Here is a 288358-nt window from a genome sequence, read left to right as displayed (position 1 = left end):
AAAGATCAGAGTTGGCAGTTGGACGCATCTCCAAAAGCTGGATTATGAGCAGTTGCCGTTCAAATGTAGGAAGTGCCAGGTCTATGGCCACTTCGCCAGAGGATGTCCAAAAAATGCAGAACCAGAGAAAGGCAAAGAGGATGGGTGGATGCAGGTCAAAAGGACAAAAAACAAAGCCCCAAAAACAGGAAATGCCAACGGTAAATCTCTTCAAATGGGATCTCAAAACCCACACAGGGAAGAGCAAGGAAACAGATTTATTCAACTCTGCTCAGCATCAGAGGAAGTCCACGATCTAGAGACACAAAAGAAGGAATCGGCCCAGAAAGAACCCTCTCAGGAACCAGAGAGAACAGATAGCAAAACAGACAGAATGGAGGACTCACCCTCAGAAGAGGCTGAGGAAGTACAAACCTCAGAAGATTCAGAAGAAGAAGGTGAGATAGGAGAAACACAAACTTCGGCCAGAAGATCTTTAAGGGGCCGAAAATCAGCCCGTGAGAAAAGAGAGCAGGAGACATACAAAGACAAACTGCAAGGAAGCCAACCCACTATTGAGAAACTCCTGGTTAAGACTCCGAAGATGAATAGAAACCCGCCCCAGAGCTCTAAAGAAGCTCCCCACCCCAAAAATAAGTAATGAGAATCGTCTCCTGGAATTGAGGGGTATGGGGAGCAAAATCAAGGAAGAAGCAGTAAAAAATTTGATAAGATCGGAATATCCTGACATACTCCTCATCCAGGAGACTAAAATGGAGGACAAGGTCTTCCTCCAAATAGGCAAAAATCTCTGGAAAAAAAGTGAAGGGCAAGCTGTCTCAGCAAGAGGTGCCTCAGGAGGCCTGGGTACCCTTTGGAATCCAAGCAAGATCACAAAGGTGAAAGAGATCGCCAACACCCACTGGTTATTCACAAAACTAAAGCACGTTGATTAGGATGAGATCCTTTGTCTCTTTAATGTGTACATCCCGGTCAGCGCAGGAGAAAAAAGGAATTGCTGGGATTCTATCAGAGAGCTGGCAGACTCTGAAGATCTAGCAAATATTATCATCGCTAGAGATCTTAACCTCACGCTATCTGCGGCTAAAAAACGTGGTGGAAGCATAGTAAGGGATCCAGCGAGAGAGTGGGTTGAAGACCTACTCCAGGATTGGGACATGATCGACATCAAACCCTCGTCGGGCAAATATACCTGGTCCAATAAAAGGCTTGGCCCAGGCCACATCGCTGCAAGGTTAGATCGATTTCTTGTTCAAAGTTCTTTTTTACTTCTTGGTCTAGATACTAGAATGCATATTCTTCCATGCAGTGTCTCTGATCACAGGCCCATTAAGCTAGAACTCTCGGCTCACTGGGATAAAGGCCCCACTCCTTTCAAATTCAATCCTCTCTGGATCAAGGAGCAATCCTTCTTGCAACTAGTAAAGGATATGTGGAAGCAACCTGTTAATGGCTCTCCGTTCTTTGTGTGGGAGGAAAAACTCAGGAAAGTGAAGGCAGCCCTTAAAGTTTGGGCAAAATCTCTCCCAAATCCTACAGTGGAAAGAAAGAAGTTACAAGAGCAGCTAGAGATCCACCAGCATAATTCAGAAAATGAGGAGATCACAAAAGAAATTCTCGAAAAAGAAGCAGATCTCCAGCAAAAGCTGCTCAAAGCAAGCCTGGCCGAGGAAGAATATTGGAGGACCAAATCTCGCAGACTCTGGCTCAAGGCAGGTGACAGAAACACATCCTTCTTCCATAAACAAGCCCAAGCTCGGAAAAACTCCAACAACATCATCGAAATCAGGGAAGAGAACGCTATTCACAGAGACACTCAAAGCATAAAAAATGTGGCCTTTCAGCATTTTAAAAAGCTGTATAATGAAAAAGAGGGACAGGCTCAAATTCCATTGACTGTAAATGAGGTTCCCAAGCGGATTTCTAATAGAAAGAATCAGTTCTTGGAAGCAGAAGTCACAAATAACGAGATCAAAACAGCTCTCTTCTCTATGGAGCCGGACAAGGCTCCAGGGCCTGATGGCTTTACAGCAAGATTCTTACAGCACTGTTGGCAGATTATCGAAAAAGATTTGTGCAGGATGGTCCGGAAGTCTCAAAATTGTCAGAAGATAGGGGGAAGCACTAACTCGGCTTTCTTGGCCCTCATCCCCAAGGAAAGAGGTGCAAACTCCTTCTCCAGATTCCGCCCTATCTCCCTCTGTAATATAGGCTATAAGCTGATAACAAAAGTGATAGCGAACAGGTTGAAAACAATCCTCCCGGACATTATCCCTGAGAATCAGGGGGGTTTCATTCAGGGAAGACAAATAGCAGACAACTACACACTGGTTCAAGAAGCAATCCACTCAAGTTTAGCCCGGAAGGAGCAAGGAATGGTTATCAAACTTGATCTTGAAAGTGCCTTTGATAGGGTTAGACACAGATTCTTGCTGGAGGTCCTTCATAAATTTGGATTCGGGCATAAGTTCATCAATTGGATCAAGGCTTGCATTAGTGAGCCATGGATTGCCCCACTGGTGAACGGGAGAGCCACAGACTTCTTCAAAGCCTCAAGAGGGCTGAGGCAAGGGTGTCCCCTCTCCCCCTTGCTCTTTGTCATCCAAGCATCAGTGTTAAGCTTCCTTTTGAATAGAAAACAGACAGAGCAAGAAATAATGGGAATAAACATTGCAAGAGGAGTAAAAAGCATAAACCATGCGTTGTTTGCAGATGACACTCTGTTGCTGGGAGCTGCTTCAGTGGTCTTGGCAAACCGATTTAAAGAGGTAGTGGATGACTACTGTGCAGACTCAGGAAGTAAGCTTAACAAAGGCAAATGTCAAGTTTACTGTTGGAACACCTCTGCCAGATTGACTCAAGCAATTTCTATTTGTCTTGGCTTCACAGCCTCCTCTACTTGGACTTCTTTCAAATACCTGGGGCTTCCTGTCTTCCAAAAGAAGATCCTCAGCAGAGAATGGATGCCACTACTGGATAAATTCAAGCTCAAAATCCAGTCCTGGGGATATAACTGGCTCAACCTAGCAGGCAAGACAGTTCTGATAAAGTCTGTATTGAATAGTCTGCCTATCTTTCAGGCAACAGTTATGATGGCGCCCATGGGTATAATGAGGAAGATGGATGAGTACATAAAAAAAAAATTCTGGAAAGGGGGCAAAGGTAACGAGAGAAAAATCCCATTACTAAACTGGAAAACGATCTCTCTGCCCAAGTTAGAAGGTGGCCTAAATTTTAAAAATTTCAGTATCCAAAACACAGCGATGGGTGCCAAATTGGCTTGGAGAATCATCGCTCCAAATCTGGGTTGGGCACAACGGGTTTTGTGGAAAAAATATTTCGGAGGGCAGAGATTGCGCTGTCTGAGTAATCCAAAGGGAAGAACAGGTACGTTGATCCACAAACTATGTCAAAATTCCGCAGCTCTGATCAGACAGCACGCCCACTGGATCCCAGGGAACAGACAATGAATATTCATTTGGGATGATAACATTATGGGAAGTGATCCGTTGGCAGAAGACCATTCCTTAGCAGCTCTGAGAGAATGGATGAATACAAAAAATATCAAAACTCTGTGGGATCTGTCCCTTTGGGATAAGGACGAATGGTGGCGGTGGAAACATCTAGAGGTGCCTGCGAATCTTGCTCAGGATTATGTTGTTCTCCTATCCCATTTAAAAGGCAAAGCTCCGTTAAACAGAAGAATAGCCGACAGCAGAGGTTGGGGATCGATCCCAGGCAATTACACTGTGTCGAAGGGATATGCCCAACTCACCCGAATCCCCAGCGCACCGCCTGATCCGAGACCATGGCAGGGGGTATGGTCTTCTGCTACGCTGCCCAAAGTGGATACGTTTTGCTGGCTTCTATGTCATCATAGAATTCTGACAGAAGACAGGCTTAAAAAAATAGGGCATTCAGGGCCATCCCATTGCTCTCTGTGTGAAAATCATGAGGAAAATGCAGCACACATGATGTTAACCTGTAACTTCGCTTCAGAATCATGGAAGGAGGCTTTAGATGCATGGAACATGAAATTTGGTCCATTCAGTCACTGCTCAGAGCTCTTTTCCAATTGGAAACGAATATATCCAGGTGGAGCCGCCCAGGACTCACAAATCAGAGATGCTTGGCTCGCCCTGCCCAAGCTAATTTGCTGGCATATCTGGCTAGAAAGAAACCAAAGGATTTTCAAGAGTAAGAAGAGAGCTTCTAAGTTAATCTGGGTTAAAATTAAAAGCCATCTTAAAGAATGTATGGGAGATCAGTTAAGCATAAAGGGCCTCACTGAACAAGATATAGCCTGGGGTGCCTCCCTGGATCTTCACTTCTCAGATATTGAAAAGAACCCCCCTCCCCCCTAAAGTCCTGGCAAATTCGCTTAAATGATACAGAGTTTGCCGAATTCTGCAACAAAAAGGCGAGGAAAGCCCTCTTTTTTGACGGTGCAGCTAAAGGAAATCCTGGCAGTTCTGGAGCTGGTGGGGTCATTAAAAGTGAAGAAGGTATAACGGAAGCTAGATATGCTTGGGGAGTAGGTGTCAACACCAGTATTCAAGCTGAAGCTCTAGCTCTCCTACAGGGTCTCAAGGTGATCAAGAATTTGGGAATCAGAGAGGCAGTAGTGTTTGGAGATTCTCAGATCATCATAAACGCCATGGTGAACAAATCCTCTCCCTCTGATTTAAGACTTTCCAGATTGCTGAGCAGAATCAACATCCTCTCATCCTCCTTCCAGAAGTTGGAATTTCTTCACGTAAAGAGGGAAAACAACAAAGAAGCAGATGCTGAAGCTAATATAGCAGTCCATCTCCCTCTCGGAAAATGTATAAGAGAAGGAGAAAAAAGTTGGGATCCCATGCCCTAGCAGATCAATAAGAATGTATTACTGTGTATTGCTGAAGCAGTTTGTTTGTATTTTTAAATTAGGACAGATTGGAAATTCTGCAAGACGAACAACATGTAAAATCAGCAAAATCTTTAAGAAGATAGCTATATGGATTCTGGATGAGGTAAAAGCTGAGCCTCTCCCCCCATTTTGTAATTTGAATTGAGGCATTTCAGCCAAGAAGGAATATATCAGTCTAACCATTTCTTTTAAAAAAAAACACTGTCACACCTGGAAAAACCCATGCCAATGGCAACAAGAGAACCAAGAACACAAATGCATAACCATGCATGCCAAAACTAGCAAGGAAATCACACATGCTTGATCCTGCTCTTCCTTGCTTGATATTTGATTCCTCTTGCCTTCTTTGCTTTCCTCGTTCCAAAGATAAAGTGCTCCAAGGAACTCTAAGTGTCCAAGAGTGACAGAGAGAGCTCCAAAACTGAACTGACAAAAGGTTTTCAAATTGATCCTCATAAGCCTTTTTATTAATGAGGCCTCTATTTTCTTCAATCCTCCATTATTTTCCTCCTCACATGCAACCAATGACCTTTCACCTTCCTTTTCTCCTAATTTCCATTATTTTCATAAATAAAATGTCAATTAGTGCCTCATACATTTCCAAAGCCTTTGCCTTTGCCTTTGCCAATTTCCTTAGCCATAATAAATCAAATGAACACCCACACTAAGATGTTTTTCCCAACATTCAGCCTAGAATAAGTGTCCCATAATCGTGGTTATTATTCTTCCTTTATTAATTTTTATTACATGGAATTTTCACCAGGGCTGTTACAGAACCATCCCCCTTGGGGAACACCGTCCTCGGTGTTCAACGGCACCTACAACCAACAAAACTACTGAAAGAAAAACATACTGCCCATGGAGATTCATAATTTAGCTCGTTGTAGTATTTACAATGATCAACCTGCTGAGAACCAAACCAACAAGACAACATAAGAACATGACAACCATAATGACATGACACTCACATCGCTTATTGGAGCTTTATAACACAACTCATGGCGGTATTTACATCAATATACATATATACATATACCAAAAATATCACACCAAAACATATACCAAAAATATAACACCAAAACATATACCAAAAACATTCACTCAACCAACAAATAGTGAAGGATACATAGCCCACATCTGATCTTCCATCAGGGAAAATTTTAAGAACCCCCCCAAATTTATATGTATAATAAATGGGCGAATCTCCATGGTATATAGGAAAAATGGAAGGCGATTTGATCAATAATATAATATGTATATTTAATTTTTTGGCGAATCTCTCACAGGCATGGCGAATATTTTAGTCAATTATAAAATCTTGTAAGATCTTGGCGAGTCTTTCACTAAATAATAAAACTTTGTAAGGTCCTAGTGAATCTTAGCATTGTGAACTCTTAGAGAATTTTTTGAAAAAGTATAAAACCATATATGACAAGAGCCACATGGTGGCAATATCACTGTTTTTTTTTTCACATTTCCACGACATGGAACTTGTTTATAAAATTATAAAAAAGCCAACCGAGTCCCTTTTAATATGCAGGTAAGCTTATAACAGAGTCTGATACATCTACTATGCTTATCTTCATTCAAGTGTCATAGCTGCTATACTTAACACTGTGAATCACAACTCTCTCAGAACTCAACTCTATAGTGTAATTAAAACCTTTGGAAATTGAATCTGACAACTCTATAAAAAGGATTAGTGAAATAGAATCTTTTGTGAATGAGCCCACTAATTATCACTGCTAAACAATCAATCTAGACTATGAAGTCTTCCATCTTGATCACAATCGTGCTCACGATCAAGGGAGTGCGACCACCTGGCCTGACATAATGGCCATCATAGCTTCCAATAATCAACAACCACCTTGCAAGGACATCCTAGTTCATGTCTCACTGAATTTTATTCATCAATCTTAACTGATATAAATCTTATAAAGATAATATTAGAAGCCTCTCCAGATTCACTGTTAATACAAGGGTAAAGGAAATTTTCTAGCTCAAGGCACTACCCAATACCAACTTTGGTATTTGTGACCCCTTTGTGGGGATGCACCTACCCCGCCCCGTTGGGTTTTTGACTTGTAACATAGTTCAAGGATCACAAGACTTTCCAATCTTCCTACTCCATTAGACACACTTTATATGTTATACATAGTGAATGGAAAAGAAGCATTATAGAACACACAATTTCACAAAAGGAAGAAAAATCTTAGCCAGTTCAATATCAAAACCTTAACCACTGATTAATAAAGAATAAAAAGTAGTGTAATGAATTGTTCCGAGTTATTTATTTACAAGTTGTAAAGAATGTAGTGGAATGGAAAATATTACTTAGGCAACCCTTCAATATTTTCTACTAATATGTTTGTGCATGTACATATGAAATTAAGAGCATTGTTGAATATAAAGTTTCCTGTTCTCTTGCCTCCATTTTGACAAATCAGTGTGAAATCAGTATCACTTTGAATCTCCTTTCCTGTGTGGATGTTTTGACAAATCAATGTGAAATCAAAGTCACTTTAAATTTCCTTTCCTGCGAGGGATCACATCCACAGTTGATTAGTAAAATATGATCTACTATATATTGTGTTCAAGAAACTGACTGCAATCTGCAGTGGAAACGAGACCTCAATTCTTATTCTGAATTTGAATATATCATGACAACATAAGAGATAAAAATGCATATGGCCTTAGTAGCTAGAAAACAATCACTCCATCATTACAAGACCACCTAGATTTCAGCACTTAATCTAAATAATGGCACTAGTTGCAGTGCTTATTTGCATTAACACCATGGAAAAGCAACAATGATGTTTCAAAGCACACTTACTGGAAAAGTTGTAATGTTTCGAGACTATTTAATGATAGCATTTGAACCTCGTAGCTATGGTGGGGAAACTAGGGAACCCAAATATTGGAAGATATCTCATACCAAATCTGAGAAAAAAATAAAAAAGGGAAAAAATCAAAATCTATAAATCAAGCAATGAATTGTTTACAAATCAAATACAATTCCTTTAACTAACAGTTAATTTGTGGTGATATATTTAAATATTTAGTAAGAGGGTAACTTCAAACCATGGAATATTACCTTTGTCATTACTGTCATCCCTCAGTGACTGAGATTACAAATCAATACTTATGGAAAGATTGTAAGAAATTATGTGAAATAGTAAAGTGTAACCTCTATTTTCAAGCAACAAAATCAAGACATTGTTACATCAAGAGCCATAATTGATACATAATCAATGAATCAAGTCATTGTATGGCACAAGCTTGTTTCACAACCTCTATTTTCTCAATAACAAAATCAAGACATTGTATGTGGTTATTGCCAAAAGGAAACTGCATTCTAATTTGGAAGAGGATCTTATCAAAAGACATGGATTTAGTCAAAGCTACAAAGCCTAATGGGTTACTGAAAAATAAGTTGGAATATGGGATCATGATACTTAAATTGAAAAAATATGCTTTCCTTTTAGAAACATTATAGTTATACAATGTTTTTTGAAAGCATTAGAATTTGAAATTGGACCTTTCTATCAAGATAAATTTTCATTAACAGAATGTACTTTCCTACCTGAAACGTTGTAGATATCCAAGAAAAACTTGAAAAGCATAAGAGAACTTAGCATAATGTACTTTCTTTCCTTCCTTAACATTCTTAAAGAGTTGAGGTTCCCCAAGTCATTAGGTAACTTTCGAAGGAAATGACAGTTAGTAATAATCCAATTCACATCTGAAGATGTGTCACAAATACGAGGGGGCATCTTCTCCAAATCACAAAAGTGATCCAGGTTTAAATATAGCATTATTAGAAGCTTAATGCTCGACTGGGTGTTATTGAACTCAGAAATTTTTCCAATCTTCACTAAAAGCTTAAAAATAGCTTCTCTAAGTTCTACATGACTTTACTATGCTCTTAAAGTGGGGGCACATGTAGCCTCTCCAAGTGAATAGTCTTAAACTAAGTGAAGATAAGGTCGATAGATCATTCAGTGTGGATCTCTTTAACCCATAATTGAATACTATGTCTCTCTTGAACCCATAATTGAATACTATTAGGACTTTCAAATTTTCCATGGAACTCAAAAATGTTCGAAGAAAGTATTTGCTTCCAGAAAAGAGTAAAACTAAAGCCTTTTCTTGAGGACAATTGATGTCACACCACTAATACTTCTCCATGGAATCTGTATAGGTAAACCACAAATGTAGAATTCCATTAGAATATTGTGTTTATTGAATACACAAATGAAATCATTGCATTTCTTTAAAATATCTTTTGAAATCAAAATTACCGAAATTACATATCGATAACCTAGTGGGTGTAGGATAAAATTCACCCGCGTCATTCACAGAAAGCATGAGAAAAAACCTAATACTATATATAAGACCAAGAGAAATTCAAATTCATTACTTCTAGGGACCTCGTAACCACCCTGCCAATACACAAGTATGTTGTTGTTTGCAATTAGAAAAATTATCCAAATTACAATCTGTTTACTCCAACCTTGTTGGAAAGTTATAGAAGGATGACTAGTGCAATCAATCCATTCCTTTTAGCCCTGGATTTGTTTCAGTTTAAAACAAAAGTATACAAATATACTTGTCCAATGTCTATGCTTTAACCATTCACCTTAAGATGTTTTTACAATATAATTTCCTAAGTCTATTTAATATCTTCATTATCATAAAAACCAACCTATATCCATCTTAACTCTACATCTACCACTCTTAGGGGGATGAAATCTATTTATCCCTCTGAGCACTTGGTAGACCCAGAATTAAGATGGATCCAAGATGATAGAATTTTGCCTTTAAATAGTCTATGCTCACATGAATACCATGGTATTACCATGGGTTATCATAAACCTGGAGCTTAAAAATTACTATTAGTAATTTATAAAAATTAATAAAATTAATAGTTGATTTTTATTTTATTTTTGATTTGAACCAAGCTAAAATGTTTAACATACATTAAATTACAACATCCATTTTTACTCTTGATCCACCAAGCCCCGAGAGGGATCAAATATTTTTTCACTCTATGCTAATTTGCATATCACAATATTTGATACCTCTCGGGGGTTAGTAGATCCAGAGTAAAGATGGATCTATGCTGGTTTAATTCCCCCATTTAAATAGGCTACATTCCAGGTGAATACCATGTGCCATTTTGGTGAATACCATGGGTCAATACCATGTGCCATTTTTATTTTTATTAATACTAATATTAGGGTTAATAATGTTTTTTTGCATGGTATTAATAACAATCTAGTCCATGGTATTTGTCCCATAGTATTTTGCCCATACGTTTCACCTAAATATAACGCATTTTTTGAGTGTTCGTAAATATAAGGTGACTTATGGAGTAAATATAAAAAAATGTTTTATTTGTTTACCATACCTCTCGTTTATTTATATTTTTATTAATTTACCATACCTCTTTTACAAATATGGTATTTGGCCCATAGGATTCACTTAAATAAAACCTCTTTCTTAAGCCTTCATAAATAGAACGAGGGTTATGGACTAAATATAAAAAGAGGTTTTATTTATTTACCATACGTCTAGTTTATTTATATTTTTATTTATTTACCATACCTTTTGAGTAAGTATAAAAAGATGTTTTATTTATTTACCATACCTCCACTTATATTTTTATTTGTTTACACCCTTGCATGTATATAAGGTGATTATGGAGTAAATATAAAAAATGTTTTATTTATTTACCATACCTTTCATTTATTTATATTTTTATTAATTTACCATACCTCTTTTATAAATATGGTATTTGGCCCATAAGATTCACTTAAATAAAACCTATTCTTGAAAATGGGCGAATGGAAGGTTGTAACTCCTAATTTCAAGGGCTAAATTTACCTTTTTTACCCTCTCCCTTAAAATAAGGTGGGCTATTTGAGGTGATTTGTAAAAATGTACTATGATACAAAATATTCGCCCACAAAAATTTTAAAACCCCTTAATTTCGCCAAAGGGCGAACATTCGCCCCTAAAATTTTCCATGTCTTCCATCTCCCATGTAGCTTGATCGGGCCCAAAGTGCTTCCATTGCACTTTAACCTGTTTGATTGCTCGGTTCTAGAGCATGAGAATCTTTCTCTGCGATATACACTAAGGTTCTGACTAGAATTCTCCATGTGGCTCCACCTGCAATATAGACCAGTCAATCACATAATCAACATCTTTAACATATTTCTTAAGAAATGACACATGCAAAACATCATGGACTTTCAATGTTGGAGGAATTGCAAGTCAATAGGCTATTGGTCCAATCCCTTCAAGAATATTGAAAGGTACATAAAACTGACGTGCCAGCTTGGGAAACAATCCAATCTGTAGGGAGCTCTTCCTCATCTTGATACACAAGTACACCTGATCCCCAACCTAAAACTTCTTAAACAACTTGTTTCGATCTGCATAACTTTCCTGTTTGCCTGTGTTGTCTTCAGATTCTTCTTGATTACCTACATTTCCTATTCCATCTTTGCCAACATGTCTGGTCTAATCAACACCCTATTAATTGGATCACTCCCACTGATGGGAGTATTACAACTTCACCCATACAATGCCTCAAACAGACTCATCCTCAAAGATTCTTGATACCCATTATTGTAAGCGAATTAAACCACTGGAAGATACTCTTCTGACTTCCGTTGTTGATGCACCACATACATATTCAACATGTCCTCCAATATCTTGTTGACCCTCTCTGTCTGTCCATATTTCTGTAGATGGTAAGTTGTGTTGAAGACCAACTTTGTACCCAAACCTACAAATAACTCTTTCCAGAATCTAAAAGGAAACTGAGCATCTTTGTCTCACAAAATCTTCTTCAAAACACCATGTAATATGACCACATCTCTGATGAAGACCTGTGTTACATCACTAGTTGAATAAGTAGACTTCACTGGAATGAAGTGTGCTACCTTTGTCAACTTGTCCAACACGACCATGATGGAATCATGTTATCTAGATGTCCTTGGAAAACCTGTGATAAAATCCGTATAAATGACGTCCCACTTCCACTCTAGAATCACAATAAGTTATAGTAGTCCACCTGGATGCTTACACTCTACCTTTACCTACTGACAGTCCAAGCATATAGCCACAAACTTTGCCATGTCCTTCTTAGGATTTGACCAATAATAAAACTTCTTCACTACTGTCAACATCTTTTGATATCCTAGGTGACCTGAATATGGCTTAGTATGAAATTCCCTCAAGATAAGCTTCTTAAGTTCATTGTTGTCTGGCACATATATATTGTCCCTAAATCTAACCAAGCCATATGTTGTAAGATGATAATCCACATCCTTACCACCTGTACCTGCACCTGCATCTATACCTATACTTGTACAGGTACCTGTACCTATGCTCTGTTGTAACCTGTGCATAAGCTCCATGTACCTGTCATACTGCTGACCTGCCTACAAGGTATGATCTTGTAAATTTGTCCCATAAGAAATCATAGCTGCTATGTGATTTACCTGTATCTGGCTACTAAGAGTATCTACAACATTGTTCTCTTTATCTTTAAGATACCTGATCTCGAAGTCGAACTCATTGATCGTGGCCAACCATCTAGCTTGGCTGACATTCAAATTTAGTTGATCAAACAAGCATTCCAATCCACTGTCATCACTCATCAATACAAACCTCTTACCAAGAAGATAGTGCCTCCACATCTTCAACGCATGCATGATCGTTGCCAACTCAAGATCATGTGTCGGGTAATTTTGCTTGTGCTCATTCGATTTTTGTGACTCATAGCACACTAACTGTCCTTCTTGCATAAGGACTCCACCAAGTCCTCTCTTGCAAGCATTTGTGCACACCACAAATTCTTTATCTGGGTCTGCAATCTTTAACACTGGAGCATTCGTCAACAATTACTTCAACTGTTCAAACTTGTTGCACATTCCTCTTTCCATTCAAACTTCTTACCTTTCCTTTGCAACGACGTAATTGGATAAGAAATGTGAGAGAAGTTCCTTATGAACATCCTATAGTAACCTATTAACCCCATGAATGATCTTACCTCATCCACATTTCTAGGAGCTACCCATTCTATAATAGCTCTTGTCTTCTTTGGATCCACTACTATACCTTCCTTCGAAACATGTCCCAAGTAATGTACCTATGTCTGAAAGAAATTGCGTTTACTGAGCTTGGCATACAACTGATGCTCTCTCAACAATCTCAACATTGTTGCTAAATGCTCGGCATGTTCTTCCTATTCTTAGAATATATCAAGATGTCATCAATGAATACAATAACAAACTTGTCCAGATAAGGATGCAACACACTATCCATCAAGCACATAAAGGTATTTGGAGCATTAGTCAGACCAAATGGAACTACAACAAACTCATAATGCCTGTACCTAGTCTGAAAAACCATCTTATGAATGTCCTCCTCTTTAATGTGTACCTAATGATATCCGAATATCAAATCAATCTTCGAGAACACTGCTTCTCCCTTTAACTGGCTGAACAGGTCGTCAATCCTTGACAACAAATTCCTGTTCTTGATGGTTACCTTATTCAACTATTTGTAATCAATGCATAACCTGAGAGTACCATCCTTCTTCTTAACAAAAATTACGAGTGCACCCCAAGGCGATACACTTGGCCTAATGTATCCCTTGTCAAGCATTTCCTTCAACTGCAACTTTAACTCTACTAACTCTAGAGTGCTCATCCTATAAGGTGCAAGGTGCCTTTAATGTTGGTGCTACACTTGGTACCAACTCAATAGAAAAGTCTACTTCCATGTGAGGCAACAACTGTGAAATATTTACTGAAAACACATCTTGAAACTATTATAGAACTAGGTACCTGTTCAAGACATCTCCATCCTCAACTTCGTTATCTTTGTCACTAGAAATATGCACTGCAAATAACACACACCCTTTCCTGCGACTGCGCATTGCCTACATAGTTGTAACCATTCTAACTAATGTTGCCTTTTTCTTACCCTGTAAGATTCTGTGTTCTCCATTATCGTAGAAGCACTCAAAGGATTTGACATAACAATTCACTTTATTCCTATGAAGATATAACCAGTACATACCCAATAGAATACTATACGACCCCAATGGCAATACATTCAAATGTGATGATGTAGGCATACCATTAAACTCAAAAGCACAAGCTCTTACTGAATGATACACTCTCTTCTTTGTACCTGTAGTCAACTGCACTAACCAAGATTCTACATGCGCTTCTTTATTCAAACCACACTTATCCACCAGGTCAAGACTAACATAACTATAATTAGATCCAGGGTCAATCCAAATGGAAATAACTTGATCACAAAGCTTACCGCCCATCTCGATAACAGTTGCTTGGTGCTCTGCATGCTTGTTATCCAATGCTGCATAAATTCGTGGAATGCTCTGCCCAATATCCCCAACTGTCTGCACTTCCTATGCACTGTAAACCTGAGGTGTACCACCTTGATTCTATGGACAATCCCTCTTAAGATGTTCCTTACCACATGTCCAACACTCCAACCATCCTATCGCATCACCTTTATTCTGTTGTTGTGACCTATGTCCTTGTCTAGCTACGTTGAACTTCTTGTATGCTGCAACATTTTCTTTCTCTTTTGTATTCTAAGGCCTTGTTCTTTTTGGCTGCCACTTACCTTTACAATTATCTTTCCCTTTCCATCCTTGTTGAGATTCATTCTTACGCTTTGACTGCTCATAACAATGCTTCAGTTTCCCAATAACTTCCTCAAGTGACCGAGGCTCATCATACTCAATCCATCTCTAAAAGCTAATGGTAATCCACTGAAAAATATCTGAACTATAGCCTTCTCATATTTAAGATACAGTACACACCTCAAAAGCTCCAAGAACTTATTCGTATACTCGTCATCTGTCATCAGTCCCATCATTAACTCATACAATTCTTTGGCCTTACTATCATGGTACCTTTCTGACAAGTACTTCTTCCTAAAAAGTCTTTTGAATTCATGCCAACTCAACTCCTTTGTCCTGATGTCTCTAACCCACTTTACATCTTCCCACCAGATATTTGCTTTACCTTTAAGACTTAATGTTGTTATTATGGCCTTCATGTTTTTTGAGTAATCATGTAGTTCAAATAACTTCTTCATCCCAAGTAACCAAGCCTTTGCATCCTCCAGCTTCTTCAAATCTCCATCAAAAGTAGGTGGCTTAGCTTTCTTAAACTCATCCGACAAATATCCCTTGTCACTCCTCCTGTAAGGATGATAACGATGACGATCATAGTGCATGTCAGAACCAGAACTAGAATAGTACTTGTGTCCATCACCTCTCCTATCTGGAGTGTCCAAGAACCTGCCATCTCTAACCGTGTCATCCCTATCTCACTAGTGCCCACCATGAGATCTACTGCCAAATCACCCATTAGTTATGTCGTCATGTCCATGCCTGTTGCGAAGTGGTCCCTGTCTTTGCAAGTCTGGAAAACTTTAAAGAATTACTGCATTGACTTCTACTTGTTCCTCCTGTGCTTGCATGATTCTGTCATTATCTGTTTTGCAACTCCTTATTTCTTCCTTCAAACTTCTCAATGTGTCTGCTAAGTCAGAAGAGTGCCCAACACCACGTTGCTCATCTGATCCATAGGGAGAATCTTGTGAATTGTAGTCTTTCGTGCCAAACATACCATGTCAGCTAAACCAAAATATAAACATAATCAACATATCTTAGTGTAGTTCGGGGACGATATCTCATCTGCAAGGTCAACCAAAGTAGCACAATCATGTATAAACATAATGATAATAGCATATAGATATCATCCTAACCATAGTCCAGTCATCAATGCATGACCATATCAACCACACATCATTACCCCATGCATGACAACTACAACCATAACATAGTTACCGATCAAACGAGAACTATTACCTCAAAATGGGTACTCTAGCCCAAAACCCCCTAAAAAACATGAAAAAACAACCCAAAAATGAAAATTATGTATTCCGGAACGATGCTTTTTTTTAGAGTAAATTTTCAACATTTTTTTTTTTTTTTTAATGGAAGTAAAAACCATTTTTTTTTTTGCAAAATGGATGAAAAAACACCCTTAAAAAATAAGTCTTGATTCTAAAATAATAAAAAAATATTCGGGTTACAATTTTGACATTTTTAAAAAGTGTAAAATTCCAACAACTCTCGAACATGATGTTAAAGATAAAATATCATATCTCAAATCCTAATAATTCCAACAATTTCCATCCATGTTGTTAAAGATAAAATATCTTGACTCTAAAAAACCCTGAAATTGTAATTGTTTTCAACCATAGCATTAAAGATAAAATATCATGACTTAGAAAAACATTAAAATCTTGACAAATTTTCAACCATGCAATTAAAACTAAAGATTATGACTACAAAAAAATCTCAAGTTTTCAAAATATTTCAAGCATGACATTATGGAAATTTTTTATGACAAAAAACTTTAAAAATGAACACCCAAGAGTAATTTATTCTTTAAATGCTAAATATATAGCGATTTTAAAATCTTAGCCTAAGACAACTTGATACATTGCAACAAAAATTTAAAAATCAACCATCAAATTGACACGCGGTGTAGGTGAACTCAACCTGTTGTAATGAAAATTTAAAGACCAACTATGAAATTGATAGATTGTGAGGGTGGATTCGATTCATTATAACAAAAATTTTAAAATCAACTATAAAATTGCCCATAATGGGATTGGGTTGCTAGACGAGCATCGACACGGACCCTGTAAAAAAATACAAAATATAAAAGAAAACAAAAATTCAAATATTGAAAAAAAAAAACAAAACAAAACAAAAAAACACACACACACACACACACAAAATAACACAAAAGAAAACTTAAATTTTAATATTGATAAAAAGAAAAAACAATAACAAAAATACAAAAGAAAACAAAAATCCAAATATTGGGGAAAAAACAACAACAACAAACAAACACAAAAACACAGCAAAAAAAAAACAACGAAAAAAAGACAAAAAGAACTATAAAAATGTAAAAAATAAAACAAAATTAACTTACAAATATAAAAAATTAGACAAAAAATTAAAAAAATTAAATAAAATCATCATAAAATAATTAAAAACAAAACGAAAATAGAGATAATTTAACAAAAAAAATTAAAAAATAATAATAATAAAAATACATAACTAAAATATAAAATGAAATAAAAAAACAACAACAATTAAAAAAACAATTAAAATCAAAATCAAAACAAAACAATTAAAAAAATAAAAATAAAAATTGGATAAAACAAAATCAAAATACAACAATTAAAAAAAGAAAAAGAAAAATCCGGCCACCAATGGCGGGGTTGGCCGTGGGCGCGGGCAGGGAGACGGGTTGCACGCCCGCGGCCAACCCTGCCCATGGGTGGCTGGTTTCTTTCTTTCTTTCTTCTTCTTCTTTTTTTTTTTAACAACATTTTCAGTAAAAATCGCGTATGAGATAATCTCGTCGACACGTTTCGATCCAACCAGTGTGGTGCATCTTCAGGACAAGATGAGGAATCAGGTCTAGGTAATCAAATAAATAGATGAAGATAGCAACTAACTAGCCGTTAGAAAATAACAGCTAGCTTGACTAAAAAACATAAATTAATAATTAAGAATTGACCAAGAATCAAAAAGAAATTTAATTAATAATTAATATTTTTGAATTAAGTTAAAATTTATTTAATAATAAATAAAATCAATTTAAATTATAATATTATATGAAATAAGAATTAGAATTCTAACAAACTATTTTTTTTTATTTTTTTTTCTCTGTAAAAACTAATTCTATTAAAAAAAGTGAAAAAATATGTACAGTGAGGTCAAGACCTCAGAGGAGGCCACTGCCTATCCTCAACCAAAAGATCAGGGACATTACAGTTCAGCCCTTCAGGCAGATTTACAATACAAATTTCAAAAATTTTCCTCTGGTACCTGACATACTGACCCAACTGAACAAACCTATCAACTTCATTGCCTATATTGACCAAAAAAACAGAGTAGCAGCTAACATGGACATGTTTAAGCCAAAATTTGAAGCCTATAGTAGCTGTTGTTGCTACCTGTAGCATAAGAAGAGACCATACATAGACCTTTGACTTCCAACTCACAAACATAATACCAAGATTGCAAAGCATATAAGTAAGAAGGTGACCCGGCATGAAGGAACTGTGATCAATCTGCATGACTTGGTGAAGCGACCCAGGTCACTAGACCTTCTTCATCCAAAACCGGCTCACCATCATCAGGATTAACAACCAGATGAAGAACCCCCGCTTCTCGTTGAGATGTCCTGCAAGCTATATCATCTTCCTGAATTGGACCCGGCTGCTGAGGCGCGTCTGATACCGGGGCTTCCTCATTCAAATGGTCCATATGAAAAACTCGCCCCGTCAGATCCCCCAACAGAACACTATCGTCCTGAGAAAGAGAAGGTGCGGATGAAGATGGAGAAGGAGCAGGCGGAGATGAACTGAATTGGATGCCCTCCTCCTCCGAAACAAAGATGGTGAAATTAACAGTCACTCTAGGCCTGTTGAGTCGACTCTGGAAGATGAACCTGGAGGTCTGGTACGAAGAATTCAGGAGAGGCCTATCTTGGTCCTCAGGCGGAGAAGAAGGAGGAGCCAAAGCTATGGGAGCCACATTCTGAGGGGCATTGCGTTGAAGGCCACCTCTGTTACCAGAATGACTGCCACGACGCGGAATTCCTCGTCGTCGAGGCATATTTCCAGAGATTGAAGAACTGGGAGAGCGATTGAAGCGGAACCAGCCAGAAGTACTGCGAAATTCAAGGCAATTCCCCACCCTTCCTAGCAACCAGACCCAAATAACTATGCCGTGAGTCTGAAGCATCCTTGCTTCATAAAACACACAGTCATTAACTGCGGTACGCGGATCCAAAACAGTGAACCACACCCTCTGCGGAGCAGCCATGCTTGCAATGAATTCCATCCAAAATCGAGGCAGCGCGGTAGTAAATTCCCCTGCCCTGAACCTGATATACCAATCTACGTCCTGTACTGAACATTCCTTCTGCCTGCCAGGTGTCTGTCCTACAAAAATTTTCATTGATTGCCAGTATAGTCACCCACATCCGGGTGAGTGTTCTTTATTTGTGAGATGTCCTGAGAGACAATTTCCTGGATTTTGGACTTCTGGTCCTCAGGAACTAGGCTGGCGATAGTACCTTCAAAGAAACCACCCTTAGCTTCCACTCCAAGATTGGCCAAAAAGTCAGCAAGCTGATTACCTTCCCTTCTGGTATGTTTACATGTTATTGCTTGGTGCTGAGAGAGCCAATTGTTTATCAGCTCAAGCCTCTGAGCCATTCGCCAACTGTTGCTTACTTTGTGAATGGGTGAACCATGCAAAAGTTTTATGATCATTCTGATTATGATTTGCGAATCCACTTCTATGATCAGTGGAAAGAAACCTTTTTCATGAGCTACTTTGAGACCTCTCCATAGGCCCTCCAATTCTGCTGAGTTATTGGTATCCCAGCCTATCGAGCCCATGAAGATGCCTTGAGGATTTCCATTATGATCCCTGAAGACTCCTCCATATCCTGCTTTCCCTGGATTTCCTTTTGATGCTCCATCAAAGTTAAGCTGGAACATGTTAGTGGGCGGCGGAGTCCAATTGTTTGATTCTTTTCTCTGCAATGTGGGGTTCCTTTTATTTGTTGACATATGGTTTATCTGGATGCTCCAGTTATCCCATACTGTTTTTTCCTGAGGTAATGTGGGGAGGTCATCTGAGTGCCATTCTCTAATTGACAAAGTCTCCATGATGTTCTGATGTAGTTTATTCCAAATTTGCTCTAGAGACATAGTTTGATCTTTGAAAATTCTTCTGTTGCGCTCTTTCCATATGTTCCACATCAATAGGCCAGGTATAAGATGCCATAGAGTGTTGAGGAGATTACTTTGAAATGGCTGTTGACTCCAATTTCGTAAAGTGGCTTTGAGATCTCCTTGTACTCTGCCTTCTTTTTGACACCAGAAAGCAACTTTCTCCCAAAGTTTTCTTCCAGTTTGGCATGTTTGCATAAGATGGATGGTTGTTTCCTCCTCCTGTTTGCATATGAGACATATAGAAGGGCCTGAGAAGCTTCTCTTTCTAAGATTGTCCCAAGTCAAAATTCTATTGTGACAGAGAAGCCAAAGGAATGTAGATACCTTCGGCCAGTTGAAAGTGTACCAAATTTTCTCCCATAGATTATCTTTGTTTAAGCGCTCTTGGACTATTATTTTGTATGCTTCCTTCGTGGTAAAGATTCCTTTCTCTTCATAGCCCCATCTTAAAATGTCCATTTCTTCTGAGATAGTGATTTTCCTCTTTTGTAATTCTGTATTGAGATATTGCTGCGTTTGTTCAGAGCTGTGTAATAAAAATTGATTTGCATTTTTCCATTGCCTATGATCTTGAATCATATCTGTGCTCCATAATTCATTAACCTTTGCGCCTAGATTGATCTCCCGCTCTGGAATTTGATGATCTTGGAGTATGTCTCTTATTTTTGGTAATTGTTGCCAGGAGTCTTCCCAAAAGTGAGCAATTGTTCCATTTTTAATTTCCCAAAAGCTGTGTTCTTGTATGAGGCTTCTGCGTTGTATGGCCGAATTCCAGATTACCGAGCTCGTGCTTATCTCTGTCATTCTTATTCGCTCTTCTATGGGACTGTTGCTTGCATATTTAGCTGTCCAGAGAGAGGCCCATGGAGTATTCGGATGGGCTAGCCATCTCCACCAAATTTTAGCTCCCAATGCCCTATTGCTATGCTCAGGGTCTCTTAGCCCTATCCCTCCTGCATTCTTAGGATGACATACTTTATCCCATTTAACCAAAGCCCATTTTCGATTTTGACCTGAGCTTCCCCATAGAAAGTTGCGCTGGAGATTCTTGATTTCTTTGAGAACCCATTTTGGGGCGGCCAGGATCGAGAATAGGTACAGTGGCATAGATTGAAGGACCGCCTTGATGAGAACCATTCTGCTGGCCATATTCAGAGCTCGATTAGTCCAGAGGGAGAGTCGTGACTCTAGCTTTTCCAGCAATTGCTTCCAGGCAGAGTGTTTTAGAGCAGAGGCCATTAAAGGGGCTCCAAGATACTTGGATGGCAAGGAAGCAATAGTGAATCCCAGAATTTTGCCAATAGCTTTTTGAGTGGGAACAGGGGTATTGAAGAAAAAGATTTGGGATTTGACTCGATTAATAAGGGCTCCAGAAGCATCAGAGAAAATTGACAGGATTGATTTGAGGAGGCGAGCTTCTTGTACCGAAGGATGGCCAAAAAGCATATTATCATCTACAAATTGCTGGTGAGAATAAGCAGGGGAATTATTGAAGGAAAGACCTCTTAGTTGCTGAGCTAGTCTGGCCGAGGTGATACTTCTACCTAGTCCTTCTGCCATAATTACAAAAAGAAAGGGAGACAAGGGATCGCCTTGCCTAATACCTCTGGAGGGTCGGTAAGTGGCCGAGGGAATACCATTAATTAAAACAGAGAAGAAAACTGAAGATATAAGGTTGAAGATCCATCTAACCCAAGAATGAGCAAAACCAAAGGCTAAAAGAATTTTTTGAATATAGGCCCAACTGAGACTATCAAAAGCTTTGGATAGATCTAGCTTAAGCAGCATACCTGGCTTCTTTGTTTGCTTTAAGGAGTGGATTATCTCATGAGTTAGAATAATCCCGTCCGTTATTTGGCGCCCTTGGACATAACCCGACTGTTCGGGCGAGATAAGGAGAGGGAGCAGCGGCTTAAGTCTTGTTGCTATTACCTTTGAAGTAATTTTATAAATGATATTACACAAAGCAATTGGTCTGTATTTGTCTGGAGTACTAGAGTCTTCCCCCTTTGGAATTAAGGCAATGAAGGTGGCATTTAACCCTGGATACATCCATCTGAGTGCCCGTGATTCCTCCACTACATGCCAGACCTCCTCCTTTATCAAGTCCCAGAACTTGTGAAAGAAATTTGACGTAAAACCATCCGGACCCGGCGCTTTCCCTTCCTTCAGGTATTGTACTGCTTCTTCAACTTCTTCTAAGTTGATGGGCTTGATGAGAAGACTGTTGTGTTCCTCTGTTATTATCTTTGGTATGTTCTTCAGAATCTTATTGATAGCCGGCATTCTATTGACATTGGGTTCCTGATGCGCTTTTTTAAAGTAATTAAGAAATTCCTCTTCAATACCCTCATGAGTTTCAATTTTATCCCCCTGTACATTTTTGATGTGAGTAATAGAGTTTGTCATTCTGCGCTGTACCGTAGTTTTATGGAAAAATTTTGTATTTTTTTCTCCATTTTTTAACCATCTAATCCTTGATTTCTGCCTCCATAATATTTCCTCCTGTTTAGCCCTTTCTAAAATTCTGGATTCTATGCCTTGCTCCTGCTTGGTTAGTTCCTCTGTGCATCCATCAGTAATGATGGTTTGCTGGATTTTCTTCATTTCTAGATTGAGATTGGCTTGAGCTGTGAAGATGTTGCCAAACGTATTATGGTTCCATCGTTTGATTACTCCTTTAAGATGCTTGAGTTTTTGTTGAAACCTTGACATTCTGGTGCCTTCAGAAGGATTGCAGTTGAGCCAAGTTGTTCTAACCAATTCTTCAAAGTCCGGATGAGTTAGCCAGAATTCTTCAAATCGAAAGGGACGTTTGAGATTGTTGCCTGGTCTGCTCCATTGCAGTTCGATAGGCCAATGATCCGATCCTGAAATAGGAAGTATTGATGCTGTAAATTCCCCTCCTAAGTGAGTCGCATTATCAGAGATGAGGAACCTGTCAAGATGTGAAGCAATCTGCTGCGCTCCTTCTCTTTTATTACTCCAGGTGAAAAGACCATTGCTGGTGGGTACATCTATCAGCCAATTGTTGTGAATAAATTTTTTTAGTAGATTTCCTTCATTATTTGCTCTGCTTCTACCGCCTTGTTTTTCCTCCATGCTTGCAATCATATTGTAATCACCTCCAGAGATCCAAAGTGGGAATGGTCTGTCTGAGTTGAGTTCTGACAGTGTATGCAGGATTCGATCTTTTTGAGCAGTATCCTGGGGAAAATATACATATGTTATCAACCCATTGATATTAGTACCTGTGAGATGGAAAGTTCCCTGAATGAAACTTTTATTAGCTTGTATATTGTTTAGTTGGATGACTCGCACATCCCAGAGATTTGCAAGTCCTCCCGAGGATCCCTGAGCATCAACAGCGATTACAAGTCCTCCTGGCGAGGCTTTCGCTGCTATTTTTTCCAAAATTGTTGAACTGCATTTCGTCTCCTGCAGAAAGAGTATACTCGGTTTTTCATGCATAAGCATATTTTTTAATAATCTGCCTTTCCTGGGGCCATTGAGCCCTCTAATATTCCATGAGATCAACTTCATTGAGAAATTTGGGGGTTTGCATTGAAGTACTTGGTCAGTTTGGCATACCTCCCTGACTCCACTAGTATCTCTCCGATCTTGATGGTTCTCTCAAGTGTCGTTTTCCTGCCTCTCTTCTTGTTGTCCTTGGTGATGAATTTGCCATCCCATGGACTTCCTATTTGGACTCCTAGAGAGTATTTCTTCTGTGCTCTGTTCAAAACCTCTACTAGGTTATCCACTTGCCTTTCTGGTATTTTTTCAAAACTCCCTGTCTTGCATGCTTGTTCCAAACCGAGAATGTCCAGCTCTCCTATATCTAAGGGCTCTGGATCTTCTTCCATATTTTGAGGTTCTTGAGAGGTATCTGCTCATTCCTTTACTGATTTTTCATTTGACCCCGTATATTCCACATCCATTCCTTGTGATTGTCCTGTAGTGGGTTTAGGTTGAGCTTGCAGATTTGATTGTTTCTGAATCTTCTTCCCTGGTTGCCCTGAAGTTTCTACTGGTTGTTCTTGATCGGCTTCTTTGCCCTTCTGCCTATCCTTCTCCAAATCTTGCTCATCATTGTTGGCCAACAATTCAAAGTTATTGCTAGTTGTTGGCATTGTCTTGTTGCCTGGGTTTGCCTTGGGATTGCCTGTTGCTTTCTTGTTCCCTCTCCTTCTATTTGTTACTCTAGTAAAGCCATCTGTATTTTGATTATCTAAACTATCCTAGGAGGGGGGTTTCTTATTTTGTGGACAATCTCTGTAAAGATGCCCTATATCATGGCATTTCCTGCATCTAAACGGTACATGCTCATAATCTATAACTTGAATCCATTCAGAATCTTCATGAAAAAAACTTACCGTGTCTGGTAGCGGTTGCTTGAGATCCATATAGACACAGATATGAGCATAGGACGTGTATCTACATGATTTTGTTTCTTCTGCACTCTTTACATACTCGCCAAGTGCGTTCCCAATCTCTTGTAGAGATTTTTCTTCCCAGTACTCCCACGGCAGTGAATAAAGCCTTATCCACACTGGCGCGTAGGTCAAGTCCTCCTTATCTGGGTTAAATATTTCGACCCAAGCTTTGAGATATAATCCCGCTGAGTTGAAAAAATAAGGACCCCCATCTAATATCCTGTTGCGATCTTCCAGGCAGTTAAAAACTGCTGTGAAGAACCCCTTTGATCCCAGATGCAGCGAGATGTGCCCCTTTGGATGCCATTTGGCACTGATCCAGCTTCTCAGCGCTTTCTCCATCGGCCATATTCCTATGAATTTACCGATCAACGCATGATCTCTCATGTACTATATCCTAGCATTGATACGATGACTTGGGAACTCCACCTTTGGTCTGTGGGTTGCTACTGGCTTGCAAGTTGAAGAACCTGCCCTGCCTCTTTCTTCTGCCTCTATGTCCTTACCCTGCCTCCTACTATGTTCCATAGTACCGCCGTTGGTTTCATTGTCATTTTCCTTTTCTTCCGTATGCTGCGTATGCTTGTCCGCATTGGGGGGAGGCGCCTGGCCCTCCCCCTGAGGAGGTTGCATAGTGCCTTCTTCCGTATGGCCCCGTATTCACGAACGCCGATTCGCCTGACTCTGCCGAATATGCCAAGATTCACAGGCCTGCCGTTGCAGGTTTCTCAGAAAACCCTAGGTACAGTCGCAGCGACCGTATCCCAGCTCCCATCACTGATTCAACAAACTATTTAAAGAAATAGTAATAATAAAATAATAATAATATTATAAATATTTTTGAAAACTTTGGGAATATAGAGCAGGAATCTCAATTTGAATATTAGTTATTAATAATAGTAATAAATTAAATTCTCTTTGTATTGCAATAAAAATCAATTTTCCCCGAGGGCGTGTGGCAATTAAAGCAATTAAGGCTACGTTACGGGACGACGGTGAGCAAGATGGCTACTTAGCCCCTTGCAACCATCCCGAGACCAGACTGAATAATTCTCACGACACCTCGCAGGCGGCATTTAATGCCTGCTCTAGCCGAGGGAAAATCACCAACTACATAACCATGGCTCCGGTGATTCAACCGATCATTCTTCCCCTGTTTCATTGTGCTTGCCCTCTGTAGGCGAAAGCGCCGACTAAGCGAACCAGCACGGGACGTAGATGCTGGCTTATTTGCTGTCTGGATTTGGGTAATGGCTTCCACCATTCCCATACTAATTTCTGCTCTTCTGCTCAGTACTCTGGATTCCACCATCCCCCTCAGCACTCTGTAAATTCTGCTCAGCATTCCTCTGTCATCTCTCCTTCCGCCCCCCTTGACTCTGCAACTGCGCCTACCTCCGCCATGGTCCGCCACTGCATGCGCAACCGTCGCGGCGGCAGCTCCCGCTCCTCTGATTTATATAGCCACAATTCGGCTTCCCCTGCCTTCTCTGCTGAAAATCCTTGCATGTTTAGTGCTGTTGGTCATTATCCGAACACCAGAAGTGGTAGAGGCAGAGCCTACCTCAATTGCTCCAGACGCGACGAGGCAGCTATGCGCACTGCTACCTTCCCTCTGCCTCCGAACCATGTCCCCCACACGACGCAGTTCCGGTTTTGGAGCTCCATGAATTGCCCGGTCATAGTCGCCACCATCTCCATCTACATTTCTGAAGAGCCTGAGCCGCATATACCCATGACTACTTCCCTGGAAGAAATGAACAGAGTCGGTCCAAGCTGGCACAGAGATAACACTAACGAGCTGAATGGCAATGGAGGTCAGAATAGAAGACATGGAAAAGCCATTGCTGGCAGCTCGCATGATGCCTCAGGCATTCCTGGTGACACGCGGGCTGTGGACAGCCGTCTGGAGAACACGTCACGCCAGCAAGATGCAGATGGTAGCAGGGAGGGAGATCGTCAGGCTGAGGGACGTGGAGGGGCGGACAACCCGGACGACTGGGCGTGTCCTGTCGTGGAGATTTCCGTGGATGACCTGGCTCCAGAGGACCTGGCGCCGTATGTCACTCCTGACAGGTGGCAATTCACTTAGCTCTGGTTTTTTTCTGTCTTGCTGTTGTGTCCTCAAGGAAATTTGATGGCTGGGCGGTCTAGTCAGGACAATTTGTGGTTTTTCTGGGTGGTTTTGCTCGTTTTTAGGTTGGTCTTGTTGTTAGCTGATAGACTGGTTTACTCAAGAACATGTGGGTCAATTTTTGGATGCTTAATGGACTGGTTTCCCCTTTGTAGGGGCAGTCTCAGACATTTGTCATGGTTGTGTGCTAATTAAGGCTGGAACCCTCTACGGCCGGGCTACTATGTAACTTTTTGTATTATATCAATAGATTAACCTTAAAAAAAAAAAAAAAAAAAAAAAAAGGAAAAAGAAAGAAAAGAAAAAAGTTATTAAACTAAAAAGTATTATCATGGAGATACTATAATAAGGATTAATATTCTATTAAGTAATTATAAACAATGTTGATAAGACGGTGTTAACAAATATTTATTCTTCTTAATAAATGGAAATAATGAAATAATAATAATATTATAAGTATTATAGTAAAAAAAATAAAAACTAGAAAATAAATAAATATATATATAGATAGATAAGTAATGAAATAATAATAATATTATAAGTATTATAGTTAAAAAAATAAAAACTAGAAAATACATAAATAAATAAATATATATATATATATGTGTGAAAATAATAATTTGGAAAAAAATAAGAAGATAAACAAGAAAACACGAAAAACTTTAGGAAGAAAGAGGAGGGATCCAACACTTATTGATACTCCAACCATCGTCTCTGTTTAGGTTAATGGGCATTTTTTCAATTCTAAGGCCTCTCTAAATGATCTAAGAATCTTTTGCTTATAGATGTATTAAAGAATCACATGTGAAAATTGCAGCTAAACCACATAAATTTAATGTGCACATGAAAGAAGAAGAAGAAATACATAAGGCATGAAAAGAAGACAACAAGATTTGATAACGGAGTTCGTCCAACTTGGACTACGTCTCCGGGCCCTACTCGATCAATGGGGAGGCTTTTATTCATTAAATGGCATGAAAAGAAGAGAATACAATCATTAGTTACATAAAAGGAGTCTTATACCTCCACTCTGGAAAATGGCTGAGAAATGGAGAACTCAGATGGAGAAACAGATAGCACCACTGCGTTCGTGGCATCGAGAAGGGCAGAAACCATATAAAATTTGTCAAATTCAGACAAAATGAACTTTCGCCCCTTCTGTAAGCTCTGCCTCGAACTACGTGCCAAAGAACCTCTCTCCTCCACCTTTCCACGTGCATCAGGTTTTATAACACTTCCTTTGTTACAAACATGCTTAGATCGGAGGTCAGTTTGTTTAGAATAGCAGCCATTGAATGGAAGGATCGGCGGGCACAACCAAACCCCGAAAATAGGCCTTTTTCCATTAAAACCATAATACTCGGAAACACGCAAAATCCAACCACAAAGCCTTTAATCCAAACTTCAAATTTCATTAGATCGGGTCTATAAACCCAATGAGTTCGGCCCTTTATCGCTGTCGCATATCACGTTGTTCAATAGCCCTTGTCGCGGGGATCCGCCAATCGACGATCGCCATTATCGCCTTATTGCTATCGGCCCAATCACAATGTCACTGTCGGCAGATCGCATCGGCATATCGCATATGTAATGGCCCGGGGGTCTTCCCTTTGGTTATGTATCGATTGTCGATCGACCGATCGTCAATATCGCAATCACAAGTTGGCTCTGCCCAAGTCCCGATATCGCATGCCTGCCTTCCTCCGACCCGATATATCGGAGCTCGCTGATCGGGGGTTCTAAAGGCCTTTGCGTTAAGTCCGCCCTTTGCAGTCCTCCGACAGGGATTTCGCTTTAGAAGCCTTTAAACCCATTTTTTTGAGAAAATGCCTCCTTTTCAAAGGAACAAAGGCAAAGTCTTTTGGCGATAACTTCATCATCTGGACTCGGATTGGAGTGCCTTTCACGCCGTTGGAATCAGGGTGACAAGCACTTCAATCTGATGTCAAGATACTTGCCTTTCTACCACTTTAAATTTTGAGCTTTTCCATGCCATTGTGTCTGAAGATCCACCTAGATCAATCCTCCCCATTGAGGAGCTTTTGGACTGCCAAAAGCTTTATTAGTCAATTGGCAAGTGAGGAAATGTTTCCTCACTCTTTCCTTCTCCAGCCATTTTCACTTGCTGGGGTGCATCCCCTTGAAATCAACTCGAAGGTATTGCACATCTCCTCGCTGTGAAATCCTAGTTTTTTAATCAAGGATGATGTCTTCAGGTAAGTCATCGAGATACTCTGGTGCAAAATCATCAACTGTAGGAACTGTGCCCACCTCCTCGGTATCCATAATCAATGGTGGCTCATACAGCTTTAAGTTCTCCACATTCACTACTGAGTACATCTACATATATATCGGCAAATCGAGATGAAAGGCATTGTTTCCAATCTTCTCCAAAATGGTGAATGGACCATACCGGATTGGTCGCAACTTCTTCCCTTCTCCCTTCATCCTGTCCTTGCTGATATGGAACCACACTTTGTCGCCCACTTGAAATTGATGGACTCGGTGTTTGTCATGTCGAGCCTTGTAACGGGCTTGACTTTTCTCCAACTGCTCTTGTACTGCTTGGTGAATCAACTGGATTCGCTGAATGAACTGCTGAACTTTGTCCCTATCATTACATCCACTGGAGTCATCTTCCCTTCCAAAGACCATATCAAAAGGGTCCTTTGGCAGGTAACCAAAACATGTCTCAAATGGTGAACGCTGTGTAGATGAGTGCACTGCTCGGTTGTAGGAATGCTGCACATATGGGAGATGCTCATCCCACAACTTAGGATGTTTCCCACAATAGCCTCGTAACAAGTGTACCATGATACGGTTGACAACCTCTGTCTATCAATCAGTCTGTGGATGAAATGTCGTGCTTCTTTTCAACTTGGTGTCCATCATCTTCCACAAGTTGGTCCAAAACTCTTCGATAAAGCAAGAGTCCCGATTTGACACAATCGATGTGGGCAGCCCAAAATGGACCCAAACATGTTGAAAGAAAAGATAAGCAGTCTGTTCTGCAATGATCTACTTTTTACAAGGCATTAAAATACACATCTTACTAAAATGGTCAACGACAACATACAAATAGTCGTGACTCTTTCTAGACAAAGGCAAACCTCCTACAAAGTCCATCGACACACTTTCCCATGGACGACTCGGAATAGGGAGTGGTGTTTAGAGCCCGAGTTTTCTATTAGAGGGCTTTGAAACATAACACATCACACAACCCTTTACATAGCGAGTCACAATGTTCTTCATATGAGGCCAAAAACAAAATCTTTATACATGACATAAAGTCTTTTCGACACCAAAGTGTCCAGACACAAGAGAGGTGTGGGCCTTTTGAATTACATGTACTCGTTCCCTTGTGGGAATACACAATTTGCCAAGGTGATACAACAGTTTCCCCTGCAAGTGATAGTTGTCCACCTATGAAACGTGGGTTAGTTTTGCATAAATCTCCTTAAAGTCATCATCGTTAGCATATTGTTCAGCATAACTCTCCAAAGATAACGGAGCATTATGCAAAATAACAGAAGTAGAAGTAGGAGGGCTAGATAGCATATTGGCCACTTTATTGCTAATGCCCTTCTTATACTCTATTACCAAATGAAACTGTTGAAGAAAACCCATCCACCTGAAATGACAAGATTGCTGCAACTTGGTTTGTGACTGAAGGTACTGCAAGGGCTGATGATCTGTATGGATGATGGTCTCCTTGCTGATCAGGTAGTGTTTCCACTTTTTCACACTCTGTACCAAGGCATAAAGCTCCTTGTCATAAGTGGGATAGTTTATCATAGCCTGAGAAAACTTCTTAGAATGGTAACATATCGACTTCTTTTGCTGCATCAGTACAGCTCCCATGGCATAACCGCTAGCATCTGTTTCGATCTCGAATGGCTGTTGGAGATCTGGTAAGGCTAAGACTAGCGCGGTGCTGATCTTTTCCTTCAATGTTTCGAAGGACTTCTGTTGTCTTCCTCCCCATTGGAAGACCTGTTTCACACTTGTCAATGTGTGCAGAGGTGCTACAATAACAGAGAAATTGGCAGTGAATCTCCTCCAATACTGGACTGCACCTAAAAAGCTATGGACCTCGGTTACACTAGTAGGTTTAGGCCAATTTACAATTGCTTCAACTTTAGAAGGATCAATTTTTAACTGACCATGACCAACAATATGACCTAGGTAACCCAAAGAGGTTTTAGTGAACTCACACTTTGACAATTTTACATAGAGTTTTTCATTTTTCAATACATCAAGCACTTTCTTCACATGACACACATGTTCATTCTAACTTTTACTGAAGACAAGTATATCATCTAAATATACAAGAACAAATTCATCAATGAAAGGCCTAAAGAGATCATTCATGACCCTCATAAAAGTGGTTGGAGCGTTGCAAAGTCCAAATGGCATCACCATCCATTCGAACAGCCCCTGTTTGGTCTTGAAGGCGGTTTTCCACACGTCCTACTCTACAATTCAGACCTGGTGATAACCACTGCGCAAATCCAATTTGGTGAAATAAACAACATTCTTTAACTGATCTAATAAATCATCTATGCTTGAAAGAGGGTAACGATTTTTCACCGTAATTTTGTTTAGTGTGTAGTAATCCACACACATCCTCCATGCGCCGTCTTTCTTCAGCACTAAGACAATCGGCAAGCCACACAAAGAAGTGCTCGGCCTGATGACCCCTTTGTCCAGCAATTCCTGCACCTGCTTCTTGATTTCCTCCATCTCAATGGTCGACATCCTGTACATGCCAATATTTGGTAAAGGAGCATCATGCTGCAAATGGATTTCATGTTGGATTTCCCTGTTCGGAGGTAATCCCTTCGGTTCCTGAAACATCTCATCATAATTAGAAATTAATTCACGTAATTCGTGTTTATGTTCCTGATCACAGCCCTGGAAAGCATCAGCTATTTCTACCTCTTTTTCCCTTACAACCATAAGCATGCAACCCTTACTGGAATTCACCAACCTTTTCATTTGTCTTGCGCTTACAAGGCTGGCATTGATTTTAGTTTGATGAGCCCTTACTATAATGAATCCTAATGTAACTATGTAGTGATCCAATGTACTTAGTTACTACTTCAGGTGTATCAAGTGCAATACCCAAATTAAGTGCTTGCTTTCTAAACTCCTCTGTAAAACTCTAAACATCCTGACCCTTGCCTTGCCTTAAATACCGCCAATTCATTAATGCTTTTTGCTTGTAACCCAAGGGATAAAATTGTTCATTTAACGCAGAAATAAAATCAGGCCATGAGGAAAAGAGGTTACCCACATTCTTACTGCTTTGCAATTTGCTCTCCCACCAAATGAGAGCAGTGCTACTCAGTCGTAGAGAGGCCAACTGAATCTTTGCCTCATCCTCCACGATTTGCTGAATCCTGCAGTAGATCTCAATCTGCCTAATCCAATTATTAAGCTTTTCTGCATTACTTTCACCATTAAACATGTGAAGATCAAATTTGACATCTAATTTAAAGAAAGGTTTCTTAGATGTGTCCCTTGAATTTCTATGATTATGGTGGTGAGAGGAAGAAGAACTTTCACTCATGGAAGGAGAAGGAGGGGGTTCTTCTCCACCATTTCCATGCGTTGAACCTTATTCTTCTGGGTTTCTCTCTTTTGCTTTCTCCAGCCTTGAAAGCAACTGACTGACATTCTCTTCCATTGAATAGAAGGTCTTGCGGAAATTGCGCTCCTCTTCAATACGAGCCTCTTCATCTGCTAATTTCTCCTTCGATGTGCACACCCCACTTCGGGATCGAAAGGCTCTAGTTCCCCTACGCCTCTTCGGAGCCTATTTCTTGTTAACATACAAACATGCAATTCACATCTAAAAAGACCTGCTCTGATACCACTTGATCCAGGGATCTTTTGCTTATAGATGTATTAAATAATCACATGTGAAAATTACAACTTAACCACAGAAATTTAATGTGCACATGAAAGAAGAAGAAGAAACAGATAAGGCGTGAAAATAAGACAACAAGACTTGATAACGAGTTTGTCCAACTTGGACTACGTCTCCGGGCCCTGCTTGATCAATGGGGAGGCCATCATTCATTAAATGGAATGAAAAGAAGAGAATACAATCATCAGTTACATAAAAGGGTCGTATACCTCCATTCTGGAAAATGGCTGAGAAATGGAGAACTAATGGAGAAAAAGATAGCACCACTACGTTCGTGACGTCAAGAAGGGCAGAACCAATATAAAAATTGTCAAATTCAGACAAAATGAACTTTCGCCCCTCCTGTAAGCTCTGCCTCGAACTGCGTGCCAAAAATCCTCTCTCATGCACTTTTCCACGTTCATCGGGGTTTATAACACTTCCTTTGTGACAAGCACGCTTAGATCAGAGGTTGGTTTGTTTAGAATAGCAGTTGTTGAATGGAAGGATCAGCGGGCAAAACCAAACCCCGAAAATAGGCCTTTTTCCGTTAAAACCATAATACAGGAAACACGCAAAATTTGACCATAAAGCCTTTAATTCGAACTTCAAATTTCATTAGATCGGGTTTATAAACCCATCAGGTCTGGCCCTTTATCGCCGTCGCATATCGCGCTGTTCAATGGCCCTTGTCGCGGGGATCCGCTGATCGCCAATATCGGCGTATCACTATCGACCTGATCGCAATGTCGTTGTCGGCATATCGCATATGTAACGGCCCGAGGGTCTTCCCTTTGGTTATGCCGATCGCCGATATCGCAATCGCAAGTCGGCTCTGCCCAAGTCCTGATATCGCGTGCCTGCCTTCCTCCGACCCGATATATCGGAGCTCGCTGGTCGGGGGTTCTAAAAGCCTTTGTGTTAAGTCTGCCCTTTGCACTCCTCCAACTATGATTTCCCTTTAGAAGCCTTTAAGCCCATTTTTTAGAAAAAATGCCCCCTTTTTCAAAGGAACAAAGGCAGAGTCTTTTAGCGATAACTTCATTATCCGGACTCGGATTGGAGTGCCATTCGCACCGTTGGAATCAGGGCGATGAGCACTTCGATCTGATGTCAAGATACTTGCCTTTCTGCCACTTTAAATTTTGAGCTTTTCCATGCCATTGTGTTTGAAGATCCACCTAGATCACTAAATTTACGATGATGAAAATGGTCAATCCTAGCGATGACCCTAGTCTCTTCTATGCAAATGTGATGATTGGTTTTTTTTGCATGTTCTACCAAAGCGGAGGAGCGAGACCTTGCATGCTTGATGTCCGTAACATGCTCGCAAATCCTTTGATTTATTGATCAACCGGTCTCACCAATATAAGGAGCCCCACAGGAACACAGAATAATATAAACACCCTTCCCATCCTTGGGGTTAACTGGGTCCTTGACCGAACGAAGAGACTCAGTTAACCCCAAGGATGGGAATGGTGTTTATATTATTCTGTGTTCTTATGGGGCTCCTTATATTGGTGAGACTGGTCGATCAATAAAAACAAAAAACAAAAAACAAAAAAACAAAAACAAACAAAAACAAACAAACAAACAAATAAAAAAAAAAAAAAAAAAAAACAAACAAACAAACAAACAAACAAACAAAAACAAACAAAACAAACAAACAAACAAACAAACCCTTAATCTAAACAGAGACGATGGCATGATGGGAATGGTGTTTATATTATTCCGTGTTCCTATGGGGCTCCTTATATTAGTGAGACTGGTCGATCAAAAAAAAAAAACGACAACAACAACAAACAAACCTTTAATCTAAACAGAGACGATGGCATTTATCTTCTAATGTTTTTCCTTATTGTTATTTTCATAAACCCTTAATCTAAACAGAGACGATGGCATGATGGGAATGGTGTTTATATTTAAAAAAAAAAAAACAAAACAAAACAAAACAAAACAAACAAACAAACAAAACAAAACAAAAAACCCTTAATTTAAACAGAGACGATGGCATTTATCTTCTAATTTTTTTCCTTATTGTTATTTTCATAAACCCTTAATCTAAACAGAGACGATGGCATTTATCTTCTAATATTATTATTTTATTACTTCTTATTAATCTAAACAGAGACGATGACATTTATCTTCTAATATTTTTATTTTATTACTTCTGATTATTAAGAAGAATAAATATTTGTTAACATCATCTTATCAACATTGTTTGTAATTATTTATTAGAATACTAATCCTTATTATAATATCTCCATAGTAATATTTTTCAGTTTAATAATTTCTTTAAAATTGATTTTTATTATAATACAAATAGAATTTAATTTATTAATATTATTAATAATTAATATTCAAATTGAGATTCCTGCTCTATATTCCCAAAGTTTTCAAAAGTATTTATAATAATATTATTATTTTATTATTACTATTTTTTTTAAATAGTTTGTTAGAATTCTAATTCTTATTTCGTATAATATTATAACTTAAATTGGTTTTATTTATTATTAAAAAAATATTAACTTAATTCAAAAATATTTATTATTAATTAAAGTTCTTTTTTATTCTAGGTCAAATTTTAATTATTAATTTATGTTTTTTAGTCAAGCTAGTTATTATTTTCTAATGGTTAGTTAGCTGCTCTCTTCATCTATTTATTTCATTGCCTAGGTCTTATTCCTCATCTTGTCCTAAAGATGAACCACACTAGTTGGAAACACGTCGACGAGATTATCTCCTATGTGATTTTTACCGAAAGATGTTGTTATAATTAATATGGATCACAAAAGTCTAAATTCATAAATTATAACACTGCACGGGAAGGCCATTAATTTTTTTATTTTATTTTTTATAATTTAAATATTTTATTTTTTTTAGATGATGATGATGATTACTATTATTATTGTTATTATGTTGTTGTTGTTGTTGTTGCTGCTGTTGTAATTTTTATTTTTTAGCTAAAAAAATGGTTATAGATGTGCTTTTTTGTTTATTTAATTTTCAATTTTTTTTCTTTAAATTATATTTTTTTTTGTAATATTTTCCCTTTTTTATGTTTTTATTTTTTATTATTTATTTATTTATTTATTATTTCTTTTTTTACAATTCTTTTCAATTTTTTTTGGGTTTTTTTTTTATGTGTTTTTTTTGTTTTATACGTTTTTATTATTTGAGTTTTTTTTGTCTTTTTTTTTTTTACCAACAAGAAAATCACAAACATTTAAAAAAACTATCCACAGTTAATACATTAGAAAATTTAAAGTGTAAAAAATAAGCCCTCTAAACAAAAAAGGTTGATGCTCCATCAACACTTTTCAAAATCAAGATGAAAAACACTAACATTAAAAAAAAAGTGTTCATACTTAATACATAAAACAAATTTAAAGTGTCAAAAATAAACTCTTTAAAAAAATGTGTTGATGTTGCCTCAACACTTTTCAAAATCAAGATGAAAATCACTAACGTTTTTAAAAAAATGTTCATACTTGATACATAAGAAAATTTAAAATGCCAAAAATATGCTTTAAAAAAAGGGTGTATTCTGCATCACTACTTTTCAAAATCAGGTGATTTTTTGCTACCTCAAAAAAACAGGTACTAGGTCATTTTCTCATTTGATCGGTAACTATGTTCCATATCAATGTATGCACAATCAACATATGTATGACATGCATGCATACATGATACATACAAACACTGACATGCATATCCAGTGCATAGCCAACCTATACTCATGATAAACACATTTAACATCAACACTGTCAACTTTCACATGGCGACATAAATGCAACCATGACCAACACCATGCATACACAACAAGTGCATATACCACAAGCATAGAGAACATATATGCAACCGATATGAGTGCATGACCAACACATCGCACATCCAGTCCAAGGGGTGAACCATGCTCTGATACCACTTTGTAACACCCTCCTCCCACATTTACCCAAGTTAATCAATCCGCTGGGGTAAACATGTGACGAGAGGCTACTATGATTTGATTTAATTCCCCATGTACAATTAAGGAAGTGGAACTGACACCACGCAACCAATCTGGCTTTCCACACATGCTATAGAACCCTCAAGAGCCAACCAACCCTTCCACGTGTCTAACCACTCAGACAACCTAGCATTTTACTGACCTAGAGCCTCAGTCGCTCCCATGACATGGGCATGCATGCAACTGGGACCCTCTAATGGCTCTCACAGCAACGACATGCATGAGACAAGGGTCTTTTTTCAGCTAGATCAAAGCCAGTGACCCGAGATTCTGTGCCACTTTTCCAAGGCCGGGACTCAAGCCACTGCCTAGAACTCCATGAAACATCCATAAATGAAAAGTAACATTGAAACAATGATACAAATGCAAATACTTGAACAAGGACTTGAATGGACCCCTACTAGCTATGACAAGCATTTCGTCAAACATGTCACAAATATGCAATATAAGTTGTAACAACAAATATGAGCATAAGGTGTAACACCCTCCTCCCACATCTACCCAAGCAACTTTCCAGTCGTGGTAAACATGCGATGAGAGGGCACTATGATATGATTCGACCTCCTAAGTGACGTTAAGAAAGTGGAACCGCAAAAACACACCATACAAACATTAATCATCAACTACAGGAACCAATCCAATACTTTAGACAACTTGCCTTGGGGTCCCACTAATCTTTTGGACAACTTAAGCCTTAGTCGCTCTCATGCTATAGCCATGAGGGTGACCAGAAACCCAAAGTCGCTCTCACAGCCTTGCCTGCCAGCGACCAAAGATCAAATCTGTCAATGCTATGCCAGCGACTCTGGAATTTGAGTCACTTTTTCAGGCACAGAGCCCAGGTCACTGCCCAGAATTGAACAATCTCTTCAAATCAGTAAAATAACATGGAAATGACATTTCTAAAGCAAATACTTGTTCAAGACCTTGATTGGACCCCTACTAACCATGGCAGGCATTTCGTCAAACAGATTGCGAATATGTAATCTATAGGTGTAAATAATAGTTCTGAGCATAGGGGTCTCATACTTAGCTGAGAATTTCTAAGAACCATTGATACCTCAACACATCAACTTCCATTCCATCCATTAGGTTATAGATACATTGATAATTCAATTACAAGTAAAAACATGATGAGAGCCACACATGGCTACTCTCATAAAACATGTAAATAACCAGCATAATAAGGACAAAATTATCCATGAAATCATAGCCATATAAACCACATATAATCCATCATAATATTCATATAAATACAAGGAGAAATAACATTTCATTAATGATGCAAAATCCAAACCTGGAATGGGACTTCCACGTTCCACCCGACCGTAGAATGGCTGAGCCAAATCTCTCTTCAGTGATTCACCCTCGTGCCATATTCCAAGCATGAATCTGGGATCTCATAAAACACATCAACCAAAACTCATTCAGGGCTTCTAGAGGCCATCCACCTCAACCCATCAAGCAGTGATTCCACCTCACAGTCAAACATCACAAAACCATCATCATATTGGTCTCCATCCAAGCCTTCCAGGGCTTCAAGAGCGTTTGTTCCAACCAAGGCTTCCAGGACTAGTTACTCAACCCCAGTTGTCGTTGGGCTTCCAGATCGTTTGTCCAACGAAGGCTTCTAGGACTAGTAACTCAATCCACCAAGGGCTTCAAGAGCGTTTGTCCAACCAAGGCTTCCAAGACTAGTAACTCAATCCATGCTGTTACAGGGCTTCCAGGAACTAATAACTCAACCCAAGCTAAGGAAACTTGAGAACCAACTAAAAACAAATAATGAAATTAAACTCACAATCACCATGGTTATCCAAGAAATGGCAAGGCTAGGCAATCCACTGTTAATCTAGGCAATCCTCCATGCCAATGACAAATCACAACCAAGAAACGACATGCATGTGCCATGCATGCCAAAACTAGTGAAGGAAACATACATGCAACTTGGTACCTGCAAGAAAATCTGATGTAGTTTCTGATCCTGATGCCTTCTTGCGCTTTCCTACTCTTCCTTTGCCTTCTTGCTCCAAGAATCGAAATATTCCACACCCACCAAGAGTGCTCCAAGAAAACTCTAAGCCTCCAAGAGTATGAGAGAGAGAGAGAATAATGAGAGAGCTCCAAAACTGAACTAACAAAAGGTTACCAATTGATCCTCATAAGCCTTTTTATGAATGAGGCCTCTATTTTCTTCATTTTCCATTATTTTCCTTCATTTTCCTCCTCACGTGCAACTTGTGACCTTTAACCTCCCTTTTCTCCTAATTTCCATTATTTTCATAAATAAATGTGCCAAATGCCATTTTGCCTTTCCAAAGCCTTAGTCATTGCCTTTGCCAATTTCCTTAGCCATACCCAATCACAAGTGATCCCCATCACTAGGATTCAGCCCAACATTCAGCTTGGAATAAGTGTCCCATCATCCATGGTTATTATTTTGCCTTATTTACTTTTATTACATGGAATTTTTATCAAGGTTGTTACATAGGGGTCTCATACTTATCTAAGAATCTCAAAAAGCATTGTTTCCTTATCACACTAGCTACATTATCATCTATTAGGTCATATATGCTTTGTTCATTCATTTACCATTGAAAACATGATGAGAGGCACACATCATCACTGTCATAAACATAATTATAACTAGCATATAAATAACATAAATAATAAGGATACAATGACCATATAATCCACATCTAACCAATACATTTACACATGAAATACCAAGGGAAAGAAAATCTTATTAATGAATGCACAAGCCAACCAGGTTTGGAACTTCCACGAAGCACTCGACCATAGATTGGATGAACCAAATCTTTCTTTCAGCCAATCAGCCTCGTGCCATATTCCAAGCATGAATATGGTACTCATAACTAAAATCAACAAGGGCTTCTTGAGGCTAAACCACCTCACCCTCATCAATAGAACCGGGCTTTACCACAATCCACACCGGAACACTAGGCCCTAAACAAGCATGGATGACACAAGATTTTCTCCACCTACACTGTGAGGAATTTCCCTATCTCTTAGTCTCTAGGCTTTACGAAAATCTACACCGAATCACTAGGCCCTAACCGAGACTCCACCATCTAGGATTTACCGTATATTCTACCAATCGTCGGTCAAGGATTCCTAGGCCTGATGGAGAGCACCCACCTCTATATATCCCCCCATTCATTATTCAAGGATTGCTAGGCCCGTCGAGGCAAAACAAAATCCGAATTTACCGCAACCCACAGTCCGATTCAGGGGTCACTAGGTCATGTGTTCTTTCTTTTAGAGACCACCTCACTCATTTTCGAATCCATCTGGCAATCCAATTGAACCAGAACATGAGAACCTATCACACCCTGTCTATCTAGAAATGGCAAGGCAAGGCTGAAGAACATTGTCACACCTAGAAAAACCCATGCCATTTACAACAAGAGAACCAAGAATACACATGCATAACCATGCATGCCAAAACTAGCAAGGAAATCACACATGCAAATCGATACCTCCAAATAATCTCATTGTAGTTGCTTAATCGTGCTCTTCCTTGCTTGATCTTTTCTTCCTCTTGCCTTCTTTGATTTCTTTGATCCAACACTGAAGTGCTCCAAGAAACTCTAAGTGTCCAAGAGTGTGTGAGAGAGAGAGAGAGTAGAGAGAAAGCTCCAAAACTGAACTGACAAAAGGTTTTCAAATTGATCCTCATAAGCCTTTTTATTAGTAAGCCCTCTATTTTCTTCAGTTTTCCATTATTTTCCTTTTCCTCCTCACATGCAACTTGTGACCTTTCACCTTCCTTTTCTCCTATTTTCCATTATTTTCATAAATAAAATGTCAATTAATGCCTCATGCCTTTCTAAATCCTTTGTCTTTGCCAATTTACTTAGCCATAATAAACCAAATGAATATCCACACTAGGATGTCTTGCCCAACATTCAACTTGGAATAAGTGTCCCATAATTGTGGTTATTATCTTTCCTTTATTAACTTTTATTACATGGAATTTTCTCCAAGGCTGTTACACACTCCCTCTCATAGAGGGAAATATTCTCAACTAGTCCAGGCTTGTCCCTGAAGTATACAAACTTTTCTCTGGATAGAAGCTTTGTAAGAATATCAACTATCTGCTCATCAATAGAGTTATGTTGGAGGTTCATTGCTCCCTTCTGCACCATGTCATGAATGAAGTGATACTTGATATCAATGTGCTTCGACCTGTCATGGAAAATTGGATTCTCTGCAAGCTTTTCATAACTTTAATTATCACATTATATCACGGTCAATTCCAAAACCTTATTAAATAGTCCTGCGAGTAACATCGGAAGCCATACTACTTCACAACTCGCTAAACTAGGTGCAATATACTCTACCTCGGCAATGTTAAGTGCAACAAATTTCTACTTCCTACTAATCCACAAAATCATAGCATAGCCCAAACTGAAGCAATTTTCAGATGTACTCTTTCTATCTTCCGCACTCCCTGCCCAATCTGAATATGTATATACCTGCAACTATATATCATCATTTGAGACATATCTCAAACCATAATCAATTGTACCGCGTAAATACCTTAATACATGCTTTACTGCAATCCAATCATCATGTCATGGTTCCACCTAGAACTGGCTCAAAGTGTTCACGGCAAAGCAAATGTGTGGCTTGTTATTAACCAAATACAACAAGAATCCAATCAACTTCTCGTACATGGATGGATCTATCAAATCTAACTCGGAGTCTCTCAAATTCTTGAGATTGGTTACCATGGGAGTTGTCATAGATTTATAATCCACCATTACAAAATTCTACACGATCTTAATAATAATCTTTCCTTAACCAAAGAATATTTCACCAGGATTTTGTCATACTTCTAGCCCCAAATAATAGTGCATCAACCCAAGATCCCTCATATCAAATCCAGACACCAAATCCCTCTTACATTGAATATTGAGATGTTCTACATATGTCAGAAATAAGTCACCAATATACAATCATAAAATCATAGGTTTATTCTTCTAAACCTTGATGTATAGATTTGGATCAAAATCACTTTTGGAGAAACCAAGTCTTGTCAGGTAGGCATCAATTCGAGAATACTAGGCTCTGTGTGCTTTCTTAAATCCTTACAAGGCTTTCTTCAATATGAAAACGTGAGACTCTTTCCCATGAAACTCAAAACCTTGAGGTTCTTCTATGTACACTTCTTCCTTAATCATACCATTGAGGAAAGTGTTGAAAAATGTGTAAAAAGGTTCGGTCTTCATAAGTATGAAATGTATTCTTGTAAATTATAAAATGAAAATAAATTATTATTATTGAAGCATGGGTTTCATGCTCAAGTTCATTTATTTAATAGGTAAAGCACCATTTGAGGGCTTCTAGGGTTTGTCCTAAGTCTAAGAGTCATTGTCATATATTGAAGACCCCATGGGCACATTGTATCTTGTAAAGAAAAAATATTTTTTTCTTTAAATTTTTGAAATTCCCTCCAAGATTAAGTTGGCCTAAGTGAAGAGCCACATCTACCCCTTGAAGAGGCCTATATAAAGAAGAGGTCAAAGGAAGTCAAAGTGTTTGGGCTAGTTCTCTCTCTGACGTGCAAAACGAAGCTAGGGTTTTTGCGCAAGGGTCATCTTTGGTTCGATCTTGGAAGGAGGAGAGGAAAGAAGTCAAGTGAAGGTCACCTAGGGCATCTCTCTAGCTCTAGTTCTCAAGGAAAGGCAAGTGAAGGGAAGAGGAAGGCTACTAGAAGAAGATTGAAGTTTTCTAGTGTGGCAATAGTAGTTGTCGGGGAGACAAGATTTCAGATGTGCAGTAGGAGGTCGAAGTTCTTGCAATAGGAGGCTGAGTTAGTGGTTGATCTTGATCTTGGAGGGTGTTTGTCTAAGTCACTAGGTCTTGGTATTCATCAATTGAAGGATCTATAAGAAGAGAAGAGATTTAAGGGTTTTCCCCTGAAGAGGAGGGGTTTTGTCCTTAGCTTGCAGCCTATATACTATGTCATTGTTCTTATTGCTTTGGTAGTTTTTTGATGTATCTCACATTATAATGATAAGGAACAAAGCTAATAAGGAAAAAGGTAACACAAGCAATTATGAAGTTAAAGAGAATTAACATATTCATTTCCCTATTAAATTCTCAACATGGGAAGAGAGCTAAGTTTGGAAAAGGGCATCATGAGGATCTCCTCTACAATGAATAAGTTCATCAAGAAGTGTTTCAAGATATAAATCTATCTCAAGGAAGGTATAAAGAAAGCATGGAGTCTCTTATTTTCTTGAAAGAAGGTATCAATCAAAGAAAAGGATGAAGGCCTCTTCTCGGCTCTCTCTACCACATTCTAAGATGAAGATATTTGGGTAATTCATGGTGGTGCATCAAGACACATGACTAGTGATTCCAAACACTTGAAGACCTTATCAAAAGGAAAATCCACCTATTCAGTGGCGCTTGGAGATAAAAAAAGCTATCTCATAAAGGGTATTGGATCGGCATCTATAAAGCTAGAGAATGGAAGCAACATCCACCTCAACAACATTCTATTTTTTCCATGTTTGCATAAGAACTTACTTTCCATTTCAAGCTTAGAAGATAAGGGTGATAGGCTTCCATTGATGGAAAGGTTGTTGTATGGAGTAAAGACTCAAGTATAGTACAAGATAAAGTTATTGGCATTCGAGAAGGAAGACTCTATAGACTAATATCTCCTGTGGCCCAAGCCCTAGTTCACATTGAAATTAACCCGTGTGAACTCTAGCATAGACAATTTGGTCATCTACATTTCAAGATCCTTCCAATTCTAAGTTCCATAGTAGATGGAATACCTTAACTAAATTAAGATCATGAGGGAGTATGTAAGGGATGTGCATTGGGTAATAATACCAAGAGACCATTTGGAAGCAGTGCTTCACAGTCAAAAGATATCTTGGATCTCATTCACTCCGATGTATGTGGCCCTATGACTCCTAAAACCAAGGATGAAGTATTTACAAAATTTCAAGAATTCAAATCTAAAGTGGAGAACCTTATAGAAAGAAGAATCAAGATACTAAGATATGATAATGGAGGAGAATATACATCCAAAGAGATTATAGCGTTGTGTAAGGAGTTTGGTATTAAGAGGGAGTTGACTGTCCCATATAATCTCGAGCAAAATGGAGTTGCAGAATGGAAGAATAGATCCATTGAAGAAAGTGTAAAAGCAATGTTACACAATCAAGATCTACCTAAGTTTTTGTGGGGAGAAGCCATGAAGACAACTGTTTACATTCAAAATCGAAGTCCCCACAGGTCCCTAGACAAAAAAACTCCAGAGGAAGTTTTCACTAGAAAGAAGCCATCTGTAGGTCATCTCTAGATCTTTGGGTGTCCTATATATATCCATATACCTAAGGACAAAAGAAAGAAGCTGGATCTATCAGGCATGAAGGGAACATTTGTTGGGTACAACAACTCATCGAAAGCCTATAGGATCTATAGAAAAGAAGGACATAACATAGAAGTTAGTCATCATGTCATATTTGATGAAATCATATCATTCAAGAAATCAAAGGAACTTTCCATAGACTCGGATGATGAAGAAATTCCGGTATTTGAGGAGGAAGTTGACAAGGGGGAAGAAGAATCACACCATGAAGAAGAAGGTTCCAGTGAGCTTGTTCAACCTGTGGTCATCCCTAAAACAAGAAAAATACCTAATTGGTTGAAATATACGGTCATGGGGCAGCGAAATGATCATTTAGAGAAAGCAAGAAACCCAATAGATATTTTGGGTATGTTACATACATAACAAAACTAATAGAAGCATAACCATCCACTTTTGACGAGGCTTTAAATAATTAGGAATGGAAAGATGCCATGAATGAAGAGTATCAATCTATAATGACAAATGGAGTCTAGGAGATAGTACCTAGGCCCAAAGACAAATCTATGGTAACTTCCAAGTGGATCTACAAGATCAAACATGCGACAGATGGAAGTATGGATAAGGCAAGATTTGTGACTAGGGGATTCTCTCAACTAGAAGGCATCGACTATGAAGAGACATTTTCTCAAACAACAAGATATACACAAATTCACTCATTAGTCTCTCTGGCAGAAACAATGGGATGGAACATCCACCAAATGGATGTCAAGACTGCTTTTGTGAATGGCACAATAGATGAAGAAGTCTATATAGAGAAACCCTCGGGATTCGATGTTAAATATAGGAAGGCATATGTTTACAAATTGAAAAAGCACTATATGGCCTCAAGGAAGCACCAAGGGCATGGTATGCTAGAACGGATGCATACCTGCAAAAAACAGGTTTCACAAAAAGTTTTGTTGATCTGAACCTTTATATGAAGGTTGTAGATGGAGAACCTATAATCATGCTTCTATATATAGATGATCTTCTCTTGCTAGGTGTAGAAGGTCGAATTTAAGAATTTAAGAAGCAACTAGCAGTAGAATTTGACATGAAGGATCTTGGGTTGATGCATTACTATTTGGGACTAGAAGTCTCGCAAGGACCTGATGAAGTTTATTTGGGTCAAGGAAGTACAAGATGCTAAAGAGGTTTGACATGATGGACTGCAAACCTATGACCACTTCGATGATCACAAAATTGAAGAGTCTAAGGAGTTCTGAATCAAGGCTCGTGGATCCTTCCAAGTATAGACAAGTTATTGGCTCACTGATGTACTTGGTGAATACTCGACTAGACATATGTTTTGTATTAAATGTTCTCATAAAATTCCAAGTGGAGCCGAAGAATAATCATTGAATAGTAGCAAAACATATTCAGATATATCTGCGAGGAACCATCCACTACTATTTGAAGTATGATAGAAGGAATTATGTCCAATTGATTGGATATACAGATTCCAATTGGGGAGGTAGTGAACAAGATGAAAGGAGCACTACAGGAGGATGTTTCAGTTTGGGATCCTCCATGGTATCATGGATGAGCATAAAGAAAGACATAGTTGCTTTGAGTAATGATGAGGTTGAATATGTTGCAGCTTGTGAAGTAAGTAGAGAAGCAGTATGGTTAAGGAAGCTGCTATCCAACCTGGTTGAAGGACCGATGAACCCTACATTGGTACTTTGTGATAACACCAGTTGTATACGTTTGTCTGAAGATCCAGTGTTTCATGGAAAGACAAAGCATATAAACAACATGTATCACTATATTCGAGAGCTGGTACAAAATGTTGTGCTACAACTACAGTATATCTCCACTGATCAGCAAGTAGTTGACATATTGATAAATTCACTTATGAACAAGAAGCTTGTGTACTTGAGAGACAAGCTTGGTTTGGTTAATGTATCCTCCCTAATTAAGAGGGAGAGATAGACACTACATTCTTGTCTTCACTTGGGAAAAAAAGATGGAGGATTGGGTAACCATCTGGCATTCAACACTCGTTGAGAATGTGATATGACATTCAATACAAGAGTAGTCGTGGACCAATATTCTTTGAGGACTATCTATCCAAGATAACAATAGTCCAAAGAAGGTCATGCTCGTTGAACATTGGGTGGAGTATGTACCTGAAAGAACAATGATGATGGTGTCTATAAATCATTGGTCTCGCCAGCATTGTCCTATGATCTTGTGGAGAGATAGAGTTGTTAGTCAAGGCCTTGCTATGTGACAATGCTGGTTAATATGATGCTAGATAGATGGGTTACCAATCTGACTCTTTTTATGATATCTCTTCAGATTGAGAATGACCATGTACCTCTTATGAATACCTCCCTAGTTAAGAGGGAGTGTTGAAAAATGTGTAACTAGGTTTGGTCTTCATGAGTATGAAATGTATTCTTGTAAATTATAAAATGAAAAGAAATTATTATTATTGAAACATGGGTTTCATGCTCAAGTTCTTTTATTTTATAGATCAAGTACCCATTGAGTGCTTATAGGGTTTATCCTAGGTCTAAGAGTCATTGTCATATATTTAAAACCCCATGGGCACATTGTATCTTGTAAAGAAAAAATATTTTTGTCTTTAAAGTGTTGAAATGCCCTCCAAGATCAAGTCGGCCTAAGCGAAGAGCCATGTATACCCCTTGAAGAGGCCTATATAAAGAGAGGAACTCGTCCTCCAAAGCATCACTCACTCATCACTCATTTTATGCGAAGAAGAGGATGAAGAAGAGGTCGAAGGAGAGGATGAGGAAGAGGTCAAAGGAAGTCAAAGTGTTTGGGTTATTTCTCTCTCTCATGTGCAAGACCAAGCTAGGTTTTCTGCACAAGGGTCATCTCTGGTTCGATCTTGGAAGGAGGAGAGGAAATAAGTCAAGAAAAGGTCACTTAGGGCATCTCTTTAGCTCTAAGTCTCAAGAAAAGGCAAGCGAAGGGAAGAGGAAGGCTACTAGAAGAAGATCAAAGTTTTCTAGTGTGGCAACAACAATTGCAGCAGTTGTCGGGGAGACAAGATTTCAGATCTGCAATAGGAGGTTGAAGTGCTTGCAGCAAGAGGTCGCGTTAGTGGTTGATCTTGATCTTGGATGGTATTTGTCCGAGTAACTAGGTCTTGGTATTCGTCAATTGAAGGATATATAAGAAGAGAAGAGATTTAAGGGTTTTCCCCTCAAGAGGAAGGGTTTTGGCCTTAGCTTGCAGCCTATATATTGTATCACTGTTCTTACTGTTTTGGTAGTTGTTTGATGTATCTCACATTATAATAATAAGGAACAAAGCCAATAAGGAAAAGAGTAACACAAACAATTATGAAGTTAAATAGAATTAACATATTCATTGCCCTATTAAATTCTCAACAAAAAGTAGTATTTACATCCATTTGATGTAAATTTCAACCCATAGATGAAGCAATAGAAATAAGAGATCTAATGGTAGTGTACTTGGCAACTGGAGGAAAAGTCTCATCATAATCCTCTCCCTCTTTCTAGGAGAATCTTCTAGCCACAAATCTTGCCTTGTACTAGTCAATATGCCATCCACTACATGCTTACTTTAGTATATCCATTTGGAGGTCACCACTAACTTCCCTTCAGATCTAGGTACAACTTCCCATACATCATTTTTCATACTAGATTGGTATTCTTCTATCATCGCATCCTTCCAAACTTGCTGACTAGATGCCTCTTCATAGGTGGAAGGTTGAGAATTAATGAGATTAGTCATCAATGTTGCATATCGAGAATACCTCTTCAGTCTCTTGTTTTCCCTAAAGGCGTCATGTGGCGTTGCATGTCCTTTTGCTTCCTGCAAGGTAGATCTAAGCCAAGTACACCTCTTCCTAATTTAGGGAACAACAACTAGAGCCATTGTTTGACTAGGTCCTTCTTGCTCTTCTTGATGGTCTATTGGATGTTTTGAAAGATTGGATGGACCTGAACCCTCTTCCTTGGGAGCTTCGTGTTCTATTTCATCACTAGAGTCCATGAAAGCTTCTTTAGACATCCAATAGGCAACATTCTCATCAAAGGTACCATCTATGTTGTCTTCAACTTGTCGTTATCCTGGAACATAGATTCGATAGGCCTTTGATGACTCGTTATATCCAACGAATATTCCTTTCTTTCTTGAAGAATCTAGTTTCTTCCTCTTATCTTTGTGTACATGAAAGTAAACTGGATAACCAAAGATTATCAAATGTCCAACATTTGCTTTATGTTTGGTGAAGGCTTCTTCATGAGCCTTATCTTCCAAGATTCAATGAGGACTTCTACTTTGAATATAGACTGTTGTCATGGATGCTTCATCCCATAAGAATGTGGGCAAGTCTTAACCATGGATCACTGTCTTAATAGATTCTTCAATGGGCCATTTCTTTCTTTCAGCAACTCCATATTGTTGTGGATTGTAAGGGACTATCATCTTCCTCTTAATCCCAACTTCTTTACAAAAGGAAACAAGTTCCTTGGAAGTGTATTCTCCTCCATTATCTAATCTTAGAATCTCGATTTTCTTTCCTATCAAGTTTTCTACTTCAAGCTTATATCCTTGAAACTTCATGAAGACTTCGTCCTTGTTGTTCATGAAGTAAATCCATGTCTTGTGAGAGAAGTCATCAATAAAAGTTATGTAACAACCCCGGATTAAAATTTCATGTAATAAAGTTAATAAAGGCAAAATAAGACCAAGGTCATGGGACACATATGCCAAGTTGAAAGTTGGGCAAAACATCTTAGTGGGTGTTCATGTGGTTTATTATGGTTAAGGAAATTTGGCGAAGGAAATGGCAAAGGCTTTGAAAAGGCAAAGAGGCGTTAATTGGCATTTATTTATGAAAATAAAGGAAAATAGGAGAAAAGGAGGTGAAAGGTCACAGGTTGCACGTGAGAAGGAAATTTATGGAAAATAGAGAAAATTGAAGAAAATAGAGGCCTTAATGATAAAACGGCTTGTGAGGATCAATTCACAACTTTTTCTAGTTCAATTTTGGAGTTCTCTCTCTATTATCTCTCTCTCTCTCTCTCTCATACTCTTGTACACTGTTGACGGTGCTGGACCCGCCAACATTTAGGGGATCACCCCAGTATGAAGTCCCAACTAGACCTCACACCGTTTGGTGTGGGAGTCCCATCCAGTATGATGGCCCGGTTTCCATTATCTTAAGGATTTGCCTCAACTCTTGCTTGTCAGCACAGGAGAGTGGTCTGCTTTGTCTTCGAGAAGTGAGGTTCGCATGCCTGGTGAGTGTAAGTGTCACTTGTGTCAATGGTTCTTTCACTGTAGAGGAAGAGGGTGAGAGTGAGTCCCAATTCGATTGGGAGAAGTCCCAACTCTGCTAGGAACACACAACATAACATGATGTGCACAACTTTCAGCGGAGCAGTCCACACGGATGTGAAGTCACAACACACAAGGGAACATAACACATATAACACTCAGCAGATTAGTCCACATGAGTGCAACAGTTGTTTACAATAATTTTTATGTGAAAGGTTTGTCCGATGTCCGGGAGAGTAGTCTACACGAGCGAGACAACGTTAATAGCATATACAACACATTTTCTTTGATAGATTATGTATTACAACAAGTGAAATAGTTCAAATGTGAAACACAGGTTAAAGCAACATGCATCACAAATGTTAAAGACTAGTCTTACAACAATGGCAATACATGTGTAAAAATGTGTTGGCTGGTTAGCAGGCTTCTGAATTAAGTGAAAGTTCCAAGACACATCGTTACCCCATACATCACTAACCCGTGTGAGGGGCGTTGGAGCCACCACTTACTCCTCAAAGAAAAGATTACAGACTCTCTTGTCTATGTGGGAGGAGTTGAGGTGAAAAGTCCATTGCATGTACAAATGAGGGGGTATTTATATCCAAGGGTGAAACTAACCCTTGTGGTTGTTCGACTACCCTCATGATTGTTTGAATTCCATGACTTTTTCGACTTTACATGACTCTTTGTACAACAAGTGGGTCTCTTGGACTTCCACATTACATTACATTGATAAACGATATGGTCCACAGTAGAGATGTAGACGACATGATTCGACATGACAGTGCTGGTACATTCGTGTTGTTGTTGGTGTGCATGTCGAGCTGCAGTGCTGCTGGGTGATGGATGTCCTCATGGTGTGTCACAGCTTCACCTCCGCATGGCAAAGTGTGCGGAGTCTTCGATGGTTGTTGGTTCGCTTGATGTTGACTTTGCACGTTGCTCTTTGCTTGTATGTTGGAAGGTTTGACAGGTTCGTCTATTCATGAAAGGTGCATGTTCGTTCATTCATCCGTCAGTGAGCACATCTTACATGTTTGCTCATCCGTCCATCCGCGAACACATATTTTCATGATCGTTTGTTCGCGAGTACATCCCTTTGCATGCATCGTTTGTTCGTCCGTTGGTGAACCTGTCCTTTTGCATGTGCTCCCCTTCGTTCATCCTGTTCGTCGTCGCGCCATGTTTGTTTGTGTACATGTTCCTGCAGTCACTCATGACGAGATGACATCAAATCCAAAAACCTCCTAGTCTACCATGATACATGATCATTTCGGATGTAGGTGACCGAGAGAGGCAACAAGGTTGCGAGGCGGGATGGAGGCTCTGGGCACTGCTGATGAAAACTGTGCAAGAGTCACTAGGTGATGGAGATGGGCAATTTGGATCGACAGTGACTGTCCGCGAGGTCTGGCCTAGCTGGAGGAAAAAACTGCGCAGTTTTTTAGGGGAACAGTTCGGGTTGCAAGAAGGCTGGGCATGCAAAATCTGCGCAATTTCCGGAACGAGCAGGTAGCGGGGATTGGCAGCAAAAACTGCACAATTTTTTGGAGGCACAGGCCGGGCTGTAGGGAGGCTTGGCAGACAGGAATTGCGTAATTTTTTGGAGGAACTAGCAGGGAGCTTGGCAGCAAAAACTACACAATTCCTGGAGGGACCTAACAGCTGGTTGTTAGGTCACTAGCAACAGAAACTGTGCAATTCCCGAGGAGAGCTGACAGTCAGCTGTTGGGAGCTTGGCAGCAGAAACTGCACAATTCCTGGAGGGAACTGGAAGTCTGCTACTGGGAGCTGCAGACGAGAGAAATTGCACTAATGATGGGCGACCGGCCTGTTGATCATCTCTGCGTAATTTCTAAGTTGAGCGGACTGCTGGGCAATAGAGGACCTGCTCATGAGAACTGCCGAATTTTCTAGATGAGCAGCTGATCAACTATTGAGAGGGCTGGCTAGAAAAATTGCGCAATTTCCTGAGAGAGATAAGGACGGGCACTGGGTTTCTGTCCGGCCTATCTATGCAATTTTCTCAGTAAGAAGAGTGGGCAATGCTTGCAACTTCTGCGCAATTTTTCAGGGGAGTCAGTCCCGGGGTGGCTGCCGGGTGAAACTCTCCAGTTGACCAGCATGGAGGCTGATTGATTTGCTTGTGGGCAGTGCAACTCAAAATGACTTTCTTGGTGCTCCTACGTTGTTCTGGGTGACAGTCGATGGCGGGGTGATGGTCCGGTTGTCAGAGGGGAGTCTGGTCGTTAGAAATTTAGCAAAATGACTAAGTGTGTGAACGAGTGAAAGATGCATATGTGATCTTGCAACACACACTTGCATGACTTGACGACGAGATGACTCAAACCATCCAGACACATATGTACAACATGACTGACCGACAGTGTAGGCGACAAGCGCGACACTTGTGATTGATCATTGGTCGACCATGACGACGCTTGCATGACAGTGAATGTGACTCCGTGTGTGAGTGCGACAGATGTTTTCATAGCAAACACAACAAGTACACACGAAGCAAAGAATTTGAGCATAACCAGAACATGGTCACAAGCATGACTTTGACATCAACATGCAAGACTTGGTGAAATGAACAAGGAAGGCGAATGCGAAGACTCACGCGAGCTCATGGAGTGAACCCGAGTGTGTGTAGTCATCAAGTGAAACTCTCAAGGGAGGCTCCGAAATTGGGTGCATGCCAAAATTTTGGAGGGTGGTTGTAGCCGCTACAACATACACTTAGAGTATTCTTGGAGCACTCTAGCATTGGAGAAAGGTATCCAAAGGAAGGACAAGAAAGAAGATGAAAGCAAAGATCAAGCAAGGAAGAGTTGGATCAAGCCGCTACAACGAGATTACTTGTAGGTATCAAGCTGCATGTATGATTTCCTTGCTAGTTTTGGCATGCATGGTATATGCATGTGTGTATTTGGTTCTCTTGTTGTCATTGGCATGGGTTTCACTTGGTGTGACAGTGGTTTCAACCTTCCCTTGGCATTTATGGATAACCATGATGTTGTAGGGTTCTTTCATTTGGTTGAGTTTTGGATTGTCAGATGGTTTTGGAATTGAGTGAGGTGGTCTCAGGGAAATTCCCAAGGACCTAGGAATCCCTTGACCGGAAATGGTGGGATTGCGTTAAAGCCTAAGGGTGGAGACAGGAAAATTCCTCAAGGTATTGATGAAGAAATCCAAAGGCATCAAAGCTTGTTTAGGGCCTAGTGATCCCTTGATCGGTTTTGGTGGGATTGCAGTAAAGCCTAGTAATGTACGTTTTTTTTTTGGGCCTAGGAATCCCTTGACCAATAATGGCGGGACTGCAGTAAAGATTGGATTATGTAGGTGCTTGTTTCAGGCCTAGGAATCCCTTGACCAGTTTTAGCGGGATTGCGGTAAAGCCTAAGAAATCCTGGTTGTTTTGTTGTGAATCCCAAATTCATGCTTGGAATATAGCATGAGGGTGATTGGCTGAAAGAAAGATTTGGTTCAACCCAATCTATGTTCGGGTGGTACGTGGAAGACCCTGGCATGGTTGGCTCTTGCATATTTTAATAAGATCTCTTTTCCTCTTGAATATCATGAGTATTTATACTTGTTATTATGTGGCTTTGATGGTTGATCTATCGTTGTTATTACTTTTGTTATAAGCATGGTTTCATGAAAAATTCTAATTATGGCTCTTAACATGTTTTGATAGGTAAGTGGATGGTTATTGAATGCATGACCTAATAGATGTTATTACAACTATTGTGAGAGGGAATTAGACCTTCTTGATGATTTTCAGATAAGTATGAGACCCCTATGTTCAGATATGCATTTATAACCTGTATATTACACGTTCACAATGTGTTTGACGAAATGTCTGTCATGGTTAGGCCTGGTTAGATCAAGTTCTTGAATATTTTTTGCATTAATGGCTTTGTCCTTGTGTCATTCCTCATTCTAGAAAGTTTTATCAAGTTCTGGATAATAGATACTAGCCCTAAAAAAGTGGCTCAGATTCTGGGGTCGCATGCTCAGAACTGGGAAATCTAGACTATAGTCGCTAGGTGGCAGGGTTATCCATGCGACTGGAGGGTTACAGTCATTGGCTTGTCTTATTATGAAAGCGACTGGGAGTTCAGATCACTGAAAAGGCAAGTTAACTCGAGGTTTGGGCACATGGAGTGGTTATTTAGCTCCTGTTGGTCCTGTAACTCCTTGAGGAAGGTCAGTAAGGTTTCTTTTTATTAATATGATTTTTGGCAATAATCACATCGAAATTCATTTGTCGATGCGTTTTGAACCAACAAGTGTGGTTCATTGTCAGGACGAGATGAAGAATCAGATCATGGCCCCAAGTTAAATACAGAGATCCATCATTCAACGACTACTTTTGACCAAGGAAACAACTACAAAGGACAGGGCAACAACTACATTTGACTGGACCAAGAGACAGGGAAAGAAGTCAATTTTTTTTTTAACAATTCATTATTATTTTTATTTTTAACAAACAAATTTGTTTATAATTAACTAAATGTTTTAAAGAACCTAAACATCAAACCTCATACCTAAATATTTTTACATCCTCTTTAATACTTTAAAACTACCCTAAGATATGTATTATTAAAGGACTATTATAAAACTAATAAATAGTTAGTTAATTAGTTAGCATGATCATAAGTGCATTTATTTATTTACTTTAACTATATTTGTAACTTCCTAGGTAATACAATAAGGGTAAATCTTATGAAGATTTATCGGATAAATTAAATATAAATAACTAGTTAAATTAAATATTAAAGGTATAATGGTCTAAAGTTTTATTAGATAACCCATAAATTAGTTAATAAGACTAAATTTAAGATTTATAAGTATCACAAAAAATAAAACCTAGGTAAAGGTAAGACTATAGGAAACTAAATCTAGTAAAAGGAAAAGAGGGAGACTTTAGTAACCATCAAATAATACGAGTAAAATACAAATTAAATAAAAGTTAATGAGAAAAATTCAAAACCCTAGCAAAGGAAATAAAGGGGAAATAAACAACCTTGAGTACTCGGGAGAAAAAACCAGATAGCAAAAAGGCCAAAGTGGAACCAACCATGGGGAAAAGGCAACAACACTTCCATCTTTATAGTTGTGAGTGGTAGGCTTCCTTGTTGCCATAATTTTTCTTTCCATTTTTCTTGCCAACCTGAATGGCTTCTCCAATGAATCAGGTCCCCAAAGGCGAACCTCATGTTGGATGTTATCCTTTAAAGTCCTTATGAACACATCAATCCTATGCTCCTCTGAAATATCTTTTACCCTTATATTCAATTTTTGGAAGTCCTCAATGTGCTCCATCATTGAACCCTTTTGTTTGATATTTACCAATTGGCTAAAAAAAGTTTTGCTTTTTGTATCCTCATAATGTGTTATCATTTCTTCCATAAAAATTGCCCAAGTGACAATTTGTTTACGAGAGCAAAGCCATCGATACCATACAAACTGATTTGGTTCCAAATATAAAGTTGCAATGCGCACCTTTTGTGTGTTTCGCACATTAAGGAGATCGAAATATTGCTCCATCTGTAGTATCCATGTTACAGGATCCGTGCCATCAAACTTCCTCATATCGATCTTTGGAACATGGTGGGTATTCAATCCAACGTTAGAGTCTATGAAATCATGATAACATTTCTTTTCTTCTCATTATGAGTTTCTTCTACTACCTTTTCGCTATTAGGAAGCATTTCTTGTAGCAACTTTGTCAAACCTCCTTTCAAACCTTCCATGCCTTTCTTCAAATTTTCAATGTTTACTTCTAAACCATCCATATTAGCTTCCATGCCTTTCTTTAAACCATCCATCTTAGCTTCCACGCCATCCATATTAGCTTCCATGCCTTTCTTTAAACCATCCATCTTAGCTTCTGTTACTTTTTGTGAGAGTGAATTTTGTTGCACTTGGTCTCGTAATTTTGATATATCATGTTGCATTTCTTCCTCTTCTTCATGAGTCATGCTAGAGATTTCAGGTTGCTTACTAGGTGTTTCCATTTTCTTTCTTCGGGGCATCAATTAATGATAATTATGCTTCACTATGCCCTTTAAATTCCTTCAAACTAATTTTTCAAACCAAACTTATGCAAAATAAAAAAAAAACTACACACCTTTTTTTCACTTTGTAGGAACTCGATATTTAATCTGTTGTATCTCTGTAATTACAGATCTCCAAGGTCTAAAATTTCGTCCTGTGGTAGCCCTCTAAGCCCTCTTTCCAACCCCACAAGTCTAATCAATATTGGATTCTCCAAGGAATAGTTATGCCAAATCTCCCAAAATGACCTGATTATATACTAGTTCAACAGAGCAAACTTGTACGAAGTGCCAAGTGTCATTGTTTCGACCTTAGGTCCTAAGACCGATAAATAGAAAAGTACAAGCTGTCCTCTTTTTGTAACTTGTTACGAAATTTCACTCTGATGCTTAGACAGAAAGTTATGATGATTTTTCCCAAGTCACCTGTTTGAGATATAATTTGAGCGCCTGCAAAAACCCTAATTTCCTTGGATCATTTCTCCAAACATATAGCGATACAAGATCTGAAATTCGTACCCAAGGTTCATAAATATTTCATCTCAAATGGGTTTTAATTTTGGCTTCTGAAACATCGTAGAAAATAAATTATAGTGAAAAATACACAATGACTTCAAAATCAACAACTTCAAAATCAGCCTCTTCGAGGGGGCAACCTCCTTTACATTACACAAATGAACAATTCTTGGTTGACACAAATGACAAAACCTCCTTTCTATATATAGGAGTCTAAGGGGTCACAATATAATCAAATCCGACATAACAATAATAATATAAGGGCACAACAATAACAATAGTGGGCTTCTATGGGGCACAATAATAACAATATGGGGACAATAGGGCACAACAATAACAATAAGGGCTATAATGACAATAGTAATTGGGGAATCACTATTATTATAGGGACCTAACATTGTAACAGCCCAAGATTAAATGTTCATGTAATAAATTTAATAAAGACAAAATAAGACCAAGGTCATGGGACACGTATTGCAAGCTGAATGTTGGGCAAACATACTAGTGGGTGTTCATGTGGTTTATTATGGCTAAGGAAATTGGCAAAGGCAATGGAAAAGGCTTTGAAAAGGCAAATATGCATTAATTGACATTTTTTATGAAAATAAAGGAAAATAGGAGAAAAGAAAGGTGAAAGGTCACATGTTGCATGTGAGGAAAAAGTTGAAGGAAAATAGAGGAAATTGAAGAAAATAAAGGCCTCAATGATAAAAAGGCTTCTAAGGGTCAGTTCACAGCTTTTGTCAGTTCAATTTTGGAGCTCTCTCTCTCATACTCTTGTACACTTAGAGCATTCTTGGAACACTCAACAAAGGAAGGACAAGAAAGTGATGATCAAGTAAGGAAGAGTTGGATCAAGCGGCTACAACGGGATTACTTGCAGGTGTCGTGCTGCATGTATGATTTCCTTGTTGGTTTTGGCATGCATGGTACATGCATGTGTGTAGTTGATTCTCTTGATGCCATTGGCATGGGTTTCGCAAGGTGTGACAGTGGTTTCAGCCCTGCCTTACCATTTATAGATAACCATGGTGTGATGGGGCTCTTTCATTTAGTTGAGCTTTGGATAGCCGAATAGTTTTGGAACCGGGTGAGGTGGTCATATGAAAATTCCCAACATGAGGAATCCCTTAACCGGTAATGGCAGGTTTACAATAAAGCCTTAGGGTGGAGATAAACAAACTCCTCAATGTATTGGTGAAGAAATTCAGAGTCATCCAAGCTTGTTTAGGGCCTAGTGATCCCTTGATCGGTTTTGTTGGGATTGCGGTAAAGCCTGACAATGTACATTTTTGTTTGGGCATAGGAATCCCTTGACCGATAATGACGAGATTATGATAAAACCTAGATTGTGGAGGTGCTTGTTTTGGGCATAGGAATCCCTTGATCAGTAATGACGAGATTACAATAAAACCTGGATTGTGTAGGTGCTTGTTTTGGGCATAGGAATCCCTTGACAGGTTTTGGCAGAATTGTGGTAAAGCTTAAGGAAGCTTGGTTGTTTTGTTGTGAGTCCCACATTCATGCATGGAATATGGCATGGGGGTGATTGGCTGAAAGAAAATTTTGGTTCAGCCCAATCTATGGTCAGGTGGGACATGGAAGTCCTTTACTTGGTTGGCTCTTGCATATTTTAATAAGAGATCTTTTCCTCTTGTATTTATACTTGTTATTATGTGGCTTTGATGGTTGATCTATCTTTGTTATTATTATGGTTATATATTGGCTATAAGCATGGTTTCGAGACAAATTCTAGTTATGGCTCTTAACATGTTTTGATTAGTAAATGAATGGTTATTGAATGCATGAACTAATAGATGTTATTGTAGCTATTATGAGAGGGCATTAGACCTTCTTAAGGATTTTTAGATAAGTATGAGACCCCTATGTTCAGATATGCATTTATAACTTGTAGATTACATGTTCACAATGTGTTTGATGAAATGTTTTTCATGGTTAGGCCTAGTTAGGTGATGTTCTTGACCAATTTTTGCATTAATGGATTTTCCCTTGTGTCATTCATCATTCTGGAAAATTCTATCAAGTTTTGGGCAGAGGTTTGGATACTAGCCCTGAAAAAGTGGCTTAGATTCTAGGGTTGCATGCTCAGAACTAGGAAATATAGGCTGCAGTCATTGGGACATAGATTATCCATGTGACTGGAGGGTTACAGTCGTTGGATTTCCTTGTTATGCAAGTTACTGGGAGTCTATATCATTGAAAAGGCAAGTTAACTCAGGGTTTGGGCACCTAGAGTGGTTATTTAGCTCTTGTGGGTCCTTTAACTCTTGAGGAAGGACCACATACATCAAAATGAACTAGATCCAAAATTTTGTTGGACCTACTTTCATTGCTTTGAAAAGAGTTCTTGACATTCTTCCCGAGCACACAACCTTTACATACTCCTTCATGCTCCATTTGCAATTCTGGAACACTTGAAACCATCTGATTTAAAGTTGGCAAAGCTCTATACTGAAGATGAGCATATATTCTATGTGATAGTTCACATGGATTGATATCATTATGCACTAATGCTTGAGCTGGTTGTTTTAAGAGTCTATATAACCTTCCTTCATAAACTCCAATTACTCTAATAGAGTCTATACTTGAGCCCTTGGGCCATACAAGGACTTTACTGTCAATAAATGCTACTCTATCTCCTTTAGCTTCTAAACATGAAATAAAAACCAAATTCATTTTTCAAACCTAGTACATATAGTATGTTGCTATGATGAATGTTTTCACCTGATTCTAGCTCAATGGAAGTCTTCCCAATGCCTTTGACTTCATAATTGTTGTTATCTCCAAGCTCTGCCTTTTGAGATAATTTATTTTCCATCAAATTTGTGAGATTCCACAATCTCCTGAAATGTGTCTTGAGGCATCTCTATCTACCAACCACATGTCATTTATATCTACAATAGAACCTATAAGAGCAAGAAAACAGAACAAATCTTTGTCACTTGGACTTTCATTCCTGGGTTTCTTTGGAAGTTCATCAACGTTTGTTGTGGTAGCATGCTACTTTCCCTTTCTCTTTCTATCATTCGATAGTTTAGGACAATCAATTATATAATAACCAAATTTGTGAGAATTATAGCATTGAATCTTCAACATATTATTCTTCCCTCAAGGAGTAGGTTTTCTACCTTCATTCCTTCTTTGGAAGCCAAACTTATTTCTTCCTCAAGCCTTCTCAGATCATGTTGCAAATGCTTAAGAGTCACGTTCTTCAAATCTCTGAATCTTTCCTTTTGATATAATTCTAGATTCTTCTTGAGTACATGAGATCCATAGTTCTTCAAAACTCAGAATCTCCTTCCTGCCACAAATACTAGATGTAAATGAATCCCATGATTCAGGGAAACCATTAATTGTTGTAGTCACAAGTTCTTTATCATTCTTCAAACTCATTACTTTACCAATGTTATTGATGGTGTATAATCCAACTAAGGCATCATACATATTCTTTGAGTTGTTAGGATTTGTAACATATGGAATCAAATGATCTATGATAGAATCCACAATAATACTTCTGGTTGTTATGTCATCCTTCTCATACTTTGCTTTTGCTTCATCATATGAAGGTTTATTAACCTTGTCATTCACAATATCCAATACATCATTCTTTGCAGGAATGAGATCCATCCTAGATTTCCAAGCCTTGAAATTTGTAGCTCCTTCTAGCTTATTCTCTAACTTCATAGAGGAACCCATGGTTATAGACAAACAATAAGATTGTAGATGTAGGTCTCTTTAAGAGTGATCTTCAAAGCCCTTTCCTTTACCAAAGCTCTTCAAGAGTGATCTCAATGTCCTTTCCTTCACTAAAGCTCTGATATTATGTTATTTTTCAAGTGCAATAGATACAAGCACTAATTTCTGAAAACTAATAATCACTTCTAATGATGTAAATATTCTTTTAGCATTTCTGGTTTATCATTGAGCAATTACACTTCATAAATTCAGCCATAAAGGCACAAGGACAATAAAGATCACAATGTATGAAGACAACACAAGATTTACCTTGGAAAAACTCACTCGGGGGAAAATCCAACAACTTTTCCTTAGAGAAATTATCTAGTTCAACAAGAGAAATACCTAATTATGCTAGTCAATATGATGGTCAAACTTGGTCAAACTACCCTCCTTTCAAGCCTAGCAAACTCACCCCTATCTAATCTACATAGGCCGAAATAATTTGGCCTCCTAGAAACTCGACCCTTTTGCCCAGAATACTTTGCCCAAAATTTTGGCCCTATTGCCCAAAAGTTCGACTTGCTGCCTAGAATATGCCCAGAAAGTCACACATGAGAAGTCAAAGAGAGAGAGAGATGCTACAGACAATTTTTTTCCCTCTTTGTCCTTCTTTGTGTTTCTTCTTCTTCAATTGGATTCCCGGAACATATCTTCTTCTGTGTGAGGTTGAATGGTGCCTTGTGGAGGAGGTTAAGTGCCATATATATAGGTTCTTCTTGGACTAATGGGTGTCTCTTCTCTGGGCCGACTTGACTTGAAGGAGGGTTGACTTGACAAGTTTGGAGCAAAAAATTCAAAATTCAAAATTCGAAATTTTGTCTTTTGAAACCAACATGAAGAGCATGTCTTATATTAATCTTTTCAAGGGCTAACAATAAAATGACATTAACAACATGTCTTACATTTTCATTATATATTTCAAGGGTGATCTAGGGGGATATTGGTGGCCACCTACCTATTCCACCTAGACCTCCAATCGGTTTCATTTGTTTCCTTGTTTATTTCATCATTTACTACTTTTAGGATTTTTTCGGGTCCTGAACTTCCGAAGTAGTTTTGAACCTCTAAACGACGTTTTTTTTTAGGTTTGCAGCATGCCTATGGTCACAAGTACAGGCATGCGGCAAATCTTGTAGTACTCAGAGAGACCTTTCTAATGAGGTATCGTACACACCAAACAAAGATAATATGATCAAGTTACGACCCCGGGAAGTTGGATGGCTAAATAATCTCAACAAGGCCCACAAACTCTTGGCGTTACATCTACTGGGGTTAGGGTTTGGGTTGTTTAGGGTTTTCCCTTATTGTTCAATAATAAATAAGCCCTTGAGCCTCATTGTAACACAGTTTAGAGGCATGTAGCTGCCACATCTCTTCTTAGAGATAATCTACCATCGCCTGTGCTAGTTTATTTCCATTTTGTTTGTAAGCATATTTCAATATTTGGATATTAATGACATGAAGTGTTACTTCTACTACAACTCAGTATTTATGGTTATATCTATAATTTGTTGCGTTCCTTTTTAATTTTGGATCAGTGGTTTCAGAGCGGTCTACTCTTTCTCTACTTTTCTTTGCATGTCCCCAACGAGGTCAGAGTATAAGGAGTTAGGGCTCGAACTGGTTGAACCTTTGCAAGGTCAACCTCACAAACCTCGATGGCCTCCCATGGAAGAAGAAAATAAAGATGAGGGACAGGAGATCCTTTCAAAATATTTATTGAGGAAGCTCTTGAGCGACAGAGGAACGCGATGATGGATAACTTTGCTCAGAGCCTCCGTCGGCTACCCACAGGCGATGCATATTTATCCAACAACCACTTTGGAGGTGCCACCCCTTTTAAGGTACAAGTTAACTTTAATATTCCCATATTTGAGGGCCAGATAGATGCAAACACTTAAGATAAATGGTTGAATATGTTGGAAGGATTTTTTTTTTAGTTCATGACTTTTCCAATCAGGAAAAGATTTCTTTTACACTTCTCAAAGCCGCCCCACATATCAAGGATTGGTGGGAAACCTACTGTGAACAAAAGGACGAGAGGGAAGCCTCACTGTTTTCTGCCTCACCCACTTGATATTCTTTCCAAGACGCCATCAACAAACAATATTATCATGTTGGTAGTTATGAAGATAAATACATAAAGTGGACCACGCTACGGTAGGGAAGGGACCAAGATGTGTTGGAGTTCACAAATGTTTTCCACACCCTCCGCACGAAGTTGGGTATTAAGGATTTTGAGTGGCATTTGGTACTCAAGTACCACGACTATCTACACAAGTACACCAGGATGAGATGGAGTTCCTGGACATCTCCTCGCTCAGCATGACATACCGATACACTGTTAAGATTGAGTAGAAGTTTAAAAGAAGAAGTGAGACTTTGGATCTACAGATCCGAAGCAAGGAAAAGGCACCCCCAAACCATAGATCAAAGGCCAAAGCTAAGGCGGGAAGACCCAGGATAACTCGCCGAAGTCGGAAGCAAAAAACAACACCATGAAGATAAAGAAGGACATGATCCATAAGAGCTACACTCACAACACAAGTGAGTGTCGGGCCAAGCAGTCACTGGTGGCCAAGCTGAAGGCTTTCGATTCAGACGCATGTTCTGACTCGAAGTCAAAACTCGACAAGGGGAATGACAAAGGGAAGCAGATCATTGCGGAGCCTAGTGCCACCATGGCCACCACCAAGATCCATAAGAATGACCTTGAAGATCGAGAGTAGGGGGAACACCTATTCCACTCACCGATGTGGGTGAAGGGTTCTCCGTCATAGTTCATTGTCGACAGAGGAAGCCAAAAGAACCTCATTTCAGCAAAGTCCGTGAAGCGGTTGGGCCTATCGACGATAGCACATCTATATCCATACACCATTGGGTGGCTTCACTAAGGACGAGATCTCCGCGTCAGCCAACAGTGTCGCCTTCCCTACAACATCAAGCCCTTCACGGATGAGGCACTGTGTGATGTTGCTCCTCATGAAGTTTGTGATGTATTATTAGGACAGCCATACTTTTGGAAGCAAGATGTTGTATATGAGTCTAGACCTTGCTCTGTGATTATTACTTTGGGCAATAAGTTGTACAGGGTACCGGAGGTAGCCCCGCCTACCACCATCTCTTTTATCACTACAAAGCAATGCAGTAAGATCATTTCCCATACTACGAAATTTGTTCTCCTTATGATTTGCCCTCGAGGCAAGGAGAAGGTTATGGCCATGAATTCCAGACATGGCTCCTCTACACAACAACAACATATGGACAAGGTCGTGGAGGAGTACGGAGACATTTTCGCCTCACCTATAGAGGTAACTCTGCACTTTCAGGTCAAGCACTCCATCGATCTGACCCTGGGTGCGTCACTACCCAATGGACCGATCTATCGATGCTATGTTCTGGAAAACGATGAGATCAAGAGGTAGATTCAGGAGCTATTGTAGAAAGGGCACATCAGGCCAAGCTCATCACCTTATGGGAGCGCGATTGTATTGGTACAGAAGAAGGATGAGACTTGGAGACTCTGTATTGACTATCAGGTGCTGGACAAGATCACTGTCCGGAATAGGTACCCCATCCCACAGATTAATGACCTTCTGGACTAGTTCAAGGGGGCCAAATATTTCAGCAATATTGACTTGAAGTCTAGTTATCACTTGGTGCCTATCGAACCCTCCGATGTGTGGAAGACTGTCTTCAAATCTAAGGAGGGCCTTTTCGAATGGTTGGTCATGCCTTTTGGGTTAACGAATGCCCTCACAACCTTCATGAGATTGATGGACGACTTTTTGCGACCCTTCACCAATGCATTCATGGTGGTGTATTTATATGACATCTTGATCTTCAACCAGAGTTGGGAAGAGCACCTCCACCATATCCGACAGGTCCTTCAAACCCTGCGACAACACAAGTTGTGTGCCAATTTGGAGAAATGCACTTTTGGCATGATCCAGGTTCAATATTTGGGGTACATCATTGATGAGCAAGGTGTGCATGTGGACCCAACCAAGTTACAAGTAATTCGGGATTGGCCTTTGGGACTTGCCAATTTCTACCATAGGTTCGTGTTGGGGTTCTCTCATATCACTTGGCCTTTAAGTTAAGTTAACAAGGGTGGAGAGAAAGCAACATTTTTTTGGTCTGAAACCCAACGAAAGTTGTTTGCTGAGTTAAAGCATCGCCTATGCTCTGCACTAGTGCTCACATTACCAGAGCTGTAACAACCATTTGAGATTGAGACCGACACCTCTAGCAATGTTATTGGTGCAGTTCTTACTCAGCAGGGGCATCTAATGGCTTACCATAGTGAGACACTTTCAGACATAGTCCGAAAGTATCCCACTTACGATAAATAAATGTATTCCATTGTGCAGGCCTGCCATCAATGGAAGCATTACATTACGGGGAAGGAAATGGTCATCCACACAGACCACTGACCCCTGCAGTTCATACAAACATAAGGGAAATTGCAGAATGATTGCCATTATAAATGGTCCACCTACCTGCAATAGTTCCATTTGAACATTAAGTATAAGAAAGGCAACACCAATAATGTTGCAGACTTCCTCAACCGACCACCAGTCATGGCGCTGATCACTGTGCTCGACTCCTGTGGGCACGAGACTTCAGAGTGGCTGCATCTTTACCAGATCAATCCAAAATTCGACAACACAAACTAGACACTCCTGGAAGGGAAGCAAGTTCCAAATTTTCACCTTCAGGATGCACTGTTATGCCAACTGGGACACATCTGTGTTCCTTCAAGCAAGCATGCCAAGATGATTTGGGAGGCTTACTACAGTCAAGTTGCTGGACATTTCAAAGTAGCGAAAACAATGGTGGTACTGCAGAAGTATTTTTATTGGCCGAAACTTCGTCAGGATGTTGGGAAGTACATTAGATCCTGCACCGCCTGCACCATTGCCAAACCAACCATCAAGAAGCAAGGCCTATATACTCCTCTACCTACTCCTAGTCGACCTTGGGAATCTATCTCCATGGATTACATGTTGGGCCTTCCTTCTACTAAGCACGACAACTATTGCATTTTCGTGGTCGTCGACAGATTCTCTAAGATGGCCATCCTGGTGGCCTACAAGAAAAGTATCACAATAGAGGCCACTGCTAAGCTCTTCTTTGAGCGAGTGTAGGTACACTTTGGGATCCCACAGTCCATTATCTCAGATCAGGACAACAGATTCTTAACTGAATTTTGGTCAAGTCTCTAGTCGACGCTGGATACCAAACTTACTAAGTCCACGATGTTCCACACCCAAATGAATGGCCAAACAAAGGTTGTCAACATGATGACTGTACACATTTTGTGCATGTACAGCTCGAAGCATCCACGCACATGGGATGAAAGTCTCCCCTATGTCCAACACAACTACAACAAAGCTCTCCATAGCTCAAAGGGCCATAGCCCCTTTCAGGTAGGGCTGAGATTTTAGCCATTATGTCCCATTGATGTGGCCATACCATTTGCAGCTACTTAGGCATATTCGGCTCATGTCTAGTCCGATGCTGACAGGGCTAACAACTTCATTGACCGCATTCAACACGTCCGCGAGCAGGTCCATGATATATTGGACACAGCTAATGCTAAGTACAAGCAGTTCCATGATCAACATCGAGTACCGCATAAGTTCTGGTGGGCGACAAAGTTTGGCTACATTTGCAGAAGGAACACCTTGCTAGACCACACTGCAAACTTCATCCACTCCGATACGGGCCATACACCATCACCAAGGCTGTAGGTGACAATGACTTCGAGCTCAGCATCCCACCATTCCTTGGTTTGCACCCAGTGTTCAATGTAGATCGCATTCGGTCATACTTTCCATCATTGTTGGACACATCCGACATTGCAGAACAACTCACACCAACATAGCTCAACCCGGACTGCATGGAACATGCCACAACTAATAAACTCATGGACACACAAATCAAGAACACTCATCAACAAAGGATCCAACTATATCGAGTTGTCAAAGCAGGCCAACTCCTTCACGAGGGCAAGAGGTTCAATAGGGACTAGGTTCAACAAAAATTTCCTCACCTCGTGTAGGCTCTGCACGCAATGGGGACCATTGCTTCCTAAGGGGGGAGGATTGATCTAGGTGGATATTGGTGGCCACTCGCCTATTCCACATAAAACTCCAGTCGGTTTCATCTGTTTCCTTGTTTATTTCAACATTTACTATTTTTAGCAGTTTTCCTTTCCTGAACATCTGGAGCAGTTTTGACCCCCTTAACGACGTTTTTTTGAGGTCCGCAGCAGGCCTATAACCATAGGTTGGGACTTGCGGCAAATCATGTAGTACTCAGAGAGACCTTTCCAACAAGGTATCGTATACGCAAAATGAAGATAATATGGCCAAGTTATGACCCCGGGAAGTTCGCTGCCCAACTAACCCCAACGAGGCCCACAAACTCTTGGTGTTACATCTCTTGGGGTTGGGGTTTTGGTTGTTTAGGGTTTTCCCTTGTTGTTCAATAATAAATAGGCCATTAAGCCTCATTGTAACACAATTCAGAGGCATGTAGTGCCACATCTCTTCTCAGAGATAAGCTACCATCGCCTGAGCTAGTTTATTTCCATTATGTTTGTAAGCATATTTCAGTATTTTGATTTAATGAAATGAAGTATTACTTTTGCTGCATCTTAGTATTTATGGTTATATTTGTAATTTGTTGTGTTCTAGTTTAAGTTCAGATCAAAGGGCTAAGATATTAATTATGAATATTGACCATAATTATAAAATTCAACAGTTTGATGATGGCGATTTGCTTCAAATGGGTCTTGACCCATGATTTTTTTCTTGGTTTTGAGGGCCACATGCCTAATAATTGCATACAATGGCATGTTTTTGTTATGTATTGGATTCCACTTTCCACCTATCTTGCATCGATGGTATAGCTTGGTGTGTCACTGATTTGTTTAGACATCCTCTCGCATTGTTGTTGAAGTCCAAGTCTAACTGTTATATTTGGACAAGCTTCTTGTATTTTGGCATCTTAGTAAAGATACTGAGGATCATGTCTATTATAGATTTAGTAGAATATGTGCAACAATTAACATTTGTGGCAACTTGGGGGCTATTGATAATATCTTTAAAGTGGGAGTAAGGGGGATTAACCCCCTCGATCATGGAGGACATGGAGCCTCCTTGCACAATGGGACAACAAACATGCAAGATAGCAAACCCTACAATGCAAAGCTAAAACCCTAATTCCCAAAGCCCAAAAAGTTCATTCACTAAAAAAAGAAGAAGTGTAATTCTTTGAGTTTGATAAAATTCTTGGTTTTTTGCAACTATACATACTTGATGACCCTTTTTTAAAGGATTGTTTTTTGAATTCATCTTGAGCATAACTTGTATTTTATTTAATTATAAAGTCTTGTTGCGAGCTTCACCAAGAAGAGTAAAGTTTTAAACTTTATGACATGCATGCTATTCAAAGTAAAAACTTTTAAGACTTATTTCTTTTTAAAATTCATATAGAGTATAGCTAATACTTTATTTAATTATAAAACTAATACTTTTTTTTTCCCGGGGAGAAAATATCGTAATTTCCATTATATGTTGAAAATTACATGATGTAGATGCCCATAGGCATATGCAAATACTGTGACCTTAGTCAGCTGATATAGTTCCAAAAAGGTAATATGTAGACCCAGTAGGGTGTGCTGTACATCTATGATATTACATAACCAAAATATCACCAGTGGGTGATAGCTGTTCAGAAGCCCAAAAGTGCTAATTACAAATTTTGAAAACTGTATTAAATAAACAAAAAGTGTTGTAGATCTTAGGGGCTATCCGCCCACCGAAGTTCCTGGTCTATGTATGGCCTGTGAAAGTACTGGTAGACTCTTTCCGGTGAATGTTATGTGATCAGCCATTCTCCTCGAGGACGATGCGTTACTTATTTCGAAAGCTTGTCCGCACTTTCATTATGCTCCATGTAGATGTGAGAGCATGAAATATGATCAAAATGTATTTTTAGAAAAACAATATCATCCATAATAGTTCTTAGAGAATATGCATGGCATGTAGCTGTATTGTTAAACCAATTTATGACAATTTTGGAATCCCCAAATATTTGGATGTGTCTACACTGTTTGAGAATGGCAAAATGAATCAAGTGTCGAAGGGTGATCAGCTCTACATAATTATTTGTGCCCTCGCCCAAACCCATGCATATCTGAAAGAAATGTGTGTTTGATAGATGGAAAATTATGCCTCCCCCACAGCCCTGGGCTTGTGCAGCCCCATCAAAATAAGCCCAGGGCCGAGTTTTATCAATCTGTTCCTGAGTGATGATCCTGGGTTTGTTGATATATTCTTTAGCTGGGAGTTCCTCAAAGCTCGAGCAAATTTTAGGTGGAATCAGGGCCCAATTTATAAGCCCGTATCGGAATATGATGTTATTGCGACCCAACCATATGTGCCAAGAGACCAGTAGCGACAGGTTTCTAATTTTTGGATCAGTTGCTTCTCCCCACCAGTTGTCCCAGGCACTTGGGATATCCGCACCATGCTAGCTTTGGTTAATGTTAAGAGTATGCAATACTTGCGTCCATAGCAGTTTTGAAGTAGAACATGTGAGGAATAAGTGTTGATTCGATTCCTCCTCCTGATGGCAGAGTACACACCAAGTAGGTCCTGTGTAAGCCCTTTTCCTTAGATTAGTTCCTGTGGGTGTTTTATCCTCAAGAATATTCCACATTAATAATCTTGTGCACGGGGGAGCTTTTAACTTCCAAAGTTGAGTCCACCAACTCTTTAGTCTGTCCGATTTAGCCTCTGCTTGAATGAGGTCATATCCTTGCTTGGATGAGTAATGACCCTTTTTGGAAAGACCCCAAATTAGTTCATCCTCGTCTTCATTTAGACGAATGTGGGATTCTGATAGAGCTTGTATACAATTTTTCCACGGTCTTTCCCATGGAATCGGGATATTCCACTCCGCACCAGAGTGCCAGGCTTGTAAAAGAAAGGTAGTGTTTTGGTGGTCTCCAAGTTGCGATATGTACAGGACGCCAATGTTGTTGAGGAATGTGATCAAATCTGGTGGTAGTTGATATACATTCCCACTGCTGGTCCAGGGATCAATCCCAATGCGCACTGATGCTCCATTTCCAATCTTCCATCTAAGACCTCTTTTGATAATGGGCGGGGTGTTTAGAATGGCCCTCCAAATGACTGAGATACCTTTTATGTTCCAAGAGGGTTGTCTTATCCACTCAATTATGGAGCCGGTCCAGATATATTTGTGGGAGACCACCTCCGACCAGAGACTCTTGTGTTTCAGGAGTAACCAGCGTTGCTTAGCAGCCAGAGCTTGTGCAAAAGCCAGAAGCTGCTTTAATCCCCATCCTCCCCATTTTTTGGGGATTGCAATTTTGCTCCATTTAACCGAGCCATACAACTTCCCATCCTTTTGTCCCCTCCACAGGAAATGGCTGCAAACTTTTTGGATTCTATTAAGAATCCCCATGGGGATCCATGCCAAGGACATCCAAAACACAGGGGTAGCTTCTAATACTGCTTTGATAAGTATCAGTCTCCCTACCTTGGATAGGAAGCGATGACACCAGATATTTATTCTTTTCTCCACTTTTGTAATCAGCCAATTCCAATTAGCGATTTTGTATCCGTCCGCTTTGAGCCTAAAGCCTAGATAATTCAGTCCGACTTGTAGATCCAAAACCTGATAGGGAAAATTTTGTAGTGAGAGTTGTATTTCCTGTTGGGAGCATTCAGAGAAAGATATAAAACTAATACTTTATTTAATTGTAAAGTCTAGTTCTGAGCCTTGCTTACAATTTTTTTTTTAAGCTTTATGTCATGCATGTTGATCAAAATAAATTTTTTTTAAGACTTTTCTATTTAAAGCTAAATCATTACTTAAATTAAAAACCAAATTTTAACTTTCCTAAACAAAACAAAGCTCTTAGGAAAGCTCATGTGACCTCATGTAAGCCTCTCAAAACCTTAACAAGGATAACACCGAGACTTTGTCTACCTAAGCAAAGCTCATGAAAGGTTTGTTAAAGTTTCTCTCGAACTCTCTTGGTTTTGTTTGTACTAAAAGAGAGGTAATGATTTAAGTTTTATTAGTGATTAATACCTTGATGTATTTGATTCAAATTTTAATATTATTTGAAATACTCAAATCACTTTTTTTCGTTCGTTGAATTCTCCTGCATGAAATTATGATTGAAAACACATTAGGAAGTTAATGTCCGTGTCTTTAGTTCACTCGCGTGGTTGAACAAAACGATATTATAGTACTATATTTTGGCTTACTGGTAAGGTGAATTGATATGATATGTTGCTGCCCACAAGACAAATAGGCCTTCAACCTTGACGTTGAGGCAATGCTGGTTCCCATTAGAAATAATCCTCCCGTTCTGCAAAACATTCTTTTCGTTCATTTGCTCGGGTAGCTTTTAATTGAAGGATGGCACTTGCAAACGCTAGTATATTTTCTAACATCTTCGTCTCTTCAAAAAGCATACGCGCCCTCTGTGCGAGCAGGCATGGATATACTTTGAAGTTGTGTTCCAGTTCTTTGCACGAGCGCTGCAGATTGTTCTGTCATACAACAAGCAATGTCGGGGCCATGGAGGACTCTCCTCAGCTAGGTAAGCTACCCTTAGTGGAGCCTTAACTGTAAATACATTTCTGCTCCAGAAAATAGCCAGAGGTCTGCGTAGGAAGGCTACCAAAGCTTCATGGATTTATCGGTTCAAACAGAGGAATGTCTTCTTTGTCAGTGAAAGACATTGTCAGAAATCGATGCATCTCAACCACAGATACCCGTATTTATATACACACTGCCATTTCAGGAAGATATGCTTTGATGGGTTAAAAAATCCATTCCAGTCCATGCTTTCTTCAATTCCACAAGTATTAAAGTTGAAGACGACCCTTGAAGGGTGAATTACTAAATCACAGACACTTTTCTTTGGTTAATGTGCCACGGGAGGGTACTTTTCCATTAAGCAGTTGCACCTGACCCCAACCGCTTATTTGTGTGTCTGGATAACGTAACCTTAGTGGGTAGCCTGACACACCATCATCTTCACCGCTGAATCGTGACACCACTGGCAAAATCATCTCAGTTTGCATTTTATTATTGTAGATCTTTAAACGCTTGTTCGTGTCTCTGGGTGACTTAACCTTGGTGGGTGGCCCGACACACCAGCTTCTTCACCGCTGAATCGTGATTCCACCATCAAAATCATTTCAGTTTTTCAATTTATTATTGTGTTTTTTGAGTCGGAAGTGCTTCAAAAATATGCAAAATGGGCTGCACCGCAAAGAGCAGACTTCCTTCAACTTAGATGACAGGTCTGAGGTTGTCGTTATTCTGCCAAAATTGCCTTGAACTTGCACCCGGTCCCTGCCCCGATTCCTTATCTAATGCTATGCGGGTGTGGCAGATCACAACTATTATACCCTAGTGGTTGGCATAGCACTCCATCAATCTCACCGTTGAACCAATGCCTAATTGGCAACTTAAATTTCTCTTTGCCCCTTTTTCTTCTAGTTTTATGTGTAGGGGCAAATGAGGAAGATGAACTGGTATAAGAAGCCTTTTAAAACTGCTTAATTCAAAATATGGTCAAGTAGCTCCTGGATGTGAACTACTGCTAAAATGAGTTTTGCAATGTCTCTATTTACAGCATCGCTATCTATTATCTTAGAGGTTTATAATCCTTCCATTTTATTGGTCAGGATTTTCGGTAATTGGCTCTAGACGAACTAGAAACTTTTCTGTCATCATTCGATTGATTGACTTTGATTTAAAATTGTCTATGTCATGGCGTGGGCGAAAGCACCCTTCATATCTTCGGGGATCATAAGGGTCCACTGGGAATCATGGGAAAAATTGCTGTGAAGTTAGGAGTCCTGACTCCAAATTTATTTCGTCTCTCTTCAAACTGTCCGTCTGTATTTCTCAAGGAATACAAAATGCCAGTGTTTGCTTCTGTGTTGTTTAAGAGCACATAGTTGGTTTTGTGGCTAGTGGGTGTTCACTGCTAATTTTCGGTTGTTGCTGACGCCTTGACTAGCTGTGTCGTCTGGTCACCTCTAAATCCTAGAAGATCCAGGTTCCAACGGTACGAAATAATTCACCAACCAATAGTAAAACTTGATTTTACGATCCAGTAAGTTGAATAAATTGTGGTTCATATTCTCTTAAATTAGTTGCCAAGTAATGATTATAATAATATATGCCTTTAGCTTTTTTGTTTGTTTTGGCTTTGTTAGGAGTTGTTTTCATGCTTTTATATTTTATTTGCAATGGATGCACTTTTTTTTTTTTTTTTTTTTTGTAAACCTCGGGTGGTTCACGGACACCCGCGGTCACTGGGTGGCTGCTATGTCCACGGAAATATCTGAGCTTGATCAAGGGTATCAAGCCCCGCGGCCAATAGCTAGGCCTAACCCCAAGGGCTTCGGGGAGAATTGACCCTGTGACCTCCCGAACGGCAAGACACTTATTTGACCAGTTGAGCTAACCCTTGGGGCTTATTGGATGCACCTTTTAATTCCATTGACTCACATTTGTGGTCACTCGTTGAATATTAATGATTTTAATAAGTAAAATAATGCCAATTGTTCTCCCTTATTATTTGAACCACTTCGCAGATTTGCTTTAAAATGAAAGAAATGATTGTTAGAAAATGCAAGTAGAAGTCAAATCCAATTGTCCCCTTGGCAAGCACTATCAAGCTATTCCCAGGGATAGGTCTTGTCAATTTGCAATTCATCCTTTCTCCTAGGAGCTGACTGTTTTGGCATTATTTTGAAGTAGAGTAATCCCATTACTTGAGTTGATACTTGAAAGATGGAGTCTGAATGTCTTCAAAGAGAGAGGCATTTCGGGTGAACCAAATTCCCCACAAAACCAGGAAAAGTACCCCATGTAATATCTCCAATACCCTTTGGTGAACCAAGTGTGGAAGCAATTCTTCATGTTTATTCCTTCCCATGGAGAGTTCATACCAAGAGCACCTTCAACCTCCTTCCATACTTGGGAGGAATAAGAACAATTAAGGAAAAGGTGAGAGTTTGATTCCTCCTAGGATTTACATAACGAACATCTGCTAGCGCCTATTTTACCTCTCTTATGTAATTTATCCCATGTCATGACCTATTGGAAGGTGTAAGCCACATGAGAACTTTGGCTTTAGTTGGAGCCTTCACCTCCCATAAAGTTGTCCACCACCAACAAATTGTCCTTTCCCCTTTTGAAGATAAAGCATAATATCCTAGTTTGACTGAATATGAGCCTCCAGACTTATTGTAAATCCAAATCAGTTCGTTGGGGTTCTCTCTAAACCGGATATGAGCACGACAAAGCTCTAAAATAAAGAATTCCCAATTCCTCACCTAGTCTCCAACCAGTCCTAAGTCTATTAAACTCATCTATCCTTGCCTCCATAAAGTTGTATCCAATGGCTTATTGATAGTAATATGATTAGTCTTCCTTTGTTCTCTTAAACGAGTGACCAATTCCATAGGTAGAATTCTATCTTTGCTGCAACCCATTATAGCATCAATGTCAATCCTTGCTAGTGTCTCCACTCCCACACGCCAAACAAGATGATGACTATTGTCTCAAAATCTAGCAGGTCTTGTGAATGGCTTGACAAGGCAAAGGCTAGACTTTGTTACAATAATGAGGAATATTGCCATTGTTACAACAATCTTCCTCCTACTCAAGGGAGGCTTCCCAATGATCACCTAAAGGTATTTTAGGTTATATGGCTCAAGGTGATGTAAATGTGGACTAGGTAAAGATACTCTTTAGTGGACAAAGACACAATTCTTTTTGTATAGGAGCAACTTATCATATACCAAGCCCTAAAAGAGGTAAGCATGACCTAGGGTTTCAATATGTAGATCAATAAGGGAATTTGTAGGCATACAAGCTAGAAGAAAGTATTTGCAAATGATATAATCAACAAAGGAGAAGGCAAACCCTCAAATTAAGCCCTAAGTTGAAGCCCTAGCTAGGGTTAGGGTTTTTCTAGGGCACAAATTACTCAGAGAGGATGACATCAAACATTCTAGGGCAAATTTAATCGTGTAGAATGCTAGATTTTGAGTGTAAAAATCAACAAGGTTAAATTCCAGCTTATAAAGGCCTTGATTGAATTCAACCCTACAAATAGCCCTAGCGGCTTGCTTTGAAGGACTTAGAAAAATAAAAGGAAGGAAAATATTGGAGTTTTTGTAGTTTTTAACCAACACCAAGGATGCTAGTGCCTATCCCTACTTGGGTGATGGTGCCTCTAGGGAAAAATTTAAGAGAAAATGAATTAATGCTTGGAGTAAGATAGATAGTACAAACCCTATCTATCTTTTTTGTAAGGGGAGAAATTTAACAGGGGAAGCTTTGTAGGAGGTCCCCTATGGATTTTAAGGAAGATACATTTAACATGCAATAATCAACTAAGATTTTCCATAAATAGTATGCTTTTTCTTCAAGAGAAAAAAAGACGTCTATTTTATTGAGATAAAATATATACATTATCTATCTATGACTAATGCCTTTTTGGACGATTCTGTCTAACTTTGTCAATAATGAACATGGTTGCCTTCTTCCATCAACAAAACAATATCACAACTTGTAGCATCCAGGGAGTATCCATACCCTCCCCCCAAAAGCAGATTTTGTATTTTGAGCTTCAAGAAAAAACATATCATGCTTCAAAAATTTATATTTGTTCTATTGACTTGGTCTCAATGCCATTTGCGAATTCATAAAGATCAATCGAGCTAGGAGGAAGTTGTAGCATTTCCTTGGATAGACCATCAACTTCAGTATTAAGTTCTCGAAGGATATGGCAGAAACTAATATGGGAAAAGGATTTCTGAGCATCTATGATGTTTGCCATGAGGGAGTCAAGGCCAATGATGTTGACACTTATCTCGCGATTTGCCCAATCCATAACGAGCTTGGAGCTGCCCATCATTTGTAACCTTGTCACACCTTTCTTCTAAGCGATTTCTAACAGGACCTAGAGAGCTGCAAATTTCGCTTTATTATTGGATCCATGCCTTGCTGTGTAATGCACATATAAGAAATGTATATGACTCAAATATAACACAACCCTAATACCACAACATGGAGGGTGTCCTTGGCTTGCACCGGCATAGTAACCCCATGGAAAACCAAAATCAATTTCAGGCATAACTGGAAGCCAAGAATTCTTTGAAGGAAGATCTGACTTATATTCCATGGAGCTGGCTGCCACCTTCCCAGCACGTACCTCTGGGGGGATGAATTTGTCATGAAAGGCTGCATGATTTTGAGAGTACTAGATGTTTGAAATAAGAATGCAGGGAAGCCCCTTAAAAAAGGAAACGACCCTATCAGACCACCAAAATCTACATGCGTCCAGAGTATTTCACATACCTTTGAGATGTAAGAGCAGCTTGTAAGATGAGAGATGGATTCCTCCTCTTGTAGACACAAAGGGCATTGGTTTGGGCCATGCTAACCTCGTTTGCGAAGGTTGTCCCAAGTAAGCAGTTTGTTATTGAGGGCCAGCCAGGTACAAAGAATTGACTTTAAGGGGACTTTGATGATCCATATATACTTCCACCACCAAACTCTGTGATTAGATTGCGTGTCTTCATACCACTCTTTGATCCAAGATTGGAAATAAAAGCTCCTGAGAGGGGATTCTTAGACTACATAAGTTAATCAGGAGCATCTATGAGAAAAATATGATTCTATACCTGTAAATCAATGTAGTGATCCCACTCATGGGCTAGCTCATCCCCCAAACCTAGGTTTGTCACAGATCTCGAGCCAAGACGACCTCAAATCTGTGGTTGTTGAGCATCATAATGAACTAGGAAGTGGATATTTTGTTGTGCAAGGGCATTCACGAGTGGAGCAGAAAGTAGATATTCATTCCCAGATCCATACTAAGGGTCTCGTCTAATGCGTACCTGGTGCCATCGCCCACCTTTCAAGCTATCCACTTTCCCACTAGAGGGAAAACACTGACTAGAGTTTTCCACACAACTAATTAGTTGATTTGTCGGGCTCCCTAAACCAATCAACGATGAAAGACTCGAAAAAATATTTAGCTTGTATCACCTTAGACCACAAGTATGGGTCCTCTGTGAGCCTCCATAAACTCTTTTCCACCAATGCTTTTGTGAATAGGTAGAGCTCTTTTAAGCCCCATTTGCCTAGTTCTTTAGGAGTAACGATGCAAGTCCAACTGGCCAGAGGAAAACCTTTGTGATCACTTTGGCCTATCCACAGAAAACGAAAGTTGACCTTCCTGATTGTACTTAGGATCCCTTGGTGATCCCAAAAATAGAATTCCAGTATACAAGGATGCTATCGATAATAGACTTGATGAGAATCTATCAACCACCTCGAGAGAGGAAGCGATTTGACTAATGAGAGGCGCGCTTCCACCTTACGTACCAGCTATAACCAATCGAATTTATGATATTTGTTTGGTTTGATATAGAAATCCAAGTATTTTAAGCAGTCATCCAATAATTTTTCTGGGAAAGCAAAGAGGGATTAATTTGATCAACCAAACCATTTTCACATCTATTTAAAATGATACAAGACTATTGGCCATTGACCTCCATCCTAGTGATGTGGCAGAAAAGATCCAAAGATTGCTTGAGAGCAGTGATATATCTTAAATCACTCGAGATACTTGCTAAAAGATCATCCACAAAATGTAAATGAGAAACTGAAACATTCGCCGATATCTGGACACCATGCCCCCCTACTAACTACTTTTTTTACTAGTTGGCTGAAAACTTCAGTTACAATCACGAAAAGGAGAGGAGAAAGGGGGCATCCTTGTTGTAACCCCTTAGAAGCATGGAAGAAATTGAAGGAGCTCTGTTTATCAACATTGCGAAAGATGCTGATTACACACAACCCATGATCTAGTTTACAAAAGGGAGCACTAACACCATTTGTATGAGCACCAACCACAAAAAGGTCCAATCCACTCGATCATAAGCCTTCGAAAGGTCAAGTTTTAAAATCGTCGCTTTCTGTGAGGAGGTTTTAACAGAATGGAACACTTTTTAGGCAACCAACATTGCATCATGTATATTGTGCCTGTGAAGGAATCCAAATTACTCTTCTGATATGATGGAGCTCAAAATGGGCTTTAATCTTATAGCAATTATCTTTGAAATTAATTTGTAAATGAGGTTGTAGTAAGCAATAGGCCTGAAATCTGCAAAGGAGGAACCTTCTAGGGATTTTGGGATGATACATTGAAAAGTGGAGTTGAAGGAGCCAAGTCCAGTGGCCCGAGACTCCCTGATGACTTTCAACAAATCTTCTTTAATAGTGTCTATAAAATCAAGATAGGATTCAACCAGGAATCCATTGAGTCTAACGCCTCCATAAGTTCTTTTTTAGAGATTTCTTCTAGGAAGAATCCATTCATTTCATCTAATATAATTTTTGGAAATTTTGAAACAACTTGTAAAATGTCCTGAATAGGACACCTAGGAGGGGCCAAAAAGTGGCTTTTAAAAAACCACACACCCTCCTCTGCCTTCTCCTCGAATGTAGGAAGAGAATGGCCATTCGGGTCTTGGATGCTCCAGATAGTATTTGCCTGTTTCCTCCTATTAGCAAACTGATTGAAAATTTTTGTATTGTTGTTGCAACGTTGATCCATATGGCCCTGCTCTTTAATCACCATAACTCCTCTTCCTCCAAAAGGATTGCATGGTGCTCTACCTCCAGATCTTTAATATCTTTCCTCTGATCTTCAGACACTGCATTGTAATTCATATGAACGACCATATATTCCAGCCTACCTTCGATATCTGAGAGTCTTGCCTGCTGTCTTGCATAATAGTTCTTAGCCCAAGACCTGGAGGCTTTTTTGATAACTGTCAGATTCTTTGCAAACTGCTTCATATAAGAAGAGGATGCATCCAATCTCAAATGACAATAAAGATTTTATGCCATTAGTCGATAGTTCTTTGCATATAGCCAAGAGGGATTGAAATGAAATTGGTTCCTTTTGGCATCATAATTGAAGGAGAAATGTAAGAGAATTGGTTTGTGTTCTGAGATCCCCCCAAGCTCAACTGTTGATTTAAAAGAGAACCAACATCTATCAAACTTTCTGTCACCAAAAAATGATCTAGTCTCTTTGAGACTTCAAAGCCATTTGAGCGACTATTTGACTAGGTGGACATAATCCTGATAGGTTCCACATCCATTAGCCAATTTTGAAAAATAAGCAATGCAAAGGGTCGGGGCGAGGAGAAGGACCCCAAATTTCCCGAATCCCCAAAGAAAAGTTTAAATCCCTGCCTATAACTATGAAAGGATCCAACAAGGTACTTCTTGAAGCTAGATTCTCCCAAAAAGATTCTTTTACAGTAAGGCCCATAAATATTTAAAAGCGAAAATGGAAATTGTAGATCTTTGACTTGTAATTTGATCTAGGTGGATGTTGGTGGCCACCCACCTATCCCATTTGGACCCCCACAACTGTCTCTTTCAGCTTTTTCAGTTTCCTAAATTATAGCACAGTTTACTATTTTTAGCAGTTTTTCGGTCCTGAACTTCCGGAGCCGTTTTGAGGCCCTAAACGACGTTTTTTGGGAAATCTGGGGCAACATGGATCCGTGGACCGATGTTGCCTCCCAAAGTGGTAGTTCTCGGATAGATCTTTCTAACGAGCTATTGTACGCGTCAAACGAAGATCGTATGCCAAAGTTACGACCCCGGGAAGTTGATGTACCAATTTACCCAAACGGGGCCCACAGTTTGGCGTTTCATCTTCTAGGGTTAGGTTTTGGAATGTTAAGGGTTTTCAATTGTTTCTCAACAATAAATAGGCCTTCGAGCCTCATTGTAAGACAGTACAGAGGCATGTAGCCGCCACATCTCTTCTCAGAGATAAGCTACCATCGCCCTAGCTGGTTTATTTCCATTTTTGGTTGTAAGCATATTTCAGTATTTTACATTAATGAAATGAAGTATTATTTCCGCTACATATCTGTCTTTATGGTTATCTCTGTGTTTTATTGCGTTCCTGTTTAAGTCCGGATTAGTGGTATCAAAGCGGTTTGCTTTTTCTCTGTTTTTCTTTGCATGTCCCCAACAAGGTCGGGATATAAGGAGTTAGGGCTTGAACTGGTCGAACCTTTGCAAGACCAGCCTCGCAAATCCTGACGGCCTCCCATGGCGGATGAGAGGAAAGACGAGGGGGCAGGAGATCCTATCAAAATATTGCTCGAAGAAGCCCTCGAGCGACAACGGAACGCGATGATGGATAGCTTTGCCCAGATCCTTCAGCGGCTACCCAGAAGCGACGCATCGGCTTCCAGCAGCTACTCTGGAAACGCCACGCCCTTTAAGGTACAAGTTAATTTTGAAATCCCCATATTCGAGGGTCAGATAGATGCAGATGCCATAGATAAATGGTTAAATTAGCTAGAATGATATTTTTCTGTTCATGAATTTTCAAGTCGGGAAAAGATTGTTTTCGCTCTTCTCAAAGCAGCCCTCCACGTCAAGGACTGGTGGGAAACCTACTGCGAGCAGAAGGATGAAAGTATAGGCTCACTATTTTCAGCCGCACCCACTTGGAATGACTTCCGGGATGCCGTTAAGGAGCAGTACTACCCTGTCAAAAGCTATGAGGACAAATACATCAAATGGACCACACTACGGTAGGGACAAGAACACGATGTGCCGGAGTTCACAAACATTTTTCATACCCTTCGCGCACAGTTGGGTATCAAAGATTTTGAGCTACATCTGGTACTCAAATACCGCGGCTGCCTACACAGATACATCCAGGAAGAGATGGAGTCCTTGAACATCTCCTCACTTGGCACAGCATACCGATACACTGTCAAAATCGAGCAAAAGTTCAAACAGAAGAAGCGAGACTTTGGATCTGCAAATCCGAAGCCCAAAGGACAAAACCAAGGCGGGGTGACCCAAGACAACCCGTCGAAGCCACAAGAAAAGAACAACACCACAAAGCCAAAGAAGGACACAGGAAAGTGGTGTGAGTTCCACAAGAGTCCCACTCATAACACAAGTGAGTGTCGGACCAAGCAGTCGCTGGTGGCCGAGTTGAAGGCTTCTGAATCAGATGCATGTTCCGACCCTAAGCCAGAACCCGACAAGGGGAATGAAAAAGGGAAGCAAATCATTGATGCGGATCCCAGCGCCACTGTTGCCACTGCTAAGATCCAGAAAAATGAGCTCGAAAATCCAGAGGAAGGGGAGCGTCTTTTCCACTCACAAATGTGGGTGAAGGGTTCACCATTGCAATTCATTGTCGACAGTGGCAGCCAAAAGAACCTTATTTCAGCAGAGGTCGTGAAGCGGTTGGGCTCACCAACTATCGGATGGCTTCATGAAGGACGAGATCTCAAAGTTTGCCAGCAGTGCCGCCTTCCCTACAGCATCAAGCCCTTCACAGACGAGGTATTGTGTGATGTTACACCTCTGGATGTTTGTGATGTATTACTAGGCCAACCATACTTGTGGAGGCGACATGCTGTGTATGAGTCAAGGCCTCGTGCTGTCATTATTTCTTTGAATAATTCATTATACAGGATACTAGAGGTAGCCCCACCTACCGCCACATCTTTGATCACCGCTAAGAAAGGCAGCAAGCTCATCTCCCAGACTAGGAAATTCATCTGTATGGTTCACTCCCAAAGTAAGGGGAAGATTGTCATCACATCCATGACCCCCGCGAAGGGTTCCTCCATGCAACAGTAGCAGCAAAGGGATACAGTCATGACAAGACACAGGAACAACTTCTCCTCACCCACAGGGGTACCACACAAGTTTCAGGTGGGCGACAAAGTTTGGTTACATCTGCAGAGAGAACACCTTACCAGAACCCATCAGAAACTCAGGCGACTCCAACATGGTCCTTACACTAGTACCAAGGCTACGGGCAACAATGCTTTGAAGCACAACATTCCTCCATTCCTTGGCTTGCACCGAGTGTTCAATGTGGACCGTCGTCGACCATGCTTCCCACCATTTCTGGACACATCAGAGATTGCAGAACAACTCACCAGAGACCCAGCTCAGCAGAAGCTTCCTCATCTCAGGGAGGAACTCAATGCAATGGGGACCATTGCTTCCTAAGGGGGGAGGAATGATCCAGGTGGATGTTGGTGGCCACCCACCTATCCCATTTGGACCCCCACAACTGTCTCTTTTAGCTTTTTCAGTTTCCTAAATTATAGCACAGTTTATTATTTTTAGCAGTTTTTCGGGTCCTGAACTTCCGGAGCCGTTTTGAGGCCCTAAACGACGTTTTTTGGGAAATCTGGGGCAACATGGGTTCATGGACCGATGTTGCCTCCCAAAGTGGTAGTGCTCGGATAGATCTTTCTAACGAGCTATTGTACGCGTCAAATGGAGATCGTATGCCAAAGTTACAACCCCGGGAAGTTGATGTACCAATTTACCCAAACGGGGCCCACAGTTTGGCGTTTCATCTTCTAGGGTTAGGTTTTGGAATGTTAAGGGTTTTCCATTGTTTCTCAACAATAAATAGGCTTTCGAGCTTCATTGTAAGACAGTTCAGAGGCATGTAGCCGCCACATCTCTTCTCAGAGATAAGCTACCATCGCCCTAGCTGGTTTATTTCCATTTCTGGTTGTAAGCATATTTCAGTGTTTTACATTAATGAAATGAAGTATTATTTCCGCTGCATATCTGTCTTTATGGTTATCTCTGTGTTTTATTGCGTTCCTGTTTAAGTCCGGATCATAATTTAACTAGAAGAGCGGAAGGAAAGGAGGAAGAAGAGAGGGTTTTGCATACAGGGCTCCACCCCGTGATCAAACCCTTAGAATGACCTTTCAAATCAATATGGCAAAAGGACTAGTTCTTCAGAATACCTGCAAGAATATCATGAGCCTTATTACTCGAGCACATAGTTTCCTGATTTAAAATGATGTTCAGATTTTTGGACTAGATCAACCTTTTGACGACCAATATTTTACGGGCACCCCTACTACCCCTGGCATTAAAGAAGAGAAAGATCACGAGGCCCTAAAGGAGAGGGTTGTAGATGCTCTAAGGGCTTTTCTAATGAAGCTTGATGTCCTTTCTTGATTTCTATCTTTGCCTTTTCTTGCTTTTTGCAAGTTCGGTTTCCTGCCCACTTGGAAAGCTTTAGGAGGGTTTAACTCGAGGCCGCCACAAGTCCGTGGACCACACAATTTTTTAAATTTTTTTTTTTTTTTTTTTCGAGGCCGAAGGGCGTAAGATTTTCTCTCGCCTTGAGACGACATAGGGGGGAAATAAGAGGGTTTGAAAGAGGGGGAGGCCAGACCTGAAGTTTAGGGCGGGGCTTAGTGATTGAGCCCTTGTCATAATGTAGAGATGGGGACACCAGGAGGGCTAAAGATGGCTCCGCAGGTGCCAAAGGACAAAATTTTGAAGGGAGGGAAGTAGGGAAATCAGAAAAACCAATGGAGAGGAGGAGATCTTACCACCAGTGGGAGTGCACCGATCTTCTGCCCCCTGTGTCAAAACCGGAACATCTGGGACCATATTTTGCCCATTTGGAGAGTGCGCAGCTACGGGGCATAGATTCGACCTCTGACATCTTTTGAGTGGCCTACAAGATCTAATGGGACTGACTGGGGCAATTTTTTTTGATATGGTCAGTTTCATAACAATGATGAATTAAGGCAGCTTCTAGTGATTGACCTTTTGAACCCAAGTCTTGTTTTCCATGGCAATTTCCACTTCTGCAACAAGGCCCCCTTTGAGGCTGACGTCAACTTGTATCTAAGCAAGGCGTCGATCGACTTTTTCATTCCAACCTTCCTTAATGTTTACAAAAAAGCCTAATTTGTCCCCAATCGCCCTAAAAAAATCCAAATGCCATAGGTGGAGCAGCAAACTAGGCAAGATGGCCCATACCCTAAGTACATCCACTGGTTCATGCAACAGATCAAAAGATACAAGCCATTTCTTTAGGAGTAAACCGTCTTTGTCCCAGCACCAATTTTGAGATAGCATTCGCTCACAGTCATCCACCGAGTTGAACACAAAGGCCACTTTGTGTTAGTTTTGTAGCATCAGAGGTGTTCTAGTCTCGAAACTTTGTGGAGAGGTTAAAACACAAGAGTTCTCCATAACCTAGAAATCGTTTCTAGAAATTCCACCTAGAAGTGTCTCAATTAGATTATTCACCTATTTTTAAATATTTCCTAAGTCTAAACTTAGGAAATGGGGTTAATTAATCAGTATTAATTGAGAAAGGTGTGAATCCTCTAGAAACTCACATGGATTGACTAGGAAATAATCTCAACCATTGATTAAGATTTAATCTGCGTTTATTGAAGAGCAACATCATCGGAAGCAACATCAAGGGCGTGAACGTGAGAAGGAAGAGGAGAATGTGGCCCTAGCATCAAAGGGTCAAGGGGAGAAGAAAAAGAGGAAAGACCTATCTAAGGTGAAGTGCTTCAGGTGTGGCGAGTTTGGCCACCACAATACTTAGTGTCCTCTCAAGAAGAAGGACAAGCAGGACTAGGTGGCAACATCCGTAGAGATAGTTTGTTGTCCTCCAGGCTGGAGGAAGATTTTGCTATGTTTGCAACTATACCTCCAAGAGCGACATGGGGTTATAGCCCTAGAGTTGCGAGGATGAGCAGGGTCCATTGAGGTATTCTCCTCATGGATCATTACCTTGCTACAGGGGCCCACAATATTACATAGCAAGATGGATCAGTGTCAGTTGATGCAGGCAGATTCTAGAGTGACAGTTGTAGACTAGTTGCAGTCAGGAGCTGAGGAGCAAAGTGCAGTGTTGACAGCAGAGCAGGAGGCTCAGTAGCAGAGTCAGCAGCAACGTGAATTCCTTAGTGGACAATGCAAAGGCTAGTAGTAGTTAGATGCTCAAGAGACAAATGCAACATAGAGACATAGTGGATTTAGTATTTTGGATGCTTCTCAATTGTAGTAGTTGCAGTTGCAACAACAACAGTTGAGAGGGAGTTGCAGTGCAGTTGCAGAGTTGGCAGCAGTATAGCAATGTTAGCAGCAACATAGATGCAACATCAGAGTTGCGCAGTGGTAGGCAGTCACAGTGGGCAAACATCAGCAGCTTGATAGAGGGTGATGTAGAGACAGGGTGTTGTAGCAGTAGAACACCTTCCTCGTTAAGAGAAAGTGTTAGTTTTTGTAGCATCGGAGGTGTTCTAGCCTCGAAACTTTGTGAAGAGGCTAAAACACAGGAGTTCTCCATAACCCAAAAATCGTTTCTAGGAATTCCACCTAGAAGTGTCTCAATTAGATTATTAGTCTGTTTTTAAATATTTCCTAAGTCTAAACTTAGGAAAAGGGGTTAATTAATCAGTACTAATTGATAAAGGTGTGAATTCTCTAGAAACTCACGCAGATCGACTAAGAAATAATCTAAGCCATTGATTAAGATTTAATCTTGGCTGTTGAAGATCTAAGAGAAAATTATAAGAAGAAGTCGATGGGTAGATGGAGAGCACACACAAGAGATCGATTTCCTTGGAGAGTTCGATTTTTCTAGAGAGCAACTGTTGCTGAAAGAGTTCGAGCTTCAGAAGGGAAGCAGAGACAGAGAGGGGCAAGGACAGTGAAGCCGAAGGAAGATTTTCCAGATCCAGTGAGTACTTTGCAGATAGGTTGAGATTTTCTCCAGGAGGCTGTGCAGAGGCACTGTAGAAGCCATGAAAGGCAGTTCGATTTTGCTGGAGGGGAAGATGTCTTCAGCTCCAGAGGCTAGGAAGAGTTTCTAGAGTGCCGGAGAAGCATTTTCCTAGTCAGCAGCAGGTAGGACGACTAGATTGGCAGTGGGCAGTGGATTCAGGTAGCACGTGTGGCAGGCAGCTCCAGAGTGACGCAGAGCCTGCACAGGTCAAGTTGGATGGCTAGCTTTTTACGGGTAGTCAAGTGCCGGGATTGCTCGGAGAGAGGGTAATTTCCCTTAGATAATTTTTTCCAGTATTTTATTTGCAGGATTGCCAGTTTTTGGCATCCAGATTGTACTCAGAGTATTTCATTGTTGTGTACTAATAAAAACCTTGAACTGCTGCATCGGTTTTCCCAAGATGGGTTTTTCTGGGGACATTTGTCCAAAAATAACTGTGTCAAATTTTGTGTGTGTGTGTGCTAGTATTTTCTCAGATTCCAGTTTATCTTCTGCAATATTTTTTTTATTTGTGAAGATTGCAGTGCGATTAATTCATTGTTTCCATAGTAGTAAACCAAATAATTAATTTATCAGTTAGAAGAATTAATTTTGAGTCACTGCAATAGTTGAAATTTTCACACCCAGCCCCTCGCTAGTATGTGGAAGGTGGGATTATATCCCAGAATAAGCACCCAAGTTGAGACAATCCACCTTTTCAAGGATGATGCATAAACCATCTTGGCCCCAAAACGCCCCACCACTGTTTTCCCGTCAAAATCCATAATTTGTGCAACTTCGATGTCCATCCCCACAGTTAGACTCACCAACTCTTTCTTTTTGCGGATACAACTACCACCTCTGTGGGGAGGGTCAAGGCATAACATCCCAGAGGGGGGAGAGGGGCGAGAAACAGGTAGTTGGCCTTCAGACGAGGTCGACAAAGGATGAGAAGGGGCAATGGAGTAGGAAGAGGCACTTTTGTGAGAGGGGGGGGGGGAAGCTGCGTATGCATTGGAGAAATCCCGTCTTGCACCATGCAGTCCACCATGTGGTGAGAGGGCTGCAGTCCCATTTGTAGACTACAATAGATCCTGCACCAGGGTCGTTTGAATGCAAGATGTAAATTCTTCCTACAATTGGAAAATAGGCCCATGGGGCAGACTGACCTCAAAGTCCACCAACTCACACTCCATATTAAATAAGATTTGTGTCAGGGAAACGACGACTGCCACCTTGAGACAACCCATGGGAAGAAGGAAATGGGCTTGCACCAGGGAGATGGAACATGACCATCCATTAACTGAAGACAAACAAAAAAGCCCTAAGAAAACCCTGAATGGCATGCGGCCCAAACAAGTTTAATTAAACTTGTCATAAAAAGCCATATGACAAGTTTAATTTTGTGTGTACATGAAGAAAATTGGTTACAAGCCAACCCAATAGCTCAATACAATAAAATAAGCGACTAAAAGCTCACGTGTGGGTTGAAATTCCTCTCTAGCATGATGTCATGTCCTTTTAGGGCAAATAAAGCTCCAAAAATTTATGGAGTGGGCAAGATGCATCTCCAACCGTCATAATCAACCAATTATTTGAGGTGAAGCCATCAAGTCATGCCTCAAAATTTCTCCATATGTCAAAAGCTAGCTCTGGGTGTCCTGCATCATCTCCAAGGGGGCTATAAAGACAACGTGGTGTAATCTCTCTCAAGCGTTGGGGCTCTAAGAGGCAGTACAAGCCCTCATCATCTGGACTTTGGATCAAGCTATGCCCATCAAAGAGTGTCAAGGCTAGCTCGGGGTCATGGTGGGTCCGTTGGGTACATAATCAAGAATCTCCAAACTACGCAAAGTGAGCTCAACTTTTCAGTATTTGGGGATGATTTGAGATGTCAATGGACTATTGGAATCATCAAAATGGCCAACACTTTGCTATGGAGGGGGAAATCTGCATCTGTAAGGTCACCATTGCTCTTTAGAAATTTAGGATGACTTGGACATCATATGGAGTGAAAACATGGAATGTGTGCCCTCAAGGCCTCTGTTGATTTGGAAGGACCACTTGGAAAAACCATCCCAAACTCAAGTGAAAAAAACCATTCATTAGAGACAATGACCATAGATGCATCATAGTGGACCATACATAATTGTTAAGGGCATAATAAGACTTTAGATTGGGATCACCTTCAAATATCTAATTAGACCAAGTCCCGTAAAAGTGTTTCCTAACTTGTTAGGGGTGGCTAGATGGTCAACCCTATTAGGTGCTTCTAGCCCCCAAGGGGAGGTGACACGCCCAAGGTCAACCCTTAAATTCATAGGTGTTTGTGATAATGGTGGCGACGAAGAGGAAAGGCTTCATGGCTAGGTGCCACGTCCATGGGACCAGTTGATGGAGGTCCATCATCTTGAGTGTATAAGATGTATGGAGGGAGCAATTGTGGAGGCATGAGTTACCCCTTTCCTCAGCCTGCTTTTTCCACCCCTTTGGTGCGCCTTTTACTTCTTTTTGATAATGCTTTGATAAGGAGCATAACTTAGGTGTCCAAGCTTGCTTTTAATGATGTAGCATTTATTTACCCCTTAAGGATGAGTCGGTTTCTCGCTCATCAGGGTTGGGACATGCAAGGGTTCTTTTATTATGTGATGGAGCATCTAGTGCTCAGGAACTGGGTGATGGCTAATGAGGGGGGTAGAGTTCATGCTAGACTTTTTTACCCATACGCTAATTATTGTCCCAACCATCTTTTGCATTTTAATTTCTATTTTTCTTTCATTGTGGCCATGTTATGCTTTTACCTTTCTTTTATCTACATCAACCTCTGGGGCATAATTTTCTAGCCCTGATTCAAGGATGTGGATATGAGGGTGCCAATGTTAATTTTTTTCAATGTTCTATGCTATAACAATCACTTAGACAATTTCTTCTTTCAATAACAATCACTTTATCTAGTTATTTTCAATCACCCAATGGCATTGAGCAATTGTAGATAGAACAATAAACCAAATGCACAAATGACCAAGATTACTAGAGGCACAGAGATTTGGTCAAAGACCAGGGAAAAACCCTAACCAAATTCTCCTTCTATTAGATGTTCATCAAATGTTAAGCAGAGGTATACATAGTCCAAGTACATCAATAACTAGTCAAAGGCCAAAGCCTTGACTATCCCAAACAATAATCCAATATCCAATCAAAGATGAGCAATATAGTCAAATTTGGTCAACCCGTGATTATGAAATTTTCAATCAAAGTCAACAACAGTCAATGCAACCGTAATCAGTCACAAGTCAACAGTGAAATCTACTCCAAAAAGTTCGGTCAACCAGTCAAAGAATGTGGCCTCCTCTTAGTCAAACCTGGTCAAAATAGTCACAAAATTATGCCCACAATTTTTTTGGTCAATGTCAAAGTCAACTCGCGAAAACCCTAGTTGTACTTCTAAGGTCAACATTGGTCAAAGTGCACAGAAAGTTTTGGTCAACGTCCCAGTCAACTCGACCTTCCAAACAAATCCAAAAAATAAGTCAAACAAAGTCAAATCTCCTCAAGTCAATGCAGGTCAAACCATCCCAAAACATAAGTCAAACTTGGTCAAATTAGATTGCCTCTCTCTCCTTCACACGTGTGAACTCGAACCCTGCAATTTTAGACTAAATTGAACCAATAGAGGATGAATGAATGAGCAATGTGATGCCTCCAAGTGATGTGACCTTAGGTGTATTTATATGTGGTCTTGGAGGGTCGAATTTCCTCTTCTAGGCCAACTTGTACTTTTTGATGTGACATGGACCAACATTAAAATAATAATTTTCCCATGTGCAAATTAAATTCTTCCAAGGACTAGTGGGGTCTCCTTAAGGTGTGTTGGGCTTCTCCAAGGAGGGAATTGCTCCCTTAGCTTCCAATTTTCAACACTCCCTCTCAGCTAGGGAGGAATTACCGACTGCATCATAAGTCTCATCTTGGATGTCTCGTCATCATCATTATTGTATCATATCATATCTCGTCTCTGCCCCTCTGCTAAACATTCTCGATCTAGATACAATTTGCCACCCTATATCCAATGACAATAGACGAGATACCACTTAGCATGTGAGGTAAGGATCGTACACATCCTATTGTTCGCCGATCTTCCCATCTTGACCCTCAAGAGTCAAGTGGTAGAACGCTTGCATCCAGACGCCAGACGCAACTTACCATAAATGGCAGGATCAACCATGTCTCAAATCTCCTCACCCATTGGCCAAATGGGTGGCAATCCCAACAAGCTTGGCTTGTGGGTAGGATGCATACTGGGGTAGACTCGGTCAAGTTCTGGTCTTGTAAATAGGCACCAAATACAACTTACCATAAGTAGTAAGCATCAACCATGCCTTGGGACCAGGTACACTTTGCCACAAGTGACAAGGATCAACCATCCCTCCAAAGGGGAGTAGGGGATAGGTACAACTTGTCACTAGTACAAGGATCAAACTCACACTAGCACCCTCAACCCTAGGAGCTCTTCAGGCTCCATTCCCACCCTGGGAGCTCAAATAGGGGGGAAGAGCATAACTCAGTGTTCTTGATTAGTCGTGACCCGTTTTTGAGAGGGTTACATCTGCCTTCAGCCTGCACACATGAGTCTTCCTATCATGCTCAAAGCCCTGAGGTTCCTACATATAATTCTTCTTTGAGAATACCATGTAGAAACGCGGTCTTCACATCCATCTGATCAAGTGTCCATCCCTGGCTAGCAGTTGCCAGCAAGAGCAACGATAGATCTAATGGTAGTGTAGCGGGCAGCCGGTGCAAAAATGTCATCATAATCTTCTCCCTCTTTCTGGGAGAAATCTCTAGCCACAAATCTCGCCTTGTATTTCTCGATACTTCCATCCGCACCGTGCTTAATCTTGTACAACCATTTAGAAGTCACAACAGACTTTCCTTCGGGTCTCAAAACCACTTCCCACACGTTCTTCATAATGGACTCATATTCTTCAGCCATAAAATCTTTCCATACTTCTTCTTTCACTGCTTCTTCAAAGGTGTGTGGTTCAACTTTTATAATGTTGTTCATTGCTACAACATACCCCTGATATTTGTTGAGAAATCTATAGGGCTGCAATTATGATGATTTCTCTTAAACTTGATAACTGTTTGTGATGTTTTTTTACTTTTTCTTACTTATTGGCTTCTTCTCTTATTATTATGTTGTTCTTATAATCAAACAACTACCAAAACAAGAAGATCAACAATGCATAAGAGCACAGGATATAGGCTGCAAGCCAGGGCCAAAACCTCTCCACTTGAGAGGAAAACCCATAAATCTCTTCTCTTCTTATAGATTCTTCAAATGACGAATTCCAAGACCTCTAGACCAAGACCAATACCCTTCCAAGACCAAGTCTGACCTTCTTGATGATGTGCTTCCTTTGTCCAAGTAAAACCCAATCAAATCTCTTCCAGCTGCACAACTTCGACCCCTAACTACAGAATTTTGGCCTCTACTGCAGGTTTGAAATTTTCGGCCCCTGCAACAGCTGCTGCTTCCACACATGTGAGCAAATTTAGGGCTTCCAAGGCTTCCTTTGACCTTCGCTTGAGTTTCTCCTTCTTCTAGGGCTTGTAGGTGACTTGATACACCTTTCTTCGACCTTCTTTCTGCAATTTCCTCAACTTTGACCTTGTAGCAAAACCCTAGCCTACCTCCTTCGCACGTGTGTGTGTGTGTGAGAGAGAGAGAGAGAGAGAGAGAGAGAAATAACCCAAACACTTGTCCTTCGTCCTTCTTCCTTCTTCGCTTGAATGATGAGAAGATGAGTGAGTGTCCATAGGAGGTCGAGTTTCCTCCTATATATAAGCTTCCAAGGAGGACGACATGCCCTAATTGAGGCCAACTTGGTCTTGGAGGGTATTTTGACACTTTTAAATACAAAAATAATTCTTTTTACAAGTTACAATGTGCCTGATGGGGTCTTCTTTATATGACAATGACTCTTTTGACTTCTTGACCTTAGGACAAACCTTAGAAGCACTCAATGGGTGCTTGACCTCTAAATAAAATGACCTTGAGCATGAAACCCATGCTACAAAAATAACAATAATAATTTTTCTTTCATTTTATAATATACAAGAATCAAAAGTACATTTCATATTTATGAAGACCGAACCTAGTTACACATTTCAACACTCCCTCTTAACTAGGGAGGTATTCATAATGGTACATGGACATTCTCAAACTGAAGAGATCTCATAAGAAGAGTCGGATTGGTAAGCCATCTCTTTGCATCATACCAACCAACATTGTCACATAGCAAGGCCTTGACTAACAACTCTATCTCTCCACAAGATCAGAGCACAATGCTGGCGAGACCAATGATTAATAGACACCATCATCATTGTCTCTCAAGGCACATACCCCACCCGGATGTTCACAGACTATGTCCTTTTAGAACAATTCCTATCTTGGAATAACAGATCCTCAAGGAATTTCCTCTTCGACTACTCTTATCTTGGATGCCCTACCTCATCCTCAAAGAGTATCAGAAGTCAGATGCTTACCCAATCCTCCATTCTTTTTTCACAAAGTGAAGACAAGAATGATGTGTCTATCTCTCCCTCTCAACTAGGGAGGATATATCAACCAGTCCAAGCTTGTCTCTCAAATACACAAGCTTCTTATTAGGAAGAGATTTTGTCAAGATGTCAACTACTTGTTCATCAGTGGAGATATACTATAGCTACAACACTCCATCTTGCACCAACTTTTGAATGTAGTGATACTTGTTATTTATGTGCTTTGTCTTTCCATGAAACCCTGGCTCTTCAGAAAACCTTATACAATTGATGTTGTCCCACTGTATCATTGTAGGGTCCATCGGTCCTTCAAACGGGTCGGACAACAACTTCCTCAACCATAAAGCTTCTCTGCTTACTTCATAGGCTGCAATATATTCAACCTCAACACTACTCAAAGCAACCGATTCTTGGTTTCTGCTCATCCGAGATATCATGGAGGATTCCAAACTAAAACATCATCTGGTAGTGCTTCTCCCATCCATCTCATTGCCTCCCTAGTCGAAATATGTATATCCAATCAAGTGGATATCATTGCTCTTATCATACTTCTGGCAATAGTGGATTGATTGTTCCTTGCCGATATCTTAGTATATGCTTCGCTGCTATCCAATGATCATGCTTGGGCTCTACTTGGAACTGACTGAGAATATTCACTGCAAAACAAATGTCTGGTCAAGTATTTACCAAATACATCAGTGAGCCAATCAATTGTCTATACCTTGTTGGATCCACAGGGCTTGATTCAGAACTTCTTAGACTCTTCAAGTTTGTTATCATAGGGGTTGTCATAGGTTTGCAATCCATCATGTTAAACCTTTTCAGCATCTCGATCACATACTTTCCTTGACCTATATAAATCTCTTTAGGTCCTTGCCAAACTTCCAACCCCGAATAATAATGCATCAACCCTAGATCCTTCATATTGAATTTTGCTGCCAGTTGCTTCTTGCACTCTTGAATACGACCTTCTACACCTGTCATGAGAAGATCATCCACATATAGAAGAATGATTACGGGTTCATCCTTCACAACCTTGATATAGAGATTCAAATCAGCGGAACTTTTCTAGAAGCCCAATATTTGTAGGTATGTGTCCTTCCTTGCATACCACACACTTGGTGCTTGCTTAAGGCCATAAAGTGTCTTCTTTAACTTGCAGACATAGGTCTCTCTATCTTTTACTTCAAATCCCAAGGGTTGTTCTATATAGTCTTCTTCATCGATAATACCATTCAGGAATGCTGTGTTGACATCCATTTGATGGATGTAACATCCCATCAATGCTGCTAAAGAGACCAACGAACATATAGTTGTATACCTTTGCTGTAGGTGCAAATGTCTCTTCATAATCGATGCCTTCCTGTTGGGAGAAGCCCCTAGCCACAAATCTTGCCTTATGTTTATCAATACTTCCATCTTCTACATGTTTAATCTTGTAGAGCCACTTGGAAGTTACCACATATTTGTCTTCAGGCCTAGGTACGATCTCCCAAACACCATTCTTGATTATTGATTAATACTCTTCATTCATGGCATCTTTCCATTCCTGATGTTTGACAACCTCTTCAAAGTTGGACGATTCTGCTTCTATTAACTTCGTCATATAGGCTGCATACCCTGAATATCTTTTGGGCTTCTTACTTTCCTTGAATGTGCCTTTGGCTGCTCCATGACGTTCTGCATCTAGAATAATAGACTTCAACCATTTTGGTCTCTTTCTTATTTTAGGGATGATCATTGGTTGGACAGGTTCACTGAGACTTTCATCTTCATGATTTGAGTTCTCTTCCTCCCTAGTGCATTCTTCTTTAAATATTGGAAGTTCTTCATCATCAGAGTCCATCAGGAGGTCCTTTGATTTCTTGAATGCAATACTTTCATCAAAGATCACATCTCGACTTACTTCTATTCGATGTCCTTCCTTTATGTAGATTCTATATGCCTTTGAAGTGTTGCTATAACAAAAAACTATTCCCTTCATGCCTATAGGATCCAACTTCTTTCTTTTATCTTTCGGAATGTGAATGTAGACAGGACAACCAAATATTCAGAGATGGTCTACACTTGGTTTCTTCCTAGTGAATGCTTCCTCAGGAGTCATGTTTTCTAGTGATCTGTGAGGACTTCGATTTTGAATATACACAACAGTTTTTTATTTCTTCACCCCACAAAAATTTAGGCAAGTCTTGATCATGTAACATGGCTTTTACACTTTCCTCAATTGATCGATTCTTTATTTCAACAACTCTATTCTGTTCAGGACTATAAGGGACTATTAGCTCCCTCTTAATCCCATCCTTCTTACAAAAAACTACGAGTTCCTTTGATGTGTACTCTCCTCCATTGTCGGATCTTAGTACCTTTATCTTCCTTTTTGTAAGGTTTTCTACTTCAACTTTCAACTCTTGAAATTTGTCGAGTACTTCATCCATGGACTTCAGCAAATAGATCCAAGTTTTCCTTAAGTGGTCATCAATGAATGTTACATAATATAGATGACCTCCAAGAGGCTTTGTAGACATAGGACCACAAACATCAAAATGAATGAGATCCAAGATTTCTTTTGACCTTGAAGCACTGCTTCCAAATGGTCTCTTAATATTTTTACCTTATGCACATCCCTTGCATACTCCTTCATGATCTTCTTCAAGTTTAGGGATGCCATTCACCATTGAATTTAGAGTTGGTAAGATTTTGTAGTGAAGGTTTCAAAATCTTCTATGCCAATGTTCACATGGACTTACTTCAATGTGAACCAAGGCTTGAGAGAGAAGAGTCAACAATCTGTAGAGTCTTCCTTCACGAATTCCAATGATCTTTGGATTTTTCGATGCTAGTGCTTTTATTTATACTACAACCTTTCCATCTATAAAAGCGACTCTGTCTCCCTTATCTTCTAAACATGAAATAGAAAGTAGATTCTTTTGCAAACTTGGAACAAATAGGATGTTGTTGAGATGAATATTTCCTCCATTCTCTAGCTCCAACGAGGTTGATCCAATTCCTTTTACATGATAGCTTTTCTTGTCACTAAGTTCAATGGAGTAGGAATATTTTCCTTTTGATAAGGCCTTCAGTTGCTTGTGCTCACCTGTCATATGTCTTGATGCTCCACTGTTGATTACCCAAATATTCTCATCTTCAAATGTGCCTGTAAGTGTTGGGAATAATCCTTCATCCTTTGTAGAAGTCTTGGTTGTACTATTCTTGATGGATAATAGGAGATTCCATAATGCCTTAATACCTTGCTTGAGATGACTTGCTACCATAGAACAATGATTCAAAGATTTCTTAAAGGATGTAGTGATCTTCATCATGCCCTTAACCAACCTTAGCTCTGATACCATGTTGATAAATCTATAGGGCTGCAATTATGATGATTTCTCTTAAACTTGATAACTGTTTGTGATGTCTTTTTACTTTTTCTTACTTATTGGCTTCTTCTCTTATTATTATGTTGTTCTTATCATCAAACAGCGACGAAAACAAGAAGATCAACAATACACAAGAACACAGAATATAGGTTGCAAGCCAGGGCCAAAACCTCTCCACTTGATAGGAAAACCCACAAATTTATTCTTTTCTTATAGATTCTTCAAATGACGAATTCCAAGACCTCTAGACCAAGACCAATACCCTTTCAAGACCAAGTCAAACCTTCTTGATGATGTGCTTCCTTTGTCCAAGTTAAACATAGTCAAATCTCCTTAGTTGCATAACTTCGACCCCCAGCTAGAGAATTTCGGCCTTTATTGTAGGTCTGAAATTTTTGGCCCCTGCAACAGTTGCTACTTCCACACGTGTGGGCAAATCTAGGGCTTCCAAGGCTTCCTTTGGCCTTCACTTGAGTTTCTCCTTCTTCTAGAGCTTGTAGGTGACCTAATACACCTTTCTTTGACCTTCTTTTTGCAATTTCCCTCATATGCCAAGAAGCTCCACTATCTGTATACCAAACCTCAGAGGAGGCAGAGCTTGCTAGGCAAGCGACTTCTTCCAATCTAGAAGCTAACATAGAGTAATTGTGATCCATGTCCCTTGTGTCTTCTTCTGGAAATTTGCGTGATTCCCTTTGAGTTGATGCCTCTGCATCATGCTCTTGACCCATAGTCGATTTTTCTCTCTTGTTGCCAGATCTCTGCTCTGATACCATGTGAAAATTTCTAACCTGAAATTCTACTGTAGCAACTGATTTATTTCAGCTACTTATTATTCACAATAAGTTATTTATGAAATACCTTCAGCAAATATTAAAATAAATTCTACTGCAGTTATCACATAATTACATAGAGAAAATACATACACAAGAACCAATCACATCAACACAATTGTTTTTGGACAATTATCCCCGAAAAAACCCAATGTGGGAAAACCGGTGCAGCAGATGAGGGTTTTATTAATCTTCAACAACAATCACTTTTACAAGGAATGATTTTACAGAGAACCTGAGAGAAAACACTTGAGACTTTCCCCTGGAAACTTTTTGACACTTTGGAGACCCTTCTCCCACTTCTGCGTCACCTCTGTGTCACACTGCGTGGCTCAACGTGGCTCTACATCCCTCTGTGTCAACCTGCATGAGGGCTACGTCTCCCTCTGCGTTGTCTCTCAATGTCCCTGTGTCACCTCTTCCTCAGTCACTGACTGCTGCTAATACTTCCTCCACAACTCTCCCTCTGAAATCGATCTCCTTCTCTTGAGATATTGAGTATCTGCCGGTGTATCTCCAAATGATTCTCAAGTCTTCTCTTATATTTTTCCTGTTGATGAATCAAAGATTGAGATTAAGTCTCTAATCAGCGGCTAAGATTAAAACAGACTTGATCCTTGTCTCTTAGAAGCTTCTCACCCTTATCTTAATTAATATCCATTAATATTTTTATTTTCCTAAGTTTAGACTTAGGAACCCATTAAAAATATTAATTATTTTAATAACTCCTTATCCGAGTGGAATTTCGCCAAACGATTTCTAGGTCTTGGAGATCTCATGTGCCTTAGCCTCTCCACCAAATTTCAAGGCTAGAGTACATTCGATGCTACCAAAAATCAACACAAACCCTAGAAGCACTCAATGGGTGCTTGACCTCTAAATAAAATGACATTGAGCTTGAAACCCATGCTACAAAAATAACAATAATAATTTTTCTTTCATTTTACAATATACAAGAATCAAAAGTACATTTCATATTTATGAAGACTGATTACACATTTCAATACTCCCTCTTAACTAGGGAGGTATTCATAATGGTACATGGACATTCTCAAACTAAAGAGATCTCATAATAAGAGTCAAATTGGTAAGCCATTTCTTTGCATCATACCAACCAACATTGTTACATAGCAAGGCCTTGACTAACAACTCTATCTCTCCATAAGATCAGAGCACAATGCTAGCGAGACCAATGACTGATAGACACCATTATCATTCTCTCAAGGTACATACCCCACCCGGATGTTCACAGAGTATGGCCTTTTAGGACAATTCCTATCTTGGAATAACACATCCTCATGGAATTTCCTCTTCAACTACTCTTATCTTGGATGCCCTACCTCATCCTCAAAGAGTATCAAAAGCCAGATTCTTACCCAATCCTCCATTCTTTCTTCACGAAGTGAAGACAAGAATGATGTGTCTATCTCTCCCTCTCAACTAGGGAGGATATATCAACCAGTCCATGCTTGTTTCTCAAATACACAAGCTTCTTATTAGGAATAGATTTTGTCAAAATGTCAGCTACTTGTTCATTAGTGGAGATATATTGTCGCTGCAACACTCCATCTTGCACCAACTTTCGAATGTAGTGATACTTGTTATTTATGTGCTTTGTCTTTACATGAAACACTGGGTCTTCAGACAACCTTATACAACTGGTGTTTGTTGACGTTTCTAAGTTTACTTAGTTTAGAAACCCTTCATGCACTTTTTCTGATTTATTCCTACTTACTTGTTATTTTTCCTCTAACAAGTTCTTTACAAAGTAAATATTGAAAATAAACACCAGTGCATGCTCAACATATTATAGATCAGCAACTAAAAGAAACAAGAACAAACACACCACATGACACCATTATTTTTGGACCAATGTCCCCGGAAAAACCCAATGTGGGAAAACCGGTGCAGCTATCTGAGGGTTTTCTTATTAAGCAATATCAGAGTACAATCTGGGTGCCAAAACTGGCCTACCCAATAGAGAATTTCCTTAGCAGTTATACCTCACAGTTTGAGAGAAATCTCCTGGTTGAAACCCCGGAAAATCCTTCCGGCAGCTCCTCAGCACAAAACTACTCTGCAACCCCAGTGTCTGCCCAATCTGGACTGCGTTAGCCCCTCTCTGTCTCATGCTGGCCCTGCGTCAGCCCTAGGAGGCCCTGCGTTAGCTTTCTGGGCCTTTGCGTCAGACACGCTGGCCTCTCTGGTGCTCTGCGCAACACTTGGCTGCCTCTGCGTGGCCTTGCGTGAGCCCTTGCTGGCTCTGCGTCACTCTCCTTAGCTGTTGCGCTGCTCTCTCGACACAATCTTTGCCTTCTCTGTTTCTCTGTACTCAATGCCCCTCAGCTGCTCTCCCGATCACTGATTCTATCTCTCTTAGCAAACTTCGCTCTAGAGAATAGAATGACTGATCACTTTGGTGTTTTCTCCAAGTGACCTTCAAGCCTCCTCTTATACTTTCTATGTTGACATATCAACGACCAAGATTAAGTCCCTAATCAATGGCTAAGATTAGATCTTGCTTGATCCATGTCTTTTGGACCATTTTAACACATATTCATATTAATACACATTAATATTTTATTTTCCCTAAGTTTAGACTTAGGGACTCCATTAAAAATATTAATTATTTTAATATCTCCTGATCTGTTTAGAATCTGCCCAAACCCTTTCTGGGTATTGGATATCTCATGTGCCCCAACCTCTCCACCAAATTTCGTGGCTAGAGCACATCCGATGCTACCCCAAATCAACACTCCCTCTTAGTGAGGATTGTGCTCTAGCAATACTCCTCACTGAGTATTACTCTGATCATCCGGCATCGGTACTTGTGCTGATGCTAGTTCTTCCTGCCCAACATCCTCTGCACTGCTGCCCATGGTTCTACCATTGCCATTGCTGCATCTGTACGACAGCTCCCTCTGCATCCATGCTGCTACTGGTCCTTTCTCCCAGCACTGCGTCTGCATTGCACCTCCTCTCATCATGCTGCATCGTGCTGCCCACTGCTGCACTGCAACTCAGTTACTGAGAAGTGAGTAACTGATCTCCCAATCTGACCTCCCTGTTGGGTTAGAGACACCCACTGATGCTGAAGCTCCCTCTGCCGCTGACAAGTGCTCCCTCTCTCTGACCTCTGCGCTGCTGCAACAACTCCATGCATCTCGCACCATTGCACACCTTCCTGTGCCGTCTTGCACTGGTGCAACACTCCTGTGCCTCTCACACTGCTGCAGCTTGTTAGCTTTGCGCGGTCTCAGGACTCCTGCACTATAGCTCTCTCTGCCGCTCCATCCGCATCCGTCTCTACCCACTCAGCCAGTCCTGCTACTCCTCGTTAGGGCTCCCGTAGCAAGGTCTAAACGAAGAGGCTGGGTACCGCGAGGATCCTGCCCCTCATCGCCTGTAGTCCGCCTGACTATAGCTCGATGTCTCCCCATTTCTTCTCAAGTGGTGTGTGTGCACTCAATGCATAGTCATCGTCTTTCAAAACTTCCTTTTCTGCCTATGGTGGCATTGCCTTAGTCTCGAAAGACTCTCCCTTACTCTTCTTCCTTGGGCACTGGGTCGCATAATGACCCATCTCCCCACAGTGGAAGCACTTGATCTTGGAGAGATCTTTCTTCTTCCGCTTCTCCTGCTTTCCCTCAGATGCTAGGGCCACATCCTCCTCCCGTTGAAGTTTGATACCTTTGTTGCTGCTACCTGTCTTCGACTACCGTTTGATCTCTTCCTGGTGAAGAGCTCCCCACATCTTGTCCCAAGGTAGGAGAGTCCCTTTGCTTAGGATACTTTGGACAAACACTTCCCAATCTTTTGAGACAACATTCAGGGCTGTCTTCACCATAAGCCCTTGATCCGGTGTCGCTCCTATAGCGGTGAACTGGGCTCGGATCTCATTCAGTCCTCCTAGGAAGGTGTCAATTGATTGACCCTTCTTCATCTGATATGACCTCATCTGATTCTCGAGCAGCATTCTTCTCTTCACAGAAGTATGTTGGTACAGGTTCTTGAGAGCCTCCCACATCTCAACTGCCGTTTCCTTCTCGGCTATATGTGGCACCCATGATCCTTGACCCCGTCAAGGATAATGCACTTGGCCCTTGCCATCGCCTCTTCGTACTTGTCATTATCATTGGGGTCGACTGGGATAGCTATAACCTTCAAGGCGAAGTTCTTGACACGATTCCTGTCAAGCATTGATAAGATTCTGGCCTTCCAGACTGCGAAGTTCGATGCTCCATCTAGTCTATCCTAGTCTCTTACCCCGTGTAGTGCCATGACGTTCCTCTACTTCCCTCCTAGAAGTTCTCTATTCGACTCTTCTGAGTTTCTACTTCCCGTCTGGAAGTTCTCTTCTCAACTCCCTCTGAGTCCTGATTTCCCTCTTGGAAATCCTTCTGTCGCTTGTCGAGATGCCCCCTACTCTGATCGTCTTGTGCAACTGCACTATTGATGCAGGTTCTTTGGCTAGAAACCCTCGACAACAACTCCACTAGCCCTGCTCTGTCAGGTACTGTTATGACTACAGTACCTCACCAGCTCCACTCTGCAATATTTTTGCAGCCTTCTAGACTCCAACAACTGCCTCTCTGTGAACTGCGTCAGCCCCTCTCTGCCTCACGCTGGCTTTGCGTCACCCCAGATGGGTCTGCGTCAGCCCTGGGATGCCTTGCATCAGCCCTCTGGCCCTCTGCGTCAGCAACGTTGGCCTCTCCGAGGCTTTGCGCAGCTCTCGGCTTCTTCTGCGTGGCTTAGGCTGGCTCTGCGTCACACTTCTTGGCTTTTGCATTGTTAGAAATAGCTTTTGTCACCTTGGGACAACTGTTTTTTGCTGCTATCGCTCGCTCGGCTGATGTCTTTTAGTCCTCCTGTGATCTGCAACCACGCTCTGATACCATGTTGAAGTTTCTAAGTTTACTTACTTTAGAAACCTTTCATGCACTTTTTCTGATTTATTCCTACCTACTTGTTATTTTTCTTAAACAAGTTATTTACAAAGTAAATACTAAAAATAAACACCAGTGCATGCTCAACATATTACACATCAACAACTAAAAGAAACAAGAACAAACACACCACATGACACCATTAGTTTTGGACCAATGTCCCCGGAAAAACCCAATGCGGGAAAACCTGTGCAACTATCTGAGGGTTTTCTTATTAAGCAATATCAGAGTACAATCTGGGTGCCGAAACTGGCCTACCCAATAGAGAATTTCCTTAGCAGCTATACCTCACAGTTTGAGAGAAATCTCCTGGCTGAAACCCCGGAAAATCCTTCCGGCAGCTCCTCAGCACAAAACTACTCTGCAACCCCAGCGTTTGCCCAATTTGGATTGCGTCAGCTCCTTTCTGTCTCACGTTGGCCTTGCGTCAGTTTTTCTTGGCTTGCATCAGCCATAGGAGGCCATGCGTTAGCTTTCTGGGCCTCTACGTTAGACATGCTGGCCTCTCTTGTGCTCTGCACAGCACTTGGCTGCCTCTGCATGGCCCTGCATGAGCCCTTGCTGGATTTGCGTCACTCTCCATGGCTGCTGCGCTGCTCTCCTGACACAATCTCTGCCTTCTCTGTTTCTCTGTACTCAATGCCCCTCAGTTGCTTTCCCGATCACTGATTCTATCTCTCTTAGCAAACCCCGCTCTAGAGAATAGAATGATAGATCACTCTGGTCTTTTCTCCAAGTGACCCTCAAGCCTCCTCTTATACTTTTTCTGTTGACATATCAACGGTCGAGATTAAGTCTCTAATCAACGGTTAAGAATAGATCTGGCTTGATCCATATTTTTTGGACCATTCTAACACAGATTCATATTAATACACATTAATATTTTATTTTACCTAAGTTCAGACTTAGGGACTCCATTAAAAATATTAATTATTTTAATATCTCCTGATCTGTTTAGAATCTGCCCAAACACTTTCTGGGTGTTGGAGATCTCATGTGCCCCAATCTCTCCACCAAATTTCATGGCTAAAGCACATCCGATGCTACCCCAAATCAACAGTGTTATCACAATGTATCACTGTAGGGTCCATCGGTCTTTCAAACAGGTCGGACAACAACTTCTTCAACTAGACAACTTCTTTGCTTGCTTCACAGGGTGCAATATATTTAGCCTCAACAATACTCAAAGCAACTGATTCTTGCTTACTACTTATCCAAGATATAATGGAGGATCCCAAACTAAAACATCCTCCTGTAGTGCTTCTACCATATCTCATTGCCTCCCCAGTTAGAATCTGTATATCCAATCAAGTGGACATCATTCCTCTTATCATACTTCAGGCAGTAGTGGATTGTTCCTTGCAGATATCTCAGTATATGCTTGGCTGCTATCCAATGATCATGCTTTGGCTCTACCTGGAACTGACTGAGAATATTCACTGCAAAACAAATGTTTGGTCGAGTATTTACCAAATACATCAGTGAGCCAATCAATTGTCTATACCTTGTTAGATCCACAGGGCTTGATTCAGAACTTCTTAGTCTTTTCAAGTTTGTGATCATAGGGGTTGTCATAGGTTTGCAATCCATCATGTCAAACCTTTTCAGCATCTCGATCACATACTTTCCTTGACCTAGATAAATCTCATTAGGTCCTTGCCAAACTTCCAACCCCAAATAATAATGCATCAGCCCTAGATCCTTCATATTGAATTTTGCTGCCAGTTGTTTCTTGCACTCTTGAATATGACCTTCTACACCTGTCATGAGAAGATCATCCACATATAGGAGAATGAGAACAAACTCATCCCTCACAACCTTGATATAGAGATTCGAATCAACAATTTTTTTTTCAAGAAGCCCCATCTTTGTAGGTATGTGTCCATCCTTGCATAACACGCCCTTGGTGCTTGCTTAAGGCCATAAAGTGCCTTATTTAACCTGCATACATAGGTCTCTCTTTCTTTTACTTCAAATTCCAAGGGTTGTTCTATATAGACTTCTTCTTCGATAGTACCTTTCAGGAATGCTTTCTTGACATTCATTTGATGGATGTTCCATCCCACCGATGTGTTGAAAAATGTAATTAGGTTCGGTCTTCATAAAATATATTTGTAAAAAGAATTTTTATTATTGTTACAATGACTTATTAAAGCATGGGTTTCATGCTTGGGTCATCATTTTATTAGTCAAAGTCATCATTGTGGACTCCTAGGATTAATAAAGAGTCAATAGAATCATTGTATATTTTATGAGACCCTTCTTGGGCGTTCGAACGATGTAAAAAGAATTATTTTCGAGTCAAAAATAAATTATGTAACCTTCACACCAAGTCGGCCTCAAGAAGATCAAGTCGACCTCAAGGAAGGCCATTCAACCTCATGGAAGCCTATATATACAAGGGAGTTCGACTTCATTTGAGTATCTCACTCTCTCAATCATAGTTTGATCTTTGGCCGTTGGAAGCTTGAAGCTGGGAAGAAGTGCGGAGTTGAAGGAAAGGTCCAAAAAGAGTGCGACTTTGGTCTAGGTGAAGGAGAAGAAGAAAATTGAAATTTTGTTGCTTCTCTCTCTCTCTCTCGTGTGGGCTGGTTTAGGAGATTTGACTCTTTTTGTCTAGGTTGAAGTTGCTGCTGATGCCAAAAGCTGCCAAGTCGAATTGGTGCTGCTGCTAGGTCGAAGGTTGGATCGAAGAAGTAGAGGTTGGCTTGGTGTGAATGAGATCTTTGTCTAGGTAGAAGAGTCTCAAGGAAAACTATTGAAGGAAGAGATTTTTGACTGGGTTTTCCCCTAGATAGGGGTTTTGCCCTGGCAGAGTGCCTACATCTTGTGTCTTGTGTTTTTGTGATCTTCATGCACATATAATTTGGTAATTGCTTGATGAAAGATAATATAACAAACAAGTAAAAGACGCTGACATAATTCACAAGTAATTATCAAGAAAGGGAAATCTAACCCTAATCGTACTAGCATTAATTTCTCAACATGGTTTCAGAGCTAAGGTGGAAGAAGATTGAAGATCACCTCGTTGGCTTAAAGGAAATGATTTCTCCCTCTATGATAAGAATGGGATTCACCTCTACAGGAAGATGGATCAAGAAGATTGCCTACTACTTATTCAACAAGGTCATAAGCCAAGGGTTCTTAGCTACACTTACAGGATCCCTCAATGATGATAATGCATGGATCATTGACTGTGGAGCATCAAGGCATATGATAGGGGAAAGTAAGCCACTACAAAATCTATCAAAGGAATCATCCTCTCATGCAGTGGAATTGGGAGACAACAAAAGCTATGCTGTTAGAGGCCTGAGATCTACATCTTTGACGCTGGAGAAGGGAGAAAAACTACATCTCAACAACATACTATATGTTCCAGGTTTGAAAAAGAATTTTCTTTCAATTTCTTTCATAGAAGATAAAGGGGATAGATTTGCTTTTGTTGATGGAAAAGTCTTGGTTTGGGGAAAAGATTCTAGTATTGATAAAGATAGGGTCATTGGAGTTCGCAAAGGAAGTTTGTATAGAGTCATTACACCACCTCCGCAAGCCCTAGTTCATATGGAAATATCTCCTATTGAGTTATGGCATAGAAGATATGCTCATCTTCACTACAAAGTCATTCCTACTCTTAAACACCTAGTTCATGGCATCCCCGATATCAAAGAAGATCGTGAAGGAGTTTGCAAGGGATGCACTTTGGGAAAACATACAAGAAAACCATTTTCAAAGAGTGAAACAAGGTCTAAAGAAATATTAGAGCTCATACATTCCGATGTGTGTGGGCCATAGTTTTAAAACTCGGCCGATTCGAAACGGAAACGGCCGAGTTGATCCGTTTCATTGCCCAGAAATGTGACTTGGTGGAGGAAACGGTTCAGTAGGCCGAGTCAGCCATGACTCGGCCGAGTCATTCAATGACTCGGCCGAGTCATGGCTGACTCGGCCAACTCGGCCGTTTCTGTATTGACTCGACTGAATCATAACCAGTGGCCTGTAACCCCATCAAAACAACGATTTGACATTTTTTTAATGAAATTTTGAAGTGTTTGCTGATTGGTTTGAACTCCAATGTGTTTTATGAATTAGTTAAATGTTATTTGGGGTCCATTTCCCCTCCCAAACCCTATTTAACACACTCAAATGCTCTCTACTATTGATATGCTATTCAAATTTCATGGTAATGTTAAATTCTTAAAGTAAAAGTGACATTCTCCTTAATCTTCATTTTTCATCCTTTTACTTAAATTTTTAACATTACCATGAAATGACTCTGGATGTTTGAGAGTGGTTTCGGTCTCATTGGATTTCATATGGAGAAAGTAGAATTTTAGATTTCATTCAAAATCCAGCAGACTTATCAGTTTTTCAGGATTTCAGGATTGGAGGATTGCAATGTTTCCATTGAATTTTGTCATGTATTAGGGTATGGAACTCGTATTTAATCAAGAGCGCCAATCCCTCTATGTACCTTGATGTTAGTGACATTGGTTGTCGAACTCCTCTGGGATTCGCTCCCAAACCAGGAGCTTCTGAAAATGTCGCTCCCGCTCCTGTTTTCGCTCTCGCTCCCCACTTTCGCTCCTGCTCCCAACTTCCAAGTAACACTGAGCCAGATGATGTTGGCAACTCTAGCAGTAGCCAGTATTACTGGTCACAGACTTTTGTTGTAGAGGCCATTTATAGCCTCCTTGGTTATGTGTTTTTGTTTTGATCTCTATATCATCATCGTGTATGTATTGGACAATGCATTGGGTGCCAATTTGATATAATGGATATATTCATGAGCCTACTTTGATCATATGTTGTCTTCTATCTATATTCTAATGCTGTGTGTTTGGAAACATGAATGAAAATCTTTAAAATTATGTGTTTTTATAAAAAATAAATATTTAATGTATTTTTTACAATGACCGAGTCATTGAAATCGAGCCGGCCGAGTTGATACCGAGTCGAAGTCGGAGTCGGAGTCGACCCTCGGCCGAGTCGGAGTTTTAAAACATTGGTGTGGGCCCATGTTTGACAAATCACTTGGAGGTCATCTTTACCATGTAACATTTATTGATGATCACTGTAGAAAGACATGGCTGTATCGTCTCAAGAGAAAGGATGAAGCATTTGAGAAATTCAAGGAGTTTAGATGTGAAGTGGAAACCCTAATTGAAAGAAAAATAAAAACTTTGAGATCTGACAATGGTGGGGAATACACTTCTAAAGAATTAATTGCATATTGTAAAGAAGCAAGAATTAAGAGGGAGCTTATTGTTCCCTACTATCCCGAACAAAATGGAGTGGTCGAAAGAAAGAATAGGACAATTGAAGAAGGTGTACGAACAATGCTACTTGATCAAGATTTGCCAAAGTTTCTATGGGGAGAAGCAACAATGACAACCATATATATTCAAAATAGAAGTCCTCATAGAATTCTCGATAATATGACACCCGAGGAAGCATTCACAGGAAAGAAGCCAAGTGTGGACCATCTCCAAATCTTTGGGAGTCCTGCATATATCCATGTTCCAAAGGACAAGCGAAAGAAGTTGGATTCTACAAGCATCAAAGGGATCTTCGTTGGCTATAGTCTCTCCTCAAAGGCATATAGAATCTACATCAAGGAAGGGAGACACATTGAAGTAAGCAGGGACGTTATATTTGATGAGAATCAAGCCTACAAAAAATCAAAGGATATTCCTATTGATTCCGATGACGAAGATCTACTTGTATTTGAAGAAGAAGAAGTACAACCCGACAACCCCTCTACAATTCAAGAGGAAGAATAAGGACTAAGTGAGCCTATTCAAGCTGTGGTCATACCGAGCACAAGGAAGAGGCCATATTGGTTAAAACTTAAAAGCCACTCTTTAAGATGCTGAAAGGCATGGAGCTGCGAAAGGAACCTTTAGGGAAAGCAAAAGGACGAAGAGATATTCTGGATATGTTGCATATATGACAAGACTAATTGAAGCATAACCATCTACATTTAAAGAAGCTGCTCATCAAGAAGTTTGGAGGAAAGCTATGCAGGGAGAATATCAATCCATCATGAAGAATGGGGTTTGGGAAATTGTTCCTAGACCTAGTGACAAATCAGTTGTCACCTCGAAATGGATCTACAAGATCAAACATGCTATTGATGGAAGCATGGATAAATACAAGGCCAAATTTGTTGCAAGGGGTTTATCTCAAAAGGAAGGCATATATTATGAAGAAACCTTTGCACCCACTGCAAGTTATACTACCATTAGATCTTTGGTTTCGTTGGCTGCTACAATGGGATGGAACATCCATCAAATGGACGTAAAGACAACATTTCTGAATGGGACCATTGATGAGGAAGTATACATTGAGCAACTCGAAGGCTTTGAAGAAAATAGCAGGGACACTCATGTCTGTAGACTCAAGAAGATCCTTTATGGTTTGAAGCATGCTCCTAGGGCATGGTATGCAAGAATGGATGTATACCTTCTGAGAATTGCGTTCGTAAAGAGTTCTGCTAATCCTAATCTCTACATCAAGGTTGTGAATAATGAGCTAGTTAGTATTCTATTGTATGTGGATGATCTATTCATCACAGGTGTGGAGAGAAGAATACAAAAATGTAAGAAGATGCTGACTACCGAAATTGAGATGAAGGATCTAGGACTGATGCACTATTACCTAGGTCTGGAAGTATGGAAAAATCCTGAGGAGATATATTTGGGGCAAGGAAAGTACATCATCAAGTTGCATAATTTTGGGATGATGGATTGGAAGCCCATGACTACTACTATGATCACCAATCTCAAGAAGCTGAGGAACTCTGACTCAAGTGTTGTGGATCCTATCTCCTATCGTCAGTTGGTAGGTTCTTTGATGTATCTAGTAAATACCAGGCCGGATATATGTTCTGCTGTGAACATCCTTAGTCAGGTTTAGTTGGAGCCTCGTCATGATCACTGGATAGCTACCAAGCATATATTGAGATATCTTCGTGGTACGATACATCACTTCTCAAAGTACAATAGTAAGGAAGTCAAGCTGATTGGCTTCACAGATTCAGATTGGGGTGGCGGTGAGACTGATGGGAGAAGCACTACTAGAGGATGCTTTAGTTTGGGATCTGCCATGATCTCGTGGATGAGTAGAAAGCAAGATCCTGTTGCTTTGAGTAGTGTTGAAGCAGAGTACGTGGCTGCATGTGAAGTAGGAAAGGAGGTTGTATGGTTGAGGAAGCTTCTGACAAATTTGTTCGAGAAGCCTCTAGATCCTACTGTGATTAATTGTGATAATCAAAGTTGTATCAAGATGTCTGGAGATCCCATGTTTCATGCTAAGATGAAGCATATCAATAATAAGTTCCACTATATTAGGAATTTGGTGTAGGATGGAATCATGAAGCTACAGTATGTCCCGACAGATGACCAGGTAGTTGATATACTAAAAAAGTCTCTTCCTAATAAGAAGTTTGAGTATCTTAGAAGCATGCTTGGTTTAGTTGATATTGCTGATTTGGTTGATGATGATAAAAGTTTGGAAGAGATTTGTTGAGGCCTTGTGTGTGAGACACATTCCCTGGGAGGACATCTGGCCAACACTATGTGTTGATGTCTAGTTCCCGAAGTAGGGAGGGTGGCGTTGGTCATGGAGCTCTGACCTCGGATACGCACCTAGATCCCTGGGTTGATGGTTAGCAAGTAAGCTTGATGGTACCTAGAGAGGCTGAAAGCTTTAGTCCATCTTAGTCCCACTTGGATAGATTGCCCTGGTTAGGAATCTAGTACATGGCATTGTGGTGCCTAAATTGTTGAGAAACCTTGGATAGAGTTCCGTGGTCCTTAATGTAGTCCATGGCATCGCGGTGCCTAAACTCTTCATAATTCATATAGTTTGAGATCTTTCGTATGAATACCTCCCTAGTTAAGAGGGAGTGTTGAAAAATGTAACTAGGTTCGATCTTCATAAAATGTATTTGTAAAAATAATTTTTATTATTGCTACAATGACTTATTAAAGCATGGATTTCATGATTGGGTCATCATTTTGTTAGTCAAAATCCCCATTGTGGACTCCTAGGATTAATAAAGAGTCAATAGAGTCATTGTATATTTTATGAGACCCTTCTTGGGCTTTCGAACGATGTAAGAAGAATTATTTTTGAGTCAAAAATAAATTATGTAACCTCCACACCAAGTCTGCCTCAAGAAGACCAAGTCGGCCTCTCTCAAGCATAGTTTGATCTTTGGAAGCTGGAAGCTGGGAAGAAGTGCGAAGTTGAAGGAAGGGTCCAAAAGGAGTGCGAGTTTGGTCTAGGTGAAGGAGAAGAAAATCAAAATTTTGGTGACTCTCTCTCTCTCTCTCTCTCTCTCTCGTGTGGGTTGGTTTAGGAGATCAAAGTCTCCTTGTCTAGGTCGAAGTTGCTACTGATGCCGAAAGCTATCGAAGTGGTGGTGTTGCTAGGTCGAAGGTTGGATCGAAGAAGGGGAGGCTGGCTTGTTGTGGAGGAGGTCTTTATCTAGGTAGAAGAGTCTCAAGGAAAACTATTGAAGGAAGAGATTTTTGACTGGGATTTCCCCTAGATAGGGGTTTTGCCTTTGGCAAAGTGCCTACATCTTGTGTCTTGTGTTTTTGTGATCATGCACAAATAATTTGGCAATTGCTTGATGAAAGATAATATAACAAACAAGTAAAAGAAGCCAACATAATTCACAAGTAATTATCAAGAAAGAGAAATTTAACCCTAATCCTTCTAGCATTAATTTCTCAACATGATGCTGCCAAAGAGACCAACAAACGTATAGTTGTATATCTTGCTGTAGGTGCAACTGTCTCTTCATAGTCGATGCCTTCTTGTTGGGAGAAGCTCCTAGCCACAAATCTTGCCTTATGTTTATCAATACTTCCATTTGCTACATGTTTAATCTTGTAGAGCCACTTGGAAGTTACCACAGATTTGTCTTCAGGCCCAAGTATGATCTCCCAAACTCCATTCTTCATTCATGGCATCTTTCCATTCTTGATGTTTGACAACCTCTTCAAAGGTGGATCGTTCTGCTTCTATTAATTTCGTCATATAGGATGCATACCTTGAATATCTTTTGGGTTTCTTACTTTCCCTGAATGTGCCTTTGGCTACTCCATGACCTTTTGCATCTAGAAGAGTATACTTCAACCAATTTGGTCTCTTTCTGCGTTCAGGGATGATCACTGGTTGCACAGGTTCACTGGGACCTTCATCTTCATGATTTGAGTTCTCTTCCTCCCTAGTGCATTCTTCTTTAAATATTGGAAGTTCTTCATCATCAGAGTCCATCGAGAGGTCCATTGATTTCTTGAATGCAATACTTTCATCAAAGACCACATCTCGACTTACTTTTTATTTCAATGTCCTCCCTTTATGTATATCCTATATGCCTTTGAAGTGTTGCTATAGCCAACAAATATTCCCTTCATGCTTGCAAGATCCAACTTCTTTCTTTTATCTTTCAGAATGTGAATGTAGACAAGATAGCCAAATATTCAGAGGTGGTCTACACTTGGTTTCTTCCTAGTGAATGCTTCACCCCACAGTGATCTGTGAGGACTTCGATTTTGAATATACACAATAGTTTTTTGGTACTTCACCCCACAAAAATTTAGGCAAGTCTTGATCATGTTACATGGCTTTTACGCTTTCCTCAATTGATCGATCCTTTCTTTCAACAAATCCATTCTGTTCAAGATTATATGGGACTATTAACTCTCTCTTAATCCCAGCCTCCTTACAGAAATCTATGGGTTCCTTTGATGTGTACTCTCCTCCGTTGTCAGATCTTAGTACCTTTATCCTCCTTTCTGTAAGGGTTTTTACTTCAGCTTTGAACTCTTGAAATTTGTCGAATACTTCATCCTTGGACTTCAACAAATAGATCCAAGTTTTCCTTGAGTGGTCATCAATGAACTTTACATAATATAGATGACTTCCAAGAGACTTTGTAGACATAGAACCACATACATGAGAATGAATGAGATCCAAGATTTCTTTTGACCTTGAAGCTGCTTTGGCCATACTTTTCCTCTTTGTTGGACACCTTGGAGGTGGTAAAGCACTTTTCCATGACAAAGCTCAACCCTAACTACATTGAGCAAGCTACAATGGACCAAATCATAAACACCAAATTGAGGAGCATCCACCTTGAGAGTATACAACTCTTTGTGTTGTCTAAGCAGGGTGACTTCTTCACCAAGGTAATTGTATCACTAGGAACCAAATTAAGTAGAAATTTATTCATATGATACATGAACATTGACACAATGGGGACCATTGCCACTCAAGGGGGAAGGACTACTGTGTGTCATTATCAATGACCATCTTAGATATCTTCCCAATACTGCCATTTTTTGAGATCCTAAACTTGCGATGCATTTTTTAAGGCCTTACCATTTGTTTTTTCGTGATTTTGGTTCACAAGGAACGAAATAGAGTAGAAGTTCGCTTGTTAGGTGCATGAACGTGATGCAATGGGAACCACTGCTACTAAAGGGGAAAGGACTGCTCTGGGTGTCTCTCTCGGGCCATCTTAGAAATGGTCCTTGTATTGTTAGTCTTTTAGTTCCTAAGCTCTAATATATTTTTCGAAGCCTTCTCATCCATGTTTTTGTGATTTTGACACCTCACATAAAGCATCCAAATTCTCTTTCCAACAAGCTAAAGAATACCAAAAATGGAGCAATGGGCAACACATGGTTTTGACAAAGCTCCCCTTATTTTCGAACAATTCAATGTCATCCAACAACATTCACACTCAACCCTAACTTCATGTTTGGGTTAGGGTTGTTGCATCTTAGGGTTTTGGGCATTTTGATAAATTATAGTTTCATCCACCTGTTATGGGGCTTTTTGTGAATGAGCATGGTAGACACATCTCTTCTCAAAGATAGCTACCACCATTCTAGCCATTGTATATATACAATGTTTTTCATGATTCAAGCAGTAGAATTTGGTTTTCATTGTATCTTTGTGTTGATGTTATCTTTCTTTTAGTTCTCGGTTTTCAACATAGTTTGGATCAATCTTGGGATTCCTAATTCATGAAAGTGTTGTGATCAGATAACTTTTAACTAAGACCTTAGAATCAATTGTTGACTTTTCCAGGTGAAAGGTACAAATCTTTCCAATTGGTTTGAATCTTGATGTATTATACTCCATATTTTGGTGCGATTTTCACAATTTACATCCTTGCCAAGTTGTCTTATTGAACTTTGTCCTAAAATGCATGCAAGATAACATAATATTATACCTAGCTCCTTGAGGGTTTGAAGGGCTGAATGAAACAAAATTTTTCTTTGAAAGTGCAAGAAGATGCATGAAGTTTTGCCATTGAATTGGAGTTACTTGGATTTTGAGGAGATGACAATGATATTGATCCTAGGGAACGTATACATGTTTTAAAGGAAAGGGATGTTCCAAAGTGTTTGATAGATGAATATTTTAGTGGTAGAGCTTGGACATGGATGATTAATCATGATTCCTATGAAAATTCCAATTTTAATTGATAAACAATAAGAAGAGCAAGTGATGAAGAATTTCTTGAAGAAAAAGAAAGGTATATTGAAATTAAATTCACTTTTGAGGAGCATATGGAAATGCCAAGGTTCTGCGGAAATGAAGTTGGAATTGATTCAAGAGAATGGTTGCATGTTTTGAAGGAAACATGTGATGACTGATACTAGATATGGCAGTTCTTTGAGGTTGAAGCTTGGACATAATGGTGTAGTCTAGATTGTGATGCAAGGTGGAATTTTACTTGGAAAGAATTTGAAGAAGTCTTCTCAAATAGATGGCGAAATAAAAAAAAAATAAATTCGAGGAATTTTATGGAAAAGAAGAGAATGAAGAAAAAAGAATGAAAGAAACAAATTCCCTCCATGTAGTAGATGTGGATCTTGTGAAGCAAATAAAAGATGAATTAAAAGAAGTTAATGATAAATTGGAGAAAGAACTTGCAGAGAAAGAGGAGAGTGTTGATTTGGGGTAGCATCAGATGTGCTCTAGCCATGAAGATTGGTGGAGAGGCTAAAGCACATGAGATCTCCAAGACCAAGAAATTGTTTGGGGAAATTCCACCCGGTTAGAAAGATACTAAAATAATTAGTATTTTTAATGGGTTCCTAAGTCTAAACTTAGGAAAATAAAAATATTAATGGGTATTAATATAAAACTGGGTGAGAAGGTTCTAAATGACATGGATCAAGCCAAATTTAATCTTAGACGTTGATTAGAGATTTAATCTCGACTGTTGAAGACTCAACAGAAAAAAGTATAAGAGGAGGCTTGAGGGTCAGTTGGAGATACACCAAGTTGATCAGTGAGTTCGATTTTCTGGAGCGGGGTTTGCTGAGAGAAATCAAACCAGTGATCAGAGTTGCAGCGAGGGGCAGTGAGTGCATAGCAGAGAGGCAGAGATAGTGTCGGAAGACCAGCACAGAGGCAGAGAAGGCTACGCAGAGCCAACAGGAGCCACGCAGAGGGCCAGAGTGATTGCGTAGAGGGCTAGAGGGCCTGCGTGAGTGACGCAGAGGGCCAGAGAGCCAGCGCAGAGCATCTGTAGGTTGACGCAGAGGGTTCTAGGCTGACGCAGAGGCCAGGAGGGTTGACGCAGAGCCTCAGAGAGGCGTTGGAGAGATTTTCGTGGAGCAGACTTGTCGAATATCTGCTTCCAAAGAGAGGTATTACTGCCAGATTGATTTCTCTGTAGGGTGAGCCAGTTTGGCACCTAGTTGTACTCAAGAAAAGCTGCTTAATAATAAAACCCTCAGAATTGCTGCACCGGTTTTCCCAAGTTGGGTTTTTCTGGGGACGATTGTCCAAAAATAACAATGTCCCTTGTGTGTTTGTCTATTTCTTTCAGTTGATGATTTGTAGATGGTTGAGACTGCATTTGTGTTTATTTCAATATTTATATGGTTAAATAACTTGTTCAGTAATTAAACAAGTAGGTGAAATAAACCAGATAGTGCAGGAAAATTTCTAATGGGTTAGACTTAGAAATTTCAACATGGTATCAGAGCATTGCAGATCACAAGAGGACTGAAGGCACCAGTGTGATCGGAAAGTTTACAGCAGAAACAACTGTCCCGAGAGACAAAGCTGTTCCTAAGCAGAAGGCAACAGAGGAGGAGTGACGCAGAGGGCCTGCGTCATCATTTCGAACCAGAGAAAGGGCCAGCGCAGAGGCAGAGGAAGGCAGAAGAGGCTCACAAGGAGCCACGTCATCCTACTCAGCCAGGTAGGAGTGACGCAGTTGGCCAGAGGAGTGAATCAGCCTTGTTGGGATTGCGCAGAGCTAAGAGGCTCAGTTTCTTCAGCTGCTGGGGCCTAGGAAGCTGTGGGCAGATTGTGGATTGTGAAGCTGGTGGGGTGCTGTTGCTGTCAAGGCAGAACAATACCTAACGGGATAGAACCAAGGTAGAGGGAGTTGCTACCTAGGCGTATTTCTAGCCAAGAAATCCAGATCAGTGTTGCAGGAGCAAAGGGGATCAGAGATGTGCGATTCGATAGTTGGTAGAAGGATTTTCAGGAGGGAAATTGAGACTTATAGAGGGATTCTAGGAGAGGATTTCGAAGAGGGAAATCGAGACTCAAAGGGAGTCTAAAAGAGAACTTCCAGGAGGGAAGTAGAGACTCAGAGGGAGTCGAAGAGAAGAACAGAGACGGCAATGAACGGACTGAGGGATCAAGACAGGCTAGACGGGGCATCCAACTTTGTCATCTGGAAGGCCAGGATCCTGTCTGTTCTGGATAGACATCGCATCAAGGCCTTCGCTTTGAGAATCGTGGCTATCCCAGTCGACCCAACTGATAACGAAAAGTATGAGGATGAAATGCCCAAGGCAAAGTGCATAATCCTTGATGGCGTCAAGGATCATGTAGTTCAACTTCAGCATATTGCCGAGAAGAATACGGGAAAGGAGATGTGGGATACCTTGACGACATTGTATCAGGGCACTTCTGTGCAGAGGAAGATGCTACTGGAGAATCAACTGTGGTCGTTTGAGATGCAGAAGGGGGAGCAGATAGATCTATTTCTCAGCAGGTTGCAGGAGATTCGGGACCAACTTCCATGGGGGCCACGCTGGATCAGGAGTTAATGGTGAGGATTGCCTTGAACGTAGTCCTCGAGGAGTGGGAGACATTCATCTAGAGCATTTTGGGCAGAGTGACTCTTCCAGGATGGGAAGAGTTGTGGGAAGCTCTTCGCCAAGAAGAGATCAGACGGCTGACCAAGGCAGGAAGTAGCAGCAAAGGAGGTTGAATCAAGAAAGAGGAGGAAGAGGATGTGGCTCTGGCATCTGCGGGACAACAAGGGAAGAGGAAGAAGAAGGACATCTGCAAGATAAAGTGCTTCCATTGTGGGGAGCTAGGCCATTACGAAACCCAGTGTCCCAAGAAGAAGAATAAGGGAGCGGCTTTTGACTGCAAGGCAGCATCGGCTAAGGCGGAGAAGGAAGTGGAGATTGATGACGACTATGCCATGAGTGCTCATACACCTGTAGAGAAGAGGTGGGGTGACATTGAGCTGTAGTCAGGAGGACTACAAGAGATGTGGGGCAGGATCCTTGAGGTACCCAAACTCTTGGATCATATCCGACTATGGGAGCCCTGAGAGACAATAGCAGGATAACGGATGTTGGTAGAAGGAAGATGCAGATGGAGCGACAGAACAGTGCTAGAGTGCAGGGCTCTGTAGTAGTGCAGTGAGGGTTGCAGCAGTGCGAGAGGCACAAAGGAGGTTGCAGCAGTGCAGGAAGGCACATAGGTGTTTGCAGCCGTGCGAGAGGTATAGAGTTGTTGTAGCAGCGCAGAGGCAGTAGAGGGAGCACACAATAGCAGCAGAGGGAGCTTCAGCATCAGGAGGGATTCTAGCCTAACAAGGATGTTAGTAGTTGGGTAGATCAGTTACCAACGTCTCAGTAACTAAGTTGCAGTGCAGCAATAACAGTGGTAGTGCTATGGGCAGCACGATGCAGCATGATGAGAGAGGGCTGCAGTGCAGATGTAGTTTTGGGAGAAAGGACCAGCAGCAACACGGATGCAGAGGGATATGCAGTACAGATGTAGCAGTTGCAGTGGCAGATCCATGGGCAGTAGGCCAAACATCAACACATGTTTCAGTGCCGTATGATTAGGGTGATGTTTAGTAGTGGATCATTACTAGAGCACATTCCTCGCTAAGAGGGAGTGTTGATTTGGGGTAGCATCGAATGTGCTCTAGCCATGAAAATTGGTGGAGAGGCTAAAGCACATGAGATTTGCAAGACCCATAAATGGTTTGGGGAATTCCACCTGATTAGAAAGATATTAAAATAATTAATATTTTTAATGGGTTCCTAAGTCTAAACTTAGGAAAATAAAAAAATTAATGGGTATTAATATAAAACTGGGTGAGAAGGTTCTAAATGACATGGATCAAGCCAAATTTAATCTTAGCCGTTGATTAGAGATTTAATCTCGGCTGTTGAGGACTCAACAGAAAAAGTATAAGAAGAGGCTTGGGGGTCAATTGGAGATACACCAAGCTGATCAGTGAGTTCAATTTTTTGGAGCGGGGATTGCTGAGAGAAATCAAACTAGTGATCAAAGTTGTAGCGAGGGGCAGTGAGTGCATCACAGAGAGGCAGAGATAGTGCCAAAAGACCAGCACAGAGGCAGAGAAGGCTACACAGAGCCAGTAGGAGCCACACAGAGGGCCCAAGTCACTGCGTAGAGGGCTAGAGGGCCTGCATGAGTGACGCAGAGGGCCAGAGAGCCAGCCAGAGCATTTGTAGGTTGACGCAGAGGCTAGGAGGGCTGACGCAGAGCCTCAGAGAGGCATTGTAGAGATTTTCGTGGAGCATACTTGCCGAATAACTGCTTCCAAAGAGAGGTATTACTGCCAGATTGATTTCTTTGGAGGGTGAGCCAGTTTGGCACCTAGTTGTACTCAAGAAAAGCTGCTTAATAATAAAACCCTCAGAACTGCTGCACCGGTTTTCCCAAGTTGGGTTTTTCTGGGGACAATTGTCCAAAAATAATGGTGTCCCTTGTGTGTTTGTCTATTTTTTTTTTAGTTGATGATCTATAGATGGTTGAGACTACATTTGTGTTTATTTCAGTATTTATATGGTTAAATAACTTGTCCAGTGATTAAACAAGTGGGTGAAATAAACCAGATAGTGCAGGAAAATTTCTAATGGGTTAGACTTAGAAATTTCAACATGGTATTGGAGCATTGCAGATCACAGGAGGATTGAAGGCACCAATGTGATCAGAAAATTTGCAGCAGAAACAACTGTCTTGAGAGACAGCGCTGTTCTTAAGCAGAAGGCAGTAGAGAAGGAGTGACGCAAAGGGCCTGTGTCATCATTTTGAGCCAGAGAAAGGGCCAGCGCAGAGGCAGAGGAGGGCAGAAGAGGCTCATGAGGAGCCACGTCATCCTACTCAGCCAGGTAGGAGTGACACAGTTGCCAGAGGAGTGAATCAACCTTGTTGGGATTGCGCAGAGCTAAGAGGCTCAGTTTCTTCAGCTGCTGGGGCTTAGGAAGCTGTGCGCAGATTGTGGATTGTGAAGCTGGTGGAGTGCTGTTGCTGTCAAAGCAGAACAATACCTAATGGGATAGAACCAAGGTAGAGGGAGTTGCTACCAAGGCTGATTTCTAGCCAAGAAGTCCAGATTAGTGTTGCAGGAGCAAAGGGGATCAGAGAGGTGCGATTCGACAGTTGGCAGAAGGATTTCCAAAAGGGAAATCGAGACTCAGAGGGATTCTAGGAGAGGATTTCGAGGAGGGAAATTGAGACTCAGAGGGAGTCTAGAAGAGAACTTCCAGGGGGGAAGTAGAGACTCAGAGGGAGTCAAAGAGAAGAGCGGAGATGGCAATGAACGGACTGAGCGATCAGGATAGGCTGGACGGGGCGTCCAACTTTGTCATCTGGAAGGCCAGGAACCTGTCTGTTTTGGATAGACATCGCATCAAGGCCTTTGCCTTGAGAACCGTGGCTCTCCCAGTCGACCCAGCTGATAACGAAAAGTATGAGGATGTAATGGCCAAGGCAAGGTGCATAATCCTTGATGGGGTCAAGGATCATGTAGTTCAATTTTAGGATATTGCTGAGAAGAATACAACAAAGGAAATGTGGGGTACCTTGACGACATTGTATCAGGGCACTTCCGTGCAGAGGAAGATGCTACTGGAGAATCAATTGCGGTTGTATGAGATGCAAAAGGGGGAACAGATAGATCTATTCCTGAGCAGGTTGCAGAAGATTCGGGACCAACTTACTTCCATAAAGGTCACGCTGGATCAAGAGTTAGTGGTGAGGACTGCCTTGAACGCAGTCTCCGAGGAGTGGGAGACATTCGTCCAAAGCATTCTAGGCAGATCGACTCTTCCCGGATGGGAAGAGTTGAGGGCAGCTCTTCGCTAAGAAGAGATAAGATGACTGACCAAGGCGAGAAGTAGCAACAAAGGAGGTCAAATCAAGAAAGAGGAGGAAGAGGATGCGACTCTAGCATCTGTGGGACAACAAGGGAAGAGGAAGAAGAAGGACATCTCCAAGATAAAGTGCTTCCATTGTGGGGAGCTGGGCCATTATGCAACCTAGTGTCCCAGGAAGAAGAATAAGGGAGAGTCTTCTGACTCCAAGGCAGCGTCGGCTAAGGCGGAGAAGGAAGTGGAGACTAATGACGACTGTGCCATGAGTGCTCATACACCTGTAGAGAAGAGGTGGGGTGACATTGAGTTGTAGTCAGGAGGACTACAGGAGATGTGGGGCAGGATCCTTGAGGTACCCAAACTCTTAGATCATATTCGGCTACGAGAGCCCCGAGAGACAGTAGCAGGATGATGGATGTCGGTAGAAGCAAGATGCGGATGGAGTGACAGAACAATGCTAGAGTTGCAGTAGTGCTAGAGGCACATAGGAGGTTGCAGCAGTGCAGGAAGGCACAGAGGTGTTTGCAGCAGTGCGAGAGGCACAGAGTTGTTGCAGTAGTGCAGACGCAACAAAGGGAGCACAAAATAGCAACAGAGGGAGCTTTAGCATCAGGAGGGCTTCTAGTCTGACAAGGATGTTAGTAGTTGGGTAGATCAGTTACCAACGTCTCAGTAACTGAGTTGCATTGCAGCAGTAGCAGTGGTAGTGCTATGGGCAACACGATGCAGCATGATGAGAGAGGGTTGCAGTGCAGATGCAATGTTGGGAGGAAGGACTAGCAGCAACACGGATGCTGAGGGAGATGTAGTACAGATGTAGCAGTGGCAGTCGCAGAGCCATGGGCAACAGTACAAGAGGCAACAGTGCAAAGGATGTTGGGCAGCAGGCCAAGCATCAACACAGGTACCAATATCGGATGATCAGGGTGATGTTCAGTAGTGGAGCATTACTAGAGCACATTCCTTGCTAAGAGGGTGTGTTGATTTGGGGTAGCATCAGATGTGCTCTAGCCATGAAAATTGGTGGAGAGGCTAAAGCGCATGAGATCTCTAAGACCCAGAAATGGTTTGGGGAAATTCCACCTGGTTAGAAATATATTAAAATAATTAATATTTTTAATGGGTTCCTAAAGGCTAAGTCTAAACTTAGGAAAATAAAAATATTAATGGGTATTAATATAAAACTAGGTGAGAAGGTTCTAAATGACATGGATCAAGCCAAATCTAATCTTAGCCATTGATTAGAGATTTAATCTCGACTGTTGAAAACTCAACAAAAAAAGTATAAGAGGAGGCTTGAGGGTCAGTTGGAGATACACCAAGTTGATCAGTGAGTTCAATTTCCTGGAGCGGGGATTGCTGAGAGAAATCGAACCAGTGATCAGAGTTGTAGTGAGGGGCAGTGAGTGCATAGTAGAGAGGTAGAGATAGTGCCGGAAGACCAACGCAAAGGCAGAGAAGGCTACACAGAGCTAGCAGGAGCCATGTAGAGGGCCAGAGTGACTGCGCAGAGGGCCTGCGTGAGTGACGCAGAGGGCCAGAGAGCCAGCGCAGAGCATCTGTAGGTTGACGCAGAGGCCAGGAGGGCTGACGTAGAGCCTCATAGAGGCGTTGCAGAGATTTTCGTGGAGCAAACTTGCTGAATATTTGCTTCCGAAGAAGGGTATTACTGCCAGATTGATTTCTCTGTAGGGTGAGCAAGTTTGGCACCCAGTTGTACTCAAGAAAAGCTGCTTAATAATAAAACCCTCAGAACTGTTGCACCGGTTTTCCCAAGTTGGGTTTTTCCGGAGATGATTGTCCAAAAATAACTGTGTCCCTTGTGTGCTTGTCTATTTCTTTCAGTTGATGATCTTTAGATGGTTGAGACTGCATTTGTGTTTTTTTTCAGTATTTATATGGTTAAATACCTTGTTCAGTAATTAAACAAGTAGGTGAAATAAACTAGATAGTGCAGGAAAATTTCTAACGGGTTAGACTTAGAAATTTCAACAGGGAGTGTATCCATGTTCTAGAATCTTAATCAAGAACGTAATTATGAGCTTATGAAAAGAAAGGAAAAGTCCTAGATGTCATCACGAAGCAATGTTGAAGATTATTTATGAGAAAATGATTGAGAAAGCTAAAAAAAATAACTTTTAAGAAGGTTGAAGAAGCACTAATTAAAGATGAATTTCAATCCAAAATGCAAATGAGGATTAATGAAGGCCATACAAAAATGATCGAACGTGTTTCACTTCAACGTAAAAAAGGAAGAAAAGACCAAAAAAGGCCAAAAGAAAATGCCAAAACAAAACCTATTTACTTGTGTTTATTGCTGTTTGCCTTAGACACTGTAGACTGTTATGACTCTTTGTTTTTTGATGCCCTGTGTGGTGATTTTAGATAGGTCAGGTATTTTTGCCTTGCAACCTTAGCTCTTGGTGTCAGTTTTCACTGCCCTTTATTTTATAAAAGGCATTTACTTTCATTCTGTATATTAATACAATTATGATGCATTTTATAAAAAAAGAAACTGCTAAACGAAATTGACTTTTAGTTTGAGAAAGTTAAATCCAGAGTAGAGGAGCAGAAGAAGATATTTGAAGGCAATTTTTCCAAAGTAAGAAGGAATGAAGAGCATTGGAGTAGAGAGATTGGAAGAAGATATTAAAAGGTATCCTCTCAAAGGAAGGAGTGAAGAACAAGAACACCAGCCGTAGGAGAAGACCCCTGGGAATCGATTACCATATTAACTTCAGGAGGACTATGATGCATCGTGCAATGTTTTTGTTTCTGTGAGCCCAGACTAGGCAGCTTTAATAAAGTGCTAGAATTGTATTTTTGGTTATAACTTATTAGATTCACCTTTTATGGACATGTTTTTGAAGCTTCTTATGTTTCACATATCATCTACATCCATAGTCTTTATTTTATTTTTTTGCTGCATGATGATGGGAGATATTCATAATCATGTTGAGACAGTTTCTATTATTCTTATGTGTGTGGGTTCACATTCATTGTCCATACTCACGTAGCCATTTTTGTAACACGCTAGAAATTAGAATGAATCACTTTGGCCCATGTATTTGGTGTAGTTGTAGCTTGATTTGTGGAGCTATGGACTTTGACGTCATAGTACATACAGAATGCTTGAGCTCATCCTTCTTCTATCTCTAAGATATGGGTCATGCGATACATTTTCTGTTTTCTTTTGGTAATTTTGAACAGAACTAGCTAGGGGCATGTGGATTGGTATCATTGGAGTCAAACCAACAAATCTCTCATTTTTAGTGCTCACTTTAAAAGGATATTCGGCATTTCAAGCCTATAACATTTCATTTAGGAGCTCTGTAGGGGTCAATTTGTTGCCATTAAAACAGTAACATTGCAATCATAACATTGAGTATAGGTTTAGACACAAAAATAAAGCAAAACTGGCTGGAAAGCAGAAGCAATGGTTATTCTTCACGCACAGAAGTCTTCCTTTCCATAGTCAGCAAATTTGCTGCTACTCATGTTCTGCTCAGAGCAACTCAAGTCTGCTTTGCAAGTTTTTTTTCCAGGCTGGGGAAAACATTTCATCAAGTGGGACTGGCTATCCTTTGGTCTTAAAAGGGCATGCCTTTGAGTAGGCTACTTCGCAGGAGCATTTGGAGTCCTCAAAATTGGCATAAATGTAGATCACTGTCCTTATTTCAGTTGCATCTGTCATTTTCATCTCTTACTACATTTTTGATGCTTCTCTGTGCCCACATCTTATGCAACATCTTCATGTTTTATAGGTGACAGCAGTGGACACATTAGAAGTTTAATTCCCACGAAGGTGATGCATTCCATCAAATTTTATTATTTTCCTTTGCTTCTGCTTCACACAAAAAAGCTTTCAAAATTGCATTGTGTTAACACCCACCTCGGAACAATAAGATGAAGGAACGAGGGCATAACATGAATATTGCCAGAAGCAGCTCATATTAGGCTATGTTAGCCCCTCTTATCATTCTACTCTTTTTGGTGGCAATGCCATTTCCTTTCCAATGTTTCTGAATTCCAGTAGCTGCTATCACCTAAATTTCTGATGTTTTGGTTTTCTTATAGCCTATTGGTTGATCAGTATGGTCATAAGTTGACGTTTAAGAAAACTGGGTGCAAGTTGATCCGAGATGGGTTGCAATACCCTAGAAATCCAGTGTAACATTTCCATGGGAATTGCCTTTCCCATGCTTACTCTACTTTTATTCATGGGTTGGAGGTGCCTTGAAGTTTCCGCTTGGCCACATTTGTTGTGGTTTATGTACTGGTCCCATTAACCAGTAATGATTTTAAATGGCATATATTTTCTTTTTATCTATTGTACAATAGAGTTGTCATTTTTATGGAATCTGAGTGTGAGAGAGAATGTCTTCAGCGAGATCAGATTATTGAGGAATATTCCAATTGGAGGATCCAAGTAGATGAATATAAATGTATTTAATGCAAGACAGTTGACAAAAATCATGAAGGCACAAAGAGCCAGCTTCAACAATAACTGTTGGAGCAGTTAGATGGCAATCCCTACATTTTAGAATAAAATGGATTTTTTTTCCTTTAATCTTCAACTCGTCTTTGTTAAATTTCACAATTATGGGATAATGATATGTTGAAGACTACACAAGCAAGTTGAAGTCTACCACAAACACACTCGGCTGTATCATTTCATCATTCCTATTGATACTGCTGCCATTGTGAGACATTTTATTAGGTTTATTACTGACTTATGTTTGATGCTTGACTAATATACAACTGTGCTACTGATATTTTGGATCCAGGACTGGAGGATGGTCTGACTGATTTCATGTTCGGCAAAAGGAAGGTGACTGATGTGGCTCATATGTAGGTATAACCGTCCAAGTTGTGTGCTTTGGTTAGGTGTTTAAATAATTCATCTAGAGTTGTGAGATGTAGAAGATACGTTATTATTGGAGTATTTTACAAAAAGTTTGTAGGCTTTCTTAAGCTTATTGAGGTGTCAGGTTATTGTAAGCCTACTACCTGAGACCTGTAATCCAGTGGTCGAAATTCCAGAAAATTGATTTGTACAAAATAATGTGATGATATCTGCATTCTATAGGGAAAGATGGGACCGACACAGGAACTTTTGTTCATCTTCGCAGGACAGTAGGCAATAGCCAATGGTTATGCAAATAACAAGTTATACTGTCAATCAAGTGAGACTGATATCTGGGAAAGAGGCAAGACCAGATTAGGTAATACTGTACTTTGAAACATTGTCCAGATTTTGCATTTTGAAGTGTTGATGGCTACTCAGATATATTCCTTTGGATAAATCAAAGTATATATTTACATTGGGAAAAAGTTCCGATGAGTATATATCTTGATGCGATCAAGGGGGACTGGTCAAACTGCCTTGCAAAACGCCAAAACCTTATCTGCCTAGCATTAATATGCATGTCAAAATAAATTTATCTTGAGGAGATTCCAACAGTGTTTCTAATTTGCAGATGCTTCTCATAATGAAGAAAATGCTTAGGCATACAAAAGTAAGTGTATCGGCATATATGTCAGTATATAAAGTTCCATTACAAGACTACTATGGTCAATATAACATGGTGAGACTTAGTCTAGTATGCATGTGGGAACATGTATCATAAATGTACTTTATTTTTGTGTACACTTGTGCTTTATATTTTCTCCTTTGAGTGACTTAGTCTAAATTGATCTGTCACCCACTTTATTGTATTTTATTGGAGAGTTGGTCAACTTTGATCAATGTGTACAATTTTGATATCTTATTCACTTATACTTGCATACTTGTGGTCTTATGCTTTACTTGTATATAGGTATCTTTCAATTGCTTCCAAATTGATCACTGACACTTATCTACTTTATTGTATTTTATTGGAGACTTGGTCAATGTTGATCACTCACCCCCTTTTTTGTACTCTATATATATAGTTAATACATATGAGTGTACATGATGTGTACAATTTTGACAATCTTATTCACTGATACTTGCATACTTGTTGTCTTATGCTTTACTTGTATGTAATATCTTTCAGTTGTTGGCATTGTGCTCACATCAATTGTTATTAGACCCTTAACATTAAGCCTCTCCATTGCAATCTCCTTTAGGTTTTTGGTCTCCTTGAAATCTTCCTTCAAGCTCTCTTCAAGTGATTTGGGGGGCATCACCTCGCCTATTAGTAGGAGTACACATACTTTTTACTGTAGCTTTCAACAACACTGTAAGCCCAAGGTCACAAATCAAAAGACCTATGTCATTAAGTCTGTATTCAGTTGTTTGGTCACACCATGCCCTGTCCCCTGAAGTCTCACTTAAGGTCTCTTCTGTCCCTAACTGGATTGGAGGGCTTCAGGTGGACTCTCTTGAGGACTCATGGTTTTATGGGAGCTTCCATTTGTAGGGGTGATCACCAGTGTATGGGCTAGTCTAGCACATGGCAAGGTGCACCTATGTCATATCACATGGTTAAAGTCTATTGAGTCTGTGTTTGACCTTGGCCTTGGTGCAATATTCCTCATGATAGCTCTCAGAGCTTAGTAGTCTCTTTTGACAACATTCATGTTTCGTGAAGCAGTGCACGGTTCCCAATGCAATGTGGTCTCGGTGGTCAAGACTCAAAATGTCAACCCAGTCTCAGATTATAGAGCTTGATGAGAGGATTCCATGCTAGATGGAATTTTCCAATACGAGCATTAGGTGGTTAGTTACAACGTGGTCAATATGTCAGGTAAAGTTTCTAGGGGACATTTCAGGCAGAGCATTGTGCAAAATTAGGCATGCAATACGTCAAAAGAGATGAAAAATACCGAAGTCTTAGATTTTGTAGTCTAGTTGAGGTGTTATAGAACCAACACATGGGCATGATGATGTGGCAACACCCTGAGTTATATCATAGAGCAAAGGCTGACATACCCAGTACATATTAGGACATGCAGAACAATACCGAGGTTCTAGAATTGCTAGATGGGCAGAGGCGTTAGAGGTCCAGTGTTAGGGTGACCAAGTCGAACTTACTAAAGGAAAAGTCAATGCAGAGTCAAGTTGAATTTGGTGTTGGAGGTCAAACTAGCGATGGAGGATGATTCAACTAGTCGTTATACTCACCATGGACCGAGAAGATCAAATGCGTTGGAGGTCCAGTGCTAGGTTGACCAAGTCAAACTTACTAAAGGAAAAGTCAATGCAAAGTCAAGTTGAATTAGCTGTTGGAGGTCAAACTAACTGTGGAGGATGATTCAAATAGTCGTTATACTCACCATGGACCGAGAATTTAAATGATGGACCAAAAAATTAGCCATTAAAACAAATTATTCTTCAAAGGGACCAAGTCGAGCTACCTAGGCAATTCACACCACTTTCTATGAGCAAGTCGAGTTGGAAATGGACCAAGCAAGGTGAATTTTGGGGGACCAAGGCTACCATATTGACCATTGACCACCAAAAATCAATTTCAAAGGGAATTTGTGGGCTTCCATGAGGAAATTAAGTCAAGTTGACCCCTTGAGGGAATAATTAATTATTTTTGTAATACTTTCAAAAATTAAAAAATTGCTTAGTCCCAACATGTGGAAGACTGGCAATATTTTATTATAGAGGGTTCTACTAGCAATGAAAATTTTCTATAAAGGCTAGGCTCTCCTCATTTGTAAGGTTGTAGTTTTCAATTGAGACAAGTGCTATAGACAAGTGCTATCACAATAAAAGGGTCATATTTTCCAAACCCTTCTGTAATTTATTTTGTACATTGGTGGAATCGTTCTTGTTTTTATTCTTCTTCTTGATATATAATTCTTGCATAATTTCTCTAACTAATTTTGGTGATTAATGATGCTATTCCAAGACTAATGATTTTTGCTATTGAGGGGCTACCTAGTCACATGGAGAGAATCAATTAGGGGGAAACCATACTTGATTTTCTTGGTCTTGCAAATAGGTCGATCCAAGCGCTTGAACTGTCTTGTGAGGGAGCTTCATTTTGTCTTCAGGATTTCATATTCTACATACATAAAAATCAGATGCCATTTCAGGGAGAGGCCACTCCTAGGAAGGTTCGAAAGTCACCAAGAGGATTAAGCAATAGTGAGGACCACTGCCATTTTGGACCAAACTCACTCCCTTGAAACAAGCTGTCTATATCGATTTAGAGAGTTATTGATTTCACATTGTTGATTTTGGGTAGCATCGGATGTGCTTTGGCCTTGAAATTTGGTGGAGAGGCTAAGGCACATGAAATCTCCAAGACCCAGAAATCGTTTGGAGAAATTCCACCCGGATAAGGAGTTATTAAAATAATTAATATTTTTAATAGGTTCCTAAGTCTAAACTTAGGAAAATAAAAATATTAATGGGTATTAATAAAGATAAGGGTGAGAAGCTTCTAAGAGACAAGGATCAACTCTATTTTAATATTAACCGTTGATTAGAGACTTAATCTTGACCGTTGATTCATCAACAGGAAAAGTATAATAGAATATTTGAGAATCATTTGGAGACACACTGACAGATACTCGGTATCCCAAGGAAAATCAATTCTCAAAGAGAAGGTGTAATAGATCCGACCTGCAAATATATGAGAATACAAATATACCCAGAAATAATAAGATAGAAATGCTTCTTTATTGATCAAACCCTTAAGGTAAGGCAACACCATACATTCATTTCTTAAGGAAGGAGAACACTTCACAAGCCATATGCTTGTTCATACAATAATCTTTGATATCTTTCAATGGGGAATCTCTAACCTCTATATAGGCCTTGTTGTCGCGCAGATTGTCACGACAACGCTCAGACCGGGGGCTATCACTCTGATCCCCGATCTCTCCGTTTAAGCCTGTCTCCTGCGGCTAAGGGGGGTAGTCCCTGTGAGATGATGAGGCCAACTGTTGACCAGTTGGTTGGGAGACACGAGACACGATAAGATAAGCACTAAAATGATTTGATTAATTTAGCAGACCAGTGCCTTAAAAGATTGTTATTACAATGATTACTTGTTAAATGATATAGAAACATAAACCGTGAACAACGATCATTTGTCATCAGCTAAATCACATGACCAAAACGATATCCGGCAACTGAAAATTTTGAAGAGATAAATGCCTTAAACCACCACGAGAATCATGAATTATTAACCAGACATCGTATTCGTATCTCGACTTGAAAATTTTAGATCTCAGCATGAAAGATATAACGAGACAATAACTGGATCTGGCAAACAAGAGAATTTTCCATAAAATTTTTATTACTTTTTCAATTTTTTTTTTCTTTTTTTTATATTGTAAAAATGAAAATTAAAAAATCTATAAAACCATAAAAAACTTTAATCTATTCTAAACATAAAATTAAATTAAACACTAAAATCTAAAATCTAATTAAAACCTAGCTCTAAACCAAAACAACAACTAACATTAACCTACAACGTAACCACTAAAAAAAATCTATGAATTTAAAACAATGTGCTGATAAAACATTACGCGAAAAAACAAAAAAAATCGTAACCATGCTCAGACGTAAAAATGAACGCATGCCCAAGACAACCTGCAACTATACACAGTCGAAAGGCGGCTTGAAGGTTACCTGACTGATCCTGGCGAGGAAATGCGGTGATGAATCGATTGTTACCTGCGGTTTCCAGTTCCGGACGGCGGATGATCATACGCACGCCTATCTACAATCTGGGTGCATCGAAAAACTGCTTGGTTTGCGATTTAGCTGGCACACGGGTCGAATGAGGGCTCAGGCAAACCGGCTGGCAGAAAACACCAGATCAAATGCAGTGATACGCTTCACCCTCAGCACAATCGAAAATACACAGTATGATACCACGCAGAAGGCAGGACGCGTTCACACAATCTTTAAAATCCAAAATTGCAAGAAAAAAAAGGTTTTCATCTGCAAACGTATGAGTTCAAACAACCTTACCTGACGCCCACCATAAAATCCCGGATTCTTACCTCGCTGAGAAAATTCGTTGAATAAACCTGGGCTCACGGATTTGGGTATGGTGAAAAGCACAGCCGCAAGGATTGACAGATACGCTTTACCTTCAGCGCTTTGAAAGAAATTGAACTTACGTTGAGCGTATCTGGAGTCCACGGCAGAAAGATCTGGTCACTTGTGTGTGCGCAGGTTGACGGCGGGGAATTTTGAGAGGCATGCGGGTCCACGGATTTGCCGATTTATTGATCCACAGGTTTCTCAGTCTCATATCAGTACTTTGGCAGCCTCGTTTTCAAACATCTGGTGCTGAGATTTGCAACAGCGATTTTATAAAACGCATCAACATTTTTCTTTCTTCATTAGCCAGATAATAATAGATCAGCACAATATGAAATGCCCTAGGGCATCTGAAACCTCGAGCTTAGTGCGGAAGGACTGCTGGCGTAACAAGATCACCCAAGGAAAAAATACACCTGAAACCAAAAACTGGAAAACCCTAATTAAACCTGATAAAAGCAAAACTCAAAGCCCTAGATCAGCTTATTTAATTTACAGATTTTGGCCCCTTAACAGCCAGATTCAGCAGTAAGTACAGAAATATTTTAAAGAAATAAAGATTTCAGGTTTTTCACTGTGAAGGACTTCAGAAAATCTCCCATGCAAATTAGAAAATAAAACTGAATGATAGACCCAGGATCAAATCCAACTGGGCTCAACAAAAAATGCTTGCGGGAGTTGGCTGGTTCAGCCGAGAACTTCCCCTAACGCCCACCAAATCTTCTTCAATAAGGGTTTTTCTGCACAGCTCAGAAACAACCATCAGTAAAGAGGGCAAAAATGCTGCTAGATCTCAAAAAGTAATGGAGATACCTGCCATTACTTCAGAAACCCTAACAGCACTCAAACCCTAGCAAGTGAACAAGATACCTGTGCTCACAATACTCTACAAAAAGCTATTATTAACGGCTGAAAATAACATATGCAGAAAATTTAAACAATCTCACAGCATTCCAAGAGAGTAACACCAGCAAGATATGGACCCCAAAGTCTTCTTTTATTAACCAGAAACAGATTTACAAGAGAGCTTCTTCAGTACCAGACTCACAGATCCCATGATCTGAACTGACCCCTAGCACCCTACTTAAAGGAAATGACTCCAACGGCTAGTTCGAGTGATCCATGCTGAAATGATCTCGACCGTTGATGAGGATCAAGACATCTCTTGATCTCATCCGTCGATTTATTAAAAAATAATATTTTGCATGCATTCACTTAAAATATTATTATTTTATTAGTTAGGGTTTTTGCTTTATTTTTTAATTTTTTATTATTATTTTTTATTTATTTTAATTTTTTAATTTTTAATTATTTTATTAATTTTTTAATTTATTTTATTATTTTTATTCATTTTTTATTTTTTTTAATTCATTTTAAAATGGATCATCGAACTAAGCCTTCGGAAACATCACCTAGGACCTAGGACTTAGGACTCATGAGGGGATTTAAAACATTTTCAACCCTCAAGACACATTTCATGATGACTTTTACAAATTTACATCTTAAGGGGACAAACCCACTTAATACAGACCCTCACAAATCACCCAGTTCTGCGACACAACTATAATCTAGCAGATCAACACACTAGGATTCTCCTAAAGTTCTAATGACAAAATCCATCCCAGCTTTGGGGTCAGGTTTGAAGGAAAACTCTGCCGATCCATGGATCGGTGAGACGAAAAACCTTCCGGGACGTAGATTACCACTAGAAAGTTAGGTCCACCTAGGCAATTTTACATACACGACTCGTATCTGCTAAGATTATTTACAATTAATACATGCAGACTGGGTTTACAATCAAAATGATCAAGTTGCTGATGATGGTAGGATGGCACGGACATGCTGATCAGATGCTGCCCCTTTTTGCAAAGAAAGGGGGGGGAACTGCATGGGTAGTTGACCGGTAGTGGTCAACAGGCCTCATACATACAATAGCATGGGTCATTACCCTGGTTCCCTCAATACTATCTAATACAATGGGCTTATTACATTATTGCTAACTACTTGTGGTCCCTTACATGATACGGGTTAACCACTTTATTTATTACTATGGCCCATTGTAGTATACCTAGGGGGGATAGTATGGGGTACAAAGGGAGGTACCCAAGGGAATAAGGTAATAATGGGATGGGCCATAGTAATAAATAAAGTGGTTAACCCGTATCATGTAAGGGACCACAAGTAGTTAGCAATAATGTAATAAACCCATTGTATTAGATAGATGGTATTGAGGGAAGCATGGTAATGACCCATGGTATTATATGTATGAGGCCTATATAGACGCTAGAGACTCTCCATTGAGAGATGTCAATGATTATTGTATGAACAAGGATATGGCTTGTGGAGTGTTCTCCTTCTTCAAGGAATGAATGTATGGTGTTGCCCTACCTTAAGGATTTGATCAATAAAGAAACATTTCTATCTTATTATTCAGATTTTGTTATTTTTGGTGATTATTTACAGTTATTGGGTATATTGGTATCATTCATATATTTTCAGGTCAGATCTATTACAAGTGGTATCAGAGCCAGGTTATTACCTTATTCCCTTGGGTACCTCTCTCTGTACCCCATACTATCCCCCCTAGGTATACTACATTCCACCCCCCTTAAACATGTTTCGTCCCCGAAACATAAGAAGAACACAAATAATAAGATCTACTCAAAATAGTAGTCCACTGGTACCATGCACGTGCATCTAGCCATCCAAGAGAAAGGTGAACCCTCGATCTAGCTGGTGCCTCACTTGCTTGAGATGGAAGTTGACCCTGGCGGCTCTTCTGTGTTGATGTGTAGTAGGTGGATCGTCACCCCTCTCTATCTGTCATGCGGGGGTTGTTGTCCTTGTGGCTAATTTGTTGCCATCGTGTTGGTTGTTTTCTTGCGGGGTGATGTGGGTGGTGATATGCTGAAGTTTTAACCAACGGTGTATCTTTCTTTAATTCACCACCTAATGGAGCCTGATTGGTATCTGGTACATGTTGTGGCATCTGTTGTTGTTGCTTATCTTCCAATATTACTTCAACCATGGATTCCTCATCTGATGTATCCGTACCTGTAACATTTTATGCTTCAGCCTCCTTGGACTCTACCTGTTTTTCTCATACCTAGTTTGATGTTTGTGTTTGGTTGTCGACCATCAAGGGCTCATCATCTGATGTGTCAGTCCCTGGAACATCTTCTGCTTCAGCCTCCTTGGACTCTACCTGTTTATTGATGGAAATATCCTGTAATGTAATTTTCTTCTTTTTATACCAGAGCTTCAAGAATTTCTTCTGCACATTAATATTGATAGTACCCACAGATTCCATCCAAGGGTATCCCAAAACAACATCCACATTAGCCATATCTGAAGCATAAAAATCAGAATGCAATACATACTTGTCCATAGAAATCTTCAAATCTTTATAAACTTGCACCTCCTCATTATTAACTTGTGTGTGTTCCATTTGTTTTGCTGGAACTTGAATTTTTTTTGCCAAATTGATATTTATAAGATTTTGCTTGCAACTAGGATTTATAGACACAATGATCTTCTCCTTCTGAATATATCCATGAACCTGTAACAAGGAGATACCAGTAGAAAATAACCTCTTACATGTCTCATTCTCTTGTTTTCTAGCATGAGACCATTTGTCTAAAAAGACTTTTTCAAATTCTTTATCTGAAAGTCTGTACAACTTCTTGCTGTCAAGTGAGTTCAACCATTTGACAACCTCTTCTTTCATACTAAGCCATACTAAACCTTTCCACTGTTTTGCCCATAATGACTTTTGTCTTTCTATGAATTCTTCAATAGTAGGACCATTATCTTTTCCTATAAAATATAAAACCTTGATAGAAACCATGAAGAGGGTTTTGAAAAAAAATCACTTACTTGGTGAAAATTTGAAATGGCCACAATTCAGTCAATATTGCTCAGAATCCCTATTATGACCTATTTTTGGAAATGGAACAACCATTCTGCATCTTCCCATGTGATAGAAATCCCGATCTAGGCACTGGAATTTCAGATTTGTGCTGCAACTGTCTCGCCGTCTCAAAAATTTCTGAAAAAAGAGTTGATTTTAAATCAAGGATATCTCCCTTATCCGGACTTCGATTCGATCGACTTTTTGTTGTTGAAATTGGGTATTTTTTCGCAAAGAACCCAGATCTGCAATCAATTTTTGCAAAATTTTCACTAGAACGTACAAATCTGATCTGCAAATTCGCCGCCCCCAAAAATTTCTGCAACACAGTTAATTTTTAAATCAGCAATATCACCCCCATCCGGACTCCGATTCAACCTATTTTTTTCTTCAAATTGGGTATTTTTTTGCAAACAACCCAAATCTGCAATTAGATTCTGCAAATTTTGCACTAGAACGTACAGATCTGATCTGCAAACTCGCCGCCCGAGAAAGTTCCTACAAAAATAAAAAATTTCCGCTTTGCCCAAGAAAGTGCTCTGATTCCACTTGTAATAGATCTGACATGCAAATATATGAGAATACACATATACCTAGAAATAATAAGATAGAAATGCTTCTTTATTGATCAAACCCTTAAGGTAGGGCAACACCATACATTCACTCCTTAAGGAAGGAGAACACTTCACAAGCCATATGCTTGTTCATACAATAATCTTTGACATCTCTCAATGGGGAGTCTCTAGCCTCTATATAGGCCTCATACATACAATACCATAGGTCATTACCATGGTTCTCTCAATACCATCTGTCTAATACAATGGGCTTATTGCATTATTGCTAACTACTTGTGGTCCCTTACATGATACGGGTTAACCACTTTATTTATTACTATCGCCCATCCCATTATTACCTTATTCCCTTGGGTACCTCTCTTTGTACCCCATATTATCCCCTTAGGTATACTATAGAAGGAGATCCATTTCAGAGGGAAAGTTGCAGGGTGGAGGAAGAGGAGGGCATCAGCAGCAGTGAGTGACTGAGGAAGAGGTGACGCAGGGGCATTGAGAGACAACGCAGAGGGAGACACAGTCCAGGGGAGACGCAACTCTCACGCAAAGGGACACAGAGTGACGTAGAGGTGACGTTGAAGTGGGAAAGGGTCTCTAGGGTGTTAGAAAGTTTCCAAGGGAAAGTCTTAGGCGTTTTCCCTTAGTTTCTATGTAAAATCATTCCTTGTAAAGTGATTGTTGTTGAAGATTAATAAAACCGTCATTTGCTGCACCGATTTTCTCACATTGGGTTTTTCCGGGGACAATTGTCCAAAAACAACTGTGTTGATGTGATTGGTTCTTGTGCATGTATTTTTCTCTGTGTAATTATGTGATAAATGCAGTAGAATTTATGTTAATGTTTGTTGAAGGGATTTCGTAAATAACTTATTGTGAAGAATAAGTAGGTGAAATAAATCAGTTACTGCAGTAGAATTTCGGGTTAGAAATTTTCACACACATTCCAAGAAAAGGTGAGACACAAAAGGGCACAGTTATAGCACAACAACCACCTATTTTCAAAATACAAAATTTATTTTATTTTCTGTAGTTAGATTAGGATATTGGCTTGCTGATTTTTCACGTTTTCGTCTTTTTTAGCAAGCTAAAATCTTGGGGATAATTGATTTAATTGATAGATCATAGCAAGATAGGATACACGTTTTTTTGCATGCTATTTTTACACTTGTATATAGCCATTTTTTCAAGACTGTATTAAGCTGGATCCGCAAATCCGGTCTACAACTTTCCAAGTAAGTAAACCCAACCTAAAACCTTGACTTTACTCTAGATTGTTTCAAAAGTGTTATCAGTGTTTATTAATTTCATTAAATTTTCGGCCATAAGTAATTGCCAAATCTAAATCTGGAAATTTCTAGGTGTGTAAACACAATTTTCACCCCAAAATTGGAAATGTAATTTCCAGCTTTCTAGAAATTCACTTTTCAGCCATATTTGAGTTGAGGGAAGGCTCCAAAAACCTCTATACTCATCCTTATCTCTTCTCCACCCCTACACTAACCATTTAGATGTGCTAAGGCACATGTAGGGTGGCTTTTACAGTCAAATCAAATTGCTGTCCTTGCATTTTACACAGACTTTACAATCTGTCACACAAGACAACAAGCTGTTTTGAGTCATATCTCCTTAACCAATGACCCAAACTAAAAGATAATTATATTTCTGGTTAGGATTATTAGCATAGACTGGAATCCATATGTTACATGCAATATTTTCTGTGGGTTTTGGCTACTAATATTTGTTCTTTAGATTTCTGCTACTATAGTGACATTTTCACAGCTAAGCAACAGGTATAAGTGAACCCCTCCACCTTAAGTGACACTATATAGTTGTTTAAGGTAAATGTGGGGACTCCTCCCTTGGCTGTTTAGGGGGTGTTGGGCCTAAGTAACGAGGGCTTGGGTCGAGGTGATAGTGGGTCCCTGCATTGTGTGTGCATATCTAGCAGGGTGGCGGGACATTAACAACACTGTTGTTTTGATCGGTAACATGAAGTAAAAGACAAACTGTGAAAATTCCTTGAACTGCAGTAACCGGATATTATTCTCGTAACTGAATAAAGTTTATTTATCTTCTACTAAATTATTAATGATAAACACTGAATAATTCACACTGCAATTCTTCAACAATAAAAATAATGTTGCGGAAATAAAACAACTGAGAAATAGATGCACACACAAAATAAAATGACACCGTTATTTTTGGATAATTGTCCTTGAAAAACCCCAGAAGGGAAAATCAATGCAACAAATGAGGGTTTATTTTATTATGCAATAATTGGAGAGATTTACAACTCGATGCCCACTAGCTATCCTTTGGAAATATAGTGGCAAAATATACTGGAGATCTCAAATCTCCTCTACAACCCAACTCAGCCTCTATCCAACCACTTGCACTCCCTGCTGGCTACTCGCACCTTTGCCCAAAATGCGAACTGGTGGCTCTGGATCCACTTGCACTGCTTGAAAATTGGTTGTAACTGAGCCGTCCTGGCTCCCTCTGTCACTAGAAACCACTCGATTTGCCTTCCGGAAATAGATCTGGCATTTAGCGACTGATTTGTGGGTCTTCGGGCAACTCGCATAGAGGTTTTTTGCTATTTGCACTACTTTTACGACCTCCTCTGCAGATGTATTCGACCTCCCTTTTATTTCCTCTCCAACACTGGAAAAATACTGGGAAATCTCTCTTAAGGATCTTTGCTCTCAAATCTCTGCTGCTCCGTGTTCCTATGCTCTTTCCTTGGCTCAAACTGCAACCTCACTAAAAATTGCGAATATGTAGCTTAATCTGCCTCTCACTACTTGATCACACTGATTCCAAGCCCTTTGACTTGCTCTTATAATCTCTCGTTGGATTTTCAGCGACCATGATTTAATCTCCATCGACAACTAAGATCAATTAAACTTCATTTATAAAAGTCTCTTGACCAATCTCGAACATCCTTAATTAATTAACTTTAATTTACAACTTTTTCTAAGTTAGACTTAGGAAATATTTTAATTATAGCAAATTAATTTAATTAAGGTGTTTCTCAAGCTTATCTCGCGAAACCTTTTCTGGGTTTTGGAGATCTAATTTTCCTTAGCCTCTTAGCATCATTTGAGACTAGAACACCTCTTCGATGCTACCATATCCATCACTAAAACTAACGCTCCCTCTTAGCGATGAAGGTGTTCTGCACTATACCCATCTATAAACTGAGTAACTCTGTGAGAACATTTTGTAGCTAGACTAACTCACACTATTGGTGTCTGACATCTGTGATACAACTTGCTCTCACTGTCCACCAAGCTACTGCACAAACTCTAATTCATTGCTAACTTTGTAGTTGAACCATGTTGTGTTATCGCTGCGCTACTCATATTGCTGTTGCCTCTGCGCTGCTGCTATCACTGCACTGCTACAACAACTATTGCAATAGTGAGTCTTGATGGGGCTTCCTCTAATGGTTTGTGTGACTGCGGGGCCTATATGTGAAAAATCGGTTACCCGATTCCTTACTGCAACAACTGATTAGATTTCTCCTACTTGTTAATTTTTGAATCAAGTTATTTACAGTGTTACATAGTAAACATCGAAATAAAATTGTAACGACCAAAAGTCGTATACGCAGCGAAGATATTTAAAATACTTAGTAGACAAAGACATCCATCGTAGGATAGTAATTGTTATTGTATATTCTATAAAGAATTGATGTAGGATGATTACAAATGAGAATGAACGTCCTGTATATATAGCCAGGTAAGTACCCTTTTGATTATTAACTAACTAACCATTAGTTAATTTATTTATTATTTATTATTATGATTATTATTTATTATCTATTTTTTATAATTTATGTTCATAATATTGCCCTCCCCTTCAAAAGGCTTTGTCCTCAAAGCTTGTTGATGAAAGGGCTTGATCTCTTTTTTTGCTACGAATGTCTTCTCGTCTCGGAACAATCATCTTTGTCGATACAAGTTGATATGATCTTTTAAGTGACAAACAAAACTGTCGCACTGAGAAGGGATCAGACCATCCTAAATTAATCTTCTGTCGAATCTTGCAGTGACTGGAAACTTGTGATGAATTGTTATCACATGAATGGATTGCATTGACATTAGTATTCTTTGGAACATCAGGTTTGTTGTTTCTGTTCTAAATACGTAGCTTGATTGAATTGTCTACTCTCGTGATTCGGATGTCGATAAGGAATTCTAGTGATTTGATTTTCCCTTATCTTGTTTGTGTCGTTTTCTTGCTTTATTTGGAGTACCTGATTTCCTTTAGCTATGGAAGTTGCATGGTTAATTTCTGGATCTTCACTTGAATCTTTTGTTGCTGGAACTGCAATTTCTGAGCACATCTTTACTTCAACTAGCTTGTCCTTTTCTAGAGTTGTGATATTGACGAGATCAATATTTGTTGTTTTTTCGTCAACCAGAATTTCTACATTTGATGCTTCCTTCTCGATAAGTTGTTGTACCTTGTTTTCTAATGACTTCTTGTCCTTCTTAAGCTTTTTAATTTGCGTCAGTAATTTTTCACTATGGTCTTTAAGCTGAGAAACTTCTTCATTTTTGTCAGTGGTGATCTTGTCTATTTCTCTTTGCAAATTTTGTAGTACTTTTTTACCTTCTTGAAAAATTATTTTTGAAATATCTTGTATGTCTTCTGGTGTTACTGAATTTGGTTTTAGCGTAACATTTTGGAGTGTTATTTTCTTATTCTTGTAGGAAAATGTTAAAAACTTCTTTTTCATATTTAGGATGAAGGAACCAAGGGTTTCCATCCATGGCGAACCCAAAATAATGTCACCTTGATTGCTCCATAGTGTTTGAACTGAGAATTGCGAAATAACTGTATAATCGTCAATGTTTAACTGTAAATTGGTTATGTCATATTTTTTGTTGCCAAAACAGTCTAATTTTTCGATTATATTTGACTCTAGAATCACTAACTGGTTTGCGATTTCATGCGTTATATAATTTTTATCTTCAGCAGGGGAGATAACAATAGTGAAATTTGTGAAAATTCATAGACTCGAAGGAACCCCTACTGCAACAAATCTGAATCTACTTCACCTACTTGATTTTTAAATTACATTCATCAAGTTATTCTTCTGAATACTGAAGCAAATTACTTCTGCAGCCTACACTAATTAAATATTTGATCTCATGAAACAGAAAACAAAGCAAAGAACAAGATACATAGGACACACTTATTTTTGGACACAATAGTCCCCAGAAAAACCCAATGCGGGAAAATCGGTGCAACAGTTCTGAGGGTTTATTATTATGTAGGAGAAATATCTAAATACAAATCTAGGATGCTCATCTAACAATCCTTTACAGAGAAAATACCAACGGAAAATCTGAGTGAGTTTTACCTCACTTCACCTGGCAGAATTCGGCTGATCCGGCACAAGACTGGCTAACCCCAGCTATTTTTGCGTCACCTCTTCTGCCCTCTGCGTCAACTTTCCCCGCTGTTCCGGCAGTTCTTGCAGTTCCCGACAGTTCCGACTTCTGCCCTCTGCGTCAGCTTTCCCGGTTGTTCCGGCAGTTCCGGTTGTTCCCAACAGTTCCGACTTCTGCCCTTTGCGTCAGCTTTCCCAGCTATTCCGACAATTCCCGGCAGTTCCGACAGTTCCTGGCAGTTCCGACTGTTCCCGGCAATTCCGATTTTTGCCCTTTGCGGCAGCTTTCCTGGCTGTTCCGACAGTTCCAGGTAGTTCCAACTGTTCCTGGCAGTTTTGGCTTCTGCGTGATAGGCAACTTTTCTGCTCTGCTAGCTCTCTCCGCCTCTCTGTCTGTACTCTCTGGAAAGTACTTCTCCTGGATTCTCACTGCCCCTCTGCTACAGAATGATCACTTATTCGAAATCCTTATCAAACCTTGCCCTAGGAATCAAATTCTTGATCAATTCATTCTCTCTGTGCGTGTTTCCAAATGAACCCCAAGCCTCCATTTTATACTTTTCCTGTTGAGTCTTCAACGATCGAGATTAAGTCTCTAATGAACGGCTAATATTAAAACATGACTTGATCTGCCTTCTAGATCATTCTCACCCATATTTTGATTAATACCCATTAATATTTTAATTTTCCTAAGTTTAGACTTAAGAACCCCATTAAAAATATTAATTATTTTAATAAAATACAATCCGGGTGGAATTTCACCAAACGGTTTCTGGGTTCTTTAGAACTCATGTGCCTTGGCCTCTCCACCAATTTTCAAGACTAGAGCACTTCCGATGCTGCCAAAAACTAACAACATCTTTTCCCGCAATAGACCCTTTAATTCTAAATAGCAGTCAAACATAATTATGTGAAGTTTTTGGAAATTTTCCTTCATTACTGGTCTCCATTTTTCGTCTTGAAATGAGATTTATGGTTTTTAAGGTAACCCCTTCCTAACTTCTTATCTTAAATATTATTATCCTCTCTTTTTATTTATTTTTAAATAACCTTGAATTTTTTTAATTAAATAATAATTATTTTATTTTTATTTAATTTAATTATATATATATTTAAATTAAATTAAATATATATAATATATAACTATATGATATATAAATAATTGTTTGATTTAATATATAGTATATTACTGGACTTAATGAGAAATCATGATTTACCACCCAACGAAATTAAAAAAAAGGGTACGACGAATCAACCCAAATGATGCTTGAATTCCATTGTCGGGATGGTAGCATGGACAAGGTGTTGTGGTTAGCGGCTGTTGCAATACACAACAGACTGAATCGTGCTATCAGCGGGTAACCATACGGACGAGGGTCGATGTGGCAGAGGAACGATAAGACACGCAAATGGGAGAGGTGGTTTGAATGCTAGCGGGGTTATCGACGGATGGTAGGGAACATAGTTTGCGTTTGCTGAGTGCGGCAACAATTGAAATGGTGACAAGAATCGAGAACACAGTTGGACGGACGAGGCGTGATGGTACGTGCAAGCTTGTGCAGCCGGCACTGTTGGATGGGTGACTGCTGTCGATGCTGCTACGATGGTTGGCAATGCTATGATGGAGAGGCTGCTGGATAGCAAGGTGGATGCCGAAAACGGGGTGGCTGCAATGAGCAGTACATCGGTCGAGCAGTGGACAGTGGCTGCGGCAACGACTAGGTAAGTCATTTTTTATTATAATTTTATAGTGATATTTGTTGTTGTTTTATTTTATTTTTTTAAATTTTTATTTTTGATATAGGATATTTTTTTAACTCTTTTTATTTTTTTAAATATATATTTATTTCTATATATTTTTTTTTCCGTGGAAAATAGAGTTCGTAATTTCTATTAAAAAGTTGTTAATAGATATTACATGTTGTAGATGCCGAGGCATATGCTGTAGAGTGGCCAGAGCCACGTTACAAAGTAGAAAATAGATATAAATATCCAGAGTGAGTCTAGGTGAATACATGAACTGTATTTCACCAGTAGTTACAGAGTCCCCAAAATCTCAATTTTAAGGCCCAAGGCCATACAGGAATATGTACATACATATGTCCATACAATAATATACCCGATAATAAAGATTCCTGTTATACAAAAAGTAGCTCCCAAGTAGCAATTGCAATAACCTAGTGTGGGGGAGGATCCCCCATCAGCGGGCCGTCGATATAGGGACGATGATAGAACCTGTGTATCCCAGCTGGTGTGTGTTCTTCGATCAGCCAGTCTCCTAGAGGTCGATCCGCCGCCTCTTTCAAAAGCTGGTCAGCAAGCGCATTTCTTTCCCTGTAGATATGAGAAACAGTGATCTGGTCAAAATGTGTTTTTAGAAAAACAATTTCTTCCAAGATATGTTTCAAAGAATATGCATGACAGATAGATTTATTGTTTGTCCAATCAATCACAATCTTTGAGTCCCCAAAAATTTGAATTTGTCTGCAATGTTTAGTAAGGGCAAAATAAAGAAGGTGTCTCAAAGTGATAAGTTCCGCAAAGTTATTTGAGCCCGACCCCAGACCCAGTCTCAGGTGAAAATAATGAGTATCAGATAGGAAAAAAACAATCCCCCCACCACATCCTTGTGGCGGAGCTGCCCCGTCGAAGTATGCCCAAGGCATATCCTTATTTATGAGTTCAGGCTGTATAATTCTAGGACGGGAGGGTATGCTCTCATAAGGAATTTCATTGTAGGCAGCACAAATGGATGCCGAGAGTATCTGATTGTTGACTCTATAGTTCTCAAAGATAAAGGCGTTCCTGCTCTGCCATATGAAACTCGAAATCACTGCTGGGAGAATTAAGGCCTTTTCTGTGGCAACCGCGTCCCACCAATTTGACCAGGCAGCCGGTATGTCCTCGCCCTGCCAATTCGTTCTGATATTCAGTACCTGTATGACCTGTTGCCAGATTCCTTTTGTTGTCTCACAGTGGAGGAAAAGGTGGTTCGAAGTTTCCTCATTACTTTGGCAAAGTACGCACCACGATGGTCCTGCTATCGCCCGCTTCTTGAGAGCATCCCCTGTAGGTAATTTATTTGCGATTATGTTCCACAGGAGAAGCCTGTTTCTGGGCTGCACTTGGAGCTTCCACACAATTTTCCACCAGCCTAGCAGGTTTGCAGGTTTTCTGGCTTCCATAAGTCTGATATAACCCAATTTGGGTGAGTATGTCCCGGATTTAGCAGGGGCCCATATAAGCTGATCTTCATCCTCCCTAAGTTTGATATGAGATTCAATTAGAGCACGTATATATCCATTCCACTGTTCTGACCATACCTCCGGGATCTGTCCGTGCCCGACATCAATCCAAGCTTGAGTAAATATAGTGGAGCGCTCCCGGTCTCCGATCTGTGCTAAATATTTGATGCCCCTGTGATTGAGGTGTTGAATCAGATCTCTGGACAGTATGTGAGCATTCCCCGATCCAGGCCAAGGGTCAAGTCCAATACGAACCTGAGCCCCATTGCCCACCCTCCAGAGTAGATTATCTCTAATAAGGGGCATCGCCTTGAGAGTGGCACGCCAGATCGCTGAAATACCCTGTTGATTCCAAAAAGGTCTGCGAAGCCATTCCGTGAAGCAGGATGGCCAAATGTATTTGTGATGTATAACCTTAGCCCATAGACTGTCCATCTTGGTGAGGGACCAGCCCTGCTTGGCCGTGAGGGCAAGTGCAAATTCCTGTAGGGACTTTATACCCCAACCACCCCATTGCTTTGGCAATGCTATGGTAGACCATCTGGTCCAAGCAAAAATCCTTCCTTTTTTGTTTCCATTCCAAAGAAAGCGGGAACATATTTGTTGGATTCTGTTCAAAATGCCTTTAGGGATCCAAGTCAGAGACATCCAATAAACAGGGGTGGCCTCCAGGACTGTCTTGATTAGTAGGAGTCTGCCAGCTTTTGACAATAGTCGATGCTGCCAACCTGTTATCCTTCTTTCAATTTTGTTAATAAGCCAATACCAGTGAGTAATTTTATACCCATCCGGCTTCAATCTAAATCCCAGATATTTGATACCATCCATCAACTGGCATTCTAGGAATGGGAAGAATTGTCCAGCTAGAAGAGCTTCCTGCTGAGTGCATTGCATCATGGACCTGGTGGACTTCTGCTCATTTATTTCCATGCCCGTGGCTTTACAAAAGAGGAGTAGGATGTCATTTAGGGCGACGGTGTCCCTGATACTGCCATTCAGGAAGATTAATATATCATCCACAAACAATAGGTGGGTTAGGACAAACTGCTCCGTTATTTTGAGACCACTTATGTCTCCCGTCCTTCTAGCATCCGCTATAAGCCTGCTCAAACCTTCCATAACAATGAGAAAAAGTAATGGGGATAGAGGGCATCCTTGCCTGATCCCCCTGGAGATATGAAAACGTTCCGAAGCCGCACCATTGATAAGTATAGCAAATGATACCGAAGTAACGCAGCCCATGATCCAATTAATGAGGATATGAGGGAAACCAAGATGAGTAAGGATCATCTTCAAGTATAACCAATTAACTTTGTCAAATGCCTTGGCAAGGTCAATTTTTAAGGAGATGCCTTTCAGGTTCTTTAGCTTGATAGAGTGTAAAGCTTCTTGGGCAGTGCCGATAGCCTCTTGAATATGTCGGTTCCTGAGGAAGGCAAATTGCTCAGCCGAGATATGCGAGGATAGGATTGGCTTAATGCGGTTGGCAATGATTTTGGTTATGATTTTATAGAGACAGTTGCAGAGGGATATAGGCCGGAAGTCATTGAAGGATGTGGGCTCGTCAGTTTTGGGGATCAAGGCTATAAAGGTCTGGTTCATCGGTGGGTGAATGTGCCCCGTGATCCTGCTTTCCTCCACCACCGCCAATAGGTCATCCTTCATCATCTCATAGAAAGCCAGGTAGAATTCCACAGGCCATCCGTCTGGTCCTGGGCTTTTATCCTTTTTGAACCACTTAAGCGTGCTTTCAAGCTCTTGTTCACTGACTGGTTGGCAAAGATCCTCAATGTCCTCCTGTGACACGAACCTCGGAAACTTGCTAGCAAGTCTGATAATCTCTGGAAGGTTTACTGAATTTGGGGCCGTATAGAGTCCTTTAAAATGTGTGATCCCTAGTCTAGCCAGCTGTTGATGAGTGGTTGCCCAGCCATCAGGCTCCATTGGAAGTTGCCATATAGTGTTAGCGGCCTTTCTGCCATTGGCAATATTATGAAAAAATTTTGTATTGTTGTCCCCTGCTTTTAGCCAGATGGCTCGGCTCTTTAGACGCCAGAGTTCTTCTCTTTCCTTTAAGATCTTCGATTTTTCCTCAATCAGATGGCAGAGTTCAGCTTTTGTTTCATCCGATAGATAACCTGTTCCCCTTTCGTCTGTTAATTGGCCCATTCTATCTTCCTTATCCTTCAGGTTCTGTTCCTCTCTGCTTCGCTTCAGACGGGCCCAGGTTTCTGACATTTTGTTGAGCTTTTTGAGCCTGTCACAGAAGTCCGAAGCTTTCCTCCCTTCTCTCAACTGGGGCTGTGAGGCCCAGAAATCCGAGACCAACTTGATGTAATCTGGGTCTTGAAGATGGCCAGCAAAGAATTTGTAGGGAGAGCGCGGCTTTGGTGTGTTGCCACTAATCTGAAGTAAGATGGGGTGATGATCAGACAAACCCCCGTTGCTGACCCACTGTCTATATAATGGAAATTTCTGAATCAATGCCTCATGCATCATGTACCTGTCCAGCCTCCTTCCTAGAGCAGCCTATCCAGTACGCTGATTGTGCCAAGTGGGAAGTTTTTTATTCATGGGGATGTCCACAAGATGCTGGGCATCGAGGAGCATGGACATTTGTTCCGCGATAGGATCCCCTTGTGCAGATATCCCCCAAGTCTCCCCAGATCCCATCGAGAAATTAAAATCACCCCCTATAATAGTGCTCTGTGTAATATGTCCTTCTGAAAGAAAGTTTTGCCAAAAGTCGAGCCTGTTCTGATTGGGTCCATAGATGTTGAGAATTCTGATGGGTAAGCCCAATTCACCCATAGTGATGTCCATGCCAAGGAATCCTCTTCCTCCCCATACCGATAGAGGTCTGTGTATTCTAGGATTGATACCAATGAGTAGACCACCAGATCTACCACAGGCATCCAACCCATGTAGGAACCATCCAGGGAGAATAGAGAGTAGACATCGAACTGCTAGTTCAGAGGAGCATAGGGTTTCCTGAAGAAAAATGATATCACATCTGGATTCAAGTACCAGTCTCTTGAGAGCCAATCGTTTTTTAGGGCTGGCTAAACCCCTGCAATTGAAGGAGAGGCAAATCATGGGGTCACCCAGTTCTGGGGCTCATTCGCTCTAAGTGCCCTTTCAATAGTGATCTGTCGACCCGAAGCCACATCTGCCACCGTAGATAATTTTGCAGAAGAAATTTGGGATGGCCGGCCTCGCTTTTGTTTACGAAGCCGACCTGGGGAGGATCCCAGTCCTAATATTTTAGGCTGAGTTCTGGATCTCAATAGATAATGGTGCCCACCAGATACCATCGGGGAGGGAGGGGAGTCCGGGACATCAGTCTCCGGGATATAGGAAGGGGGGGTAGTTGAGAAAGTAGGGAGGGGGGGTTCGATGGGGCAATGGATGGTGGGTAAGGAGACACTCTCAGGAAGGGGAGTTCTGAATGCAGGGTGCATAATGGATTGCAATTCATGCGAAATAAAAGGTTGACAATTAGGATTGGTGTAATCACCTGAATGTGAAGATGCCGTCTCCATCGGCTTTGCTGCGGCTTCAGCTGTCTTGGATCTGGTACGCGGCGGCTCAGTTGAAGGCACAACAAATTTCCTGGATGTTCTCTTTTTCCCCCCTTCGCCCGGCCCCTTTGTAGGCGTCTCTTGCTGCCTCAGTTCACCCTCCGTAGTATTGGCATCTGCCTTTGGAGTGACAGGAGGTTGTTTTCTAGGACCCTGCATGCTCTCCTTGACCCCCCCTGTAACCAATGGGCAGTCCTTATAGAGATGTCCGGTCTTGTGGCATCTGCGGCAACGGAAGGGAACTCCTTCATAGTCCAGTATCTGCTTCCTGGTGACATGGTTGTGATAGATTTCGATAATCTCCTCCAGTCCCGGTCTAGTATCCATGTGAACCAAAATACGAGCCATGGATCGTTTGCCCGACTTCTCGTATGAGCGATCATGCTCCAGGTAGGTGCCTAGGGCGTCTCCTATCTTTTTGAAAGCGTAGGGGCTCCAGAATTGCCATGGCAAGCCAGGTAATCGCACCCAGATAGGGCCAGCTCCAAGTTATTCGCGCTCAGGATCAAATAAGGGATCCCAGCGTTTAAGGAATACAGGCATAAGCTCAATGTGCCAATATTTGCCCAGAATCCATTCAGCGAATTGTTGGTGGCAGAAATGCAGGGCGAACCATCCTCTGGTAAGAACCATCACCTCAGGTAATTCTTTAAGCAACGGTCCCCATATCTCCTCCACCCACGACTTAAGCCTCTCCGCCGTATAATTTCGTCCTCGAACACGGCCAACAAGAACCTTTCGCGCGGCATCCATAATGTACGGCAGCGGGGCTTCAGGCCCGAAGTTTACCTTGAAACCAGAATTATTAGCTTTAAGGCATCTTCCTTTTGTAACCTTCTCCGAGCGTTTACCCGAGAGGGTCTCTCTGAGTAACTTGCGACACGGGTCCGAGGAGCTGTGCTGAGCAGAATGTACCGACTGAGCAGGGTATGGCGAAGTAAAGCATCCAGAACGAATAGGGGAGCGAGGGGCCGAGGAACCGGTACCCTGCAGGTTCGGGCCGGAAATAGGGGGGGGCATTCGCTGACTCAGCAGCATAAACGAGACCGAGAGGGAGTGAGAGCTAGATGGAGGGGGAGGGGACGGGGGCGGAGGGAGGGGAGGTCGTAAAGGTTGATGGAGAGGGGCGTCCAGAGATGGCGACGCAGGGCAACATGAACCCAAGAGCTGAAGAGTCGCCGGAGAGAGGGGTGGGCAATCAAGTGCGGCGTCCGGGGGAGGATATTCCGGCCCCTTGCCTTTCCCAGTTGGCAGCTGGTGTAGAGGCCGTGAGGAAGTGCCAGCCGTAACCCCAAGAGCAACACTTCGCGGAGTCGTCAACGGTCTGGTGGAATGTGCCCAAATTTCTTGGTTGGGTATGGGGTCCTCCCCATAATTTAACAGGTCCTCCTCAATCATGATAGCTGTCGGTGGGAGCACAGTAGGGTTCGGGACCGGGTCCGTCGGATGCGGGAAACGGAGTTCAGCGATGGTGGGTTCGATGCCGGGTCGGCGGCAACAGTGATCGGAGGTCGGCGTCAGGTGTTGGCGAGCAGGGAGGAAACCACGGGGGAGAAAGCAGTAAACGTCAAGAAACCAAGCCGCGAAGCACGAGCATAAGTTAACTGTCGAGCGGCAGGTGGTCAGCCCTGCCCTATGGCAGTGGCCCCAACTGTAAATCCTTGGAGGGCCCAACTGTCAGCATCCATTGTCGACAAGTGCGCCAGCAGAACGAGGCCTGTAGTTCCCGAGCTAGGGTTCCGCCATCGCCGTTGCAGAGCTCCCCCGAGAGCGTATTTTCCTGAGTCAAAGCTTTTATTATACGAAGTGCTCTATTTCTATATATATATATATATAGAAATAAATATATATTAAAAAAAAAAAAGTTAAAAAAATATCTTATATCTTATGGCCAAAGGCCTCATAGGCAAAACCACCAGAATGGAGAACCTCCTTCTTCGTAGTGAATGCTTGATTTGACGACAACAAAATTGATGATGAGTTGAAGGCCAAAGGTTGGATCAGATGTGGCTCTGATACCAATGTAACGACCAAAAGTCGTATACGCAACAGAAATATTTAAAATACTTCGTAGACAAAGACATCCATCGTATGATAGTAATTGTAAATTGTATATTGTTTAAATAATTGATGTAGGATGATTACAAATGAGAATGAGGGTCCTGTATATATAGCCATATAAGTACCCTTTCACAAATACGCATGTCTCTAAGACATGCCTTTTCATTATTAACTAACTAACCATTAGTTAATTTACTTATTATTTATTATTATATTTATATTATTATGATTATTATTTATTATATATTTTTATCTACTTTTACATAATTTATGTTCATAACAAAAATCTACTGCCACCTTCACAACATAAAATACTGTGGAAACAAGTACTGAGCAAGAAGGAAATAACACACACACAATTGACACCGTTGTTTTTGGATAATGTCCCCCTAACCATTAGTTAATTTACTTATTATTTATTATTATATTTATATTATTATGATTATTATTTATTATATATTTTTATCTACTTTTACATAATTTATGTTCATAACAAAAATCTACTGCCACCTTCACAACATAAAATACTGTGGAAACAAGTACTGAGCAAGAAGGAAATAACACACACACAATTGACACCGTTGTTTTTGGATAATGTCCCCGAAAAAACCCAATGTGGGAAAACTGGTGCAACAGCTAAGGGTTTTAATTATTATGCAGTAGTTTCTGAATACAATCTTTGGATGCCTTATTGGCTATCCGATACAGAGAATCTGACTGGCAGATAATTAGTGAGAAATACCTCATACTATCACTGGAGATCTAACACTGATCCAGCCACTGAATGGCTAGCCCCAAGTTGCCTGTGCTCAGTCATTGCGCTGCTTTGTGTCACAACTGATAGGGACTGCATCACTCCCGTTGGTTGATCGATCTGCTAGCTGGATGCTCTATCCTCTGGCACTCCGGTCTCACGCCCCGGTTCCTGGCATTGGATCTAATCTGCTCCTCAACAAATTTGCGAATCTCCTCAAGGCCTCTACACTGCCTCAACGTGGCTTTATGCTGCCCAGCTTGGCTCTACGCTGCCTCTTCTGGATCTCTCTCTAACTCCTCTGAAATGCATCTCCGAATCAGGGAACTCTCCAACCAAAAAACTATCCTTCCCCCTCACTACAAGAAATCTCCTTGATGACTTCTCCTGCAACTGCTGCGCTACTCTCTTGAGAAGTCAAGGCAAGAGGGAAGAGTCCTAGGATGTCCTACCTCAATGTGATGATGCAAAACTTTTAATGGTCAAAGGTGAAGGTAAGAGATCTATACCTTAGTATTCTCTTCCAAGTGGAGCGTGGTGCCCTTCTTTGGCCTTGATGTAGCTTTGTCCTCTAATGAACCTACAAAAATGTCTTAGTCTAACCCTTGAACAATACCTAAAAGTCACTCAGACAATAATAGATGCACAATAGCTCTTCAAGCTAGTTTTCTCATTGATCTCCAATAGATAAAAACGAAAGAGCTGTCTTACTTATATAGATGGAGAGCCTCGTTAGTACAATGCAATGTTAGCTGAATCGATGATTGAATCAGAAAACCCTCTGAACTGGAATTGGTAAAAATTTGGACCAAAAAACTGGCCGACCAAAAACGCATAAAATATTCAAATTTTAAAGAAAAACATATATATTCATGTGCATCCATATGAATCCAAACCATTTATACACAAATATGCAAAAGTTCTCATTTATATAGCAAATAAGAGTGCATATAATTAGAGTAGCACTTAGTGCAATGTATTTTTGAACCAAAAATACATCAATAGGAAGGCTCTAATTGGCCTCTAGTGTCAAAAAAGATCATGCTACAATAAATACCTACATATCATCAAAATCATTGCCTATATTGGGATCTTCATCATCAATATCACCCTTTAAGCATTAAAATAAGAAGAAAAAACTTCATATGTCAAATCGAGCTTTTTTTAGTGATGGGTACATTTTTACTAAGGTCATGATAAAGGAGTGAAACAGTCAATGCCACTAACACCAAAGTACATAGAGGGCTTGGTGCTCTTGATTAAATGCTAGTTTTGTACCCTCGTACATGACCGAATCCAATGGAAATGTTGCAATCCCCCTAATCTTGAAATCCTAAAAAACTGTTAAGTTTGTTGGATTTTGAATGAGATTTAAAATTCTACTTTCCCATTTGAAATCCAATGAAGTTAGAACCACTCTCAAACATCCTAATTCAATTAATGGTAATGTTAAAAATATAAGTAAAAGGATGAAAATGCCATCCTTTTACTTTAAGAATTTAACATTACCATTGATGTTGGAAAACGCAATGTGGCGGCTATTAATTTAACTTTTTCTTAACCTTAATAATTTCTTGTGAACTTTATTTATCTTCTTTTGTTTTATTTATTAGTTTTTCTTCATCAAACAATTATCATGAGCAAAGTAGTAAAGACAGTGGACATAAAAATTAGTCTCCAAGCCACGGAAAAAACCCTCCAAGGGGAAAAACCTAGAAAAATCTCATCTTCTTATAGAATCTGCTTCAAATGAGACAACCAAGACCCAAACCCTAGACCAAGTCCTCCTCCAAGCACCAAGTTAGCCCTCCAAGAAGCCCTTCCAATAGGATTAGATCAATAAGGTTCGATCCTGCTTCAACCAGCTTCCAGCTTCAACTTCGACCCCAATTTCAACCCTGCAACGTCTTGCAACTTCAATCTTGTAGCTGCTACAAAAACTCTAATTTTGGCAAAAGACAATTCTTCAAGGGATCCTCCTTTGAGCAAGATAATGTTTTTCCAAGGTCAACGAAGTCAAATCAAAATATTCGCTCTTCCAACAACTTGATCCTGCAACTTGATCTCCTGCAATCTGAACTGGCAATTTCGGCCTTCCTTGAAGCTACAAAAACGTTAGTTTTTGCACGTGTGAGAGAGATAGAGCCTAAAAACAACCTTTCCTTCTTCTTGAATTCTCCTTGCCTTCTAGACCTTCACGCTTCCTTTCTTCTAGCTACTAGCTTTAGATCGAACTTCTTATATGAGAGAGATCGAATGAGTGACTAATGAGGTTGAAGCTGCCTGTATTTATAGCCTTTCCAAGGGGTCGAATTCCCTCCTTTAGGCCGACATGTACTTTGGAGGTTTCCAAGACTTTCTAGACACAATAAATTCTTTTACAAGGTACATTTTGCCCGAAAAGGTCTTATAACCATGATGTTGACTCTCTTTACTCATGACAATAAATCCTATGAACTAATAAACCCTAGAAGCATGAAGAACATGCTTTTACCTAGAAGACCATCAAGAAGAAGCATGAGACCCATGCTTTAAAATAATAATTTTTCTTTCTTCTTTTGTTTGTTACATAAGATATACATATTGAAATGAGTACAATAACAATTATGAAGACCGAAACTAGTTACATTTCCAACACTCCCTCTTAACTAGGGAGGTATTCATAATTGTACAACTAGTACAACATCATTCTCAAGCTGAAGAGTTCTCATAAGAAGAGTCAGATTGATAAGCCAACTGTAAGCATCAACATTATAACCAACACTGCCTTTGAGGCCTAACTAGACAAGCTCAACTTCATGCGAGAGCATTATGTTGGGAGGCTTTATGTGAGATATCGCACTACCTTTAAGGCACATACACCATCTGGATGTTCACTAGGTATGTCCTTTTAGCACTATTCTTATCATTGATTTTTAACCCTTAATCCTCAAAGAATATTGGTCCTCTTCGACCACTCTTATCTTGGTTACCTATCTTATCCACAAAGAGTGTTAGTACCTTTTCTTTCTTGGATTCTCTATCTTCAAGGAAACCACAAATGCTTATCCAATCCTCCACCATTCTTTTTCCACGGCCTTCACTTAGACTTACAACTGTTAGTCCTAGTCAAGTGCATGACAAATGAAGAAGAGAATGCACATGTGATGTCCATCATCACTCCCTCTCAATCAGAGAGGATATCCCTATTTTTTCTTGATTAGGGAATAGATCCTTGCTCATGTTCAAGGAGACTCCTTCACTTCCTCTCAAATCTAGAGGAAATTCCTGACTTCCTTTTTAGTTTGAGAAGTCATAACCACAAGCTCTTTAGCTTATAAGAGTATCAACCACTTGTTCTTTATGGAGATAGTTGCATGGCTCCCTCTTTCTTGCGCATCGAGATTTCTTTCTTTCTGGGTATCATGGAGCCATCTTCTTTCTTCTATCTTGTACAGGGTTCAGGTCATCAATCTTGCACATCACTTTAATCTTGTCATCATCAATGAAGGCATTATGTTGAGCCTTGCCGAACTTCAAGCTAATCATAGCTTTCTCATGAAAGTGATCTCCTTTGTACGAGTTTGAGCTTCAAGTTATCTTCTTGCACTACTGCCTTAAGATGAAAACATCTTGACTTCATAATTGCCACAATCATATGTGAGCTTGCCCCAACATTCATCATATATTCCTACAATATCCTTCTAGGTAGCAAAACAATATGTTAACCAAATAACCAATAATAAAAAATATTAGACTTACCTCGTCGAGATGACTTTCTTATCAAAACATCAACATCCTCATGATCCATCTCCATACGAATCTCCCTTAAGGCATCAAAGTGCCCAAGGATTGAACTTGATTACCAAATTACAATTTTCTTTCGGAGACTATATTGGATGTTTATCACTTATTCTATATAATTTAGTGAGAAAGTTTTGATCCTTTATCCATTCTAGAGTAAGTCAAATTCTTCTTTTAAGCATCATATAACCATACTAAGCATATTTTATGACCAACTTCTTTTACAAGATTCTTGTACATATGAATCCTATCCAAGAGAAGAGTTACTTCAAATATGCATTCCAATGCTTTCATCCAATCATCTAGCTATTTGATTTGAAATGAGCCTTCAACTTGACCAACTGCATTCCTTCATCCTTCAAGAGTATTGTTTCCATACTATATGGAATATATACTAACCTTGTCATAATGCTTCTTCCAAGAACCTTCCAAAATGATGGTTCTTATAGGATCTTGATGATCCATCTTAGCAAAATGACTACCTCTAACATAATGTTAGATAATGCTTGGATGAACAATAATATGCAAAATAGTTCCAATCTTCTCAATTTTGAAAGACTAGATGATTCAAAGCAACTCAATCAAGTAGACTCTAAATATGCTACTATCTAGGATGCCATGCTTTTACAAAAACAAAACTCTTCTAGAGTAAACAACAATGCATGCTATTCTAAATGAAGGAAAGACAAACTTCATAAAGAACCTGACAGAGAGGATGCCTTCTTCAATAGTAAAGATCTTTGATATCTTCTCTCTTCGGCTTCTTCTTAGGTTCTCCCTTCTCTTCAACTGTGTGAGCTTCACTTCTTTCCTTTCTTTTGTTGTTCTGCTTGTTTGGACAGTCCCTTTTAAAGTGTCCATATTCATTGCATCAAAGCATTGAATTGAACCTTGGACATGAATTGAACCTTGGACATATCTGGCTTCTTCTTGGACTTTCCAAACTTTCCCTTCTTCAACTTCTTGGTTCTTGCAATAAAGGCTTGAGATTGTTCATTTGATTCAGTGTCATCCTTTGCCTTGATCCTAGTCTCTTCCAAGATGCATTGAGCCCACAACTCATCAAAAGGAGTAGTATCTTTCTTAGAGTAGATGCTAGTTGCAAAATTGCTCCATTCTGGTGGCAAAGCATTTAGTACACAGATGGTCATTTCAGAGTAAAAAATTGTCTCCCCAAGCCCATGCAACTGATCTCTTATTTGTGAAATCTTCATTAGATAGGAGGCCATGTCTTCATCCTTCGATTTCCTTATTCTGTATAGTTGGTTTCTCAAGGAAATCTTTTGACTTGATGTACTTATAGAGTACAACTTTACTAGCTTATCATACATAGCCTTAGATGTCTTCAAATCAACAACAAAGGGAACTAGATGATCCTTAATGGATTCAACAATGATCCTTTGTGCCCTTACTTCTCCTTTCTTGTATTTTGCTAACTCTTGAGTCTTGTCTTTGCTAGGTTCAACAACTTCACTGAGGACATATTCCATTACTTCATGTTCTGTAAGTGCTAGGTCAATCCTTTTCTTCCATGCTAGGAAATTTGTTGAGCCAACAAACTTATTGCTTTCCTTGCAGAAAGAACCCATATGACCTGTAGATTTAAACATAACGTAACAATATGGTACTTACTTGTCAACCAAGAATCTTTTCTTCTTTGATGATGTCTCCCACTATCTTGATGCTTTCAAGATCTTCAAAGAGACTTCAATGATGTCCTTGAAAGATGTTTCTAGGATTCCTTCAACAACAACTTCCAAGAGTGATGAATGATACCAAGATTCTTTGATGCTTCCTTCAAAGATGTCTTCCAATGAGCCTTTAAATAGATCTCCTTCCAAGAGAGATCAAAAACCTTCTTGTAATCTTCCTTGATGAGAGCTTGATGTAGTCTTGATCCTTCTGCAAGTGATTTCCCTTGGCAAACCCTTCTTGTGTCCACAAGATGATCTTTTCAACTGCCTTCTCTTGTTCACCTTAGCTCTGATACCATGTTGGAAAATGCAATGTGGTAGCTATTAATTCAGATTTTCCTTAACCTTAATAATTGCTTGTGAACTTTATTTATCTTCTTGTGTTTTCTTTATTAGTTCTTCTTCATCAAACAATTATCAAGAGCAAAATAGTAAAGATAGTGGACACAAAAATTAGGCTCCAAGCTAGGGAAAAACCCCTCCAAGGGGAAAAACCCAAAAAAATCTCTTCTTCTTATAGAATTTGCTTCAAATGAGATAACCAAGACCCAAACCCTAGACCAAGTCCTCCTCCAAGCACCAAGTCAACCCTCCAAGAAGCCCTTCTAATAGGATTAGATCGATAAGGTTCAATCCTGCTTCAACCAACTTCCAGCTTCAACTTCGACCCCAACTTCAACCTTGCAACTTCGTCCCGCAACTTCGATCTTGTTGCTGCTGCAAAAACCCTAATTCTAGCATAAGACAATTCTTCAAGAGATCCTCCTTTAAGCAAGATAATGTCTTTCCAAGGTCAATGAATTCAAATCAAAATATTCGCTTTTCCAACAACTTGATCCTGCAACTTGATCACCTGTAATTGGGACCTGCAATTTTGACCTTCCTTGAAGCTGCAAAACCCTAGTTTTCGCAGATGTGAGAGAGATAGAGCCCAAAAGAAATCTTTCCTTTTTCTTCTTGAATTCTCTTTGCTTTCTAGACCTTCGCTCTTCCTTTCTTCTAGCTCCTAGATTTAGATTGAACTTCTTATAGGAGAGAGATCAAATGAGTGACTAATGAGGTCAAAGTTGCCTGTATTTATAACCTTTCCAAGGGGTCGAATTCCCTCCTTTAGGTCGACTTGTAGCTACCAGGGTTGACTTGTACTTTGGAGGTTTCCAGGACTTTCTAGACTCAAAATAAATTCTTTTACAAGATACATTTTGCCCGGAAGGGTCTTATAATCATGATGTTGACTCTCTTGACTCATGACAATAAATCCTATGACCTAACAAACCCTAGAAGCATGAAGAACATGCTTTTACCTAGAAGACCATCAATAAGAAGCATGAAACCCATGCTTTAAAATAATAAATTTTCTTTCTTCTTTTGTTTGTTACATAAGATATACATATTGAAATGAGTACAATAACAATTATGAAGACCGAAACTAGTTACATTTCCAACAATTGATTGCATAGCAATAGTAGGGCCATAGGCTTGAATATTAGGCCGACCCACTAAAAAATTCTTGTTTTTAAAAAAAAATTGCATTTGGAACATCCTTGGTTACATTGTATAGATTGGCTAGTTTGGTACAAACCGGCCAGTTCGGTACTGCACCGGCCATTTTTGGTTCCAAACCTTCAACCGGACTGGTTTGACCCCCATGTTGAAATTTGTGTAGCTCGCAAGGTCTTTCCGAATAGTGAAAACCCACCAAAAGGGAGTTGGTTGGGCAAGTTACCCAAGTGTTTGGAACCCAAAGTTGTGGGTTTGGGACATAAGTTAACAAATTTATTATTCTAATTAATTATTAAATGGTTGAGTGGGAAAAACTCTAAAGGACCAAGGGTTCCGGAAATAACCTAAAGGAAAAGTATAAATAAGAGGCCAAACTAGAGGCGTAGACGTACAAGTGAGAGAATTAGGGGAGTCACAGTTTGTCCAGGAGGAGGCTAAGTTAGTAATTCTGTGCTAGGATCTGTGGTAGAGGCAGAGTGGATTTTCCTTAAGGAAGCCAAAGTTGTTGTGAAAAAAGAAGATGCTGATATGTGATATTCCTGAGATAATAAAGAGGTCCGAGCCCTAGAGGAGGGCTGGACCGTGTTTCTCTGACCGCAAGAAGAAGGGATCTGGCTGCAGGCCCCAAGAAAGGCATCCAAGAGGCAGTACAGAACTAAAGAATGGTTTCCAAGTGACTAATATAAGGTTTGTTCAGGTAACCTGAGGGCTAACGTTGAATAGCAACCTTAAGGAGCCTGTCCGCAAGCACAAGAGAACCTATAGGGTGGTCTGAGGCCCATTTCTGGAAAGCCGAGGTGGTTAAGGCCCAGTTAAGGCCACCTTGAGATCTAATAGGTGCTTGGTAGGGTAGCCGTAGAGCCAATAAGGGCTGGCCACAGAATACCTTAGCCCTAGGACCAGAGCTGCAGGGTTAATCTATAGGCCAAGGGGCCTCAGACAGTGTAGGAGGGCCGAGGCTGAGTATAGGCTAGTATGTAAGGGCTGAACATAACTTATGAGAAGTAGGCCAAGATTGTTGAAGAGAAGAACAATAAGGCAAGTGGACTGTTGAAGGAGGGTTGGTCAGTGATTCAGTAACCCTGGTGAGGGTTGGCAACAACAGTATAAGTGCTAGGTAGGTCAACCAAGACAGTTGGGAGGTAGTCCGAGACCTACACAAACAGTAAAGGGCTGAGGTCAGTGGGCTGCAAGATTGTTGTTGCAGAAGGGGTAGATTAGGGCTATTGGAAGGAAAGAAGTCTGTAGCAGTAGAAGGAGTTGTGCTATAGGAAGGTACAACAAGGGAACTGAAGTCTATGGGCTAAAGCAGCAACCTAGGTAAGTCAATATCCTGCTGATTACTTTTGTAGGCAGAGGACAACCATTTGTATTTTGTATTGGGCAGATTAGTGTTTGAAAGATTAGACCTCAGTCCTAGTTGTTGTATACTATGTAATATGTATACTAGATTGTATCAGGGTTTCTGACGGGTCATGATCCCTGGTACGGGAGCCCGAATGTTTTCTTATTGATAGACTAATGGGAAACGAGATTTGGGTCCATATATCTTGTGTACTATCATCGATTTCACTGCTGATATTTTTCCGCTGTGCAAAGTCTCTTAATTGAGTACCTTCAGTGTGTTTATGATTTAGTCTAGACCTATGTTGCATGAAAATTCTAAGAACCTGGTCTTTCGGGCCGTACTTGTACCCGAAACTCTGAACGTCAGCTGAAACTCCACCGAAACTCGATCGTCATGTAATCATCTATGAGAGTTAATATAGACTTCATTTTTCTTCTAAATTGTCATCTATATGTCTTATTCCCTTTTTTCTCCAAGATATATATATATATATATATATATATATATATATATATATATGACGTTTCGGCCGACGTTTCCATTTTTGGGAGGTGACGTTTCTTAAAGTATCTGTTTCGGAAACTCTGAAACGTTTTAGCGTTTATATATATATATATGACGTTTCGGCCGACGTTTCCATTTTTGGGAGGTGACATTTCTTAAAGTATCCATTTCGGAAACTATGAAACGTTTCGGCGTTTCGTGCAACTTAGGTCGAGACAGAGACCAGATCTGGGGTACAAGAAAATTTCAACACCCCAAACCGGTCGGACTAGCCGGTTCCACCGGTTCTGATAATAATGGTACAATGATGTTATACAATTTGCCTAGCACAAATTGTGGGCAAATTCAAGTGGCCCGAGTCAAAAAAATACAAATGGTGAGAATAGGTGCTATTGTGGTGACTCTTGAGATACCTTTGAGGTTGCACCCATTATTAGGACTTTTATAACTTAAGTGCAATTTTCACTAGTAACATGTAGAAAATATATAGAAATGGCACAATCCAAGGTGTAATTATATTATAAGATCAACATCCCACTCCACTGTTTTTGCAAGTTGGTGACAAGGTTTATTTGATGGTGCACTCCATTAGTTTATTTTCTACTGTAAGATACACCTAGTTATTGTCAAGATATTTTGGACATTTCACTATTGTTTGAACAGTTGCATGAATTAGAATTCACATTTACCTGCTTATCTAAGGATGCATTTTGTTTTCAATATTATTTTCTTGAAACAACCACGAACTTGACATGATAATATATTTCCCAGATATTTGGATATGCAAAGTGAAATAGGCAGAAAATGATCCAGCTTGGATAATGTATGAAAGGGTTAGAAGATTAAGAAATAGATAAATCAAAACGTATTAGTGTAATGGTCCACTAATCCTATTGAAGGGGTAATGTGGGAATCTCTTGCTTTCATGTGAGATATCAGCCTCATTGAGGGCAATGAATTTCCTTGGTCGGAGAGATGTTAGAGCCAAGGTCATCATACACAAGCAACTAACATTGTTTTGAAATAATTAACAGGTTTTATGACAAAGAATCTTCACCAAGGTAAGAGGGTGTCGCTCTTTTAGATATTGGATAGGCTGGTTGGGTCTCGTAAGTCCCAGAGCTTTTCATGTCCATTGGCTTTATATGGAGGTTCTATCTATTTGTTTGCCACATTAGTTGATAAGCTGTCTAAATTTAGTAAATTTGTGCACTTATCCTTTCTCTCCTCATTTCATCACCATTATTCTCTTGTAAATTTTAAGAGCGAGTATTTATTACACTTTAGAGGAGCCTTTGAACATAAGAAATGACAACCATCTCTTTTCCTATGAGTGTTGCTTTTATGATGGTGGAATTTGAACAGTAATTTAAAGATTTCATGGAAAACAAAATTGTTTAGGAGAGTGCCCTCCTTGCATTCTATGACTACGTAATTACAGAGAAGACTTTGAGCATTGATGAAATACCATTAGTGTTAAAGGTGTAATACATCATCTTTGAGGACCAACAGCCTTCATTTGAGAGCATTTGTTATACAATGACTTCCATTTTTAAATTTGTTTACATAGAATACGGCTCAGTTTTGATTTGAATGCTCCCCCTATATATCACTCTCCATGCATAGAATGAGGTTCAGTTTGATATTGCATGGTCTTGGTGCCCTTACAAAATTTATATAGTCCTGCATAAAATTTGGAAATGAAACAACGGCCTGCCCTCTTATGGAAGTTCAACATTCACTAGCTTGTCATTAGGATAGTTCCATGTCAATTTTGGAGAAATGGCCTATGTCAACTTCATAAAATTGCTTATCTGATTATATTGCATTACAATTTGGCCATTCAAGTGTTTGGTGTGATTTGTCTATTAATAGGCTTTATGAATAATTGTAAAATTCCTTTGTTGATCTATTTCCATGGTCCAATATATTGTTGTTTTTATGATGATTCACTGAATTGGAATGCATCGTGGACATGCATTGATCATAATGGGGTCCATGCTGCTCACATGGACATTTAGCTGATGGGAATTAATCTATTCATTTTACATGTTTTCTCACAATGGTTGCATAGGCTTATGCCTGTGCTTTTGTTTCATCAACCTGATTTGCCACATGAAAGATAATTTGAAATTTTAAATAGATTGGAGTTGTGCCATTCGGTACAAACCCGCTTCTTATTATATTCGTAGTGGTAATGGGCTTCAAGGCATCCATAATAGTTGTGTGCCATATACCTCTTTGATGGGGCAGTGATGACAACATAGCACTGACCTTTGGAACATGGTATTCATTGGGATGTTTGCAAGTTAATAATCTTAAAGACGTGAAGCTGTCCACAACACAGACAATGCATGAGTTAATAATCAAGTATCCTTTAGTTGATTGAGTAGTCATGCATTGAATTATGAGTAAAACTTTTGCTTTTTTATGATGCTGGTTCTTCAGGTGAAGGATGACGAGGATGGATGCCTGGCTTTAACCCTTAGAAGCTATCTTTCTCACAAATCAACAATTCTATAAATGATTCATCATTTTGTAGTAATACTATGGAAGGTTCAAAACTAATCGAATGGAAAATCCTGTTCACCAAATGGGACTAAAGTTGAACATGTAAAGTTCTAGCAGATTGGGCAAATCGTAGTTGTAGAGACATAGGTCCACTAGCAGAAAATTGGGAAGGAGTAATTCTGGTTAGATACCAAAAATGATATGAGCAAATGAAGGTGAGAACACTGAAAACCTCCCGACTACTAGAAAATAAAGCGGAACTTTCTCAAAAGAATCTGGGATATGTAAACTGTATTAAGTTATAGAATGTCTTGGTGACCTTAAATAGGCATATTCCCACTATTTGGGGTTGACACACGATTTATAACCAAATTTTTGAAGAAGGATATTCCTACAGTTAAATTTTCTCTTTACCATATAGAAGCACCTAGACATATAAATTAAAATACAAAGTTTATTAAAGGACAAATAGTCAACACTTATAACAGAAGATGATCGTAAAATTTAAATGTCCTAGACTAAAGGGTTTGTCATACAATATCATCAGCTTTCAGGGTTTTGCAATTTGAGTATCATGACAGTGCACAATAGCGATGGAGTGATTCTTACGTTTATATGTGCTTATATCAATATGCAGGGTTTGGCGACATGTTCTTAGAGGTGGTGATTTTGTGATTGATGCTACATGTGGCAATGGCCAAGACACCTTAGCATTGGCAAAATTGGTGTGCACAGAGTCAAAAAAAGGGCTTATTTATGGGATGGATGTGCAACAATCAGCATTGCAAAACACTTCATCTTTGTTAGATTCCACTCTTAGCCCAAATGAGGTACTTTAACCCTTATTATAATGACCTAATTACTGTTTTTTGATATGCAAAAGCATAGAAAAGCCAATTGGTAATTGCTATTTTAAAATTAGAATGTAATTTTTTATACAGACTAGTCTGTGGTTTAAACAATGTTTTTGAACTTTTTTCAATACATGTGTGCTTTTCAAGGAACTTAGTAGTCCAAATCTATTTGTCAAGCTTTGTGTAATATTCCTAGTGGGAAATATTAAGTGATAACAACAAATAAAGCATAAACATGTAACCATAAAGCTAACACACCAGCATAATGACAAATTGCACCAAAAATTGTACCAAGTGCTGATCCATTTTATTAATTGAGAAAACAAGGTACATATAAATGAAGAAAAGGAACCTTGGCTTGCTACAACAAGCTAGTCAAGTCCTAGGTGAAAATGGAGCTGCCCAAGTGCTAGAAACTGCTCTCCCCAAGTCTCTGTGTTGGCCCAGTGAATTCTGCTACTGTTGGCTGGAATGGAATTGGTGTTTCAGCCCTCTAAACTACTCGGAAAATTCCAGGAAATGAATAGGGGCCTCCTCACAAGGAACCCAGAATAACGCAGAAAAATCACACGGACCCAAGTGGTGGAAATGGTCTCGGAGTGAACTACGTCCTTCTCCAACAATTTCTAATGCTGGCCGTTGACTAGAACACTGAATTGCCCATCTTTTACCTTATCAGATGCATCAACTGATTTTAGAAACATGGTTCCTGTGGGAAGAAGATAAGAAAGTTTATGATGGTACAGTTTTTTTGATCAGTCCATCCATCTGACATGATGGTACATCCTGTTCTTGCCCATGAGTCCTTGAAATCTTTCAAATACTCATTAATGGAGAAAATTTCTTTCTGCAAACGATACCCCCTTAGCTCATGCATAGTAGGGCCTTTGAAGCCTTTTCCAGCAGCATGTATGGCATCAAACATAGGCTCATAATATGGTGAACGGGAAGCATTGAAGGGGATATCAGCATCATACCACCATCTAGCTATGTAATCACAAGCAATCTCCCTCAATTCTTTCTTCCAATGGTCATCTAAAGTGGGCTGCATATGACTTCTACTAGCTTGAGGACCATGTGCATCTGATGGAGAGGAGGGAGTGAAATAACTTTTGATATTCATATCACCCTTTTTCATTTTACCCTTTCCCTTTTCTTGAATAGACTCAAAAGAGGGAGGAACATATCGGAAGGGGTTGGATGCATCAGTACAAGGGATAGAGGAAGAACCCTCAAAATCAAAATGGGGGTTGGTAGCCAACGTTTTTTTGTATATTCCTCTTCCTCCCAATTTCAGCCTCTAACTCTTTTTGCCTAGCCTTATCTTCTTTAAACTTCTCAAAGCTGGCTAACAAATCCTTCCTAATCTCCCCAATTTCTGGTGAGGTACATGGAGTAATTTGGCCTCTAATCCTTGCCAAGTGTTGTTTCAGCCTATTAATGCCCCCAGGACCTTCCTTAATTTTCCTATGGCAAAATTTGCAATGCATTTGACTATCAACCATTTCAACATATGTCCAAGCAACATCTTTCACTCTAGGTGCCATTTTTTGACTTAGAAATGAAAGCAAAAAATCTGAAAATGAAGACAAAAAAAAAACTTTGATTCAATATTCATTTCTTTCACAAAAAACACTTTAGGATTTCTAGATTTGCACATAAAATTTAATAAGCAAAAACAGATTTTTACAAGTAAAAAGAAAATACCTCCAGGCACAAACTGCCTCCTCAAGCTTTCTCCAAGAAACCAACTTCTCAATGGCAAATGCTGCTCCAAATGGCTGCCCAAGAAGCTCTTCATTCCAGCTATAATGCTTGCCCAAGACTCCTCACTGCTGCTCCAAAAACAAACTCAACAACTCCTCACAAACTCTCACTCAAATGCATGAGATGGCTGTGAGAGAATGAGAGGGGTTGGGTGGGTTAAATAGGGTTTAGGAGAGGGGAATGGACCCCAAAGACAAAATAGACAAATCAAAATCAGGTTTGGAGTCCCCCCAAAAAACATTTAAAAAAAAAAATCGTTGCTTTACGAGTTTTGTGGGCCGCTGTTTCTAACTCGGCCGAGTTATTGCGGGCTCGACCGAGTCGACCGAGTTAATACTAAGCCGACCGAACTGTTTCGATGGCCAAGTCAAGTTTTTTGGCATCGGCTCGGACCAACTCGGCCGAGTCGGTTCCGAGCCGGTCGGTTTTCAAAACAATGTCTGTGGCTAGCCCCAATCCTGAGCAACAACCTGCCTCACCATATGATGAAGACCTCGGTGATCCCCCATGTGTCAGCCTGAGAATGAACCAGATCACCTGCTATCCTAACCGTACTCACTAAGAAATGGAGTGTCCCACCAATCAACTGGATCCCTAGATCCCATAGCCATACTAGAGGTCCACAACTCCCAATCCTCACTACCTGTTGCAGTGACATGCAACTAGCTACTGGGACTCCTTTGTGCCTCGTCTCTAACCCTTGTATGTATCCAATAGATGGGCACCAAGCATCAAGAATCTGTCCCACGTATGAAAAACTGCTCTGCTCCTGCTAGACCACACAACGAAATCTGCTATCCCAACACTTGATGATGTTTCTGGATATTGCCTGGAGCCTAGGCATCCTCTTGCTAATGAGTCTTACCATCCCCTGTACCTCGTGCTCACATAACACCTCGAGTTGTCCTACCGATCGTGCACCCTGCAGCTCACTCATGATCACCTCCCTAAACCTGCACCCGTCAGCTCGTGCCCTGACAAAACGCCACCACCGAGAAGTCTCTCTTTGGATATTTTGTGTCCCAACTAACTGTCTCGAGTGATGTTGATTTGCAGTAGCATCAAATGTGTTCTAGCCATGAAAATTGGTGGAGAGGCTAAAGCACATGAGATCTCCAAGACCCAGAAATGGTTTGGGGGAATTCCACCCAGTTAGAGAGATATTAAAATAATTAATATTTTTAATGGGTTCCTAAGTCTAAACTTAGGAAAATAAAAATATTAATGGGTGTTAATATAAAACTGGGTGAGAAGGTTCTAAATGACATGGATCAAGCCAAATCTAATCTTAGCCGTTGATTAGAGATTTAATCTCGGTCGTTGAAGACTCAACAAAAAAAGTATAAAAGGACGCTTGAGGGCTAGTTGGAGATACACTATGGTGAACAGTCAGTTCAATTTTCTGGAGCGGGATTTGTTGAGAGAAATCAAACTAGTGATCAGAGTTGCAGCGAGGGGCAGTGAGTGCGTAGCAGAGAGGCAGAGATAGTGCTGGAAGACCAACGCAGAGGCAGAGAAGGCTACGCAGAGCCAATAGGAGCCACGCAGAGGGCCAAAGTGACTGCGCAGAGGGCCACAGGGTCTGCGTGAGTGACGTAGAGGGCCAGAGAGCCAGCGTAGAGCATTTGTAGGCTGACGTAGAGGGTTCTAGGCTGATGTAGAGCCTCAGAGAGTCGTTGGAGAGATTTTTGTGGAGCAGACTTGCCGAATATCTACTTCCGAAGAGGTATTACTGCTAGATTGATTTCTCTGTCGGGTGAGCCCGTTTGGCACCTAGTTGTACTCAAGAAAAGTTGCTTAATAATAAAACCCTCACAACTGTTGCACCGGTTTTCCCAAGTTGGGTGTTTTCGGGGACGATTGTCCAAAAAATAATGGTGTCCCTTGTGTGTTTGTCTGTTTCTTTCAGTTGATGATCTGTAGATGGTTGAGACTGCATTTGTGTTTATTTCAGTATTTATATGGTTAAATAACTTGTTCAGTAATTAAACTAGTAGGTGAAATAATCCAGATAGTGCAGAAAACTTTCTAATGGGTTGGACTTAGAAATTTCAACATGGTATCAGAGCATTGCAGATCACAGGAGAGTTGAAGGCACCAGCTAAATCAGAAAATTTGCGGCAGAAACAACTGTCTCGAGAGACAAAAGTTGTTCCTAAGAAGAAAGCAACAGAGGAGTGATGCAGAGGGCCTGCGTCATCAGTTCGAGCTAGAAGAGGGCCAGTGTAGAAGCAGTGAGATGTAGAAGAGGCTCACGAAGAGCCATGTCATCTTGCTTAGCCAGGTAGGAGTGACACAGTTGGCCAGAGGAGCGATTCACCTTTGCTGGGATTGCACAGAGCTAAGTGGCTCAATTTCTTTAGCTACTAGGGCCTAGGAGTTGTGGGCAGATTGTGGATTGTGAACCTCGTGGGGTGTTGTTGCTGTCGAAGCAGAACAATACCTAACGAGACATAACCAAGGTAGAGGGAGTCGCTACCTAGGCGGATTTCGAGCCAAGAAATCCAGATCAGTGTTGCAGGAGCAAAGGGGATCGGAGAGGAGCGATTTGACTGTTGGCAGAAGGATTTCTAGGAGGGAAATTGAGACTCAGAAGGAGTCTAGGAGAGAACTTCTAGGAGGGAAGTAGAGACCTAGAGGGAGTAGAAGAGAAGAGCAGAGATGGTAATGAACAGACTGAGGGATTAGGACAGGTTGGACGGAGCATCCAACTTTGTCATCTGTAAGGCCAGGATCCCGTCTGTTCTGGATAGACATCGCATCAAGGCCTTCGCCTTGAGAACCGTGGCTATCCTAGTCGACCCAGTTGATAGCAAAAGGTATGAGGATGCAATGGCTAAGGCAAAGTGCATAATCCTTGATGGGGTCAAGGATCATGTAGTTTAGTATATTGCCGAGAAGAATACGACAAAGGAGATGTGGGATACCTTGACGACATTGTATCAAGGCACTTCCGTGCAGAGGAAGATGCTACTAGAGAATCAACTGCGGTCGTATCAGATGCAGAAGTGTGAGAAGCTAGATCACTTCCTCAGCATGTTGCAGGAGATTCGAGACAGAATTACTTCCATAGGGGCCACGCCAGATCAAGAGTTAATGGTGAGGACCGCCCTGAATGCAGTCTCCAAGGAGTGGGAGACATTCGTCCAAAGCATTTTGGGCAGAGCGAATCTTCCAGATTGGGAAGAATTGTGGGCAACTCTTCGCCAAGAAGAGATTAGACGACTGACCAAGGCGGGAAGTAGCAGCAAAGGGGGTCGAATCAAGAAAGAGGAGGAAGAGGATGCGGCTTTGGCATCTGCGGGACAACAAGGGAAGAGGAAGAAGAAGGACATCTCCAAGATAAAGTGCTTCCATTGTGGGGAGCTGGGCCATTATGCAACCCAGTGTCCCAGGAAGAAGAATAAGGGAGAGGCTTCTGACTCCAAGGCAGCGCCAGCTAAGGCAGAGAAGGAAGTAGAGACTGATGACGACTGTGCCATGAGTGCTCATGTACCTCTAGAGAAGAGGTGGGGAGACATCGAGCTATAGTCAGGAGGACTACAGAAGATGTGGGGCAAGATCCTTGAGGTACCCAAACTCTTGGATCGCTACGGAAGCCCCGAGAGACAGTAGCAGGATGACGAATGTCGGTAGAAGCAAGATGTGGATGAGCGACAGAATAGTGCTAGAGTGTAGTGATCTGTAGCAGCGCAGACTGGGTTGCAGCAATGCGAGAGGCACAAAGGAGGTTGCAGCAGTGCAGGAAGGCACAAAGGTGTTTGCAGCAGTACGAGAGGCACCGAGTTGTTGCAACATCGTAGAGGCAGCACAAGATAGCAGCAGAGAGAACTTCAGCATCAGGAGGGCTTCTAGCCTGACAAGGATGTCAGTAGTTGGGTAGATCAGTTACCAACATCTCAGTAATTGAGTTGGAGTGAAGCAGTAACAGTGGTAGTGCTATGGGCAGCATGATGCAACATGATGCAACATGATGAGAGAGGGCTGTAGTGCAAATGCAATGTTGGGAGAAAGGACCAGCAACAACACAGATGTAGAGGGAGTTGCAGTGGCAGAGCCATGGGTAGCAGTACAGGAGGCAGGTGTGCAGAGGATGTTGGGCAGCAAGCCAAGCATCAACACAGGTATGGGTGCCGGATGATCAGAGTGATGTTCAGTGGTGGAGCATTACTAGAGCACATTCCTTGCTAAGAGGGAGTGTTGATTTGGGGTAGCATCGGATGTGATCTAGCCATGAAAATTGGTGGAGAGGCTAAAGCACATGAGGTCTCCAAGACCCAGAAACAATGTTGCAGGAAGCGTCCCCCCCTCGGTTCCAAGGCCCGAAGCACGTCCCGTGCAGATGTGTCCAGGAAGCGTCCCCGAAAGTGCGCTTCCAAAATTCGGAAGCGCGCTTCCGCCTGTTTTGGACGCTTCTTGGAAATTTCGGAAGCTTTCCTTCGAAGCGCGCTTCGTACGACGCTTCGGCAGTACGAAGCATGGCACTTTGGAGGGTGAAGCGTACGCTTCCCGTACGTCTGCGTACGATTCCGGAAAAGCGCCGCGCTATTTAGAAAATCATTTTTTTTTTTTTTAATTTTTTAATTTTAGGTGAGTTTGCTTGTTGGGGGTGGGTCCACCTTGGGTTAGGGTGAGGAATGAAGGCAAAAAAAATATAAATATAGCAGATGCTCCCTCATGGTAATGTTTAAGAGTAAAAGTGACATTCTCCTTTATTTTTCATTTTCATCCTTTTACTTAAATTTTTAACATTACCATGAAATGACTCAGGATGTTTGAGAGTGGTTCCAACCTCATTGGACTTCATATGGAGAAAATAGAATTTCATATCCTATTCAAAATTCAGCAGACTTAACAGTTTTCAAGAATTCAGGATCAATGGGATTGTGGCATTTCGTTAGATTATATCAAGTATGAAGGTATGCGGTTAGCATTTAATCAAGAGCACCAAGCCCTATATGTACCCTAGCGTTGGTGGTGTTAATTGTTGAACTCCTTTGTCACACGGCATGCCTTTAGCAAAAAATTACCTTTCAATCAAGTCAAAATCATTGATCAAGCATGTTAAGCTTTTTCTACCATATTTTAAGTCTTGAATTAGGCAGTTTGATAAAAATTGCGCAATGTTGACTAATATCCCTAGACAATCGAGGTAGAGGCAAAGGCTAGACAAGAGGAGAAGCATCTAGATTCTAGATGGTTGATGCTCGAATAATTAATCATTAATGTACAATGGATGTTATATCTATCTTGATTTATGCAAAAATTTGCATGTTTTCATGTCTTCTACAACTAATTTGGTATTTGGGATGTTTGTTTTGAGTATAAATGCAAATATATATATATAGCAGACGCTTCGCTTCCTAGATTTTTGGAAAATGACGCTTCCGCGTCCCCGCTTCCAAAAAACGTCCCCGCTTCGTGCAACATTGCCCAGAAATGGTTTGGGCGAATTCCACCCAGTTAGAGAGATATTAAAATAATTAATATTTTTAATGGGTTCCTAAGTCTAAACTTAGGAATATAAAAATATTAATGGGTATTAATATAAAACTGGGTGAGAAGGTTCTAAATGACATGGATCAAGCCAAATCCAATCTTAGCCGTTGATTAGACATTTAATCTCGATCATTGAAGACTCAACAGAAAAAGTATAAGAGGAGGCTTGAGGGTCAGTTTGAGATACACCAAGGTGATCAGTTAGTTCGATTTTTTGGAGCAGGGTTTGCTGAGAGAAATCAAACCAGTGATCAGAGTTGCAGCGAGGTTCAGTGAGTGCATAACAGAGAGACAGGGATAGTGCCGAAAGACCAACGCAGAGGCAGAGAAGGCTACGCAAAGAGCCAAAGTGACTGCGCAGGGGGCCAGAGGGCTTGCGTGAGTGACGCAGAGGGCCAGAGAGCCAACACAGAGCATTTGTAGGTTGGCACAGAGGGTTCTAGGCTGACGCAGAGGCTAGGAAGGCTGATGCAGAGCCTCATAGAGGCGTTGGAGAGATTTTCGTGGAGCAGACTTGCCGATTATCTGCTTCCGAAGAGAGGTATTACTGCAAGATTGATTTCTCTGTCGAGTGAGCTCGTTTGGCACCCAATTGTACTCAAGAAAAGCTGCTTAATAATAAAACCCTCAGAATTGCTGCACCAGTTTTCCCAAGTTGGGTTTTTCTAGGGATGATTGTCCAAAAATAATAGTGTCCCTTGTGTGTTTGTCTATTTCTTTCAGTTGATGATCTGTAGATGGTTGAGACTGCATTTGTGTTTATTTCAGTATTTATATGGTTAAATAACTTGTTCATTAATTAAACAAGTAGGTGAAATAAACCAGATAGTGCATGAAAATTTCTAACGGGTTGGACTTAGAAATTTAAACAAGCGAGCGTCTCGTGATGAAGGTATTGTTGTTTTCTTGTAGCATCGGATGTGCTCTAAGTCTCATAATTTGCAGGGAGGCTTAGACACATGCATTCTCCAATACCCATAAATCGTTTTGGGAAATTCCACTCGGAGACGGTTTTATTAAAATAATTAATTATTTTTAATGGGTCCCTAAGTCTAAACTTAAGAAATTAAAATAATTATTGGGTATTAATCTAAACTGTGGGTGAAACTTCTAGAAGAAGTTGGAGATCAAGTCAATATGATCCTAGCCATTGATTAGGATCTAATCTAGGCTGTTGATTGATCAACGAGAGGATTATAACAGAAGGCTTGATGGGCACTTGGAGAACACACCGAGAGTTGATCAGTTAGATTGAATTGCTGACGCTAGAGGAGCGCAGTGATTTTGTGGTGATCACGCAGAGAGTGTCAGATATAGTTTTGGTTAGAGAATCTTCTCCTGAGCCAAGAATATGTAGCAGAGAGGCAAAGAAAGACGCAGAGGAGGCAACACAGTGCCCACTGAGGGTGACACAGAGCCACGAAGGGCTCACGCATTGTCTTTAGTGCAGGGGTCAGAATTTTCACTGGGAGTTTGATGTTCTGAGGCGGGAGGGCTGAAGTCGAGGCTCCGGAGAGCAAATCTATCCAGTAGAAGAAGTGACGCAGTTCCTAAGAGGCAATGGCGCAGGTCCACATAGTGATTGCGTAGTGACAACATAGAAGTAGCAGGGGACTCGTTTCAGTTGCCGGATCAGCCATTACTTGCAGCATAGAGTGAGGTAATCTCACTAATTTCTTCTGCCGAGTGATACTCTCTGTACTGGATAGCCAGCAAGGCATCCAGAGTTTGTATTCAGATTTACTACTGCATAATAATAAAACCCGCAAACCAGAATCCCTACTGCAACAACTGATTAAACTTCTCCTATTTGTTAATTTCTGAAACAAATTATTTACTGCTTCCTACAACAAATATCGAAGCTAATACACTGCAGCCTACCATTAAATAATATGCCCAAAACAAGAACAAAACAATAGAGAAAGATACAACACAAATGACAGTATTTTTTGGACAAATGTCCCTGGAAAAACCCAATGCGGGAAAACCGGTGCAACAGATTTGAGGGTTTTTATTATTATGTAGTAGTTTTCTAAATACAACTCTGGATGCCCTCCCGACAATCCAGTTACAGAGAAATAAACTGGCAGAAGAAATTTGTGAGATTACCTCACTCTACCCAGCAAGTCCCGACTTATTCGACAACTAACCCAATGTGTCCCTAGCTATTTCTGCGTTGCCTCTGCGTAGGCCCAACATCGGCCTCTAAGGCTCTGCGTTAGCTCAACTGGGAATCGATTTGCCTTCTGGAGCAGTTTCCAACCCTCCTGGCTAGGAAATGCTGATTTTTAGGTAGCATCAGATGTGCTCTAGCTTCGAAATTTTGTGGAGGGGCTAGAACACATGAGATCTCCAAGACCCAGAAATAATTTGGTGAAATTCCACCCATATTGTATTTTATTAAAATAATTAATATTTTTAATGGGGTTCCTAAGTCTAAACTTAGGAAAATTAAAATACTAATGGGTATTAATGAAAATATGGGTGAGAAGCTTCTAAGAGACGAGAATCAAATCGAATTTAATCTTAGCCGTTGATTAGAGTTTAGATCACGACTGTTGATATCTCAACAGGAAAATTATAAAGGAAGACTTGAGAGTCATTTGGAGATACACCGGGCAAATACTCAGTAACCCAAGGGAAATCGATTCTCAAGGAGTAAGAGTTCGATTTCAAAGGGAGAGTTGCAGGGTGAAGGAAGAGGAGGGTATCAGCATCAGTCAAAGACTGAGGAGGAGGTGACACAGTGCATCAGAGGGACAACACAGAGGGACAACTCTGAGAGGCAGCGCAACAAGGGACGCAGTCCTCACGCAGAGATGACACAGAGGTGATGTAGTGAAGGCTGGAGGGTCTCTGGGGTGTCAGAATTTCTCCAAAGGGAGGAGGACAATTATCTCAGGAGTTTTCTCTATGTTCTGCAAAATCATTCCTTGTAAGGAGATTGTTGCTGAAGAATAATAAATAAACCCTCATCTACTGCACCGGTTTTTTTGAATTGGGTTTTTTCGGGGACTATTGTCCAAAAAATAACTGTGTTGATGTGATTGATTCTTATGCTTGTATTTCACTGTTATTTTCTCTATGCTATTATGTGACAACTACAGTAGAATTTACTTTGATGTTTACTGAAGGGTTTTGTAAATAACTTATTGTGGAAAATGAGTAGGAGAAATAAATCAATTACAGCAGCAGAATTTCATGTTAGAAATTTTCACATGGTATCAGAGCAGAGATTGGGCAACAGGATTAGAGAATCTGCAACGAGTCGGGAGCATGATGCTGGAGCAGCAACTCAAAAGGACTCACGTAGTTCTCCCGAGAAAGAGGAAAGCACGAAGAGTATGGATCACGACTATTCTATGTTAGCTTCCAGACTAGAAGAAGAAGTCGCTTTTTTGGCAAGTTGTGCTTCCTCTGAGGTTCGATATATTGATATTGGAGCTTCTGTGCACATGACAGGAATACGAGAATGTTTCTTGAGCTATCAGGAAGAAAAGATGAACTTCCAAATCACTATGGGAAATAAGTCAAAATGTATCCCTGTAGGAAGAGGTACTGTAGTTTTTCAAACAAAAGCAGGCGATCGGCTTCGAGCTACCAATGTGCTGCATGTGCCTGGATTGGGGATGAACTTACTCTCTGTATCTCAGTTACAAAACAAGGGCTATGATGTTTTCTTCATTGGGAAGAAAGTATATGTCAAACATTCGAGTTGGAAAAAGAAGGCCCAAATTGGAGTTAGAAGTAACAGATTGTATAAGTTACAGCTAGAATCTCCAATGGCACTGATAAGTAGCAGTGGGGAAAAATATTTGAATGAACTATGGCACAGGAGGATGGGGCACTTACACCATGGGGCTCTAAGAATTCTCAGAAAAACCATCATAGGAGTTCCAGAATTAAGTACCAAACGAGACGATGTATGCAGAGGTTGCGTACTAGGCAAGTACGCCAAAGCAACTTATTCCAGAAGTAACAGTAGGGCAAAGAGTGTTCTGGGATTGATACACTCAGATATCTGCGGACCCATGTCCACAAAAGCTCTTAGTGGTGCCGAATACTTCGTCACCTTCATTGATGACCATTCCAGGAAGACTTGGATCTACTTTCTAAAAACCAAGGATGAGGTTTTTGATCGATTCAAAGAGTTTAAAGCTCTGGTTGAGAATCTGACAGGGAAGAGGATAAAAGTGTTGCGCTCAAACAATGGTGGAGAATACATTGATAAGGACTTCACTGATTTCTGCGCAAGGGAAGGCATCAGAAGAGAATGGACAACTCCATATAATCCGGGGCAGAATGGAGTAGTAGAGAGGAAGAACAAGACTATTGTTGAAGCAACAAGGGCAATGTTGTATGATCAGGATATTCCCAAATTTCTATGGGCAGAAGCATGCAGCACAACAGGGTATGTCCAGAACAGGTCTCCTCATAGGGCATTAGGTAAGATTACTCTGGAGAGTGTCTCCGCCGACAAGAAGCTCGAGTTGAGTCATTTCAGAATATTTGGGAGTAAGGCATACTGCCATATACTCGAAGAAAAGAGGAAGAAGTTGGATCAAACCGCAAAAAAAGGATATCTTGTGGGATATAGCTGTCCATTGGTTGAAAGTTGAAACCCTAGATTGGTCTAGGGCGATATATGTCTTACATTGCTTGACATATGTGATTATGATATGCTGATGGTTTCCTAGATATATGTGTTAATAGTCATGAGTCCTAGGGTTTGGAAACAAGCCCTAGTCAAGGTTTGATGTTCTAGGATAATGATGTTTGGTAAATCTAGGGTTTTGCGGCTAAACCCTAGTAGTAATTAAATTTCGTGGTATGTGTAATATGACAATCTGGAATCTATGAATTTATATAGTGATTGTTGAGAATATTTAATTGGAAATCTAGGGTTTACATCAAACTCTAGTAGATGCTCGTCGGTTAAGTTGTGATTGATTTTGATTGTTGAAGCTAATGTATGAAATCTTAGTGAGGAGTCTAACACATGAATTCTAAAAGTTGTTAGATTCATTGATTTGATTTGTTTCCAAGGTTTGCTATATGAAGGAACTTGTTGTTGAAAGAATATTGGAACCCTAGAATAATGAGTTTGAAATCTTGATGAGCTATGAATGTGATTTAGGGTTTGTAACTAAACCTGGGCAAGAAGTTGAAATATAGTCTCTTGTTGATTATGCTAATGCTTCCGCTATTATAAAGTTTTTGATATGGCTAACTTCATGCTTCTATAATTTTGGTTGTACTTGCTATCTAAGTTGTGCAGGTACATTATCTTCAAGTTGGTGAAGATGATCGTAAAATAAAGTTGATATGATAAGCATGATATATGAATGACTCTGATAAAAAGGATGGAAGCCATGAAAGATTCTCTGATGTCATAAAGAAGTAGTAGAACTCCCTAAGTTAAGAGGGAGCCTGGATGAAATCTCCCTAAGATAAGAGGATGGTTGAGAATATTCTTTGTACAAGAATGTTTAGATCCTCTCTTATTAAGAGGGAGTGATGAATATAATTCTCTACTCCATGTGTCATGCACAAGACCAGGACTAACAACCATAAGTCTTAATGAAGGCCATGAGTGAGAGAAGGAAATTGGAGAATTCATTTTGAGTTGCTGCTGAAAGAAGGAAAGCAGGATCCAATTGAAGAATATGTTGCTGCATATGAAGTAGGAAGGAAAGTGTATGATTGAGGAATCTTCTGTCAAAGATTCGGTTGATAGTCCTACTATGAAAAGCTGAGAAGCAACATCAAGTTGTTTGGAAAACCCCGAAGGTTTGTATTTGATTATGTACATGTGAAAGTATATTATTGATAGGGGTTGTGTTTGTAGAGGTGAATCTCTCGAAGGTTTTGATAGCATGCTGGTTACCAATTAGTTTGATTGGAAGTTGGAAAGGTGGCGTTGGTCATTGACCTCTAACACGCACCTAGATTTCTGGGTTGATGGTTAGCAAGTAGGCCTAATGGTACCTAGAGAGGCTGAAAGCTTGAGTCCATCTTATTCCCACCTGGATAGATTGCCCTGACCAGGAATCTAGTCCGTGGCATTATGGTGCCTAAATTCTTGAGAGGTCAATGGATAGATTGCCTTGGTTAGGAATATAGTCCATGGCATTGTGGTGCCTAAACTTCTTCATAGATGATGTGGTTTGAGATCTTCCATGTACCTCTTTGGTTATATGTAAATATGAATACCTCCCTAGTTAAGAGGGAGTGTTGGAAAATGTAACTAGGTTCGGTCTTCATTATTGTATTTGAAGTCAAAATGTAATTTATTTGTCAAAAGAAAGTGAAAATATTTTTATTGTTAAATTCATTTAACTTATTAAAGCATGGGTTTCATGCTTGGGTCAAATGTATAGGTCAAGCCTCCATTTAAGGCTTTAGGATTGAGTTAAAGTCAATTTGTTGTTTGGACTCCTCCATCAAGTCATCCTCTCCAGCGAAGTCTTCAAGTCGGCCTCAAATAAATTATCTCCAAGTCGGTTCCCTCAATATAGTCATGTTGGCCTACATTTAATTGGAGACACAATTGTTCGAATAACACATGTCGGCTCATTTATATGGGACAACCACTATATATACCAAGCTGGGTTCTTCGCATTTGATCACATCAAGTTCGGATTTCAGAGATCGAAGTTCAGTACAGAAGCTCGCATTTCATAAGGAACAAAGGCTCGGATTTCAGAGAGAAAAATTCAGCTCCCTATGGAGAATTTCGGTGATCACAAAACTATTTGGATAAGCATTTCAGAGGCATATATTTCGGGGTCACTATAGGTGTTTAGACAAGGAACAAGGAGGATAAGGTACAAGCATTCTCTCGGTACTGTTAGGTGCTCTCACTCAGTGCTATCGCAACAAAGTATGATCTCAGTTCAATGCATCTACAGTGATATTACAGTGATGATGCTAACACAATAAGAAGATCTAAGTGATATTACAGTGATGATGTTAACACAGTGAAAAGAAGGAGGGTGATTTTTTTGTTTGTTTGTAAGCTTGGTAGGACTACATCTTCATCATGTCCAACTTCTCACCCTGACCGAGGGGATAACACAAGATTTGAACCCAAGACTTCCGATTCGGTGATACTTCATTTCCACGGCCATTGCCAATTGAGCTACCCCAAGCGGACAAAATTTTTGTAAGCTTGGTAGGACTACATGTTCATCATGTCCAACTTCTCACCCTGATCAGGGGGGATAGCACAAGATTTGAACCCAAGACTTCTGGTTCAATGAGACTTCATTTCCATGGGCATTGCCAATTGAGCTACCCATGCGGACATTTTTTTTTTGTAAGCTTGACAGGACTATATCTTCAACATGTCTAATATATCACCCCGATTGGGGCGAGGAATTGACTCGGTGACTTCACACCAAGGAGTGCCTTAAAAGAGCACCTGATCACCGTCTATCCAAAACCTAGTGGACATGAAAGGAGGGTGACTTGATGGAGGGAGTCTAGTCTAGTTTGTAAAGGTCTTGATCGTCTCATCTTGAATTTAATGAAGGAAGAAATTATGACTGGGTTTTCCCCTCGAGGGGGGTTTTGCCCTGGCAGAGTGCCTATATCTTGTGTCCTCTTCTTTTGTTGCTTGGCATTAATGTTGATGATAAGAAAAAATAATTAAGAGATTTGTTGTCGCACAGAATATCTAGGCACTGCGTCAACAACTCAGATCGGGGGTTGTCACCGTGATCCTCAATCTCTCCGTTTAAGCTGTCTCCCAATAATAGGCTAAGGGGGCTAGACCCTATGGAAATTGAATGAAGGAGAACTAGTTGGGAACCAACCAGTTTGGGAGACACAGTGAAGCGACCAAGTACTTGTTTTATATTTAGCAAGACTCATAGGATTTGATTAGATTTAAACGATTGATACCAATGCTTTATGGAGTCAACAATCTTGCTAGGAAATTTAAGATCAAGTAATTAATTAGCAATTGCTGCTTGGATGAATAACTATCTTATATGAAATGCATATCCTAAAACTAATGTGAGATGTAGGAATCTTAGTTAATTTTAGTTAAATGCCTATCTAAGTTTTAACCCTTCGATCTTTTCTATATTGAGCCTGATTTCGTAGTAATTGGCAGAGAGAAGATAAGGTGAAGCACACTAAGGTGTGATTAACAATACCTCTCTTGAAAATCTAACATACCCGGTGCCTCTGGCGTTGCAGAGAGCTGTGGCTTTGACGACTGCAAGGTCACTGTTTTAAGTACTATTAAAAGCAGGTTCTCAAGCAAAGATGGATGGGTATCTATTTCTCTATCGACCAAGCTTATGCTTGAAAGTAAATTTTAATTATGCAGAACTAACTTAATATGCAAATGCACGAGATGATTAAAAGATGAGATGAAGTTAGATTCAAGGATTAAAAGCACTTATGTCACGATCTATCAAAGCCCTTAATCACCAAAATGAAATGTTCACTTCACTAGACAAAAACTGAAAGATAAACTTCTCAGTAATATCACAATTAAACCACAAGCTTACTTCAAATATTTTTAATACAATTATAGCTCAAAGAGAACAAAAGCTTTTTCACAATTTAATATCAATGCCAATTGTATTGATGCTAAAAAATAATACTCAGTTTAAGAAATGAAAGATATGCAATTTACCATAGTTCCATGAAAGGGTACTTAAAATACTACATGAAGAACTCTCAAAAGCTTAATAGGCAATAAATATTCAATAATTGAAGTAATTAAATCACGCTTAGAATTATTTTAATGACGAGCAATCTCAATAAATATGTTCAAAATCCTTAGCATGCAGAAATACTTAAGAATCAAATTTTGAAAATTAATTACCATAAAGAACCATGAAATTCAAATGCCAGACCCTTCAAACAATTTTGGAATTAAAATGATTTTTCTTAAGTGACCCCAATCTAGAAACATTTATTGTTTTCCTATAGTCAAATTTAGAGATGATTTAAAAAATATTTAAATGTGTTTTGACTATATTGAAATTTAAAAAAAATTTACCACCACAAAATTTTCCCTTTAAAATTATTAAAATCCCGGACACCTAACACAAAAACCCAAAATGAACTTTAGTTTAAAAATTTAATTATTCCTTCAACAATTTTAATGATGATTTTAATATGGCAAATGATTAATTGAGTTTTTTAATGCAACAAATGTAAAAAATCAAAAGGCTTAATGAATTAAATTTTTAATGGGCGAAAGGCCACATAATAATTTAAAATTTTAATGTGAAAGCACAAAGTTTTCTTTTGATTTAATTTTTTAGAAACATCAATGCCACATTAAAAATAGAAATCGAAATTTTGTGTATTTATTTTGTTTTAAACAAAATAAAAAAAAAAGAAAAAAAATGAAAAGCCGGTTCATAAAAAAAAAACAAAATCGAATTTTTTGTTTTAAATTTTGAGAAACCTAAACCTAACAAAAACAAAGAATAAAGTAAAAAAAAGGAAAATGTGAGGGCTTGGCTTGCAGGTCGATGGAGGAGGAGCTACGACGGTAGAGGAGACGAGGGAAGCTGGAACTCGCAGGACAGGGGTTTTGTAGGTTGAGTGAGGAAGAACAAGATGAAAGGACGAGAGATGTAGCAAGGGGAGGAGTCTATAGGCAACAAAGAGGATGGAAGAAAAGACGCAGATAAAGGAAGACGCAAGTCAAGGGAGAGCTGTGGATGGGAAAACGACGCAGAGAAGGGGGCTTGGATAGAAGAAAATGCGAGCAACAAAGGGAAGAAAAGGAACGTGGGGAAGAGGGAGCAGATAAAAGGCAACGACAGAGGGAAATGCGAGGAGTAGCTGCGAGGGAGGAATACAAAGCAGATTTGAGAGTCGGGAGGAAAAATGCAGTCAGGAATAAGACTGTGATTTGGCAGAGAGGGTGAAACAGACAAAAAAATGATTTCAACCAGAAGAAAGGAAAAACGCAGAGGGCTTAACAACAATGGTAGTCCAAAACAATGTTGCACGAAGCGGGAGCGCGGAAGCGTCATTTTCCAAAAATCTAGGAAGCGAAGCGTCCGCAGAAGCGTCTGCTATATATATATATATTTTTATATTTTTTTGCATTTATACTCAAAACAAACATCCCAAATACCAAATTAATTGTAGAAGACATGAAAACATGCATATTTTTGCATAAATCAAGATAGATATGGCATCCATGATTCCATTGTAGTTACTAGTATGTACAACAATCATCTATATTCTAGCTATTACAAACATACATCAAATTTTTAAGCATATTATAAAACATAAAACATTTAAGCATATTATAAAACATAAAACATAGAGCATACTATGATTTATCTAGCAAGTGAGCAACTGTCAACATTTGTCATGTCCAAAATTCAAATAATAATGTTTACAAAATATGTCACTTGGTCACCGCCAAGCCAAAAAGGTTCAAAATTCAAATTCACAAGTCTACAAGTCTAATGAGTAATCTATGACAAAAAGTAGTAGATTGTGAATATATCTACTAATCTCTCCTCCTTCCACCACGAATAGAACGTGATGGCGGGCCTCCACGTGGTGGCAATGAAGAAGATGGTCCCTGTGTAAGTCGTGGCACTGAAACTGATGAAGAAGAACCCCCTGCTGTTGGTGTTGAACCATGGAACCTAGGAACCAAGGGACCAGATGAGGGTGGGGGTGGTGGCATATCAACACGGTCATCATCATCCTAGAATCGCTCAAAAAATTCATGCAAAAAAAAAAAAACACTAGTTAACAAAAAAATTAAAAACATGAATTAGAGAAATGCTTTATAAGGGAAAATTGGAAAATTCATACCACAATGGACATACCTGGATAAGAGCATCCTCTAATTGCTCTAGTCGCAACACTCCATCCTCCAAATTGGGCTCCTCTGGATTCTTGTCCCAAATCAACAAGTCTTTATTAGACTTTGCATCTTCACAGTAATGGGACAACAATCGCAAGTTGTAATGAACATAAACCAAGCTCTCTGCCCGGTCTAAATTCAACCTGTTCCTTTTAACACTGTGGATGAAAGAATAAGAGCTCCAACACCTCTCTGCAGAAGAAGTGTTTACCACTTGTGATAGCACCCGCAATGCCAAACTCTGTAGAAGTGGAGTACCCCCTCCATGCATGTTCCACCACTCAAGAGCAGAAAAAGTCTCTCGATCTTGAATTGCATGCATGCTCCCAAATGGACCAGTGTTGAGCGTATAGTTGCTCACCTGTCTCCGTACCAATGCAGCCTCCTCCTCATCAGGGATTAATTTACTCAATGCAGCCATATATTTTTCGTGAACCTCTCTATCTTGGTGTGGTTTTTTCCTGCTTCCCCCCCCAGGTGCTGGTGTTGAAAGCCATGATGGATGATAGTATTTAGGTGTCAAAACATATGCTAATGCATGCAATGGAATATTTAGCATTTCCCATCGGTTTTGCACCTCTACACGAATATAATTGTACAAGGTGGTATCTCTAGGCTCAACAATGTCTTTAATCTGCCCCAACATGCTATCCATTTGCTCATACACCTCCCCAATTACTGGTCGATCTGAATCTGCAAACTTGATCATGTAATAAATTGGTTTGGTGAATTGCAAAACATATTTAACCTGTGACCAAAAGTAACTGTCAAGAACAGTGTCCTTGACTGCATTAGCACCATCTGTGTCAGTGTTAATTTCATCCCATGTTTCAGCACACACCAGATTAGTTAAAGCTTGTCTCACCCTCACTAGCCGCCTAAAGGTGAGGTAATAACTAGCAAATCTTGTCTTTGCAATTTTAAGCAATTGCAACTTGGAGTAAGTGCCATAGAAGTAGTTTACCCTTGTATGCCCTGTGATGAATTTAATGAGCTGCTTCCCTTTCCTGTAAACCTCAGCAATCCACCCACAATCTTTGTGTTTCACAATATCATGCATCAAAAGGTTCAATGTGTGAACCAGGCACCCAGACCAAAAGATGTGTGGATGAGTACGCTCAATAATTTTTCCTGCTGCCTTACAATTTGCTGCATTATCTGTGATCACTTGAACCACATTATTCGGACCAACATCTTTGATTGATTTCAATAGGAGATCTGCAATGTTTTGTGCAGTTGCACTGATGGAGGAGGAGTCATGACATGCAATAAATACTGCACCACTAGAAGAAACACCAAGAACATTTATCAAATGTTGGTTTCTAATATTTGTCCACCCATCTGATACAATGGATACCCCAGAATCCACCCACTCATGTGTAAAACGTGTCAAAGCTCTTTGAACCTTAGCTTTTTCTCTTTCTAATAACACTGTTCTAGCTTTCTCATAGTTGGGGGCCTTGTATCCTTTTGGGGCTTCATTGATGGCCTTTACCATGTCATGCCAATAGGGAGAGCGAAGCACATTGAATGGTACACCGCAAGCACAAAGAAAACGAACTATCTTTCCATCCACATCATCCCTCCCAGCAACATTAAGGAAATCCCCTATTGTTCTTCTACCTCCAGAGGTTGCAGAAGTACCATGAGGAGATGGGCAACTACCAAATTTAGAGGTTGCACTTGATTCAGAATGAGTTTTTTGTTTCTTGTTTTTTTGTTGTGCAGCCATCTCTATTTGGATGTATTTTCTTCTTTCTTTAGTTGAAATGTTTGGGCAAATTTGTACCCCCACAGAACCCTTTTTTTCATCACTGTCCAGCACCCCACAAAGATGCCTCCTCAGACGGGTATATGAACCACAATATGGTTTTCCTCCATGACAACCATGAGGGCACACAAATTTGTAAGATCCACCACCCTTTCCCCCATCAAGTTTGGTCACATAGTTCCACAAGGGTGTTGATGTACCTTTCCCATCTTGTGCTTCAGTGTCCCCTTCAAGTTCATCCCCTTCCTCTTCAAACCCTTCCTCCTCATCATACATTGGGTCACTACTATTAGGACCAAGTTCATCCCCTTCCTCTTCCCTTCTATTCCTCACCCTTGCCATCATTAAAACCAAGAGTGGAATGATACATAGAAGCCAAAAGAACACCATCTTGGAATATGGATATAGGTGGTGGACAACCTGTAAATAAAGGAGCAAGTAGAAACAATGGGAAAGAGTAGGAGAGGGAGGAGAAAAATACAATTTTTTTTTCAAAAAAACAAGGGAGTTTGGGGTTTGAACTTACCTCTTTAGCTCTTGTAGATGAAGTCCTCCAAGCTCTTGCTCCAAGCTCCTCCTCCTTCTCCTAGCTCCTCCTTCTTCACTCCTCCAAGCTATCCTCTCTTCTCCTCTCCTTTCCTCTCTTCTCTTCTCCTCTCCTCTCTTCTCTTCTCCAACTCTCATAAACTCAAAGTGAGAAAATGAGGAATGAATGGGAGCTTTATGCTTTTCATTCCTCACCTAAACTCACCCTAACCCACCCCCTCATTGCAAGTTAAGTTAACTTTAAAAAAAAAATAAAAAATTGAAGTGTCATTCCTTGCCCGCGCGGATTTTTCGGAAGCGCTCGTGAAGCGTGCGCTTCCGGGCCCGAAGCGTGGCGCTTCCGGAGGCCCGAAGCGCCCTCCGAAGCGCGCTTCGGGGGCAACGCTTCTCAAAAACCAGGAATCGCGCTTCGGAAAAAATGGAATCGCGCTTCCTTTGGCGCTTCCGGAACGCTTCCGTACGGGACGCGATTCCGGCCTAGGATCCGCGGGGGGGGGGGGGGGGGGGGGGGGGGGGGGCGCTTCCTGCAACACTGGTCCAAAAACCTTAAATTTTTTTCCAGAAATTTATATTTTAAAAGGATATATTCCTGCTTCAAATTTCCTCTCAGAAAAACTCATGAAATCCCTAGATTTAAATTTGAAACCCTCGGACTATAAATAACTTTGAATAATTTGTCCCTGGAAAATGTTATTGAGGCCAAATTTTGCCCTCCAGGGTCTAGATCTAGTTTCAAATTAAATTTCTCTTTTAGATTTGCACTTGCAAAACGAAAACAAAAATACCCAGAACCCAGATATAAAACAAAATGAATAAAAACCCAAAAGCCAAGTTAGAAAATTTCCAAATCTATAATTTGTTTTTACAGATCTATGCACAAAGATTGTAGATCTATCAGATTTGAGGAGTATGAGTCCAACTCCGCTTTCAGGTCCGATAATCTAAGGATTTTACTAGCCATATTTATCAAATTTTCCACAAAATATTTAAAAGATTTTGAAATTTTTAGAGAGGTACTAGCCCAAAAACACTCTGCAGAAAAAGAAATTATCGTTAGATAAATCTTGGAGCTTATATGAGGTAGGCTCTTCAGAAAATATGTGCTGAGAGTTGGCTGGTCCAACCAAGGACTATCCCCAAATGCTCAGCAAAAAACCTAAGAAATCTCTTGCAAACACTAGATCAACCATCAAACCAAGTAGAGAAATAGAACTAAAATGAAATTCTGAAGAAATAGAGATACTTACTACTTCGATCAAAATTAAAAATGTTAGCTTAGTTCCAACAAATTGAATAAGATACCTGTATTCAGATTATTCTAAGAGAGCTATTGATTGATAGTTTTCACATAATATTAAGCAGAAATTAAAACAATATTACCATAGTTTCATGAAGAGGAACACCACCGCACGTTGAAACCCCAAAGACTCTTGAATTAATTTCAAAAAGAGTATACAAGAGAGCTTGAGAGCTTAGTACACGATTCGAAGATTGGATGAAAAGACAGATTGACACCGACCTCTAATTTATAGGTAAAAATCTCCAACGGCTAGTTGGCTTGATCCCTGTCAAGTTAATCTCGACTGTTCATAAAGATTTAATTAAATCTTTAATCATCATCATCGAAATTATTTAATTGGAGGAAAAATTGAATTTTTCATTTAATTGATTTTTAATTAACTCAAAATCAATTATTTTGAGTTAATTTTCTCAAAAATTTGATTTTGACTTAACCACCAAGGCCCAAAGGTCCAAAATTTCTTGATTTGCTCAATATTCCCTGGTTGGGGACCTCCAACCATTAACTTTTTTAAAACCCATGAATTTCACCTTTGGAAAATTTAATTTTAACTAATACACAAAATTAATTAAATTTTTGGCTTAGGATTCAATTTAATTTTGCCAGAAAATTTAATTAATTGACTTATGAGGGGATTAATAATTTTTCCAACCCTCTAATATTTAACCATGGTGTCTAACTAGGAGGGACCATGCACTAAATATTTTTTACGTGAAGATTTTACAATTTAATACATAAAGGGGGAACACCCATTCGTCATAGGCCCTAAAAATTTACCCATTTCTGCGACACAAAATATGATGTTGTAGACCAAGTAATTTGTAATAAAATAATCTAGCCAATTAGCTAGGATTATTCCCAAATTAATTTTACAAAGACTTGATAAAAAAAACTAGGACTCACTTAATATCTTGACGACAAAATCCACTCTAGCTTTGGGGTGAGGTTGGAGGGAAAAACTCTGCCTATCATTTGTGTCTAGAGACACAGATGAATTAGTGAGACAAAAAAGCTCCCATGGTAGACATTGTCATCAAAATACTATGCTTACCTAGGTTGTTACAAACATGATGGTCTTAGTAAGATCATTTACATTATAACTATGCCGAATGGGTTTACATTTTTAACAAACTGTCGACTAATGATGAAATTTGAATGATAAGAATACTCAAACATGATAGATCCCTTTTGCGAAAAATGGGTGTACTGTTATGGGATCATTGACACAGAGTGGTCAACATCTGACTCTACTTGGGGAAACTTTGCTTCATTGAAGGAATGCGAGAATCAGGAATCTATATCCAAGTAGCACACAAAATTACATAAGTAGCGTCCATCCAAATATCATCATAAAACATTAAGCACATGAAATAAAAACTTTTCAATAATTTTATTAACATGAAAAGTAAATCTAATCCTAAAACATGAATGAAATGCTGAAACGACAAAGTGTAAGGTTAGAAATACAATACAAAGGATGCCCCATGACATCAGATGTCATCTTTGAATAATAGCTTGAGCATTTGTCCATTAGTAGGTAAGTCAAGTGGTTCACCATCCAATCTTCTCAAGTGGAATGAGTTTGGTTCAGCGATGTCTTAGATAATGTACGGTCCCAACCATAAACTATCAAATTTCTTATGTTTTCTTGGTTTTTCATTCTTGCGATCCCAAAGAAGTACCATATCTCCAACCTGCAAAGATCTAGATCGAGATGATTTATCAAAGCTTTTCTTAATGTTAGATTGACTTTTACACATATTATCAAAAACTTTCCTACGAGTTTCATCCAACTCCACAATCTGATCAATTCTGTTTTGAACAACATCTTTATCAGTAGAAAAATTCTGAAGGAGTTGATAAGTTGGCAGTTTAAGGTGCACAGGTAAAGTTACATCCAAGCCATAAACTAATTCAAAGGGACTTTTACCAGTAACATTCTTTTTCGTAATCCTATTTGCCCATAAAGCATACTTGATTTTACTGTCCCAAGATCGCTTATTATCTTCTACTATCTTCTTGATAATGGTTATAAGATTTTTGTTACTTGATTTAGCAATGCCATTACCCTGAGGATAGTAATTAGATGAATAAGATAAGACAATGCCATACTTGAAGCAAAAAGATGAAAACTCTAAAGAACTAAAAGCCTTGGCATTATCAGTAGTGATATTGGTAGGGACACCAAATCTAGTAATGATATTATTTTCAATGAAGTCCATAATGACCTTTTCAGTGGCATTCTTAGCAGGAATGGCTTCTACCTATTTAGTGAAATAATCAGTAGCAGTCAAAATCCATGAGTAGCCATTGCTAGAATTTTCATGAAACTTCTCAATAAAGTCCAGACCCCAATGCTGAAAAGGTGCCTCCACAACCACAGGTTGTAAGGGTAGGGCAACAAGCTTCTGTTTCCTAGTGAATAGTTGACATGCTTGACAACTTCTAACAAACTTATGCACATCAGAAAAAATCGAAGGCCAATAATAACCAACTCTCAAAATCTTGTGGGCAGTAGTTCTAGCAGCATAATGACCACCACAAAATCCTGAGTGAAACTCATAAATTAACTTCTTGGACTCAACTTCATCAACACACCTAAGTACTATGCCTTCAGGATATTTCCATCCAAGGCTATCCTTCATGAGGCAATACTTAGTGGCTTTTAATCTAATAGCCCTTCTTCTATGAGAAACTAAATGGTTAGGACATGTAAGATTTAACAAGTAATATATAATATCCTTGTACCACTCATGCTCTCCTAATCTTTGTAGCTCAGGTGAAGATGAATCGTTAAGACAAATCAAACCAAGAACTTTCTCATTACCTTCGGTCATCATTTCAGCCAAGCCTTGACCTTTGACTAACTTAGTGGGTCTAATATCTAAGTCATATTCTTGGATTTTAGTAACCCACCTAGCACGAGACCCCAAGCAATCAGTTTGAGTTAATATATCTTTAACCGTAGAATGTGGGACAAAATCAATGATTTTGGAATAACCCACATAAGTTCTGAAATGCTTAAGAGGTTTAACTAAGGCATAGGCTTTCTTTTCCATGGTAGTGTAATTTAATTTAGAATTTTGAATGGCTCTACTCATGAAAGAAATAGGCTGCTCATGACCATCCTTATTTTTCTGTAATAAGACACCAACAATGGTATCTTCAAAAGCGAAAGAGAAAATCATTAAATCCTTCGAATAATCAGGACTAACTAAAACATGATCTTTGACAATAACACCTTTGATTTCCTGAAAAGCCTTTTTGCCATCTTCTTTCCATAAAAATTTTACATCCTTACATCCTACTTCTTTGTAATTCGGAATAAATTTTTTAAGAAAATTTGTTTTTCCAAGAAAAGACTGAAGGGATTTAAGATTATGGGGGAGAGGAATCTTTTGGATTGCCTCAACTCTTTCAGGATCAATCTTGATTCCATCTTTAGAAATGGTGTCACCAAGTAATTTTCCTTCAGTTACTCCAAAAATAGACTTAGCTGGATTTAAGGAATCACATACTCTCTACATTTGTCAAAAACTTGCCTAAGATGACCTTTATGAGTAATATCATCCTTAGAAAAAGCAGTAAGATCGTCCTGATAAATTTTGATAATTTTCCTTATTGTCGCACAAAGTGTCTAGGCACTACGACAACGCTTAGAGTAAGGGCTGTCACTCTAATCCTTACTCACTATGTTTAGACAAATCAAGGGGGGTAGTCCCTAGGGTGAATGAATGAAGATAGTCTGTGGAACACAAGCTCTAGAAGACTTAAGGATGAACAACTTGTAGAATATAGAACAAATCCTGGTTAACCAAGATGGATAGATCAAACAATTAAGACAAATAAGACACTACCACAAAATAGAAATGATTTTAGACTAGTGCCTTAATATTCAATTAACCATAAACGAAATGAGAACAAGTTATCTAGAGCAATTTATAAATGTGATGAAAGTGATGATCATGAACGATTAAATGTAAATGCTCAAAACTTTATCATGCAAGATATTCTAACAATTAAATACCATGAAGAATTATGAAACTTAAATGCTAAGCAATAATTCTAGATTTAAAATGATTTTCTTCAATAACCCAGATCTAGAATTTATCTTTCTCCTATAGCCAATCTTTAAATATGATTCTAAAACATTAATCGCACTTGACAATAGAGAAATCAATACCACAAAATTTAAAATTTTACACTTAACACACAAAAAGACACTAAGGAACTTTAGATTATAATATAATTATCCCTTAGGTAAATTTTTAATGTGTTAAGCTTATGAAGCAAAGTTTAATGTGGCAAATGTTTTTTAATGTGACCAAAGATAAAAATCAAAAGACTTCAATTAAATTTAAATTTTTAATGGGCTGTAGGCCACATAAAAAAAAAAATTAAATGTGAAAGCTCAAATTTTTCTTTTGATTTACCTCATTAGCAATTTCAAAGTGACAAAAATGATTTTTTTTTTTTTTTTTTTTTTTTAGTTTTTAAAATATTTTAAAATGTTTTTTAAAATGTTTAAAGTAAAATAAAAATTAAAAAAAATAAGAGAAAGGAAATCAAAACAAAATCAAAATCATAAGTTAAAAAGAATAAAAAAAAAAATGTAAAACAAAAAATAAAATAAAATCAAAATAAAACAAAAGAAAATAAAATAAAATTGAATTAACGTAAAGCCTAACCTAAACTAACATAAACAAGAGAAATCAAAATTTAAACCTAACCCTAACGCATACACTAAACATAACAAAAATGAAACAAAAATCGATTATTTTTTGAGTGTGTTGTGTAGGTCGAGATGGTGGTGGAGAGGAGCTCGATGGGCAAAAGGGGCGATGACAATGGTCGAGAGAGGAGCTGCAGGCAAAGGGTTTGAGGAGGGGTAGCAGCGTGAGAGCTTGAAAGTAGGATGAGGTAGAGGTGTGGGGATGAGGACGTAGGCAGAAGTGAAAGGCAACAAAAAGAATTCGACGAGAAGCTTTAGGGCCGCGGGTTTGCAGCGATGAAGAGAAGGGAGATGGGAAACTCGAGTTTGAACGCCGGTTTGCAGGAGAAAGGGTTGCAGATTTTACAGGGGATAGAGCAAAGGCAGCGTTAGAAGACCGCGAGGATAGTAAGGAGTGTTTGGAAGTCGATTTGCAGGCACAACAGATAGAGGATGGCAGAGGGTTGAAGAATAGAGGGTTTTTAAAATAAAAAAAATTTGAAATTTGCAGCAGATCGAAAACCCCAGGCAGTAAAAAAATTTCGAAATTTTCCAGGCAAATAAAAATGCAGCCAAAAGCTGGTAGCTCAAACCTTTTAAAAAATCCTTAGAAATTTGTGATTAAAGTGATATTCTTCTGCTTTAGATTTATTCTTGAAACACTCATAAAATCTCCAAATTTAAATTTTAAAACCCTTGGACTGTAAAATTTTCTAAAAAAATGCCCTTGCAAGATGATATTGAGGCCAGATCTTACCCTCTAGGGCCTAGATCTAGCTTTAAACAAAATTTATCCTTTAGATCTGTACCTACAATGACAAAAACAAAACTCGATTCAACCATTAAAAATAGAGTGAGAAAATAATAATAAAACATAGACAAATAGAGATACCTGCTATTATGTTCAAAATTTAGATTATTATTCAAACCCCAGCGAGTGAGTAAGATACCTGTACTCAAATCACTCTTCAGAAGCTATCATCACTGGGTTTAGAAAAAGTCATGCAAGAAAATAAAACGTCTTACAGTATTCCCATGAAGAGTAACACCAACAAAATTTAACCCCAAAGTCTTTCTTTATTATCCAGAAAAAAGATTACACCAGAGCTTCTTGCTAAGTACACGACTCAAAGATCGGATAGATCGACTGACAAATGAATTCCTATTTAAAGATAGATCCTCCAACAGCTAGTTCGAGTGATCCTCGTCAAAGCGATCTCGACTGTTGATGAAGATTAAAATTTCTTTTAATTTCATTTGTCGAAATATTTAAATTTTGAGGAAATTCGAAACTTTTATTTAAATGCATTTTAATTAATTCAAAATTAGAATTTTTGAGTTAGTTTCCTAAAAAAATTGACTTTGACTTAACCCCTAAGGATCAAAGGTTTAAAATTTATCAAAATAATTAATTTACCTTAGTCTCAGGACCGTTTAAAATTTAATTATTTAGGAACGACGAATTTTGCCTTTGGAGAATTTAAATTTGCCTAGAACCTAGAATTAATTAAATTTTTGGCTTAGGATTTTAACTAAGTTTTTGGCTAGAAAATTTAATTAATTAACCTATGAGGGGATAAATTATTTTTTCCAACCCTCAAGACACTCTACATCATGATTTTCATATTTTTTACATCATAAGGGGGAAAACCCATTTGTAATAGACCCTCACAGATTACTCATTTCTGCGACACAAGTATAATCCATCAAACCAAAACAATTTGTAATAAAATAACCTAACGAAATAGTTAGGATTATTCCCAAATCACTTTTACATAGACTCGATCTAGAACACTCAGACTCGCTTGAGATCTTAGCGACAAAATCCATTTCAGCTTTGGGTTAAGACTGGAGGGGAAAACTCTGCCGACCATCCGAGAATGGATCGGTGTGACAAAAAACCTCCCAGAATAGAGATTGTGACCAGAAGGTAGGTTTACCTAGGTTGTTACGTACATGACACGATTCTGCTGAGATTATTTACATCATATACATGCAAAATGGGTTTACATTATAACATGATGATCAGGCTGATGATGATAACTGGACGACACAGACACATCGATAAGGCGATATCCCTTTTGCAAAAAAGGGGGTGTACTGCTATGGGGTCGTTGACATGGAGTGGTCAACATCTGGCTCTACTTGGGGACACGTTGTTGCATCGGAGGAATGTGAGAATCTAGAATCTGCATCCACGCAACACACAAGATAACATAAGTAGCGCCCATCCAAAAATCATCATTTAATATTAAGCACACGAAGGATATAAGCTCTTTGTTTATTAACTATCCTAATAACATGAAAAACATAAATCTACCTACAAAATAAAATACTAAAATAAAAAGGGTGTAGGGTTAGGAATACAATACAAAGGATGCCCCATGGCATCGGATGCGTTCAATGTAGTGCATGCTGAACATTTGCTTGCGTTCAGGCAAATCTGTAGGCTGTTTTTCAGATGTGCCATATTCAATCGTGCATATGGTAGGACTATTCCTTCTCTGAAAATTAAGCCGTTTGGATCTGTCTTCCTCAAAATTTACCTGAAAACCTTGAAGCTTATCCAAATTATTTAGAAAGTGAATAACGTGTTTCATTATCAAGGGCCTGCCCATGTTTAGATTTATCTGGGATAGACGGTTTAAAAATGATAACTGTCTTAGTTTTATCTTCAATTAACTTATCAGACAACTGCATGGTACAAGAAGCAACAACTAATTCATCAGCTAAGCAATTTTGCTCTCTTGGGATATCTTCATTATTGATGGCATCAAAATACTCCATGGTATCCCACACAACATTTCTATAATTTCTTAATTTTTGATTTTTACATGTAAATTTATTTTTTGTTTGCATGATAACTAAATCTGAATCACCCTTGATACTCAACAATTTGACTTTCAAAGTTTTTTCCATTTCAATACCCAACAACAAGGCTTCATATTCAGCCACATTACGGGTTGCTTCAAATTCTAATCTATAGACAAATTTGAAAATATGACCAAGGGGAGATTTCAAGACAATTCCCACACCTTTACCATGCCTAGATGTTGCACTATCAAAGTATAAATGCCAAACTTTATTTTTTAAGTAACCCTCTTTTTTATCAACCTTGACCTATACGAGAATGATTGAATTAGATAAAATAGCATGTTTCCCAGGGTCTGGTTGTTCACATATTATCTCATTATGGAGACTTTTAGGATCTTCGACATGGAATCTCCTTTCGGGCTTTCTATTTAATTTAAGAAATCCTTGACCATTAGGGGAAGGAATCGTAGCATATGACCAGTTCATTTGAATGCTTCCCCCTAAATCAGAGGCACATTTTCTAGACAACAACATACCCTAAGCATCAGGCACATCAACCACAACTATGTCCATGACAATCATGATATCAGGGTACACAGACAAATGGACTTGTAAGTCCTTAATTAACTCATGAACTTTCTTCGAATCCATGGCACATATGTTGTAGTAAGGCCTAGATATCCTTAAATTAAGTTGTTCCATGACTCTCTTAGTCATCACACAAGCAGAAGCACCAGAGTCAAGCAAACAATTATATAACCGATAATTATTAACAAGCAAAGTAATGAAAAAAGGAGAATTCCCTTTGTTATTGGATTCCATACTTTGCAAATACACGGGAGCATCCTGGTAGAAATCCTCATGAGTTGCATTCACCTAGGTACTGCTAATAGCACTTAGTAACTTGGCCTTCTGGGAGGGGATCTTCACTATTTCAGTGACAGGAACGAAAACTTTAGAGTTATTAAACCAACCTCCTAAATCAATATTCATACCAGAAGTTGATCCAGGGTTAAGACTTCGAGAATTAACTTGATTATCATTTTGACTTCTTCTCTGATAAGTTAACTCCTTATACTTAACAATTTCAAGAACTCGCTTAGGAGGAGGCTCCTCACTAAAAATTTTAACCAAGGCATTAGTTTCTTGACCAAAATTATTAATGCTATATGAAGATGTGAAAGGTTTGACGGGTTGACTATTTCCCTTGACCTCTTCCCAATTCTCTTGCGATAGATGATATTCTTTACCAACCACATTTATCTGATTATTTGTCCCAAGCATCTCATGATGCATGATTCTCTTGATAACAAGACAAGTAGCTTCTTCATGAAGCTCATCATAGGCCCTACAGTAAGGCGGGGTATCCTCCACAAGATTATTAGTTTCAAGAGGATTGGGAGGCCTCTGCTCACTGGTTTGACCTTTTTTCTGCCAATTATTTCGATTATTATTATTATTCTGACCCCTAGGTTGAAGATTTTGCATTTGAGCTCTTTCCATTTGAATCAACCTAGACTGTAATGTAGTTATTTCCTTAGCATGATCAACAATCATCCTAGCTTGATTTAACTCCATATTTTCCAACTTCTTAAGCAGTTTTTGCATAGGTTCTTCTTCAGATTCTTTTTCCTTTCCTTTAGGTTCTTTTAATTTAACAACAGATCTATCAAACCCAGGAATTTCAGATTTGCCAGAAGCCTTCTTATATTTTTCCAGCTCTTCAGCGGTGATTTGACAAAACTTGTAGTCACCAGGCTTGGACCTCCTAAGGTCATAAGAAGTGTTAGGATTGAAAGCATTGAGATAATATTCTAGAAGCATTTTTTCAGTTGGTTTGTAATCAGTAGATATCTCTTTAATCATACCATTAAAACTTTTATTAAATTCTTCACATGTCTCATTTCCTTTCTTTTTAATGACACTAATGGCTTTTGCTAGAAATCGATCTTCTTTCTTATCACCAAATTTCTCTCTAAAAGAATTAAGGAGGGAATTAAATGAATCAATGCTATGATCAGGCCTATCCATAAACCAATCGATAACATCCTTGCTCAAGGGTCAAGATGAAGCATTTCATTTGCACATCCTCATAATTATGAGCATGAGCGAATTTAGCCCACCAAGTCTGAAAAGCATATAAATGATTTTTAACAGTGATTGCATTAATTCCTTGGAAAGCGGGTAACTTGTCTGTACCAATATTAGGACGGTTATGGGGGAACCCTGGATGTTAGCAAAGTTAAGAGGCTCATAGATATCCATGATGTCTAGAACAGGAGGATTCAAGAAGAGTGAGTGGATGTCACAGAGAGCTTCCTGGCCGAGAGTGTCAAGAAGTGTAAAAGAAGACAAGAAGTGTACAAGAAGAGAGCTTGTGTAATCTAGCTCTGAGAGCCCTTTCAGGATCCAGAGCAGGATTAGCCAAGATGCTTGGGTTCTTCCTAGTATACGTCCCTGTAGAAGATGAAGGAAGTGGAGTTGCCACTTGGACATAAATCTAACTTAGACACAGAAGATGATATGATGAAAGTGAGATGAAGATGAATGGGTGAAGATGAAAGGATCAAATGATGAGAAGAGATTGAGAGGACCAAGGACAGAAAAACTTCGTCCCCGACAATGGCGCCAAAAAATGTTGTCGCACAAAGTGTCCAAGCACCACGACAACGCTCAGAGTAAGGGTTGTCACTCTAATCCTTACTCTAATGTTGTCGCAGTGCTTGGACATTTTGTGTGACAACATTCCCGATTAAACCTTTAAAAGCATAATCCATAGCCCTTTGAAAAGTAGCCCCAGCATTGGTTAATCCAAACGACATTCTAATATATTCGAAAGTACCCCATGGTGTGGTGAATGTAGTTTTGTGATGATCCTCTTTCTTAACCCATACCTGATTATATCCAGAAAAACCATCTAGCAATGACATCATTGCAGAACCAACTCTTTGCAACATTGTCTCCATGTTTGGCAAAGGGTAATTATCTTTTTTACATGCTAGATTGAGGTTTCTAAAATTGACACAAAGTCTAATTGTACCATTCTTTTTTCTAACAATCACCAGGTTGGAACACCATGTTGAATGCCTAGTTTGAGCAATAATTCCCGTTGCAAGCATCTTTGAAAGCTCCTTTTGAACTAAAGGGGCTAACTTAGGATTTATTTGCCTAAACTTTTGATGAAAGGGTTTAGCATTTTCATGTTTCAAAGGGATAGTGTGCTCCATGACATCTTCCCTATAACCTTTTAATTCATCATAAGAAAATGCTAAAACATCCCGATATTCACGAAGTAAATTGGTTAACTTTTTCCTTTCTTCGTCATTAGTACCCTTACCAATTTTGACAATCTTGGGATCACTAGAGGTACCAATGTTTACTTCGATGAATTCACCTGGATCCATTTTATTTTCCTCTTTCATCTTTGTGGCATCATGCCAATCAAAGTGTTGCTCTAAAGCAACAACATTCCTAGGAGTAGGATTTATAATATCTTCATGATCATCAGATCCATCCTCCTTAAAATCTCTCTGAAAATTTTCGAACTTATCCAAACTATCAAGAAAACGAATCACTTCTTTCTCATGATCAAAAACTTGCTAATGCTCTGAATTATCTGGAACAAAAGGTCTAAAAATAACTTCCATTTTTATCTTATTCTTGATCAACCCATCAGATAACTGCAAAGTAGAAGTAGCTACGACAAGCTCATCTGCCAAACTATTTTGCTCTCTTGGGATAGCTTCAAGATAAAAGGCATTGAAGTATTCCATAGTATCCCATACAACATTTCAATAATTTTTTAACCTTTGATTTTTACATGTAAATTTATTTTTAATCCGCATGATAATTAAATCAAAATATCCCTTGATACTAAGCATCTTAACTTTTAAAGCCTTTGCCAACTCAAGACCCAACAACAAAGCTTCATATTCGGCAACATTGTTGGTCGCTTCAAATTCCAATCTATAGGCAAATTTGAAAACATGACCAAGGGGAGACTTTAAAACTATTCCAACACCTTTACCATGCCTAGATGATGCACTGTCAAAATACATGTACCATACTTTATCCTTGAGATCCCCAATCTTTTCATCAACCTTATCATCGAGAAGAACTATGGAATTAGACAGAATAACATAATTCCCAATGTCAGATTGTTCTTTAATTATCTCATTATGGGGTCTCTTAGGATCTTCAACATGGAATCTTCTTTCGGGCTCTCTGTTAAGTCTTACAAACCCATCACCTCTAGGAGAAGGAATCGTAGCATATGACCAATTCATCTGAATACTTCCTCCTAGATCAGAGGCCCATTTTCTAGATAATAGCATACCCCAAGCATCAGGCAGATTAACATCAACAATGTCCATAACAATCATGATGTTAGGGTACACTGATAAATGAACTTGTAAATCCTTGATTGACCCATGAACTTCGATATTCTTAGAATCCATGGCACATATATTATAGTAAGGCCTAGAAACTCTTAAATTAAGTTGTTCCATGACCCTTTTGGTCATGACATAGGCTGATGCACCAGAATCCAACATACAATTATTCAATTTATATCCATTAACCATCAAAGTAATGAAGAATGGCTGATGATCCTTGTTATCTGAATCCAAACTTTGCAAATATATAGGGGCATCCTGATAGACAGTCTCAAGTGCCTTTTGTTGAGAAACATTCACTTGAGGAGCTTCAATAACTTTTAATAACTTAGCTCTTTGGGAAGGAATCTTCAAAATCTCGGTGACAGGAACCCAGATTTTTGCATTATTAAACCAACTTCCCAAATCAACATCCAATCCAGAGTTTGAACCAGGGTTAAAACTTCGAGGGGGAATTTGATTTCCACTTTGATCCTTATCCCTTCTTTGATAAGTTAAACCCTTATCTTTAGCAATTTCCATGACTTGCTCTGGAGAAGGCTTTTCACCAAATAATTTAACCATCACATCCTTTTCATGATCAAAATTATTTATACTAAAGGACGATGTGGAAGGCCTAACATCTTGACTGTTTTCCTTAACCTCCATCCAATCTTCCATAGACAAAGAAAATTCTTTACCAACAACATTTATTTGATTGCTCACCCCAAACATTCCACTATCCATAATTCTTTTAACCGTGGGGCAAGTAGCCTCCTCATGAAGAACATCACAAGCCCTACAATAAGGTAGAGCTTCATCGACCAGATTAGTAGATTCAAGCGGATTAGGTGGTCTCTGCTCACTAGATTGGCCTTTTTTCTGCCAAGTATTATTACTTCGATTATTATTATGATTCCTAGGCTGGAAATTCTGCGTTTGAGCCCTTTCCATTTGAACCAACCTAGATTGCAAAGTACTTATTTCCTTAGCATGGTTAGAGATTAATTTCACTTGGTTAAGCTCCATGCTTTCAATTTTTTGCAATAATTTTTGAATAGGGTCATCATTTTTGAATAATGTCATCATAATTTTGTTGAAGTCTGAGAGGTTAGGGTTTTTGTAGTCCAGATCAGTTCCAGACACACTCATCCAGTTCTCTAGAGAGCATCCAAATCAGTCGTAGACGCTCTCACACAGTATCTCTTTATACATCCCGTACCAAAAGATGAAGTATCAGTATGCATTACAGTTCTCAAAATCAAGGTCTTTGAGTATAAGCATGTTTAAGGTCATATTATGGATGTTCTAGTTGTTTTGTTGCATAAATAAGATATGGATCATTGTACTCTCTTTTGCTGAATCATTTGATGATGATCTAAGAAGAAGAAGAATTTCCAAGGGTTTTCCCCATAGTGGGTTTTGCCCTGGTCTTCGACCAATCCTAGTGTCTCTATGTGTGCATGCTTTTCTTCTATTGTTCCTTTATGTTCCGCTGCATTGATGATGATGATATTGTTCTTTCTACATAGTTGCATATGTTGATGAATAATAATGTAAATTTGAATAATGTTATAATGTTATGGGGTGAACTTAATGTGTTAATGAAGAAATGCAATTATCAAAGCAAAGAACAATGTAGCACTATGAAAAATTAACAAATCGCTGCATGCATTTACTGCTTAAATTGTGGAATTTTGTCTCTATATAGCATCTCTCAATGTATATGCCATGTAACTTTGAATGAAATTTCCTAGGGATAATTCTATTAACGAATTCATCTTGATATGCCATCACCTTTTGCAAGTCAAAGTATAAAGCTGTAAGTGTAACGACCTATCTATAATATAGAGAACACAAGAATAATAATAGGCATACGATGCATGCATATGATAGCTACATGTGCATGTGTCACATGCACCGCACAAGTATTTATATACTAAATTAACTATAAGTATTAAATATCATGATGCTTCTTCAAATAGAAGTTGTATTCACCCATCAATACCCATATTGCTTAAATACGTCATGATTAATGGGTAAATACTAAATTTAAAATGTATGACGTAAAAATAATTATAAAAGATAAATGTTAAAAATTAAGCTAAATCCTAAAAGATGGTTATATAATTATACATTTTATATTATTAATAAATTATATTAATAAGTTAATAAAATGATTAGAGAAAAATATAAATAATAAATAAACTAAGGGTAAGGTTCCTAGTATAATCCTAGGACCTTTATATTAAAAGAAATTAAAAAAAGGGAGAATATTAAACTTAAATTCATAATACCTTTATATTAAAAGAAATGACGTGACATGGGAGGGTGTCACGAGGAGATGAAACGGTGGGTTGCTGGTGAAAGGGCGGCGACTGTCAAGAAACAGGATATAAACCAGAAAGAACAGTTTTGAAGGGAGAAAGGGAGAACGAAGGAAGGGGATACGGAAGAAAGATGGATCTTTGCAGACTTGAGTTACCAACAGAAGGAGAGCTGGTTGTTCTGAGGTTTCTGGGCATGGGGGAACAGTCTGCTTCAATGGAGAAGCTTACTGGACTGGGTATCGAGTTTATGCTCAGTTTGGCTAGGTGGTTTCGGTCTTTTGGTAACAGATGCGGGAAGCGGGAGCAGTTTGAGGGATCATCAACCGCCGGAATACAAGTAGGTATTCCATACCAAACTGAGTAATTCAGTTATATGAATGTTGGATAAACCATTTAAGTTGCAAACAGGTTTTAAGAAAACACATATTATGTTTTAAAAGTTTACATTTCTGGTTAAATACTACAGAGCCTTACCATCAGTTCAGCGGAAAGAAAATGCTACCCGGAGAACAATTTATATTTCAGATTTTATAAGTACCAGTATGTGTGGAACTGCATTCCAAACATGGCTTGGCAAATTGCACCCAAAAATATAAGACTTTAAGTAGGATATAATGAATATTTCCCAGACATACTGGCATGGAAGGGAAGAGGGCCCTTGGCATGTAGATTCAGAAGATTTTAAAAATTATCAGGCCATAAAGAAAACATAGCCTATAGTTATAACCACTAGGAAGCAAAAAAAAAAAAACATGCAATTGAACTATTTTACATATAAAAGCGGGGAAAGATCCCTTTGAGGATAAATTGTATCCCAGACTTGCTGTCGTGCTTATGGATATTATGTTTTCATATATTCAACCTCAAGCAATTCGAAATTAATGTGTTAAATTTTAAATGATTCACATTGTACAGATTTGATTTTTCATGGTAGAATTCATGATACTAAATAATTGTGATGATGATCTACAATGTTGAGTTTTAGGCTTCTAAATCTAACTGATAAATGCTTTATCTGAATTTGTTGTGTCATGGTTATTTTGCATATAAATAAATGTGTGTGTTTGTCATTACCTTGTCATATCATATCCAGCATATCCAGCTTTTCTAAAAAGTTGCCATAACCATTCCCCTCCAACCCCAATATCAATATTCGATTCAATACAACTTAGGTTGGAATACAAGGGTATGTTAGGACTATTTCACAGCACTGTTTTTCTTTTCCCTCATTTAACAAGCATGTCAAACGATATACCAAAAGAAATATCAGGGTTTTGTATTTTATATAAAATTGCAATGCATTGCCATATTCACATATGTTATCAGAATAAACTACATATAGAAACCTGAGGATATTATACCATGAATCTAGTTTCACCCAGAGTTTAGAATCCTAATTATTAAATTATTACGGCAAAAGCTACAGCTGAGATTGCGTATGATATTGTTTTATTTCTTTCTACAATATATTCTATAAAACGTGCCTTTATTTTTAAAAATAGTCCTGAAAAACATTTAAATAAGCAATAAGCATAGTAGGTGGTAGAATCCCCAAACCTCTACTTGCTGGTTTAGCTTCCAAACTCACGGGTACCACTTCCTTATAAATTGATGCATCCTTCTATAGATCTGCTCCTTACGAGTTCACAAAAGCCCTTTGGTTTGAAGTTATTAACTGGTCAACGTTATTTAGTTTAAAGTGTCAAATTCTGGAGAAGGATGCATTAAGCATTCTCAACTGCCAATTGATATTTTAAGTCCACCAAAAATCCTTTGAATTCTGCAATCTGTGATGTTATCTGACTTTCAATTTCATGAATTTTTGCAATAAGTTTAAAGAGGCAATCTCTGTTACAGTGGATGTGTTCTTCGTTACTTCTTAATGCTCTGTATTTTGTCAAATTCTCGAATCCATATGTTTCCCTATAGAAATAACACCCTCAGCAAGTAAAATATACACTATCAATAGTAACTGCCGCATTCCTTGTACCCTGTGAGCACTAAAATTAGGAAAAGACAATGGTTGATTTGGATTATTCTAATGTGAAAGTTAATAGAACTAGGTAGAATTTAAAATTTGCATGAAGGGAGGGATTTCATATTATATTATATTTCATGGAGAGGAAGGAAAGAATAAAGGATGATATTGTACCTCTAGACTCTTTGACCAAGCATTTAAGGAATCTTAAATTTCATAAGCAGAAAATGGCTGAGCTGGTGTGCAAGACAAAGTTATCTACATAGGCAGCACATAAATTAAAACAAAAGTGATACTCTGAGTTAAAAAATTCTAGTGATTTTGATTCAATGCATGGTAGTTGGAGAGATGAAGATAGTGCTCCTGACATTTCTAGGAAGAGCAGATTATTGTCTCCTCTTAACACTCATAGAATTGAGATTTCACAAAATAGTATTTTAGGGAAAGAATTTCAGAATTTACATTATGATAATGATTCCTCAGTGTTTGAAGGCAATGCTTTGGCAGATGAAGAAACACACTTGGATTTGCAGAACCGATATGTTGAAGCTTTTTACCATGAATCTCAGGACATAGAGAGAGATTTCCTTAAATGAACACTTCGAATTAAACTAAGTGGCTGTTATATCTTGAATAAAGGATAAAGATTAGAACTTAATGGATAATTTGTATGAAATATAAAATAATATCGACATAGCAATGCAATTGATTCCAATTAGTAGGTTATGCACCTTATCCTCTGTTATGATAAAGTCTGAGAGCATTGACTTGATGAAAATGATGGGCAAACAGAAGTATACGGACAAGGGAGGCAAAGGTGCTTCTATAGCAAAGCGAGTCACAAACAACCATGAAAATACATGTTGAATGTTATATTAGTAATATAGAGGTACAATGGGAAGATACGGAAATCATATGTCAAAATTACCCCAACTTGTGTCAATTTTGAAGAACCTTAAAACCATGTTTTGTATATATTTGCTTTACTTTAAATAAAAGACTCAGAACCATTTTAAAATAATCATATATAAACGTGAATTTTTATGATATAATATCTGTTTAATTCCGCTAGTACATGGATACCAAGCTGGAATATGTTATTTATAGTTATCAAAGTAAAGTTTAAATATTTGAGTAGTTTTGCTTCTAATGGGAACTAAGATACTCTAATTTTGTTTCATTTATGCATATCAATATGATTGATGAGATAGAAATCAAAGAATGACTACATTTTAATATGAAAGTTAATGACATGAATAGAATATGGCAAAGTATATTACACTGTAGTTGACAAAAGTGAATTATACATAAGCTATTTGTTTTGAATATGTTAATGCACATCTTATAAATGCATGGACAAGTGTTTATGATTGCAGATAATATCCGTTACCAAAATGACCACGTGATGACAGAAACCTCAGAACAATTAAGGCTCAAAGAGATTCCATGATAGGGTATTAACCCTAATTCTACTGGGAGGGGTGGAGGTGTTGCCCACCGTTTATCCTCCAAACCCTGGAGTCATGGGAGGACTGTGCGAGTCACACTCCTCTAGACGTGTGATGATGACTGCCGGATGCCTACTAGAGATTAGGTCGGTATAGCCGATGCTGTCATCCGTGGAGTTTATGAATGGTTAGGTCAGTATAACTGACGCCATGGCATACTCCAGTAGAGAACAGATAGGATGGGAGCGGACGAGATTAGGAAGGATAGGATGATTTTTTGATAGCCTGGGCACCTGATGAAGTAAAACGTGATCGTTAAAGTTATAAACCTAAAAGTATTGAAAACACCAATTTTATAGTACCCTCACATTAAGTAAGAATTTAACCTCGATGCACAATTCTAAGAAGAATGTACTAATTACTATCATAAGTATTCATATAAGATAAAAATTCTAACTTCGGGACGAAGTTTTCAGAAGGGGGAGTGTATGTAACGACCTATCTATAATACAGAAAACACAAGAATAATAGCAGGCATACGATGCATGCATATGATAGCTACATATGCATGTGTCCCATGCACCGCACTAGTTTTTATATACTAAATCAACTATAAGTATTACATATCATGACGCTTCTTCAAATAGAAGTTATATTCACCCATCAATACCCATATTGCTTAAATACGTCATGATTAATGGGTAAATACTAAATTTAAAATGTATAACGTAAAAATAATTATAAAAGATAAATGTTAAAAATTAAGCTAAATCCTAAAAGATGGTTATATAATTATACATTTTAGATTATTAATAAATTATATTAATAAGTTAATAAAATGATTAGAGAAAAATATAAATAATAAATAAACTAAGGGTAAGGTTCCTAGTATAATCCTAGGACCTTTATATTAAAAGAAATAAAAAAAAGGGAGAATATTAAACTTAAATTCATAATACCTTTATATTAAAAGAAATGATGTGACATGGGAGGGTGTCACGAGGAGATGAAACGGTGGGTTGCTGGTGAAAGGGCGGTGACTGTCAAGAAACAGGATATAAACCAGAAAGAACAGTTTTGAAGGGAGAAAGGGAGAACGAAGGAAGGGGATATGGAAGAAAGACAGATCTTTGCAGACTTGAGTTACTAATAGAAGTAGAGCGGGTTGTTCTGAGGCTTCTGGGCACCAGGGAACAGTCTACTTCAATGGAGAAGCTTACTGGACTGAGTATCGAGTTTATGCTCAGTTTGGCTGGGTGGTTTCGGTCTTTTGGTAACAGAAGCGGGAAGCGGGAGCAGTTTGAGGCATCATCAACCGCCGGAATACAGGTAGGTATTCCATACCAAACTGAGTAATTCAGTTATATGAATGTTGGATAAACCATTTAAGCTGCAAACAGGTTTGAAGAAAACACATATTATGTTTTAAAACTTTACATTTTTGGTTAAATACTACAGAGCCTTATAGTAAGGTTGCTTTCCTTTGCCTTAGAAGACAAGTGAAGTAGTCTTAAGGCCTCCTTGATCAAGAAACAATGTCATTCATATTTATCCTAGACTCCATTCTCCCAAGACTAAGGCACTGATCTACCAAGAGGTGGTCACTCAAAAATCAACTCTTTTTCACCTTCTTCTAGGTCCAAGTTGGGTCACCTAGGGCATCAATTACCCGACAAAGTAGCCCTCCAAAAAGTTCTATCTCTTAGCCTCTCCTGCGCTGGTGTTGTTGATTTGGGGTAGCATCGGATGTGCTTTAGCCATGAAAATTGGTGGAGAGGCTAAAGCACATGAGATCTCTAAGACCTAGAAATGGTTTGGGGAAATTCCACCCGGTTAGAGAGATATTAAAATAATTAATATTTTTAATGGGTTCCTAAGTCTAAACTTAGGAAAATAAAAATATTAATGGGTATTAATATAAAACTAGGTGAGAAGGTTCTAAAAGACATGGATCAAGCCAAATCTAATCTTAGCCATTGATTAGAGATTTAATCTCGGCCGTTGAAGACTCAACAAAAAAAGTATAAGAGGAGGCTTGAGGGTCAGTTGGAGACACACCAAGATTGATCAGTGAGTTCGATTTTCTGGAGCGGGGTTTGCTAAGAGAAATCGAACAAGTGATTTGAGTTGCAACGAGGGGCAATGAGTGCATAGCAGAGAGGTAAAGATAGTGTTGAAAGACCAGCGCAGAGGCAGAGGAGGCTATGCAGATCCAGTAGGAGCCACACAGAGGGCCAGAGTGGTTGCGCAGAGGCTAGCAAGGCCTGCGTGGGTGATGTAGAGGGCTAGAGAGCCAACGCAAAGCAGCAAAAGGCTGACGCAGGGGGCTTATGAGTGACGCAGAGGCCAGGGGTGCTGACGCAGAGTTTCATAGAAGCATCAGAGAGTTTTCATGGAGCAAACTTGCTGAATATCTGCTTTCGAAGAGAAGTATTACTGCCAGATTGATTTCTCTGTTGGGTGAGCCAATTTGGCACCCTAGTTGTACTCAAGAACGCTGCTTAATAATAAAACCCTTAGAACTGTTGCACTGATTTTACCTAGTTGGGTTTTTCCGGGGACGATTGTCCAAAAATAACGGTGTCCCTTATGTGTTTGCCTATTCTTTCAGTTGATGATTTGTAGATGGTTGAGACTACATTTGTGTTTATTTTCAGTGTTTATATGGTTAAATAACTTGTTAAGGAATAAACAAGTAGGTGAAATAAACTAGATAGTGCAAGAAAATTTCTAACGGGTTAGACTTAGAAATTTCAACATGGTATCATAGCATTGCAGATCACAGGAGAGCTGAAGGCACCAACTAAATCAGAGAATTTGCTGTAGAAATCATTGTTCCAAGAGACAGAAGCTGTTCTTAAGCAGAAAGCAGCAGAGAAGGAGTGACGCAGAGGGCTTGTGTCATCATTTTGAGCCAGAGAGAGGGCCAGCGCAGAAGCAGTAAGAGGCAGAAGAGGCTCACGAAGAGCCATGTCATCCTGCTCAGCCAGGTAGGAGTGACGCAGTTGGCCAGAGGAGCGATTCAGCGTTGCTGGGATTGCGCAGAGCTAAGAGGCTCAATTTCTTCAGCTGCTGGGGCCTAGGGAACTGTGGGAAGATTGTGGATTGTAAAGTTAGTGGGGTGTTATTGCTGTCGAACCAGAACAATACCTAACGTGACAGAACCAAGGTAGAGGGAGTCTCTACCTAGGCGGATTTCTAGCCAAGAAGTCCAGATCAGTGTTGCAGGAGCAAAGGGGATCAGAGAGGAGCGTTTGACAATCATCAGGAGGATTTCCAGAGGGAAATCAAGACTCAGAGGGAGTCAAAGAGAGAACTTCCAGGAGGGAAGTCGAGACTCAAAGGGAGTCGAAGAGAAGAGCAGAGATGGCAATGAACGAACTAACGGATCAGGACAGGTTGGATGGAGCATCCAACTTTGTCATTTGGAAGGCCATGATCTTGTCTGTGCTGGATACCCATCGCATCAAGGCCTTCGCCTTGAGAATCGTTGCTATCCCAGTCGACCTAGCTGATAACGGAAGGTATGAGGATTTAATGGCCAAAGCAAGGTGCATAATCCTTGATGGGGTCAAGGATAATGTAGTTCAGCATATTGCCGAGAAGAACACGACAAAGGAAATGTGGGATACCTTGACGACATTGTATCAAGGCACTTCCGTGCAGAGGAAGATGCTACTGGAGAATGAGCTGCGGTCATATCAGATGCAGAAGAGGGAGCAGGTAGATCTATACCTTAGCAGGTTGTAAGAGATTTGGGACCAACTGACTTCCATAGGGGCCACGCCGTATCAGGAGTTCATGGTGAGGACTGCCCTGAACGTAATCTCTGAGGAGTGGGAGACATTCGTCCAAAGCATTTTGGGCAGAGCGACTCTTCTAGGGTGGGAAGAGATGTGGGAAGCTCTTCGTCAAGAAGAGATCAGACGAATGACCAAGGTGGGAAGTAGCAGCAAAAGAAGTCGAATCAAGAAAGAGGAGGAGGAGGATGTGGCTCTGGCATCTGCAGGACATGAAGGGAAGAGGAAGAAGAAGGACATCTCCAAGATAAAGTGCTTCCGTTGTGGGGAGCTGGGTCATTATGCAACCCAGTGTCCTAGGAATAAGAATAAGGGAGAGGCTTCTGACTCCAAGGTAGCTCCGGCAAAGGCGGAGAAAGAAGTCGAGACTGATGACGACTGTGCCATGAGTGCTCATGCACCTCTAGAGAAGAGGTGGGGAGACATCGAGCTGTAGTCAGGAGGACTACAAGAGATGTGGGGTAGGATCCTTGAGGTACCCAAACCATTGGATCATATCCGGCTACGGGAGCCTCGAGAGACAATAATAGGATGATAGATGTTGGTAGAAGCAAGATGCGGATGGAGCAGTAGAACAATGCTAGAGTGCAGGGATCTGTAGCAACGCAGTGAGGGTTGTAGCAGTGCGAGAGGCATAGAGGAGGTTGCAGCAGTGCAGGAAGGCACATAGGTGTTTGCAGCAGTGCGGGAGTCACAAAGTTGTTGTAACAGCGCAAAGGCAGCAGAGGGAGCTTCAGCGTCAGGAGGGCTTCTAGCTTGACAAGGATGTCAGTAGTTGGGTAGATCAGTTACTTACATCTCAGTAACTGAGTTGCAGTGCAACAGTAGTAGTGGTAGTGCTATAGGCAGCACGATGCAGCATGATGAGAGAGAGCTGCAGTGCAGATGCAGCGTTGGGAGGAAGGACTAGCAACAACATGGATGCAGAGGGAGCTGCAGTATAGATGTAGTAGTGGCAGTGGTAGAGGCATGGGCAATAGTACAGGAGGCAACCGTGCAGAGGATGTTGGGCACCAGGCGAAGCATAAGCACAAGTACCGGTGCCAGATGATCAGAATAATGTTTAGTGTTGGAGCATCACTAGAACACATTTCTCGCTAAGAGGGAGTGTTGATTTGAGTAGCATCGGATGTGCTCTAGCCATGAAAATTGGTTGAGAGGCTAAAGCACATGAGATCTCCAAGACCTAGAAATGGTTTGGGGAAATTCCACTTGGTTAGAGAGATATTAAAATAATTAATATTTTTAATGGGTCCCTAAGTCTAAACTTAGGAAAATAAAAATATGAATGGGTATTAATATAAACTAGGTGAGAAGGTTCTAAAAGACATGGATCAAGCCAAATCTAATCGTAGCCGTTGATTAGATTTTTAATCTCGACCGTTGAAGACTCAACAGAAAAAGTATAAGAGGAGGCTTGAGGGTCAGTTGGAGACACACCAAGATTGATCAGTCAGTTCGATTTTCTGGAGCAAGGTTTGCTGAGAGAAATTGAACTAGCGATTTGAGTTGCAGTGTGGGGCAGTGAGTGCAGAGCAGAGAGGCAAAGATAGTGTTGAAAGACCAGCGAAGAGGCAAAGGAGGCTACGTAGAGCCAGCAGGAGCCACGCAGAGGACTAGAGTGGATGCGCAGAGGCTAGCAGGGCCTGCATGGGTGACGTAGAGGGCCAAAGAGCTAGCGCAAAGCAGTAGAAGGCTGACTCAGGGGGCTTCTGAGTGACGTAGAGGCCAGGAGGGCTGAGCAGAGCTTCAGAGAAGCATCAAAGATTTTCGTGGAGCAGACTTGCTGAATATCTGCTTCCGAAGAGAGGTATTATTGCCAGATTGATTTCTCTGTTGGGTGAGCCAGTTTGATACCCTAGTTGTACTCAAGAAAGCTGCTTAATAATAAAACCCTCAGAACTGTTGCACCGGTTTTCCCAAGTTGGGTTTTTCCGGGGACGATTGTCCAAAGACAACAATGTCCCTTTTGTGCTTGTCTATTCTTTTAGTTGATGATCTGTAGATGGTTGAGACTGAATTTGTGTTTATTTTCAGTATTTATATGGTTAAATAACTTGTTAAGGAATAAACAAGTAGGTGAAATAAAGCAAATAGTGCAGGAAAATTTCTAATGGGTTAGACTTAGAAATTTCAACAGGTGTGTCCTCAAGACCTCCTCCAATTTTGAAGCCATTCCGACAATGGAATTGTGAGATAACCCAAGCCCTAGCTTCGAGATCAAACTTTTCCCTGGCATCCCCAAGGCTAGTGCCTCATAGGATCAATTTGACACCTTTAAGTGAAAATTCTTGCTTTGATCCTTTCCCCCTCCTTGTCTGGGTTAAGAAAATCATTGGTTGCTAAATTCTTCGCTGTTAATCTAGGATGGGTCCACTTGGTCCCGTGTGGTCCCACACCTTTGAAACGTCAAATCTTCAAGAACCATTAGGGAAGTCAAGTTCATTAAGGATTTTAGGGTTGGGAAACTCCATAAGGCATATTCCTCTAAACCTAACCCTCAAGCTCACCTCCTTCTCCTAGAAATTTTCGTACCTTGCTTGATAAGGAAGAAAGCTCTATTCTTGAAACCCCTTCTAGGAAAAGGATCATAAGAGTGACTTCTTATCCATTTGTTGATTCATCCTTGTCAAGTGACCTCCTATATACCGAGTCTCCTCCCATCGGTGAAAGTCTGTAAAGAGTAGGGAGCCTTCGCTAAGGTGACAGTGGGCTAAGCCTCCATGGTTGCCCTTTGATCTAGCAGTTTCCCTTTAGGAATCCCTTTTATGCCCCCTGCTAGTTTGAGTGGTAACAAGTAGTCAATAGCAGTCTGTAGCATTAAGTACTGCTGGGGCAGAATACATTGCTACTAACATGGCTAGTTGAGAGGCAGTTTGGTTGAGGAAGCTCTGTGGAGAGCTGTTTGAGTAGGTACTCGATATGACAATGATATATTGCGACAACAAGAGTGGGATCCGATTAGCAAAGAATATCGTGTTTCATGACAAGTCCAATCATATTGAGATCAAATATCACTACATACATGACATGGTGCGGAGAGGAGCCGTGAGACTCCGTCATATTTCGATTGATGAGCAGATTGCAGATATATTCACCAAGACTTTGCTGAAAGGGAAGTTCTTTGTCCTCATAGAACAACTTGGATTGATGGATGTGACCCTCCCCCGCAAGGGTCCCAGATGATCGAGGACATTGAGCAATGCTCTTCCCCCCCTGTCTGAGCTCCTAGGGTGAGGAATTGAGTTGGAGAGCTCCTAGGGTTGAGGGAACTCATAGACAATAGGTGTGTCTGATCCTTACCTCACGGTAAGTATGTGTCTCCCCTATTGTCATCTCACAGTTGTGTCTAATCCTTACCTCACAATAAGTGTCTATCTCCCCCTGCCGAGTATACCCTAGTATGCATCCTACCCACAAGTTGGGCTTGTTGGGATTGTTCCTCCCCATCTAGCCAATGGGTTGAGAGGTGACTTGGGCGTGTTTGATCCTTACCTTGCAGGGTAAGTGTGTATCTCCCCCAAGTGCCTTGGGTTGTGTTTGATCCTTACCATTCATGGTAAGTGTGTATCTCCTCCCAAGGTAGTGGATGTAGGTGTTCTACTACTTGACTCTTTAGGGACCCGATGGAAAGATCAACATACAATAGGATCGCTGTGATCCTTTCTTTCCATGCTAAGTTGTATCCTGGTTATTGTCCTTGGATAGAGGGTGGTAGCTTGAGCTCCCCTATGATGTCAAATTCTTCTTTTATTAGATTCGAGAGTGTTCAGCAAATGAGCAGAGATGACAAATGACTTGATGATGATGAGACATTCGAGATAAGATTCTTGATGCAATCAAAAGTTTCTCCCTAGCTGAGTTCAGGAGTATTAATTTGGTAGCTCATGGATAAATTCTCTCCATTGGACAATCTTCCTCATCCGGAGTAGCCCCAAATTTCCCTTGGAAGAATTTAATTTGGTTAAGGAAAAAATAATTTTTAAAGTGAAAACTCACAATGGCACAAAAGTCAAGGTTGGCCTAAAATGCTAATTAGCCCTCCTACAACGCCTATAAATACAAGTCAAGGAACCTCATTTGGGATCATTATCACACATCATTTCTTTTTTTAGGAGGTTTGGTCTATCTGAAATTACAGGTATCACAAGAAATGCGAAGCTGTCATAAAAGTGCGAAGGTTTCATAGGAAGTGCAAAGTTGTCATAGGAAGTACGTAGGTCTCACATGAAGTGTGCATGAGGAACAGGAAGTGCGTGGGTATCTTTGGCTGCAGCTGACTTTGACCTTAATTGCAGATTTGATAGTTTGACCAGATTTGACTTTTGGGCTCATCTATTGGACTTTGGATATTGGTTTTGTTGGATGGTCAAAGATTTGACTTTGACATTGTTGTTGATGAATGAAATCATTGTATCTCTCTGCTGAACACTTTATGACAATCTAATAAGAAGAAGAATTTGAAAGGGTTTTCCCCATTGTGGGTTTTTCCCTAGTCTTTGACCAAACTTGGCATCTCTTGTCATTGCTCTTGATTGTCTCTTACTGTTCATTAAATTTACTGTTCTTGTTGGAAATACCAAGAGGGGGGTTGAATCAGTATTCCTTAGCAATTACCACTTTTAAATCCTTTCAGAGCATTAGTTAATCTTCAATTATTATTAATGCTTATGCAGTGATAACAGTAAATAAAAGAACACAGTAGGCACAAGAATTTTAGGTGGAAAACCCCCTCTAGGTCAAAACCACCGAATGCTTTTCTAACAAATTCTTTAATCTTCAACCCCAACTGAAATGAAAGCAACAACTCTTTAGAATTCTAGAAAAGCATTCTTCTCCAGCTCTCATTGGAAGGACGCCCCAATGCCCTAGTTTCTTCAGTAATCCCCTGAATGGATGCCCCAACACCCTAGTGAGCCATAACTCGCCCTAGCACCACCCTACCACCTTGAAGTGTTCACAGACCCTAACCTGTAGGCGACTTCATGCACCAACCTAGCACCTCCCTGCCACCCTATAATGACTGAAGTGAGACAAGAGTTTGGATTCTCGTACTAGGGACAATGATCCACAATACAACATGATTTACAATGATTTTGACTGAACACCCAATCACACTATGACTTGCAAGCCAACCATGAGACCATCCCAATAGAGACTCCGATACCTCCCAATAATGCCTTTTTGTAATATTCCTAACCCAGAATATTCCTCAAACCCTAGCAAAAACTCCAACCAAATATATGCAAATGATATAATAACCCAGAAGTGATAAAATAACAGTGGAACAACATATAATAATGTAAACCAGAAATATAAGCAGATACACAAGAAATGCAGCGAGAAATGCTAAGCCATTTTATTATACTGAGCAATATAATGAGTACAAGAGGTGATTAGACAGATGGCACCTCGACTTGCACAAGGCAAGTGAAGAAATACTCTCAGAATGACAAGAATGGCCTCTTTGCGTGGATGCTGCTGCTGCTAGGAAACAAATGATGAGTTGGGGCTACTCCCCTCCTCGGAAAAAGCTGAAACTCTGGATTCGGGCTCTACTCAAGAAACCTAGAAAAAACTAGAAAGCTTTCTTGGAATGGCCGACCCTCGAAAAACACCCTCTTGGGGGTTCTGCGCAGTTCCTCAATGCCCTGCGTTGCCACTAAAGAAAACCCCTCTAAACTCTGCCTGAAACACTGTCTAAAACCCTGCCAAAAATCCTCCAGTGAGACAAGAGCTAGACCCCTGCTCAATCTCCCAGCATAAATCCACCTGCAAAACCCTAATCTAGTACTACAACCAAAAGGAATTGCGTCTCTCTCCCAGTGCTGCGCAATCCTCCAAAACGCTGCTAGAACTACTGCTGGAATGCTAATAAAACTACTGCTGAAATACCAAGGAAATACCTTGCCCGAGCAGGCACTCGAAGTCCCCCGGGGCTAAGGGTGAGATCTCCGAACAGAGACACTCAATGCACTAAACAGTGCTGCAGACTAGCTAAACAGCAGTGTGCTCAGAAGTCAAAACGACTAGTTCAAAATGCACATAATTGAATGATCCAAAATGAGGGGGCTCCTCTTTATTTTATATCCTCTGCCTCTCACAATCCCTAGGCTCACCTCCTCCTGCGTGCTTCTCCTCTTGCCACGTGTTCTTCCCTCCTGCGCAGTCTCTCCATGTGTCTGCGTGGGCTCCATTTCTGCATCCCCCTTTGGCCCCCTTGGCTCCCCTTTAAGTCGCAACGTTGTGCTACCTAGGAAGTGACTTTTTTTTTTTTTATATTCTAAAGTGAGTTATGTCCCCCCCTTCCTCACTTTATATTTACAAATAACTATAGAAGGCAAAAATTAAACAAAATCGAATATTCCAATTAGCCATGGCTAATTAGGAATATTACAGTCTCCCTTGGCAAAATGTTGCTTGTCCTCAAGCAACTAAAGTGATGGATGCTGCAAGATCTTCTCACTCTCCCAAGTGGCATCCTCATCCGGCAAATTCTTCCACCTCACCAAGAATTCCCGGATCGTCCTGCTCCGCAGCTGCCTCTCCCTGGTATCAGTGATAGCCTCCGGCTGCAATACCAAATGCCCCTCGTCATCCATGGGTGGTAGCTCATCTGTCACCGTCACCTGCTGCCCCAATGCCTTCTCTAGGCATGATGCATGAAAAATGTTATGAATCTCGCTGCCTTGGGGTAGCTCCAACTCATAAGCAACCTGTCCATTCCTACGTATCACCCTGTATGGCCCATAAAAGCGGGGCTTGAACTTCTCAGCGCCCTTGTGCTTTAGTGATGACTGTCGGTATGGCTGTAATCGTAGGTAGACCATGTCCCTTACCTCGAACTGCGTCTCCACCCGACCCCTGTTGGCATACAACTTCTGCTGGTTTTGTGCTGTAGCCATGTTATCCTTGAGAGCTTGGAGGATATCCTGACTCTCTTGGATCCAAATCTTGGCTCTAGGAGCCCTGCTATCACCAAACATCACGTCAACAAAAGATAAAGGATGATACCCATATAAGGCATAAAATCGTGACATACCAATGGACATGTGATGTGAAGTATTGTAGCAGTACTACCCCAGATGCAACCACCTCAACCATGCTCGCTGCTGCTCACTGACATAGTTACGCAAGTAGCCCTCTAGCCACTTGTTAACTATCTCTGTCTGTCCATCCGTCTGTGGGTGATAACTGGTACTCGGTGTCAACTTCGTCCCCACCAACCGGAAAAGCTCTTGCCAAAACCCGCCCATGAAACGGCTGTCCCTATCACTGACAATGGTCTTAGGAAGACCATGTAGCCTGAAGATCTCTCTGAAGAACAACTCGGCCACCTGTGCTGCTGTATAGTGTGCGGATATGGCAAAAAAATGTGCATACTTTGTCAGTCGATCAACGACAACAAAGATACAATCCTTGCCCTGTACCATGGGCAACCCTGTGATGAAGTCCATCGAAATACTCTCCCATTTCCCCTTTGGAATGGGAAGAGGCTGCAATAATCCTGCGAGATGGCTCATCTTTCCCTTGTTTCTCTGGCAAACATCGCACTCCCGGATGTGCTAGAGTACGTCGTCCTTGAGGCCCTTACATGAGAACCTCTCCCTAATGGCCCTGTAGGTTTTGGTAAATCCCTGATGTCCTGCCAATGGTGAATCATGAGATGTTTGGAGTATCTTCTTCTTGAGCTGAGACCCCTCAGTCAAGAAGATCCGGTCCCTGTAATAGATGATCTCATCGACCACCCTGTACCTATCATCTGCCACCTGCCCATCCAGAACCTCACATGCAAACCTGTACTTAGAGTAATCTACTAAAAGTCGAGCCCTCCAGTCTGTATCCAAGCTCATAAGAGACAACGTGGCTAGTCTACGTGAAAGGGCATCTGCTACCACGTTGTTCTTACCCTTGACATACTCAATGTCAAAGTCATATGCTTGGATCTTGCTGATCCACTTCTGCTGCCTCTCCTGTAGCTGCTTCTGCTCCAAAAAGAACTTGAGGCTGTTGTGATCAGTCCTCACCCTGAACCTGTTACCCACCAAATACTTCCGGTACTTAGCCAATGCATGCATGATGGCTAGCATCTCCTTGTCGTATATGGAATACAACCTCTCATGCGGAAGGAGCTTCCGGCTCTCAAAGGCTATAGGGTGACCTCCCTGCATCAATACTGCGCCAATCCCCTCTCCCGACGCATCACACTCCAAAACAAATGGCTGCATAAAATCTGGCAACGCAAGCACTGGGCAGCTGCTCATAACCTCCTTGAGCCTGTCAAAGGCTTGCTGCGCTGTATCCGACCAACTGAATGCCCCCTTCCTCGTCAAATCTGTCAGGGGTGCAGCAAGGTGTGAGAAACCTTGACGAACTTCCGGTAGTAAGTACAAATGCGAATGAATCCTCGAAGTTCCATCACGTTTCTCGGCTCCGGCCATTCTCTGATGGCTCTGATTTTCTCCTTATGGACCCTCACTTCGTCCACTCCTATGATGTGTCCCAGATACATCATCTTCGTCAACCCAAACTCACACTTGGAGAGTTTGGCATAGAACTGCTGCTCTTGTAAGATACACAATACCGTCTCAATGTGCTGGAGATGCTCCTCCCAAGTCCTGATGTAAATGAGAATGTCATCGAAGAATACCAACACAAACTTCCTCAAGTGACTATGGAAGATGTGATTCATGCAGGACTGAAATGTAGCAGGGGTGTTGGTTAGCCCAAAAGGCATCACCAAGAACTCAAAGTGCCCATAGTGACACCTAAAGGCGGTCTTGGGAATGTCTTGCTCCCTCACGCGAATCTGATGGTACCCAGATCTCAAATCAATCTTTGAGAAGAATCGTGCTCCCCTCAACTTGTCCATCAACTCATCGATCCTAGGTATGGGGTACCTGTTCTTCAGGGTCTTCTTGTTCAGGGCCCTATAGTCAATGCACATCCTCAATGTACCATCCTTCTTCTTCACCAACACTACAGAAGAAGCAAAAGGACTCGTGCTCTGTCGAATGTGCCCAAGAGCCAGCGACTCTTGGATAGCCCGCTCAATCTCATCCCGATAGGCCTTGGGGTGCCTATAGGGGGTGGTGATCACGGCCTGTATGCCCTGCTCAAGCTCGATGGTGTGCTCAAACCCCTGATTCGGTGGCTGTCTTGGTGGAATCTCCCCAAACACTATGGCATACCGATCAAGGATGGACTGTATCTATGGATGTACCATCTATCCTGTAGTCCCTGCTTCTGATGCTCACAACTCCACTACCCACTCTATATCTCCCTTCCGGAAGACTGCCTCCATTCGATGAGACGAAACAGTCTGAGGCGGATATGTGTGTTGTCCCCATATGTTCTCATGCCTCCTTGTCTTCTCATCATCCCACTCCATCTCTAGGGTCTTCCAATCCGTCGTGACCTTCCCTAGAGTAATAAGCCACTGAACACCCAATATCATGTTGGTGTCCGGAATATCGACCACGAAAAAGTGGTCAGTGAATGTGTAGGTGACCATCGTCACTGAAATCTCTGGAACATAGCGAGCACACGTCATGGTCTGATCTCCTGGAACCAATACTGAAAACCCATCGAAGCTCTCTATCTGAATACCTCTCCGCTCAACCATCTGGGCATCGATGAAGTTGTGGGTCGCCCCACTGTCCACCAAAATTGATACTTGTTGGCCACGTACTATCCCCCGTACATGTAGTGTAAGATACTTGGGAACTCCTCGCAATGCTGCAAGGGCACCTCCGGTAGGTGCAAAAGATGCACCACCTGCTGGTGGTGGTGGAGGTGGCAAAGGTCCCTGTATGGCATGGCTATCTCCTGCCTCCACATCATCCTCGTCATCCTCTTCTCCACTGCTCTCGGAGAAGACCTCAATAAAATGTGCTTTGCCAGCAACACATCTATATCCCGGTGCCCACGGCTCCTGACATGCGAAGCACAACTGCTTCTTCTTCAGCTCCCTCCTGGCATCGTCATCAAGCTGTACTCGTCCTGGATTCCCCTTTGGAGGAGGAATCCACACATCCTTCCCCTTAGACTGAAAAGTTTGTCTCTAGGGGTAAGGTGTCCTGGTCCTAGGTAAGATATCCTGTAAGTCCTGGGTCTTGCTGATAGCGTCTTGGAGTGTGGCCGGTTTAGTGGATCGGACTAAACCCCAAAGTGGCTCTGCTAACTCCTCAACATACATATAGACCCTCCGTGCCATGGATAGGTCTGGCATCATCACGAAGACCCTCAAGAAATCTGCAATGTAGGTCTCTGGGCTCCCTGTCTGTTTGAGCCTCGTCAGCTCCACAAAATGCTGCTCTAGATCCCTCCGATCAAATCGCTCCATCAGTCTCCTGGTAAACTCGGCATATGTCGTCACCGTGGAGTGCCCCAGTGTAACCATCCCATGAAACCACCAACCCTGGGCCTCGCCATCCAAATGCAATGTTGCCACCTTGATGGCCTCTGCCTTCGACATCTGGTTAAGCTGGAAATAAATGTCCAGCTTCTCCACCCAAGACTTTGCCAAACTGTTTGATGAGCCATCAAACGTAGGCAAGTGGAATCTACTCGCTGCACGGTGGGTGTCGCCATCATGGTAATGCCAGTACCCTCTGTGATGGTCGCGGGGTCTGCTATCCCGCTGGAGCTGAACAAAATTTCTGAATGAGAGGGCTTCCCTGAACTCCTGCCCATAGGCCTGGTACTCTGCAAAATAATTGCCCATATGTCCGGGCTCTGCCTCCTGCTGGGTTATGGCCCTCGTGTCTGCTCCTAAGAAAGTGGGCATGGTAGAGCGTGTAGGGGCATGTGAGGCCACCTGCTGCGCAGTATCACGCTACTTTGGCAAGTGATGGGATGCACTTGATCCCTCGCCAACCTGAAAAACTCGTGGGCTCTCACACTGTCTGGCCTCTACTGCCGTGAATCTTTGCCCCATCACCTCAATCTGCCTTGACAGATCCTGCACTGATTTGAGGAGCATATCCACAAATCTCTTCCCGTCCTTGTCAGCGATCTGTTCTGCGTCCACTACTGGCTCTCTCTATTCTGCGTCTACCACAGGCTCCACCTGTTCTGCGTCCACCACAGGAACACAGTGTCCCTCCCCGTAGGTATTCTCCAACCTATGTCCAGTGTCTCTGTACCTCCTACCTCTATAACAAATGTAGGGTTTTTCCCCTGGTGTCATAAATTGCTAGCTCCATAGGCTGAGTCAGATCTATGCTCTGATACCACTGTAATATTCCTAACCCAGAGTATTCCTCAAAGCCCAACAAAAACTCCAACCAAATATATGCAAATGATATAATAACCCAGAAGTGATAAAATAACAGTGGAACAACATATAATAATATAAACTAGAAATATAAGCAGATACACAAGAAATGCAGCGAGAAATGCTAAGTCATTTTATTATACTGAGCAATATAATAAGTACAAGAGGTGATTAGACAGATGGCACCTCGACTTGCACAAGGTAAGTGAAGAAATACTCTCAGAATGACAAGAATGGCTTCTCTGCGTGGATGTTCTTGCTGTGCTGCTGCTGCTGCTAGGAAACAAATGATGAGTTGGGGCTGCTCCCCTCCTCGGAAAAAGCTGAAACTCTGGATTCGGGCTCTACTCAAGAAACCTAGAAAAACCCATAAAGCTTTCCTGGAATGGCCGATTCCCGACCCCCGAAAAACACCCTCTTGGGGGTTCTGCGCAGTTCTTCAATGCCCTGCGCTGCCATTGAAGAAAACCCCTCTAAACTCTGCCTGAAACACTACCAAAAATCCTCCAATGAGACAAGAGTTGGACCCCTGCTCAATCTCCCTGCATAAATCCACCTGCAAAACCCCAATCCAACACTACAACCAAAAGGAACTGCGTCTCTCTCCCAGTGTTGCGCCGTCCTCCAAAACACTGCTAGAACTGCTGCTGGAATGCTGATAAAACTACTGCTGAAATACCAAGGAAATACCTTGCCCGAGCAGGCACTCGAAGTCCCCCGGGGCTAAGGGTGAGATCTCTGAACGGAGACACTCAATGCACTAAACAGTGCTGCAGACTAGCTAAATAGCCAGTGTGCTCAGAAGTCGAAACAACTAGCTCAAAATGCACGTAACTGAATGATCCAAAATGAGGGGGCTCCTCTCTATTTTATAGCCTCTGCCTCTCACAATCCCTAGGCTCACCTCCTCCTGCGTGCTTCTCCTCTTGCCACGTGTTCTTCCCTCCTGTGCAGTCTCTACATGTGTCTGCGTGGGCTCTATTTCTGCGTCCCCCTTTGGCCCCTTGGCTCCCCTTTAAGTCACAACGTTGTGCTACCTAGGAAGTGACTTTTTTTATTTATTCTAAAGTGAGTTATGTCCCCCCCCTTCCTCACTTTTTATTTACAAATAACTATAGAAGGAAAAAATTGAACAAAATCGAATATTCCAATTAGCCATGGCTAATTAGGAATATTACACTTTTCGACTCTAGGCATATTGACTCTTTTACAATAATGACTCTTCCAATGATGACACTTTTACAACTTTACAATAATGACTCTTGGCCTTGACACTTCTTCACAATATATGGATGGCTGTCATGTCTTCAAAGGATGTTCCCTTGCAATGCTTCCTTTGATTTGATACTTCTGCTCTTGAATTCTTGCTTGAAGTTGTACTTGAATCTTCTTCTACCTGCATGCAAAATTCGCCTAGCGAAACCAATCCCCAAACAAAACAAAATACCCTTCAACTTACCTGTACCTGCAAAACACATGTAAGTGCATAATAATGAATAAATATACAAATTAAAATTACAATGCGTACCTGAAGTGTGCTTGTCACTTTTGTTGTTGACTTGTTGTAGCAGTAGACAAAGCTTCCCACTCTTGATATAGGCCTGGACTCTATGCAAGACTATATCCAAAATTGACCTAAAGATATATACAATAAAAACTGATGACAAACCCTAGACTTGTGATGGACCAAGTTCTAAGTACAACAATAGAGACCATTCTATCAACTATAACAAAACAAGTAACATGAACTTACAACACCATATAGCTTTATCAGATTTGGTGTAGGATCAAGAATATGTAGCATCAAGAATAGGACATCCGAAATGTGGTATCAAAACTAACTGTGACATATAGAGACATATAGATATAACCGAGAACCTATATGTACTTATGTTGTCCTGCAAAAACATATGTCAGAGATGATACTCATATTTAAAATGTAAACGCTAATCATACATACCTTGCAAAAGGAGACTTACCCTTGACTGTTGATGTGTGGTCCTTATTGCAGTGATCCTTGAATGCATGCTTTTTCTTGCCTTCTAGGAGCTCGATATTGAATCTGTTGTATCTATGTAATTTCGGATCTACTGGTTTTGAAATTTCGTCTTGTGGTAGCCATCTTAGTCCTCTTTGCAACGCTACAGGTCCGATCAAGATTGGGTTCTTCAAAAAAGAGATGTCCAATCTCCCATAATGACTTGATTATAGCCTGGTTCAGTAGAGTGAACTTGTACGAAGTGCCATGTGTCACTGTTGCGTCCTTCGGCCTTGAAAATGCTACTCAACAAACTACAGTGCATCCTCTTTCTGTGACTATTTATGAAATTTGAATCCAATGCCTAGAGAGAAAGTTATGACGATTTTCCCAACGTCACCTATTTGACATGGAATTCGGGAGCCTGCAAAAACCCTAACTTCCTTAGTTCATACATCCGAAAATATAACGAACCAAGATTTGAAATTCAGTCACGAGGTTCATCAAGATTTTGACTCAAATGGGTTTTAATTTCAGCTTTTGAAGCTTCGCAGAAAAAAAGTTATAGCGAAAATGCCACGATGACTTGTTTGAAGCCACAAAATCCCTACTAGAGGAGGATATGACTGTCATTATTTATATGAAGGTCTTGAGTTGAGAGGGTCCTCAACAAGTGAATGTTGGAGGGATTTTAGGAGCAATTTATTATTATTAATTATTGACTATTCAATGACCACAACCAATTATGAGTGCCATGCCACAACTCCATAGGGTTTTAGCTCACTAACTGGGGTTACTAACTTCAAACATGAATATCTCTTAAAGCGTGAAGAATTACTTGGCATGCCATATATCAACGGAAACATGTCGATGAATAGAATACATCTAGAAGATCCTTGACTCAGAATAGAGTAAGTTGTCAAGTCAAAATGCCCATGCAAGATCAGGGTAGCCCCTGGTGCTACTTGGGTTGACATCAATGACAACCACTGATCAACAATCTCCCCCTTTGGCATTGATGGCAACACAAGTACTCCTCTTGCGATCATGACACCTCTTCCTACTGCCTTCTCTCCCCCTGTTTCATCAATGGCAAAGGGTAACTCCCCCTGACGAACAACCATCCTGCGGACCTGTACACACCTCCACTCCCCCTTTCTACTCGAGTAGATAAGAGAAAGAGTCTAATGAAAACATGGGAGAATCCCAAGCTTTTGGCAAAGATACTCAAATGCTTCACGAGGTAATGGTTTGGTAAAGATGTCAACAATTTGTTTCTTTGTGCCAACATATTCAAACTTGATATTCCTTTTATTAGAATAATGCTATTATAGTGTTTACTGCTCATCTATGATTGTGATTAGTAGTTTCTTGTTAGAAACTTGCTGTTTCTATATTCTTAGTACAAACTTGCTGTTTCTACTTTCTTAGTAGAAACTTACTGTTTCTGTAAATACAATTGTATTATTTATTGAGCTTTACTGCTCATTGTAAAGTGATTCAATCCATTCATTGATTATGGTATCAAAACTTTGGTATTCTTTCGAAATAATTTTTCATTAGTTGAAAAATTTCGTGCTTCATTTCGAAATTGCTCTCTAGGAGTCTAGAATTTTTTTTACTGGGCGTCAAAATTTCTGAGCCGCAATTTTTTGGTTTTATTTTTTTCCAGCGATGATCTCTGTGATCTTTGGATTTAGTTATATAAGGGTTTTGATCTGAGACTTTTGCGAATTCTCAGTTCCCAGATCATATGGAAACCCTTCCACGTCGTTCTTAAGTGGCTGTTTCCGTAATTTTTTTTTTTTTTTTTGAAACAGTGAACTCGCTTGTTGATTTCCGATCAACGTGGGTTAATTAAACATTTCAGATCGAAGACGAGTGTGACAGGGTGTTCTTTACAGAGGAAGACGATACTTCGTTTTGACTGCTGCTGGCGACTCTGTTTTGATCCCGCGATCCATTGATCTTGCGGTCCATCGATCCTGCGGTTCATAGCACTGCTCCAAGCTGTCTCAGAGCCCCCCGGGTTTTACCTCATAGAGCCAGAGACATATTACACGTGTTCCAGAACACTTGTCACCCCCTTCGTTTTTTTTGTATTGTGCTTATATTGTGTGGTTTCTCTTCTCTGGAGCTTCGGATCGGAGGAATCCCTCGAAGCTCTTAGTCGACTCGCAGGGGTTGTTGCTGTCAAAGCACGAAACTGTGGTTGCGTTACCATCGCCGCTATGGCGATCTGAACACCAACGTGTGGTTGCGTTACCATTGCCGCTCTGGCGATCTGAAAACCGAGGACCTCAGTGAATTTGAAGCATTTGTGACGACAAATTAATTCGCGGGGCAGTGTGTAATTGTCGAGCAACCCGAGGAGGGGCCGCACACCCGGAGCCGTGTTTTGTTTGGCGTGATACAGCCACTAAACATCTGCTGGTTACGCTGGACATTTATTTTTCAACCGAGGAGTCGTGGGCGTTTCTGTTTGGTGTGATACAATTTGCATAGTCGACACTCGTAACCAAGGCATCGGTTACAACATCGTGGCAATCCATTTGCTATTTAACAGTAATACTCTGGCCAGATTTATTGTACAAGGGAAAACGAAATACTTCACCGTCGATTAACTGCAGGTCCGTGCTATCCACTATTTGTTACATCGCCACCTTCTGAAATTGCCGTGTGGGAGCTTCAATGTGTGGAGGATCAATTCACTGGTGTCACGTTCTGTCAAAACGAAACCGAAATTCTAATTCCGGTGGCTCCAGCTCGAGAATCTGTTCATTAGTGCGGTGATTTTTTCTCTTGGCTCGGTTCTTTTCGACCAAGGTATTTTATTTGTTTCATTTGTCGAAATTTTTTTCCGATTACAGATTTGATGTGGGTTTTGTGATATCTCAACTGGGTAGTCGTTGGAATTTTCTGGGTGCATCGTTTTTCGTGCCTCGATTTTCGAGTCAGCAGATTTGAATTTTGTTTCCAGCACCTGTCAGATTTTGTCCGGATCAGCCGACATCTGCATTGAAATCCGTCCTAGACTCCTTTGTTGTTTTCTGTGACTTGGGAAACGTGCAGATGGCCTCGCTAACCAATCTGATGTTGGAAGGCAATCAATGCTTTAATGGCACCAATTACAACATCTAGAAACAAAAAATGTTGACTATTTTTGAATGTAGGCATCTTGACCAGCTCGTTTTGGGCAAAGAGCTCCGTCCTGGTACAGTTGGTGCTGATCAAGACAAGTTTGATGATTGAAATCGAGAGGCTGTTATGCTTCTCAAACTCTCTATGACTGATAATCAGTTACCACAGATGCCTTCCAACAAAACAGCTGCCGAAATTTGGCAACATTTGAAGGAACTGCATGAGACATCCAACAAGAGCAGAGCTTTCTTTCTAAAGAATCAGTTGTTCTCCATCATGATGGACGAACATATGTCTTTACAGGAACATCTTAACAAGATTAAAGACATTCGAGATCAGCTCGAAGCCATTGGTCGGACCATGGAGGAAGAAGATATGGTAGTCATCACTCTGAAAAGTCTACTGAAACCTTATGAACACTTCATAGAAACACTCAACATTACCACCACTAATGTTGATCTGAAGTTTCCAGAGTTATGCACCAAACTCCTGTAGCAGGATCATTGGAAACAGCAGTTTGGTAGTGGTGTTTCATCAGCCTCATTAGAAAATGCTTTTGCTGCCAAATATCAGTCCTCTCAGTCCTTTTAGCAGAAAGGTTCTTCCCAACCTTTTGATCTCGCTAAAAAGAAAAATGTGTAGTGTAATTACTGTCACAAGTTCAGCCACATGAAGAAAGATTATCGACAGAGGATTGCTTCTGAACAGAAGAAACAGGGAGGGTCTCATCAGACAGCAAATGTTGCAGAACATTCCGAGCAGACGGAATCTACGTTTTACGCCTTTATGGCTAAGAGGTCCTCAGATCATGTCCCGTCTTCTGCCTGGTACATTGACTCTGGTGCATCACGTCATTTCTCTCATAGGCGTGACTGGTTTATTGACTTCTCATCTTTCAGTGATTTCGTGGTATTCGGTGGAGGTGAGGAGTACACAGTGGTTGGCAGAGGTACAGTTTAGATCCAGTCTGGTGGGCGCACACTCATCTTCCTGAATGTGTACTATGTTCCTGGTATGGAAATTAATCTGTTGTCTATCAGCGAGATTATGAGGAACTCTCCTCAGCTCGATGTGGTGTTCAGTGCACACAAATGCTCCATTATTGACAGGGACACTTGTCTTACGGTTGCTGTTGGCCTAGAAGATCATGGCCTATACAGGCTTCTTGACACTGGTGATTCTCCAGAAGTGGCTCTAGCAGCTCATGTTTCTCCCATCAGCACTCTGTGGCATCAGAGATATGGGCATCTAAACATTCAGTATCTCTCTCAACTATCTTGGGAGGGACTTGTGTCAGGGTTACCTGATATTCAGACTCAACAGTTGGGAGTGTGTGGCGCTTGTCAAGCTGGCAAGCAACATCAGTCTCCCTTCAAGGATGGAGGATCTTGGCGCGCATCTAAGGTACTCCAGTTACTTCATGCTGATATTTGTGGTCCTATGAATACATCTTCAGTTACTGGTTGCAAATATTTTTTGCTTATTGTAGATGATTTCAGTAGAAAGATGTGGGTGTACTTTCTAAAATATAAATCTGATGTATTTAATATATTTTAGAAGTTTAAGTCCTTAGTTAAAAAAGAGTTTGGCTGTAATATCATAACTCTTAGGAAAGATAACGGGGGGGAATTTTGTTCTTTTGCTTTCTCCAGCTTCTGCGATACCCATGGTATCAAACGACAGTTAACTACACCCTACACTCCCCAGCAGAACAGTGTTGTCGAACGTCGCAACCGTACAGTTGTTAAAATGGCTCGTTCCATGTTACAACACAGGAATGTTCCGAACAAATTTTGGGCTGAAGCAGTGTTTACTGCTGTCTATCTTCTTAATCGATCACCTACCCAGGCTGTTAAGGGGAAGACTCTAGAAGAGGTTTGGTCTGGCCGTAAGCCTAAGATCAGTCACCTCAAAGTGTTTGGCTCGGTTGCATATGTTTGGATTCCTGCTGCTAAGCCCTCTAAGTTGGATTCCAAAAGCTAGAAACTCATGATGACAAGGTACAATGATCAACACAAGGCTTATAAGCTGATTGATATAGACACTGGTCGTCTTAGCTTCAGTCGGGATGTAGTATTTGATGAAGACAGAGGGTTCTTTCAGTCTCCTCCTTCTGAGCAGTGTTCTGAGGATCAGCCTCACAGTGTTCTTCTTCCGTTAGGTCCACCTGATGGGAGGGATGGTGCAGCATCAGTATTTGATGATGCACTACTTGAGCTTCCTCCAGAAAATAACCCTCCTCTTGCTGCTCCTATTGTTCTTGAGCCTCCTCCACCTCCTCCTGATATTGGTTCCTCTACTCTCCGGCCTAAATGGTGGGCTAAAACTATTGGTGATCTCCGGGATAATGAGCTTCTTGAAGGTAGAACTTCCAGAAATAAGAGCAAACAACAGTCTATAGTAAATTTTGCTCTTATGGCTAACCTACACAGTATTTTTGAGCCTCAAAACTATTCAGAGGATAAGGGTACACTTGAGTGGGAACAAGCTATGGAAGCTGAATTCCAGAGTCTTCAGAAGAATCACACTTGGACCCTTTCTGATCTTCCTGCAGGGAAAAAGCCCATTCGCTGCAAATGGGTGTATGAAGTGAAATACAAAGCTGACGGAACCCTAGACAAGTATAAGGCTTGCCTTGTTGCTCGAGGGTTCTCACAAAAGGAAGGCATTGACTATGAGGAAACGTTTGCACCTACAGCCAAGATGAGAACCATACGACTCGTCCTTGCCTTAGCAACCCAATTCAATTGGAAAGTCCATCAAATGGATGTAAAGAGTGCTTTTTTGAATGGTCACTTACAAGAAGAAGTCTACATGACGCAGCCTCCAGGATTCAAGGTTGCCGGTCAAGAATAGAAAGTCTGTAGATAAGTCAAAGCACTCTATGGTCTGAAACAAGCCCCTCGGGCTTGGTACATGAAAATTGACAAGTACCTAAGAGATCATGGCTTTTAGCGGAGTCCATCTGATGCAAACCTGTATATCAAACATACTGGTGATGACATTCTGTTTGTGCTTGTCTATGTGGATGATCTTATCATTACTGGCAGTTTAGCACATTTGATCCATGGGATCAAACAGAATTTGTGCAACACTTTTGATATGACAGATTTGGGACTTCTTCATTACTGTTTAGGGGTGGAAGTTTGGCAGACTGAGAACAACATCTTTCTCTCTCAGTCCAAGTATGCTAGAAATCTTGTGGACAGGTTTAGAATGCAAGATTGCAAACCTACCACGACTCCTATGGAACCAGGACTAAAACTTTCAGCTCAGTCATCCTCACCACTTGTGGATGAAACTTTATTCAGGCAGTTAGTGGGCAGCCTCATCTACCTTACTGCCACTCGACCTGATATCAGTTTTGCAGTGAGCTACATTTCACGCTTCATGTCAGCTCCTAAGGCTGATCATTGGATAGCAGCAAAGCGTGTGCTGCGTTATGTAAGAGGCACTCCTGATTATGGACTTCTGTACACTCGGAGTTCAGATCCTACACTCAGTGGTTACACAGATTCAGACTGGGCTGGTTTGGTTGATGACCGTAAATCTACAGCTGGGTATGTGTTTAGTCTGGGATCCAGCGCTGTCACATGGGCTAGTAAGAAGCAGCAGGCAGTGGCTCTCTCCTCGACAGAAGCAGAATATCGGGGAGCAGTTAAGGCATCTTGCGAGGCAGTTTGGCTTCGACGTATGCTTGCGGATATGCATGTTTCCCAGGCAGGTCCTACTCCCTTGTTCTGTGATAACCAGGGAGTGCTCAAACTCACTAAGAATACAGTCTTCCAAGAACGCACAAAGTATGTGGAAACTCATTGTCACTACATTCGATAGCTTGTTGAAGACGGATCCGTTCAGTTGCTATATGTTCCCACAACGGAGTAGCAAGCAAACATCTTCACCTAGCCTCTTGGTTCTGATAAGTTTGTAAAATTCAGAGGGTTTATAGGTGTTGTAAATAGATTGAGCATTAAGGGAGGGTATTAGAATAATGCTATTATAGTGTTTACTGCTCATCTATGATTGTAATTAGCAGTTTCTTGTTAGAAACTTGCTGTTTCTATATTCTTAGTAGAAACCTGCTGTTGCTACTTTCTTAGTAGAAACTTGCTGTGTCTATAAATACAGTGGTATTTTTTATTGAGCTTTACTGCTCATTGTAAAGTGATTCAATCCATTCATTGATTACCTTTCGACGACCTGCTCTCTAACGAAATGATATTTAATTGGAATGTGCTTCGTTTTGGAATGCATCACAAGATTCTTGGAGATACTGATGGCACTGGTGTTATCGCAAAAGATGGGAATAGGCTCATCAAACTTGGCTTGAAGATCTTGCAAAGTTTTCTTCATCTAGAGAACTTGTGTACAACAAGCTGCTGCCTCGATATATTCTGCTTCTGCTGTGGACAATGAGATTGAAGACTGCTTTTTACTTAACCATGAAACAAGACAATCACCTAGATAGAATGCTACTCCATTGGTACTCTTACGATCATCAACACTTCCTGCCCAATCTGCATCTGTATAAGCTTGGATAACCAGATCATTTCCTTTGGGATACCATGGACCATATTCTGTTGTGCCCTTAAGATATTGAAGAATTCTTTTGGCGACAATAATATGAGATTCTTTTGGTGTTGCTTGGAATCTTGCTACTTGTCGAACTGCCTGCATCACATCAGGCTGGGAGGCTTTCACATATAGGAGACTACCAATCATGGATCTATACAACCTTTGGTCCACATCCTTTGACGAATTTTCTAAGCTTAACTTGCAACATGTTACCATGGGGTTAAGGACTGGCTTGCAATCTTCCATATGGAATTTCTTGAGCATTTCTTTGATGTACTTGGTTTGATATATGAATATTCCTTTATCCTGCTGAGAAATCTAAAGCCCTAAAAAGTATGTCAGTTCACCAATCATAGACATTTCAAACTCACTTTGCATTTTTGTGGCAAAGTCTTTACTTAATTTGTCATCATTGCTTCCAAAGATTATATCATCCACATATACTTCAATAATTGTTAGGTTATCTCGATCCACTTTCACATAAAGATTGTTGTCAACACTTCCTTTCTTGAATCCCTGTTGATGTAGATATCCGTCAAGACGAGCATACCAAGCCCTAGGAGCTTGCTTGAGACCATATAGAGCCTTCTTTAATTTGCAGACGTAGTCTTCTTTGTCAGAGAGCAGAAAACCTTCGGGTTGTTCAATGTAAACTTCTTCCTCCAATTCACCATTTAGAAAAGCTAACTTAACATCCATTTGGTAGACCTTGATTTTTCTCGAGCAAACATAAGCGAGAAACATCTTGATAGCTTCCATTCTGGCAATGGGAGAAAATGTTTCTTCAAAATCGATTCCTTCAACCTGTGCATATCCTTTGCAGACTAATCTTGCCTTGTTCTTGGTAACTTGTAATCCTTCAACTGTTTTGCTCCCCCTGAACTTGTAATGAAACTGCCATCTTGTTCAAACTACCTTCCTGTCAATCGTAGACTTGTGCCATATACTGCTGCATAGACTCCTCCTCTACAAACATTAAGGAGTCAACAAGCCAGATTGTTCAAAATAGTGAGTCACCTAACAGGCCATCTTGACTTGAGTCATTATCTGAAGCAACTGCTAATTCCTCATGACCTTTTGCTTTTACAAATCTTGAAAGCATAACTGCTGAAACCTTGTTATCTGCTTTGTACCTATTTCCTTTCCCAGGCCTTCTTATTCCTGTAATCTCGAGCCATGTGCCCATAGTTATGACACTTGAAGCATTCAATGTTGTCCATAGGTGATTCCATCTGATATCTGCAACCGCGAGTGCTATGGCCATAGTTATGGCATTTGAAACATTCAATGTTTGGCCCATCTAGCACGTATTCTCTTCTGACAAAATCATCATGGACCCTGTCTCGTGATCTCGCAAACTTGCTTCTAGGGCTTTGCATATAATGATTGTACCTGCCAAAAACTTCACAATCCCTAGCCATATGTCCATAGTTAGCACATAAAAGGCAATAACCATTAAATAAATGTGCGTACCTAAATGGTTCATTTGGATGTGATGGTCCTTGATAGTTGTACCTGTCAATAACTTTATAATCCTTGGCCATATGTCCATAGTTAGCGCATGAAAAACAATAACCATTAAATAAACGAACATACCTGGAAGATTTTTCATTCTTCTTTGGAGGCGATGTTGTAGTTTGTTGTGGTCCTTTGTTCTTGATTGCTTTGGTCTTGTTCTTTGGAGTTGCAACATTCTTCTTTGGCTTTTCACTTTGATCAACTTCCTTCTTAGAATCATCCTGCGAAGATGTGGAGCTTGTACCTTCATTAACTGGAGCTTTACCATCTTTAATTGCCTTCATTTTTGCTTCTTCATCTGTCTTATCTTGTAAGTGTTCTTTTTGCGATCCCTTGAGTTTGTTGATCTCATCACAGGTTGCATCAAGTTCTTCTTGCTTTTGAGCAAGATCTTCTTGAAACCATATTTTCAAGATCTTCCTTCTTTTTTCCGCCTCCTCAACCTGTAGCTTGAGAAGAGTGGTCTTCTCTACTTCTCTGTTGAGAACCTGTATCTGTTCCTTCTGCTTCTCATTTTCAATCCCGAGCCTGCTTATTTCTATTGAAGATGTTTCTAATTCCTTTTGCTTCTGGTCAACATCGGATATGTATCTTTGATCAGATTCTTTCCTTTCAATCTCTGCTTCCTAAATCTGTTGTGTGATCCTGCTAATCTCTGCAAAAGTTGTGTCGAGTTCTTGTTGCTTCTGTTGGAATTCTCTCTTGAGGTCTCGCGTCGCTATGTTCTTAATTTCTTCCAATTGAGTTCTAAGACTACTAATCATCTTCTTAGACTCTTCATTTTCTTTGATGAGTTCTTTTGTTGTCTTCAGTTCTGCTTCCAAAAGTCTTGTCTTTTCCTTTTGAATTTTGAGTTCCTTTATCACCTTGATCACTTGATTTTGAAACTTTGTTTTACTCATTTTTGCCATTTCTTCATCATAATCAGAAGGATCCGATTTTTCAATAACATCTGGAACTGATTGCTTTGTTGAATAGAGATTATGAAGCTTTTCCCAAAGAGCTTTAGCTGTTGAACATTGACCAACTTTTGTTTTCACATAATTTGGAAAAACATTCAAAATTACATTCATGGCCTTTGAATTGTACCTTTTAGCTTCGTCGGTAGATGTGTCTCCAGAAACAATTGATTCCCATACTCCATGTGCCTGCAAATGTACTTCCATCTTGGATTCCCATATCCAGTAATTATCTGCATCAAAATCAAGGGTTGGTACACAATACTCACTTTCTTCAGATTTTGTTGTACATGTACCTTCCTTTGAAATCCTTGTAACCTGCTTCTTTGACTTTCCCATCTCTATGCTTTGAAAACTGACTTCCAACGGTTAAGCTGTTACTGAAGGAACCAAGCTTTGATTCCAATTGTTGGAAATACTGTTGGGGGGTGGGGGGTTGAATCAATATTCCTTAGCAATTATCACTTTTAAATATTTTTAGAGCATTGGTTAATCTTCAATTATTATTAATGTTTACAGTGATAACAGTAAATAAAAGAACACAATAGGCACAAGAATTTTAGGTTGAAAACCTCCTTCGGGTCAAAAACCATCCAATGCTTTTCTAATAAATTCTTTAATCTTCAGCCTCAATTGAAATGAAAGCAACAACTCTCTAGAATTCTAGAAAAGCATTCTTCTCCAGCTCTCACTGGAAGGACACCTCAATGCCCTGGATTCTTCAGTAATCAACTGAATGTATGCCCCAACACCCTAGCGAGCCACAACTCGCCCTAGCACCACCCTACCACCCTGAAGTGTTCACAGGCCCCAACTTGTAGGTGACTTCATGCACCAGCCTAGCACCTCCCTGCCACCCTATAATGACTGAAATGAGACAAGAGTTTGGATTCCCATTCCAGGGACGACGATCCATGATACAATATGATTTACAATGGTTTTGACCGAACACCCATTCACACTATGACCTGCAACTCAACCATGTCATCATCCCAATAGAGACTCCTATACCTCCCAATAATGCCTTTTCGACTCTAGGCAGATTGACTCTTTTACAATAATGACTCTTCAAATGATGACACTTTTACAACTTTACAATAATGACTCTTGGCCTTGACACTTCTTCACAATATACAGATGGCTGTGATGTCTTCAAAGGATGTTCCCTTGCAATGTTTCCTTTGATTTGAGACTTCTACTCTTGAATTCTTGCTTGAAGTTGTACTTGAATCTTCTTCTACTTGCACGCAAAATTTGCCTGACGAAACCAATCCCAAAACAAAATAAAATACCCTTCAACTTACCTCTACTTGCAAAACACGTGTAAGTGCATAATAATGAATAAATACATTTTTAAATTACAATGCATACCTAAAGTGTGCTTGTCACTTTCTTTGTTGACTTGTTGCAACAGTAGACAAAGAACCCCACTCTTGATATAGGCCTGGACTCTATGCAAGACTATATCCAAAACTGACCTAAAGATATATACAATACAAACTGATGACAGACCCTAGACTTGTGATGGACCAAGTTCTAAGTACAACAATAGAGACCATTCTATCAACTATGACAAGACAAGTAACATGAACTTACAACATCATATAGATTTATCAGATTTGGTGTAGCATCAAGAATATGTAGCATCAAATGTGTATTATCAAGAATAGGACATCCGAAATGTGGTATCAAAACTAACTGTGACATATAGAGACAGAGATATAACCGAGAACCTATATGTACTTACATTGTCCTGCAAAAACATATGTCAGAGATAATACTCATATTTAAAATGTAAGCACTAATCATACATACCTTGATGTAGGAGACTTATCCTTGATTGTTGATGTGTGGTCCTTATTGCAGTGATCCTTGAATGCATGCTTTTTCTTGCCTTCTAGGAGGTCGATATTGAATCTGTTGTATCTATGTAATTTCGGATCTCCAGGTTCTGAAATTTCATCCTGTGGTGGCCATCTGTGTCCTCTTTGCAACCCCATAGGTTTGATCAAGATTGGATTCTTCAAGAAAGAGTTATGCCCAATCTCCCACGATGCCCTGATTATAGCCTCGTTCAGTAGAGCGAAGTTGTATGAAGTGCCGCATGTCAATGTTGCGACCTTCGGCCTTGAAAATGCTACTCAACAAACTATAGTCCGTCCTCTTTTTGTGACTATTTACGAAATTTGAATCCAATGCTCAGAGAGAGTTATGATGATTTTCCCAATGTCACCTGTTTGACATGGAATTCAGGAGCCTGCAAAAACCCTAACTTCCTCAGATCATATCTCCGAAAATATAGCGAACCAAGATCTGAAATTCGGTCACGAGGTTCATCAAGATTTCGGCTCAAATGGGTTTTAATTTCAGCTTTTGAAGCTTCGCAGAAAAAAAGTTATAGCGAAAATGCCACGATGACTTGTTTGAAGCCACAAAATCCCTACTAGAGGAGGATATGAGGGTCATTATTTATATGAATGTCTTGAATTGAGAGGGTCCTCAACAAGTGAACGTTGGAGGGATTTTAGGAGCAATTTATTATTATTAATTATTGACTATTCAATGACCACAACCAATTATGAGTGCCATGCCACAACTCCATAGGGTTTTAGCTCACTAACTGGGGTTACTAACTTCAAACATGAATATCTCTCAAACCGTGAAGAATTACTTGGCGTGCCATATATCAATGGAAACATCTCGACGAGTAGAATACATCTAGAAGATCCTTGACTCAGAATAGAGTAAGTTGTCAAGTCAAAATGCCCATGCAAGATCGGGGTAGCACCTGGTGCTGCTTGGGTTGACATCAATGACAACCACTGATCAACAGTTCTATCTATAATTGCTATTGATCATTGGAAATTTAAATTGTTTTGGAAATATTGCTAATTGAAGTTAAGAATTGGGCTAAAGTGATTGTAACAACATAGAACAGTGGAAATTTAACACGTCCAACCTCACTCTACCTCTAGAAATGACTCACTCTACCTTCCGAGTGATCTCTTGACCTCCAGCAACTAAAACAACTCACTTTTTGGCACTTGCACTAGCGTTTTTGGCTACTCACACTAGCTATTTAGCCTGTCTACAAAATAATTTCGCCCTCCCTTGTCCTGCCACTCCGACATTGGAAAACTGTTGGGAAACTCCTATGGAATTCTCTTTGCTTCTCCTTCAATCACTGATGCTCTCCTTCTCTGGGTCGACCTCACTTCCTTACTGAATTTCTGCAACTGGATAGCTTGATCTGGCAAGGAACTTGCTCCCATCTTGTGTCAACTGTCACTCTCCAAACCATCAATTTGCTCTTATAATCTTTCGTTGGAGCTTCAACGACCATGATTAGATCCACATCAAAGACTAAGATCATTTTAGACTCGATCCGTTTGAGTCTCTAGAGTATTCTCAATCTTCCTTAATTAATTCCCATTAATTTACTAATTTTTCTAAGTTAGACTTAGGAAATATTTAAATGATGGCCAATTAATTTAATTAAGGTGTTTCACAAACTTATCTCACGAAACGTTTTCTGGGTTTTGGAGATCTCATGTTCCTTAGCCTCTTAGACACAAATCGAGACTAGAACACTTGTTTGATGCTACCAAAATCTAACAAGGATGAGTGGCTCACCTTCTACCATTAGATAATAAAGGTTGGAATCTGCATCACTCTTCACGAATCCCATTTGCTGCGAGTAGCTGTCAATCTGACCATACCATGCCCTGGGAGCGTGTTTGAGCCCGTATAGTGCTCTCTTCAGCCTGCGCAGGTGTGTGGCCCTCTCTTGTGTCTTGAAACCCTCTGGTTGTTCGATGTATACTTCCTTCTCTATCACCCCGTTCAAGAATGTTGCCTTGATGTCCATATGGTGAATCTACCATCTTATCTGAGCTGCTAGAGATATCACTGACCGGATGGAAGTATGTGGCCACTGGGGCGAAGGTCTCCTCATATTCTATACCTTCCTTCTACACATATCCCTTTAACACGAACCTAGCCTTGTACTTCTCTACACTGCCATCTGCGGCGTACATGATCTTGTTGATCAACCTGGAGCCCACTACTAACCTATCCATAGGCCTAGGCACGACCTCCCATACATCGTTTGTCGTGATGGACCTATACTCCTCCACCATGGCATCCTACCAGACCTAGTGCTGTGCAACCTCCTAATAACTAGAAGGTTCAACTACCTATGCCACCAACGCTTATTACTTATCTCGCTATCTATGCTCTCTCTTTCTCATCCTAGGAGGCCCCATAAACTCCTGGGCATTCGTCAACGTTTGACAAATTTCTATGCTGGTTCGACTGCTAGTAATGGGTGTTTCGACCAATTCCTCATCCTGCCTTTGCTGCTCCGTCTACTACGAACTCGCTGGATCCCCTGCCCCTGAGATGGTGCTTGTACTGGTAATTGTACTAGTGCTTTGTTGACCCTACAACTGTCGTTGCTGCTGTCCCTACTATTGGACTAATGGAGCTTCTGCTAGGTCACTATGATCATTTGCCGACATCTTGTGAGATCTTCTGAAGGTCTTCTCCTCCATGAACTTCGCGTCTCGTCTCACGATAACCCTCCTACTGCCAGGCATGTAGATCCTGTATGCCTTTGAGGTTTCGCTATACCCAACGAAATGCCCTTTCTCTACAGTTTGATCTAATTTAGTGCATTTCTCATTTGGCACATGGCAGTATGCTATACTACCAGAGATTCCGAACTGACTAACCTATGGTTTCTTCCTTAAGAAAACCTCCTCTGGTGTTATCTTTCCCCATGCCCTGTGAGGAACCTTGTTCTCTATGTACACCATTGTGCTACATGCCTTTGCCCATAGAAACTTGGGCATGTCCTGATCATATAGCATAATCTTTGCAACCCCAACAATACTCCTATTCTTTTGCTCTGCTACTCCATTCTGTCTAGAGACTCACTCTACCTTCCGAGTGATCTCTTGACCTCCAGCAACTAAAACAACTCACTTTTTGGCACTTGCACAGCGTTTTTGGCTACTCACACTAGCTATTCAGCCTGTCTACAAAATAATTTCGCCCTCCCTTGTCCTGCCACTTCGATATTGGAAAACTGTTGGGAAACTCCTCTGGAATTCTCTTTGCTTCTCCCTCAATCACTGAGGCTCTCCTTCTCTGGGTCGACCTCACTTCCTTGCTGAATTTCTGCAACTGGATAGCTCGATCTGGCAAGGAACTTGCTCCCGTCTTGTGTCAATTGTCACTCTCCAAACCATCAATTTGCTCTTATAATCTTTCGCTGGAGCTTCAACGACCATGATTAGATCCACATCAAAGACTAAGATCATTTTAGACTCGATCCGTTTGAGTCTCTAGAGTATTCTCAATCTTCCTTAATTAATTCCCATTATTTTACCAATTTTTCTAAGTTAGACTTAGGAAATATTTAAATGATGGCCAATTAATTTAATTAAGGTTTTTGGCAAGTTTATCTCACGAAACCTTTTCTGGGTTTTGGAGATCTTGTGTTCCTTAGCCTCTTAGACACAAATCGAGACTAGAACACTTGTTTGATGCTACCAAAATCTAACAAGGATGAGTGGCTCACCCTCTACCATGAGATAATAAAGGTTGGAATCTGCATCACTCTTCACGAATCCCATCTGCTGCAAGTAGTTGTCAATCCGACCATACCATGCCCTGGGAGCGTGTTTGAGCCCGTATATTGCTCTCTTCAGCCTGTGCAGGTGTGTGGCCCTCTCTTGTGTCTTGAAACCCTCTGGTTGTTCGATGTATACTTCCTCCTCTATCACCCCGTTCAAGAATGTTGCCTTGATGTCCATATGGTGAATCTACCATCCTATCTGAGTTGCTAGAGATATCACTGACCGGATGGAAGTATGTGGCCACTGGGCCGAAGGTCTCCTCATATTCTATACCTTCCTTCTACACATATCCATTTAACACGAACCTAGCCTTGTACTTCTCTACACTGCCATCTGCAGTGTACATGATCTTGTTGATCAACCTAGAGCCCACTACTAACCTATCCATAGGCCTAGGCACGACCTCCCATACATCGTTTGTCGTGATGGACCTATACTCCTCCACCATGGCATCCTACCAAACATGATGCTGTGCAGCCTCCAAATAACTAGAAGGTTCAACTACCTATGCCACCAACGCTTATTACTTATCTCGCTATCTATGCTCTCTCTTTCTCGTCCTAGGAGCCCCCATAAACTCCTGTGCATCCTTCAACGTTTGACAAACTTCTATGTTGGTTCGACTGCTAGTGATGGGTGTTTCGACCAATTCCTCATCCTGCCTTTGCTGCTCCGTTTACTGCGAACTCGCTGGATCCCCTGCCCCTGAGATGGTGCTTGTACTGGTAATTGTACTAGTGCTTTGTTGACCCTACAATTGTCGTTGCGGCTGTCCCTACTGCTGGACTAATGGAGCTTCTGCTAGGTCACTATGATCATTTGCCGACATCTTGTGAGATCTTCTGAAGGTCTTCTCCTCCATGAACTTCGCGTCTCGTCTCACGATAATCCTCCTACTGCTAGGCATGTAGATCCTGTATGCCTTTGAGGTTTCGCTATACCCAACGAAATGCCCTTTCTCTACAGTTTGATCTAATTTAGTGCATTTCTCATTTGGCACATGGCAGTATGCTATACTACCAGAGATTCCGAACTGACTAACCTATGGTTTCTTCCTTAAGAAAACCTCCTCTGGTGTTATCTTTCCCCATGCCCTGTGAGGAACCTTGTTCTGTATGTACACCATTGTGCTACATGCCTTTGCCCATAGAAACTTGGGCATGTCCTGATCATATAGCATAACCTTTGCAACCCCAACAATACTCCTGTTCTTTTGCTCTGCTACTCCATTCTGCTATGGATTGTATGGAGCTGTCCACTCCCTCCTAATGCCCTCCTTCGCACATAATCCTATGAAGTCACTGTCTTTGTACTCTCCTCTGTTATCCATGTGAAGTACCTTGATCTTTTTCCCTGTCGAGTTTTCCACTAGAGAATTGAACTCTTGGAAATGATTGAAGACCTCATCCTTGGTCTTTAAAAAGTAGATCTAAGTCTTCTTGGAGTAGTCATCTATGAAGGTAACGAAGTACTCATACCCTCTGAGAGATCTGGTGGACATCGTATCACATATGTCTGAATGTACAATTTGCAACACACCATCTAATTTGTTGTCACTTCTTGGAAACGCTGCCTTAGCGTACTTCCCAAGTACGCACCCCCTGCACATATCATCGTGTTCTGTGTGTAATTCTTAAACACTCGTCGCTGTCTCCTTGAGCATTTGCAGTGCTCCATGGTGTAAATGCCCCATTCTCCTATGCCACAATTCATTCAAGTCTCTCCCACTACTACTGGTGCTGCTGGCTAGTGCCTTTGGAGAATAGAGCTGCAACTTATATAACCTGTTGCTTCAGACTCCAATCTACGTCACCTTCTTCCAATTCTGGTGTTTAATGAACACTTCCTTCCCTGTGAAGTAAACATCATATCCCTTATTCTGTAGTTCATAAACTGAAATGTGGTTCATGCCTAAGTCTGGCACATGTAATACATCTATAACACTGGTGCTTGTCCTGACTCCCTCTGAATCTCAATGGTATCTCTCCCAACTGGAGTTCATGTAGTTTTATTTCCCATATGGATCTAGAAGTTCATCTCCTCCCCCCTATAGCTGGAGGAGTAGCCTCTAACTCCTGTCACGTGTGTTGACGCTCCATGTCTATATACCAAACACCTTGTGAAATCGAGCTAGAGAGGCAAGTTATCTGAGTGAATTCATCTTCCAATTTGGAACACAAATCCATAACATCCTAGTGTCTGAATCTTTATGCAGCCATATCTGGAAAATCTTACTCAAATACACTGGAGAAATCCCAGGTATCATCTTCATGTGCTTTCTCTTCCTTGCCCTACGCTCACTGCTACTTCAAAACCCTTATGCTGTAAATATATGCGCTAGATTTGTTGTGCGAATCTTTGATCCGCTCATAGGAAACCCTTTCTGACAACCTCACTGCCTGCTGCTGCAACTAAGACATCGATTTTTCCTTCGGATCACCTCCCTGGATTGGAAATTGAATTCCTGCCTCTGCAATTCATATTGCCTGGCTGGCCTGCACAGATTTGGTTCTCTATGCTTCAAATCTCCCTCTGAACTGCACAACCTTCGCTCACTTCGCTCTAGAGCTTCTCTGATCCGATCTCTCTCTGATACCATGTGAAATTTCCATGATTGCAATATACTAGAATTTAATCTTCTATTTACTGGAGATTAGTTGTCTTATGAATTATTAATTCGACAAATAGGAATTAAATCACTATTATAATCTTCACAATTAAAAACGTTGTGGGATATAAAAACTGGAACTGAGAAAATATGCACACACATAAAAATATGACACTGTTATTTTTGGACAATCGTCCCTGGGAAAACCCCGAAGGGAAAACCAGTGTAGCAAATGAGAGTTTTATTATTATTCAACAATTTAAGAGAAATTACAACTGGTTGCTTTTCACTGGCAAACCTTTGGCAAATATTGATCTCCACTGGGAAAATATACTAGAGATTAACTACCTCCATTTGCAACTAGATCGTACCTCTCTTCTGTCAACTGGTGTTGGACATTGGATAAACCAACGCTTCCCATGTGTTTTTGACATGGACTAACCACCTCTCGTAGATCCTTATTTTTGGCGATGTGATTGTTGACTAACACTTGCGGGTTTTGGTTTAACGACAATCATGATTCACAACAAGTGGTATCAGAGCGTAGGTCACGAGTTCGATACACACTTGACTTGCGTTGGGGGGAGATTGTTGGACATTGGATAAACCAACTCTCCCCATGTGTTTCACGACATGGACTATAACCGCCTATCATGGATCCTTATATTTGGTGATGTGATCATTAACTAACACTTGAGGGTTTTGGTTTGATGACAATGGTGATTCTCAACAATTTGCACTTCTCGGCTATTTGCACTGCCTAGCTGGAAATGCGCATTGCTACCTCCACAAATTTGTTCAGCCTCTGGAACCTCCTTCTAGCAAGTTGTCTTGCCTCCCTCTTATTGGAAATCAGGAGGTTTTCATCTTATTAACAGATTTCCATTGCATGATAATTTCTTGTGAACCTGATAGCATTATTATTATGTTTTCTTTCTTCATCAAGCAATTACCATAAAACATGAAGATCACAGAAGACAATAGAACACAAGATATAGACTGCAAGCCAGGGAAAAACCCCTACAAGGGGAAAACCCCTAAAAATATTTTCTTATATAATCAGATCAAATGAGATATCTAAGACCCATAACCACATAAATCTCCACCTCTAGACGCCAATTTAAATCATTTTCCCTTCTAACAGATTCATCAACAAGAGATGTACCAAGTCAAATCTTCTTTCAAAGTTCGGCCTTCTTCATCTTCTTCATCTTTTTTGTGATATTTCAGACCAATACCATCCAAGTGTGTGTCCAAATGAGTTCCATTTACCCTCTATTTATATAGATTAGAGGAGGTGCGAATAAACATGTCCATTGGGCAAGGCCAACATGACATGCAGGTTGACTTGGCATCTAGAGGGGTTTTCTGTCCCAAAATTTACATTTAATTTTTTTTTTTTTCCATTTTCTTTTACGATAGGTCCAAAATAGGACTTTGACTATTTGACTCAAAAACCTAAAAGCATGAAGAACATGCTTATCTAGAAAATAATAATAATTTTTCTTTTCCTTTTCTCTTGGTTTTTACATAAAATACATAATGTTACAAATTACGAAGATCGAAACTAGTTACTTTCTCCAACACTCCCTGTTAACTAGGGAAGTATTCATATTTTGTACACCTGGTACAAGGATATTCTCAAACTGAGATATTCTTAAGAGTCGGATTGATAAGCCATCGACAAGCATTAACATTATGACCAACGCTGTGATTGAGGCCTAACTTGACAAGTTCAACTTCATTTGAGAGCATTATGCTGGGAGGCTTTGCGTGAGATAACACACTACCTCGAAGGCACATACCCCATCTAGATGTTCACTGGGCATGTCCTTTTAGGACTATTCTTGTCTTGGATTTTCAACCTTCAATCCTCAAAAAATATTGGTCCTTTTTGACCACTCTTATCTTGGATACCTGTCCTATTCTCAAAGAGTTTCAATACCTTTCCTTTCTTGGATTGTCTATCCTCAAGGAAATGATAGATGCTTTATCCAATCCTCCACCATTCTCCCTCCATGGCCTTCACTTAGATTTACGGCTATTTGTCCTAGTCAAGTGCATGACACATGAAGAAGAGAATGCACACGTGATGTTTTATCATCACTCCCTCTCAGCCAGAGAGGAGATCCCCGACTTCCTTTCGATTGGGAAGTCATAACCAAAAACTTTCTATCTTGTTCTTATAAGAGTATCAACTACTAGTTCCTCATGGATGTGAAAATTCTATCGCTGCAACAACTGATTTACTTTTCCTACTTATTCCACCATAAGTTATTCATGAAATTACTTCAATAAACATTAAAATAAATACTACTGCAGATATCACACCGTAATACAGAAACAAACATATGCACAAGAATCAACACATTGACACAGTTATTTTGGACTAATGTCCCTGGAAAAACCCAATGTGGGAAAATCGGTGTAGCAAGGGAGGATTTTATTATTCAGCAATTTTCTAGTACAACAGGGTGCCAAACTGGCTTACCCATAGATAGACAAATTCTCCAGCACTTCTTCTGAACCCAGCGTCAGCCCTACTGACCTCTGCGTGACCTGAAACCCTCTGCGTCAGCCTGTTGAGACTCTGTGCAGCCTCTCTGGCCTTCTGCGTCACTCCTGCAGCCTCTGCGTGGATGACGCAGGCCCTGCTAGCTCTGCGCAGTCTCTGTTGCCTCTGCGTGGCTCCCTCTGGCCCTGCATCTGCCTTTTCTGCCTCTGCGCTGATCTCCCGTCTCTCTATTCTGTACTTGCTGCCTCCTAACTGCTCTCCAGACCACTGGTTCAATTTCTCAGTTAAACCCGCTCCAGAAATTGAACTGACCGGTCTCCCTCAGTGTGTTCTCCAAGTGCCCCTCAAGCCCCCTCTTATACTTTTCTCATTGACAAATCAATGGTCGAGATTCAGTCCCTAATCAGCGACTAAGATTAGATTTGGCTTGATCCATGACTTTTGGACCATTCTAACACAGTTTCATATTAATTCACATTAATATTTTATTTTTCCTAAGTTTAGACTTAGGGATTATATTAAAAATATTAATTATTTTATTATCTCCCAAACTGTTTAGGATCTGCCCAAACCCTTTCTGGGTATTGGAGATCTCATGTGCCTTAGCATCTCCACCAAGTTTCGTGGCTAGAGCACATCCGATGCTACCCCAAATTAACACTCCCTCTTAGCGAGGACTGTGCTCTAGCAATACTCCTCACTGAGCATCACCCTGATCATCCGACATCAGTTCCTGTGCTGATGCTAAGCGTTCCTGCCCAACATCCTCTGCACCGCTGTGCCCTGTACTGCTGCCCATGGATTTGCCATTGCTACTGCCACTGCTGCATCTGTACGACAACTCCCTTTGCATCTGTGCTGCTGCTAGTCCTTTCTCCCAACACTGCATTTGCACTGCAACTTCCTCTTCATTCGTGCTGCTAACACACTCATTTCTACTTCTGAAGGGGTTCTTTACCATCCCCATCTTTTCCCTGAAGTAGTCAAATTTTGACTTTCCAAGGGCCTTGGATAGGATATTTGCCACTTGTTCTCCTGTAGGAGTGTAGCTCAACTGTACAGCTCCTCGTTGGACACAGCCTCTGACAAAGTGACACTGGATATCAATATGCTTCGACCTATCATGAAACACTGGATTCTCAGAGAGTTTGATGCAACTCTGATTATCACACATGATCTTGGTCGCCTCTATATTTCTTCTAAATAGGTTCACCAACAGTTTTCTAAGACATATGGCCTCACACGAAGTTGTGCTTGCTGCCATATATTCTGCCTCAGATGAGTTCATAGCCACAAACTTCTGTTTCCTATTGCACCAGGAGGTCATTCCCGATCCAATGTTGAAACAGTACCCATAGGTACTTTTCCGATCCACTGAACTTCCTGCCCAATCTACATCAGTAAATCCACTCAACTTGATATCCTCCCCCTTGGTGTATAAGAGCCCATAATGAATTGTTCCCTGTAAATACCTGAGAACGTGTTTGGCTGCTGCCCAGTGTGCCCTCTTTGGTTCCACCATGAATTGACTAAGGGTGTTGACAGTGTAGAAAATATTTGCCCTGGTATTGACCAGATACATCAGGGGACCCTATGAGCTGCCGGTATAGGGTGGGATCGACATCCTTGTCTTTTGATGCATCAATCTTCTTCCAGTTTGTGATCATTGGCGTAGCCATAGGTCTACAGTCTCCCATCTGGAACCTTTTCAGGATTTCTGTAGCATACCTCCCTTGCCCAAGGAAGATTTCTCCTTTCTGCTGCCAAACTTCCAACCCTTGGAAGTAGTGCATTCGTCCCAGATCCTTCATATCGAACTCTGTGGCTAGATTCTTGTTGCAGTCCTCAATGAGTTTGGATGATCCTATCAGAAAGAGATCATCCACATATAATACTAAGATAAGCGGCTCGTTCTCTACGACTAGATAGTAGAGATTCGGATCCGCGTCACTCTTTAAAAACCCTGTCTTTTGCAAGTAGCCATCTATTCGACCATACCACGCTCTCGGTCCCTGCTTCAGCCCATACAAGGCTTTCTTCAGTCTGCATGCATGAGACTTCTTTTCATGAGTTTCAAAGACCTCTGGTTGTTCAATGTATACCTCTTCTTCTATTACCTCGTTCAGAAATGCCGTCTTGACATCCATCTGATGGATCTCCCATCCCATCTGGGCTGCAAGAGATATCACGGTCCTAATATATGTATACCTGGCTGTCGGGGCGAAGGTTTCCTCATTGTCAATCCCTTCCTTTTGAGCATACCCCTTAGCCACAAACTTGGCCTTGTATTTCTCAAAACTGTCGTCCACAGCATATTTGATCTTGTAGATCCATCTTGAACCTACCACATATCTGTCTTGAGGTCTTGACACAACCTCACAGACATCGTTCACCATTATGGAGTTATACTCCTCTACCATTGCATTTAGCCAGACCTGATGCTGAGCTGCCTCCTTGAAACTCGCAGGCTCTCCATCCTGAGATACTAATGGTTGATATCTGTCTGGCTGTTTTCGCTCCCTCTTACTGTTCCTTGTCTCACCGATGAAGTTCTCTGCATCACGCAGAATCTGATGAAGTTCCTTGCTAGTTCTTACTTTGCCAGCAGGTGCTTCTGTTCGCTCCTCCTCCTCCTCATCCTGAGAATCTTCTTGACCTGAGGAAAAATTCTTCACTTCTGTTGGTTGAAGAGGCAGGACCAACGGATCCTCTTTCGACTGCTCCTTGGAAGGCATTTCACGAGATCTTCTGAAAGCTCTGTCCTCCATGAAATTTACATCTCGTCGTACTACTACCTTCCTGTTCCCTGGAAGATAGATTCTGTATGCCTTAGCATTCTTGCTATAGCCCACCAGATATCCCTTTTCTGCAATCTGATCCAGCTTCTTCCTCTTTTCTTCGAGTATGTGGCAATATGCTAAACTCCCAAATATCCTGAAGTGACTGACTTCAGGCGTCTTCCCAATGAAGACTTTCTCTGGAGTAATCTTGCCCAATGCCTGATGAGGAGTCCTATTCTAAACGTAAACAGCTGTGTTGCATGCTTCCGCCCACAGGAATTTTGGCATATCCTGCTCATACAACATGGCCCTAGCTGCTTCTACAATAGTCCCGTTTTTTCTTTCTGCTGCCCCATTCTACTCCGGATTGTAGGGAGCTGTCCACTCTCTTCTGAGGCCCTCCTTAGCGCAATAATTAGTGAAGTCCTTATCAACATACTCTCCACTATTATCTGAGCGCAAAACTTTTATTTTCTTCCCAGTAAGATTCTCCACCAGAGCCTTGAACTCCTTGAATTGACAGAAAATCTCATCCTTGGTTTTCAGAAAATAAATCCAAGTTTTCCTCGAGTGGTCATCAATGAAGGTAAGGAAATACCTGGCACCAGTGAGAGCTTTGACGGACATAGGTCTGCAGATATCTGAGTGTATCAATCCTAGTACACTCTTGGCCCTGTGTTTGCTCCTGGGAAATGCTGCCCTGGCATACTTTCCTAGAGTGTATCCCTTGTATACATCATCTCGTTCCGTACTCAGATCCGGAACTCCGGTTATAGTGCTCCTGAGAATTCTCAGAGCTCCATGGTGCAAGTGACCTATCCTTCTGTGCCATAGTTCGTTCAAGTCCTTGTCCCCATGGCTTCCTATTAGTGCCATTGGTGATTCTAGTCATAATCTATACAACCGATTAGTTTTGATCCCGATCTGCACTTTCTTTTTACAGCTCGGGTGTTTGACGTATATCTTTTCCTTGATGAAGTAGACGTCATAGCCCTTGGCTTGTAGTTGTGACACGGAAAGTAAGTTCATCCCCAATACTGGTACATGCAACACATTAACAGAACCGCTCTCTCGATTCTGTCTGAAAAACTATGGTACCCTTCCATACTAGAGTGCACTTTGCCTTGTTCCCCATGCTGATCTGAAAGTTCATCTTCTCTTCTCGATATTCTGAGAACACTCCCTGATTCCTGTCATATGCTGCGAGGCTCCACTGTCTAGATACTGTACTTTTGATGATGCAACACCAGTCATGCACGCTACTTCTTCTTCCAGCCTAGAAGCGAACATAGAGAAATCGAAATCTCTCTCTTTTGCAATCTTCTGAAAATCTGCGTGAGTCCCCTGAGGTGGATGCCTTTGCATCGTGGTCTCGACCCATAATTGATTTTCCCTTTCTGTTTCTGATTACTTGCTCTGATACCATGTGAAAATTCTATCACTGCAGCAACTGATTTACTTTTCCTACTTATTTCACCATAAGTTATTCATGAAATTACTTCAATAAACATAAAAATAAATACTACTGTAGATATCACACCGTAATACAGAAACAAACATATGCACAAGAATCAACACATTGACACAGTTATTTTGGACTAATGTCCCCAGAAAAACCTAATGTGGGAAAATTGGTGCATCAAGGGAGGATTTTATTATTCAGCAATTTTTTAGTACAACAGGGTGCCAAACTGGCTTACGCATAGATAGACAAATTCTCCAGCACTTCTTCTGAACCCAACGTCATCCCTACTGATCTCTGCCTGACCTGAAACCCTCTGCGTCAGCCTGTTGAGACTCTGTGTAGCCTCTCTGGCCTTCTGCGTCACTCCTGCAGCCTTTGCGTGGATGACGCAGGCTCTGCTGGCTCTGTGCTGTGTCTTCTGCCTCTGCGTGGCTCCCTCTAGCCTTGTGTCTGCCTTCTCTACCTCTGCACTGATCTCCCGTCTCGCTGTTCTGTACTTGTTGCCTCCTGACTACTCTTTAGACCACTGGTTCAATTTCTCAGCTAACCCCGTTCCAGAAATTGCACTCACTGGTCTCCCTCAGTGTGTTCTCCAAGTGCCCTTCAAGCCTCCTTTTATACTTTTCTCATTGACAAATCAACGACCGAGATTAAGTCCCTAATCAACGCCTAAGATTAGATCTGGCTTGATCCATGACTTTTGGGCCATTCTAACACAGTTTCATATTAATTCACATTAATATTTTATTTTTCCTAAGTTTAGACTTAGGGATTACATTAAAAATATTAATTATTTTAATATCTCCCAAACTGTTTAGAATCTGCCCAAACCCTTTCTGGGTATTGGAGATCTCATGCGCCTTAGCCTCTCCACCAAGTTTCGTGGCTAGAGCACATCCAATTCCACTGCAAATCAACAATGAATATAGTTGCACAGTTCCTTCTTTCCTTTGTATCTCTTCCTTCAATCTAGTGACATGGTTCAGACTATCGACCTTGCATATCACTTTTCTTTCTTTATCATCAATAAAGGCATTATATCGAGCCTTATCAAACCTTAAGCCAATCATATCTCCCTCTGAAAGTGATCTTCATTGTACGAATTTGAACTTCAGGTTATCTCTTCATACTGCTACCTTTCAATCCCAAGATGAAGATGCAAATATGTTGAATACATGATTGCCAAAACCATATATTCAATCCATATAGTTGAACTTGCCTTGATTGTCATCATGTATTCCTGCACTATCTTTCCAAGTAGCAAAACAATATGTTAACCAAATAATAAATAACAAAAATATTAATATCAGACTTACTTGATTATGATGGTCTTCTCATCAAAGCATCAACTTTCTTGAGCTCTTCGAGATCAACATCCTTTTGCATGATCCATCTCCACATGAATCTTTCTTCATGCATTCATTTTAATCAGAGTTCCCATGGATCAAACTTGATTACCAAGTTACAATATCTTCCTAGGAGTTGTCATCATTAACTCCCATTCTTTCTTTTAGAGACTATACTTGATGTTAATCAACATTACTATATGCCATGCAATTTTGTGAGAGAGTCTTGATCTCCATATATTCCAAAGAATGTCAAACTTCTTTTCGAGCATCATGCAACCACATGGAAGACTTACCAAGCACATTCATAATCAATTCTTCCTTCATGATCCCTGTAGATATGAACCATGCTCTAGGGAAGAATAACTTCAAATATGCATACCTTTGCTTTTATGTAATCATCTAGTCATCCTGAACTTGCTTCTTATACCTATCAAAGATAAGTTTCCTTTTCCAAAAAGAGAGAATTTTATTATGCCTTTGACCATTAGCATTCCTTCATCCTTTAGACATATTATTTCCAACTAGATGAAATATATACCAGTCATAATGCTACTTCAAGAATCTTCCATAATGATGATTCTTATAGGATTTTGATGATCCTTCTTTGCAAAATGACTACCTCAAACATGATGTTAGATAGTGCTAGGATGAACAACAATATGCAATATGGGCCTGTTCTTCTTATTTACTTTAAACTAGATGATATTTCATAAAGAAAATTAAACAAGTAGATTATAATCTTTCTACTATCAAGTGCTTCTATCTATGATGCCATGCTTTTGAAAAAAACAAGACACTCCTAGAAAATGCAATGATGCATGCTTACTTTTTTAATCATCAATGAACTTGTTAGCATTAATTCCATCAGGTTCATTATAATTCCCTCCTTCCATCATGCTCATGAATTTCAAGAAGTCATTAACAAGTGTAAGAATTGTTTGCATTTCCATCCTTCTCGTCTTGCTTCCTTTATTATGTACCTAGAATGTTCACTGACTAGTACGACCAAGCACAATATACAAATACAAGAGCATGATGTCAAATCTAGGGTTTCCATGGTGTCTTAGAGGGTGAAGTCCTAGGTTTCTTAAATACTAACCCTAAATTCCTTTACCTTACCCTTGATAAGGTTTTTACTTTTGGTGGAAATATCAACCTTAGGGTTTTGATGTCACATCCTAGGGTTTATCCAACTTAACCTTACTAGGGTCTACCATATACCCCAGATTATCAGCAAACCCTAGAGGTTTTATTTCAATGGCTAGGGTTTTTAAAGAGGTAATATGCACAAATAGGGTTATGGTTTTTCATCTCTTTCAGGGTTTTCTAAACCAAATCCCATCTAGGGTTTATGAGCCCTAGATACCAAAAAAAACTTCCAAACATCCACAAACCCTAGAATCTTATTATGCATAGAATGCATCAAAACCCTAATTACTTTAGAGACCCATTATCATAGTCTACAACATGAAAGGCACAAACCTCTACGATGTTATCATATCTTCAGAAATCTGGGCCTTTTTCACAGTGATTCAGGTTCCTTCCTTTAACAGTGATCTAACTGATTCCTTTGAGCTCGGTGTATACTACTTACTGTCCATCGACTATTATTTCTAGTAGTTGACCCATGGAGTACTATCAAATTCTTTCGACCCTACCAAATTAATCACCATTTCTTACTGTCTTTGTCATTAGATCACCATTTACAAAATTCATTTTTTATAAACCATAGGATCAATGCAAGCCACCTAAACCAAATTATAGAGTATATACAGTTGAGCCATCGCACAGATCTTTAAAGCTTCAGTGTTCTTGTCTTTATGTTGTCTTTTATCATAGGTCTAACCATACATTCGATCTGGTCACCAAGAGAATTTATGTTTCCCATACGAGCCGTCATATGATTTTGCAATTTTACCTTGCCAGGACCGGTTCTCCTTGAGTGTCAATCACAAAAGGTATAGGAACCTTGACTTTTTCAACTTCAAACATCTCAAGATTCCATTGAACTTTAGATATGCCATATTCTAGGTTTTTTATCATCATGGCATATGGAGTCATTTTGTAATGTATGAAGGCCGATGTACTGAAATTCGAATCACTGATTTGTTAAAAACATATATCAGGTCCACCATCGTTATAGAAGTTGACGCCATACGATTACTGTGTAGAACCTTAAGCCACGAAAATCTGGCTGTAAAATATATGCGAACATTATTGATGCCTCAAAAATTATGTGAAGACTCTATGTTATAATACGAGTTCCCATATGATGCGGAAACCATTGTTATTATAGGGAGCAACCCGAACCATACGTGTTGAGTCAATAAAACTAGACTAACCTCAGACCATACTCTTCATACAGAGAATGATATGAGACTATAATGTCAAGATGCAAAGCTTGAATTTGATATAATGTGCCACAAAGATGATTTTGTTGTCTCTATCAAACCATTGAACTATATTTCTTCTTGTTAAGTCTCTGTCGAGTCACTCACTGTGAATTACAGAGAACTGTGCGGGTCACTTGAGGAGCGTACCATGGAGTCCATAGGCTTCGCTAGTTCCAAATACAAGCCACTGTCACGTTGTATAGTAGTGTGATCTTACTCACTATAGATAGTCTTCACAGAACAAATTCTGCTTCATAAAGTGTATATAAGCCGCATAAATATATGAAGGAAGGTCAGAGTGCGAGATACTCTTAGGAATATGTGATTTCCAGTGCAGAACATAGAATATAAACTTCTCATATTGAGCCTCAGCCCATCAACAAAAGTGATCTTCAAAACCTCTGTAAACAAACCTTTGCTCTGATACCCTGTGGGAAATTGGGAGGTTTTCATCTTATTAATAGATTTCCATTACATGATAATTACCTGTCAATCTGACAATATTATTATTATTATGTTTTCTCTCTTCATCAAGCAATTACCATAAAACATGAAGATCACAGAAGACAATAGAACACAAGATATAGGATCCAAGCTAGGGCAAAACCCCTCCAACAGGAAAATCCAGAAAAATTGTTTCTTATAGAATTAAATCAAATGAGATATCCAAGACCCATAACCACAGAAATCTCCACCTCTTGATGCCAAGTCAAATCATTCTTCCTTATAGCAGCTTCATTACCAAGAAACCAACAACAAGAGATGTACCAAGGCAAATCTTCGTTCAAATTTCAGCCTTCTTCATCTTCTTCATCTTTTCTACGATATTTCAGACCAAAACCATCCAAGTGTGTGTATCCAAATGAGCTCCATCTACCCTCTATTGATATAGATTAGAGGGGGTGCGAATAGACATGTCCATTGGGGCAAGGCCAACTTGACATGTAGGCTTTCTTGGCATCTAGAGGGGTTTTCTGTCCCAAAATTTACATTTAAAATTTCTTTTCCATTTTCTTTTACAATAGGTCCAAAATAGGACTTTGACTCTTTCACCCAAAAACCTAAAAGCACGAAGAACATACTTATCTAGAAAATAATAATAAATTTTCTTTTTCTTCTCTTGCTTTTTACATAAAATACACAATGTTACAAATTACTAGCACTGAAACTGGTTACTTTCTCCAACACCTCTGCTTCTAGAATCCATTCGCTTTGCCTCCGGAAAATAGATCTGGCCTCTAGCAACTGAAACCTATGTTGCATGAAACTTCTAGGAACCCAACGTCTTGGGTCGTACCTGTACTCGAAACTTCGAAACTTGGTCGAAACTCGACCATCATGTAATCATCTATGAGAGTTAATAGAGACTTGTTTTTCCTTCTAAATTGTCTTCTATGGGTCTTATTCCCTTTTTTGTTGCAAGATAATGTGTTATTCACTTATATATATGTGTGTGTGTGTGTGTGTATATGATGTTTCGGTCGACGTTTCCTTTTTTAGGAGGTGATGTTTCTAAATGTACCTATTTCAGAAACTCTAAAACGCTTCGGTGCTGCGTGCAACTTAGACTGAAACATGATCTCTGGTAACTCCCATAGGGAAATCTAGCTACTCGCATAGCTAATGCGGCGTCCTTCGCAAATGAATTCAGCCTCCTCCCTATCTCTCGAACACTGGAAAATATTGATGAAATCTCCTCTGGAATCCTACTCCCAAATCTCGGCTGAAGTCCCTACCTTGATGCTTCCCTAGCTTCAACTATTCCCTTGCTAAATCCCTGCAATTGGGTAGTCGAACTACTCCGCTCACAACTGGTTCGATGTTTTGTCCAAACCCTTCGACTTGCCATTATAATCTCTCGTTGGAGTCTCAATGACCACGATCACATCTCAACTGATGGCTAAGATCTTCTTGACTCTATCAATTAACTTTTCCAAAGGTCTCTAGAGCAAAATCGAACTTTCCCAATTAATTCACTTTAATTAACCAATTTTCCTAAGTTAAACTTAGGAAATATTTAATTGAGGTGTCTCCAAGTCTTTTCTCGCAAAACCTTTTTCTGGGTTTTGGAAATCTCGTGTTCCTTAGCCTCTTAGACATCATAGAGACTAGAACACCTATCCGCTGCTACCATAAGCTAAGATGTGACCACTATCCTCTTCTTCCATTTCTTCTCTTTGATGCCTAACCCACTCCAACACCATGAAAACAAAAAATGGAATGATACTCCAAATGAACATTATTTTCTGAAAGCTTAGATGGACAACTTGCAATAAAATAAGGAAGAATGAAAGAATAGGAGAAGAGGAAAAAAATACAAACAAAAAATACAAGAAAAGGAGAGAGTTGGGGTTTGCTCTTATCTATTTAGCTCTTGAGAAGTTGAGGTAGATGGAAGCCTTTGTTAATCTCCTCCAAGCACCTCTTTCTTTACTCCTTCAAGCTTTCTTTTGCTCTCTCCTCCAACCTCGCACAAATCTGCGGTCAAAAATATGCTATCACCTTTGCTCTCTTTTGATCTCTTCTCCAAGCTCAACGGAATGAGATGGAAAGATGAGAAAAAGAGAAGGAGAAGACGTCTCTTAACCTCATCCTCACTCTCCCCTCATCCCTAAACCCACCCTAGGGCCTACCCAAATCCAAAGTTAAATATGTATTAAAATAAAAGTGGCCCCCATGGAACCGCGTCTGTTCCTCTAGAATTGCACGCAAAGCACTATGGAAACCATGCACGGAATCATCACAGTTTCATAGTGATATGAAATGTGAAATTTTGTTAGAAGTGTGGTTTGCAGGGTGATTTAGGCATGGATTTGCACAGAGTGCGATTTCAGGCTTTAGGCCATTGTGTGTGGGGATGTGGGGGGTGGGTTCTTGCAACATTGGTTTGGGATGTTGTTGCTTTTCTTCCAGAGACATTCCTTAATATTCACAACTCGTCATCATTTCTTGGAGAATCGAGATGCTATGATAACATTTGGTGACAAGTTCTTTACAAATTATAGTGGTTGATTTTGAGACCACAACACATATAGATTTGTAGGTAGTAGATTTGGTGGATTTGTAGACGGAGTTAGTGGGTGTATGTAAACACATTCCTTGTAAAGAGAGAGTCTTAACTTTCAAGATTATTTTGAAAGTGTTTACACCATGCTTGGGGTGCTTCATGAGATTTGGGGTACATGTTGTATGTTCATCCCCTTGATGGATTGAGATGGATTGGCACATGAGATATAGTCCTTGATGGATTTGAACAATTGAGATAGCTTGCTTAGTGGATGCTCGACTTTGGATGGTTGTTGGCTTAGTGTTCTTCCCTTGGGTGTTGGAGTTCTCTTGATAGTTGGGTGGATGCCCTTCATTGGGGCCCCATTAAGTATTCACTTTCTTCGAAAGTATGCTACATGGGTGAGGACCATTGTGCAGCTTGGAGGAGGGCATTAGGTCCCAATTGGCATGTGGTAACTTGGATTACTGTTTGGAGGATTGGAAATGGCTTGGGGATGGATAGGGCTTTAACAAAATTATTGTAGGCGTGATTGACCTTGTGGAGTATATTGCCTAGGTGGATCAATGAGGTTTGTAGAGGCTTGTGATAGAGGGATGTGGACTTGCTTTGTGTAACATTGGAGCATGACATATGTACTTTATAGTATAGCGTCTCACTTGTGTTGGCCCATAAGTGCTCATTGCAGGTTGCTTGTAAGGGCTAAGGCCCATGTTGTATAGTTGGCCTCCCTTACCATATAGGAAAGACAGTCTTTCCATTCATATATGTCCATTTCATTCACTTGTATTCACTCTTGTGATGAGATGTGACCTAGAAAAGAGTGCACACTACTCTCTCTCTCTCTCTCTAGAGTCTCCACATATGCTTGAACTCTCTCCCTCTCTCTTGAGTAACTAAGGATTTTTTGGCTTCTTGGAGTATCGTGGGGAATCTTGGATGTCTAGGGTTATGGTTTATCTTTGGGAGATTGGAGATTAGGGTTTTGTGATAATTCCGTAGTGTAGAATTGTGAACAAGAGAGGATGTCGTGTTTTGGAGGATGCGACTGATTCTTGCATATTGGATCTTCGTGGTTGCTAGGGTTTTTGTTGACTTTTCCTAGCTCGGGTTTGAACATTGGGTAGCTGAGAGGATTTGTACTAGCATTGAGAGACTTTATTTTGAGCAGATCAATTAAATTTCCAGCCATCCAAAATTTGTGCGTTTTCCAGATTTGATTTTTAGCTATATCTGTTATTTACAGCCTTTTTTGTCTTGCAAATTTGACGTAAGTAAAAGAACAATTGTGAAGTGATTTGACATCTAAGTGAAGAATATAAAGGGATGGTTTTACCGTTGTCATACTGCTGTTGTACTGCTATTATTATAGCTGTAAATAGTAATTTCAGATTTGGTTATTGGCTGATAAGTTGATCTAAAAGTGCTGAATCCCTTGGTTTCGTATCTTTTATCCTTGAAATGCCGAGAAATTTGGGCTGCTTGGAAGTAAAACATTGTACTCTTTTTGCTGCTGTTTTGTGCCTCATTTTATAGCAGCCTTAAGGCTGAAAATTCACAAGGCTAAAATCTGAGAAATCTTCTAAGTTGAAGGTGCAATTTTTCTTTTGCATTGACTTTGAATTCCTCCTTCCCCTAACCTTCGTGAAACATGGGTATTTCCAAACTAAAATCGAATTGTTCAGTGTTTGAATTAGAAGTTCATCCTCTGAAGATGCAGGTCAGGATCTGCAATGAATACGTTCAAGCATTGAATTTACCCATGAGAATGATCTGGTCCTTGCCCTGGCCCTGAATCAAAAACTGTGTGATCTTGAGGGGTTTACATCCGTCCATGTGTCGTCAAAATGTACTGTAAAAGAAAACAAGATGATTCACTGAAAAAAAGCAAGAACACTTCAACCCAGTTATAGCCACTTTTTGATTGGAAGGTTGAGGTTAGGGGCTACCACCGACAACATTCCAGTCACTTCTGGTGGTACTTTTCCACTATGAAATGTTTTGGAATCATGTTTCTCTGTTTTAATGAGCTTGTGATTTATTGGTTTCATCTATATTAAGAAGACTTCCCTATTGCATAGTCAAGTGATTTTCCCTCTTGCATCTGTAGTAGGAAGACTTCCTCGACAACTGCCTAATTGATAACCTTTATTGATGTGTTGTAATTTCATACAGTTGACTATTATAGCCCTGTTACCCAACAAAAGTGTGTAACCCCCAGGAGAAACTTTTCTCCTATTCATCTCTTCCAGCCGGTAGCCAGCAGCCCCTGAGAGCCAGTGAGTAGCTGATGTGATGTGCCATTCATATCTCTTCCACTTGCATCAGTGATATGTTTCCTTGCCCATTTACCAAGAGCACATGTTGGAAGGTCGACATTTGATCCAAAAGCTACTTTATTCATTTTGCATTCGGGTGCTTATGCTTGTTTGTATATGGGCATTTGGCATGGATTATGGGGTAACCTAGAAGAAGGAAGGGCTTTGACCATAGTCTTGTTCTCTCACCTTAAATGGGGGGTTCATTTTCAACCCTAGTCCAGTGGGACCTCCCTTGGGCCCTAATGGCCCATGGCTTTAGGAAGGGCACTACTTGAGAAACCCCAACTGATATAGCGTAGTCCCATCTCGCCCTTTCTATCAGGCCATGAGTAACTCTGAATGAATTTGTTACATGTGCATTAAGATAGAATATGACTATATACAAGGATAGGGAGACTATTGAGTTTCATCTCCCACTGTCTCTTTGTCTTTCAACTTCTCTTATTTTGCTATTTACAATATCTACATAGGATTCTTAATCCCAAAGATTAGGTGTTCAACATTCTCCCCCTTAATCTGAAAGCATGTTGGTGAGTCCAAGTATCATTTTGAATCTTTCAAACTTTTCCCTTCCAAGCGCTTTGGCAAAGATGTCTGGAATCTACTCATTTGTGGAACAATGTCATAGGTGGATTGTTTTGGCTTCAACATGATGTCGAATCAGAGGGTATTTTGTATTGATGTGCTTGGTTCGATCATGGAACTTTGGGTTCTTGGCCAACTTTATTGTAGAAGTGTAGTCAATCAAAAGAGGAGTTGAATGCACTTGTTTCTCTTGCAAATCTTAAATAATTTTCCTCAGCCACACAATTTTCTTTGTTGCTTCAGCTATTGCCACATATTCTGCCTCAGTTGTGGAATTCGCTAGAACTAATTGTTTGTGTGACCTCTAGGAGACAACTCTTGATCCAAGACTCATAACATAACTTGAAGTAGATACCCTAGTTTCCTTATCTCCATCGAAATTTAAATCAGAGTATGCAATCAAGCTAAAGTCACCCACCTGTGTATACTTGAGTCCAAAGTCTTGAGTTCCCTTCTAGTACTTTAGAACTCTTTTTGCAGTAGACAAATGACCCTCACAAGGCTTTTGCATAAACCTAGAGAGAATTCCAACAACAAATGAAATGGCGGTCTGGTAGTAGTTAGGTAGTTGAGACTTCCTACGAGTTGTCTGTACTTTTTTGCATCCTCAAATTCTTTTCCTTTAGTGGATGTGAGATTTAAATTTTGTTCCATTGGAGTAGTTAAAGGATTGCACTCAGCCATGCCAAACCTGTTCAACAAATCTCCAATGTACTTCTTCTGAGAGAGGAATATAAACTTCGGATGTTGGGTTACTTCAATACCAAGATTGTAGTGAACATAGCCCAAATTTGTCATTTCAAAACCTTTCCTCAGTTCCTTCTGTATGGATGCAATGTAGTTCTCATTGTTCTCTATCATCAAAAAATCATCTACATACACCACAAGATATACAATTGTTTTGCTAACTTTCTTGACAACAAAGTTGCATCATCAAGATCATGATGTTTGAAATTGAGTTTTAGAAGATGCTTAGTCAATTTCTCGTACCAGGTTCGTTGTGCTTTCTTGAGGCCGTACAAGAATTTGATAAGCTTGCATACTTTGTGTTCCTGACCCTTCACAACAAATCCTTCTGGTTGGGACATAAAAACATTCTCTTTCAGATCTCCATTCAAGAAAGTTGTTTTTACATCCATTTGTTGGACTTTCCAATCGTTCTAAGTTGTCAAGGCAAAGAGTGTCCAGATGGTAGCCCATTTTGCTGTGGGGGCAAAATTCTCCGCATAGTTGACCCCTTTTTTCTGTGCAAAACCTTTTGCCACAAGCCTGAATTTATGCTTGTTAAGTGAGCCATCTTCTTTATACTTGTTCTTGAAGACCCACTTGCAGCCTATTGGTTTGGTTTCCGATGGAGGATCGACCAATTTTTAGGTGCCATTCTATATCAAGACATCATATTCTTTTTGCATTGCTTCTTTCCATTCATCATGAGAAGCGACTTCTTTGAAGGAAGTTGGTTCGAAATCTGTAGACAAATTCAATTCACAATCATAAGAAACATCCATATCAATAGGTGAATCAGAATCGTCTACTTCACCTCCATTCTATCTAATTGAGCTTCTTGTTCCTGTCTTTCCAACCTCATCAGGACAAACACTTTCAAGTGTCTTTATCAGCCATATTGGAGGACCTTTCCGAGATGGCCCAGGTTGCTCAGTTGATTGAGATGGGCTGAATCAAGATTTAGTCTCCCAATTTTGTCAATCACATCACTCAAAGTGTCATTAGTGACTGGAGCTTCTTGCGAGGGAGAGAGTGCTTCAAAAGAAGATTCCACAAATTGATCCAGTATAGGGATCCCCCCTTCAAGATGTGGAATCTCATTATTAAAATTTAAAGTCTTGAAAAGACTGCGCATGTCCGAATCTATCCAAGCGATGAAGCTACCGCTCAACAACATTGTCAGTCTTGGAAGATTCAAGAAATATCACATCTCTAGATGTTATGAATTTCTTATTCACTTCATCATAGAGACAATATGGTTTGGAGTTATTTGAATACCCCAAGAAGATACATTTGCGATTCCTTGCACCGAGTTTGTTTCTTTGTTCCTTAGGTATGAAGGCATAACAGGTGGAACCGAAAACCCTGAGATGCCTCACCAAAGGAATGTGGCCATACCACATTTCATAGGGAGTCTTGTTTTTGATAGCATTAGATGGACACCTATTCATTCTTTCAGCTACTCCGGTCTATTGGAGATTATAAGGCATGATTGTTTGATGTTTGATCCCATGCTGGTGAAGATAGTTTTCAAATTCATTTGAAGTATATTCCATTATCAGTACGAATAGGTCCAATATGAGATTGTGCATCATTTTTAATCCATGCATGAAAGTTCTTGAACGTTTCAAAGGCTTCAGATTTGTTCTTCAATAAATAAACCCAACAAATTCCGGTCTAGTCATCAATAAATGTCATCATATATTTATTACCATTTGCAGAAGGAACAGACATTGGGCCACATAAATTAGAATGAATGAGTTCAAGTTTTCTATGTGGTCTGGAATGAGAATCACGAAAAGACTGTTTGCTGGGCTTTCCTAAGATACAAGCATCACACTACTTAAGTTTCCTAGGAATTGTAGGCTTCAACAAACAATGGTTGTCATAGTTCAAGTGTCCAAATCTAGCATGCCATAAAAGGCTTGATGGAAATGTACCTTCATCATAGTGAGAACTGTATGAAAAGTTTTGTGCACGAGCAGAGGTTCCTTGCAGCTTCATAAGTCTTTCTTGTTCTATCCTAGTCATGCCAAGTGAGTGATTTGATGCTTTTCTAACCTCAACCTTGCCATCAAATATGTGAATGGAGTGTCCTTGCTAGCGGATGTGGACCAAAGACAACAAGTTTCTTCTCAACTCCGGGAGATACAAAACATCATGTAGAAGAAAGTCTGGAAGTCTAGGCAATTTGAGCCCGATGGTGCCAAGCTTTGATGGCTTGAGTTTTGACTTGTCTACAAAGTATATTGCTCCATAAACATTATCAATGAATTCTTCAAAGAAATCTCTTCTGAAAGTCATGTGGCAAGTTGTCCTTGAATCAAGCAACCAAGCATCCTTCCATGAAGCAAGTGAAGCATTGAATAAGTCTTCAGTTACTCCAATGTTGCATTGTGACACAACATAATGAGTGGACTTAGGTTCTTTACCTTTCCCTTTTCCAGGGGTTTTACCCTTTTATTCATTTCTTTCCTGTTTGATTCTGTCCCAAGGCAACTTACATGTGGAAGCATCATGCCCATCTCTATTGCATTGTATGCATTGAAAATCAGACCTTTCTCCTTGGAAATGTTTGCCACTCTTGCCTCTAAAATTCTTCCTTCCTCTTCCTCTTCGGCCACCTCTTCCTCTAGAAGAATCTTGTGCATGATTCTTCTCTTTCTGTGCAAGGCACACAACTTCTTTAGAAGATTGAGGAGTTGTCTTCTTCCCAAAATCCTTCTATCTTTCAACAAACTTCTTCTCCTTAAGTTTGCCACTTGCTTGCAATGACTCAAGATAATGCGAATAGGTGGGATATAGTGCCTTGACATAGGCTGTGCAGGGAAAATCTATTTCAACACCGGTGGCTTTTATGTCATGCATAATGGATCTTATTTATGATGCTAAGGCAAGAGGGTCATCATTTTTCAACTCAAGATTGAACAACTTGATCATCAATTGAACAACTTCAAGCTCAAAGTGTGAGTCATACAATTCCTTCAACTTCTTTAAGGCTTCAAAGGCATTTGAAAATGGAGAAATATGTCGACTCACCTCTTCATTTACAGAGGCTACAATCAAGGCATAGGCCTTGTTGTTCTTGTTTTCCCAAATGGCACTTTAACAATATACCATACTTCTCATATGATATATTCACTTCCCATATATCTATACGCACTTCATGTTATAAACCATACAAGCCATATTAAAATTCACGCTCATAAAAAATCCAACGCAGGATTGAGTGCATAAATACTGCATTTCAATAGCCTTTAAAGCAAACACACACTCACAGTCTCCAAGCCAACGCAGAACCAATGGTCATACCAACAGAGGTTTCAATGTTAGGCAACATTCACCATGTTAGGCATGAACCCACAGTTCACAACAACATTTAGTCCTTCACGGATTAATACTCTAAGCAACGTTCAGTACAGCGTGGAGGCACAACAATGTGCACAATTCACATAGATTAGCATATTCAATGCAGAGTCCTTCAAGATTCACATTTTTCCATCAAACAGGTAGCAGCGTTCAGTCACAATCCACCATTCAGTCATTCAAAATTATCCAAGCACAAAGCCAACACTCAACACTTCCATGTCACCACAACACTCAAATCATCCATGCTCACCGCACCATCGCCCTTCAATTTCAATAGCATCTATGCAGAGAGACAAAGAGCAGAGGAATAATGTCAGAGAATTCAGGAATTACTTGTAGAAAGAAACTAAATTTGGGCGCTGGCTCTAATACCATGTCAAGCCAGGAGTAACTCCGAATGAATTTGTTGCATTTGCATTAAGATAGAATATGGCTATATACATGGAGAGGGAGACTATTGGGTTTCATCTCCCAATGTCTCTTCGTCTTCCAACTTCTCTTATTTTGCTATTTACAATATTTACATAGGATTCCTAATCCCAAAGATTAGGTGTTGAACACTTTCCATACTTACCACTTTCCATCTCACATCATGAGCCCTATACTCCACCTCCATTCTTTGGGCTCAACTGACCATTGGTTTATTGAGATTTGACGCTCATATATCTTCATACCTGGGTTGGGCCTAGAAAGTTGCCTCGGGAGGTTGATGCAACTAAAAGAAAAGTGAAGAGCATATAATGGCCACAAACAAAACAAAAGAAAGAAAATTTAAAAAATGCAAAAGATGGTCGGGACTTGCAAATTAGCACGTGGGCAAAAGCCAAACATGAGCTCTACCTCCATATTATGGCCATCACCCGGTTTATGGGCCAATGTTGCCCTGCCACATAATGAAAAAGGAACCCTTGCATGTCCCAACCCCTAGTGGGTGATGAACTGCCCCACCACTAAGGGGGTAATAACTATTATACCTCATACAAAGCATGCTCTCATTCCTTGGAACTTCAAGCAGTAATACAAATGAAAATCAAGAAAAAGTAAAAGGCAATTAGAGGGGTGGGAAAACAAAGGCCATGGTAACTCATGCATCCACAATTACTCCCTCCTCGCATCTATAAACCCAAGATGTGGAGCTTCCTTTGTGTTGATCCTTTGACCATGGCACTTGGCCATGAAGTCTTTCCACTCTGTTCCATTATTATTCATGACACCTATTTCTTGAAGGGTATGAGCTGAAAAACCTAATAGGGTTATATTTTAACCTCTCCTACCTAGGGAGGTAATACCATTACGAGATTAAAGCCCCAAATTTGGAAGGTAAGCCTTATAAGAAATGTCAATTTGCCCATTACTTTCAAGTTTGGTCCACTTAGATGCAAAAATGCTTATATGTACCTAATGGTGCAGTTGCAACACTGGATATTGTTTGTGATTGACAGGTGGTTTGATAATGGGCTAGGCAATTTAATCAGGGCCCAAGTCCACCAAAGGAGCATATTGACACCCACAGGTGATGCATTGAGAGCCATGGGACTTTGGATAGTTGTAGAGCGTCATTTGTATCCATGGGCACCTTCAGGACCCACAAAGCTCTTGCACTTTTCCCTATATCATTTATGAGATGATGCACCTGGACCAACATGCTCCTAGCCGGCTTAGTAGTACTACAGGGTTAGGCAATTGATACAACGCCTAGATGAGGTTTGTCTCATACCTTGAGATATGGGAGAGCTATCACCATCTTTAGTTTCCTCAACGTTTGAGCAGAATCAGGCATTCACACCACCATGAGACCCATTTTTGTACCCCAAACCCAAAATTGGTCTCCACAAGATGATTATGATAGAGATCTAGGGGTCAACCCCTCGACAGTGATTTTAGAAGGCTTCTACACTTGTTTTGGCACCATTTTCCCTCAACACTAGCCCTAGAAGGGCCTACACTTGCATGATGTCAACACTTTACTCTATTTCGACTCACATGTGTGGAGGATTTTTATGTTTTCACATTGGCTACTAGGTTGGCTTGTGACCTAGCTTGTTTTAGCACATTATTTTATAATTCTTAGAGGGGCTTGTAGGCAAAAAGGGAACCTGGGCTCACCAATATAAATAGAGGAGTCCTCATTGTAACTTATCATCATCACACACTTGGAGATTTCAACCTCTCTCTCTCTAGAGATATTTCGGCCCTCCTTTCTTGTGGTAGAGATTGGATCGATAAATGCACTTTGATATTTGGAGCTGATTTTGGTTATCTTTGGAGCAATGCTTTGGACATATGCATGGAATCTTTGCATGTTAACTTGTAAGTGCACCTAATTGTTGAATATCTATTTTCTTTATGTCTAATGTTTGGAATAATGTTGATCCTAGCCTCTAGGTTATCCAAACTGTGCCCTAATTTGCTGAAGATGTACTTAATGTTATCTAGATGATATATTGCATGCATTACTCATATAACATGTGAATGAATTGTCCTATTGGTGAACTCCTGGTAGCTCTCCCATGAAAAATCCATTATCTATTGCATAGGTAATTGTTGAAATTTTGGTTGCTAGGGCATCAAAATCTTGGCGTCCTTGGAAACTTATTAGTGGACCTATCACATTATAGATTCCATTCACCCAAGAATAAGGCACTAGACCTCCTTTGTTGGTGATCACTTTAAATTTATCCATAAATTTTCTCCTTTTTCTTTGCCCCTTTAAGGCCAAGCGACTGAGCTAGGGCTTGGTGTGAATTTGTAGGGAAGAGGAATTTTCGGAGTTAGAAAGTCTAAATGCCAAGAGGATAGTGGTTGCCACAATCTATCCTTTTGGTAGGAATTTACTTCAATTTTGTCCATAAATTTCTTTGCCCTACTTACTAGCTCTAAGCTAACCCTAGTTTTGGATTTAGCTTCAACTTGGGGGCTTCTTGAGGGTTTCATGTTCCTTGTTCTTGTTGAAAATCATTATTTGAAACCCTTTCTCCTCACTTGGACCTTTGGCTGCCCCAACTATCAATTCATTGATCAAACCCTAGGTCCTAGTTGGCTTAATTTGGTCTCTCTAAGGAAAGTGTATTGCCTCCTCTTGGAACCTTGAGCCTAAAATTGTGTCTTTCCATTGTAGATCTCTTTGTGTCACCTCACACCTCAAACCTAGAATACCTATTAGGTGACCTTCCACATATTGGGACTCCTCCCATCAATGAAAATCCATAAAGAGTAGGGGATTTTGGTTGTGGTGACAGTGGACCATAACCCCAATATTGTCTCTTGGTCTAGTTTAAGCCTAGTAGGGCATCCCTCTCCTAGGCTTGCTATATTTTGTGGCAACAAGCACCACTGCATTTAGGCACTGGTATTGAAATTTTCTTCTGACATTATGTGTGTGAGCATACTTTCACTGGTATTGAAATTTTCTTTTGACATTATATGTGTGAGCATACTTTCTATGGATATGGTCCATTACCCACCAAAATGGGTAACCCTAAAGGAGAAAACTTTTCTCCTATTCTTCACAGCCAATCGGCCAACCATGCAACCCTTGAAAGCCACCACTAGCTGATGATCTACTATATCTCCGCCACTTGCATTAGCCATATGCTTCTCACCCATTTGGCATGAGTGCATGCATGAAGGTGGGCTTTTGATCAAAAGGTACTTTAATCATTTTGCAAGCGAGTGATTATGCTTGTTTGTTTTTGAGCATTTGATATGGATTATGAGGTGACCTGGAAGAAGGATGGCTTTGACCATGATTTTGTTCTCACCTTAAATGCAGGGTTAATCTTCGATCCTAGTCTAGTGGGACCTCCTGTAATGGCCCAATGGGTATAGGAGGGGCACTACTTGGAAAGACCTGATTGAGATAGCATAGTTCCATCCATCCCTATGTCATAATTAACACTTTCCATCTTACATTACAAGCCCATATCTCTCTTCCATTCTTCAGGTTCAACTGACAATTGGTTCTTTGGTATTTGGCACCCATATGTCCACATACCTGGGTAGGGCCTGAAACTTTGCCCCAGGAGGTTGATGTAACTAAAAGAAACAAAAAAGGCATATCATGGCCACAAAAAAATCAAAAGAAAGAATATCAAAATGGAAAAGATGGTTGAGACATACAAATTAGCACGTGGGCAAAAGCCTATCATGAGCTCTATCTTTCTCATTATGGCCATCACACAGTTCCTAAGCATATGTTGCTCCATTACAACATAAAAGGAACCCTTGCATGTCCCAACCCCAATGAGCGATAAATTGAATCATCATTAAGGGGTAATACAATTACTATATCATTCAAAGCAAGCTCTAACCCTTGAGCTATGAGTAGTAATATGAAGAAAAAATCAAGAAAAAGTAAAAGGCGCACAAGAGGGGTGGAAAAACAAAGGCAGGGTTGATAACTCGTACATCCACAAATACTCCCTCCTCATATCTATACACTCGGGACGTGAATAACCCCATCAGTTAATCCCTTTGACCATGTTGCTTGGCCATAGAGTCTTCTCCCCTTTGCACCATCATTATTATTCACTAACACCTATCAATGAAGGGTGGACTAAGGTAATTTTACTTCCCCTTAGGGGCAAGAAACACCTAATAGGGTTGTCCTTTAGCCACTCCTACCTAGGTAGGAAACACCATTGTGAGATCAAGGCCTTGATTTTGGAAGGGAATGCTTGTTTGAAGTATTAAATAGCCAATTACATTCAAGCTTGGTTCAGTTAGATGCAATAATGGTTTTTTTCCCTAATGACTGGTTTCTTTCACTAGAAATCTATTTTGTGATTGAGGTGGTTCAACAACCCATGTCTTGGGCACCTTACCCATAGGTACTGTTACCGCTCAATCTAACAGGGGTCCTAGGAGGGGTTCCAAAGGGGAGACTACTAGACCAAGTGGCAACTATGGGACAAAGACCCACTATCACCTCAATCAATGTCCCTTGCTCTTTATGAACTTTCATCAATGGGAGGAGCCCCGATATTAAGGAAATCACTATGAATGGTATATCAATGATCTATAGATAGTGATATCAAAAGCCTATTCAATGGAGATACGGGTTGTTTGCTTTGAAAGAAACATGCATGGCTCTCCAATAAGGGCTAAAGGGAAACCTAGACCTAGGGTTGAGGAGTATTCCTTGATGCCCCATACCTAAGATTTCCTATAATAAAGGGTTCCTAGGATGATCCTTGTGAAATTAGAGTGATAAAGGGTGTGGGACCACAGAGAAACCCAAGTGGACCCAAACAAGGTTAAGGGTTTTGGGTGAAACTTCAAACAAAAGGCCTTCACCAAGTAAGCAAGGAGAGAAGGATCAAAGGGGCTATATTTGACTTGAATTTTCAATGCAATGATCCTTGATGAAGCGAATAACCTATGAAACCTAGGACCAAGAACAAAATTGGAGCTAGGGCTTGGGATAATTCCAAATCTAGCAACGAGAATTCTCTCAAAATTTGTGAGGGCCTAGAGGACACTCTGGCGTAGTTGTGCTCCAACTTGTTCACCAAATGGATGGCTACAATGGATTTCGTGTGATGCCCTAGGAGACACTAGGGTTAGGGCTTAGAAAAAGAGAGAGGTAGAGGTGAAAAGATATTCGTTTAGGTGATCACCAAGGATGGGACCATTGCCTAGTCTATTAGGAGAATGGAGTCAATGAGATTTCAACCTTTGGAGTTCTTTTACCCAATCAAGGAGTTCCCCAACAACTGCGCATAACCCTAAGGGAAACGACTAGGTTACCAAAGAAATTTATACTTTTTTATTGCTATAATTTGATAACTAGGATATAAGGTTAACCACCAAATTGGACATGGAGACAAGAGTACAAATCAAGCCTATTCTTTCCACTGAATCTCCCCACTAATCCATGTTCAGAAGTGTCCATGATAAGTAAGCAAAGATACCCAACTACATAATGAAATTCCATACCTTTAGGGTTGGAAGGCCCACCTTCAAACATACAATCATAATAGATGGGTGAGGGTCCATAATGGTTGACTCAAGTGGCGAAGATGATGGCACATTGAGCTATCTAGTGGCTGCTCACTGCCAACTGAAGACAATCTAGGAGAAAAAATTCTCCTATGGGTGCCATCCACAGGTGGTGGGTAAAATCTGGGTTCAACTAGGACATGATTTCTTAGTAGAGTGCACAGACATGCTCGAATGGTAGGTCATGAGAACACCAACAATTTCTTGGGACCGTAGACTTGTGTTAATTTTAGGTATGTTCTATGCTGAGAGAAAATTTACTTCAATTTTCCATACTAGCTCAATATCAATTCCAGATTAGAAATCACATTTAGCATTATAGTAAAATGCAGATAGAACATAAACATAAATTGCAGAAAACAAGCCAAGGCAAGAGGACACAAGATGTGGCGCCAGCAAAGGACAAACCCCAGTGTGGGGAAACCCTTGATCAATTCTTCTTATGTTTTTCAGTAGTTCAACAGAGAGAGAGATAGTACATATACATCAAAAGTCAACATTTTGACTTATCAAAATAAGAGCAGAGATCTTCTCTATGAAGATAACACATGAGGTAGTTGATTTGAACTCAGGTGAAGGCATACTGCCTCAACTGATCCTTCAAGGTGACTCCATCACCATGCTGCACTCAATCACTATGCTGCTCCCATCCCTGAGGTGTACCTCATCATTGCACCGCAATACATCATCATCATGCTGCTGCAATATATACTTGTTGCTGCTATACATCCATGCACATCATCACTGTGCTGCACCATGCTACACCCATCCTCACTGTGTTGCACCTCAGTGTGCTGCATCAACCATACTACAACTATCACCATGTTGCATTCTTGTTAGCTGACTAATCCTCAACATAGATATTAACCCATGACAATAGCTCTGTCCATTTGATAGGCAATCCTGAGAATAGCCTTGTTGCTGGCTATGGCCTGCGAACTAGCCTAGCAACAAGACAAAGCTTCAGTCTTGTATCAACCAACCTCCAAGCATCATAAGAACTTAACACAACTGGCAGCCCTTTCAAACAAGTGTCACCAAAGTGTGACCACTGTAACAACACCAAAATCCTTATCACAATATTCCAAGTTCTCACATGGTGAAATACTTGTTCACCACAAGCCAGCCAAATTCTTATTGTACATCAAACATCTCACTGTAGTTTATCCGCTTATCACTGTATTAGATCAGAGATGAATTCAAGCTTGTGTTGACTGATATTAGTCCTAAACAGAACTCCGCTGTCCTTTATCTTTCCGGTGATTACACTGACCTCTTCCACTGTCCATCTGAGATCAGAGATTGAGACAACGTGCTTGAGACACCTTATTACATCGAATAAGGGTTTCTTGAATCACTGTTCACGGTGGATAGAGGTCACCTTTTGAACAACAGTTAAGGCTGCAAGACAACACCTAAATCACATCTTTGAGGATTGTTTCTTACTGTGGATTAGGAGTTCTTTTATGCTCCCTTTAATTGTGACTAGCTGTGTGTGTAAGCCTTCCCTTGTCTGCGGATAGGGCTTCCTTGACAGCAGATAGAACTGTCCCATAGACTGCAGATTAGAGAACCCTTTTAAGTTGTGTATTGTAGCTTACTTAGACAACGTTTAGGGCTAGGGTTCTTCTCTAGGATAGCGGCCAAAACTCTGCAGATAAGGTTCTTCCTTACTGCGGCTAGGGTCTCCCTTTTGGACTGCGGCTTAGCTGTGAATGAAGCAATTCTTCCTCTGCGGCTATGACCCCTTCAGGACAACGTATTAGACTTCTTCATAGGCTATGTTAGGGCTTCTCCATAGGACAACGTTAGGGCTTCTTTGTGGCTGAGATAAGGGCTGTCCTCCATGATAGCATAGAGCCTTCTCCATCACAACTTCTAGGGCATCTCCTATTAGGGCAGCATATCCCCTAGGGCACTCTCTCTAGATCTCATCTTCATCAAACCCAAAATAGAATGAAGAGAGATCACAAGAGTGTGTGTGACAAATGACTTAAAGTCCTCTTCTATTTATACTAAAACGTGGAGGATAAGTGGGGGCAATTTGGTTGCTAGCCAACCTTGACGAATTGTCCTATAACACAAATAAATTCGTATCTCCATGAATATATGTCGGAATCGGATGATCTTTAGATCAATCCTACACCTCTCGACGAGAGGAATCCAAGAACAATATCAGCTGTCATGAATAAGTAGACCCACATGGAGTTTGGCCCTAATTGCCAATTTTAACAACTTTTTATCTGCACATCAAATACTAAGCACACGGGGCAACATGTTTTTTGAGTCGTCTTATGATCACCCATGCTTATGTTAGGCCAATAAACTAAAAAAGAAATGAAATTTAATTCTAAATGCACCTAATCTAGCATGAGAATAGAATATGATGTTAGTTCTAATGCAAAATCAATATGCAACACATCCTACTCTAATATGCATATTATATTATTCTGATGCTAAGTGTAGTCATACAACAAGTGCAACCAACATATCATTAGATCAATATAAGAATTGTTGCCCATATGATTAAGCCAACATAGAAACAAACACATGGAGGATGATGCAGGTGGGAGGCAGGAAAATATGATATCCATATGATGTAGAAAGGAATCCTGGATGAGGGGAAGGATACCAATTTAGAGGTTCAGAGCCTTTCCTGTAAGCACAAAATGGAAGAATGAATGATCAAGCTCAAGAACTCCCCATCATGATTATTTTTCATAAATCCATGCTTCGTGGTCGCCTCAAGGTCATGATGGGAAGGATGCTCGACATGATGGTCAAATTGAAAAGGAGCAACATTTGTGTGCTCACAGTCTTGAGGGTATGACTAGGGAGAAGGGATACATCTAATGAGTGGCTCTTCCTCAACATCATACTCAGGAGGGGAAAAGGGTTCATCAATATTGGTGATGGTATGAGAAAGGGCAAAGCCAGGGCCATTGGGATCTTGGAGAGGGCAATGGAAAGTAGGGCTCTTGTCAGGGTTATTGTCAAAATCATAAATGGGGCTAGCAACTTCCAACATATCCTCCTTCTCAATAGTAAAAATAAGTATGTCGTCATGAATAGTGCCCTGAAGAAAGGAAAGACCAACCTCAACCTCATCTTCCTTGTCAGTATCATAAATAGGGTCATTATCGAAATGATGATTAATATCCCATTTTCCCTCATTTATGTAGAATAAATCAGAAATGTTAACCTCACAAGGAGCTACAATATCCCTATCCTCTAGCACCCTTTCTTGAATGAGAGGCCCTACTTCATCATGTTCATCCTTCTGGACCTCAATGGGGTTTTCATTCATGCCATACCCGCACCCAAGTCCTCAATTATCCTTCCCAAAATCATTTGTAGGTTCTTCATTTGCTTGGTCATCATGATTTTCCTCAAAATCATCCTTATTGGTAGGCTGGGAATACTTTTTTTGGGGCTTTGTCATACGTAATAAGAGGAGGACTACCCCAAAGAATCAAAGGGACACTAGTAGCCTCACCCTTGAAGGCGTATCCCACATTGATATTCTTATTAAGATCCCTTTCAAGATTACTTGCCCCATTGCTTGACTTATGTTGTTCATGCATAAAGGGATCTATTTGGTCTCTTAGAAAGGGAGCTTCTTTCTCTTGGTTATAAAGACCACTTTCTTAGTATGGGATGCTACTCCATCTTCCTAGGTAGATATCTTCAAATCTATCATAGTCAAAAACAATTTCAGGGGGACGATTGTCATACCAATCCTTAACTTAACGTTCAAGTGATAGAGAAAATAACATCATAATTGTATTGTTATTCTCGATTCTATATGGGCTCAGGCACCAAAAAGAGTCATTTATGTGGACATTAGCATCTTGATCAGGACTTTCTTTGAACTTGGGCAACCTATTCTCAATCCACCCATTTAGCTCTTGTAGTCTTATAACTTCTTTAGGATCAAGGCTATCATAAGGAGATGGAGGGAAGTCATAGACCATTTTTATATGGAGTTGCCAGGGTCAATTTGGATGCCTTGGATGCTTCACCCTACAAGCATTTAACTTTAAAGTTCAATAAAGAACTAGGTCTTCATTCTTCCAATGGAGTCGCCAAGAATGATACGTCGATATTGTCGTATGAGGAGCAAGACACACGTCTTGTGTCCGTGGCAATGACGCCAAAAATGTTACCGCTCAATCTAGCAGGGGTCCTAGGAGGGGTTCCGAAGGGGCAACTACTAGACTAAGTGGCAACAATGGGACAAAGACTCACTGTCACCTCAGTCAATGCCCCCTTCTCTTTATGGACTTTCACCGATGGGAGGAGTCCCGGTATTAAGGAAATCACTATGAATGGCATATCAATGATAAATAGATAGCGATCTCAAAAGCCTATTCAAAGGAGAGACTCAAATGACGGGGTTGCTTGCTTTGAAAGCAAGATGTATGGCTCTCCAAGAAGGGCTAAAGGGAAACCTAGACCTAGGGTTGAGGAGTATTCCTTGATAAAGGGATGCCCCAAACCTAAGATTTCCTATAATAAAGGGTTCCTAAGATGATCCTTGTGAAATTAGAGTGATAAAGGGTGTGGGACCACAGAGAAACCCAAGTGGACCCAAACAAGGTCAAGGGTTTAGGGTGAAACTTCAAACAAAAGGTCTTGACCAAGTAAGGGAGGAGAAAAGGATCAAAGAGATTATATTTGACTTGAATTTTCAATGCAATGATCCTTGATGAAGCCACTAACCTATGAAACCTAGGACCAAGAACAGAATTGGAGCTAGGGCTTGGGATAATTCCAAATCTAGCCACGAGAATTCTCTCAAAATTTGTGAGGGCCTAGAGGACACCCCAACGCAGTTGTGCTCCAACTTGCTCACCAAATGGATGGTTGCAATGGATTTCGTGTGATGCCCTAGGAGACACTAGGGTTAGGGCTTAGAAAGAGAGAGAGAGAGGTGAAAAGATATTCGTTTAGGTGATCACCAAGGATAGGACCAGTGCCTAGCCTATTGGGAGAATGGAGTCAATGAGATTTCAACCTTTGGAGTTCTTTTACCCAATCAAGGAGTTCCCCAACAACTTCGCATAACCCTAAGGGAAGCAACTAGGTTACCAAAGAAATTTATACTTTTTATTGTTGCAATTTGATTACTTATCAAGGAAATTATGAAGATAATGTACCCCTAGGAACATTCATTCACTATACCCAATCATGTAACATATGCAATACCCTCACAAAATCAAGATTCAACAAATTCGCATTTCAATTAGGTCAGAAACTTAGATTCCATGAGCGAAAATTTCGCATGTGACATAAAATAGAGAAATATACCATGAAAAATAACTTACAAGTATTGCGAATATATCCAATCATCAAAGAGAGACAAAATTGAAGCTCCAAGACCAAGAAAAGATTTCCAAATGTCAAAATGTATCAGTGTTCATCCAATTTGTCCTCCAATAGCTATAGGGAAATTCTCAAGAAGTGTTAGAATCCAAATCCTAGTGATGATGAATGAGAGAAAATGCGTCTATTCTCTAAGGGGTTTGAATAGCCTAATTTAGCCTAATGATGCCCCTATAATAAAATAATGTGCAAAATAACAATACTTTTCGTTATTTGAAACATTTCCGGTAGAAATCACATTGGAAGAGTTTGGTCGACACGTTTCGAACCAACCTGTGTGGTTCATCATCAGGACAAGATAATTAGCCCCATAACATGAATAATTAGCCTCTCAAGACAGTCGAAATGATAGAAAAGTAGCTAGAAGGGTCCTTGGAGGGCAAAATGAAGTCCCTCATGTGCCATAATGAATAGGAGGGCTCCAATAACAGTGATGAAGGGGGTGGCCCCTTGATCTCCAAGCAAATGACTTGTGGTGCTCCCAAGTGGCTTTGGGGCACAAAAACATCCTCATGGGTCTCCAAGTGGATCAAACAAGTTTGTACTCCATCTATAAGGGTTGGAACAATGATGCAAGCCCTCTCTTTGCCTCCCATGGTGAGACATAACCCCATTTGGGCCCTAGATCAACTGCCAAGTGTGTGGTGCAAGTGTGTAGCCAACTGGGCAAGGTGGTCCAGGTGCATCTTCATCATCAAATAGGCGGAACATGAGCAAGCGATAGATGGTACTGAAAGATGCCATGGCATGGCTATCTACTCTCTGCTATAGTGGAGACCCATGGCTCTCAACGCACGCCCTACAAATGCCAACGTGACCCTCTGGAGGGCTTAGACCCCGTATAGGGAGACCAAACCCCGAGATAAAGACCCACCTACAATCCTGTATAAGATCCAATGCGTCTCCTCACTTTCCATTACAACAAATCATCAGTGTAATTGAGTAAATGAAACCATGGAACGAAGTGGACACTTCATAGTGGCATGCCCTTCCATAATGGGCGTTAGAGTGTACAGGTGCCTCCAATTTCAAGAAGAGGGTTAACTAAGGACCTTATTAGGTGGTTTCAGGCTTCAGCCTCTAAGCGAGTGACAGGTCCATGGTACATCCATCAAGTGGCATGTGTCATGTGACATAATGATGGAACAAAGTGAGGCATCAGGGGAAGGTTCCAGGCCACGTGCCATAGTACAAGGGTAGCTAAGATGAGGGAAGCCCACAATTGGGTGTATGAATGCAGGAGGGAGCAATCGTGGTACATGATTTACCCCGACCTTTGTTTTTGCACCCTTCTTCATATGCATTTTTCCTTTTATTGATTTTTCTTTTAGAACTACTTGGGGCTCCAATGGATGAGAGCATGATGTGAATGATATAGCAATGAATACCCTCTTAAGGTTGGGCAGTTCATCGCCCACCAGGGGATGTGACAATCATGGGTTCCTTAATGATGCAAGGGGCTCATGTAGGGGCCCTAGGAATCAGGGTGATGGCCATAATAATAGGGGGTATAGTGTGAAAATTCCTAAAACTGGAATCCTATTTCAACAACTGGTGTTATTTCTTCTAACTAATAAATTCATTATTTAGTTTATTGCTACGGCAACATCGAAATAAACACACTACAACCTTCACAAATAAAACTGCAAAAATAAATAGTGTTGGAACTGAGAAAATTCTAGCACACACACACATAAAATGACACCGTTATTTTTGGACTGAAGTCCCTGGAAAAACCCTATGCAGGAAAACCGATGTAGCAGATAAGGGTTTTATTTTATTATGCAACAGTGAAATCTGAGTATATCTAGGATGCCCAACTGGCAATCCAAACGACAAGTAAATCTGGCCAAAAATTATTTAAGGGAATTACCCTTCTTGCACAAGCAATCCTGGCACAACTTCCCTTCAGAAAACTGGTTGCCCAAACCCCAATGTGAGCCCTTTTGTGCTGCCTTTGCGCTGTCTCTCACACGTGTCGCTCGATATTGCCTCTAATGAAGTCGTTATGCCTGCCTCTGTCGAGGAAATCGCCTCTCTGACACTCTAGACCCTCTGCTCGGCCTCTGGAACTGAGAACGAATTTCTCTCTAACAAAATTGAGTTGCTTCTGAAGGAACTACGTAGTCCTCTATGCTTCTCTCTGGGAATAACTCGGCCTCCTTGCTGCTGCCTCGCTGGATCTGGAATGTCCTTCGGATCACTGTCTCTGCTCCTCATTGACCTGCTTCGATATCTGGCTCTCTGACAACTGTTGCTTCTCTCTAGAAATCGATCTTATAAGAAAATCGAACTGCAGAAGTTTACAATTGTCTTTTCCAAGTGCCCATCGACTTCCTTTTATAATCCACTGTTGGAGCACCAACGACCAAGATTAAATCTTAATCAATGGCTACGGCCATTTTGAAATCGATCTGTGTGAGTTTCTAGATGATTCTCACCTTATCTCAATTAATACTGATTAATTAACCATATTCCCTAGGTTTACTTAGGAAATATTTAAAAAACGGCTAATAATCTAATTGAGACACTTCTATGTGGAATTTCCAGAAATGATTTCTGGGTTTTGGAGAACTCATGTATTCTAATTCTAGCCTCTCCACCAATTTTTGTGGCTAGAACACATCTGATGCTACAAAAACTAACATTCTCTCTTAGCGAGGAATGTGTTCTAGTGTTGCACACCTTGCTACAATACTCTGTCTTTGTATCATCTCTGTTACATTGTTGATGTTTGGCTGTCGCTGCCCACAAACCATTGCGCAACTTTGATGTTGCATATGTGTTGTTGTTGACATTGCCAGACTGCTGCCAACACTGCATTTGCATTGCAACTCCCTCTCATTTGTTGTTGCTGCAACTGCAAAAATTGCAATTGAGAAGTATCCAAAACACTGAATCATCTGTGTTCAATATGATGCAGCTATTTCTTGAGTCTTGACTGCTTCTAGCATCACTATCACTAAAGAATTTGCGCTGCTGTCAACTCTGCACTGAGCCACCTGCTCTGTTGTCAACACTGCACTGCGCTCCTTAGCATCTGACTGCTACTAGTCTACAATTGTCACTCTGGTACTGATTGCATCAACTACCACTGATCCATCTTGTTATTGAATGCTGCGGGCCCCCATAGCCAGGTAATGATCCATGAGGTGGACTCCTCAAGGACCCCGCCCAGTCTCTGTAGCTCTCTGGGGCTACAACTCCAAGTCACCCCACCTCACTCCTGGAGGTATGGATGCCAACATCGCAAAGCCTTCCTCCAACCTGGAAGACAACTTATCGATCTCAGTTGACGCTGCCTGCTGGTCTGACTAGTCCTTCTTCTTGAGAGGACATTGTGTGTTGTAGAGACCAAGCTCACCACATCTGAAGCACTTGACCTTTGACCGGTCCTTCTTCTTCTCTTTTCTGCTCCCCCTGCCCCTAACTAGGACCCTTTGATGCGAGGGCCACATTCTCCTCCTCCTTCACCACCTTCGATCTGTTTCTATTGCTCCCACTAATGGAGCTCTTCAACAAAGCTCTTCTCAACTCCTGCTGCAAATCAGCCCACATTTTGTCCCATCCTAGTAGTGTGTCTTTGCCAAATATGCTTTGGACGAAGACCTGCTAATCCTCTAAGACACTGTTGAGTGCCAATCGCACTAGCTCTGAAGTTTGAGGTGCTGCCCCAATAGCTGAAAGCTAGTCTTAGACTTCCTGAATCCTGGTGAGGAAAGGATTTATGCCTTCCTCCTTCTGCATCTTGATGCATCTCAGCTTCTCCTCCAGGAACATCTTCCGCTGCTTGGAAGTACCCTGGTATAGTGTGGAGAGAGCATCCCACATCTCTTTAGCCATTCTCTTGGCTGCTATATGTGAGACTATATGATCCCAGACTCCATCTAGGATCAACCGCTTCACCCGCACCATCTCCTTCTTGTATTCTTTTTGTTGATCTACATCCTGGGGAAGTGCCACTACATTATCAATGTAGGATTTCAGTCCATATTCATCTAGAAGGAAGGACATCCTAGCCTTCCAGATGACATAGTTGGATGATCCACCCAACCTATCCTGATCTCTAAGCCCCTCAGTGGCCATCTCGAAAAATTGTCAAAAACTCCGTTTTTCCTTCTGCTTGGTTGCTGCTCTGCTACTCGCACTCCACTCTGGAGTGAGAAGATCTGCTCACAACTACTGCTAATCTACAAGGAAAAATCAAACTTCTGAGATTTGAAATTCCCCGAGAGAAATTTTCCCTCTGTTGTGTGTGCTTTTCTCTTCCACTTGACGTGGATTCTGCTTCTGCAACCTACAACAAAACCCTCTGTGTCTAACCAGGAATCTGCTCAGCGAAAATCTGCGCTGTAACTGCTCCCTTTGACTGTTGGAATCACTTTCCTGGGCAAATCGAGTTTTCTGCACTCTTGCAACTGAAAATCGAACTATTGGCCCAACAATTCGGCTTGCCTGTCTGAGCACTGCGCTGCCTCAAGAATTTTGACCTGCTACTCCCTCTAAGCAACGAAATTCTCTCCTTTCGCTTTTGAGCTTCCGACTGATCACTTACGCTCTGATACCATGTGAAAATTCCTAAAACTAGAATCCTATTGGAACAACTGGTATTATTCTTCTAACTGATAAATTAATTATTTAGTTTATTGCTACAACAACTTCAAAATAAACAGACTGCAACCTTCACAAATAAAATTGTGGAAAATAAGTAGCACTGGAACTGAGAAAATACGAGCACACACACATAAAATGACACCGTTATTTTTAGACTAAATTCCCTAGAAAAACCCAATGCGGGAAACCGATGCAGGAGATGAGGGTTTTATTTTATTATGCAACAGTGAAATATGAGTACATCTATGGATGCCCAACTGGCAATCCAAACAACAAGTAAATCTGGCCAAAATTATTTAAGTAAATTACCCTTCTTCCGCAAGCAATCTCGACACAACTTCCCTTCAGAAAACTGGTCGTCCAAACCCCAGCATGAGCCCTTTTGCGCTGCCTCTGATGAAGTCGTTATGCTTACTTCTACGGAGAAAATTGCCTCTCCAACACTCTAGACACTGGTCTCTGGAACTGAGAACGAATTTCTCTCCAGCAAAATCGAGTTGCTTCTAAAGCAATTGCGCAGTCCTCTGCATTGCCCTCTGGGAATAATTCGGCTTCCCTACTGCATATTTTTAAAAACCAACCAGCTTGAACTGGAAATCGGTTAAACTGGCAGGTTCACTGGGTGACTGGGTCAAACCAGACAAAAAACCCGATTTATGGGCCTATTTCGCCAAAAAACCACAAAAATCGGCCCAAACCAGATGAAGGAACTAATCGTTTTTCCCATAAACCGGTCGGTTCCTTCATAACTGACTGGTTTATTGCCAGGCCAGCTATGGACCCCACATAATGCAATTTTGTGAGTTTTGATGTTGTTTTGAGGGAAATTTGGGGTTGTTTCCCTCCAAAAACAACCCGTCTAAGAAAAGCATGCCTCCCCTCTCATTTGCCTCACACATATCAACCCTAGCAACACTAGCAATCAATGCCAAATGGTAATGTTAAATTCTTAAAGTAAAAGTGGCATTTCCTTTATTTTTCATTTTCATCCTTTTACTTATATTTTTAACATTACCATGAAATGACTCCGGATATTTGAGAGTGGTTTCAACCTCATTGGATTTCATATGAAACTAGAATTTTAGAGTTCACTCCAAATTTAGCAGACTTAATGGTTTTCAGGATTTCATGGTTGGAGGGTTTGCAATGTTTACATTTGATTCTATCATGCATGAGGGTATGAGATTGGCCTTTGATCAAGAGCATGAAGCCCTTTAAGAACCTTGATGTTGGTAGCATTGATTTTTGAACTTTGTTGATGTTGGTTATATTGATTGTTGATTTCCTCTACCATGGCCTTAACAATAATGTATCCTTCACTCATGTTGGAATTTCTAAGTTTAACTCATTAGAAATTCTTCCTGTACTATCTGGTTTATTCTTCCTACTTGTTTAATTATTTAACAAGTTATTTACCATGTAAATATTGAAAATAAACACAAGTACAGTACCAACATCTACAAATCATTAATTGAAAGAAAACAAGCACACAAGTGACACCGTTATTTTTGGACCACTGTCCCCGGAAAAACCCAATGTGGGAAAACCGGTGCAGCTATTCAGAGGGTTTTATTATTATGCAGTTTTTAGAATACAACTAGGGTGCCAGAAATGGCTCAACCAACAGAGAATGCCCTCGGTAGTAGTACCTCTCCTCAGAGACAAATATTCCGGCTGATCAATTCCCGGATGAACGATCCCACAACAACAATTGCAGCTTCCACTGCTCTGCGTCACTCTGATAAGGACTGCGTCACCCTTCCCGGCTCAACAACACCCAGTCTGCCCCACGAAAATCTTCCCAATGCTGCCTCTTGGCCCCGCGTCAGCTCTGCTAGCCTCTGCGCAGCGATTGAAACCTATGCGTGAGCCCTCAGATCCTCTGCATCATCCATGCTAGCCTTTCTGGCTCTGCGCAGCTCCCAACTGCCTCTGCGTAGCACCCAGTTGCCTCTGCGTCAACCTCTCTGGGCTTTGCGCTGTCTCTCTGCTATGTATTCACTGCCCCTCGCTGCTGATCACTGATTCGATTTTTCTTAGCAAACCCCGCTCTAGAAAATCGAATGACTAATCTCTCTAGTGTGTTTTCCAACTGACCCTCAAGCCGTCTCTTATACTTTTCTCGTTGGTCCATCAATGACCGAGATTAAATCTCTAATGAATGGCTAAGATTAGATTTGGCTTGATGCATGACTTTTGGAACCTTCTAACCCAGTTTTATATTAACACCCATTAATATTTTATTTTTCCTAAGTTTTGACTTAGGAACTCCATTAAAAATATTAATTATTTTAATATCTCCCAAACCAGTTAGAATCTGCCCAAACCGTTTTTGGGTCTTGGAGATCTCATTTTCTTTAGCCTCTCCACCAATTTTCATGGCTAGAGCACATCCGATGCTACCCCAGATCAACAACTCAAACCAAAATCACTAGTTAGGCATGTTAAACTTCAATTTCTATCATATTATAAGGTTGAGCAATCCAAGTCTGAAGACTTTGAGTGAGATGATGTTTATGTATCTCTCGCTGATGATCCCATTTTTAGTAGCATTGAATCAATTACGAGTGATCATGTTGATCAGTGATTTGTAGTTTTGATGTCTATTTTTGCTGATACTACTACCACTACTGCTAAGGTTGCAGAGGAGTTTTAGGAGTCCTCAGACACTCAGCCAGATTATTTATGTAGCTCATGTTGATGATCCCTTGTCTAGTAGTGGTGATGAGTTTGATCATGATGAGGAGTGATCATGCTGATCACTGATATGTAGACTTGTAGTAGGCCAGTGACCCCATAGCTTATAACATTTTTTTGGACTCTAGAGGCCATTTAGAGCCTCATTGATTATGTATTATATTGCTGATATGTATTGCACTCGGTGCCAATTTGATATATTGACCTTTACTTGGTATATAGATGGACAAACTTCGCATATTTTATCTCTATTGGTTTGGAATCATGGTTTTAAATCTTAAAAATGTTTTTTTTCATTAAAAACTAATTATTTCATGTATTTTTTTAAAGATCGGTTCATTGAGATTTGACTAGTCCTGGTTTGACCGGTTCCGGTTTGAAACTTGGTTTGATAGGTGGACGAGTCCGGTCATTGGTTTTGGTTTTTAAAACTATGCTTGTTGCTGCCTCTCCAGATCTGGAAAACGTCCTCCATATCACTTTCTCTGCCCCTCATTGACCCTGCTTCGATCCATGGATCTCCGGCAACTGCTACTGTTCTCTGGAAATCAATGTGCCAAGAAAATCGAACTGCAGAAGTTCTCAAGTGTCTTCTCTAAGTGATTGTTGACTTCCTCTTATAATCCACTGTTGGAGCACCAACGACCAAGATTAAATCTTAGTCAATGGCTAGGATCATCTTGAAGTCGATCCGTGTGAGTTTCTAGATGGTTCCCACCTTATCTCAATTAATACTGATTAATTAATCAGATTCCCTAAGTTTAGACTTAGGAAATATTTAAAAAAAGGCTAATAACCTAATTGAGACACTTCTAGGTGGAATTTCCAGAAACGATTTCTGGGTTTTGGAGAACTCATGTATTCTAGCCTCTCCACAAAATTTCGTGGATAGAACACATCCGATGCTACAAAAACTAACATAGAGCTCATGTTGGCTTTGCCATGTGATAAATTTGTATGTCCTGACCATCTTTTGCATTTTATGCTACATTTCCTATTAAGTGATCAAATTCTGCTTTTTACTTTCTTTTTTTCAGCTTCATCAACCTTTGGGGCATTGTTCGAGGCCCGACCCAAAGTGTGGACAAGGAAAAGGGGAGACTAACTCCTTGTGGGTCCAATGGACAAATATGGACACGGATGGGAAATATGTGAAAAGGAATTATAATGAGCAGAGGGGAGTGATGAATGTTATGTCGGGAAGCAGGACCATACAACCAAAATCGGGATTTTCCAAGCAGTGCCACTCCTAAAGCTAGTAGCCCATAAAGGAGATCCCATGGGACTAGGATAGAAGGTTAACCACCAAATTGGACAAGGAGACAAGAGTACAAACCAAGCCTATTCTTTCCACCGAATCCCCCCACTAATCCATGTTCAGAAGTGTCCATGATAAGTAAGCAAAGATACCCAACTACATAATGAAAATCCATACCTTCGGGGTTGGAAGGCCCACCTTCAAACATACGATCATAACAGATGGGAAAGGGTCCATAATGGCTGGTTCAGGTGGTGGAGATGATGGCACATCGAGCTATCTGGTGGTTGCAAGGCGCTAGTGGCTGTCGATTGAAGACAATCTAGGAGAAAAATCCCCTATGGGTGTCACCCACAGATGGTGGGTAACAGGTACCCAAGCCATTAGAGAAGTATATTGGCACCAATAGGTGAAGTTTTGAGAGCCTTCCTAGCAGCAACAACACATCACACATGACCCTGGGCACCTCCTGCACTTAGAACGTTGTGCCAATTTGCATTTGATTTGATGATTATTTAGGATGACACACCTGTACCCAACATGCCCGTAGGTCGGCCTTAGCACCTTATGAGGGATGGTAACTGATTCAGGGCCCAAATGAGGATGGTCTCACCTTTAGAGACTTGGGATGGCTAGTAGCACCTGGAAAGCCCTCAACACTGGAGCATAGATGGACATTATGAGTAGTTGGAGACCCATGGAGACCACTTTGTGGTGCCCCAGTTGGATTTTGGGACCGTAGAGAGTCATTGAGGTGAATTTTGAGGGCCAACCCTCAAATCATGATTTTTACATGCTACTACACGACCTTGGACACCTCCTAGCACTTGGAGATGCCACTTGGAGCCTATTTCATGCATGATGTCAACCCTAGAAGGATAGCATGCCTCACACGTGTGGGCTTATTTTTTGCAGTTTTGGTCAAAAGCTAGTGGGTTGGCTTGTAACCCAAGTGTTTCTTGTGATTTAAATTGTTAATACAGGGTTTTAGGCCAATATTATGACTCTTCCTCCTCATATAAATAGAGAGGAGTTTTCATTTCATTCATCATCACTTGGACTATAATTTGGCCTCTTAGAAAATTTCAACCTTCTTGTACCTTTGGAGAGATGTGATCTATGGAGCATTTTGTTCATTGGAGCTATATTCTTGTCTTTGGAGAAGTTATCTTGGATCAATGAAAGGATTATTCATGCATGTTATCTTGTAAGTGAGCCTTGTTATTGATAAATTTCTGTTTTTATGTCTAATGTATGGAATATATTGGTAATCTAGATTTTTTTGTTGGGCCCTAATTTGTTGAAAATCAATTGCATAGAAACTAGATGTCATTATTGCATGATTACTCATGAATAATATGTGAATAGTAATCCCCTTGGTGGATCTTTGAATTAGCTCTCGCAAATGAAATTGATCCCTCACAAAGATAATAGTTAGGGGTTTTGGCTGATCTAGCAATCCCATAGACTCCATCCACTAAAGGACTAGGCATTGGCATTTTCTAAAAGGTTATCAACCTTTATCTTACCCACAACTTGAATTTCACACCTTTTTTTCTCTCCTATTTTGGCCTTCTCAGGGATAAGCGACCTCAATTAGGGTTTAGTGTTAAAGATTTTTGGCATTGGAAGGATTCAGCATCGAGAGTAGTAGTGGTTGCCTCAAAATCGTTCCTCTTGGTTGCTAATATTTCCATTTTTCTCCATAATTTCTCTTGCCTTAGCTATTTTGCTCTGGAAAAACCTTTGTTTGGTTAAGCTTCAACTTGAGGGCTTCTTGAATGTTTCATGTGCAATTGTCTTGTTGGTAACCTTTTCTTTGTACTTTGACCTCAGGCCACTCCATTTCACACACTATTAATCAAGCCCTAGGTCAAGCATGCCCTAGTTTAGCCTCTCTACCTTTCCTCATTGCTTGAGCTTTGTACTTGAGTCGTGTCATCCCTTGGAAGCCTATTGTGTCACCTTATACCTTTAAGCCATGAATATCTCTTGTAGGTGACCTATATACCTAATCCATAAAGAGCAAGGGGTAGTAGTTGTGGTTACAGTGGGCTACTACCTTATTGTTGTCGCTTGGTCTAGTGATTGCCTTGTAGGGTACCCCTCTAAAAGGCTTGCTAGATTTTGCGGTAATGGGGTCCATTATAATACCAGAAAACCTTTGCCATGTTTTTATTTTGAGCTGTCGAACCAGATTTGAGTGTGCCAGGAAGATATTTCCCATTGAGTTTTAATTCTGTACCACAGTCCAAAGTGATGTGGAATTTGTCCAATTAACCCAATTCTTGTGGAAAGATCATTAGGAGATTCAGGAGTCTCAACAAAACATGTTTCCTTGACATGTAAACAGATGAGATATGGGTGTCTGCTTTGTCCTTCTTACATGTGTGAAGTGACAAAGATCATGTCTTATTCATGAGGAGCTGAAAATTTGCTATGTGTTTGCTGCAGAGGAAACATGTGAGACTTTTCCCATTGTGTCACAGCAGAATGAAAGACATTGTGCCTAAAGGTCTTTCTGCAAGGTATGTTGTTGACATAGGAATACATCCTTGTCAATTTGTCAACATTATTCTTTCTTTCTCATGCCAGTGCTTACAATAGTCTTTTTATTCAAATATTGAATGTTTATCTTGGTTGGGGAATCTCTTAGGTTGTTTTTAACTTTATTATTATGATATCAAAAATTCCAGTCTTTATATTTATTGAGTTTTAGACAAATCGAGAGATGTAACATTTATAGTGATACAAAAAGGTTTTCTTGGTTGGGGACTTTACCATTTATTATCATCATGATATCATAAATTTCATTCTTTATATTGGACCTTGATTAAGTTATGACCATCTGCAGACTTGTGGCATTCAACTTAGGCTACTTACCGGGAGGCAGCAAAGAGCTAATTACGAGGTCAGAAACAACATTGCTGGCCTTAGATGCTGCAGCTAAAGTTTTGGGATCTGGTGGACTAATCAGTGTCATTACATACATTGGACATCCTGGAGGCCGGTAGTAAATTTAATCTTTTCTATCCAAATTTATGGACTGCTCTTGGTCAATTTTTTCTTTTGCCCTGATAAATAGTGGAGTGTTCACTTTAATCATGTCGGTTGAAAATCCTTCATGCAGCAATGAACCAGAAAACATTGTTAATATGTCTAGCTGTGAAAACCTCTATATTAAGATATTCGAGGTTTTTAAATATTTACTATATTGTTATTCTTATATTCTAAAATTTGCAATAATACTTTATCATTTTTAAAGATTATATCTTTTGGTTGCAGTCCAGACAAATGTTATTTAGCTTATATCTAATTCTAAATATTGAATTATAGCCCAAAGGGTTAGCTCAACCGCTTCTTGTCAATAATGCTGGGCCTTTGGCTAGTTCTGTGCCAGCAGGTGCCAGATTCAAATACCCCTAGATTCGGCACACTAGTCTACACCTAGGGGTTTACTAAGAATGCCATCTACGTATACAGGGAAGCATCCTTAGATTTCACTGCGAGGTTCCTTGGAATTTATTTTATTTCATTTTTATTTAATTATTTTTAATTTAAAATATTGAATTGATTGTTTAGCATCAAGGTGGATTAAGATATCTGAGATCTCTTTTACTTCTCAATGTGCTCCATTCACATAACACGATACATGATGAACGTCTATCTTATATAATTTCTTTTGCATAATTATCATTCATCATGCTTCACAACCATGTCCTTATCTGATGATTTTGTGCCATTTAGGGAAGAGTATGAGACAGTAAGAAGCTTTGCTACAAATTTGCCGACGACAACCTGGGTTTCTAGTGAGTATGAAATACTAAATCGTCTGTCCGGGCCAGTGCTCATCTTTATGTTCAAGAGATGATTCACTTCAGAGGTAATGTAGGAGGATAATGAGGTAGGCTGCAGCTGGGATGTTGTTACCAACATGCTAACAAAGTTCTGTGTTTCGGGTTAGTACAATTTTTTTTTAAAGTGGTGAAGTGTATTCCAGCTCTCCAATTTGCTCATATGTTGATTCATATGGAAATCATGTTTCAGAAAATAGGGTATTTCTTCATATGATCCATTCATGGAGTTAGGGGTGTTTGATATTTCTGTTCAATTGTTTGTCATTGTGAAGTCAACATTTATTTATCTTTAGCCACTAGAGGTGCAATTCTAGTAGTATCCAGTAGGTGTGATCACAACAGTATCTAGTAGCTGATAGGTGCTCAATTGCTTAAGTCCATTCTAAAGTTGTAAACAACTATTCTTTTGTTTCTCATGACATGTATAAATTTATTTGCCGCAGATTTATTGAAATTTCTTGAAGATGTATGGGGTATGTTTGTTTTGGTGTACGTGATCTTGTAATAGGATGTAATTCAGCCCATGATAGGACCCACATGAACAGGAGAACCCACATGAGCGGTAGATGGCCGGTATAAATTTACAAGCCTAATCTGATTATCATTACTCAGTGATCTGATTATTTAACACTATTACATCTGTTCTTTGGATGTTATTTCATTCTTGAGTTTTCCTTTAGATGTCATTATATTTCAGGTTATGTGCGTTGGCAATGGCAATGCCCCACTTGCATTGACTTCTTATTTGATTGTGGAAAACAAAGATAATCATTTGGATATTTGTTGAAAGCTATGAAGCTCATAATAATGAAAAAAAAAACTTAATGATGAAGTCAAGAAAATTGGGAGGTGCAAAAACTGAAAATGATGGATTCAAATACGACTATTTGGAAATATTCTCATGTTATAAAGTGCTTGGCATTGCAGATCCTTGGGTACATTATAAACTGTTACGGCATTTCTAAAACTGAACATGATGGTAGCATGTCTGTGTTTTGAATATCAAATCATAGCCCTTTGTTATTTTTGAGCTACTAGAAAATAACACAATATTACAAGAGGTGGCCTATTTATGCTTTTAAATTGTATTACATGTTCATTTCAAAAAGCTTAAAAAATTAAGTTGTCTAGTATATGGTTGACAAAGTTAATGACCCAGGATCAAACGTGGTGGGCATATAGCTCTCACTTATAACTTTGTTGAGTTTGAAAAGTTTCATATGCAACATTGATTCAAAATTATGTTTAATATGTTTATTTCCTACAATTATGTCTCCTCATGTCAATTTCACTTAAAGAAGATGAAGGAAGATAGCATTAGCCCTCTACTTTAGGAATTGGAATGGAACTAGCATGTTCGAAGTCTTAAAGTCAGATTGATTGACATAATCACGTGAAGAGAAGTACAAGGGATGCCTTTCTCATAAGGGAGTGATATGATCCAAATTAGTGATGCTCTTCATAAGTAATGGGGCAATTAATTATATGGAGGGACTATGAAACTTTGTTTTGTGTACTAATTGTTACCCCTTGAAAATTCATGGTTCATTATGCATTTTCATGGGCCTTTCTTATTTCACAAGCATAGTGGAAGATCCTTGGAGTCCAATAGTGGTTTGATAAGAGCTTCGTTCCCAGGTCAACTTGGGACCACATTAGTGATTGATGCCAGAAGGGAGCCCTAAAATAGGATACCCTATCATATTAAGGATCTAGAGCATGATTTATGACACATTAAGGGGTTAAATGCAACCCAAAGTAGTGATGTCCTTCATTACAGGAAGCTTAGAGAATAGCACAAGGCGAGACAAAAGTCTAGAAGAAGAAAATGCCCTAGTTGGGAGGAGGCATGGAGTGTGACAAGTGACAAAGGAAAGATCTAATGGATGAATTCCCTACCTTAGAGTATTGTTTTTGGTCAAAGGAGACCACATGATGATGAACATTCTATTTCAAGGTAGGATAATGGAGGGTTGATCATAAGTCCATCGCTTGCAAGAGGGACATTTTGTGCAAAAGGGCATTAAAATGCATTGTAAAGTGACTTTATTGGGTATTACACATTATCCTAGGCACATTCCACATATTTGGAGGCATGTTTCATCCTTGAAACATTTGGGGAAATGATGTTGATTTTTGAGTAGCTTGGGAGGTACTCCAAGCTCTAAGGTTCAAGGTTTGGAGGTTGGAGCACCACAAGATTCACTTGTGGGCTTGGAACCCAAGGTTAGGGTTTTGTACCCAAAGGAGTTGGGCCAAAACCATGAGACATATGGGCATGAGAAAATTTGAGGTGATAGAGGATGGCGTGGCGAATCCAACACTTAAAAAATCACTCAAATTAGAGCTTTAGAACTTGAGATATTAAATTTTAAATATCACTGTCATGTTTTGTACAAGTCGGCTTGGCTTTAGGAGGACTTGTTGACAATTGGCACGGATCCATTGAAGCCCTCATTGAGTGATGTAAATATGAGGCATGTGAGGCTCATTTAGAGTATCCCAAGTGCAACAAATACATAGATCATTTCATTTGAAGCTGGCCGCAGGATTGGAGGACAAGACGTGGGAGCATAAGGGTTGTTTGAGCATGGTTTTTGTCTGTTAACAGGTTCGTACCATTGCAGGAGGAAGGCTGCAACTTCAAGTGAGTTTCTGGGCTGGTTTTGATGTTTTTTATGGGTGGAAATACCTTTGTGAAGGCAGCCGCAACCTTGTACAGGTGTTAGGAGGAAGGTCGAGGTCTCACTTCAGGAAGGAGGGTCGTAAGCCTGAACAATGGGCTAGAACAACCCTTCACCTTAGCATATGAGAGCAGCTCACTAATTGAGGACAGTCGCAGTTATAGGAGAGCTTTTGGAAGCATTTGGAGGAGGCTACTAAGGACTGTTAGCAACCCTAACTAGACAACGAATAGCTATAAAAATACACCAACCCATGAATGGAAGAATAAGGTATGTGATGAAGTGTTAAGTTGTGTTTTGTTGCTAGGTGGATAGGCTGTCCAAATGTGGACAGTTTGGGTAACCTATGGAAGCCAAAGAGGAGGGGCATACTTGATGGTTAGATGCCCTAACCAGTGGGTAGATTCTATAGTGAAGTTTTAGTGATAGGTGGCAACCCTCTTGGAGACTCTATGTGTTGTCCTTTGATGGACTAAGGGGCAACTACGAGCAGAACGAAAGTGAAGGACTGACAGGACGAGATACAACATAGAGGTTGCAGTGAGATTGTCATTGTATCTTGTATCCCTTATATGGGAGCCTTATACTGTTGTATTACTCAGTTGGTTTAATATAACGAAGATTGGGTTGTTGTACATATTTGTACAATATTTTGTAAAAAGTAGTCTATTCTTGTGCATGTGTGATTTACTGCTTTATATTGTTTTGTTGTGCAAAGTAGTTCTGTTGAGATTCTTGGTTTGGTAGCGTCAGAGATTCTAAGATTCTATCTTAGACCTGTTGTACCTTAAGAAACCAATTTCCTGGCTGTGGAGAAATTGTGCTTAAGACATTAATGATTATTGTTTGTTGTCACTTATTTGTCACTTTATTGTTTGTTGTGTTCTCAAATGAAGGACCTGGAAAACTTGGTCTTTAACCCTTAATACATGTATGACCAAAACATCTCAGAATGCCATTTGTTGCTAGATACAAATGATGAATTAAGAAAGCTTGAAGGAGAAGTTAAAGATAATATGTTGATCTTTCTAAAGATAATATGCTGATCTTTCACAGAAACTATTATCCGTCACATAGAAGAATTATAAAAATGAGCACTGAATCATAGACAATATGCTGCTTAACACAAATTACTATCTGTGATCCTTGGAGAAGTTAAAGATAATATGCTGGTCTTTCACAGAAACTATTATCTATAACTTAGAAAGGAAGGTGGAAACTTCAAGTATATGAACGCTCTTTTAAGGAATTTTAACTTTATCTACGTAAGCAAATCAAGACCTGCAACTTCATTACTATACTTGAAAGAAGAAAACATAACATGACACATGACAGAGAAGGTTACAAAATTATACCCAACAACTCATGGAAACTTTTGATTCTTTCATTAATCAATGATGATATCAGGAATACAGTGGCCTCATCTCCGGGTTCTCCAGAATTCCAACCTCTTTTCTTGAAGTTTTCCTCCTTTTATACATTTGTGAAACAATTGCTGATCTTTGAAACTGTCAAACTACTAAACTGTTTATCTAACTATTTGAAGTAAGAATTATTACAAAATATTATCCAGAGGGTAAAGACATCTCAAAGAACATAAAATAACGGAAAATAACTGAACATAGAAGATGACAATGATCACTGGCTTTCGGCTTTGTTAATCGGCTCTTGAGTTCCTCTGCGGATGATTTGATAACACTTAATCCATTTAAATCGTAATTAATTGCATTAAACTTTGACTTGTGCGTAGACTGGGGCTTACGTATATATCGGATGTGCTTATATTGGCTAAACACAAAGAAAACATGCCCACCTGCTTTTTCTTCAGATTCGGCTTTAACACTGATTTTTCCTTTTACACAGCAAAATTAATGCAAAGCACACAAAAGCGGAACTGAAAAAGAATTAATCCAGTTTAATAACTCCATTGGATCCGGAATACCATCGCATATCGCAATCGACGCTTTCCATTGTTATATCAACGTAATGTTGAACTTACACATAATTCCTTCATGTTTTTGCTATTTCTATTATATCTTTTTTATAATAGAAATACACCATGAACATGCCTTTTCCGCTTTTAATGCGGGCTCTGCACAACTATCAAGGCATACCTTTATCGCAATCGCAATCGACGCTTTTAGTGGTGTATTAACCCAATCTTAACAATTTGCAATATGGCGGACCCGACGATAGTATAAAACATGGCATATAAACCATATCGGGTCTGGCCATCGCATATAGCAAATGACGGAACTGATATATATGCTATATCACGGACCCGCGGGGGATTTATAATACAATATATATATGCTTCGGGTCTGGTCCATCGACCCATCGCATATTGCAATCAACGCTATCGGCGGAACCAATCATCCATAACATTGCGGACTCGCCGAAACTTTAAAACATAATATATATGTGTTTTAGGTCTGGCCTATTCAACGCTTATTTCTATTATAATCCTTTATAATAGAAACACATATAAAATGTGTAACCATACCTTTTTCCGCTTTTTCCAAAGCCTTTGCATAGTTTTCAGGATACACCTTTATCACAATCGATGATCGGTGATTCTTGTGGTAATAATATAACTGCCCGTTGCATCTTTGTGATTGTGATTTAATCACATCGCTATCATATATATATATATATATATAATATTTTGGTTATGGCTCCATAAACCATTTATAATATGATTTAACTTGATCACATGGGCCAATTCTTTTACACTTGTTTCTTTTGTGTTTTGATTCCGATATGCAATTTATTACATCTCCCTCTTGCCTTATTTTTTTAAAGATATTTTCAAGTGATTTTTGAATGAAACATGAATACTAAAGGCAACAAAAAATACATGTTACAACATCTGGCTCCACCTGGGGATAGTGCTTTTGCCACAGAAGCACTAAGAACCGTAGATTAGTGCCTTATTCATTGGGCATGGAGTCATATATAGCTTCACCAAGCTTAATTGTGTGAACATTTGTACATCGAACCCACACCAATATCTGTAGTGATAAGATGCTTGTGCTTTGATAGAAAAATATTGAGAATCATAGATCAGTAGCCTTAGTTGGGCATGGAGTCCGAAACTGTGAAAACCCTGAAATTTGACAACTGAAACCTGACAATCTTGAAGTATGACACCTCTGCAAACCAGTTTCCAACTAGGAAAGTCACCCTTATTCATCAACTAATGATTAAACTGAAGAACTGCAACTGGAAACCAAATGCTCAACACCTGAGCTTATTTATGTACAAGTTCCTGCATATGTACATGATTGATCTCCATCAGGTGAAGTCAATCTTCCAATGGTACCAGGGTAGCATTTGAGTGTTTAATCTAGAACCATTCTGCCAATGAATCTTGAAAATGCAATTCATCCTGAACAAAAAATAAATTATGCATTAAAGCAGCTCACAACAAAAATTAGAAGTATATCCACAAAATGATATGTGTAGACTGCTGATAAATTCTTCCATGTAATCTGCCACAGGATCTTCAAAAGTATAAGAAAAAATATATTCTTGATCAGCTCCAAAAAAGAAATTCTCTATGCATGAAGGTTCCTGCTCGATTAAACCTTCTGTTGGGATAATATGTTCAACAGAACAATTAGCAACATCTTTAAGAAAATGATATATGTCACTTTCATGCCTCCACTTTTCATCTTTAAGCTTTGATTGAAAATAATTTGTAATTCTAACCTTAGGAAGAAAAATATTTTTTTTTTCTCATTACTATACGACATATGATCAACTTCAAATAGATTGTTTCCCTCTGATCCGTGGGCATCATTATGTTCTTCACTGCAGTGATATACAATCTCTTTATCAACTTTCTTTTTACATAGGATAGCCTCTTTTGCTATGATAGATGGCTCAATATATTGTTGTCCAACGTATTTCACTTGCTGGTTTCTTCCTATAGGTTCAACACCCAACTGATGAACTTGAAGAGCTTCATCTTGTTCCCCATTTAAACCATTTTCATTATAGATAGGAGGATTATCAAATTTTACAAAATAGGAACTCTGGGGATTTATTTGCAACTTAATCGTTTCTTCCTCTTCTCGACTGCTGAGCAGAGACTCTTGATGCATGTTTGAACTTTCTTCCATCTAAATACTCTCTCGATTTCCTTTATTCACTTGATTTGTAGACTGAGATTCTTGTGAGTCGCCTTTGGTGAAGAAGTTGAAACTTGCTGATCACTTTCATTTTCTTGACTTCTTGATCTTTTCCTCAATCTCAAGTCATATTTCTTATGTAGTTCAGTCTGCATAAAATCAGAGAATCACTTCCAATATTCATCAATTTTATTTTCATCATAAATGACATCTATTTCATCATATTCATATTCTTCTCCTTCGATACCAAGTTCATTTTCATCTACTGCATATAACATAGGTCTTTGAGAATTCTTATTTTCTAACTCTAACTTATTCAACCTATCTGACAAATTTTTAATTACATTACACATATCCTCCGAGGATTCCATCTTTGCCTTTCTCGTGTCTTGGATAGGCTGTGTCTCTGGTGCTTTTCCTGCAACCACCAGATTTGCTTGGAACAGAGTCAACCAATTCTTTGCTTGGGATATTATTGGAGAGAAATGTTTTATAAACTTCTCTGCATCATTTTGAGAAAATGATAGTTCCTCGCTTTCAGAGACTTGCTCATAGTTAATCTGGCTATAACTTCTCTGGATGCTTGATATATTATCAACAAAATCATTAGTTTCATCAACAAGATGATCTTGAGCCTTTAAAGTTTCTTTAGCATGATAATATTCACAACAACCTTCAAAAAGAAACTTGTGTGGATAATAAATTCTACAAGAAGAATTGAATACTGAATGGAAATCTTTCAAAGATGAAATGCTTGCAAAAGGCAGAGACCTGAACCAAACCCTAGCTTCTAGGTCCAAAGAAAACAAAAACAACTTCATCTTCACATCTTCATGAATAATGCCCTGCTGCTCCATGCATTCATGAAACTCTTGGAGATGCTGAGTTGGATCTTCATATTCCTTTCTACTGAATTTTGGAAGATACTCATTCCACGCGGAAAATGCAGGCATATCATGAGGATAGCCAGTGATCCCAGTAAAATCAAATGGATCAAATTTATGGACTAAGAATGCAGGGAGAGCCATTACATCCCAGAAAAGAAAACTTCAAAGTATAGTGGAGTCGCCAATCAATGTTGTAAGTGAAAATCATAGGTGTGAATGTACAACCAACTGCTGAAACTTGTCATTCTCAAGAATCAGCTTCAAACTTAATAAATTCAAGAAAAGTGTTCTTATTCTATTGCTTTGCAGTCTGTGGTCTTTGTTACAATGGAGTCGCCTTTTATTTCTTTTATTCAAAACAGCCAAGTATTTCCTCCTCACTGAACAACCAGAGGAAAATCTTAAAAACCCAGGGAAAATTGTTCTTGTCTTCTCTCCCCGGCAATGGCACCAATTAATGTTGTACCTTAAGAAACCAATTTCCTGGCTGTGGAGAAATTGTGCTTAAGACATTAATGATTATTGTTTGTTGTCACTTATTTGCCACTTTATTGTTTGTTGTGTTCTCAAATGAAGGACCTGGAAAACTTGGTCTTTAACCCTTAGTACATGTATGATCAAAACATCTCAGAATGCCATTTATTGCTAGATACAAATGATGAATGAAGAAAGCTTGAAGGAGAAGTTAAAGATAATATGCTGATCTTTCACAGAAACTATTATCCGTCACTTAGAAGAATTATGAAAATGAGAACTGAATCATAGAAAATATGCTGCTTAACACAGAAACTACTATCTGTGACCCTTGGAGAAGTTAAAGATAATATGTTGGTCTTTCACAGAAACTATTATCTATAACTTAGAAAGGAAGGTGGAAACTTCAAGTATAGGAGCGCTCTTTTAAGGAATTTTAACTTTATCTACATAAGCAAATAAAGACCTGCAACTTCATTACTATACTTGAAAGAAGAAAACATAACATGACACATGATAGAGAAGGTTACAAAATTATACCCAACAACTCATGGAAACTTCTGATTCTTTCATTAATCAATGATGATATTAGGAATACAGTGGCCTTGTCTCTGGGTTCTCCAGAATTCCAACCTCTTTTTTTGAAGTTTTCCTCCTTTTATACATTTGTGAAACAATTGCTGATCTTTGAAACTGTCAAACTACTAAACTGTTTCTCTAACTATCTGAAGTAAGAATTATTACAAAATATTATCCAGAGGGTAAAGACATCTCAAAGAACATAAAATAACGGAAAATAACTGATTATAGAAGATGACAATGACTGCTGGCTTTCGGCTTTATTAATCGGCTCTTGAGTTCCTTTGCGGATGCTTTAATAATGCTTACTCCATTTAAACCGTAATTAACTGCATTAAACTTTGACTTGTGTGTAGACTGGGGCTTATGTATATATTAGATGTGCCTATATTAGCCAAACACAAAGAAAACATGCCCAACTGCTTTTTCTTCAGATTTGGCTTTAATGCCGATTTTTCTTTTTACATAGCGAAATTAATGCAAAGCACACAAAAGAGGATCTGAAAAAGAATTAATCTAGTTAAATAACTCCATCGAGTCCGGAATCCCATCGCATATCGCAATCGGCGCTTTCCATTGTTATATCAACATAATGTTGAACTTACGCATAAATCTTTCATATTTTTGCTATTTCTATTATATCTCTTTTATAATAGAAATACACCATGAACATGCCTTTTCCGCTTTTAACGCGGGCTCTGCACAACTATCGAGGCATACCTTTATCGCAATCGCAATCGGCGCTTTCAGTGGTGTATTAACCCAATCCTAACAATCTGCGATATGGCAGACCCGACGATAGTATAAAACATGGCATATATAATATCGGGTCCGGCCATCGCATATCGCAATCGGTGGAACCCATATATATATATATATATATATATATATATATATATATATATATATGTTATGCTATATCGCGAAATCGCCGGGGCTTTATAATACAATATATATATGCTTCGGGTCCGGCCCATTGCATATCGCAATCGGCACTATCGACGGAACCAATCATCCATAACATTATGGACCCGCCGAAACTTTAAAACATAATATATATGTGTTTCAGGTCGGTGTGTTCAACGCTTATTTCTATTATAATCCTTTATAATAGAAATACATATAAAATGTGTAACCATACCTTTATCCGCTTTTTCCAAAGCTTTTGCATAGTTTTCAAGATACACCTTTATCGCAATCGGCGATCGGTCATTCCTGACATGGTAATAATATGACTGCGCGCTGCATCTTTGCGATTGCGATTTAATCGCATCGCTTTCATATATATATATATATATATATATATATATATATATATATATATATTGGTTATGGCTCCATAAACCATTTATAATATGATTTAACTTGATCACATAGGCCAATTATTTTACACTTGTTTCTTTTGTGTTTTGATTCCGATATGCAATTTATTACATCTCCCTCTTGCCTTATTTTTTTAAAGATATTTTCAAGTGATTTTTGAATGAA

At 40.1% G+C, this 288358-nt stretch overlaps 1 protein-coding gene across 3 annotated transcripts; it reads left to right on the top strand.

The window, feature by feature from the left end:
* The first annotated feature begins 69606 nt into the window (after positions 1 to 69606).
* Positions 69607 to 278567, top strand: LOC149226209 (S-adenosyl-L-methionine-dependent methyltransferases superfamily protein). Of its 3 annotated transcripts, none has more exons than XR_016247011.1 (7): positions 69607 to 69964; positions 121959 to 122022; positions 158676 to 158868; positions 276711 to 276784; positions 277111 to 277266; positions 277660 to 277766; positions 278004 to 278136. XR_016247011.1 is itself a non-coding variant. In XM_089375235.1 (6 exons), the coding sequence occupies exons 1-6, from the start codon at positions 69781 to 69783 to the stop codon at positions 278125 to 278127; spliced, it is 795 nt and encodes a 264-aa protein (XP_089231361.1). In that variant the 5' UTR covers positions 69615 to 69780; the 3' UTR covers positions 278128 to 278567. The 3 variants fall into 3 exon arrangements, 1 of the variants encoding a protein (XP_089231361.1); XR_016247010.1 differs by having other exon boundaries at positions 277657 to 277766; XM_089375235.1 differs by lacking the exon at positions 277660 to 277766 and having other exon boundaries at positions 69615 to 69964; positions 278004 to 278567.
* The last annotated feature ends 9791 nt before the right edge of the window (positions 278568 to 288358 follow it).

The sequence above is a fragment of the Pinus tabuliformis genome, chromosome J (assembly GCF_031772625.1).
Source record: "Pinus tabuliformis cultivar Carrire ecotype Pingquan chromosome J, CPIR1, whole genome shotgun sequence".
Classification (NCBI taxonomy): domain Eukaryota; kingdom Viridiplantae; phylum Streptophyta; class Pinopsida; order Pinales; family Pinaceae; genus Pinus; species Pinus tabuliformis.
Note: the sequence above shows the minus strand (reverse complement) of the source record. Positions and strands in the feature narration are given on the sequence as shown.

Coding starts and splice junctions, on each gene's coding strand:
- LOC149226209 (XM_089375235.1), top strand. CDS start 69,781: ATGGCACTTGCAAACGCTAGTATATTTTCTAACATCTTCGTCTCTTCA. Junction 158,869..276,710: donor CCACTCTTAGCCCAAATGAG/GTACTTTAACCC, acceptor TGTTTGCTGCAG/AGGAAACATGTGAGACTTTT. Junction 277,267..278,003: donor ATTGGACATCCTGGAGGCCG/GTAGTAAATTTA, acceptor TGTGCCATTTAG/GGAAGAGTATGAGACAGTAA.